General features: G+C 43.8%; 2 protein-coding genes across 5 annotated transcripts; both read left to right on the top strand.

Annotated features, from left to right (window-relative positions):
- The first annotated feature begins 43,263 nt into the window (after nucleotides 1–43,263).
- On the top strand, nucleotides 43,264–123,849 carry supt5h (SPT5 homolog, DSIF elongation factor subunit). 2 transcript variants are annotated; one of them, XM_078533390.1, is made up of 30 exons: nucleotides 43,264–43,415; nucleotides 56,164–56,264; nucleotides 59,653–59,848; nucleotides 61,229–61,294; nucleotides 70,643–70,654; nucleotides 74,349–74,418; nucleotides 77,899–77,967; nucleotides 78,774–78,839; nucleotides 78,964–78,994; nucleotides 80,564–80,632; nucleotides 81,798–82,049; nucleotides 84,059–84,148; nucleotides 84,476–84,546; nucleotides 85,817–85,922; nucleotides 87,014–87,107; nucleotides 88,296–88,432; nucleotides 89,114–89,269; nucleotides 90,520–90,666; nucleotides 92,944–93,090; nucleotides 97,772–97,897; nucleotides 99,466–99,550; nucleotides 101,485–101,595; nucleotides 104,141–104,243; nucleotides 106,084–106,211; nucleotides 107,261–107,366; nucleotides 107,509–107,667; nucleotides 116,071–116,239; nucleotides 117,027–117,230; nucleotides 118,858–118,953; nucleotides 121,222–123,849. In XM_078533390.1, the coding sequence occupies exons 2-30, from the start codon at nucleotides 56,184–56,186 to the stop codon at nucleotides 121,411–121,413; spliced, it is 3,339 nt and encodes a 1,112-aa protein (XP_078389516.1). In that variant the 5' UTR covers nucleotides 43,264–43,415; nucleotides 56,164–56,183; the 3' UTR covers nucleotides 121,414–123,849. The 2 variants fall into 2 exon arrangements, with proteins under 2 accessions (XP_078389516.1, XP_078389517.1); XM_078533391.1 differs by lacking the exon at nucleotides 70,643–70,654.
- Nucleotides 123,850–127,489: 3,640 nt separating this feature from the next.
- timm50 (translocase of inner mitochondrial membrane 50 homolog (S. cerevisiae)) lies at nucleotides 127,490–275,458 on the top strand. Of its 3 annotated transcripts, XM_078533405.1 has the most exons (11): nucleotides 127,498–127,948; nucleotides 152,082–152,113; nucleotides 189,642–189,663; nucleotides 214,997–215,055; nucleotides 216,428–216,547; nucleotides 218,888–218,992; nucleotides 226,299–226,397; nucleotides 242,963–243,119; nucleotides 248,421–248,527; nucleotides 274,707–274,794; nucleotides 275,281–275,458. In XM_078533405.1, exons 1-11 carry the CDS (start codon nucleotides 127,513–127,515, stop codon nucleotides 275,436–275,438), a joined length of 1,383 nt encoding a protein of 460 aa, XP_078389531.1. In that variant the 5' UTR covers nucleotides 127,498–127,512; the 3' UTR covers nucleotides 275,439–275,458. The 3 variants fall into 3 exon arrangements, with proteins under 3 accessions (XP_078389532.1, XP_078389531.1, XP_078389533.1); XM_078533406.1 differs by lacking the exons at nucleotides 274,707–274,794; nucleotides 275,281–275,458 and adding an exon at nucleotides 259,603–261,239 and having other exon boundaries at nucleotides 127,490–127,948; XM_078533407.1 differs by lacking the exons at nucleotides 274,707–274,794; nucleotides 275,281–275,458 and adding an exon at nucleotides 260,683–261,239.
- The last annotated feature ends 6,108 nt before the right edge of the window (nucleotides 275,459–281,566 follow it).

Here is a 281,566-nt window from a genome sequence, read left to right as displayed (position 1 = left end):
CATTGGATTTACCAAATAATTGATCGTTTCTTTTACCTGTTTAAACACACTTTTCACCTGTCCAAATTTACAGAACAAAGCAAACTTTCCTTTTATATCACTTTGGGAAATGACAAATATATCACTTTCACCTTCTGTACTCTTTGGTCATGAGTATACTGATGTAACTCCATGTTATTCTTTAAATGCCTAATTTTTTTATATCCTTGCATTTTAATGCACAAGTACATTCTGTGCAAGTATTGAGCTTTAACAACATGTATATATATCCTCCTTCCTTCAGGTACCATGCCCTAAGGGGGCATGGGCGACCATGGACTTCCAATGGATAGGTCCATGATCATGCTTGGCAAAGTACAGCAGTGGTTTGCTATTGCCCTCTGTAGTGTGGCTGACCAGGAAACATTCCCATTCTTACTACCTGCCATCAGGCATATTGGAAGGATTTACAGGCTGAAAATCAATCTGTTTGGCCACATTAAAAATACACCTTCCATGGCCATCAAGTTCTGAGGTGGAACTTGAACCCGGAGCTTCTGGTCCAGAGATTGGAGCACTACCCACTGTGCCACAAGACCATCTGCCATATTTACCAGTGTAATTTTGCATTTAAATAATTTCAGAACTTCTTTCAGGTTGGCTTGTTCCTCCACTTACTCTTAAGATCAGCCAAGAGTAATGTGAGGTGCACTGTACCAGCCACATCTTTCTTAGAAGATATATCTGCAGCTAGAGATGGATGGAAACAAACAATGGATGCTTGCCTTGTAAGTAGTATTGAAGACTATTTATTCATTGTGTATTTCACTTGATAAATTGTTGATGACATAATGTCATTACTGGCAATCTATTACCAACAATGCCATTTAAAGGTGTTAAAAACAAAAAACTACTGCGGATGCTGGAAATCCAAAACAAAAACAGAATTACCTGGAAAAACTCAGCAGGTCTGGCAGCATCGGCGGAGAAGAAAAGAGTTGATGTTTCAAGTCCTCATGACCCTTCAACAGAACTGAGTAATATTAGGAGAGGGGTGAAATATAAGCTGGTTTAAGGTGGGGGGAGAGAAGTTGGGGGGAGGGGGTGGTTGTAGGGACAAGCAAGCAGTGATAGGAGCAGATAATCAAAAGATGTCACAGACAAAGGAACAAAGAGGTGTTAAAGGTGGTGATATTATCTAAGAGAATGTGCTAATTAAGAATGGATGGCAGGACACTCAAGGTACAGCTCTAGTGGGGGTGGGGTAGAAAGACTGACAGGGCATTAAAGGTATAGATTTAAAAATAATGGAAATAAGTGGAAAAAGAAAACTCTATATAAATTATTGGAAAAAACAAAAGGGAGGGGGAAGAAACGGAAAGGGGGTGGGGATGGAGGAGGGAGTTCAAGATCTAAAGCTGTTGAATTCAATATTCAGTCCGGAAGGCTGTAAAGTGCCTAGTCGGAAGATGAGGTGCTGTTCCTCCAGTTTGTGTTGGGCTTCACTGGTACAATGCAGCAAGCCAAGGACAGACATGTGGGCAAGAGAGCAGGGTGGAGTGTTAAAATGGCAAGCGACAGGGAGATTTGGGTCTTTCTTCCGGACAGACCGCAGGTGTTCTGCAAAGCGGTCACCCAGTTTACGTTTGGTCTCTCCAATGTAGAGGAGACCGCAGGCGTATGAGTACAAGCAACAAGAAAGAAAGGCTTGCACTTCCATAGCACCTTTCGCAACAACAACATGCATTTATATAGCACTTTTAGCTTAATAAAAAAAAAATCCAAGATGCCTCACAGGAACATTATCAAACAAAATTTGATACCATGCCACAAAAGGAGGAATGAGGGCAGATCACCAAAAGCGTGGTCAAAGAGGTAGGTTTAAGGAATGTCTTAAAGGTGGAAAGAGATGGAGAGATGCGGAGAGGTTTAGGTAAGAATTCCAGACCTTCGGGCCTTGTCAGCTGAAAACACGACTGCCAGTGGTCAAGCAGTTAAAATCAGAATTGTAGGAGTATCTTGGAGGGTAGTAGGACTGGAGGACATTACAGAGATAGTGAGGGGTGAGGCCAAGGAGGGAATTGAAGGATGAGGATTTTAAAATGGAGGCATTGGTTCACCGAGAACCAATGTAGGTCAGCAAACACGGGAGTTGATAGGTGACTGGGACTTGGTATGAGCTAGGATACGGGCAGTAGAGTTTTGAATGACCTCAAGTTTACGAAGGATAGAACTTGGGATCCCAGCCAGGAGTCAGTTGGAACTGCCCAGTCAAAATGCAACTGTTGTGATAGTATGCTTGCTAATATGTAAAGTGTACTTATTTAAATACATGTTCATGTAAATAATTATGTCATCACCGTACGTGACCAAGGTAATGCACAGCAGCCATCTTAGTTAGCCTGCACAGTAAGCAAGAGGAAGCCACCATTACTTCGTGTTAAACCGCTATGCCCGCCTTCAGCTTCGTTTGTATTAGTCTAGAAAGAGATAACACAACAGCTACACAGGCAGGAATGAGGGTTTCAGCACCAGATGAGTTTTGCATTGCCAGCTGCGATTAAATGTATTCCTGGAGGTTTCATCTCATGACTCGCCCCCACACTCCATTAGTCGGCCGACACATCCATCCTTGTGACGGACGGCCTTCCTACGCCAATTGGAAAGCCAGAAGACTCATTACCCAATTGGATGATGCTTGACAGTCAGCCAAACACTTCTTTTTACCCCATTTTCTGATCAAGAGAAACGTTCAAACAAATTTTTTTTATAACTATCTTTTTTAATGTTCCGATGATTTTTCTCCAGAGTTGTCTTCAATTCCTGGAGGCTTCAGGCCAACCTTGGAGGGTTGGTGACCCTCTTTACAGGCACTTTACAGCCTTCCGGGCTGAATATTGAATTCAACAACTTTAGATCTTAAACTCCCTCCCCCATCCCCACCCCCATTTCTGTTTCTTCCCCCTCCCTTTCGTTTTTTCCAATAATTTATGTAGATTTTTCTTTTCCCACCTATTTCTACTATTTTTAAATCTATAACTATAATACCCTGTCAGTCTTTCCACCCCCACTAGAGCTGTACTTTGAGTGTCCTGCCATCCATTCTTAATCAGCACATTCTCTTAAATAATATCACCACCTTTAATACCTCCCTGTTCCTTTGTCTGTAACATCTTTTGATTATCTGCTCCTATCACTGCTTGCTTGTCCCTACAACCACCCCCCCCCAACTTCTCTCCTCCCTCCCGACCTTAAACCAGCTTATATTTCACCCCTCTCCTAACTTCACTCAGTTCTGCTGAAGGGTCATGAGGACTCGAAACGTTGACTCTTTTCTTCTCTGCCGATGCTGCCAGACCTGCTGAGTTTTTCCAGGTAATTCTGTTTTTGTGTTGGCAACCCTAGATGAGTTGATGCAAGGGCTGAGTCATGAGTCCCTCAACACTTCAACCTTCTGACCTCATAACATCGCCAAGTGCTTCACAACCAATTAAGCATTTTTGAAATTAGTCACTATTATACTGTGGGAAACACAGCTGCCAAGTGGTGCACAGCAAGTATGCACAAAGAACAATAGATAATGACCAAATAAATAATCTTTATTCAACTGATAATGGTTGAGGGATAAATATTGACACAGGACAACCCTCTTCTTCAAATAGTGCCCTTAGAGGACAGACAGGGCCATGGTTTATCTGAAAACTGGCAGTGAAGCACTTCCTGTTTACTGGAAAGTTGGCCTATCTTTTTTGCTCAAGTTTCTGAAGTGGAACTTGAACGTACAACCTTCTGATTCAGAGATGAGAATGCTTGATCCCAGTCAGCCACGGCTAACACCGCTGAATGAGGGAACTACTTTCTCTTCCTGGTTCACAATATAAGGATAAAAATGTAGACAGTCAGATTATGTGTCAGGAAATAAACAAATGTTTCCTATGAAGGCACCAATTGAGAACTGGCCTTAATTTTCCCAGCCATATTGGGCTATTTCCAACCACAAGTCTCGGGGAAATAAATCCGTAGAGTGTCTCAAAACCTACAACCTCAGTATTGAGTCTGTACTGGATTTCAAATCTTGCCGGTTTTCAGGTTGGGACCACATAGAGCATGGGGGACTGGCGCGTGTTGTAAGGCTGTTTGGTGCTAAGGTCTGGAGACTTGTGTGTTGAACATAAACTATTTATTGTTAACACACAACTATATACATCTCTCTAAGATGTAGCTGAACGAGGTGCTATCTTCATGCCGACCTCTCTACACACAGTCTACCATCATGTGACTCTCTACATCATAGTGTGGGCGATACTGTTTTCCCAGTCCCGCATTAACCCTTATTAACCTGAACTTATACTACAGCGCGCAAAGCTGATAACTAATCCATGCCAATGCAGCACTTAGCCAAACAAGCCGATAAGTTACAAAAACAGAATTACCTGGAAAAACTCAGCAGGTCTGGCAGCATCGGCGGAGAAGAACAAAGTTGACGTTTCGAGTCCTCATGACCCTCAAAACGTCAACTTTATTCTTCTCCGCCGATGCTGCCAGACCTGCTGAGTTTTTCCAGGTAATTCTGTTTTTGTTTTGGATTTCCAGCATCCGCAGTTTTTTGTTTTTAAGCCGATAAGTTATTTTACTCATTTAATATGAATTAAAATTCATGCATGGCAGCTGATAAACTGCGATTGTTTTTTGGACGTCTCCAGTTTGCAGATCAAAGGACTTGAGCCACTGTATCTGTACTCGTAACTCTCTCAATGGCTGAATGATGTTAGAGCATTTCTCATAGTTTATTCCTTAATTTTAGATTTCCAGCTTTCTCTATTTACCTCCATGGATTCTGTGCTGTTTATTCCTTTTCACTTTAGCTAATCGGAATACAATAAGGATGCTATTTGAAGAGTTATACGGACTCGAAACGTTAACTGTGTTCCTCTCTGCAGATGCTGTCAGACCTGCTGAGTTTTTCCAGCTATTTTTATTTTTGTTCTTGTTTTGGATTTCCAGCATCCGCGGTTTTTTGCTTTTATGCTATTTAGCCTCAGTGTCCCTGGATTAGAGAAAGGAAAACTGGCAAGTGCTGATACCTGGCAACCCTGCCCAAAGTGAAGTTGGGCTCAGTGTGATGCCCATGCAGTTGAATAGTTGCTAACATTTACTGGCAAAGTTCATACACACAGAAATAGTTGGAACTATTTACCACTTCAAAGGACAAGGGCAGCAGGCGTGAGGGAACACCACCACCTGCAAGTACCCCTCCAGGCCACACACCATCCTGACTAGGAAATATATCACCATTCCTTCACTGTCGCTGGGTCAAAATCCTGGAACTCCCTCCCTGACAGCACTGTGGGTGTACCTACACCACAGGGACTGCAGCGGTTCAAGAAGGCAGCTCACCACCACCTTCTCAATGGCAATTGGGAATGGGCAATAAAAATGCTGGCTTACCCAGCAATGCCCACATCCCATGAAAGAATGAAAAAAAAGGTACTGGAGAGGGAATAGCCCTTGTTGAAATGAATCCCTGCTGCAGGAAATCAATACCTTCAGGAGTGAAACAGTGCAGCGCATGTCTTGAAATTACACATGCGGAATTAGTGGGAATAAATGAGTACCTCCTGCATGTTAATAGAAATCACATTAGCATGGACATACTGGCAACTTCTTTGTACAATTAGTAGGAATCACTAAAATTGATTACTGTCTGTGCTTTTCCACTTCTTAGCAGAATATGCATACTTGCATTAGAAGCAGTTTAGAGACAATTCACCAGGCTGATTCCTGGGTGAAAGGGTTTGTCTTATGGGGAAAGGTTAAGCAGGTTGGGCCTATACTCATTATAGTTTAGAAGAATGAGAGGTGACATTATTGAAACACGCAAGATCCTGAGGGGGTCTTGACAGGGTAGATGCCAAGAGAATGTTTCCCCTTTTTGAGGGAATCTAGAACTAGGGGGCACAGTTTCAAAATGAGGGGTCTCCCATTTGAAATGGAGTTGAGGAGGAATTTCATCTCTCAGAGGGTGGTTTGGAATTCTCTTCCCGAGAGAGCAGTGGAGGCCGGGTCATTGAATATATTCAAGGCTGAGTTAGACAGATTTTTGATTGACGGGGGAGTCAAGGGTTATGGGGGGCAGACAGGAAAGTGGAGTTGAGACCACAGCCAGATCAGCCATGATCATATTGAACGATGGAGCAGACTCAATGGACCAAACTGTTTACTCCTGCTCCTATTTCTTTTGTTCCCGTATGCTAACTGTTGTTATCATGCCAAATAGCAGGATAGGGGTTGATTGGAATTTGGTAAGGGCTATGAGGCAGGAATACATCATCTTCAATGTTTTCACTGACGCTGGATGCCATGGGCTCTGTTGTCGTATGCACCATGATGTGGAGAACCATCTTCTCTGTGGGGGTTACAGGCATCCTTGTTTCCCCCACTGGTTCTGCTCTGCCCCTGGTGATTACGGGCGAACTTGTCCTGCAATAGAGATAGGGCAGAATGTCAGTGATTGTGTTACTATGGTTGCGCCACAGCTGGAAGTATGTTCCAACAGCAGGAGCTGGGAGTAAAGCTGGCAGCATTGGGAGTTGGGGGAGGGTGAGGTGGAGCATCTGGATGTTGGGCGCGTGTCCTGAGTGTCAGGCTGGGTGAGTGATAGGGCTGTGGTGCATTGAGAAACGTGAGAGATTGGTGGTGCAGTGAGTATGAGGTCCTTTGAAGATGCACTCACTTACCTTGACCACCCGCGCAAAGTTACTAAACTTCTTGTGGGGCTACTGCCAGGTCCTCGGGGGCCAGACTCTTTGCATTGACCTCCCTGGTCACCTGCTTCCGGCAGACTGTCTTTAAGAGGAGTAGGCTGGTTGCACCATCAGTGCTCAGGCAGCCAGGAGTGTGGGTCCCACTCAGACCAGCACTACAATCTGGTGAAGGAGGAGGCAGTACCAAATTTGTGTGCTGCCCACCTCAATGGTAACAGGTGCGGGAACTGCGACTCCTGCACCCAAAAATAGGCCATAAAGAACTTTTGATGCTAAGAATCCAACTTGGGACCTTCCGATAAATTTATCTTATACCTGGTGGTAACATAACCTATGTAACCATCAAACCAGAGCAAATACAAATTTTCATTGGCTCTTATCTCTATGTTTGGAGGATATACAGAGGGTGGGTTTTTTGGTGGTTTTGTGCCTGAAAAGACAGGTCAAAGTCTGTTTTTTGTTGACACTGGAGATGAACTGAAAAATATGCTCCATAGTAAAGGCAAACTGAAGCCACTACAAATTGACCTAAACCCTCAGTTAACAACGTTTGTATGGTATGGATGAGTCAAGGCAGTCAATTATTTTATGTAAAAGAAGCAACTGCAAAGGTAACCTCCTGGTATTTGTCTCTTGTCAGCTCCTGGATCCAGCTTTTGTTTCCTTCAGCCTGCCTACCCTGCACCACACAATCGCACAGTGCAGAAGAGGCCCTTCAGCCCATCGAGTCTGCACCGACACATGAGAAACGCTTCACCTACCTACCTAATCCCATTTACCAGCACTTGGCCCATAGCCTTGAGTGTAATGACGTACCAAGTGCTCATCCAGGTACTTTTTAAAGGATGTGAGGCAACCCGCCTCCACCACCCTCCCAGGCAGTGCATTCCAGACCGTCACCACCCTCTGGGTAAAAAAGTTTTTCCTCACATCCCCCCTAAACCTCCTGACCCTCACCTTGAACTTATGTCCCCTCGTGACTGACCCTTCAACTAAGGGGAACAGCTGTTCCCTATCCACCCTATCCATGCTCCTCATAATCTTGTACACCTCGATCAGGTCGCCCCTCAGTCTTCTCTGCTCCAACGAAAACAACCCAAGTCTATCCAACCTCTCTTCATAATTTAAATGTTTCATCCCAGGCCACATCCTGGTGAATCGCCTCTGCACCTTCTCCAGTGCAATCACATCCTTCCTATAATGTGGCGACCAGAACTGCACACAGTACTCCAGCTGTGGCCTCACCAAGGTTCTATACAACTCCAACATGATCTCCCTACTTTTGTAATCTATGCCTCGATTGATAAAGGCAAGTGTCCCATATGCCTTTTTCACCACCCCATTGACATGCCCCTCCACCTTCAGAGATCTATGGACACACACGCCAAGGTCCCTTTGTTCCTCAGAACTTCCTAGTGTCATGCCGTTCATTGAATACTTCCGTGTCAAATTATTCCTTCCAAATTATATCACCTCACACTTTTCAGGGTTAAATTCCATCTGCCACTTATCTGTCCATTTGACTATCCCGTCTATATCTTCCTGTAGCCCAAGACACTCATCTCACTGTTAACCACCCGGCCAATCTTTGTGTCATCAGCAAACTTACTAATCCTACCCCCCACATAGTCATTTATGTCGTTTATATAAATGACGAATAATAGGGGACCCAGCACAGATCCCTGTGGTATGCCACTGGACACTGGCTTCCAGTCACTAAAGCAGCCTTCTGTCATCACCCTCTGTCTCCTACAACTAAGCCAATTTTGAATCCAACTTATGAAATTACCCTGTATCCCATGTGCATTTGCCTTCTTTATAAGTCTCCCATGTGGGACCTTGTCAAAGGCTTTGCTGAAATCCATATAAACTACATCAACTGCACTACCCTCATCTACACACCTGGTAATTTCCTCAAAAAATTCAATCAATTTGTTAGGCATGACCTCCCTCTGACAAAGCCATGCTGACTATCCCTGATCAAACCTTGCCTCTCCAAGTGGAGATAGATTCTCTCCTTCAGAGTTTTCTCCAATAGTTTCCCTCCAACTGACGTGAGACTCACTGGCCTGTAGTTCCCTGGCTTATCTCTACAACCCTTCTTAAATAGCGGAACCACATTAGCTGTTTCCCAGTCCTCTAGCACCTCCCCCGTGGCCAGAGAGGAATTAAAAATTTGGGTCAGAGCCCCTGTGATCTCCTCCCTTGCCGCCCTCAGCAGTCTGTGACACAAATCATCCGCACCTGGAGATTTGTCCACTTTTAAGCCTGCCAACGTCTCCAATACCTTCTCACTCCCTATATCAATTTGCTCAAGAACCTCGCAGTCTCATTCCCCGAGTTCGATACCTTCATCCTCATCCTCATAGGTGAAGACAGATGTGAAGTATTCGTTCAACACTCTACCGATCTCCTCTGGCTCCACCCATAAATTGCCCCCTTGGTCCCTAATGGGCCCTACTCTTTCCCTGGTTATCCTCTTCCCATTGATATACTTATAGAATATCTTGGGATCGCTCCCTCCGGGACACCCTGGTCCACTCCTCCATCACCCCCTACACCTCAACCCCCTCCCACGGCACCTTCCCATGCAACCGCAGAAGGTGTAACACCTGCCCCTTTATTCCCCCCTCCTCACCATCCAAACACTCCTTTCAAGTGAAGCAGCATTTCACTTGCACTTCCCTCAATTTAGTCTACTGCATTCGTTGCTCCCAATGCGGTTTCCTCTACATTGGAGAGACCAAACGCTGACTGGGTGACCGCTTTGCAGAACACCTTCAGTCTGTCCACAAGCATGGCCCAGACCTCCCTGTCGCTTGTCATTTCAACACACCACCCTGCTCTCATGCCCACATGTCCGTCCTTGGCCTGCTGCAGTGTTCCAGTGAAGCTCAACGCAAACTGGAGGAACAGCACCTCATCTTCCGACTAGGCACTTTACAGCCTTCCGGTCTTAACATTGAGTTCAACAACTTCAGAGCATGAACTCCTTCCTCCATCCCCACTCTCTTTCATATCCCCTTTTTCCAAAAAATTATCATTTTTAAAAAATATATGTTTTTCTTTTCCCACCTATTTTAAAATTTATTTCGATCAACCATTTTATCTCCACCTTTTAGCCCATTTCGATCCCTTCCCCCCACCCCACCCCCACTAGGGCCATCTACCACTTGTTTGTCCTGCTTTCTACCCTTAATGTCACCATTAGCACGTTCCTTAGATAATATCATCACCGTCAACACCCCTTTGTCCTTTTGTCTATGACATCTTTGGCAATCTCTTCTTTGCCTCCACCTATCACTGGCCCTCTATCCAGCTCTACCTGCCCCACCCCCCTCTACCAGCTTATATTTCACCACATTTCTATATTTTTTTAGTTCTGATGAAGAGTCATTCGGACTCGAAACGTTAACTGTATTCCTCTCCGCAGATGCTATCAGACTTGCTGAGTTTTTCCAGCTATTTTTGTTTTTGTTATAGCTTGGATCTATATCACCATTCTTTCAATATCACTTGGTAAAATATCTTGGAACTCCTTTCCTAACAGCACATGGACTGCAGCGGTTCAAAATGTTGGCTCACCATCACCTTCTCTAGGACAATTCTTCTTCTTTTTCAACTGAGGTAATTCAGCGTAGGATGAAGCCCTCCTCATGCCTATACCATGAAGGATTTCTGCCATATACTAATAGGCTGGCAAGATGTGTTGTCAGTAATGGCTGACTAGGATCTCTCCTGCCTTTACTGCCAACGGCTATTAGGAGTGAACAAAAAATGCTGGCCTTCCCAGTGATGCCCACACCCCATGAACAAATAAAGAAAAATGTCATTGCCCTGAAACCTTAGCTTTCTCCACAGTTGCAACATGACCTGCTGAGTGTTTCCAGCACTTTCTGTTTTTATCCCAGATATACTGCAGACCCAAGATTACGCTTTTGTTTACATCCAACTAATCTAGACTGAATCACAAAAGCAAAAGATTCCACTTCACTGCCAAGCCCCCGGGGCATTGCAATGTTAAATTAATTAATAAGAGCAAATCAATAATAAATTGAGGAAGTATCAGCTTATCTCCTGTAGCATTGATCGTGTTATGTCAGAGGATGTTCTGTTTTATAAAAGCAGAAATACACTATCATGTAACACACAATGTACCACCCCACTGCAAAGGTGGAGCTGTATGTAACATTGCACGTTGCTCTAAAACCACAAGTTTGAAGTACATTGACAATGAGGTCAATTAGAGGCTAATTGCTGTGAAGTTCATTCTGAGGTCAAGTTAAAACCAGTTGCTCGTGATCAGGAAGCTTCGTAGAATAGTATAGCACAGAAGGAGGCCATTCACCCCACCAAGACTTTGCCACCTCTTTTGAAGGGTAATTCAGTCAATCCCAATCCCCAGCTCTTTCCCCACATCCCTGCAATTTTTTTAACAAATTCTCTTTTCAATTTTTTTTCATTCTATCATGGGATGCGGGTGTTGCTGGCAATTGCCCTTGAGAAGGTAGTGGTGAGCTGCCTCCTTGAACCGCTGCAGTCCATGTGGTGTAGGTACATCTACAGTGCTGTTAGGAATGGAGTGCCACGACTTTGACCCAATGACAGTGAAGGAACGGCGATATAATTTCAAGTCAGGATGGTGTGTTGCCATGGGGAGAATTTTCTCCCCGTTGGGGGTGGGGTTGTGCGGGAACGGGCGCAGGCATGTGCTGCCCACGATCGGCTGGGTGCCGCCATTTTACGTGGGCGGGCCAATTAAGGCCCACCCAGCATGACGCGTGCCCGGAAGCGCCAAGCGCTACCTGTGCGGGCGGGAGGGGGTTGCTTGAGTTGGGGCCTGCGTGTGAAAGAGCACAGAGGTTTTAAGTTTAAAAAATTGTAATAAAAGGAATAAAAATTTTTAGGACATGTCCCCTCATGTGAAACTGTCACATGAGCTGAACATGTCTATGAATTTTATTAAAAATGTTTTCAGATCTTTAAAAACATTCATGAAACCTCATCCCGCCTGTGGATGAGGTTCCATGAAAAATGCGATGGCCGCCTGGGCTCTTCGCCTGCCCGCCAACATTCAGCTTGGATGGACAGCTCAGTTTATTCTTTTAATAGGCCTTAATAGGCCTTTGACAGTTCAGTGGGCGTGCAGCCGACTCGGGTGCGCGCCCGCCTAACTGAAAATCTGAATGACGCGCGGTGACGTCGGGACGCATGTCGTCATTTTACACCTCAGCGAGTGGGCCCTGCCCCCGCTCGCCAAGCCAAAGATTCTGCCCCGTGTATCTACTGCCCTTGTCCTTTTAGGTGGTAGAGATCACGGTTTGGAAGGTATTATTACTCAATCTTCTTCACCACCTGTTCAGGCAGTGCATTTCAGTGACAGCTCGTGTTGTAAAAAAAAAGTTTCCTTATGACCTTTCTGGTTCTTTTGCCAATCATCTTAATCTGTGTCAAACAGTTTCTCATTATTTACTTTATCTAGTAGTAACATCCAATGTCAAAAGCAGTACTGAAATCCGAAAAACGGCCAAGCCAGAAATGTTTTTGCAAAATTAAGCAACCTTCTAAGAAAGGTCAACTTGAGCCTTGAAATGAGAATCTGTGTACTAAAATGTTATGTTAGGTCAGTAATAAATTCTGAATGTGAAACTTGGAGAATTGGAAAAGAGGAAGAAAAGAAAATCGACAGTATTAGCTGTAAATCAGGAACTGGAAGGGAGGGAGGAACTCAAAAAAGATCACAATCACCAGGGACATGGTACTGAGCAAATTGTTAGAGCTGCAGGTTGACAAGTGCCCGAGTCCCGATGGATTTCATCCTAGGGTCTTGAAACAAGAGGCTAGTGCGATAGTTGGTGCATTGGTTTTAATTTTCCTAAATTTACTCAATTCGGAGAAGGTTCCATTAAATTGGAAAGTAGCTACTGTTGCTCCTTTATTCAAAAAGGGAGAGATACAGAAAGCAGGAAACTATAGGCCAGTTAGCTTAACATCTGTCATAGGAAAAATTTTAAAAGCTATTATGAAAGATGTTTTGGTAGGGTACTTAAAAAAAATTCAAGGCAAGAGTCAACATGGTTTTGTGAAAGGAAAATCATGTTTAACCAATTTATTGGAGTAGTGACATAGGTGCAATAGATCGTAATGTGGAACCAGTTTGGGTGGAAATAAGGAATAACAAGGGGGAGAATTCGTGGGTGGGGGTCGTCTATAGGCCCCTGAAGAGTTATCTCACTGTAGGACTAAGTATAAATCGGGAAATAATGGAGATATGTAAGAAGGGCACTACAATTGTCATGGGTGATTTTAATCTGCATTTTGATTGGACAAATCAGATTGGCAGGGGTAACATGGAAGACGAAATTGTAGAGTGCATCAGGGATTGTTTCTTAGAGCAATATTGCAGAACCTACCTGGGAACAGGCTATTTTAGATCTAGTAATGTGTAATGAGGTGGGATTAATAAGAGATGTTGTAGTTAAGGATCCTCGAGGGGGTAGCGATCACAACATGGTAGAATTTCAAATTCAGTTTGAGAACGAGCAGCTCGGATCTCTAACCAGTGTCCTCAACTTAAAAAAGGGCAATTACAGAGGTAGGAAGAAAGAGTTGTCTAAAGCGGGCTGGGAAAATAGACTAAGGGAAAGGTCAGTGGATGAGCAGTGGCAGACATTTAGGCAGATATTTCATAACGTTCAGCAAAAATTTATCCCAGTCAAAAAGAAGGACTCGAGAAGGATGAATCACCCATGGTTAACAAAGGTGGTCAAGGAGAGTATCCAATCAAAAACTAAGGCATACAAAGAGGCGAAAATTAATGGTAGGTCAGAGGATTGGGAATTTTTTAGGAACCAGTGGCAAATGACTAAAAAGCTAATAAAGAGCAAGAAATTGATTATGAAATTAAATTGGCTAAAAATATAAAAACAAACAGCAAGAGCTTCTATGGATACATAAAAAGAGAGCGGCTAAAGTGAGCGTGGGACCCTTGAGGATGCAACTGGAGAATTGATAATGGGGAACAGGGAAAAGGCAGATAATTTAAACCAATATTTTGCATCGGTCTTCATGGTGGAGGGCACTATAAACATCCCAAAGATATCAAATAAGTCTCTATCACAAAGGACAAAGTATTTGACAAACTAATGGGAGTAAAGGCAGACAAGTCACCAGGACCTGATGGGCTGCATCCAAGGGTTTTAAAGGAAGTAGCTGCAGAGATAGTGGAGGCTTTGGTCGAAATATTCCAGAACTCACTGGATCCTGGGAGGGTCCCAGCAGATTGGAAAACCGCTAATGTGATGCCCCTGTTCAAGAAGGGAGGGAGACAAAAAGCAGGAACTATAGGCCAGTCAGCCGAACATCTGTCATTGGGAAAATATTAGAGTCCATTATTAAGGAAGGAATAGCAGGACATTTAGAAAAGCTTAACTCAATCAAACAGAGCCAACATGGTTTTGTGAAAGGGAAATCATGTTTGACAAATTTGCTAGAGTTCTTTGAGGATACAACAAGCAGAGTTGATAAAGGGGAACCAGTAGGTGTAGTGTATTAGGATTTCCAGAAGGCATTCCATAAAGTGCCACATAAAATGTTATTGCACAAGATAGGAGCTCACTGTATTGGGGTAAGGCATTAGCATGGATTGAGGATTGGTTAACACACAGAAGACAGAGAGTCAGGGTGAATGGGTCTTTTTCAGGTTGGAAAGACGTAACCAGTGGAGTGCCACAAGGATCAGTTCTGGGGCCTCAATTATGTTCTATCTATATTAATGACTTAGAGGAGGGGGCGGGGTGTAATGTATCCAAATTTGCTGAAGATACTAAATAGGTGGGAGGGCATGTTGTGATGAGGACATTAGGAATCTGCAAGGGCAGAGTGAGTTGAGTGAGTGGGCAAAAACTTTGCAGATGGAGTTTAATGTAGGAAAGTGTGAGGTCATGCACTTTGATAGAAAGAATCAAAAGGCAGACTATTATTTAAATGGAGAGAGACTCTGAAAAAGTGCAGCACAGAGAGATCTGGGTGTTCTTGTGCATGAAACACAAAAAAGTTAGCATGCAGGTGCAGCAAGTAATTAAGAAGGCAAATGGAATTTTGGCCTGTATTGCAAGGGGGTTGGAGTTTAAAAATAGGGAAGTCTTGTTACAACTGTACAGGATATTGTTGAGGCCACACTGGACTAATGTGTACAGTTTTGGTTCCCGTATTTAAGAAAGGAGATACTGGCATTGGAGGCAGTTCAAAAGAGATTCACTAGGTTGATTCCTGGGATGAAGGGATTGACTTATCAAGAATGGCAAAACAGGTTAGGCCTTTATTTATTAGAGTTCAGAAGAATGAGGGTGATCTTATTGAAAGGTACCAGGTTCTGAGGGGGGCGGTTGAGAGGGTAGATGTTGGGAAGATGTTTCCACTAGTGGGGGAATCTCGAACTAGGGGACATAGTTACAGAATAAGGGGACACTCATTTAAAACTGAGATGCAAAGGAATTTCTTCTCTTGGAGGGTACTGAATGTCTGGAATGCTCTACCCCAGAGAGTTGTGGAGGCTAGATCACTGAAAGTATTTAAAGAGGAGGTAGATAGATTTTTGAAATATCGGGGAGTTGAGGGCTATGAGGAGCTGGCATGAAAGAGGAGTTGAGGCCTGGGGCAGAACAGCCATGAGCTTATTGAATGGTGGGGCAGGCTTGAGGGCCGAATGGCCTTCCCTGCTCCTATTTCTTATGTTCTTATATTCTTTGAAGGTGTCACACGTGCTATGGATGGAAGGAAACCAGTCGATGTATTGTCCTTAGATTTCCAGAAGGCATTAGGTGCCACATCAAAGGTTATTGCAGAAAATAAAAGTTTATGGTGTAGGGGGTAACATATTGGCATGGATAGAAGATTGGCTAGCTAACAGGAAACAAAGAGTAGGCATAAATGGGTCATTTTCTGGTTGGCAGTATGTGACAAATGGTGTGCCACAGGGATCAGTGCTGGGGCCTCAACTCTTTACAATTTATATAAATGATTTGGATGAAGGGACCAATGGTATGGTTGCTAAGTTTGCTGATGACACAAAGATAGGAAGGAAAGTAAGTTGTGAAGAGGATATAAGGAGGCTACAAAAGGATATAGATAGATTAGGTGAGTGGGCAAAGATCTGGTAAATGGAGTACAGTGTGCAAAAATTTTAGGTTGTCCGTTTTGGCAGGATGAAAAAAAGGAAGCATATTAGCTAAATGGTGAAGATTGCAGAGCTCAGATGCAGAGGGATCTGGGTGTCCTAGTGTATGAATTGCAAAAGGTTAGTATGGAGGTACAGCAGATAATTAGGAAAGCTCATAAAATGTTATCGTTTATTGCAAGGGGAATTGAATACAAGAGTAGGGAGGTAATGCTTCAGTTATACAGGGCATTGGTGAGAGCACATCTGGAATACTGTGTACAGTATTGGTCACCTTATTTAAGGAAAGATGTAAATACGTTGGAAGCAGTTCAGAGAAGGTTTACTAGATTGCTACCTGGAATGGACGGGTTGTCCTATGAGGAAAGTCTGGACAGGCTAGGCTTGTATCTGCTGGAGTTTAGAAGAGTATAAGAGGTGACTTGATTGAAACATATAAGATCCTGAGGGGACTTGACAGAGTGGATGTGGAAAGGATATTTCTTCTTGTGGGAGAACCTAGAACTAGGGGTCAGTGTTTAAAAATAAGGGTGGTCCATTTAAGGCAGAGATTAATTTTTTTTTTCTCTGAGGGTTGTGAGAATTTGAAATTTTCTTCCTCAAAAGGTGGTTGAGGCAGAGTTTTTGAATATCTTTAAAGCAAAGGTAGATAGATTCTTGATAAGCAAGGGGGTAAAAGGTTATCAGGGGTAGATGGGAATGTGGATTTGAGGTTAAAATTAGATCAGCCATGTTTTATTGAATGGTGGAGCAGACTCGAGGGGCCAAATGGCCTACTCCTGCTCCTAATTCGTATGCTCGAAATGAGGTGCTTAAGAAGGATCCTAAGGATAAGCTGGGTGGAGAAAAACTAACAAAGAAGTACTGAATGAGGCCGAGATCGAGATTTCTTAAATAATATCAAAAGAAGATAAATGGAGTACTTTGGACATGTTATCCAGGCAAAAGAGTTGGAGTGCCAAATCACCACTGGAAGGATTTACAGAAAAAGAGCAAGAGGCAGACAGTAAAGGAAGCAGCTAGGCAACATTAAATATGAAGGAATAGCACCTCATCTTCTGATTAGGCACTTTACAGCCTTCTGGACTTAACATTAAGTTCAACAACTTCAGACAATGAACTCTGTCCTCCATTTTGATTTTTTTTCTGCCTCCCCCTCTCCCCCTCTCCCCCTCTCCCCCTCCCCCTCCCCTTCCCCACCCACCACCCCAGGGCAAGTCTGTAATTTGTTGTCATGTTTTGTTTTCAGAAAGCACTGACCCTTGTTCTGCTATTAACACATTCTGCTGCTTGAACTTTATGCCACTATTAACACCTGCCTTAGTCTTTAATACTATCATTACCACTCCCTTTGTCTTGTGTCCATGGCATCTTTGCCTTTTAATCTCTCCTGAGCTCCCAACTATCCCTGACCTTCTATTTTGCTCCACCCGCTGCACCCCGTCTCTTCAACATCTTAAACTCCATCACGTTTCTACCTCTCTGCAGCTCTGAAGAAGTGTCATGCAAACTTAAAACGTTAACTCTGTTTCTTTCTCCACAGTTGCCGCCAGACCTGCTGAGTTTTACCAGCGTTTCCTGTTTTTATTTCAGATTTCCAGCATCCGCTGTATTTTGCTTTTACACAACATTAAAGACTGGCTTAACCTGATCCCCAACAATAGGTCGTCCGCTGCTGCCACGATCGGAAAGTTTAGAAGATCACGGTCGCCCACACCGCTCGGCATGGCACTTGGGTGATGACTCTTAGGCGACGGCCCTTCATGATTTCTAAACACCTCCACCAAATCTCCTGTTAGCCTTCTTCACTCTGTATTCATGAAACAATGTTAAACTCTGAGTGTTTCGGTGATGAGCCCTGTGATTTCCCCCTATGATGTGTAAAAAAAGGACCAGACACATTCTAATTACAACTAAGGTAATCAAACCACTGTTTAAAAAATAGCCATGTTCTAGATTAAAGGGCATCTTTGATTTAGTTATGTCTTGTTACAGAATCTTGAGTTATTTGACTAAAACTATTCAATAGCCCATATTTGAAAGTATATTTGTTTTAAAGAAGCAAAATTACTAAAAAGATGTATCACTGAAAAAAGACATATCAGAGTTTTTCATCTTGCACTCACCAGGACATTCGCAAGAATACCAAATCTAAAGGGAACAACAATTTATAGTTCATGAGAAGAGAGTGCTTGGCACCATCCAGGACAAAGCAGCCCATTTGATTGACAGCCCTTCCACAAACATTCACTCCCTCCACTTCCGACGAACAGTAGCAGCAGTGTGGACCATCTACAAGATGCACTACAGACACTCACCAAGGCCCCTTAGCACCTTCCAAACCCATGACCACTACCATCTAGAAGGACAAGGGCAGCAGATAGATGGGAACACCACCACCTGGAAGTTCCCTTCCAAGCCACTCACCATCCTGACTTGGAATTACATCGCCATTCCTTCATTGTCGCTGGGTCAAAGTCCTGGAACTCCGTCCCTAACAGCACTGTGGATGTACCTACACCACAGGGACTGCAGCAGTTCAAGAAAGCTGCTCACCACCACCTTTCCAAAGGCAATTGGGAATGGGCAATAAATGCTGGCTCAGCCAGCGATGCCCACATCCTGTAAATGAATAAAAAAGTGGACTCTGATTGGTAGAAACATTGCCATGGAGACTGCACCAGTTAACTGATAACTGACAGTTAACTGCCAAGCTTTGTTTAAATTCAAACCAGGCGGGTTGACTCTGATCGGTCAAGGCATTGCCCTGGGGAATGAACCAGAGAATGGCTGTCACCTATTTTGTTCATTTAAAACAGACGTAAAAAGAATTACCGAAATAAAATGCAGCAAAGTAGACCTGAAATGGTGAAAATGATGAGAACTTCAACTTTCAAGAGGTAATTGAAGTCCAAAGCAGTTGTTGGAAGGCAACCATCATACCTATAGAAAAATCTATATTTTACTTATAGATTTATCTTTATTATTAAATTAAACCATCCCAATAGCTCACGATAGAGTTTTGGACTTTCAAGACCCAAATTATCACATCCGTTCAACTAAAGCTACTATTGGAGAACAGCTCTTTTTACACATTATAATTCTTCAGCATACATCTAGGTTTATTGGGAGGTGCCAATGGAGCTTTCACAGTGGAATATCGAGAGCTCTTGCCATCATTTTCATAAGGAACGTCATCATTGTAGGCTTCCTGATTTTGAATCTTTGCAGAATCCCATTGGTAATTCCTCATCATTCTCCTCCTTTCCATATTACCTCCAGTGCTGGAGATCCTCCATTTCATAACTTTCAGAGTTTTTTCCATTATCACAACAGCAGCAGTAAGCAATGATACAAAGGATTGCTAGGGCACCTACTGCAGCCCTAATAATTCCACCATAAAAGCCAATGTCCATATATGCCTGTGCGGATGTTTGGCAGAACTCTCTTGGCTGATTCTATCTATTGAAACCGCCAATAGTTGGCTGATTTTGAAGATCCTTTCTTGGAGTTGACAATTCCAGCTGGTTTACAGATTCTGCCAAAAATGTATTGGACTGAATCAATCAATTGTCCATCCTTTTTTTATTCTTTCTTGAGTTGTGGGCATCGCTAAGGTCAATATTTGTTGCCCATCCCTAATTGCCCTTGAACTGAGTGGCTTGTTTGACCATTTCAGGGAACTGTGGGTCTGGGCTCACATGTAGGCCAGACCAGGTAAGGACAGCAGATTTCCTTCCCTCTAGGACATTAGTGAACCAGATGGGTTTTTACGACAATCGATGATAGTTTCATGGCACAGTTACTGAGATTAGCTTTATAATTCCAGATTTACTTTTTATTAATTAACTTATTTTACTAAACAATTGAATTCAAATTCAACAGGCTGCCGTGATGGGATTCAAACCCACGTCCCTAATAGTTTTTCCGACTAATTCCTAAAATTCCTCTGGATTGCTGGTCCAGTGACATTACCATGTCGCCACCAGCTCCCCATCAGGGAAGAGATACCAATTAAAATTAACTTGAGTCCTTTCTGTCACTCTGGTTGTGCATTGACATTTTAACTGAAAATAATCACCTCTACCACTCTCTGTTTGAGACTGACAGACTTTGACCATCGTTGCATTCAGAGCTGTTAGCAATGCAAACAAGCTTCAGGTCAACCTGAGCAATCATTTTCCTGTTAACTGTTACGATTGAGAGATATTTAAAAGACAAACAACTCTTCAAAAAGTGACTGTAAACTGAGGATGTTCGATTGTGATAACCTTCCGACCTTGCTCTTGCACTGGCATCCACTCACTGTGAATTGGCAGCTGCTTATAAATTCCCTGCACCCCCCACCCACACCAAAAGGTCAGAAGAAAGAACATAAGAAATAGAAGCAGGAGTAGACCATTCGGCCCCTCAAGTCTGCTTCACCATTCAATAAGAACATGGTTGATCTGATTGTGGCCTCTCCCCCATAACCCTTAACTCCCTTGTCAATCAAAAATCCTTCGAACTTTGCCTTGAATATACTCAATGACCCAGTCTCCACTACTCGCTGGGGTAGAGATTTCCAAACACTAACGACCCTCTGACAGAAGAAACTTCTCCTAAACTGAACAACAACTCACATTTATCTAGCATCTTTAATGTAATAAAATGTCCCAAGGTGCTTTCCAGGAGCATTATAATAGAGTATGGCACCAAGCCACATAAGGAGATATTGGATCAGATGACCAAAAGCTTGGTCAAAGAGGTCAAGTGTCTTAAAGGAGGAAAGCAAGCTAGAGAGGTAGAGAGGTATAGGGAGGGAATTCAAGAGCTAAGGGTTCAGGAAGCTGAAAGTGTGGCCACCAAGGGTAAAGCGATTAAAATCAGGGATGCACAAGAGGCCATGATTAGAGGAACACAGATATCTCAGACGGTCGTGGGGTTGGAGATTACACTTTTGGGAAGGGCTGAGGCCATGGAGGGATTTGAAAACAAGGATGAGGATTTTAAAACTGAAACATTGCTTGATTGGGAGCCAATGTAGATCAGCGAGGAGAGGGTTGAAAGGGGAACAGGACTTGCTGCGAGTTAAGTTAAGGGCTGCAAAGTTTTGGATGACCTCAAGTTTACGGAGAGCAGAATGTGGGAGAGCAGCCAGGAGCGCATTGGAATGGTCGAGTGTGGAGGTAATAAAGGCATGGATGAGGGTTCCAGCAGCAGATGAGCTAAGACAGGGGTGAAGTCGGATGATGTTACAGAGGTGGAATTAGGTGGTCTTAGTGATGGTGTGAATATGAGGTCAGAAGCTCATCTCAGGATCAGATGTGACACCGAGACTGTAAACAGACTGGCTTAATCTCAGACTGTTGCCAGGGAGAGGGATGGAGTCAGTAGGGAACAGAGTTGGAGCGGGGACTGAAAGCGATGGCTTCAGACTTCACAATATTTAAGCAAGTAGAATTTAGGTTTCATGTCGAAATTTATGTGTGTGATGGTAAAAGTGTAATGAATGGCCGGAATTTTCTGGCCCCATTGGCGTCGGGTGGGCATGAGCGGATAATATGGCGAGAAAGCCAAAAATCGGTTTCACGCTGTGGGGAAACCAGTTTGCAATCGTCCGCCCCGCCCGTCAATGGCGGGTCGCCTTTCCCACTGGCGGACATCAAGAACCTAATTTCAATGCGTTTGTATCTCATCATCTTGCCTGCTTGATGGAATTAACCGCACCCTCCCCACCATCAAATTTACCGCCCACATCAGCAGGAAAGCACACCGGCCTAGAACACGCCTTGACAAGTGGGACGTGCACAAGTCGGGACTTACCGGCAAGGCCTTGCTCACATCGTGGACATCCGAAAACCAGAAGATGCTGGAGCCCCACAGTAACGGGATCCTGAAGGAACATCCATGGCATGCTGGGTGGATTCTCATGGACATGGCTCCACCGCGAAGCAGTTCACGGAAGGTGGGAGGCCTCCGTTGATGTCTGGGGTCTGCCTCAGAGCATCACAGCCTTGGCCATGGGTTGCTATGGATGATCATCAAGCAGGGAAGAGAGGAAAGTCCAGCTGTGAGTGGGAGAGGGAGGTGTGGTGACATTGGAAAGGGGGGAATGAAGATGTCACAGGGAGGTGAGGTTGGGTGGGGGGAAACAAAGATATCGGGGGAGGTGAGGTGGGGGGGTGGGAGTATGGGGAAGGAGGGTGTAACGGGGAGAATGCAGCAACTGGGGAGGTTGGTGTAAGGGGGAGGAAGGTGTGAGGGATGGAGTTTGGGGGGAGGAAGGAGTTCAGAGGGCAGGAGGACTTCGGCGGTAGGAAGGAGTTCAGAGGGGGGAAGGAGTCTGGGGGGGTTGGAGGGGAAGGAGATCGAAGGGGGGAAGGAGGTCAGGGGGAGGGAGGAGTCCAGGAGGAGGAGGGAGTAAGGGGGAGGAGGGAGTAAGGGGGGGGTGGAGGTCCAGGTAAACGTGCATGGGAGTGGAGTCAATGACTGCCTCCTGGGGGTCAGACTGAGGGTGGGCGTGGCAGGTGGGAATGGTGAGTATGAGAGGGGGCAGAGTGAGCTGGAAGGGTGGGAGGCTGAGGGCGCGACAGTAGCGATAGAAGGAATGGCAAGGGTGGTTGGTGGACCCTAGGGGTGGGAAGGAGGAGGTTAGGGAGCCCAATGTGGATGGGGGTGGGATTCTTGGGAAAGTAGGGAATGTGCACGTTCACCTGGACATCCCAGAAAGAAAAGGGTTCAGGTTGGTAGGTGGTGTTGGGGAGATGGAAGGTGATGCCAGGGGGGTCAACAGTGATGGAGGAAAGGACATGGGTGACTGGGGGAGGGGAAAGGAGGGGAGAGCTGATAAGAAACCTCACTAAGATCACATTTTTCAAATTGAAACTGAGCGGAGCTCGTGTTGGGCAGGAACAGGTGCTGCGTGGGAGTGAGGTCAGTGGGTGGTGGAGATACAGGTCAGGCTCAGACGGACAAACTGAAAGAGAATCTCAGCAGCAGCACTGAAAATACTCAGGACATTGAGCTGAGTTTGATGGAGGAAGGGTCCAACTGCTTGGGAGAATGCTTGCACGTGTCTCTGAAAGGCCCTGCAACACACACACACCAGACACAGACACACAGACACAGACGCACAGACACACACACACACACACACACACTCTCCCTCCAGAATCACTCATGGTTCATGCTGCTGAATCGCTAGTGGGGGTGGGGTACAGGGTGAAGACTCGTGAAGCCTGTAAATGAAGCTGAAAGACACCATTACACATTACCCAGTGAAAGTGAATATATTTTCAGATTATAAAGTGACAGGATGTGTTCACCCGTGCAACCACTTGTGATCAGAAAATCTTAACTTTTCTCGGCCTACCACTTCTTCTAGGTGCTGCCCTGACATCTGCAGGAGGTGCAGAAACAGCCTGTGCAGTGGTTGGCCCTGTTGCCTCCGATGATGTTGGTGTGTATCCTCTGAAGTGCTGAGGTCTTGAGGGCCCTGACTTGCTTTGTCTGTCCTCCTGTGGGCCGGCTGCTCCCTCTGTGGTGACAGAGGACAAGGTTGAGGGGGGTCACAGGTAAAGCGGACTCAGAGGAAGAGGACAGCCTCTGAGATTCCTGAGTGGATGACCCAGGGGTGTCCAGCTGCTGCTCCTCCTCCTTTCGGGTGCCCGAGGGCCCCAGCCTGACTCCTTGAGGGGAAGGAGAACTTGGAGGGATGTTGAGGTGCCTCATTTCCCTCTCATATTGCCACTGCAGGACCTCACCCATGATTACCTAGGTGGAGTGCAGGTCTGCGTGCATCTCCACATTCTGCTGGACCAGGGTCTCCATGGCATCCACCATCCTCTCTGTGGAGACCTCAATGTGTGCACATATGGGTACCACTTTATCAGAGAGCAGGTGGGCGCACTCCTCCGACTCTCATGCCATTCTGTTGAGGGGCTCCAACAGCTCTGCATGATGTTCCCCTGCCCTCAGCTGACTCTCCATAATGAGTCGGAAGGCCAAATCCAGAGATTCTGACTGGAACCTCACAGATGCCTCTTCCCCAGCAGTTCTCCGAGTGCCGGGGAGCTTGGCCGAATCTGCCTCCTCCTGCTGTGGACACATGACCACGCGATGACCACCAGATTGTGAGCCCAAGTCTGCTCTAGATCTAGGTCCCACCGAGGTATGTATGTCTCTGTGTTGGAGGAGGGTGTGGGTAAGCGCTGTGACAGATCTTCCAGGCTGCTTACTCCCAGCTCTTCAATGGAGGAGGTGTCCTCTTGGCTGGAGGTGAGGACCTGGATGGAGCTGAGGGACTGGCTGGCTGAGGGTGTTGGTCCCTTGGCAGAGCTCCCTGTGAACCAAAGTAGAGATAATTAGTGCATGGCAGCACAGTCAAAAGCAGAAGAGAGATCACTACATTGAGAGAGGGATGATGTGGTGCAGGATCCTCACGTGGGTTTTCACCGCTGGCCTCACCATCGCCGCAGGCACGGTCCACATCCTCACCAGTCAGCGCAATGGCCGCTCCTCAAAGGGAGTGAGGGGCCTAATGTGGGCCAGTCCACCTCCCCGGTCTGGGACCTCTCCCTGTTGTTGTGAACAAGCTTCTCCTGCATGAAAACAGATGGAGAGAGTGTGAGTAGGACACATGGCACTGAGTGGACTGTTTGTGTGGTGAGCGGAGCCATGCACGGGATGAGGACGTGAGTTCCAGAGGATATGCACTTGATGAAGATGTGAGGGTGTGTGTGAGAGTTAGTGGTGTTGTCCCTTGAGGTGTGAGATCCCTGTGGATGTGTGATGGGTTTGTGAGTGTGTGAGTTGACAATGACGAGAAGAGTGACTTACTCTGGCGGAACGGATGAGAGCACTCATCCTTTGCCTGCACTGGGTGGCTGTCCTCTTTTGCAGGATTCTGCCACTGACCACCGCTGCCATTGCCTCCCATGCTGGGTTGCTGACCTGTCTTGCTGGTCTTCGTCCAGAGTGGGGGTAGAGGACTTCACGGCAGGCCTCCATTTTATCCAGTAGGTAGTCGAGGGAGGGTCACTAAATTTTGGGGGCAGCATGTTTCCTCCCTTTGGCAGCCATCAGTTCCCAGCAGCTTCCTATCCCTCAAAGAGTGCTCGCTCTGTGCGGGAGGGCCCGGTTTACTGAAGGCCTGAGATGATGGCAGGGTGGGTGAATCAGAGGGTTCTCCGCCAGCAAGCCGGTGTGTTTCCTGGGAATGCATTATTAATGAGGCAGGACGTGCCGGGAAGGGGACGATATGGCACAAAAAGCCACCATTGCGGCCAGCAAGTCAAACACCCTTTTCCCCACCCACTACTGCCCTTAGTGCAAATCTGGGATGATTCCACCCAATGTGTATGGAATAAGAGATGTTATATAACTCTCCAGTGGAATTGGTCCCAGAAAAATAAACATTGAAAAATAAATTGAGTAAATGAACAATGTTTTGCTTACCCATTGAAGATCGATTAAGAAATCTATTTCCTTCACTTACCACATAAATAAATCAAGTGTATTAAAGAAGGAGAGTGAGGTAGAGAGGTGGAGAGGTGCAGGAAGGGAATTCCAGAGCTTGGGGCCTAGGCAACTGAAGGCACAACCACAAATGGTGGAGTGTTTAAAATTGGGGATGTACAGGAGGCCAGATGATTTAGTTGCAAAGACAAATATCTCTTCAAATATATATTTAGTTATATAATTTGTTCCAGGTTTAAACCAAGCAGATACTTTTCGGGTTTTACTTTGCTTTGATGTTTTCATGCTTTACAACCGTGAAGATAATTTTTTAAAAATCAAGTTTCAATTAGAGGTTGCCAGCCCTCCAGGATTGTCCTAACGTCGTCAAAGAATTGGAGCGTGATCTCCAAGGCATTGTAATGAGCGAGCAACCTTGGAGAAAAATCATGTGTAAACCACTGGGATTATGTTCAGGCAGAGTTGGCAACCCTCGTTTCAATGTTGTGACTCCTCAGGTTTTGCATTGCTGAGCATAGGGGGCAGGGCGGGGATACCAACAGTTAGACTTAACGTACTCTCTGAAAGGCTAGAGTCTTGCTGTTGAGCATTAATAATAAAATTTTGGTGGGCCACACTTTAATTCCCCCTCCCCATGACCCACCCCACCTCCCCGCACCATCCCCTCACCACCACCTGTCCAAAATACTCTTTACAGTAGAGAACATGTATCTTGGCAGACTTGGTATCTGCCACACTTCTTCATTCAGCTGGTAGAGTGACAACTGTGGGAAAGACGATGAACCCAAATACAGGTTTCTCAGAAAGGCACAGGTCACCAATGGAAAACATTGTAAACGAAAGTGCAACAGTTTTTGGTGAGCTTAATTCATTTTGATTGAGTTTCCGTATCTTTTTTATTAAAAATCTCCTTATTTCAACAACCAAGGTTGGAACCAAAGTTGGCACAATTTTCAAATTATATTTTGAATAACTTTGATGATTTCTTTTGGGCGCTATTTTTTAAATGCCAATTTTTGATTGGACATTTTTATCCCCTTGACATGTTGATTGATACATTTCATCCAGATTCATTTGCAATTTGTTGGTATTATATGAAAATGATGTTTTAATAAAAGTCTGATGAAGCTGTGACCCTTTCTGAGGAGACACTATGAACTGTGACAGATGTGAGCTAAGTGTAAATCTTGATGTTCCACATGGTATTGTTCACAGTGCTATGACCTCCACCACACAGGGCAAGGAGGCAGGTCCCAAATCCACCCCAGCCAGAACAGAGATTCAACCTTATGTTGTTGACACCAATCTGGACCACGTCAACCATCCAGCCAACTAGGCCCCAATGAGTCCAAATTGCCAAGGCAACATACACTTTTACATGCATGTTGTAGCCTGGAGCTATGGATAGTGATAGTAGCAGTTCTAATTTTCTTTCCACCACATGGCTAACTTTCCCACTCTTATACCTGCCACTGGCATACATTGGAAGGATTTATAAGTTGATACTCAATTTGTTTGGCCATGTTATGAATGCACCTTCCTTAGCCATCAAGACCTGGAGTGGGATTTGAACCTGGAGCTTCTGGCTCAGAGGCAGGGACACTACCCACTGCACCACAAGACCTCCAAGTTTCACAACCCTCTAAGTCAAGAAATTTCTCCTTGTCTTAGTCCTAAACAATGTTATGATGTGGAAGGTGATGTGTGCCAGGTGAACCAAATCCACAAGGTAAAATTGGCCATGCTACCATGACAGTTTTGCAATTTGTATTTATTATGAGAAGATTTGTGCACTGAACTCAGAAGTAATGAGCCCACTAACACCTTTAGAAATTTTAAAAATTAAATTAAAACATTTATTAACAAAAGAAAAGATTTCAAGCACATGCACAAGATCACAGTTACTTGGTACTATAACAAATCCCAAAATTCCTAATTAACCCAACTCCCAACTGCACAATCTCTTTAAGGCAACAATCCAAAATAGATTTTAAATTTAGATAGGCAATCCAGCAAGTTTACCACAGCACCCACTTGACAGTGGAATTGGTTACTGGATGCAGCAGACTTCTGCAAAAGCGGCTGGAGACTTTTTCCCCCCAAGGCTGTTTTACATGGTCCTTTTAGATCTTACATGGCCCCCCAATATAGCCTTCCATTCTTCTTTATATATGTATCTCTCTCTCTAATCTATAAATGCCATTGTTCTAGATGTCTTTGAAAATTTACTTTTCCCATAATATAAAAATCTTTCATACAAACATACGAACAAGGTGCAGGAGTAGGCCATTCAGCCCATTGAGCCTGCTCCGTCATTTAATAAGATCATGGTTGATCTGATAATAACCTCAAATCTGCATCCCGCCTACCTCTGATAACTTATCACCCCCTTGCTTGACAAGAATCAATCCACCTTGGCCTTAAAAATATTCAAGGACACTGCTTCCATCGCCTTTTCAGGAAGAGAGTTCCAAAGACTCACGACCTTTTGAGTGAAAAAAATTCTCCTCATCTCCTCTAAATGGGCAACCCCTTATTTTTAAACAGTGACCCCTAATTCTAAATTCTCCCACAAGAGGAATAATCCTCTCCACATCCACCCTGTCAAGTCCCCCCAGGATCTTATACGTTTCAATCAAGTCGTCTCTTACTGTTCTAAACTCCAGCAGATATAAGCCTAGTCTGTTCAACCTTTCCTCATAAGACAATCCACTAATTCCAGCTATTAGTCTGGTAAACCTTCTCTGAACTGCTTACAACGCATTTATATCCTTCCTTAAATAAGGTGACCAATAGTGTACACAGCACTCCAGATGTGGTCTCACTAGCGCTCTGTATAACTGAAGCATAACCTCCCTGCCTTTGTATTCAATTCCCCTTGCAATAAATGATAATATTCTATTAGCTTTCCTAATTACTTGCTGTACCTGCAAACTAGCCTTTTGCGTTTCATGCACACAAGGACACACATATCCCTCAGTATCTTAGGGCTCTGCAATTTCTCAACATTTAGATAATGTGCTTCTATTTTATTCTTCCTGCCAAAATGGACCATTTCACATTTTTCCCACATTATACTCCATTTGCCAGATCTTTGCCAACTCATTTAACCTATCTGTATCATTTTGTAGCCTCCTTATGTCCCCTTCACAAATTACTTTCCTACCTATTCCTGTGGCATCAGCAAATTTGGCAACCATCATCTATCCCTTATCCAAGTCATTTATATACATTGTAAACAGTTGAGGTCCCAGCACTGATCCCTGTGGCACATCACTCGTTACATCTTGCCAATCTGAAAAAGACCCATTTATGCCTACTCTCTGCTTCCTGCTAGCCAGCTAATCTTCTATCCATGCCAATATGTTACTCCCTACACTACGAGCTTTTATTTTCCACAATAATATTTGATGTGGCACTTCATCAAATGCCTTCTGGAAATCTAAGTACAGTACATCCCCTTTATCAACAGCACGTTACTTCCTGAAAGAACTCCAATAAGTTGGTTAAACATGATTTCCCTTTCACAAAACCATGTTGACTTTATCTGATGACCTTGAACTTATCCTAGTGCCCTGCTATAGCTTCTTTAATAATAGCTTCTAACATTTTCCCTATGACAGATGTTAAACTAACTGGCCTGTAGTTTCCTGCTTTCGGTCTCCCTCCCTTTTTGAATAATGGAGTTACATTTGCTATCTTCCAATTTAATGGAACCTTTCCCGAACCTAGGGACTTTTGGAAAATTAAAACCAACTATCTCACTAACCACTTATTTTAAGGCCCTAGGATGAAGTCCATCAGGACCCGGGCACTTGCCAGCCCACAGCTCCAACAATTTGCTCGATACCACTTCCCTGGTGATTGTAATTTTCCTGAGTTCCTCCCTCCCTTCCATTTCCTGATTTATGTTGCCAATGTGGTCAGTACCTTTGGGTAAAGTAAACATACTGCTTGGCCTTGCTTATCTTGTTAGTTGCAAATATCCTATCGTCCCTTTTGAAACCTAAACGACCCCTTCACTTACCTAAAAATGCAAATTTCTTTCACACCCTACGTGCTGCCTTCATCCATTAGTTTACTCATTAGTGTTTCAAATGCCTTTTACACCTATCTTCCTTTGCTAATTTCAACCTTGCAGTCTATCTGACTCCAATTCAATTAAATCACACAGACAGAACCATACACACTCATGCTCATAAACCTATTTTACAATAAACTGCAATAATATTATGAAAAATATGATATTTTCAGGACAAAGGCTAACACCTTATCCTGAATTTTGAACCTGACTTATTTCAAGTCTCTAATTTGGAAGGAAGTGACAGAGAAAAGGTTGCAGGCTTTAAATAGGCAAGAGATGGATAAACGTATGAAAAAGAGAGAATGTAATTGTAGTTAGTCTGATCTAGGGTTGTGGGAGCTATGAGAGGGAGTGATAGGTATTGGAAGAGTAGACAAATGTAGGAGCATCAATTGGGGATCCTTAGATGTTAAAGATATCCTGGGGGTACTAAAAATGATGTGTGGAAATTCTGCCACTGGGGTATTGTGGAAACACGCTCTGGGAGGCTTCTTAGTCAAACAAAACAAACTTTATTTATACGAGAGCGTCCCAGGCTGCTTGCATCCAGCCAGCCCCTCATACAGCCATCTTTTCTGAGGAAACCCCTATCTAGAATTTATTCCCCCGTGCTAGCCACACATTGGTTGAACAAATCACGTGACCCCTACTCAGCTGAACTAGTCTTAGACAGTCATCGCAGGCACAACATTGTTTGGAGGGTGCAGGATTGTGGTTGGTTAATGGGAACATTTATGCGCTACTATTAAAACAGTACAATTTCAATAATGGATTCTGAGCTATGTATTTCAGCTCACTATCTCTCCCTTTTAAGAATATTGGTGGCACAAATTCTCCTCCCTTCTTAATAATATCAAACAAAACCAGAGTTCTGATCGACAGCCAGACTTGAAACTAGCTCCGTGATTCATTTCAAGAACCGTAGTCTTTAAGGGATACACACCCACATTTTATCTCACATGACAGAATCCTCCCATTCTTAATATATACAAACAGCATATCCTCTAACTATGATGAACACTATAATGGGGGATTCCCTTGCTCAGACAGCAATCCTTTACAGTTTTAGGAAAAACGTCCAGCCTGGTGACTGGTTCTGTTGTCAAGTAACTCAGGCATGGGTTTGTCCTTTTAATATTCATTTTATACTCAAATAATAGGAAGATAAAAGATGCTTTCACCATGTGGGGAAGACCAAAACTACTTCTTGACTTCTCTGCCCAAAGGTTGGTCTAACCCACAGTGCCATGACCTCCACCATGGGTAGGGCAAGGGTGCAGATCCTGAATCCACCTCAGCCAGAACAGGTATCAAACCCTTTGCCAATCTGATCCACACCCACCATCCAGCCAACTGAACCCACCAACTGCCCCCCATGACCATAAACTTTTACTTGCCTGGAGCATGGATAGTGATTTTCTTTCCATCTCTTGGCAAACCAGGAATCTCTCCCATTCTTACCACTTCCCATTGGTGTGTGTTGGAAAGATTTGCAAGGTGATATTCAACCTGTTTGACTGCACCTTCCTTGGTCATCAAGGCCTGGAGTGGGACTTGAACCCAGAGCTTCTGGCTCAGAGGCAGGGATCCTACCCACTGCACTGCAAGACCCCCAGAGCAAAACTAGGGGCCATAATTATCAGAGTCACTAATAAACCTGATGGAGAATTCAGGAGAAATGTCTTTATCCAGAAAGTGGTGAGAATGTGGAACTCGCTACCACAAGGAGTAGTTGAGGTGAATAGATGCATCTAAGGGAATGTTAGATAAACACATGACAGAGAAAGGAGTAGAAACATATGCTGATAGGGTTAGATGAAGAGGGATGGGAGGAGCTTATGTAGAACATAAATTCTGGTGTGGACCAGTTGACCAATGGTCTGTTTCTATGCTGTAAAATCTATGTAATTCCAAATAAATGCAAATTGTTATAGACGCTTTCCAACAATCATTGCCAATACATCTCTTCTCCTTCTTAGGCAGTCCCCTGCGATTGAGGGTGACTTGCTTCCACTCTTCTTCAATGGGTTCTGAGATGGCTGATGAGTCTAATGTACGATCTGCAGACTCTGCCACATGCGGGACAGGTGGTGCTTGGAGGATCAGGTAGATGAGTTGCTTGGAGCTTTGTGCGCTCCCTCCATCTCAAATTCACCCGAACATTCCCGACAAAGCCTCGCGACGTGTTTGGTGCCTTCCCGAAGGATCCTTCTCCATTTTGGTCGGTCACAAGCCAGGATCGGCAGGGATGTTTGACTTCATCAGGGATGCTTGACTTCTTCAGGGATGCTTTGAGGGATTCTCCAAAGCATTTCCGCTGTCCTCCTAGGAGTCTCCTGCCACCACTGAGTTCCGACGAGAGCAGTTGCTTCAGGAGTCTGGTGTCAGGCATACGAGTGACATGCCCTGCCGACTGGAGCTAGTTTTGTGATAAGTCTTCAATGCTGGGCATGTTGGCTTGGATAGGACACTGCTGATGGATCGCCTTTCTTTTAGATTTTGGACTTAGAGGATCTTGCGAAGGCACCGGCGCTCGGACTTCTCCAGAGCTTTGAAGTCCCTCCTGCAGGTTGTCCAAGTCTCCGAAGGATACAGGAGCTCCAGGGTCACTGTTGCCTTATAAACCATGGCCGTAGTCTTGGGTTTGAGATCCTGGTTCTCAAATTCTCTTTTCCTCAGTCAGCCAAAGGCTGAGCTGGCACATGGGAGGTGACAATGAATTCATCGTCTACGTCTATCTCCGTCGAGAGGAGACTCCCAAGGTATGGAAAATGGTCCACATTTTCTAGGATTACACCCTTGATCTTAATTGATTGTGGAAGGTGTTGTGCTATGGGAGCTGGTTGGAAGAGAACCTTAGTTTCCTGGGTGTTCAATGAAAGGTTTCATTTTTTTCATGTGTTTCAGAGAAGTTGTTGACAATGACCCGGAGCTCAGCTTCTGAGTGAGCGCACACACAAGCATCGCCTGCATACTGAAGCTCAATGACTGAAGTTGGAGTGATTTTGGTTTTGGATTGAAGGTGGTATGGTTTGAACAGTTTCCTGTCTTTTCTGTAAATTATCTCCACGCCTGTGGGTAATTTGTTGGAGATGAGGTGCAGTATTGCAGCGAGGAAGATGGAGAAGAGGGTTGGTGTGAATACATAGACCTGCTTGACAACAGTCTTCGCTGAGATAGGGTCTGTGGTGGTTCTGTTGGTGAGGATCACAGTTTGCATGTCATTGTGGAGTAGGCAGAGGATGGTGACAAATTCCTGAGGGCAATCAAATTTTAGGAGAATACTCAATAAGCCTTCACAGTTGAAAGCCAAAGGCTTTTGGAAGGTCGAAAGAGGCCGTGTTCAATGGTTGGTGTTGTTCCCTGTGGAGATCATGTCCGTGAAGCCTCTTGATGAGCAAAAACCACACTGCAATTCAGAAAGGAGCTCTTTAGCCAATCGGAGGAGGCAATTGAGGAGGATCCTTACAATGATCTTCCCTGTGGCAGGAAGCAGGGACACTCCTCTGTAGTTACTGCAACACATTGTAGTTGCCAGCAGATAGGAATAAAGGAAGAGGGCATCCATAAATATAAGAAATAGCAGCCTGTTCCATCATTCAGTCTAATTATGGCTGATCTACTACCTCAAACCCACTTTCCCATCCTTTCCCTATATCCCTTAATTCCTTAATGTTCAAAAGTCTCTCAACCTCAGTCGTGAATTTATTTACTGACTATGCACCCACAGTCCTCTGGGGTAGAACATACATATGAACAAACAAATTAGGGGCAGGGGTAGGCCACTCGGCCCCTCGAGCCTGCTCCACCATTCAATAAGATCATGGCTGATCTGATTGTTACCACGTTCCTGCCTACCCCTGGCAATATTTCACCCCCTTGCTTATCAAGAATCTATCTAGCTCTGCCTTAAAAATATCCAAAGGCTTTGCTTTCCACCACCTTTTGAGGAGGAGAGGGCCAAAGACTCACAACCCTTAGAGAAAAAAAATTCTCCTTATCCCTGTCTTAAATGGATGATCCCTTATTTTTAAACAGTGACCCCTCGTTCTAGATTCTCTCATAGATTCACAACTCTCTGAAATAAGAAATTTCTCCTCATCTTGGTTCTGAAAGGCCAACCATTTATCCTGTTGTTATCCTATGTTTCCTAGCTCAAGGCTCATCACGTAGAGGAAATACAGTCTCCCAACATCCACTCAGTCAAGTCCCCTCGTAATCTTATATATTTCGATAAGATCATCTCCCATTCTTTTAAACTTCAGGCAATATACACCCATTCTACTCAATTTCTCCTCTCAGGACAACCCTCTCATCCCAGCAAAGAATCTAGTGAACTTTCATTGACTTCCTCAAAGGCAAGTATATCCATCCTTAAATATGGAAACCAAAACTGTACTTCATACTCCAGGAATAAAAACAGAAAATGCTGGAAATACTCAGCAGGGCTGCTAGCATCTGTGGAGCGAGAAACAGAGCTGAATATTTCCAGCATTTTCTGTTTTCATCTCGGATTTCCAGCATCCACAATATCTTGCTTTTACTCCAGGTATGGTCTCACAAAAGCCTGATATAATTGCAGCAACATTTCCTTACTTTTATGCTCAAACAGCCCTGTGATAAAGGTGGATATTCCACCTCCTTCCCATTTACTTGCTCTGCTTGCATATTAACTTTCTGTGATTTTTACATGAGGACTCACAAATCCCTCTGAATACCAGCACTTATGTATTTCTCACCTTTTAAAAAATATTCCGCTTTTCAATTCTTCTGGCCAAAATGAACATTACATTCCCCACATTGCACTCCATCTGTCATGTTGTTACCCATTCATTTAACCACTCTACATCCCTTTGTAGCCCCTTTGTCTCCTCCTCACAGCTTGTTTTCCTGCCTTACTTGGTATGATCAGCAATTACATTACATTCAATCCCCTCATTGATATCAATTGTAAATAGCTGAGACTCACGCACTGATCCTTGCATCACTCCACTAGTTAAAATCTGCCTACCCAAAAAAGCCCTGTTTGTTCCTACCCTAAGGTCTAGATTCTATGCCCCCACTTCACCCCTACCCACCTCCATCGGCTTGTAAAATAAAATGGGTGTCCTTCTTGCCACCTTCCCGCCCACCCCCGACTTGTCTCCCATATTACTCTGGGTGGCAACGACTGTCCTCCCACAACAAGACATGTGAACTGCTAAGAATTACACTGAAAACCAATTTAAGATTGTCAGTCAGGCTCACAGTCAGGCTTACACATGCTAGAAGCCACATATGTTCACACAGGGTCGTGTCCTTTGCAGACAGGAGGAACGTCCATGCATTGCGCTTTTTTCAACTAAACAAAAGCTTAGGGAACAGTCATTCCCCCGGGCAATGTCTTGACCAATCAGAGGTGACCCGCCCAGTTTGAATATGAACAAAGCTGGGCAGTTAACTGTTTCATGCTGCATTCTCCATGGCAATGCCTCCACCAATCAGACTCCACTTGCCAACCTATCAGCACTCTCTTATGCAGTATAAATTGTTGTTCCTCTGTTGCAGTTGGTAATTTCTTCCAAGATATCCTGATCAGTGCAAGACAAAAAGCTTTGACAGCATGTCACTTTTTTCAGCAATACTCAAGTTTTGTACAACCAAATGGCTATACGAACTACTCTTTTAGTACGCAACTTGTAACATTTTATTTAACTGTATCTTTCTTGTGTGTGTGGGAAACACAGTCTCCCAACATCCACCCAATCAAGTGAATGATGTAGTGTTTAGACTTTCGGGTCGAATGTGGGAATAAATAATCCTTTTTATTTAAACCCACGAAAGCTTGCTGTTGTTACTCAAATTGAATATATACTCAAGGGGATCACAGAGATGCACACACTCCTCCCTTTCCAAAACCACACTGATTATGACTGTAAAGGAAGGGAATTGGGGAATTCAGTATCAGGCTTAGTAATCTTTTTATGACCTTTTAATATGATTTTATGATCTTTTTATGAAGTTAGTTGTCTTTTTATGCCAAGGCCAAATTGCAAAGTATAACAGCTAATGTTGCGCAGAAAATGTCAAGATGTGATTGGAAATAATATTCTTAAACCAACTGTGGTTGTTAAATAATGTGGTTAAACAAAAGGACAAAAATAGTTAAGCATTTGATAAACAAACATGGTCTATCTGACACCTCATGCTGAATTAAAACTATATATAGTATTGTAGTTTATAACATGTTGAAGTTTAAGGAACAAGTCATTATGTTGAGAAGCGAATTAATGGTCTAACTATATGGATCAATGTCTTCAAGAAGCAAATGTGGTTTCACATCTTGTCAAATGTTTCAAATTTATTGTGATAGGAAATGTTTTGAAACGTTTTGCAGAGTTGTGACCTTTGGAATCTTTTGCAAGAACTGTTAAGAAGAACAGAGAAAACTTGTGAGGGTCTGTGGACTAAAATGTGAAGAGATTATGACATCAGACTAAGCCAATCATGTAAGAGTGATTGGGATATGCCATAACAGGGTAAACCACCAGAAAAGAGGATAATAGATGAAGCACTTTGAGACATTGGTGCACACTGACAGAAGAATCAAAAATCATCAGTCAGCAGAACACTTGAAGAGGCAGTGCCACAGTTATCTATGAGGCAAGGACTGGAGCTGCGAAAGACACAGCTGTATATTGCTGCCTACATTAAGTACCACAGTGTTTATCTGGTGTTGCTAAATAAATCGATTTTCACTCAATCACAGTGTTTACCTGTGTGGTCCCTAATCAGTCATGATCGAGTCTCAAACCTACGCATCTAACATCTGTTTGTCTCTCTGCCCCTGTCCATAATAGAATACTATATTCCTTGCTCATAATGTGGTGTCCTCTATGTTGGGGAGACCAAATGTAGGTGACCCACTTTTCAGAACACCTGCGTTCAGTCTGCAAGTATGACCCTGACCTCCCTGTCGCTTGCCATTTCAATTCACCATCTTGCTCACATTTCTGTCCTTGGCCTGCTGCAATACCCTAGTAAAACCCAATGCAAGTTTAAGGAACACCACCTCATCTTCCAGTTAGGCACTTTACAGCCTTCTGGACTCAACATTGAGTTCAACAACTTCAGAACATGAGCTCTGTCCTCCATTTTGATTTGGATTTTTTTGCCAGGTGCCAGTCTGTATCTTGTTTTCATGTCTTTGCTTAATTTAGACTGAGCTGTCCTTTCTTCTGCCATTAACACTTACTCTGGCCAATGCTTTGTTTCTTTACTACAATCATTACCACTCCCTTTGCCTTTTGTTCCATGACATCTTTTTCAAGTAATATCTCCTGCCGCCTAACCTATCCCTGACCTTCCTTTGGTTCTACCTGACCCTCCCCACTTTTTCAACAGCATAAAACATTTCTACCTCCCTTCTGAAGAAGAGTCGTATTGCACTTGAAACGTTAACTCTGTTTCTCTCTCCACAGATGCTGTCAGACCTGCTGAGTTTTTCCAGCACCTTCTGTTCATATTGATAGCAAGACTTCTTTGTTCTTATACTCCAATGTATTGGCAATGAACGCCAACATGCCATTTGCCTTATCCCAATTGCTTGCTGTACCTGTGTGCTTACTTGCAGAGTTCCCTGTAGGAGTTGACCTGTCCTCATAATAAAATCTGACATTTGAGAGCAAGTAAAATTTCATGTTGTCTTTACCAGCCATTTGTGTCAGTTGTGGCTCAGTTGGTAGCACTCTTGCCTCTGAATCACAAGTTTCTGAGTTCAATACCCATTCCGGGGCTTGAGCACAAAACTCAAGGCTGACACTCCAGTACAGGAGTGAGGGAGCGGTGCACCGTCAGAGGTGCCGCGTTTTGGATGAGATGTTGAACCAAGACCCCATCGGACTGTTTGGGTGGTTGTAAAAGCCCTATTTCGAAGAAAAGCTGGGGAGTTCACACAGTATCAGGGAAATATTGCTACCTCAGTCAACATCACAAAAACACATTATCTGATCGTTATCACATTGCTGTTTGAGGGAACTTGCTGAGTTCATATCGGCTGCCGTGTTTCGTACAGCTGTGAGGTGAGAGTGACTGCCCTTGCCACCAAGGCAGCATTTGACTGAGTGTGGCGTCAAGGAGCCCGAGCAAAACTGATGTCAATGGGAATCAGGGGGAAAACTCTCCACAACTCAACCCACTGTGGTTGGAGTCATAGCTAGCATAAAAGTTTGGGTTGTTGGAGGTCAATCGTCTCAGCCCCAGGGTATTGCAGCAGGAGTTCCTTGGGGTTGTGTCCAAGGCCCAACCATCTTCAGCTGCTTCATCAATGACCCTCCTTCCATTATAAGGTCAGAAATGGGGATGTTTTGTGATGATTGCACAGTGCTCAGTTCCATTCACAACTCTTCTGATACTTAAGATGGCTGTACCCACATTCAGCAGGACCTGGACAACATTAAGGCTTGTGCTGATGAGTGACAATAACATTTGTGCATCACAAATGCCAGGCAATGACCATCTTCAACAAGAGAGACTATAACCATCTCCACTTGACATTCTTTGGCATATTACCATCACTATCAACATCCTGGGGATTTCCATTGACCAGAATCTGAACTGGACCGGGTCAGACGCTGGGAATTCTGCAGCGAGTAACTTACTTCCTAACTGCCCAAAGCCTGTCCACCATCTACAAGTCAGGAGTGTGATAGAATACTCTCCACTTGCCTGGATGAGTAGTACACAAGACGTTTGACACATATCCAAGTCAAAGCAGCCTGCTTGATTGGCACCTCGCCCACTATCTTAAATAGTCACTCCCTCCACCACTGATGCACAGTGACAGCAGTTTGTACCATCCACAAGATGCACTGCAGCAACTCATCAAGCCTCCTTCGATAGCATTTTCCAAACCTGTGACCTCCAACACCTAGAAGGACAAGGGCAGCAGATGCATGGAAACACCACCAGCTGCAAGTTCCCCTCCAAGCTACACACATACAAACATATAAATGAACATACGAATTGAGAGCAGAAGGCTATTCGGCCCTGCCATTTGATAAGATCATGGCTGATCTGATTATGGCCTTAACTCTACTTTCCTGTCTACCCCTTGTACCCTTTGACTCCCTTGTCAATCAAGAACCTATCTAACTCAGCCTTAAAAGCATTCAATAACTCTGCCTCCACTGCTCTCTGGGGAAGACAATTCCACACACTAACGACCCTCTGAGAGAAAAACATTCTCCTTATTTCCATCTTAAATGGGAGACCTGTTATTTTGAATCTGTGTCCTCTAGTTCTAGTCTCTCTCATAAGGGGAAACATGCTTTCAGCTTCCATCTTGTCAAGACCCCTCAGGATTTTATGTGTTTCAATAAGATGACCTCTCATTCTCCTAACCTCCAATGGATACAGGCACAACCTGTCCAACCTTTCCTCATAAGGTAATCACTTCATTCTAGGGATCAGTTGGGTGAACCCTCTCTGAACTGCTCCTAATGCAATTATATCCTTTCTTAAGCATGGTGACCAAAATGGTACACAGGATTCCAGATGTGGTCTCACCAAGGCCCTGTACAACTGTGGAAAAACTTCCCTACTTTTACATTCCATTCTCCTTGCAATAAATGACAACATCCCAATTGTCTTCCTAATCACTTGCTATACTTGCATACTAATGTTTTGCGATTCACGTACCAGGACAGCCAGACCCCTGTGTACTGCAGAGTTCTGCAATCTCTCTCCATTTAAATAGCATACTGTTTTTCTATTCTTCCTTGCAAAGTGGACAATTCACATTTTCCCACATTATACCCTGTCTGCCAAATTTTGATAACCTATCTAAATCCCTTTGTAGACTATGTCCTCATTGGAATTGACTTTCCTACCTATCTTTGTGTCATCAGCAAATTTAGCAACCATACACTTGGTCCCTTGATCCAAATCATTTATATAGATTGTAAATAGTTGAGGCCCCAGCACTGATCCCTGTGGCACTCTTGTTACAGTTTGCCAACCCAAAACTGGCCCATTAATCCTCTCTGCTTCCTGTTAGCTAACTAGTCCTTTATCCATGTTAATATGTTACTCCCTGCACCATGTGCTGTTATCTTGTGAAGTAACCTTTGATGTGGCACCTTATCAAATACCTTTTGGAAATTTAAGTACACCACATCTTCAGGTTCCCCTTTATCCACCTTGCTTGTTACTTCCTCAAGGAAATCTAATAAGTTAATTAAATATGATATCCCTTCCACAAAACCCTGTTGATTCTGCCTGATCCCATTACGATTTTGTAAGTATCCTGCTAAAGCCTCCTTAATAATGGACATTAGCAATTTCCCTATAGGAACGTGGGTGCAGGAGTAGGCCATTCAGCCCATCGAGCGTGCTCCACCATTCAGTATGATCATGGCTGATCATCGCCTTTTTCCCACTCTATTCCCATATCCCTTTATGTCACTGGTATTTAGAAATCTGTCAATCTTTGCTTTAAACATCCTCAATGACTGAGCTTCCACAGCCCTCTTGGGTAGAGAATTCCAAAGATTCACAACTCTCTGAAAAAAAAATTTCTCCTCACCCTCGGTCCTGAGTGGCTTCCCCCTTATTTTGAAATTGTGTCCCCTGGTTCTAGACTCACCAACCAGGGGAAACATCTTACCTGCATCTACCCTGGCCATTCCTTCAAGTATTTTGTAGGTTTCAGTGAGATCACCTCTCATTCTTTGAAACGCTAGAGAATATAGGCCCAGTTTCGCTAATCTCTCTTGATATGACAGGCGCAGCAATGAGTCTAGAGAACCTTCATTGCACTCCCTCTATGGCAATAATATCCTTCCTAAGGGAAGGTGACCAAAACTGCACAAAGGTGCAGTCTAACCAAGATTCTATACAATTGAAACCAGACATTGCTACTCCTGTACTCAAATCCTCTTCTGATAAAGGCTAACATACCATTAGCCTTCCTAGTTGCTTGCTGCACCTGCATGTTAGCTTTCAGTGATTTATTGACCAGGACACCCAGGTCCCTTTGTACATCTACACTTTCTAATCTCTTACCATTTAAGAAATACTCTGTACATCTGTTCCTCCTACCAAAGTGGATAAGAGATGTTAGGCTAACTGATCTATAGTTTCCTGTTTCCTCATAGATTCATAGATGCCTACAGCACAGAAGGACATTCGGCCCATCATGTCTGCGTCAGTCAACCTGACTACACTAATCCCTTTTCCAGCGGTTGAAACGTAGCCCTGGAGGCTATGGCAACGCAAGTGAATATCTAAATACTTCTTAAATGTTACAAGAGTTTCTGACTCAACCACCCTTTCAGGCAGTGAGTTCCAGACTCCCACCACCCTCTGGCTGAAAAAAATTCTCCTCAACTCCTCTCTTAGCTTTCTACCTCTTACCTTAAATCTATGCTGCCTGGTTATTGACCCCTCTACTAATGGAAAAAGTGCCTTCCTATCCACCCTATCTATGCCCCTCATAATCTTATACACCTCTATCAGGTCCCCCCTCAACCTTTGCTGCTCCAAGGAAAACAACCCCAGCCTATGCAATCTTTCTTCATAGCTCAGACCCTCCAGCCCAGGCAGCATCCTGGTAAATCTCCTCTGCACCCTCTCCAGTGCAATCACATCCTTCCTATAATGTGGTGACCAGAACTGCACGCAGTACTCCAGTTGTGGCCTAATCAGTGTTTTATACAGTTCCAGTTCTTGTATTCTATGCTTCGGCTAATAAAGGCAAGTATGCTATATGCCTTCTTAACCACCTTATCTGCCTGCCCTGCTACCTTCAGGGACCTATGGATCCCTGTCACCCTCCTGTCGCCCTCCTTTCTTGAGTAAAGGTGTTACATTTGCAATTTTCCAACATGCTGGAGCCTTCCCAGAATCTAAGGGATTTTGGAAGATTACAACTAATGCCTTTATTATCTCTGCTGCCACTTCTTTCAAAGACTCTAGGATGCAGGCCATCTGGTCCTGGGAACCTGTCAGCCTTTCGGTCTAATAGTTTTTCCAGCACCTTCTCCCTGGTAATGGTGATTGTTTTAAGTTCCTCTCTCCTTTTCACCTCTTGATTTTCAAGTATCTTTGTGAAGTCTTTCCCCAGATTCCCCAAACTCGCTCTCTTGAGGACTTTATATGCTTCTTTATTTAGCCATGGATGATGCATCCTCCTCAAAGAGTCTTTCTTTCACACTGGGATTAACCTTTGCTGAGAGTTATTAAATATCTCCTTAAAAGTCTGCCACGGCATCTCTACTGTCCTATCTTTTAACCCAGTTTCCCAGTTTACTTTAGCCGGCTCTGCCTTCATACCTTTATTTAGATTTAAGACACTGGTCTTAGACCCACACTTCCCCCCCTTCAAACTGAATGTGAAATTGTATCATGTTATGATTGCTGTCACCTGAAGGCTCCTTTACCATGAGGTTATTGATTAATCCTGTCCCATTGCACATTACTGGGTTGATAATAGCCTGCTCCCTGATTAGCTTTAGTACGTACTGATTTAAGAAATTGTCCAGAATATGCTCTATGAGCTAATTTCTCAGGCTACCTTTGCCAATCTGATTCCCCTGATCTACATGTAGATTTTATTTAGCAAATGCAAATCTTCGAAGCCAGGTGATAGCCTCCTCATTTGCTGAGTTTAAGGTCATTAGTCCACTACTTAGTCTGCAGAGTTAAGGTGCAGTATCGTTTGTGTCTTTCCACAGGTACGGAAGGGGTTTGGACTGAGGCCCTGGCGTTGGAGGTTGGCTGTATAGGGACCCTGGCCTGTCCTGAACCTGTTTAGCAAGGACCACTCTCACTGTGAAAGTTCAAAGCCTGCCATTAGACAGATGGGATTTGGAACAAGGAACTTTTTAGTAACTTCCTGTCTTTCCCATTCCATGGTCCAAAGGATGTCTGCTGGTAGATTTTGCCCAGGAGGGGTGGTCTATATGGAGTGCTGAAATGGAAGGAGGGCAGTAGGTGGGTTGAACAGGTCATCATGGAGTGATGTGAGGTGCAGCATGGATGGTTTCAGCCAGCTTGTGGGTAGGTAGATGGGAAAGTGGAACTCGAAGCACATTAAGATCAGCCATGATCTTATCGAATGGTGAAGCAGGCCTGAGGGGCTGAATGGCTGACTTCTGCTCCTACTTTGTAAGTTCATGTGTCCGTATGTGTGGGTGAGTGATGTTTGCAAGGACAGGAAGCCAGTGGGGTAATAGCACGTGCTCTGCAGAGCTTACAAGTAGGTTCCAGAAGAGAAAAAAACATAATGACTACAACTTCAAGAAGAACTTCACTGGCTGTAAAGCTTTAGTCGTTAAAAAAAAAAGTGCTATACAAATGCATGTCTTTCTTCCCTTCGCTGTTGAGGAGATTTGATAGAGTTATTCAAAATCACGAGAGCTCTGGACAGAGCAGATGGGGAAAACTGCTCCCATCGGCAGAAGGATTGAGAACAAGAGGGCACACATTTAGGATAATTAGCAAATGAAGGAAAAAATATTAAGCAGCCAGTGTTTAGGATCTGGAATGTGCTGCCCTGATCGCATGATGAGGGCAGATTCAGCAGAAGAACTGGATAATTATCTGAAGCTAAAATATTTGCAGGGCTACTGGGAAAAGGCAGAGGGATAGGACTGGATGAGTTGCTCTTGCAGAGAGCTGGCATGGAGATGAGGGGCCGAATAGCCTCCTTGTGTCCTGAAGACATTCTGCTGCTGCCTGGGCAGGACAATGACTGAGATAGAGACTTGTCAATCACAAGGGGATCACGTGCGCGCGCCGCCCGCCTGGCACGTGGGGGTGGGCGCGGGCTCGCACGCACGCACGCACGCCGCGGCGCGGCTGGGGAGGGGGTGCGCGCACGCCAATCCCTGAGGCGCTGGCAGTGCGGGCGCAGGGGGGGGAGGGGGAGGCTTTGATCGATCTCTCCCCGCGGGAGGGCTGGCGGTTGTCGGTAAGTGAGCGGCAGACGGATGCCGGGGGGACGGGAGGGGGAAGCAGGCGAGGAAAGGCCGCCTCAAACGGTCTTGGTTGGGGCTCCTGGCGAGGCGAGGGATCGGTCTCAAACTCCCAGCCCAGGCTCGAAGTCGGCAGCTAGGCCGCGGCACCGAGCCAGAGCCGGCCTACCCCCCCCCCCACCCAATCCCCCCATCTCCCCCCCTAACCCCCCCTCCCCCCCCCATCCCGGGGGTATCTGTCATCACCCCCCTCCCCCCACAATCCCGGGGGTATCTGTCATCACCTCCCCCCCCCCCCCCATCCCGGGGGTATCTGTCATCACCCCCCCTCCCACCCCCCCCATCCCGGGGGTATCTGTCATCACCCCCCCTCCCCCCCCCTCATCCCGGGGGTATCTGTCATCACCCCCCTCCCCCCACAATCCCGGGGGTATCTGTCATCACCTCCCCCACCCCCCCTCATCCCGGGGGTATCTGTCATCACCCCCCCTCCCACCCCCCCCATCCCGGGGGTACCTGACACCACCTCCCTCCCCCCCCCCCCCATCCCGGGGGTATCTGTCATCACCTCCCCCGCCCCCCTCCCCCCCCATCCCGGGGGTATCTGTCATCACCTCCCCCACCCCCCTCCCCCCCCCCATCCCGGGGGTATCTGTCATCACCCCCCCATCCCGTGGGTATCTGTCATCACCCCTCCCCCCCCCCCCCTCCCCATCCCGTGGGTATCTGTCATCACCCCCCTCCCCAGGGTTACCATTCATCACCACCCCCCACCTTGCCACCCTCTCTCCACCCTTTCCCCACCCTTTCCCCGCTTGCTAGGTCCAGCTTGGAGTCTAAGTGCGACATCCAGCCCCTCTGCTTAGTTCTCCTCTTGTGCATTGTGGCTTGGGTCAGTCTGGTGAGTTTTAACTGAAGAGCCCTGGCCGCAGGGAGCACCTCCCAGCAACAGGTTTCCAGTGTGTTCCGCTTCATTTGTGAATAGATATTCATCTCTCAAACAGAGGGTGTGTGGAACTCTTCCCCAGAGAGGAAGATGCATTAAAGGCTACAAGGAAGCAGTGTATACAAGATTTTGTTCTCATATTCTACAATAGGGCCCATATACCATATAGGACATGAAATTACATAGGAACTGCTAGACAAAAAGACACTGCAGTCCATCTGTTCAACTTTCATCAATCTGGTCATTGCATGATTAAATGATAATGTAATTACTGACAAACCACAGCAAATATCCTCTATTCAAGGGTACAGGGGACCCATAAATATGAGGAAAGCACCAGTGGTGAGAGCGCGAGAGATTAGAATTAGAGGACTGCAGAGATCTTGGAGGATTGTGGGGCTGGTGGGGTTTACAAAGGTAGGGAGGGACGATATGGAGGGATTTGAAAACAAGGATGTGAATTTTTAAATGGAAGCATCGCCAAATCAGGAGCCCATGTGGATCAGCAAGTGTAGGGGTGGATGGATATTGATGCAAGTAAGAACACAGGCAGCAGAGTATTTGATGATCTCAAGTTTACGTGGGCCAGAAGATGGGAGGACAGGCAGGAGAGTGTTGGAATAGTCAAATCTGGAAGTAATGGATGAGGGTTTTGGCAGCAGATGAGCTGAGGCAGTGACGGAATGGGGTGATGTTACAGATGTGAAAAATCGGCAGTCTTTATGATGGTGTGGATATGTGGTCAGATATGTGAAAAGAACATGTACATGACTTTGGTGAGGACAGTAACAGGCTTTACTGTGATTTTTCCATGATACTCCCTCTCCAAGCTCATGTGAAGCATGACTATGTAATAATGTATTAAAGGACGACTGATATCTGTGTGAATTGCACCTAAGCAAGAATCAGTGACTCCAGGGAAGGTGGAGGAGAATATTTACGAAAAGTAGTTGGTTTCTTATCTAGATTATTAGTTGTTCAGTCAGCATTATTGTTGTTTGGAAGAGCTAGTTACTTGGTTACTTCTCCACTCAAATTTTTGTGATTTCTGGTGAAAAGGTACAAACAAATTTTTAGCGTCGAGATAAAGATTTTTGATGCTTACCATTGGCTGAACTGCTGCACCCTGTTAAAGGTTTCTTTGTTTTATCATAGAGAGAACCGGAGATTCTATCCTGAGTGCTTTTTAAAAGTTCTACAAAGAAGCAGCTAAAAGGGGATGCATGCTCATTGTGGAATATGTTTTGCTTTTGGTAATTTTTTTGTACTCTTTGAGCTATATTCATGTTGGGAAAGGAAATGTTTCCCTAGTTAGGGCCCGCATCACACGGCCGGAGTCAAATCATACCACAGAGTGTTCCACTATGGAACATTCCCAGTTCAGGTATACCATGGACACAGCCCAATTTGTAGCCCTCTGCTTCAGCAATATGCCTGAACCCCAACCTTGGAGCAGCAATGCACTACTTTCCCAGTATGATTTTAAAATTCTCATCCTTGTTTTCAAAACTCCCCCTGCCTCTGCAATCTCCTCTAACCTACCCCACTCTGAGATATCTGCGCTCCCCTAATTCTGGCCTCCTGTGCATTCCCAATTTTAATCGTTCCACCGTTAGTGGCCGTGCCTTCAGTTGCCTGGAAGCTTTGGAATTCCCTCCCTACACCTCTACTGCCCCGCTACCTCATCTTCCTCTGTTAGGACACTGCTTAAAACCTACCTCTTTGACCAAGCTTTTGGTCATCTGACCTGACATCTTATGTGGCTCAGTGTCATACTTTGTTACATAATGTTACTTTGAAGTGCCTTGGGGCGTTTCATTACCTTAAAGGCGTTATATAAATATCTGCTGTTGTATGTCATAATGCCCGAGTGAAATTACCAATTTAGTGTCACGTTAGGAGCACTAGAGTTCTGTTTGGGACAATGCTTACAAAGAGCTGGGAAGAGACTGCTGAAGATCATGTAGCCAGTAGAGTGAGATGATGTTTGTGCTTATCAGTTTTGACTGATTCAAACCCATACTGAGGTCACTGGGCAATATGAAACCCCATAGTGCTGGCAAGCGTCTATGGAGTTCTGCATTGGGCTCACTAGCTGACTGTTTCAAATGTTCTAGTTGTTAAACATTTTCTCCTAATTTTAAATTATACCATGTGAATTCTGACACTATAGCTGCAGTGATGCAAGAATATTGTAATATATAAAATATAAGAAACCACAAATTCTGGAATGTGAAATAACTTGCTGGAAATGCACAAGAAGTAAGCAAGCATCTGAAAAAGAAAGGTGTGTTCATGTTTAAAGTGTGACCCTTTATCAGACCTCATCAGTGCTGATGAAAGAATCTTCTGTTAGTTCATCCGTCTTTCACTATTAGTTGCAGACTGGTGTGTATTTGCAGCAGTGCCTGCTCTGATTGTGATTTCTTCGTTAATTTTTGAAAAGATCTATGATAAAGTACTGTTTAGTATAATCGTCAGAGCATGTGGATTTGGGGGACGTGTAGTAGAATAGATAACAAGCTGGCGGTAGAACAAGAAACACAGAGTCGAGGTTAAAAAGCTACTCAGACACGCAAATGGTGGGAAGTGGTGTTCCACAAGGATTGGTGATGGGACCACTTGGACTCGGGAATCCAAAGTACGAAATCAAAATTTGTGGGCAATACCAGGTTGGGATGGGAGAGGAGATGAGCTAGAGTTAATACTGAGGAAGACTGACAAGCTACAAGAGCATGTAATAAACTTTCAGAATGGGTGTGTAATTGGCAAATGAATTAAAATATAGATAAGCTACATTTTGGTAGGAAAAGTAAGGAAGCTGTTTGGAAAAGTGTTTAAATGGGATAGTAGAGCAAAAGGAACTGGGGTACAGATACCATAAATCACTCAGTTGCAACTCTGGTTAATGCCATTTTTAAAAAAAAGCAAACAAAGCACAAAGGAGATAGTTAATAACTCAGCAAAGATTTATCCCAGTAAGACCATAAGTCAAATTTACATAAATTAAATTTACGATGAAATGTAAATTCAGTTTGTTTATGGATTGCTCTGCAAACATTGATTTAATTGTTACACGTGAACAGTTAATGAATTGTTGTATGCTGATTTTAATTCAGTTAGCATCTCAGTGAAGTGTTGTCCTCTGGAATATTATGCAAATATCTTGCATGTATTTCCACCTGCACTGGGCCCCGAGACTGAATAAAATATTTAATTTGAAGACTAGTAGACAAGAGCAACTTAAAATTAAAATAAAATTAAAATTAAAATAAAAACAACTTAAAAAAAACAATATAACACCTGCAGTATAGGACACCATCCCGAGAGGCCGATCCATTATTGGATAGGGAACCAATGTAGGTCTCTGAGGAGAACTTTTCCCTTTAAGTTTCTTATTAGATTTGATAAAGGTTTTCAAAACCATGAGGGGTCTGGACAGAGTAGATAGGGAGAAACCGTTCCCATTTATGAAAAGATCAAAAATGAGAGGGCACAGGTTTAAGGTAATTGGCTAAAGAAGCAATGGAGACATGAGGAAAAAACTTTCTCACACAGCGAGTGGTTAGGATCAGGAGTGCACTGCCTGAGTATGTGGTGGAGGCAGCTTCAATCGAAGCATTCGAGGGAATCGGTTTATTATCTGAAAAGGAAGGATGTGCAGAGCTACGGGGAGAAGGCGGGGGAGTGGCACAGCACTAGGTAAATTGTTGCTTCAGAGAGCCAGTGCTGACACGACAGGCTGAATGGCCTCCTGTGTTGTAACCATTCAGAGAAGGACGCATCATCCATGGCTCAATAAAGAAGTTAAGGATTGTATCAAATTGAAAGAAACACTACAAGTCTGCAAATATTAGTGGTAGGTCTGAAGATTGGCCAGATTTTAAGAACCAGTAAAGAATGACAAAAAAAGGAGAAAGTTGATTTTGAGAGAAAGCTAGTTAGTAATATAAAAACAGATAGTAAGAGTCTCTACAAGTATTTAATTAGGAAAAGGGTAACTAAAGACACCCTACATCATATCCTATCTTGACTCCATTCTCTCTCCCCTTGTCCAGTCCCTTCCCACCTACATCTGTGATTCCTCTGACACCCTACATCATATCAACAATTTCCAGTTCCCTGGCCCCAATTGCCTCCTCTTCACCATGGACGTCCAGTCCCTCTACACCTCCATCCCCCACCGGGATGGTCTGATGGCTCTCCGTTTCTTCTTCGATCAGAGGCCCGAACAATCCCCATCCACCACTACTCTCCTCCGTCTGGCTGAAATTGTTCTCTCACTGAACAATTTCTCCTTAAACTCCTCTCACTTCCTCCAAATAAAAGATGTGGCTATGGGTACCCGCATGGGCCCCAGTTATGCCTGTCTCTTTATGGGGTATGTGGAACATTCCTTGTTTCAGTCCTACCCCGGCCCCCTCCCACAACTCTTTCTCTGGTACATCGATGACTGCTTCGGTGCTGCTTCATGCTCTCGTCTGGACCTAGAAAATTTTATTAATTTTGCTTCCAATTTCCACCCCTCCATCATTTTCACATGGTCCATCTCTGATGCTTCCCTTTCCTATCTTGACATCTCTGTCTCAATTTCTGGTGATAGACTGTCCACTAATATCCATTACAAGCCTAACGACTCCCATAGCTACCTCGACTACAGCTCCTCACGCCCCGCTTACTGTAAGGACTCCATCCCATTCTCTTAGTTCCTTTGCTTCCGCCGCATCTGTTCTGATGATGCCACTTTCAAAAACAGTTCCTCTGACACGTCTTCTTTCTTCCTTAACCAAGGTTTTCTGCCCACGGTAGTTGACAGGGCCCTCAACCGTGTCCGGCCCATCTCCCCCGCATCTGCCCTCACACCTTCCTCTCCCTCCTAGAACCATGATAGGGTCCCCCTTGTCCTCACTTACCACCCCACCAGCCTCCACAAAGGATCATCCTCCGCCATTTCTGCCAACTCCAGCATGATGCCACCACCAAACACATCTTCCGTTCAACCCCTGGCGGCATTCCGCAGGGATCGTTCCCTCTGGGACACCCTGGTCCACTCCTCCTACACCCCTACACCTCAACCCCCTCCCATGGCACCTTCCCATGCAACTGCAAAAGGTGCAACACCTGCCCCTTTACTTCCCCTCTCCTCACCGTCCAAGGGCCCAAACACTCCTTTCAAGTGAAGCAGCATTTCACTTGCACTTTCCTCAATTTAGTCTACTACATTTGCTGCTCTCAATGTGGTTTCCTCTACATTGGAGAGACCAAACGCAGACTGGGTGACTGCTTTGTGGAACACCTTCGGTCTGTCCGCAAGCATAACCCAGACCTCTCTGTCGCTCGCCATTTCAACACTCCACCCTGCTTTCATGCCCACATGTCCGTCCTTGGCCTGCTGCAATGTTCCAGTGAAGCTCAATGCAAACTATAGGAACAGCACCTCATCTTCCGACTAGGCACTTCTCAGCCTTCCGGACTGAATATTGAGTTCAACAACTTTAGATCATGAACTCTCTCCTCCATCCCCACCCCCTTTCTGATCCCCCTTTTTCCCAATAATTTATATAGATTTTTCTTTTCCCACCTATTTCCATTATTTTTAAATGTATTTCCATCCATTGTTTTATCTCTACCTTTTAGCCTATTTCGATCCCTTCCCCCCACCCCACCCCCACTAGGGCTATCTATACCTTGCTTGTCCTGCTTTCTACCCTCCATGTTACCTATTAGCACATTTCTTAGCTAATACCACCACCGTCAACACCTCTTTGTCCTTTTGTCTATGACATCTTTTGACAATCTCCACCTATCACTGGCCCTCTATCCAGCTCAACTTGTCCCACCCCCCTTTAAACCAGCTTATATTTCACCTCTCTTCTATTTTTCCTTAGTTCTGTTGAAGAGTCATACGGACTTGAAACGTTAACTGTATTCCTCTCCACAGATGCTGTCGGACCTGCTGAGTTTTTCTAGGTATTTTTGTTTTTGTAACTAAAGCTATTGTTGATCATCTAGAAAGAGAATTTGGGGAATTGATAATGAAAAACAAGGAAATGGCGGAGGTGTTGAACAGGTATTTTGTGTCCGTCTTCACTGTAGAAGACTTAGAAAACTTCCCAAAGATACTAGAAAATCAAAAGGGAGGGAGGAGCTTAAAACACTCACCATCAGTGGGGAAAAAGTGGTGGGAAAGCTATTAGACCTAAAGGCTGTCAAGTCCCCAGGACCTGGTATCCTGCGTCCTAGTGTCTTAAAATAAGTGGCTGGAGCGATAGTAGATGCATTGATTATAATTTTCCAAAATTCCTTAGATTCTGTAAGGGTCCCAGTGGATTGGAAAATAGCTAATGTAGCACCTTTATTCAAGAAAGGGAGACAGAAAGCAAGAAACTATAGGCCAGTTAGCCTAACATCTGTCATAGGGAAATTGCTAGAATCCATTATTAAGGAGGCTTTGTGAAAGGGAAATAGTGTTTAACTAATTTATCAGAGTTCTCTGAGGAAGTAACTTGCGAGGCGGCTAAAGGGGAACCAGTAGATATGGTGTACTTGGATTTCCAGATCAGGTGCCACCTCAAGGGTTACTGCACAAATTAAGAGCTCATGGTGCAGGAGGTAACATATTAGCATGGATAAAGGATTGGTTAGCTAACAGGAAGCAGCAAGTAGGGATAAATGGGTATTTTTCAATTTGGCAAGCTGTAACTAGTGGAGTGCCACAGGGATCAGTGCTGGGGCCTCAACTATTTACAATCTACATCGATGATTTGGATGAAGAGACCGAATGTATGGTAGCTAAATTTGCTGGTAACACCTAGATAGGTAGGAATGTAAGATGTCAAGAAGCGGTAGAGAGTCTGCAAAAGTATATGGACAGGTTAAATGAGTGGACAAAAATTTGGCAGATGGAGTTCATGTGGGAAAATGTGAACTTGTCCACTTTGACAGGGAGAATACAAAAGCTGTGTGCTATTTCAATGAAAAGAGATTGCAGAACTCTGCAGTACAAGGGATCTGGGTGTCCTGGTACATGCATCACAAAAAGTTAGTATGCAGGTACGGCAAGTGATTAAAAAGGCAAATGGAATGTTGGCATTTATTGCAAGAGGAATGGAATATAAAAGTAGGGAAGGTTTATTGCAGCTGTACAGGGCATTGGTGAGATGCCATCTGGAATACTGTGTATAGTTTTGGTCTCATTATTTGAAAAAGGATATAATTACGTTAGAAGCAGCACAGAGAAGGTTTGCGTCACTCATTCCTGGGATGAAGGGCTTATCCTATGAAGAAAGGTTGAACAGGTTGGGTGCATACCCATTGGAGTTTAGAAGAATGAGAGGTGATCTTATTGAAACATACAAGATCTTAAGGGGACTTGATGGGGTAAATACCGGGAGGGTGTTTCCACTTGTGGGAGAGACTAGAACCAGGAGACACAGTTTAAGTGTAAGAGGTCTCGCTTTTAAGACTGAGATGAGAATTTTTTTTCTCAGAGGGTTGTTTGTATGTGGAATTCTCTTCCACTAAGCAGTCGAGGTTGGGCCATTAGATTTATTCAACGCAGAGTTAGACAGATTTTGATAGACAGTGGAGTCAAGCGTTATGGGGGCAGACAGGAAAGAAGAGTTGAGAAGGCAACCAGATTAGCCATGATCTTATTGAATGGTGGAGCAGGCTCCAAGGGCTGAATGGCCTACTCCTCTTAAGTCCTATGTTCCTATTCTACATGGCACCTTTAACATAATGAAACATCCCAAAGTGCTATAAAGCAAAATTTGATACCAAGCTACATGAAATAAGAGAGCAAATAACCAAATTCTTGGTGAAAGAGGTAGATTTTGAGGAGCATCTTAAAAGAGGAAAGAGAAATGGAGAGGTTTAGGGAGGCAATTCCAAAGCTTAGGGCCTTGGGAGCTGAAGACATGGCCGCCAATGGTGCCATGGTTAAAATTGAGGACACTCGAGGGCCGAACTGGATGAGCACAGTTGTCTTGGAAAGTTGTCAGGCTGGAGGAGATTCACAGAGATAGGGAGGCAATGAAGAGCTTTGAAAACAAGGATGAGAATTTTAAAGCATTACTTGGCTGGCTGCCAATATAGTCAGTGAACAAAGGGTATAGGTGAATGAGATTTGGTGTGACCAGGACATGGGCAGCAGAGATTTGCATGACCTCAAGATTATGGAGGGTAGAACATGGGAATCCAGCCAGGGGTACAACAGAATAGTTACATCTGGAGTTAACAAAACATGCACGATGGTTTTAGCATTGATCAGAGCTGAGGCTGGGCCAGAATTAAGCAACGTTATGGAGGTGGAAATAGACAATCTTAGTGATAGCGTGCTTATAGGAAAGAAAGACAGACTTCCATTTATATAGCACCTTTCACGTCCACCGGATGTTTCAATGCATTTTACATCTAATGAAGTATTTGTGAAGTGTAGTCACTGTAAGTTGCAAACAGTTTGGCTCAGTGTCAGAATGTGACCAGACAGGTGGAGTCAGTGGCTAGGGAAGGGAGTTAGTGGCAGGGTCAGAAGACAATAGATTCAGCCTTCCTAATATTTAATGGGAGGAAATTTCTGCCCATTCAACACTGGTTGTTAGAAAAGCAGACTGATAATTTAGAGACAGTGGGTGATGAGGTAGAGTTGGATGTCATCAGTATACATTTGGAAACTGAAGCTGTGTTTTCAGATCATGTCAATAAAAGGCAGGTAACTGCTCATTTTTGATTTGCGTTTTTAAAGATGTTTTGAAAGAATTAGGTGCAGTTATGAAGCAAAATTGCACATGTAGGGAAGTGAGTTAGCTTCTTAATACTTGTTATGGTTATCAAGGCCGTGGAGAGGGTACAGAGTACATGGTATCAGGGATGAGGGACTTCAGACATGTGGAGAGACTCGGGAAGCTGGGATTGTTCTCTTTGGAGTAAAGAAGTGTGGGGGGAGATTTAATGAGGTGTTCAAAATGATCAATTAATTGAATAGATAGGGAGAAACGATTTCCAAGTGGCAGGAGAGTTGATAACCAGAGGCTGCATATTTAAGACAATTGCCAAAAAGACCCAGAGCGGAAATAGGCAGAATCATTTTGTGCAGTAAGTTATGATCTGGGAAACACTGCCTGAGAGGGTGGTGGTCTTGGACTGACTGGTAACATTCAAGGAAACATTTGCAGGAATATGGGGAAACAGCAGATGTTGGGTAATATGAGTAACTCTTTCAAAATGTATTGCTGGAAAAAAGAGACATGCCATTGAAGCTCTTCATCCTGCACTCATCAGGCTGGCTCACAGGAAATGACCAAGCTATAACGGGGGAACAACAGTTTATACTGCCTTGAGAAGAGAATTTTTTCAAACAGGCTGCACAGACAGAATTGCCTGAATGGCCTTCTGTGCTGTATGGCTCTATGATCACACAGCCCACAAAGGGAAAATTTGTTTGGAAGACTTTAGAAGCTTTCATCCCATTGTGGGAGGAACTTGCAATTGACTGCAATGTTTCCAGGTTAAGATGATGAGGTTGACCATTTCCTCTGTTTTGAATTTGCTATCCAGTTACCTCTTCCTCTGTGTGCATTTATCTGGATATGGGTGAGAATGGGATTGCTTATGATGCTTTCAATAGTTGAACTAGCCTTGCACATGGAAAATCATTTGAACAAAGCTGTGAAGGGGGAACATTTGGAATCATGTCCGGACATGATTCAATGACTTCAGAAGGAGAATGAGAGAAAATTGGATGATGAAAGATGTGGATGGGTTGGGGCTGGGACTATTCTTCTTGGGGAAGAGACAGTTAAGAGGATATTTAATAGAAGTATTGAGTCCCTGAGGGGTCTAGACAGAGTAAAGAGAAACTGCGCTCATTGGCAGAAGGGTTAAGAACCAGGGGCTACCGATATAATGGCAAAAGAACCAAAGATGAAATGAGGAAAACGTTGGACCAATATGGCACAATTACAAGAATGAAATATAGGAATTAAATGAATGATTAAAATATCGACTCGGTGCTTACATTTGCCCAGTACAGTACAGTTCTGTGCTTTCAGTGAGTGATCAACCAATTGCATCTATTTGCCATTGCTGATTGTTATCAGGGTGCTCAAAACTGCATTTTGATGTTAATGTGCTACTTTGAGCAATTTCATGGGCCAGGATTTTTAGGATAGCAGGGTTTCCCTTCCTGCCATCTGAAAAGCCCGTGGAGAACACATCCCCACCGATACGGCCTGCCCCTGCAGTGATTTCACGCTCCAACAAGCGTTAACAGCTGGAGATGGGACTTCCACCCCTCACTTGCAAGGAAGTCCCGCCTCAGAGACCTGCCAGCCAATCTGATTGGCCAGTAGCTCTCTAGTCGCTGCAGCGCCAGAAGCTGCAGTGGATAGGACTGCCCAAGTCTCAGGAGTCCAGGACCAAGTTAAGTGTGGGGACCTCAGGGTGGGGAGGGGATGGGTAGTGGGGGGGGTGGGGGTGTTGGGAGATAGGCCGGTGAGGGCGTGGGAAGGCCATCCGAGAAATTTTACGGTCACTTACCACCTACAAACAGACCAGCGGGGGGAATGTAAAATTCTGCCCATGGGCTAGTTAATCCTGAAACTTTTCCAATAGATGTCTTACTTTTTCAGAATTTAATCAGTTGTGAGCACCCAACTTTTCAAATGTCAGTAATCTTTTTAAATAAGTTATTGTGTAACTTTTAAATGTTAGTGGTGCTTGCACTAAAATTAAAGGATATAACTCTCAATTTTATATTGCATAGAATTGCAAAGAATGTGCAGCATAGCAACAGGCCATTCAGCCCAACAGCTCCATGCTGTGAGCCTCCTCCCACCCTACTTCATCTAACCCTACCAACATACGCTTCTGTTCCTTCCTCCCTCATGTGTTTTATTTTAATCTAGCATCCCTTTAATTGCACCTATTTGCATAAAATATATCTTGTGGTAGTGAGTGACAAGTTTTAACCACTCTCTGGGTATGGACTCCCCACAAGTGAAAACACCGTCTCTACGTCTATCCTTTGAACCCTTCCATAATGTTTAAGCTCTCTGTCAGGTTACCCCTTGGCCTTTTTCGTCTAGCGGAAAGAGCCCCGGTCTATTGAACCTTTCCTGATTGGTATAATCACCCTTGTAATTCTTCTTGGGCACTGTATGCCCAAATGTTGTCTCATCAAGGTTCTGTGCAAGTTTAACATAATCTCCCTGCTTTTCAAATCTATCCTGCTAGAGTCCTTACAGCACAGCGGATGTCGAGGGTTATGGGGTAGAGGGGTTGATGGACAGGAAAGTGGAGCTGAGGCCACAATCAGATCAGCCATGATCTTATGAAATGGCGGAGCAGGCTTGAGGGGCCGAATGGCTTACTCCTCATAATTCTTGTGTTCATTCGGCCCATCTAGTCCATGCTGGCTCTCTGTAGAGATGCACACTGAGTGGATTCAGAAGTTTTCTCATTCAGCTGGATGATCAGGCAAATCAAATTGTCACTAAAATGTCAGTCCTGAGGGAAGGTCACTGACCTGAAATGTTAACTGTTTTGCTTTCTTGTCCTCAAATACTGCTTGAGGGATCTAAGTCGTTTTGGTCCAGCGTTTGGATTTCATACATAATTTAATATATGTGTTTTATTTTTGTGTGCTTCTCAGGTGTACGTTGTTTACAGGTGTTTTCAACTTTTTCCATCTGAAGTTCTTTTGTACGCCCAAGCTCAAGTGAAATACTGCATAAAAGCCACAGAAGCGTCCAAGTTGCATAAATCTTACCTTATTTCAAGTTTCCTTTCTACTTCAGGCTTTCACTGAGTCCACAGGATGTCTGACAGCGAAGGTAGCAACTTCACTGATGATGAGAGTTCCCGCAGCAGCGAGGCAGAGGAGCAAGAGGAAAATGAGGTACTTGAGATTGTGCAGTGGGATATTGTTCCCTGGTTACTTTTGTATTTGAAAAAAAATGAAGTGCTTGCTATTCGTGACTAAATATGCTGTTTTCCCGCCCCACCCCACCCCCAACTCCGACTGTTCGTATGTGAGACTGGATTTGAACTCTTAAACTCTGTGCCAGCTGTGGCTCAGTGGTAGCACTCTTGCCCCTGAGACAGAAGGTTGAGAGTCCAAAGCCCACTCCAGGGATTGAGCACAAAAATCTAGGTGGCACTCCAGTATTGAGGGAGTGCTGCACACTGTCAAAGATGTCGTCTTTCAGTTGAGATATCTGCCCCCTCAGGTGGATTTAAAGGATCCCATAGCATTATTTTGAGGAGGAGGGGAGCTGTGGCCCAGTGTACTGACCGATATTTATCACAAAAACAGATTATGTTGTCATTGTCACATTGCTGTTTATGGGAGTTTACAAATTGGTTACCACATTTCCTATACTGTAACAGTGACTACATTTCAAAAGTGCTTCATTGGCTGTAAAATGTTTTGGGACGTCCTGTGACCATGGAGGGTGCTATCCAAATGCAAGTCTTGGTTTGATTTATGAACTTCGGGGTGAGGTAACTGATGCTGTTGTATTGATTAACACTCCACAAATTCTTCAGTGAACAAGCAGAATTCCTGTGGTGGTCATGGATGGCCTGGGGCCACAAGATGGGATATAATAAGAACGTAACATAAGAAATAGGAACAGGAGTAGGCTGTTTGTCCCTTGAGCCTGCTCCACCATTCAGTAAGATCATGGTTGATTTTCTACTTCAGCTTTGCTTTCTCACGCTATTCCCTTTTCCCTCAATTCCTTTAGTATCCAAAAATCTGTCAGCGACTCTCTGTGGTAGGAATTCTGAAAGTTCGCGACTCTTTGAGCCAAGTTATTTCTCTTTACCACAGTCTTGAATGGCTGGCCCGTTATCCTGAGACTATGACTTCTAGTTCTCGACTCTCCTGCCAGAGGAAACATTCTTGCAGCATCTTCAACTGCCCTGGCAGAGGAAGCACCCTCACAGCATCTACCCTGTAAAGCCACTTCAGAATTTTGGATGTTTGAGAGATCACTTCTCATTTTTCTCAACTCCAGGGGGATGCAGACTTTGTAGAGAAAATAATACTTAGTGACACTTAAAGTGTCACTTTAAGGCTAGTTCTGGAATGACCCTAAAGCCATTTCAGTTAATAACAGTTCCCAAATTACTCAATTAGAGGTTAGCACATTATTAAAAAGTTTCAGGTTCTGAGTCAATCCCAATCTTGTTCTGTTTAAGTGGTGGGGAATTCCATGATTTGCAGTGTGTGATGGAATGGTGTGCTGTGTGATTTGGCCTCAACAACCTGCACATGTTGATAAAGTTTTCTTTTGGAGAGTCCAAATTTCCTTCAGCTCAACATCAGCAAAATCAGAGTCATCCTTTTAAGTTCCTGTCAGCATTTGACTTCATATATCGTGAACTCCATCAAGCACGCAAGCTGCTTTTGTGAAGTGCAATATTTTTGGTGCCTATTCAACCCTCAGCTGAGCTTTTTAACCCATGTCTCATCTCATTCTTCTGTTTCTGCAACATTTCCTGCTTTACCCTACCTCTTCCCCACCACTTAGAAATCTAAATCCATGTCTGCATCATCTTGAGGGCTGACCTTAACTCACTGCCTCCACCTTTCAATAACTCACTCACCAGTGTCCTGTCCCACACAACAATCTCCACATTCCTTAACTTGGTGTATTTCCATGATTTGTGGTTCACTGTACCCTGGTGAATGATTAAGATCCTTTCTTCTCATCTACTAATACTGGCTGTCTGGAGAAATCTACTGCAGCTTTACCTCGCCACCTGTGCTCTCACTCCTCTGACGCCAGATTACTGCTGGCTCACTGCTGCATCCACTCCATCATCAGAGGACAGTACTTATTCTCTTTCCCTCTGGAATTCTGCCTATAAACCCTTTCAGTGCCTCAAAAGCCTCCTAAAAATCCTTCTCTTTATCTGCACTTTAATCTCTTTCTGTTTTCTTCCACAACTACCAAAAATCTTCCCTTTTCTAGCATATGAACTAGGAGCAGGAGTAGGCTACTTGGTCCTTCGAACCTGCCCTGCCATTTAGTAAAATCATGGCTGATCTGACTGTAACCTCCCGCCTATCCCCAATAACCCTTCACCCCCTTGTTTATCAAGAATCTATCAATCTCTGCCTTGAAAACATTCAAAGACTCTGCTTCCACTGCCTTTTGAGGAAGGGCATTCCAAAGGTTCACTACCCTCTGAGAGGAAAAATTTCTTCTCCTTCCTGTTTTAAATGGGCAACCCCTAGTTCTAGATTCTCCCACAAGAGGAACCATCCTCTCCATGTCAACCCTGTCAAGACTCCTCAGGATCTAATATGTTTCAATCAAGTTGCCTCTCACTCTGCCCTCCAGCAGCTACAAGCCTAGCTTGTCCAATCTTCCCTCATAAGATAACCTGCCCATTCCTGGTATTAATAAACCTTCTCTGAACTACTTCTAATGCATTTTCACCCTTTCTTAAATAAGGAGACCAATACTGTACACAGCACTCCAAATGTGGTCTCACCAGTGTCCTGTACACCTGGAGCATAACCTCCCTTTTTTTCTCTCCTGAAACATTTTCCAAGCGCTTTTAGAATAGAGTTGGTATATTTCACAAATGCCATGCAGCTCAAAATCCCTTCTAAATATAACTCCAGCTTGGAAGGATGAAATGTGTAAGCATCGTCCTGGCATTTATCACACATAGAAAATCTTGATGGCAGGTTAATCTGGAGCAGAATATACATAAGCTTCTCCAGTTTGACAATGCTGTATCTCTGACCTGAATTTTAGGAGGTTTTCAAGGATTGTGTAGTTTGTGTAGCACGTTCAGACTAGCTGCTCTGTGCTGGCATTTATATACCACACAGGTCGCCTCCCTCTATATTTACCTCTTCATACCCTGCCCTTGTATTTTTCTATTCCCCACTGCCTTAAATGTGCATTAAATGCTCCCTTAAATATGTTAGGGCTATCTGATCCAACCGCTTTGTGTGACTTTCATTCTCTATGTAAAGAAGTACCTCCCAAATTCTTTATTTGAGCTATTAACGACGATCTTGTATCTGCACCCTGTTATTCTGGCCTCAGCCACAAGTGGAAACTTTTTGTGAGCATCCCTCCTATCGAATGCCTTCATCAGGTCTCCTCTGTGTTTTGCAGGAGAAAGGACCTCAGCCTGCTCTATCTGTCCAGATGATTGGATCCTCTTATTCTGATTTGTTGACAGATTCCACATTACCTCTTGATTTAGTGAGTGTTTATCTTGTCATTAATCTGTCTGTATGTTTTATTGTCATTCAGGAGGAGGAAGAGCAGGCCAGTAGGGGCAGCGAGAAAGCAGAGGGAGAAGGGGAGATAGAGGAAGAGGCTGAAGAAGCTGATGAGGAGGAGGAAGAGGAGGAGGAAGAGGAAGAAGAGGAAGAGTATGACGAAGAAGAAGATGACGACCGACCGAAGAAGAAACCACGACATGGAGGATTCATCTTGGATGAAGCTGGTACAGACCTCGACTTGTATTTTTCTATGATTATATACCTGAAATGGGGGTACTGATCACCTCGTTTCGTTATTGAGCTGCATTATTTATAGTTTGTGAATGTTTGCAGTATTTCAGAATACCTTTTCAGTTTTGCAGTCTTTATTTTGTTAAAGAGTTGCCATGTTTTTGAGAGAGAATGACACTTGTTTTAATAGGTTATGGTTATTGTGATGGGACAAAACGATTTGGTGGTTTCAAGTGGCTTGTTTTAAACTTGTTAAGCTTTGTGCTTGAGAGATTTGATATTTCACTAAACCCCCTAAAATTAATTACATTTTATAATATCCCTTTGGAATACGTTCACTGGAATTTGCACCATTTTCCAGTAAGATTTCTTTTGGCTCTGTTGAAACATTGCTGATGTGTAAAAAGGACATGCCTATTTAATTATTGAAAGGGAAGAACATAACTATGGAGGGGAAAAGGTGCATTTTGTTTCAATCAGTCATACTATCCATACATGCTAACTTAAACACTTCACGTTAGCAGACACACATGTAATTAGTGTGTTAAGCACTGAAGGCATGGTCTGCCCAACAGTGTCCGAGCACTGCTTGGAGATCACCTTGTGCTGCTTTGGCCTCACACCTGTTGCGGTCTGACTGCAGTTGTGTGCCGGATGAAATTTAACAGGCTCGTACTCTTCATTGGAACCTTTTTAATGTTAAGGAGATGGCAAGTCAGCTTCAGCAGTTATTTGGACGACTGTGAGAAAGACTTTGTATCTATGTGAAAACCAAGAGAGAATTGATGTAGCATTTTACTATTCATTCCTGGGATGTGGCATCTCTGGCAAAGCCAGTATTTATTGCCCATCGCTCTATAGCTGAGTAATTTGCTAGGCCAACCCTGGACAGTTAAGAGTCAACTGCATTACTGTGTGCCTGGATTCCATGGTCACCATTATTGATACAAGCTTTTTATTCTAGATTTATTTAATGAACTGAGTTAAAATTCCCTAGCTACTATGGTGGGATTTGAACTCGCGTCTTGGGATCATCAGTCTATGCCTCTGGATTGGCCTCGTGATGTGGTTGTTCTTCTCTCCTAACCGTTCTGGTCGTGGACCCTGAGTCTGCCTACCCCGTGTTGTCCTGTTGGCAGATGTGATTTTCTTTTGGATATGAATATTTTTAGTTTTAAAAGCATCTTTGCTTAAAATGATTTCTCCCTAACAATCCATTCAGCAGGCACCACCTCCATGCCCTTAAGAATCATTCCCAAAGATACTGAGTTGATCGCCAAAGAAAAACACCGCTGTATTAAATCTCGAATGTTTGCTTTCAAAAGGTGGTTAATTGTCTGTCACGAAAATTGAACTCTCTTCTTTTTTTAAAGATGTGGACGATGAATATGAGGATGAAGATCAGTGGGAGGATGGAGCAGAGGATATCCTTGAGAAAGGTTTGTCAGTGCTAACATTTATTTACTTTGCTGACGACAGTCTGAAATATACACACTGCAAATGTGGCTTTTGTCATCTCTTCTGGCTTGTTGTGTGCTAGACCAATTTAAGTTATTTTGTAAACAAAACTTGTAAAATAATAGATCTTTATATTCAGTTTTCACCTGTAAGTTCTCACTACTTATAGTAACTGAAAAATGGAACAATTGGGGAACATGTCTATACTCTGTTGTTCAAAAAATATTCAGTTTACAAGTTAGAAGCTTATTTCATTATGGTGTTGCTGGTATCCACATTAACGTACGCAGTTACACGTTAAATAAGCAGACAGAAGTGTTTGAATCTATTTAATCATCTTGTTCACAGGTTCAATAACTCATTCGCATACTAATCCTGGGATAGACTCAGAAGCTATGACTTAAGATGATAACCAGTTGATCTCCCCAAGCATTTTTTATAGAAAAGAATTTGTAATAAGTTATTTGCCACTCTGTTTCTCTGCTTCTACCCCACTCGTGTTACTGTCTTCTCTTTCAGTTTGTCTTCTACTCTTGCCTTCTCTCTCCCTCTCTTGCTCTCACATTTTCTCATTCTTTCTGTAAGTCTCTCTTTCCATTTCCCTACCATCTGTCAGTCTCCCGCTCTCTGTCCATTTCCTTGGACTGCTTTATTCCTAAAGCTGTTGTAAAATGTGGGTGTGAGGGAAACTGGCTGGCAATAGAAGGGAACAGGTAGACTAGACTGAGCCAGGTAGCCTTCCTGTCACTGTCATGATGAATTAAAAATGATGGCATTGTTCTGTACTGGTATGCCCAGGAGCTGCTAAAATCCTCACAGGTGAGAAAGAAGCTAGAAGCCTGAGGAACTGGGAAGTCTCAGTGTTAATGCTGGCAGCAGAAGCTGAATTTAGGGGCCTAGAGATTAGAGATGTTTCTTTTGGGTGAAACATTTAAGTGTGGTCCTCTCTACTTGTTCAGGTGAATGTAGAACTATAGTGTGATAGTAATTGGATTGGTATTCTGAAAGGATGTGATTAAATGGGACCTATCATTCGCACTTATTTTATAAAAGTTACCTATAAACCCAGCTTTGTGTAATTATTGTACACCACAACAGCCAGTTTGAGGTCACCAAGTAGATTTGCCTAGTTTTAAGGATCACGAGTTAGTGATTCAGCAGCATTGAGCTGGATTAAACGTCTGAATTATGTTGGCTTCATCGGTGGCCTTTCATTTTATTACATGTTGTTAAATTACTGGTTTAATGTTTATGCTTGCTCCCTATTAGTTTCTGTGCAAGGGGCAACTGAACCTAAGAACAACACAGAAGTGTCTCGCTTTTTTTGTTTCTAATTTCTGTGCATTCGTTTATACAATAAGCCTGCAATTGTTCCTATGTGTGTTACTAGTGTAACGAGTGTATAAAATGTCTTGATATCTAAGCAGGAGCTGAAACAGTGAAATTTTCCCATAAAGAGAGAATAATTGCTCTTTCTTAAAAAAAAGGGTGTGAAATTTAAAGAAAAATTCTAAGTTTTGCTAACTTATTGTAAGTGTCAAATTAGGTTACCAGCAAACTTTCCCCAATATGACACATTCTATGCGCCACCTATACTTAGAATTATATAGAATTTACAGCACAGAAGCAAGTTATTTGGCCCAACTGTTCCTTAGCTTTTATGTTCCACAAGGGCAGCTTGCTTCCTCTCTCTCTATCAGCATACCCTTCGATTTATACATGCCAATACATTAAGTTTCCTTGCAGCTTCCAGTGGCATCAAGTTCTGGACTAGGAATAAACTTCATTGCAACTTGTTTTCTGCAAAGATCAAAGCAATTGATATTTTGCCTCCACGTTCCTTTGTTTTTCCATCGGTAACTGTACTGCACGGAGAAATCTGGCCAGAACCAGCCTCACAGTCTGCCTCCAATCTCCACACAGCCTGCTTCTACCTCTTTTCCATGATCCACATAGCAGACTGCCCTCATGGACCCATTGTTTCAGTCTATTCTTGCCCACGGAGCTGATTTCTTCCTACCTCAAATTTCTTTCTCGCCTTGTCCAGCCCCTTCCCACCTACACCTGTGCCTCTTTCAATGCTCCTTTCACCATGGATGTCCAATCTTTCTACACCTCCATCCCTCACCAGCACGGCCTGAAGGCTCTCCACTTCTTACCTGAATGAAACGCCAACCAGCCTCCATCCTCCACCTGGCCGAACTTGTTCTCACAATGAACAAATTCTCCTTTGACTTCTCGCTTCCTCCAAATAAAAAGTGTTGCTGTGGGAACTGGTATGGGCCTGAGCTAAGCCTGGAATAATTAGAAATTCTTCGTTCCAGGTCAGGCAATGCCTTACATTTAAAATTTTCATCATTGTATTCAAATCCTTTCATGGCTTCACTTCTCCCTATCGCTGTAACCTCCTCTACTTTTTCAAGAACTTTGCATTCCTCCAATTTTGGCCTTGTGCTTCCACAATTCCCTTTGTCCCAGCATCGGACGCTGTGCCCTCAGCCACCTATTCCCTAAGCTCTGGATTTCCCTTCCCAAGCCTCTCATAAGAATGTGCATACAAATTAGGAGCAGATGTAGGCCACTCAAGCCTGCTCTGCCATTCAATAAGATCATGGCTGATCTGAGTGTAACTTCCACTCCACATGAGGTGTCAGCTGTGGCTCAGTTCATAGCACCCTCGCCTTTGAATCAGAGGGTTGTGGGTTCATGTCCCACTCCCGGAAACCAAGAACTGTGATTGTACTCGAAAGAGTTGCAATCTGTGACTGTTGATAACTCGAAACAGTTTCCACTCCACATGAGGTGTCAGCTGTGGCTCAGTTCATAGCACCCTCGCCTTTGAATCAGAGGGTTGTGGGTTCATGTCCCACTCCCGGAAACCAAGAACTGTGATTGTACTCAAAAGAGTTGCAATCTGTGACTGTTGATAACTCGAAAGAGTTTCCACTCCACATACCTGCCCCCCCACTGATGATGTTTCACCCCCTCATTTATCAAGAATCTTTCTATCTAGCTCTGCCTTAAAACATATTCAAAGACTCTGCTTCCACCTTTTAAGGACGAGAGTTCCAGAGACTCTCAACCTTCTGAGAGAAAAAAATTCTCCTCACCTCTGTCTTAAATGAGCTTTCTCTTAGTTTTAAACAATGACCCCTCGTCCTAGATTCTCCCACGAGGAAACATCCTCTCGACATCCATTCTGTCAAGACCCCTCAGGATCTTAAAGATTTCAATCAAGTCACCTCTTACTCTTCTAAATTCCAGTGAATACAAGCCAAACCTGTCCAGCCTTTCCTCATAGGACAACCCACCCATTCCTGGTATTAGTCTAGTAAACCTTCTCTGAACTGCTTCTAACGCATTAACATCTTTCCTTAAATAAGGAGACCAGTATTGTACACAGTACTCCAGATGCGGTCTCACTAGTGTCCTGTACAACTGAAGCATAACTGTGCCCCCCTACTTTTGTAATCAATTCCCCTCACAATAAAGGGTAACATTTTATTAGCTTTCCTAATTACTTGCTGTACCTGCATACTAGCTTTTTGCGATTCATGCACTCGGACACCCAGATCCCTCTGAATCTCAGAGCTCTGCGATCTCTCACCATTTAGATAATAAGCTTTTTTATTGTTCCTGCCAAAATGAACAATTTCACATTTGCCCACATTATACCCCCATTTGCCAGACCTTTGCCCAATCACTTAACCTATCTATGTCACTTTGCACACTCCTTATGTCCTCTTCACAATTTACCATCCTACCTATCTTTGTGTTGTCAGCAAAATTTAGCAACCATTCCTTCGGTCCCTTCATCCAAGTCATTTATGTAAATTGTAAAAAGTTGAGGCCCCAGCATTGATCCTTGTGACACATCACTCGTCACATCATGTCAACCAGAAAAAGACCTATTTATGTCAACTCTCTACTCCCTGTAAGCTAGCCAATCTTTTATCCATGCCAATATGTTACCCTCTACACTATGAGCTTTTATTTTCCACAATAACCTTTGATGTCGCAATTTATCAAATGCCTTCTGGAAATCTAAGCACAGTACATCCACTGGTTCCCCTTTATCCACAGCACATGTGACTCCTTCAAAGAACTCCAGTAAATTGGTTAAACATGATTTCCCTTTCACAAAACCATGTAGACTCTGCCTGATTGTCTTGAATTTTTCTAAGTGCCCTGCTATGGCAACTTTAATAATAGCTTCTAGCATTTTCCCGGACAGATGTTGGGCTAACCAGCCTGCAGTTTCCTACTTACTGTCTCCCTCCCTTTTGGAATAAAGGAGTTACCTTTGCTATTTTCCAATCTAATGGAACATTCCCTGAATCTAGGGAGTTTTGAAAAATTAAAACCAATGCATCAACTATCTCACTAGCCACTTCTTTCAAGACCTTAGGGTGAAGTCCATCTGGACCTGGGGATTTGTCCGCCCACAGCCCCAACAATTTGCTCAATACCACTTCATTGGTGAATGTAATTTTCCCAAGTTCCTCCCTCCCTTCCATTTCCCCATTTACAGCTATTTCTGGCATGTTACCTGTGTCCCCTGTAGTGAAGACTGAAGCAAAATATCTGTTTAATTCATCCGCTATCTTCCTACTTTCTGTTATCAATTCCCCAGAAATACTATCTAAAGGACTAGCGCTCACTTTGTTAACTCTTTTCTTATTTAAATATCTATAGAAACTCTTACTATCCATCTCTATATTTCTAGCTAGCTTTCTCTTGTACTCTAATTTTTCCCTCCTTATTAATCTTTTTGTCTTTCTTTGCTGTTCGTTCCAATCTTCTCCCATGCCACCCACCTTTGTGTAATTATATGCTTTTTCTTTAAGTTTGACACTCTCTAACTTTTTAAATTAACCATGGATGGTGGGTTCTCCCCTTGGAAGTTTTCTTTCTTATTGGAATGTAAGTATTCTGTGTATTCTGAAATATCCCTTTAAATATCCCTTCAAGTGTCTGCCATTGAACCTCTATTGACCTATCCCTTAAACACATTTGCTAGTTCACTTTAGCCCTGCTTTCATGCCCTCATAATTGACCTTATTTAAATTTAAATACTAGTTTTGGGTGGACTTGTTTCTCCCTCAAAATGAATGTAAAATTCAATCATTATATGATCACTGCTACCTAGGGGAGCTTTCACTGAGGTTATCAATTAATCCTACCTCGTTGCTCAATACCAGGTCTAGTATAGCCTGCCCTCTGGCTCCAGAACGTGCTGCTCCATGAACTATCCTAAAACATTCTGTGAACTCCTCATCTACGTTACCTTTACCACCTGATTTTTCCAGTCTATATGTAGATTAAAACCCCCCATGATTAGTGCGGTACCTTTCTGACAAGCTCCCATTATCTCTTCTTTTGTACTCTGTCCTTCTGTGTAGTTACAATTTAGGGGGCCTACTTTTCTTCTCTCCCGCCTTTAAGATGCTCCTTAAAACGTAATTCTTTGGTCAAACTTTTGGACACCTCTTTTAGTGTTTCCTTATGTAGCTCAGTGTCAGATTTTGTTCAGTAACATTCCTTTGAAGCACCTTGGGCTGCCTTACTGTGTTAAAGATGCACTCGCTGTACTAGTTTGGACAAGAAGAAGTAACACTTGAGCGATTTTAGAGGATGGCTCCCAGAGCTTGTGAGGCCAAACCCCAGCTAGAGTCAGCACTTTTAGGGCAGGAAGGGAAAAGATGGTGGGGGAGGAATGCTGTACTATTTTCCCTAATGATCTTGGTGATTTTCAGCACGGAAAATAATTTTTCTATCAACTTGCGTGTGGTCCAAATGAGCTGAGCAGTTCTAGTGCAACACAGAGGAACAAATGCAGGCTTGTAAATAAGGGAAATGAAAAATGTAGTATAAAGGGTTAACAGGAAAGGCTAATGTATGACGTAGATGATGATGCACTGCTGACATCAGCCAGTCATGTGTTAGAGAGAGAAGTTGGAATCATGCCTAGGAGCAACGTGCTTACTCTAATCTGTTTAGATGTGGTACTAATAAACAAGTGTTAAGCAGATACCAGAGTGTGTCTACAGTCTGCCTAAGAACCAAGTCCCTTGCCTAGAGCCCAAGGTAGAAGGACCCATCTCAGAACACAAAGAAACTGAAAATGAGAAGAGAAGTTTAGGATTTTTGAATTTTAAAAAAAAAATGTAGTTGCCCTTTCAAGCTCTAAATCTGCTTCCATTTCTCATTTTCCAAAATGTTATCGTTGCCATATAAACTTGCCACAGTGAGGGGAACACTCACAGAATATATCCAGACTGCTTTGATAATTGAAGCAAAATACTGCCTTTGCTGGAAATCTGAAATTAAGAACAGAAAGCTCTGGAAATACTCAGCAGGACAGGCAGCACCTGTGGGGAGGGAAAAGAAATGTTTTGAGTCCAATATAACTCTTCTTCGGAACTCCTGTTGCTGCACTCGCTGTAGGAACTTGGACAAGACAAATTGACACTTGGGTGATATTAGAGGATGGCTCCCAAAGCTGGTGGGGCCAAACCCCAGCTAGAGTCAGCACTGTTAGGGCAGGAATGCTGTATTGGAGAAGAGTCATATTTGACTCAAAACGTTAACTCTACTTTGACAGTTTCAAATAAGAATTCCGGTAACACATCACAATTTTTTTTTTGAGAAATATACTTTATTCATAAAATACCTGGAAGAACATTCCAAACCATTTCAATATCACCATCACAAAAGTACAATCAGATTCAACTTTTACACATGGATCACGAGGTGAATCAATGCAATCAATGAATATTACAGTCATTTCAATATGGTCAATGCAGTCAATGGTATTGGAGTTATCAACATACATCATGTTGCACTCTGAGGTGCTTCAATACAATTATAATACAACTATTATTGAATGCATACATTCATTTTGAGCTGTACAGCCCGAGGGACTCTAAACAATTCCCAGCCCCTCGGTGCATTGTGGCAGAAAGTCTTAGACAGTGACCTTTCCCCTTTGCGGCGGCTGCCCCAAGCTTTAGTGCATCCCTCAGCACGTAGTTCTGGACCTTGGAATGTGCCAGTCTGCAACACTCGGCCGGGGACGACTCTTTGCGCTGGAAGACCAACAAGTTTCGGGCAGACCAAAGAGCGTCTTTCTCCGAGTTGATGATCCTCCAGCTGCAGTTGATGTTTGTCTCGGTGTGTGTCCCTGGGAACAGCCCGTAGAGCAGAGTCCTGTGTCACAGAACTGCTCGGGATGAACCTCGACAGAAACCACTGCATCTCTCTCCAGACCTTCTTTGCAAAGGCACAATCCACAAGGAGGTGAACAACGGTCTCGTGTCCACCACAGCCACCTCGAGGGCAACGTGCAGAGGGGGTGAGACTCCTGGTGTGTTGGAAGGATATGACGGGGAGGGCCTTTCTCACCACCAGCCAAGCTACGTCTTGGTGCTTGTTGGAAAGTTCTGGCGATGAGGCATTCTGCCAAATGACTTTGACAGTCTGCTCGGGGAACCATCCCACCGGATCCACCCTCTCCTTTTCCCGCAGGACCTCTAAGACAATACGTGCCGACCACTGCCTGATGGACTTGTGGTCAAAGGTGTTTCTCTGCATAAATTTTTCCACCAGGGACAGGTGGTACGGCACGGTCCAACTACTAGCCCATACACAGGCTGCTCAGATACCTTCAATTAATAATGCTCGAGATGATTGTTGGTATGTTTTAACGAAAGGCAGTATTCAGGTAACGGTATCTAGTACCTTGTCTTATTTTGTTTTAAGGAGGGAGTTGTGATAATCTCAAAGTGTCTACTGAATACCCAATGCAAAACAATTTAATTGGACCATCAAAGGTTGTCTTTCCTTTCAAAAAAAAAGTGTAGGTTTATGGAAAACAGTGTCTGAAATATTACTCTGTGATCTTGGGTACACAAAGCATGTAGCACACTCCTATGAAATTCTGTTGTTTGCTATTTTAGTGCTGACATTTAAGTCAATAAAAATGCATAGAATATAAAAGAAAAATAAAAAACTTTATACAAATTGTGGCACAGTAATTACAAGCCCTGTAATACTAAATGGCTGACAGCTTTTCTGTTTAAAATACTTCTGCTATAAATTTAATTATATCGGCCTAAAACCAGAATTCTTTCATACCTCTATTCAAAAATGAAATATATTATTTAGGGCTTATTGCTTAATCACCAATTCCAGTACTTGCCTTCCTATGTAGGTCAGCATTTTGGAATTAAGTCCGTGCAGAGACATATCACGTAAAGCTGCAGTGAGGTAGACTTTCTACCAAATGGGTATGCCAGAGCCTTTACCATATCAATGCTTCTATACGTAAAATATATACATATTAAAAATCTTGGAAACAAAGTGCACTTCTCCCTGTCTGTAAGCCCTGCAATGTTATCCCAACTTTAGGCCCCCTGTTAAGTCAACGCGAATTACGATGTGGATGTTACCACTTCAACTCTGCAATGTCAGCTGCAGGCTTTGGCCACCAGGTGGCTCTGGAGCAAGGTTTTTCAAGATTATAAACTGTCTATATCAGTTTATTCATGACCTGTCTTATGGAAACAAAAAAAAAGTTTATGTTCATTAACTAACTGGTTATCACTTGGAAATTTACTGATAAAATCATATTCCATGTCAGTAAGGCACAAGAGCACCTCCTTTTTTTACTGCTGCAGAATATACATTGACAGCTGTAGCTATCCTCACCACATGTAATACTTCAACCATCCAGGCATTTAGAGCAAGATTCCAATCACTACAATCAAATAGATGAATGGGGATCTGAAACTAAAACAGAAAATGCCGGAAAAACTCAGCAGGTCTAACGGCATCTGTGGAGAGAGGGAAAAGAAAATGGAGTTAACGTTTCGAGTCCTTATGACTTTTCTTCAGAGCACTGAAGAAGAGTCATAAGGACTCGAAATGTTAACTCTGTTTTTTCTCTCTCCACAGAGGCTGCCAGACCTGCTGAGTTTTTCCAGCATTTTCTGTTTTTGTTTCAGATTTCCAGCATCCGCAGTATTTTGCTTTTACCTAGATGAATGGGGATGGTGTTTGAAAACCAAATATGTTTTGCTTTAATCAGGCCTGTGTCTAATTGAAGCCCGAGTGTTAATAGTTTACCATTTCAGTCTGCAAGTGCTCTCTTTGGAAACATGTCCATTTTGCCCTTGTGTATTTTTCATTTCTGTTTTGAATGTGCATCATACATTCCTGCTTACGTACCATGTTTTAATTTTTGTCCTTACATTTTTTTGTTCCCCGTTCACCATGTGATTGATTTTGGTGGTATTGTTTGGCTGTTTACTGTGTTGCCTTCTCAACAGAAGAAATTGAAGGTACGTGCACAATTCCGTATATTGTTTGAGCTTAATGCAAATTAGTCAATGGATCACAATTATTCAGGGCTTTGAAACTGCGCATGTGAATATTAACAAAATTCCTTTGTCCATTGTAAAGAATCAGTTTGCACAAACATTTCTATTTGAGTAACAGGGGAGCTTTAAGGAGTATGTTAGGCATTCATTTGGGCCATCACCCATAGGGTGTAAAAAATAACAAGCAAACTTATGAAATATTCCAATGCTAATACCAACACAGGGTAATTTCAAGGCCCAAGTGTGCTTATATCTGCAAGCTTGCAGTTGACCTTATTTCATTTAAATTTATATAACGTGCCACATTGATCCATCTGGCTGTATACTTTGCTTTCCTACATGCAGCACAATGTCTGTCTTTTAATTTCTTATTGCTCAGTGGGCTGTTAAGGTAATGGTTCAAGTTCCACTCCTGCTTGATCAACAACAACACCTTGTATTTCTATAGTGGGTTTAGTGGAATAAAACGTCCTGCTTCACAGGAGCATTACAACGCAAAATTCGACACCGAGCCACAAAGGCCAATATTAGGGCAGAAGGCCAAAAGCTTGGTCAAAAAGATAGGTTTGAAGGAACATCTTAAAGGAGGTGGAGAGGTCTAGGGAAAGAATTCCAGAGTTTAGGGCCTGGACTGCTGAAGGCCTGGCGGCCACTGGTGGAATGATGGAAATAGGGAATGCTCAAGAGGTCAGAAATAGAGGAGTGCAGACATCTCGGATGGCTGTGGGGTGGGAGAGATAGAGAGGGGTGAGGCCATGGAGGGATTTGAAAACAAAGGTGAACATTTTAAAATCGAGTTGTTGTTTGACTGGGAGCGAATGTAGGGCAGCGAGCACAGGGGTGGTGGGTGAACGGGACTTGGTACAAGTAAGGACATGAGCAGCAGAGTTTTGGATGACCTCAAATTTGCAGAGGGTAGAACAGTAGAATATGAAAGGAAGCATGATTCTCAGCAGCAGCTGAGTTGACAAATTGGGTGATACTGAAGGCTGTTCCCCTTAGTTGAAGGGTCAGTCACGAGGGGACATAAGTTCAAGGTGAGGGGCAGGAAGTTTAGGGGGGATGCGAGGAAAAACTTTTTTACCCAGAGGGTGGTGAGGGTCTGGAATGCGCTGCCTGGGAGGGTGGTGGAGGCGGGTTGCCTCACATCCTTTAAAAAGTACCTGGATGAGCACTTGGCACGTCATAACATTCAAGGCTATGGGCCAAGTGCTGATAAATGGGATTAGGTAGGTCACGTGTTTTTCACGTGTCGGTGCAGACTCAATGGGCCGAAAGGCCTCTTCTGCACTGTGTGATTCTGTGATTCTGCAGTCTTAGTGATGGTCTGGGTATGTCCTTAGAAGCTCATCTTTTGACCAAATATGACACGAAGGTTGTGCGTAGTCTGGTTCAGACTCTTGAGAGTTGCCATGGAGAGGGCTAGAGAACAAGGTTTGTACGGGGGACCAGAGACAGTGGTGGTCTTAATGTTTAGTTGGAGGAAATTTCTGCTCATTCAGTACAGGATCTCAGGCAAGCAGCCTGCCAATTTAGAGACAATGGAGGAATTGAGAGAAGTGATGATGAGGCAGAGATTGGTGTCGTCAGTGTACACGTACAAAAAACTGCTAATTTTTTGGATGATGATTCAAAATGAGACTAAGCACTTTCATAGCAAACATCTTTATCTTTAGTTTCCTCTCAAATATCCCCAGCAAAGAAATGGCTTTTTAAATTGAATAGTGGAATACAATAACATGGGATGCCATCTTGCACTTGACTTTCTGGTATGATGTAATGTAAATTGTGTGTAGAGATTTCGTTCATGGCGCATTCCATTCTTAATCCTCTTTGCATCATTCATGGCTCATAGAGGTGATGGACATCCCGCTCCAAAATCTCCTACAGTATCACTCTTCATCCGTCTGTTGGGTTTTGAGAGCAGCCCAGGGCTACTTATCTATCTGTTTTGCTTCCTTCGATGAATTACTCAGTATCCTTACCTCGACTCCACAATAGGAATTCACAGCATAGGGAATCGCTTACTGCATTGTCCGCACTCCTTTCACAGGGCACTTTTACATGCTGGTTGATTCCCGGATGGTCAGACAGGATGAGGTGTTTTTTTTTGTCCCAATGTTAGAACCCAACCTGTGTAAATACCTTAAGTTTGGAAATCTAAGTGATTTTTTTAATTAATGGGGTGACAGAAACAATGTTTTTCAGATCTTATTTTTTTCTAGTGTTTTGTGATCATTGACCAACATTCCCTTAGGGAGTATTAATATGTGGGCTGATTTGAGAAAAGGAGCAAATCCTAAATGTAGATGCCAACCTTCCACAGATGTTCTTCCTGGATATATCAATTTTCTACATTTTTATCCCCTCCTTTCCGATCTATTTCCATTCCAGGAGTTTCCCACTAGTGTTTGCTGCTCCTGAAAAGGGCAACTTGCCTCTGAGTTTTTGGCAGTATTGTTTTATAGTGAGGTCTTAAGGGCTGGATGACTGGCTATGAGAATGTCTCCAAGCCTTCCCCTTTTTCCCTTTGGAGAAATACTTATTTTTTGCTGAGCACCTTCCTGAAGTCAGGCATACGGAGTGTGAAGTCGTGTCACTAGCGAGGATTGCTGCTGGGCTGTGCATTACCCCTGAACTTCCGCTTGCCTGCTGGGTTATATTTCCAGCTTATGGTGCCCTGCTGACTTAAGTAAGAACTGATTTCATTGGCTGGGCATAGCTCTTGTAGAAATGGGTACAAATTGAACATGTTCACCGCTGTGGCTGCAGGGCTCTTGATGTTGATAGCTTTACAGGGTGGCAAGAGGGACAAATTATTGGCACTCCATGGTTTGTAGCATTGGACCATAATGGGGGTGATTGATGAACTGGCAAATTAAAAATGCCGAGTCTTATCCATTACCTCCGAGTGTTCTCTGTCTAGACTGAGTTTGTGTTAATTAGAAAATAGGGCTCAAGTCCCCATGTCTACCTATTACTTTGTGGTACTTGCTATAGATGAGACGTTTTATCAGTTATTGCTTGGGGCACAGAATGCCTAATTTTGGGAAACGAGGCCTTGTCCATGTAACCACAGTGCAAGTGTGCCCTGTTTCCCGATGGCATTTACAAAGGATTTTGTAACTTTAGTTTGTTTCTGGAAGAGGTCATGATTCAGTCAGTAACTCCCAGCTTCTGCCAAAGAGCTTGGGATAAAAATAATGACAAACTCTGGCTGTCAGTGACAGCCGTTCAAGTTAAGTTTCTACCCTGTAGATACCATTTTCATTAAAAATCTTTTAAATTTGCAAGCTGTCCTTCTTTTAAAACTAAAATCCAGGAAGGTGACTTTACGTTAGGCTTTCCTAGATATAAGCTAGATTTAGCACTCTGCTGCCATCTTATTTAAAAATGTTTTCCATTTGAGTAAGTAGTGAGACTCATTCCCGAATATTGGTTTGAGCCTGAGTTTACACTTGGTTGATGAGGCATGAGTTGGTCTGTGCCTCTATAGATATTCAACCCTTGTATTGTTAAGGGAGCTACAACTTGGAGAGGGCAAAAATTGGAAGTTCAAACATGCAGTAATATCTAATTATGGATGGACAAGTAGGGGTTGGTTACTTTGCCTGCCGATGTGTTGTCTCCTCACCTTCTTTATTGTACTCTGTAGCCTCCAACATTGACAACCTGGTTCTTGATGAAGATCACTCAGGAGCAAGAAGATTGCTGAATCACTGGAGGTAACCCTTTTCCTCCTGCCTCTTAAAATTTAAGGATAGTATCTCTGATCAACTGCCTTTAATGTTGTCACCACTGGCCAAGGAAGAGGGCAACCTACTCCTAGGCTTCCAACAATACTGGCTTGGGAATAATCCTCTTACTCCTGCTTTGCCCCCCTATTGGTACCTTCCCATTACTGACACACAGCTGAGATGGGAATTCGTGTTCACCCATATTACATCAGATAAATTTTCGTTGATTCTTGCATCACAAGGATTTGTACAACCAAAGTGCTGTGGGTCTGGAGTTACATGCAGAATCATAGAAAGTTTATGAGACCAACAAGAGGCTGCTCGGCCCATTGTGCCTGTGCTGGCCGTAAAACAAGCCACCCAGTCTAACCCCACTTTCCAGCATTTGGTCCGTGGCCTTGCAGGTTATGGCACTTGGCATGCATATCCAGACACCTCTTAAATCAGTTGAGGGCATTTGCCTCTACTACCCTTTTTCAGGCAGTGAGTTCTAGACCCCCGCGACCCAAAATATTTCCTCATCTCCCCTCTAATCTTTCTACCAATAACTTTAAATCTGTGCCCCCTCTTCACTGACCTCTCTGCCATCAGTGAACCGGATGGATTTTTACAACAATCTGGTAGTTTTAGGAACATAGGAACAGGAGAAGTCCATTCAGCCCATTGAGCCTGCTCTGTCGCTCAGTACAATCATGGCTAATTGAACACTTCAATGCCTTTTTATCCACATTATCCCCATAACCCTTTAGGTTATTGTTAATCAGAAATCTATCAATCTCTACCTTAAACATACAATGACTGAGCTTCCACGGCCCTCTGGGGTAGACAATTCCAAAGATTCACCACCCTCTGAGTAAAGACATTTTTCCTCATCTCGGTCCTAAGTGGCTTCCTCCTTATTTTGAAATTGTGTCCCCTGGATCTAAACTCTCCAACCAGGGGAAACATCTTATCTGCATCTACCCTGTCTATTCCTTTAAGTATTTTGTAGGTTTCGATGAGATCACCTCTCATTCTTCGAAACTCTAGGGAATACAGTCCCAGTTTGCCCAATCTCTCTTCATAAGTCAGCCCTGTCATCCCTGGAACAAGTCTGGTGACCCTTCACTGCACTCCCTCTATGGCAATAATATCCTTTCTGAGGTAAGGGGACCAAAACTACACACAGTACTCCAGGTGTGGTCTAACCAAGCTTCTTATACAATTGAAGCAAGACTTCACTACTCCTGTACTCAAATCCTCTTGTGATAAAGGTTAACATTCCATTAGCCTTTTTAATAGCTTGCTGTACCTGCATGTTAGATTTCAGTGACTTATGGACAAGGACACCCAGGTCCCTTTGTACATCTACACTTTCTAATCTCTTACCATTTAAGAAATACTCTGCACACCTGTTCCTTCTATCAAAGTGGATAACCTCACATTTTACCACATTATATTCCATCTGCCATGTTCTTGCCCACTCACTAAGTCTGTCCAAATCCTCCTGTAGCTGCTTTACATCTTCCTCACAACACACATTCCTGCCTGGCTTTGTATCATCTGCAAACTTGGAAATATTACATTTGGTCCCCACATCCAAATCATTGATATATATTGCGAACAGCTGGGGCCCAAGTACTGATCCCTGCAGTACCCCACTAGTCACAGCCTGTCAACGTGAGAATAACCCGTTTATCCCTATTCTGTTTTCTGCCTGTTAGCCAATCCTTAACCCATGTCAGTATATTGCCTCCTATCCCATGTGTTTTTATTTTGCTAATCAACCTCCTGTGAGGGATTTTATCAAAAGCTTTCTGAAAATCCAAGTATACTACGTCTATTGACTCTCCTTTATCAACTTTGTTAGTAACATCCTCAAAAAAACTCCAAGTTCGTCAAACATGATTTCCCATTCGCAAATCCATGCTGACTGTGCCCAACCAGATCATGATTATCCAAGTATTGGTTTATCACATCCTTTATAATAGATTCTAGCATTTTCCCTACTACTAATGTAAGGCCAACAGGTCTGTAGTTCCCTGTTTTCTCTCTCCCTCCCTTCTTAAATAGCGGGGTGACATTTGCTACCTTCCAATCTTCAGGAACCATTCCAGAATTTATAGAAGTTTGGAAAATGATCACCAACACATCCACTGTCTCCATAGCAACCTCTTTCAACACTCTGGGATGCTGAATATCAGGTCCCAGGGACTTATCAACTTTCAGTCCCATTAATTTCTCCAATACAACCTTCTTACTAATACTAATGTCCTTCAACTCCTCATTCTCCCTAGTCCCTTGGATCTCTAAATCTGGGAGATTTCCTGTATCTTCCTCAGTGAAAACAGACACACAGTAATCATTTAGCTTCTTTGCTATTTCTCTATTCCCCATTATAAATTCTCCTGACTCTGTCTGTAATGGACCCACATTTGTCTCAGCCAAACGCTTCCTTTTTACACACCTATAGAAAATTTTACGTAAGTTTTTATGTTTTTTGCTAGATTGCATTCACATTCTAGTCTCCCTTTCTTTACCAGTTTCTTGGTCTTTGCTGTATTCTAGAAACCTCCCAATCCTCAGGTTTACCACTATTTCTGGCAACTTTATAAGCCTTTTCTTTTAACCTTATGTGATCCTTAACTTCCTTTGTCAGCCACGGTTCACTGACATTTTTGGGGTTTTTGCACCTTGAAGGAATGTATAGGTGCTGTAAGCTGTGTAATAGTTCTTTGAAGACTATCCATTGCTTATGTACAGTCATATCTTTTAATGTACTTTCCCAATCCACCTCAGCTAATTTGTCCCTCGTGCCTTCATAATTTCCTTTGTTCAACTTTAATACCCTTGCTTCAAAGTGAACTACCTCACTTTCAAACATAAGGAAAATTCAATCAAATTGTGGTCACTCATCCCTAAAGGTTCAGCCCTTTTTCATTACATAATACTAGATCTAAAATAGCCTGCCTTCTAGTCGGCTCCTCAACATACTGCTCTAGAAAACCAGCCCTAACTCGCTCCAGAAACTTGTCTTCCACAGCATTCGTGCTCAATTGGTTTACCCAGTCTCGATGCAGATTGAAGTCACCCATGATTACTGTATTACCCATGCTACATGCTTCTGTCATCTCCTGATTAATACCATGCCCCACATTACCATGGACTGTTTGGTGGCCTATGAACAACTCCTACCAATGTCTGCTGCCCTTTGCCGTTTCTCAGTTCCACCCAAACAGATTCCACACATTGTGACCGCCTCAGATCAGAAGAACAATTACTGACACTAGTTTTTTTATTTTATATTTATTGCTGTGATGAGATTTAAGCTCATGCCTATGGATTACTAGTCCAGTAACTTAACCGTTATGCTGCTGTCCACTTGAATATGTCAAAATAATTACATTATACACTTCATGTTATTGCACCTATTTAGATGCTGCATTTAGATGTTGAATACTACAGTTAATAACTTGATGTATTTTGCAGAGACAAAAGAGAAGAGGAACTTGGTGAATACTATATGAATAAATATGCCAAGCCAACTGCAGGAGATCAGTAAGTATTCTGTTTGTTAGACGTTTTTTTAAATTTAGTAAATGTTATGATTCTGAACCCATTGCACTAGAGAACTTGAGGACAGGTTTAAAGGTTTTTTTGCTACTGTGATATTGATCTATCAAGAAAAGGAATTGATTTCATAGATAATGGATCTGCCTGATTCATGGAGTATTGGAAGCGAATACCAAGCGTGGGGGATTGGGAGAGCTGCTTGGCTCTACAATTGTGGTAATTCCACATGGACTGTAGAAAGGGTAGGACAAATGCCTTTTTCTTCCAAACTTTCTTGCATGTTAACCAAGTCTTCATCAGTCATGGTGGGACCATACTCTGCAAAATCACATGGATGAGCCCAGAGTGGCTTTGACATTGAACACACTCCCAATTACAAATTAGTATTAAAATATTACTCGGCTTTCAATCTTGTAAGATGAGCCTGATCGTATTTCTTTGTGGCTGAAGAATTTTTCCACCCATTTCCCTGTCATATAAGGCCAGGCGATAGTGACCCTGGACCATGGTTTAAGTTTGTCAGCTGACAGGAATACAGAGGGTAACGAGATGACATATAATCTGTGATTCACAGATTTAAACTCGCATTTTAAACTTAGATTTTAAAGCATAACTGTAAACTCTTAGTCGAGATTGTATTGTCCCAGCTGTTTTTGACTGGCCTTGCCTCGTTTGCTCCGATCCAGTTCCATGTGCACCCTTCTGCAGATGAGGCAGCTTGTGTCCAAGCTGATGTCTGTGTGTCCTGAGTAGTTTTGTGCCTGCTAACTTCTCCCCTCTTGTTCTGTCAGTTTCTACGGAGCATCAGACGAACTCTCAGATGACATCACACAGCAGCAGTTACTACCTGGTGTGAAGTAAGTGATTCATCAATAAACACTAAACTTTTCAAAATTTGAAAGGTATGTCAATATATTGGCCAAAATCCACGTACATTCTCTGGACTAATTCTGTTTGGTTTCTTTTCTCCTACTTGCACAGGGATCCTAATTTGTGGACTGTGAAATGTAAGGTAAGGTTATTCCCAGATGCACAATCTGAAACCGATGGGGCTTTATGCATTTCGGGGGAGCATTGCAATCAAAGACCAGAAAGCAATATATTGAAAGATTGTCAACAACAAACTTATATGTATCTAGAAACAAATGATTGTTGTTTTAGTAATCAAACTATTGCTATCATTCCAGGCTGTTGCACCACATGAGATAACAATTGCTGTAGACTTCAAATTTCTAGTGAATGTTTGTTTTTTCTATTTTTATGACCAAAGTGAATAATCCCCACTTACCCACATTATGCTCTATTTGCCACCTTGTTGCCCACTCACTGTTTAGATCACTTTGCGGACTTTTCGTGTCCACCTCACAGCTTACATTTCCACCCAGCTTTGAACTGTAAGCAAACTTGGATCCATTACCCTCTGTGTCTTCGTCTGAGTTGTTAATATAGATTGTAAATAACTGAGGCCCCAGCACTGATCCTTGTGGCACCCCACTAGTTACATCCAACTTAAAAATGTCCCATTCATTCCTGCTCTCTTTGTTTCCTGTCCGACAACCAATCCTCCGTCCATGCTGATATGTTACCATGAGCCCTTACCTTGCCGATTAGCCTTGTCAAATGCCTTTTGGAAATCCAAGTAAACTACATCTACTGGTCCCCCTTTATCCACCCTACTAGTTATACCCTCAAAAATCCCTATTAAATTTGTCAGACATGATTTCCCTTTCGTAAAAGCATCATGAGCTATTGATGGGTATGAGAGAGATTGCATTAGAAACTCCCACCTTCAGAACTAGCCTGGTGGATGGAAATACTTTTCCAGTTGTCTACTGGGGCTGGGGTGCGGGTGAGGGTAGTTGAAGCACATCCATTGATGAGCAGGGTATAATCGGGAGATGGTTTAAATGCCTAGGGAGTTGGGAGGAATTTAGCAGCATTTTTCCTTAATTTGATCGTTTTAAAGAAATGATTTTGACGCCTTGTGTGGAATTGGATTTCTAGCAATTGAGTAGTGCAGTGCACCATCTAGTGGACAATGGGGGCATTGCTGGGTGTGGTTGGCCATTCCTTATCCTTCCCTCCTTATGTTTGTAATTAAATTCGAGACCGAGGAAGGAACAAATTCAAATTTTTGTCAGAGGAAATTGTCACTGGGAAAACAATTCAGAAATTCTGTAATCCAAAGAGCTTTCTGCAAGCCATACCTTGCGTTACGGTTCTGATTTAAGGACAACTGCAAATACATAGTTCCTGTAGCTAAACTGTGATAAATATCTTTCAAACCATGCAGTGTGTGTGCGGTGCGTTGTGACGATGGATAGTCCATGCACCATTTTGATCTTGGGATTCTGGCGAATTTGCAGAGATTGTTTACATCTCAAGCAGCCCCATGTGTTCCACAAGCATAGAACACGTGCCCCGTTCACGTCTGGTACCGCGTGTGTGAATTTCAGTCGACGTTACACCTGTGAAAAATCCTCCTTTTTGTTTAAAAAAAAAATAAAGTTGATCTTAAATTCTGCATGTGTAGTTGGTGAAATTTCGAACTGCCGCTTGACATTTCTTCCCCTTTTTCCAGATTGGTGAAGAAAGGGCGACGGCTATTTCACTGATGAGGAAGTTTGTGGCTTATCAGTTTACAGATTCAGTAGGTATCTTCTCATCTTCCTTGGACAGCAGGTTTACTTTAAGACTCTGTTTACTGTTATCCGCCAGACACATTTTAAGAATTCGGGGGTGAATTTTCCATGCTGCTGTTTCTTTTAAGGATTAGGCTGTTTATTATTTTTCTTCCCTGTTATCTAAGGTATACAGTGACTTATAATATGGAAATATCCTAGAAGTTTTAATTGATGAATTGCTGCACTCCAAGGAAGTAATTGTTTTGCTACATGCCCTGAAAGGAGACTGTGCCAGACCCCTCCCAAAGGCACCTTGAAACCAACTGCTGAAGGCACCAGATCCTGCAGAGGCTGTGACAACATTCCGGCAATAGTACTGAACACTTGTGCTCCAGGACTAGCCGCGCCCCAAGCCAAGCTGTCCTGGTGCAGCTACAACACTGGCATCTATCTGGCAATGTGGAAAATTGCCCAGATAGGTCCTATCCACAAAAAGCAGGCAAAATCCAACCTGGCCAATTACCGCCCCATCAGTCTGCTCTCAATCATCAGCAAAGTGATGGAAGGTGTCGTTAACAGTGCTATCAAGCAGCACTTACCCAGCAGTAACCTGCTTGCTGATGCTCAGCTTAGGTTTCACCAGGGTCACTCGACTCCTGAAGACATTACAGCTTTGGTCCAAACATGGACAAAAGAGCTGAACTCCCGAGGTGAGGTGAGAGTGACTGCCCTCGACATCAAGGCAGCATTTGACCGACTGTGGCATCAAGCTCAGAAGTGGGGATATTCGCTGATGATTGCACAATGTTTAGTACCGTTCATGATTCCTCAGATACGGAAGCAGTCCATGTCCATATGCAGCAAGACCTGAACAACATTTGGACTTGGGCTGACAAGAGGTTAAGTAACATTTGCACCACGTAAGTGCCAGGCAATGACCAGCTTGAGTTGTGTACATGGTGGAAGTGGAAGACCATGTTCATTAGTAAACATATTTCTTGCCATCGTTCAGATTTTCACTTTTATTGCCTTGAGTCATGTTTACTTAACTCTGTAGTAAGTCAATTGAAACTTAGCGTTAGCACAGTGCTGATTCTGATGTGAATATAGTGCTCAAACTGCAAGTTTTTTTTTGAATGAAACGTACATAAAGTTTGACTTTTTTTTTTCTCCATTTCTTCTAACCTGTAGCCCATCCAGATCAAGTCTGTTGTTTCCCCTGAGCATGTGAAGGGCTACATTTATGTTGAGGCTTACAAACAGACTCATGTCAAGCAGGCCATTGAGGGTGTGGGGAACCTCAGGATAGGGTACTGGAACCAGCAGATGGTTCCCATCAAGGAAATGACAGACGTGCTGAAGGTGGTGAAGGAGGTGACCAACCTGAAACCCAAATCCTGGGTTCGTCTAAAGAGAGGCCTTTACAAGGATGACATTGCACAGGTAAAACTCCCTCTCTTGCAGTCCATGTAACGTAACGGACAGAAAACCTAATGTGAATGCATGAAGCATTCTGATGAGGGTATCATGAGCGTTGTGTTGCGTTGTGAAAATGGAAGAGCCCGGTCCGAAACCATTACCTTCCCCTTTAGGCTTTGATGGGATTTTTATCCTCCAAGCTGGGCCTTTTTTAATAGAACCTGGTCAGCAGTTTCCGTTACAGGGTGGCCTAGGATGATTATGCATTAGTGGAGAGAGAGAGGGGACGGGGAGAAATCTGCTTTGCAACAAAAGGACCATGGAGATTGTTCCCAAATATCTTGGAATGAAAAGTACCTGCACCTCTGGTTTGGGCTTCAATTTTGGTCGATTTTACATTCTGGTCTTGAGAGAAGTCAAATATATTTTGGTCCAGAGCTGCTTGCTTGAATCCTCTGTCTCGTGCACCAAGTCCTGAGGAACAATTTTCAATATTACTTGCCTTGATTGATTTTTAAGTCTCCTAAATATATTTAACCTTGCCAATGTTGGATGTTTTTGCAATCAGTTGTCACCAGTTGGAGTAACCTAGCTGGGAGGGGAGGGGTGGGGTAAGTAGAAGTCTTTGCGATTGACTTGATTCCAAGGCGCGATGTTTGGTGGTGGAAGGTTGGTAACACGTCAGCCTCTGTGATGACTTGGTAATTCGACACATGAGCAGGCAGGTCTGTGTTATTCTGGCATACTGTTCAAAATTAATCAGCCACCCTGATACTCCTAATGCAATGAGAAGGTGTAGATCCATCACTCGGAGACTGTATTTCTTCCACACAGCTTCAAATGACCCTGGAAACTAATGGTGGTCACATGGGTGGAAGCGCAGAGCTTATTAGCAATATTTGCTGGTGGTTACACAGTTGTAGTTTTTTTTTCGGTGGGGTAGTGGAGGGGTGGAACATCCCTAAATTTTATCTCTTGTCAACTTGTGCACATGTTCTGTGACCGAGTAAAGTATGGTGCACCTTTGTGGGACTGGAGAGTAATCTTGTGTACACTAGGGTCATGGCTGTACTACTGGACAATGTTCCCTGTAAGTGGCGCGCACACAGCCGGCCAGCAACCTGGAAGGTACCGCGCAGGCTGCCTACAAATTGTTGGCTTTGATATGCCACATGTGGGGAAAAAACAAATAAAGGTACTGTGCATTCCAATGGACAGGCTGCACTGAGCTAGCAACATAGAGATTGAGAGTTCAAATCCTAACATGGCTGTTTGGGAAATTGATGATCTGGTAATTTGTGAACTGACAGCAGAACAAATGACCATAAAAGCTGCTGGATTGTCAAAAGAGCTGATTGGTTTATGAATGTCCTTCAAGGAAGGAAACCTGCCCATAACCTGCTGTGGCCTACATGGGACTCCTGTATCGTGTAGCCAGATCTCAATACTCAGGGCAGCCAAGGATAGGCAATAGGCTGCCCATGTCCGAACAGTAAATTTAAACTCCACACTCGGTAAAATCCTGTACTCGTGTGGCTTTGTCATTAGTTTAGTTTCAGTATGAGAGACCATTTGAGAAGTGTTAATGTTTATCTTTTACATGGGGCTAAACTCTGTTTTGATTTAAGAAAGGTTTTGAAAGAGAAGCTTTTTAAGAAGAAAAGGCAAGGGTTTCTTTTTGCCAAGCAACGTGATTGTTTCTCGTCTGCAGCTCAATCTGCCTATGGTTGATCAGTGTCAGCCTTGCACTGCCTTTGAACTGGGGCATGTCACGTATAGAATGTGATGATTGTTGAGTACACTCTTTCAGTGACCGTTCATTGGGGAGGGAAGTTCCAAACCATCATTGATGTTTGCTGCAAGTCAAAAATCCAAGTGCCAATCTGTTTAAAAAAAATTAACTGTCAGTAGCGGCTGTTAATATTGATTAAAACATTTCTATTAGAAGGCTGAGCATATAAACGTTGGTGCTTATCATGGTGTCCTGCCTCAGCGAAAAGACCTTCAAAAACTTACTGCTTGTTTTTTTTCAGGTGGACTATGTTGAGCCAAGCCAGAACACCATTTCTCTGAAACTGATCCCAAGAATTGATTATGAGCGAATCAAGGCTCGAATGAGTTTGGTAGGAGCCCATTTTCATGTACTAGTTGTTATTCTCTGGTGATGTTGGACTGAGGCTGTATCTAAGTACTCTAACATGCACTTTGTGTCATTGGTATCGTATATAAATAAAGAAGTCCTGTGTCTTGCACTATCCGAACCAAACAATTGCGAGGTAGGGAATTTGTGTTTGAAGCTAAGATTCTCCCCTGCCTCGGACTTCCTTAGTCCTCTGTGAACACTTGGTCCTGAAGACTCACGGCTTACTGCTGTTTATTTTTCAAGTGAATTTTAATTTAACACTATCATCTGTTCGATATGTCATGATTTTAAAAATTTCAACCCACAGAAAGACTGGTTTGCTAAAAGGAAGAGATTCAAGAGGCCACTCCAGCGATTGTTTGACGCAGAAAAAATCAGGTATGACTTGAACTTTGGCTCCTTTAGCAGTTGTACTGTGTCACTGTATGGCATATTTGTGTTTTGAATGCTGAGTATTAAATTCAGGCGATGGACAGCAGGACCAAATTGGGTTCCCTAGACCAATTTGGAGGATTTAAAAAAAATATTATCATTCGTTCATGGGATGTGGGCGTCGCTGGCCAGGCCCGCATTTATTGCCCATCCCTAATTGCCCTTGTTCAGAGGGCATTTGAGAGTCAACCACATTGTTGTGGGTCTGGAGTCACATGTAGGCCAGACCAGGTAAGGACAGCAGATTTCCTTCCCCAATGGGCGTTCGTGAACCAGAGGGGTTTTTACAACAGTTGATATGGAACTGGCAGTCATCATGGAAGAGTTTGAAGGTTACCCAAATAAACTGAAGTCCAGCCACTTAACATCAAAAATGAATGTTGTAGAAGTTCAAGTGCGGCTCCATAGGGGAATTGATAGGATAGGTTGGTGGAAACTATTTCTGCTAGCACAGGGGGTATGGTCAAAAAATTAGAGACTGATCTTTTTCAGGAGTGAGATTGGGAAACACTTCTTCACACAGCGTGGCAGAAGTTTGGAACTTTCTCTCGCAAATGGGAATTGGTCGTTGCAAACGTTAGCACTGAGATTGATCGATTTTTGTTCGCCAAAGGTATCAAGGCATATGGAGCAAAACGGGTATATAGAGTTAGGTTGCAGATGAGCCATGGCCTCATTGGATGGTGGAACAGTCTCAAGGGCTAAATGGCTTCATCTTGCTCCAGTTTCCCTACAGGTATATAATACTCGTTCTGTAACGTTACAAATACACTGGATTTCCTGCCACTGCACTAGAACAGGAAGTCGGTGTTGCTGACGTTATCGTTGTGCGCCTGGAATGATGCAGGCAGCTACCTGGGGTGTCGCTGGCAGTGACGTCACAGGCACTGAGAGTGCACTTGTGGTAGCAGCAAATGCAGCAGATTACAGGTATCATGGCAGTTCTCTGGTTTCCATGTCCTTAGATAGAAATAGTCCCCAACTCCAAAATGGACATGGTGAGAATCAGTTAATGATAAACTTGATCAGACTATTTAGTGATGTATGAGAAGCCTGTTATCTGGTCAAAAGATTGAGTTAATTTTAGTACCATAAAGAAACTGAGCATTATTAGATTTTACTGAATTGTCTCGGAGGGACCCTGGAATCTTATTGACTTCATTGCATTTATTTGGCATTTAATTAATTTGCTTGAATTGAAATTATAATTACACAGGTCACTGGGCGGTGACGTTACCACCGATGGAGACTTTCTCATATTCGAGGGAAATCGCTACAGCAGAAAAGGCTTCTTGTTCAAAAGTTTTGCCATGTCTGCAGTTGTAAGTGATGCTTCCAGTTTGGCTTGAAATTTTGTTTCATTCTCGGCAAGTTTTCCCAAGCCTCCTGCTTTTCTGTGGTGACAGCTTTGCTTAGCACATCTCAGGTCAGTGAGCATTTGAGGTTGCAATTAGACTGCTACTTCTGCATTGATGCAAAACCAGCAGTATAATTGAGAAGAGCACCCAGTGCGCGAAAACCATAATGGCGCCCACTCCAGAATGCCATCGGGCACTAAATGTGGTATTTCTCCAGCCTCTTGAATGGATGTTTGTGCAGTTCGATTGCAATTTTAAATGCGTTAGCCCTGGTCTTTGGTATAGCACAAATATCCTGTCAATGTCATTCTCACATCCTGTCACCTGTTAACCCAACACTCTTTTTGCCACGTTTTGTTACAAAACAGCATATCTTCAGGCACACCATGAGTAGCACTGCAGGAGATCTGCTAGTCTCTGCAAAGTATACAACTTATTGATAAGTGGGATGATGTCTAACTCTGCCCCCACTCCCCCAACCCCACCAGATGTCTCATCGAGCAGTTTGTGCCCTCAAAGGGTAGGCCTCATATACCTGGTACTACTGTAGATATTAGACCTGTGTTTAAGAGGTGTGAGTTTCTTCATCTACATCCCACCTGTCTTGACAGGTTACCTTTTAAATTCTACACTCCGCCCAATTCTAAGCTGTCTTTAGTTCGCAAAATACTTCATCTCTGATTGAATTGACTAAATTTATTCTTCCAATATTAAGAATTGGACAAAACTCATACTGCCAAATAAAGCTTCTAAAAGGCTTTGTCATGGTGCATTTTGCTCATTTTTGTGGCCAAGCCGTTTGTTGGATGTGCTGCAAGGCTTTCACCAATTCCTGTCTGATTCAGCTGCTGGGATGTGTGTGAGAACTGGTGGATATCCTTTCCTTTGGATTTCTACAGTCTGGAAATCTTTTTGTTTCCCTGTGGCATTCCGGTTCAGAGTTAGAACCGTGTATGTGGCCACTCTACCGTGCAACAACCTTGAGCCTCCTTGCCTGATATTTTCCTAACTTCATATTTCTTCCAATGACTGGAGTGATTCTTTCTGTGTTACAGATTACTGAAGGAGTAAAGCCTACACTTTCTGAGCTTGAAAAGTATGAGGACCAGCCAGAGGGCATTGACCTGGAGGTCGTGACTGAATCAACAGGTCCGTGTTTTGTTTCCAGGAGAGAGATTGCAGAGCTGCTCGACGGAGGGCTTTGCACCCTACGCTACATATTTGCGTTTTCATTGCCTCAGGATGATTTCTGACTTGATTTCCCCTAATACCTGTTTTAGTAAATGCAGCGTACGGTTGAGCCACGCGCAACAGCAGGTTTCATTGTTCCCGGTTGAGTTGGTAAAATTCTTAGCCTTGGTGCCCCTGGGTTAGGAAAAATGAGAATTGGCCTTTTCTTCCCAGAGCTGTCAGCCCGTGCGAGAACAAAACTGTGCTTAGGAACGTGGCTGGCAGTCAGACAGCTGGATTGCCTTCATCAACACGTATGGTGGATGTGCAAACTGGAAAAGTGCTTCAGGGCTTTTAGTGCCTGTAGAAGTGTACCACCCCAAACTTGATAGTTGAAGAGAATGGGGAGGAGATCATAGGGGTGGGGGGGGAATCCAACTGCAGCTACCATTTTAAAAAGGAGCTGCGCTGCCATTACCATTTTAAGATGTGTTGATATTGATGTACAACCTTGTGACAGGAATTTTAACATTTTTTAATTGTCTATGAAAGTATCATCAGTTTGAATATTTTTACGTGCCTTGGTGTCGCTCAGTGTAATTGATAAATCTGACATTCCTTTTTCTGCCTAGAGGTTGAGTATGTAATGCTAACAGGGGTAGTGACTACCTAACCATGTAACCTGAAGAAGTTGTCATTTAAGACTCTACAGTGTTCTAGTCAGCCACACTTTGGGGGTGTTGTGTTCCATCTGGTTACCATGTCATTAAAAGATATGAACACTTTGTGGCGCGGGAGCTTAGAAGAGTAACGAGTGATTCCAAGTATTGGGTGGTGACTGTGAGAAGCATTTACAGATGCTGCAAAGATTGACTAAGGAAAGACCCCCATTCAGCTATTACATAAAATAGTTTTATTGAGGTAGGTCCCGCAGATTTCAGAAAAGTAGAACAAGTTTTAAATTCGTGAAGAGTACGTTGGAAGCTGATATTAGAAATATTTGGAATAGTCAGTCAAGCAGACTATTGGAGCCAAAAATCTCAAGCATGCTCAAAATGGAGTTGGATCCTGTAATGGAAAAATTGGGGCACTGCGAACAATGAACTTTGATTGACTTCTCTTGTGTTCTTGATTGAATTTTAAATAGAATGTTTTGACTTTTTGCAGGCAAAGAGAGAGAACACAACTTGCAACCCGGAGATAATGTGGAAGTTTGCGAGGGTGAATTGATAAACCTGCAGGGTAAAATTTTGAGTGTGGAGGGCAACAAGATCACAATTCTGCCCAAACACGAGGATCTGAAGGTATTGAGTAATGTAGTTTGAGAATCCATTCATCCCTACAGGTCAACAAGGAGTGGCTTTTTATTAGTAGCAGATGATTCTGGACAGTCTCCCTCTGATATCTGTTCACTTGCTGTAGCAACTAAAGCCTATTTTAAACTAAGCTAGCCTTCCTAATCTGGTCTAATCACCGCATCAGTCAAGACCAGTAATGAAATAGACTATGTTCTTACCATCTGCAAACCCATGAGGAAAATCCACTCCTGTGGGAGATCTGATTAACCATTAATTAGCAAAGCAAATTAATTTGATGGACCAGAGTGGATCACTAAGCAGCTTCTGCTGAAAGTGTGACTTTGTGGACATTGGGTGAGGCTCCTTTGCATCCAGCCGTTGACCTTCACTGTTGAGGTTTATACGTGGATCCTAGCCGTTTCAATGAGGTATTCGAGGGTGCCCATTGACTGATATCTTAGTTGGGAGTGAAAGCGCCGGGGAGGGGAGAGCATTGAGAAGAGGAAATAACAAATAAATGTCGGCTCTGCAACATATGAAATGATACATTTTAGTTTAGACAAAGGTGTGTGTTTAAAAAGATTTATAACCAGGCCAATGCCTCAGTCTAGAATTGACTAGGTTTTAGAATATACACATGGGACACTGTGTTCAACATTATCAAATTTAACATCTGTTTATTTTCAGGATCCTTTAGAGTTTCCAGCCCATGAATTGCGCAAATACTTCAAAATGGGAGACCATGTGAAGGTGATAGCAGGACGTTATGAGGGAGACACGGGGCTGATTGTGCGAGTGGAAGAAAACTTTGTCATTCTTTTCTCGGACCTAACAATGCATGAGGTAATGCTTTGGAAGGTTATACATTCTAAAATCAAATACTTTGAAGTAAAGATGGTGAGACAACTGTCCGATTATGAGTTTAGGGGAACAATAACTTGCATTTATATAGCCCCTTTATAATGTAGGAAGACATCTCAAAGCACTTCCAAGTAATGTTATTAGACAAAAATTAACACTGAGCCAAATGAAAAGACATTAGGACGGTTGACTGAAAGTTTTGTCGAAGAGGTACAGAAGTAAGTTTTAAGCAAGATCTAAATTTAAAGAGAGGTAGAAGCCAGAAGGTGTTAATGGAAGAAATTCCAAGCTGACAGCCTAGATGGCAGAAGCCGAGGTGACCAGTGGCGGGGTGAAGTGAGTCGGGGAAGCACAGAGTTTTTGGGGGTTTTAAGGCTGGAGGAGGTTACAATGATGGGGAGGGCAAGACCATGGGGGATGTGAACACAAGAATGAGAATTTAAAATGAAGAGTTGGTGGATCAGGAACCTATGTGTGTTTGTGAACAGATCCACCTGAGACAGCCCGAGATGGTTACAGCTGGAAGGACTGAGGAACCAAAAGAGGATAAAAATAGTGAAATATGGTGGTTAGAAAGGCTCATGTTTCAGATTTTTGTTCATAATTTTTGAAGGAGCTGATATCAGCAAGCATCTGGATTATAGAGTGAAATTATTGTAATCTTAAACTACTGTAAAGGCCAGAGAGCTGAAGGTTAAGGAGAAAACTCGCTAGGCTATATCAAGATTAAATTGCATGCATGAGTTAGAAATATATCGCTGTTCCTTCACTGTCACTTGGTCAAAATCCTGGAACTCCCTCCCTGGCAGCACTGTGGGTGTACCTACACCACATGGGCTGCAGCAGAGCTACCTTCTCAAGGGCTATTAGGGATGGATAATATAATGGCCTCACCAGCAATGCCCACGACCCATGAAAGGTTTAAAAAAAGAATATCTAAGGCTGGTCCTATGACTATCTTGCATTTCCCGACAGGTCATTAGATGATCATCAGGAGCAGGAATCTTGTTTGATTTTTATTTTATTTCCCTCCTGAATGAGAGGCACTGGGGGCAATTGTAATGCTTCATCTGTTTGACCTTGGCTCTGGCCAACGATTTGTTCAGTTTTATTTTATTCTGTTGGGTGGTACGCAATTTATTTCAGTTGACAAGCTTCATGGTGATGCAGGTTTGAGGGTGCTCGTTATTTTGAGGCTTATTTTTAAGAAATCTGTTCCTCCTGTATTTCAGCTGAAAGTGCTCCCAAGGGATTTGCAGTTGTGCTCGGAGACGGCATCTGGGGTTGATGCAGGGGGTCAGCATGAGTGGGGTGAACTGGTCCAACTTGACCCACAGACAATGGGAGTCATTGTCCGGCTGGAGAGAGAGACATTCCAGGTACGAAATTTAGTTCCTCTTGTGATGTGTTATCTGAGACATTGTCAATTAATGGCAGTTGCTCCGAATTAAACATTGAATACAGTGTCTGTTTATTTTAAAACTATAGGAAGTTTAATACAGAGGTCTTTATTCAATATATTCATGATAGTTAAATTTCTCATGCAAACAATCATATGAATTAGGAGCAAGAGTAGGCCACTCGGCCCCTTGAGCCTGCTCCACTATTCAGTAAGATCATGGCTGATCTGATTGCAACCTTAACTCCACATTCCCACCACCCCTGATAACCCTTGCTCATCACGAATCTCTCTAGCTCTGCCTTAAAAGTATTGAAAGACTCTGCTTCCACCGTCTTTTGAGGAAGAGAGTTCCAAAGACTCATGACCCTCGGAGAAAAAATTTCTCCTCATCTGTCTTAAATAAGCGACCCCTTACTTTTAAACAGTGACCCCCATTTCTAGATTCTCCCACAAGAGGAAACATCCACTCCACTTCCACCCTGTCTAGACCCCTCAGGATCTTATATGTTTCAATCAAACCTCTAAATCTGGATACAAGCCTAGAATGTCCAACCTTTCCTCATAAGACAACCTGACCATTACAGATATTAGTCTAGTAAACCTTCTGAACTGCTTCCAATGCATTTACATCTTTCCTTAAATAAGGAGACCAATACTGTACACAGTACAGATGTGGTTTCATCAATGCCCTGCATAACTGAAGCATAACCTCCCTACTTTTGTATTCAATTCCCTTCACAATAAAATCCTGTCTTCTGAAATACTGACTTTAAAAAAATAAATCCAGTGGAATTTACACTGGGAGCTGGAATACTTTTCATGCATTTTCGACCTGTCACCTTTGCCAGCAGCAAACATTCCTTGCTCAGTCCTGGGACATAAACCCTGAATGTGTACGTTTTGTGCAAAGAACAGTGTTGCGCCGTAACTCTTTTGGAGAAGAATACTCTTGCCATCCTCCGACATCCAGTTAGAATTTTTCCACTTTGCAGAAGAACCATCTCGATGGCATTTGTGAACAAGATTACAAATTGGGAGCAGTTGTTGTAGTAGATCTATGTCCACTGGGAGCTGGGCTGAGATGACACCGTCTCATTTCATGTAACTGACCGCAGAAAAGCAAGACTTTCATCTCAATCGGTTTGCATTGGATTCAAACCCACATTCCAGAGGCCAGCTATATATAGTAAAATGTCCCAAGATACCTGACATGGGCCTTATCAGACAAAATTTGACACTGAGCCACATAGGGAGATATTAGGACAAGCGATAAAAATCTTGGTTGAAGAGGTAAGTTTTAAGGAGTGTCGTAAAGGAGGAGAGAGAGGCAGAAAGGTCCAGGGAGGGAATTCCAGAGCCATAGGGCTTTGGCAGATGAAGGTTCGGCTGCCAGTGTTGCAGGGATAACCTCCCTGAAGCTTATTGTTCACCTAATGGCTACTCTCACCCTCCTTTCAATTTCGATCAACTACTCTTGCTTGCACGTTGCCTACACTGATACGTAGCTTTAATTGACGTTCATGGCTTTATAATTTAGAAACTCGAGTGGATGGAGCTATGCTTTTTGTCAAGTCACCAGCTCTACAAAGTAGTTGATTGGGTACCTGTACAGATTTGGAAATTGCACTTGCATGTCTCTTTCCTGTGTCAGAACAGTTGTCAGGTGTGCTGGGAGGGTCCAGTTGAGAAACGGAAGCAATGAACAGGAGCAAACTTGTCTGCTCGTCTTGGAGTTCCAGGTCACTACCCCACTGCAAAATCACTCTGACCATCTGGATTGTCACTGTGATAGTCTGGATTAGGTTGTTACTGTTGGGAACTCTTTTGTAATTGTAATTAAATGTGGGGTTTAAGAATGAGTGCAATTTACATTCATTATTCGTTGAGCATATTAGCAAAGCAACTGAAGAAATAAATACCTAATTTAATTCTTGTAATGTATGTTCTTTTAAGAAGTGATCAGCCAACATGTAGCTTGTGAGATTTTGGTTTCCGCCTGTTTCTTGGCCCCGAGACACGAAAAGAAAACAAAACAAATTGAGCACAATCCTGACCAAAACTTCCTCAGACTACAGACCTTATGTGAACTTTCTGTACCTTGCACCTCTCTGACTTGCAGATTTTGCTTATTTTTTTATGAGGCGTTTGCAAAAGGCAAATTCTACCCTTTGACAATACAGGTAGAAAGCTGGTCCTCTTATACTTGGGCTGAGAAATGCAGACTCTTTGCTCATTTAATATTTGTCTTTTGTAGGTCCTTAATATGTACGGGAAGGTCATTACTGTACGGCATCAGGCAATAACCCGGAAGAAGGACAATCGCTTTGCTGTGGCCCTGGACTCTGAACAAAATAACATTCACGTGAAAGATATTGTCAAAGTCATTGATGGACCGCACTCGGTAAGGCTTCCTTGTTGGCTTTTTAATAAGATCACAATAGGAAGTGACAGGCAACAGAGGGTAGTGGTGAACGATTGTTAGACTAACAATCGTTCACCACTACCCTCTGCTGCCTGTCACTTCCTATTCATTCTGCCGCAGTCCCTTTTATTCCATGGGTTTCAACTTTGTCAAGTTATGGTGAATCTTTACAAAACACTGGATCAGCCACAACTGGAGTATTGTGTCCAATTCCAGGTGCCACGCCTCAGGAAGCATATGAAGCCATTAGGGTGCAGAAAAGATTCATGAGAATAGTTCCAGGGATGAGCGACTCCAGATAGGTGGATAGATTGGAGAAGCTGGGGTTGTTCTCCTTGGTGAAGAGAAGGTTGAGAGGAGGTTTGATAGAGGTGTTCGAAATCATGAGGGGTCTAGACAGAGTAGATAAGGATGGAAAGGATTGAGAACCAGGGGGCACAGATTTAAGGTGAATGGCAAAAGAACCAAAGGCGACATGAAAACTATTTTTGTGCATTGAGTGGTTAGGACCTGGAATGCACTGCCTGAGTGTGTGTTGGAGGCCAATTGAATCTTGGCTTTCAAAAGAAAATTAGATAATTATCTGAAGGGAAAAAGTTTGAAGAGCTATGGGGAAAAGGAGGTGGAGTGGGAGTTGCTGAGCTGATACTCAGTGAAATGCTGCCTTGATGTCAAGGGCAGTCACTCTCGCTTCACCTCATGAATTCATCTCTTTTGCCCATATTTGGATCAAAGCTTTAATGAGGTCAGGAGCTGAGTGGCAGAACCCAAACTGAGCATCAGTAAGCTGGTTATTGCTGGGTAAGTGCTGCTTGATAGCACTGTCAGCGACGCCTTCCATCACTTTGCTGATGATTGAGAGTAGATTGATGAGGTGGTAATTCACTGGAATGGTTTTGTCCTGCTTTTTCTGGACAGGACATATTTGGGCAATTTTCCACATTGTCAGGTAGATGTCAGTGTTGTAGCTGTACTGGAACAGCTTAGCTAGGGACTCGGCTAGTTCTGGAGCACAAGTCTTCAGTACTACTGCTGGGATGTTGTCATGGCCCATAGCCTTTTCAGTATTCAGTGCATGCAGCTGTTTCTTGATATCCCATGGAGTGAATCAAATTGACTGAAGACTGGCACCTATGATGCTGGGGATCTTAGGAGCATGACCACAAGCTTCCAGTTGCCTGTCATTTTAATTCTCCACATTGCTGCTATGCTGACTTTGTCGTTGTCCTGCTGGAGTGTTCTAGTAAAGCTCAATGCGTGCTTGAAGAACAGCACCTTATCTTTCGACTCAATACTGTACAGCTTTCAGGACGCAACATCGAGTTCAACAACTTATGATCCTCTTGTTTATGTGTGGTTTTTTTCTCTCTTTTTTGTTTTATGTTTTGCTAGGTTGGAATTGTCTTGTTTCTTTATCCTTTCATGTTGCATTCAGATGGCTGCATGTAGCCATTCACACCTCACTTGGACACAACCTTGTTTTTTTACTATATCCACTACCACTCTCTTTGGATGTTGCATCATGAAATATTTTGTTACTTAATCTCTCCTGCCCTCCACCCTATCACAGGGCTTCCCTTTAGTTCTTCCTATTGCCCTCCTCCTCTCCCCCACCCCGCCCCCACTTCCACTAGCTTAAAAACTCTTACATTTCTATCTTTCTGATGACCTAAAACATAACTTTGTTTCTCCCCACAGATGCTGCCTGACCTGCTGAGTTTTCCCAGCACTTTTTGTTTTCCTCTGTTACTTGTTGAATTGTCCACTAACACACATGACTGGATGTGGCAAGCCTGCAGAGCTTTGACCTGATCCAATGGCGGTGGGATTTCTTAGCTTTATTGCATACTGCTTCAGCTGTTTGGTATGCTTGTAGCCCTGTGTTCTAGCTTCACTAGATGTGCCTAGTGCTGTTACTGGCATGTTCTCCTGCATTCTTCATTGAACCAGGGTTGATCTCCTGGCTTGATGGTAATGGTAGAGTGGGGGATATGCCAGGTCATGAGGTTAAAGATTGCGGTTGAATACAATTCTGCTCCTGCTGATGCCCCACAGTGTCTCATGGATGCCCAGTTTTGAGCTGCTAGATCTGTTCTGAATCTATCCCACTTAGCATGGTGGTAGTGCCACACAACATGGTATGATCAGGGTGAAGATGGGACTTATCTCTCTACAAGAACTGCGCAGTGGTCACTCGCACCAATACTGTCATGGACAGATGCATTTGTGACCCCACCCAGAATATATTCTGTGTCCTTGCTACGTTCAGTACTTCTTCCAACATGGAGGAGTACTGACTCATCAGCTGAGTTGTGTCAGTATGTGGTAATCAGCAGGAGGTTTCCTTGCCCATGGTTGACTTGATGTCATGAAATTTCATGGGTTCTGGAGTCACAGTGTTGAGGACTCCCAGAGCCTTTCCATTCGGACTCTGGTGGATCTGTCCTGCCAGTGGGACAGGACAGAGTCATAGAGTCATTTACTGCATAGATGGAGGCCATTCAGACCATCGAGTCCATGCCGGTTCCCTGCAGAAAATTCTAGTCAGCCCCGCACCCCTGCTCAATGCCCAAATCTGCAAGTTTATTTCCTTCAAGTGTCCATTCGGTTTCCTCTTGGAATCATTGTTTGTTTCCGCCTCCATCACTCTCATGGGCAGCGAGTTCCAGGTCATGACCACTCACTGCATAAAAAAAGACCTTCCTCACATTTCCTGTCCACCTTATCTACTCCTGTTATAATCTTGTACATCTCCATCAAATCTTCCCTCAATCTTCTTTGCCCAAGGAGAAGAACTCCAGTCTTTGCAACCTAAACTTGTAAATAAAACCCCTGACCCCCTGGAACCGTTCTGGTAAATCTCTTCTGCATCCTCAAGAGCCGTTGGATCTTTCATAAAGTGTTGTGACCAGAACTGGATGCAAAACTCTAGTTGGGACCTAATCAGAGCTTCGTACAGGTTCACCATAACTTCCCTTTTTTGTGCTCAAGACCTCTATTTATGAAGCCCAAATGTCCTGCCACCTTCAAAGTTGCACATGCACCACTAGGTCCCTCTGTTCCTGCACACTCTTTTGAATTGTGCCATTAAGTCTACCTAGCCTCTCCGCATCCCTTCTGTCAAAATGCACCACCTCGTACTTCTCTGTTTTAATTTCATTTGCCACTTGTATGTTCATTCTGCTCGCAAATCTATATCCTCCTGCAGGCAATTCATATCGCTCTCACTGCTTGCCACTTTTCCAAGTTTGGTATCATCAGCAAATTTTGAAATTTTACTCTGTATTCCAAGATCCAAGTCATTTATATGTAGCAAACAAAAGTAGCGGTCCTAGCACTGACCCTTGGGAAACATCACTGTCTACCACCCTCCAGTCCAAAGAACAACCATCAACCATGACTTACTGCTTTTTGCCCTAAAGCCAATTTTTTTATCCAATTGCACACTGTCCCTCATTCCATAAACCTCAACTTTGTTGACCAGCCTTTTATATGGTACCTTACCAAACACTTTCTTGAAATCCATACTGACAACAACGACCGCAATCCCTTCATCAAGCTTCTCTGTTCATCAAAAAAAGAATCAATTAGACTAATCAAACATGATCTGCCTTTTACAAATCTGTGCTGGCTCTCCTTAATTAACTCGAACCTCTTCAAGTACCTGTTGATTTTTTTCCCATTATTTAAGATTCCAAAACCTTACCCCCATTGATGTTAAACTGACCAGCCTGTAGTTACTAGGATTCTCCTTACACCCTTCCTTGAATAAGGGTGTCACATTTGCCACTCTCCAATCCTCTGGTACCTCCCCTGTATCTAGGGAAGATTGAAAGATTGAGGCAAGCCCTTCCACTATCTCCGCCCCCATTTCCTTCAGCAACCTGGGATGCAAACCATCTGGACCAGGTGACTTATCTACCCTAAGCATAAGCAGCCTTTCCAAAATCACCACCTCTTCAATTTTCACACTATCCACTATCTCTGCTTCTACCAATGTTTTGTCAGATTCTTCTTCCTTACACAATGAAGGATATTGATGGAGGTGTCTGAGACACTGGCTGTAAGTTATGATTTGGTGTGTATGATTGTCAGGTTGTTGCTTGACTAGTCTATGGGACAACTCTCCCAATTTTGGCGCAAGCCCCTAGATAGTAAGAAGGACTTTGCAGGGCAGGGTGTGCCATTGTTGTCCTTTGCCTTTGTCCTTTCTGGGTTGTTTGTCAGGGCTTATTCCCTATCAACTTTTCTGTAGTGGTTCAGTACAAATGAGTGGCTTGCTAAGGCTGTTCCAGCGGCCAATTAAGAATCAACCACATTGCTGCGGGTCTGGAGTCACGTGTAGGTCAGACCAGGTAAGGATGGCAGATTTTCTTCCCTGAAGGGCCTTGGTGAACCAGGTGGGTTTTTATGATCACTGAGTCTCTCTTTTAGTTCCAGGTTTATTAATTGAATTTAAACTCTACCAGCTGCAGTGGCTCCAGAGCACTAACCTGGACCTCTGGATTGCTAGTCCAGTAACATTACCACTACACCATCGTTCCCCCTGAATTGCCCAGTTTCTGTACTTAATTGAAGTCTTGTGTATCTTTTGCTGAAACGTGCAGACAAACAATACTTAACAGAATTTGTATAACCTTCAAAAAAATGTATCCCTCAGGGTCGTGAGGGTGAGATTAGACACTTGTATCGTGGCTTTGCATTTCTACACTGTAAGAAGTTGGTGGAAAATGGCGGTATGTTCGTTTGCAAAACTCGACACTTGGTACTTGCTGGTGGTGCAAAGGTAAGGAGAGTAGTGTTGTACAATCTTAATAAAATCCTGGCATTTCTGCTTTTTAAAAGAATGGCATTCTGTTTTTAAAGTAAAGCTAGGAAATTACCTGTGACATTGCCGATTGTAAGTTTGTAGATCCAGAATGATGTAGGTGTTGATGAGTCTCCCATATCAATGCCATCTAATGGGAAGAGCTTACTATTACATCATGACAGACAACTGTAAACTTCACATAGAAAATTTCTATTCCAATTATTTAAATAGGTGGTTTGAAAGTCAAATGCTGTCGTAAACATTGTCAATATTTGCGCCATGTTTGACAAAAGGTGACAACAGGAAGTGACCCGACTCACTGGATTTAGTACCAGTTCTTCATTGTGGACTGTTATGTTGTAGAGAAGTCTAGCTTCATATTTATCTCCCGTCTCTGTCAGTGATTCCACGTGCTGCCGGTGTTCTTCTTTGCTGGCCAGCAGGACCAACGTGTGAGCAATTTAATGAGAACTTCATGTGCAACTTTTATTCAGCTCCCATGCGCAAAGAGCCTGAGACTGAGAGCCGAGGAAAGTGGGAGTGTTGGAATCGGAATCCCAGCTCTTGGTTACACTGGGAATGTTGCCTCTTGTTTATTTTTAGCGAAAAGGTTATTCTGAATTTGAAGTGAATTTCCAATGGTCTGTAGAGAAATCTTACTTGCAACTTCTTTCCAGCTTCTTATGATTCATGGAAAGTTAGAATGATGTCTGCTTCCTTGTTCTCTGTGATAATTCATGTGATTGCACCATGGGCGTCTCCTTTGCCCAAGTGTGTGGATAGAAAATATTTAACTGAATCCATGCTAAGGTTGGAAATGAAAATATGTTTATTGTCAGCTGTGAATCCATTCGCACTGCTGCCACATACGTGTTAATAAATGGCCTCGCTGTCTAGAACTTGGTGCAGGAAGGAAACAGAACTGTAGTTGTTCACTGTTGTTCTTTCAATTTGTCAAATGACCCACTTGGAACATAAAAACAGGAGATGCTGGAGGTCACTCCGAATCTGACAGAGAGACTGGTTAATCTTTGGGCTGGGGTTCTTCATCAGGACCCTGCTGTCCATTTTCAATAGAGAAGTGATTTTCTTTTCGGAGATTTTGGTGTTGAGATTGCTACTCTGTTTATGTAGGAAGCTGACCCCTCTGACCAGAATGACTTTTCAGTTTTCTGCTGGCCTGTGCTGAGTTAACTTCAGGCAGCGATGTGCTTGGCACGTACAATTGGTATGGGAGATTGCAATCCCCGTGGAAAGAAAGTGGACATCAGGCGATTTCTGAGTTTGGGTTAGCTGTGCTCTAATGGCCTCGCTCTCTCAGCTCACTCAAAAACAATGGCTATTTGTCCAAGTTATTGGAGTGCGCCAGATACTGTAGAACTGTACTGAACATGTTGCCCTAGTGTGGAGAGTAGGGATAAGAGTTGTTGAGAAAGCAAATGTCTATTTTCTTTTTTGAAGTGGGAGTTGCCCCTTGAACTTGCCTGACAATTAACACAGATGGTCCCTTTTATCAGTTAATTTTTTTTTAATGTTTATTGCAGCCAAGGGACGTTACAAATTTCACGGTGAGCGGTTTTGCCCCAATGAGCCCCCGCATCAGTAGTCCGATGCACCCCAGTGGTGGAGGTGAGTGAAGTCTCAAGTCTGAAACTTCTGCTTTGGTGGAACATGTGCTTTTGACAATCAGGACTGAGCACAAATGGATTGACATAGTTATGTGATATTGCTATGATTGGATGATTTCTTGTCTAAGGTCTATATTCCATTAGTGTTATACAGTGCAGTTTTTGCCCTTTAGTCTGTTAAGTTTTTCTAGTTTTCTTAGTTTTGCATGAGTAGCCACAATTTTTTAATGGCGGGCTCTGTTGATTGCTACACTCAGGAGATATTAGTGACCAAAGGCTAGATCAATGAGGTAAGTTTTAATGAGCCTTAAAAGGAGGTGGGGAGGCCGAAAGATTTAGGTTAGGTTATGGCCTAAACAGCCGAAGAGACAGCAACCAATGTTGAGGTGAAGGAAATCAGGGATATACAAGAGGCAAGAATTGGAGGAATGCGGTGTTGGAGAAAGTTACAGAGATAACAAGTGGCGAACCCATGGGGTGATTTGAACACCAAGATGATGATTTTAAAATTGAGGCGTTACCAGATCAGGAGCCAAGAACACAAGAAATAGGAGCAGAAATAGACCATATGACCCATCGAGCCTGCTCCACCATTCAGTACAATCATGGCTGATCTTGGGCATCAACTCCAACTTCCTGCCTGCTCCCCATATCCCTTCATTCCCTGAGAGACCAGAAATCTGTCTATCCCAGCCTTAAATGTACTCAATGATGGAGCACCCACAATCCTAAGGGGTAGAGAATTCCAAAGATTCATAACCGTTTGAGTGAAGAAATTTCTCCTCATTCCAGTCATAAATGATTGGTCCTTGCCCTGAGATTATGCCCTGGTGTTTTATACTCCCCGACCAGAGGAAACAGCGTTTCAACATCTACCCTATCAAATCCCTTTAGAATTTTGTAGGTGTCAGTGAGATCGCCTCTCATTCTTCTAAACTCCAGAGAATATGGGCCTAATTTACTCAGCCTCTCATCCTAGGACAACCCCCTCATTTTAGGGACCAAATTAGTGAACTGTACTGTCTCCAAAGCAAGTATATCCTTTCTTAAATATGGAGACCGACACTGCATTCAGTACTCCAGGTATGGCCTCACCAAAACCCTGTGTAATTGTAACAAGACAGAATAGTTAGTCTTCCAGAAAAGAATGGTGATGGGACAAGAAAAGAAATAAAAGATGTGCCTAGAGCATGTGTGCTGCTGCCTGAAAGAAAAAAATAAGAAAAATCGAAATATACAAAGAAACGGAAACAAAATGGGCATCAAAATTATGGTCTGAAACTGTTGAACTCGGTGTTGAGTCCTGAAGGCTGTAAAGTGCCTCATCGAAAGATGAGATGTGTAATTCTGAACTGTTATCCACATATGTTTAAAACAAAAAGGCTGATGAATAAATAATAATAATACACATTTGCCCTAACAATGAAATTCTTTTTCAAAGTGGTTTTCCCTTATTTATACTGTATTAAATTTCCAATTTGTATTAACTGAACAATATGTGTAAGAACAGCGGAACTAGTTTCAAAAAAGACAGTCATTTTGGAGATTAAGCCTTGTTTCCTAACTACCAGCTCCTAAGTTCGAAGCCCAGACTGGGCTTTGCGATGATTCCTACTATTCTCAATAAATAAGTGGTCTGAAATCCAACTTAATGCTGGATTTTTGGTGTGGCCAGTTCAATAAGTCTAACTGCAATGTTAAATCAATATTTAGTATGTAATGTTTCAAATATGTTACTGTCCACATGCTCTTTTGTTAAAGTTTTATTCTAATTATTTCAAACCCTTTGACCCTTGGTAATTACATTTCTCCAATGTGTAGCATCATATGCTGAAGCCTGGGACGTGTCTATGCCCTTGTATGTGTGGTATTATTTATTATTCATTGGCTTCTGCTTTTCCACAACTATGCAGAATAAATTATTTCATTTTTCAGCCCCTCGGAGCGGTGGGTTTGGAGGACAAGGTGGAATGGGCCGTGGTCGAGGCCGTAGAGATAACGACCTGATTGGACAGACGGTTCGCATTTCACAAGGACCATATAAAGGTAAGCTATGAAACAGAGAGGCTTTCTTTTTGGAAATAGGACCAACTTGTGCTGTCTGTTCAAGGCAATGTGCACAACAAAATCTTAACAAGCCGCCTCGTCCATAGTTGTTCCTGATGTACAATACTATGATTGCTGTCTCCTCAGTGCCAGCTTATGGCCAGGTTCTTTAGGTCGGTGAGCGGGGGGGCGGGGCCTGCTCGCCGACGCAGGATGACGTCAGGCGGAACTCCCGACATCACCCCACGTCATTTCAATTTTCAGGTCGGCGGGGGCGCAGCCGAATCAGCTGTGTGCCCGCCGACCTGTCAACGGCCAATTGAGGCCATTTAAAAAGTAATTGAGATAATTAATGGACCTGCCCGTCCAACCTTAAGGTCGGCGGGCAGGCTGGGAGTCTTGGCAGGCTTCAGAGAAAGCATGAAACCTCACCCACGGACGAGATGAGGTTTCATGAGGGTTTTTAAAATTTTAATAAATGTGATGGACATGTCCCAACTCATGTGACAGTGTCACATGAGGGGACATGTCAGGGAAATTTTATTTTTGCCCCTTCACCATTTTTAAATTTGGTGCTGATCTCCCTGAGGCAGCACTTAGCCTCAGGGAGGTGAGTGCGCTCTTTCGTGCGCAAGCGTGAAAAAGCGCACGCTCGGCTGAGGGAATCCTCCGCCCGCACAGGGAATGGATAGGCTTCCTGGTGGATGTCACGCTGGGCGGGCCTTAATTGGCCCACCCACGTAAAATGGTGGCCAATCGGAGGCGCGCCTGCTCCTGCACATCCCCCCCACCCCTAACGGGGGGAAAATTCTTCCCTATGTTTCTGTTTTTGCTTCTTTTTTTAAAGCCTCAGAAATAAAATCCTGCAAACTTTAGAGGTTCTCCAAACAGCCGATTAATTAGAGTGTAAAAACCCTGATAGTTTTAGGCAATGGTTTTATCGATGATGATATTCGCTGCTTTCATCCCTGGTTTACATTAGTAATTACCAGTAGCATCTTAACGATTGAAAGTCGAGATTGTTCCCTTTAACTCTTGGTGCCAATTATCTGTGCGTCTCAGTACCAGACCAGGCGGCCATCAAGAGAGGGAGAAAATGGTTCAGGAGATGACCATTCAGCATTCAAGTGGATCATGATTGATCAGTATCTTAACTCTGTCACTTGCCCGGGTTTTATAACTCTTAAGTAGATTTTTGTTTGACAGGATATTATCTCAATTTTGAAATTTTCAATTGACACCCCACCCCCCGGGCAGCTTTCGGGAAAGAGGTTTCCACTGCCCTTTATGTTAAGGTGGGGGAATCTCCAGTTTATTAGGTTCAGATGTGCATCTAAAATTCAAGTTCAATAGAATTATTCTGAATTGTATCTTTTTCAACTGCAAACCTCTTTTCTCGCTAGTATGCCTGGCTGGAGTGATACTGGCTGGGATTCTGTCCGAGCGACGGGGTCACGCCCACTGGTTGGAGAACCGGCGGGGAACCCCCATCAGTTCTGTGGGGAGGTTCAACGGAATTAAGCGCTCTCCAGGCACTCAAATGACCACCGTCGGGCCTTCCCGGCGGGTGAGGTCCCCAATGGGTGAGGTCCACCCGCCAGGAGCTACCGACAATCAGAGGCAGACAGATCCTTGTGCAGTCAGCGCCGACGGGCAGCAGGTCTTGGATCCATGTGGGACCCCAGACCAAAGTTGAGTGATGGCAGGATGGGAATGATTGGAGGGTTGTGGTGGTGGTGGGGAATGGGTGGGTCAGAGGCAAGGGCTTTCAGCAGGCACCCCCTCTTCCCAACGCTGGGTGTCTTGATCAGGCACAGAGTGCCGACTACGAGGGACCTTGCCCACCTGGACGCCTGCTGAGCAGTCTTCTGAGAAGTCAGGAAAGCCGTGCAGCTCAGATTTAATTCCTGAGCCTCCACTGAATTGTGCTGAACTTGGGATAATGTGTGTCATTTGGCTCACTTAGGAGCCTAATAGGCATCCCACTGCCGGCAGCCAGGAATCCTATGTCAGCCCCTTCTACTCTCCCGATTAAGCCGGGAGAGGTTTTGCCGCCGCTGGGAGACTAGCGTGGGGCTGGCTGCTATGTTTCCCTCCACAATCAGCTGCATTAAATCCAGCCCACTGAATGCCTCAGGGTTTGTAATTGGTAAAAGAGTTTCCAATTAGTGAGCCAATTTGCCCAGAGAAGTGGAATATTTTTTCCAGAAGTTCAGCATGGAAACATTCCTTACGATAGTGTTTCATTCCTGTCATTTAGTTGGGCATTATGAATTTCTGTACGTTAGATAGAGTGTTGTAAAATACTTGCACCCTTGAGCGGACATGCATCACACTGCTGTTTCTGTGTGCTGTCACAACAGGGGAATACTTCATATATGAGCACCATGTAGCACTTTTATAAAGAGCCCATTAGGATTTTGCTACAATTAATGTACAGGATATATCTTTGCTTGCTCAGTGCCTAGAATTTGGGTACTACAAGAGAAGTAATTCAGTCCAGTATTACAATGCTCAGGTAGCACTCTCTCTGTAATTGTAACAGGTTACATTGGCGTAGTAAAGGATGCGACAGAATCCACAGCTCGGGTTGAGCTTCATTCCACCTGTCAGACCATTTCTGTAGATCGCCAGCGCCTCACTACAGTGTAAGTATCCAGTTTTGGACAAAGAGGAACTGAATTTTGAGGGTGACGAGTGTGTCTGGTATGAGGACCAGATGAATGAAGTCAAATTGACTGGATTCTATTTTGTACTAGAACAGCAACAATAGCACCTTTGACGTAATGAAGTGTCCCAAGGCACTTCACAGGAACATTATAAAACAAAGCGTGATACCGAGCCACATAAGGAGATGTTAGGTCAGATGACCAAACATTTGGCCAAAGAGACAGGTTTTAAGAAGTGTCCTAAAGGAGGCAAGCGAGGTGGAGGAAGGGCATCCCAGAGCTTGGGGGCCTAGGCAACTGAAGGTGCAGCCACCAATGGTGGAGTGATTAAAATTGAGATGCTCAGGAATGACAATGTTAGAAATACAGGTCCCTTTAAGAGTAAACCAGGACAAGCCTCAGAGTGAATTGAGAGCAGGTGTTGCTCATTGAAGCCTGTACTTGAGAGCCAGGATTTTTCCCAGTAGTTGGGCTTGCATCTGGATAGGGCAAGGATCCAGAAGGGAAGAGTGGAAACTGGTATTGGTACAGAACTATAGTTTAATAATAAAATAGTTATTATTCACAGAATGTCTTCTGCTGCCTGATTTGGTAAATGTATTAAACAAGCCAGAATTAGAGAAGAACAGTTATCTTCCAGGGTTATGGTGCGGGAGGAGGTTACAGAGATATGGAGGGGTGAGACAATAGAGGCATTTGAAAACAAGGATGAGAATTTTAAAATCAAGATCTGGCTTGACCAGAAGCCAATGTAGGTCAGTGAGCACAGGGCTAATAGGGATACAGGACTTGGTGCAAGTTGAGACAAGAACAGAGTTTTGAATGATCTCAAGTTTGTGGAGGATAGAATGTGGGAGATGAGCCAGAAGTGCTTTGCAATAATCAAGTCTGGAGGTAATGAAGGCTTGAATAAGGGTTTCAGTAGCAGATAAACTGAGACGGGCAAAGTCAGGTGATGTTCCTGAGGTGGAAGTTGATAGTCTTCAGTGATGGCATGAATATGTGACTGGAATCTCATCTTGGAGTCAGTTGTAACACCAAGGTTGCAACAGGCTGGCTTAAATCTCAGACTATTACCAGGGGGCAGGATGGAGGCAGTAGCTAGAGAAGGAAGTTTGGAGCAGGGACCGAAACAATGGCTTCGGTCTTTCCAATATTTAATTGTATTTACATTTACCCTCATCGTACCCTGATGGGTATAGGCCGCAAACAGTGAGAGAGAGAAGATGGCTGTGGTTCTGGGAAACGGTGTATTTCCATCTTGGGGTTTGTCTGTCCTGTCCCAAGTTAGGAGAATAGCCTACTCACGTTCACTGTCGAGACTTACAAACGAATAGTGACTGCTCAAGGTGGATGCCTGGCACCTGGGGAGCTGAACCCAAACATGTTTATGAGAGGGGTGGAAACAAAGAAAAGGGTCAGGGGAAGAAGTGTGACTGGCAATTCTTAAAATGTTGTTTATATTAAATGAAACACTGGAAAGTTATTGTTTGTATTAATATTTTTCTACCTGGAGTTGATCGTTTGTTGTCATTGTAGCCTTGGGGGTTGTCGGCATCGTCTTGTTTCCTCTCTGGTTTTCTTCAAGCCTCCTTCAGTCCATGTCTCAATGTTATCCACTATCTGATTTTTTTTTCCTTCTTCTGTTTCTTTTATCCTCAATTTCTCCTTTAGATGTTGCCAGGACAAGGTTGTTGGGCCTTCGTTTCCAATGTCCGTACTTGGCTGTCTTTCTCTCTCTAACCGTACTTAGCAGCCCTTTTGATGCCTGTACTATTTGTAAGGGAAAATACTAAATGATTTAATGTTTGAATTTCAGGGACTCGAAGAAGAAGGGTGGCTTGACATCTGCTTACAGTCGTACCCCAATGTATGGTTCCCAAACCCCGATGTATGGCTCAGGGTCTCGGACACCCATGTATGGCTCGCAGACACCTTTACACGATGGTAAGATCACTTGACCAGATACAGTGTCCTGGCACTGGCTGCCCACGAGGGTGGTAGAAGCAGAGACGATCAATGATTTCAAAAGAGAATTGGATGGGCATTTGAAGGGAATAAATTTGCAGGGCAAAGGGTATAGATAGGGAATGGGACTGACTGGATTGCTCTACAGAGAGTTGGCACTCAATGGGCTGAATGGCCTCCTGTGTTGTAAATAAGTCTATGACTCTAGTGTCTTTTTATCCTTTTCAATACTCATTTGCTCAGTGATCATTTTAATTTTTCTGGATTCAAGTGGCCTCATTATGAGGAATTGAGGTACTACAGAAGGGTACTCTGAGGATGCTTGTAGACATATCAATCAATGCCAAACTTACTTGAAAGCTAGAATCTATTGTGATGTGTATGAACTACAGTTATGCAGACAAGAAAATCAAAGGCAGTGACCTAACAATTAATTCAGAATCTAAAGATCTCCATGTTTATCAAGAGGGGCGGAGCTCAATGCCCCAGTAGTTGATGTGTGCAAACCCAGACCAGTCCATACACGCTCAATGTGGCCTAATTAATCCCATTATAGAAATTATCAGGTATAATTTCCATTTGTGCCGATTTGTTCAAAGGTGTATTTATTTCCCTGGCTATCCATCTTTGACCATCTGGTGACAAGCTGTGATCTGTACATCTGATTTAAGCATCCATTGGAGGAAAAGATTTCTGTGTATACAAGGAGATTTCAAAGGGAAAATTGGTTTCCGAGGACGTGAGACAAGTGGTTAATTTTTTTTTTCTCGATCTTTAAACCCTGAATCTTTTGTAAGAATGAGCCAAGTCACCCGTGTGTTAGCTGAGGCATGTCTGGAGGGTGGATGAGAGCAAAGAAGTGGGAGCACTGTATTGGATGTTGCAGGATCCTCCATTGTTAAAATCATTGCAGAATCTTCACAACAATTTAATCTAAACAATCAAATGTTGAGTCCATTCTCATTCAGTCCTGCAATTGAAACGGTAGAGAAGATCAGTATGTTTCAGACTTATTTCCTTGCTTCTAGGAAGTCGAACTCCTCATTATGGCTCCCAAACACCAGTTCACGATGGGAGCAGGACACCAGGGCAAAGCGGTGCTTGGGATCCTAATAATCCCAACACGCCTTCCAGGTTAGTAGCACTGAAACCAAAAGCTGTACAGTTTAGCTTACAGCAAAGGTCATCTTATAGAATGATGCCTTATTTTTTTCACAAGATTTTTGGTGCATTTTCTTTCTTTGCAAGTCTAATTTTCTACTCTTTGATTACACAGGAATGATGATGAGTATGATTTCCCTTACGATGATGAGCCCACCCCATCTCCACAGGCGTATGGTGGAACACCCAACCCACAGACTCCAGGCTACACGGATGTACCATCTCCGCAGGTTAACCCCCAATATAACCCTCAAACACCTGGAACACCAGCAATGTAAGTACTTGGAAACTCGGTTGGATAATTATAGCATCAGACATTCATTCCCAGAAGATGATATACTTTTTCTGTTGAAGTACTTTCCTCTATCTGTAGGTTACGGGGCACATAGATAGAATTTACCACATGTAGAGGCAGATACTAATTTTCTAGTAACTGGTGTATGTAGGAACACAGGAGCAGGAGTATGGCATTCGGGCCCTCAAGCCTGCTGTGCCAATTAACTAGATCATGGCTGATCTTATACCTCAACGTCATCTTCACGCACTATCTCAGGACCCCTTGATGTCATTGGTATCGAGAAATCTACTGACCTGTACTTGAGCCTTCACAGCCCTCTGGGGTAGAGAATTCCAAAGATTCACCACCCTCTGACTGAAGAAATTCCTCCTCGTCTTGGTCTTAAATGGCCTACCTCTTCTTCTGAGATTGTATCCCCTGGTAAAAGACCCCCAGCTAGGGGAAACATCCTTCCTGCATCTACCCTGTCAAGTCCTGTAATAATTTTGTACACTTCAACGCGATCACCTCTCATTCCTCTAAACTCTAGAGAATACAGGCCCAGTCCCCTCAATCTTTCCTCATAGGACAATCCCACCAACCCTGGGATTAGTCTGGTGAAACTTGATCCTTCGTTGCACTCCCTCTCTGGCCATTAGATCCTTCCCTGGGTAAGGAGACCAAAACTGCATACAATGTTCTCAGTGTGATCTCACCGTGACCCTATAACAACTCAGCACAATTCCTTATTCCTGTACTCAAATCCCCTTGCAGTAAAGGTTAACATAACATTTGTCTTCCTAATTACTTGTTGCACCTGCATGTTAGTTTTCAGTGACTTATGAACAAGAACACCCAGGCCTCTTTGGACATCAACATTTCCCAATCTCTCTCCATTTAAGAAATACTCTGCATTTCTGTTTTTCCTACCAAAGTTGATAACTTCACATTTTTCTACACTATACTCCATATGCCATGTCTTAGGCCCAATCATCTTCAGCTGATTCATCAATGACCTTCCTTCCATCATAATGCTAGAAGTGGGGGTATTCGCTGATGATTGCACAATTATCAGCACCTTCACAATGACTCAGATACTGAAGAAGTTCATGTCCAAATGCAGCAAGACCGGAACAATGTCAAGGCTTGGGCTGACAATTGGCAAGTAACATTCGCGCCACACAAGTGCCAGGCAATGACCAGCTCCAGCAAGAGAGAATCTAATCATCACCCCTTGACATTCAGTGGCATTACCATCTCTGAATCCCCCATTATCAACATCCTGGGGGTTGCCATTGGCCAGAAATTGAACTGGACTAGCCATGTAAATACTGTGGCTTCAAAAGCTGGTCAGAGGCTAGGAATCCTGTCCACTATCCTGTCAACTATCCACAAGTCAGGAGTGATGGAATACTCTCCACTTGCCTGGATGAGTGCAGCTCCAACAACATTCAAGAAGCTTGACACCATCCAGGACAAAGCAGCCCTCTTGATTGGCACCCCATCCACAAACATTCATTCCCTCCACCACTGTCACACAGTGGCAGCAGTGTGTACCATCTACAAGATGCACTGCAAAACTAGCCGATTCTCCTTAAACAGCATCTTCCAAACCCACAACGGCTACTATGTAGAAGGACAAGGGCAGTGGCCCGGTGGTAACACCACCACCTGGAAGTTCCCCTCCAAGTCACTCACCATCCTGACTTGGAAATATATCACCGTTCCTTCACTGTCGCTGGGTCAAAATCCTGGAACTCCTTCCCTAACAGCACTGTGGGTGTACCTACACCACAGGAACTGCAGTGGTTCAAGAAGGCAGCTCACCACCACCTTCTCAAGGGGCAATTAGGGCTGGGCAATAAATGCTGGCCCAGCCAGCGAAGCCCACACCCCATGAATGAATAAAAACAAAGTTTCCTTTGTTTAGATTAGAGACCATAGCTTCAGATTGAACTATATCATTTTCAAACTCAATGTAAAATTGTATCATATTATGGTCACTGTTCCCTAAACACTCCTTTACAGTGAGATTATTAATTAGCCCTTTCTCATTGCACAATAGTAGATCTAAAATAATAAAATAGTCCGTTCTCCAGTTGTTTCTTCAACATACTGTCCTGGCAAACCATTGTATATACGTTCCAGGAATTCGTTGTCCTCAGCATTAGTGCTCAATAGGTTTACCCAGTCTATATGTAGATTGATGTCCTCCATGATTAGTGTATTACCCTCATTACATGCACCTCTAATTTCCTGATTTATACCATGCCCTCTATTACCATCATTATTTGATGACCTGTGAACAACTACCAAAGTTTGCTGCCCCTCGCTGTTTCTTAGCTCCACCCAAACTGATGCTACATCTTGATCTTCTTACCTAAGGTCTTCCCTCACTAGTGTACTGATCCTGTCCTTAATTAACAGTGTGACCCCACCTCCTTTTCCTTTTTGGCTAGGCTTCATGAAAGCAGAATACCCTTGAACTTTCAGTTACCAGCCATGGTCATCCAGCAGCAACGTCTGCATAATGGCAATTAGATCATATCTTGTGCCGTCAATTCATCTACCTGTTTCGAATACTGTATGCATTCAGGTAGAATTTCTTTCATTCTAATTATTTTCGCAATCTCTAGCCTTAACTGCTGATGCTCTGTCCCTTCCTGACACACTTTGATAACCATTTCCCTTATTGCTATCCTGCTGTCTTACTTTCTGCTCTCTCTTTAGCTTATCACATCTTCCCTCACCCTCACGATTTAGTTTAAAGCTCTCCCTACTGCCCTAGTTATATGACTCCCAGAACACTGGCCCCAGCATGGTTCAGGTGAAGACTGTCCCAACAGTACAGCGCCCACATTCCCCAGTACTGATGTCAGTGCCCCAGGAGTCGATTCCCATTTCTCCCACACCAATCTTTAATCCAAGCACTTAACTCTCTAACATCATTTACCCCAGGCATATTTGCCCCTAGCTCAGGTAATAATCCAGAGATTATTACCGTTGAGGGTCTGCTTTCTAATTTAGCCCCCTGCTGTTCATACTTTCTAAGCAGAACCTCCTCCTTAGCCCTACCTATGTCGTTGGTACCAACGTGGATCACGATGACTGGATCTCCCCCTCCCACTGAAAGTTCCTCTCCAGTTCAGAGCAGATGTCCTTAACCGTGGCACCGGGCAGGCAACACAGCCGCCTGTACTCACGCTCTCGACTACAGAGAACAGTGTCCATTCCCCTGACCATACTGTCCCTTACCACGGTCACATTCCTCTTCGCTCCCCTGACTTGAATGGCATCTTTCACCATGGTGCCGTGGTCAGTCAGCTCATCCACCTTGTCATCCTTCTCCTCATCCACACAGGTAGCAAGCACCTTCTACCTGTTGGACGAAGTCAGGGGCTGAGGCTCCTCCATCGCTACATGCTGGTTCCCCTTACCTATCTGACTAGCAGTTATGACCAACTCTTAAGGTTCTGCCTAAGGGGAGTGACTGCCTCCTAGAACGGTGTCCAGGTAACTCTCCTCCTCGCTGACGCCACGCAATGTCTGCAACTCAGACTTGCTCAGCAACTCTGAGCTGAAGTTGCCTAAGCTACGGACACTTTCTGCAGATATGGTTGTCTGGGATTGTAGTGCATTCCACAGATTCCCACAACAGGAAAAGAGGCCCACCCGTGGCTAACATAAGAAATTAAGGATAATATTAGATCCAGAGAAGAGTCATATAAAGTTTCTAGAAAAAGTAGCAAGCCTGAGGATTGGGAGCAGTTTAGAATTCAGCAAAGGAGGACCAAGAGATTGATAAAGAGGGGAAAAATAGAATATGAGAGTAAACTTGCAAGGAACATAAAAGCTTCTATAAGTATAGAAGATGAAAAAGATTGGTGAAGACAAATGTAGGTCCCTTGCAGTCCAAAATGGAGGAATTTACAATGGAGAACAAGGAAATGGCAGAGCAATTAAACAACCACTTTAGTTCTGTTTTCAGAAATGCTAGGGAATCGAGGTTCTAGTGAGAAGGAGGAATTAATGGAAATTAGTATTACTGAAAAAACAGAGCTGGAGAAATTAATGGGATTGAAAGCTGATAAATCCCTAGGGCCTGATAATCTACATCCCAGGGTACTAAAGGAGGTGGCCATGGAAATAGTGGATGTGTTGATTGTCATCTTCTTCCAAAATTATTAGATTCTGGAACAGTCCCAGCAGATTGGAGGGTGGCAATTTTAACCTCACTATTTAAAAAAGGAGGGAGGGATAACACAGGGAATGACAGACGGGTTAGCCTAACATCAATAGTAGGGAAAATGCTAGAGCCTATTATAAAGGATGTGATAACAGGACACTTAGAAAATATCAACGGGATTAGACAAAGTCAGCATGAATTTATGGAAATCCTGTTTGACAAGCCTACTGGAGTTTTTTGAGCAAGTAACTAGCAGAATAGATAAGGGAGAACCAGTGGATGTGGTGTATTTGGATTTTCAGAAAGCTTTTGATAAAGTCCCACATAAGAGGTTAGGGTGCAAAATGAAAGCACATGGGATTAGGGGTAATATATTGGCATGAATTGAGAATTAGTTAGCAGACAGGAAACAGAGTAAGAATAAATGGGTCTTTTTTAGAATGGCAGGCGGTGACTGGTGGGATATAGCAGGGATCAGTGCTTGGGACCCAGATATTCACAATATATATCAATGATTTGGATGAAGGTGCCAAATGTAATATTACCAAGTTTGATGACGACACAAAACTAGGTGGCAATGTGAGGATATTAAGAGGCTTCAAGGCAATTTAGATAAGTTGAGTGAGTGGGCAAATACATGGCAGGTGCAGTTTAACGTGGATAATTGGGAAGTTATCCACTTTGGTAGGAAAAACAGAATGGCAGAGTATTATTTAAATGGTGATAGATTGGGAAATGTTGACATACAAAGGGACTTGGGTGTCCTTGTATACCAAGTCACCGAAAGCAACATGCAGGTGCAGCAAGCAGTTAAGAAAGCAAATGGTATGTTGGCTTTCATTGCAAGAGGAGCAAGGATGTCTTACTGTAGCTATACAGGCCCTTGGTGAGACCACACCTGGAGTATTGTGTGCAGTTTTGGTCTCCTTACCTCAGAAATTATATACTTGGCATAGAGGGAGTGCAGCGAAGGTTCACCAGACTGGTTCCTGGGATGGCAGTGTTGTTGTATGAGGAGATATTGGGCCGACTAGGCCTGTATTCACTGGAGTTTAGAAGAAAGAGAGGAGATCTCATTGAAACATATAAAATTCTGACAGGACTGGACAGACTGGATGCAGGGACGAAATTTCCTCGAGCTGGGAGAGTCTAGAACAAGGGGTCATAATCTCAGGATACGGGTAGGCCATTTAGGATTGAGATGTGGAGAAACTTCTTCACTCATAGGGTGGTGAACCTGTGGAATTATCTACCACAGAGGGCTGTGGAGGCCAAGTCACTGAATATATTTAAGAAGGAAATAGATTTCTGGACTCTAGAGGTGTCAAGGGGTATGGGACCAGAGTGGGGGTATGGTGTTGCAATAGAGGATCAGCCGTGATCATATTCAATGGCAGAACAGGCTTGAAGGGCTGAATGACCTGCTCCTATTTTCTATGTTTCTATGTTACATGCTGCAGTCATGGCACACCATCAGCCCTGCCATTTCTGTTCAACCTTTATTTATTTAATTAGTCAACTGGTAAATAATTTACACAAGTGAAGTAGTAGAAAGTTGCACTCACTTAGCTTGGAGACAAGAAAGGAAACTCGCCAACCACTGGAGGCTGGAAAAAGTAAGAGAAGGAGCACCGAATTCCCACCTGAAACCAAATTCCCAACTACTCGCTCAATCTACGTCTCACTCGGATGTTGTCGTGTGTCCGCACACCCCCCTCTCTGTGCGGGTTCAAAACCTCTGTGCTTTTATATAGAGCCTCTGGTGACTCGCTGGCTCAGCTTTCTGCACCAGTAATTATCACCTATTAAGGGCAACTAGAATTACATAGAATATATAGCACAGGAACGGGCCGTTTGGCCTTATCGATCTTTGCTGGTATTTATGCTTCACACAAACCTCCCCACATCCTACTTCATCTAACTCCAACTGTATATCCTTCTATTCCTTTCTCCCTCATTTGTTTACCTAGCTTCCCCTTGAATATATGCTGGTCACCTCTATGACTCCAAGATGTTGAAAGTTCCTGATTCTCCTGAATTTCTTATTTGATTTATTTATGACTCCAATATACTATGAGTATTTAAAGAAGATGTATTGCCTTCATGTGCATTCGGGTTACATATTTAATGCTGGTATCAAACAGCTTCTTTTCATACTGACTAAAGCTGTGTCGTGAAAATGTGGAGTTAAGGTCCATCCTGACTCCAGAGTGAAGCAAAGTGAGTCTCCACCTCCAAGGAGCCTCTCTCCAATCATTATGGCACAGGAGGAGGCCCTTTGGCCCTTCAGGTCCATGCCATCTCTCTTTTTAGAGCCATTCAACTAGTTCCATTCCTCTGCTCTATTCCTGTAGCCCTGCAAGTTTATTTTCCTCAAGTGCCCATCCGATTTCCTTTTCAAATCATTCATCGTCTCTGCTTCCACCATCCTCGTAAGCAGCAAATTCCTGTTATTGCCACTGGCTGAATAAAAAAGTTCTTCTTCACGACCCCTTGTATCTCTTGCCCGAAGCCTTTAACCTGTGTACCCAAATCCTTGTACCATCAGCTAAACGGAACACCTTTTCTTTGTCTACCTAAACTGTCTATCTAAACCTGTCATTATCTATCACAAACGTAACATCACTATTCAAGAAAGGAGGAAATTATCGGCCAGTTGGTCTCACATCTGTCATTAGAAAAATGTTAGAATGCATTATTAAGGAGATAGTAGAAGGACATTTAGAAAATTGTAATACGATCAGGCAGGGTCAACATGGTTTTGTGAAAGGGAAATCGTGTTTGACAAATTTATTTAGAGTTTTTTGAGGATGTAACAAGCAGAGCGGATAAAGGGGAACCAGTAGATGTAGTGTATTTGGATTTCCAAAAGGCACTCAAGGTGCCATATAAAAGGTTACTGCACAAGGTAAGAGCGCACAGTGATGTATTAGCATGTACAGAGGATTGGCTAACGAACAGGAAACAGGCGGATAATGGGTCATTTGCAGCTTGGTAAACTGTAACTAGTGGGGTGCTAGAAGGATCGGTGCTGGGGTCTCAACTATTAATGATCTAAATTAATGACTTGGATGAAGGGACAGACTTCTATTGTAGCCAAATAAGATAGTTAGGAAAGCAGGTTGTGAGGAGGATGCAAAGAGCCTGCAAAGGGATATTAGACACATTAAGTGAGTGGGTAAAAACTTGGCAGATGCTGTGTAATGTGAGGCTGTCCACTTTGACAGGAAGAATAAAAAAGCAGAGTATTATTTAAATGGTGAGAGACTACTAACTGCTGAGGTACAGAGAGATCTGGGTGTCCTTGTACATGAATCACAAAGTCAGCGTGCAGGTACAGCAAGTAATTCGGAAGGCAAATGGAATGTTGGCCTTTATTGTAAGGGGATGGAGTGTACAAGTAGGGAAGTCTTGCTCCAGTTGTACGAGGCATTGGTGAGACTGGAGCACTTATTGGAATCAGTTCAGAAAAGGTTCACTGGACTGATTCCTGGGATAAAGGGGCTGTCTTAAGAGGAAAGGTTGAGCAATTGGGCTGATACTCATTGGAGTTTAGAAGAATGACAGGTGATCTTATTGAAAAATATCAGATTCTGAGGGGGCAGATGCTGAGAGAATGTTTCCTTTTGTGGGGGAATCAAGAACTAAGGGGCACAGTTTAAAAATAAGGGGTCTCCCATTTAAGATGGACATGAGGAATCTCTTCTGAGGGTCAATAGTCTTTGGAATTCTCTTCCACAGAGAGCAATGGAGGCTGGGTCATTGAATATATTCAAGGCTGAGTTAGACAGATTTTTTTGATCTGTAAGGAAGCTGAGGGCTATGGGGGACAGGCAGGAAAGTGGAGTTAAGGCCACAATCAGATCAGCCATCACCATATTGAATGGCGGAGCAGGCTCTGAATGGCCAATTCCTCCTATTTCTTATGATCTATAAAACTCTCATAGGAGATTTCGAACAAGTCTCCTCTCAATCTCCTTTAGTCCAAGGAGAACAATCCCAGCTTCTCCAGCCTAATCTTGTAGCTAAAAATGTCTTATCCCTGAAACATTCTGGTAAATGCTCATGGACTCTTGAATCCTTTCTAAAGAGGAGGGAAACAATTGAATTGCTGTTTACTCTAGTTTGTACAAATTGTTACTCTTCAGAAAAGATGACTCAGATGTGACTATTTGAGACCGATCATTGTTTAACCTTTACCGTTTATCTTTCAGGTACAACACTGACCAGTTTTCTCCATATGCAGCTCCATCCCCCCAAGGATCTTACCAGCCCAGTCCCAGTCCACAGAGCTATCACCAGGTCGCACCAAGTCCTGTGGGCTACCAGAATACTCACTCGCCTGCCAGCTATCACCCGACACCTTCACCCATGGCATATCAGGTACGGTTTAAGGGGGAACCTGTGTGAATTTACTTGTATAAAGCCAGGAATCCCTTGTCTGTGCTCAATGAGCTGATCCAAACTGAGCAGCAGTTGGGTTGCTGTAACAGTTCAGGTGACCCTGGATCAGGGCTCATGTATAAAGAATGACCACTTGGGAGAGGTGTTGAAGCACTGCTGGGACCTATTTGTTCTGAGGAGGCGGTGTACAATACTGGTAAGGCCCCATTTATTGCACATTCCTAGTTCCCACAGGAAGACTTTCTTGAATCACTGCAGTGCTTGTAATGACAATGCTCCCACAGTTGTGTTAGATAGCTAAGTCCAGGATTTTTACCTGAAACAACGGGTGTATGTTCAAGACCCACAATCAACAGTCAGATAAATGGTCAAATACTCTTTACAAACATCGCTTAAAAAAAATAGATAAATGTTGCCTGGGCACTGGGAGAACTCCCCTGCTCTTCTTTGCATAGTGTGGAGAGACCTTTTATGTCCACCTGAGAGGTCAGGCAGGGTGTGGGTTCGAGATCTCATATATATGGCGCCTTATGATAATGTAGTGCACACTCAGGACTTGACACAATCTTTCACCTAGCTTCTTTCAATTAGTTTGGGCTGTTTTTAAAGATGGTTTTGCTTCGAGGGGCACCGCTTGTTGACCTTCAGCTCAGTGATTTTTTTTTCTGAATGTTAGGAAATAACTTGTGTTTTCACAGTACATGAACAATGCTGTTTTTCCTCCTCTTGTCTTTCTGTCCCACTCACGATATGTTTTGTGTTACAGGCAAGCCCAAGCCCAAGTCCTGTCGGTTATAGCCCAATGACCCCTGGGGCCCCGTCTCCTGGCGCATACAATCCTCACACACCAGGCTCCAGCATTGACCAGGGTTCCAACGACTGGGTAACGACAGACATCATGGTTAAAGTGCGTGACACCTATCTGGATGCGCAAATCATAGGGCAGACTGGAGTGATCCGCAGTGTGTCGGTACGTAACATCATGGCTGCACCAAATCTTGGGGCATAATGTAAATGCACTTTGGCATGAGGCAATCTGGGGAGAAAGTTTAGAACTGGAAATATTCAGATCAGTAGCTTGGCTTCTAAAGTGGATAAGAATTCACAAATGAACTGCAACCATATTAAGGCATAAAAACAAAGTGCTGGAAAACCTCAGCAGGTCTGGCAGCAACTGTGGAGAGAGAAACTGAGTTATTGTTTCGAGTCCAATATGACTCTTCTTCAGAACTGCCATAATCGTGTCAAAATTGCCATTAACCCCAGCAAAATATTGTGGTCAGCTGGAAATAAGTAGTTAATGGAGCAATCTCCTGAGAACAGTCTGGAAATAGAGTAGAGCAGTATGCCTGCAGGAGTTTAAGACAACTCTGGGATGCCTGGTAACGGTGGGACTGAATTTCCTCCCTCTGAGGTGATTTTTAAAGTCAGGCGTCACTCTAAATTCTCATGCTGGGCCCATGCTTGTTTTTTTTCTATACTTTCATTGAACGTGGGCGTCGCAGGCAAGGCCGGCATTTGTTAACCATCTCTAATCACCTTCGAGAAGGTGGTGGTGAGCCGCCATCTTGACCTACTGCAGTCTGTAGCAGTTTGATCCAACCGAGAGACGTTTCAGAGGGCAGTTAACAGTCAGCCGCATTGCTGTTTGTTTTTCTGACAATTGATTCTTTTACGGTCACTATTACTGATTCCAGGTTTATTAGTTAATTAATTTAATTAAAATTCTGCCAGTTGCCACAGTGGGATTTGAATCCATGTCCCTGGAACTTTTACCTGAGCCTCTGGATTATTATTCCAGTGACATTACCACCACCACAGTCTCCCCATATGTGGGGTATTCACCGTAGGGTCCAGTCATGTGAGAAATGTGTGCTTTTAGTATTTCAGGGACAAATATCTCTCACAAGGTCTGACAGCATCTGCGGAGAGGAATACAGTTAACGTTTTGAGTCCGTATGATCTTCTGTTAACTCTGTATTCCTCTCCGCAGATGCTGTCAGACCTGCTGAGTTTTTCCAGCTATTTTTGTTTTTGTTTCAGATTTCCAGCATCCGCAGTATTTTCCTTTTATCTCTCAAAAGGTAGTGGATTGCAGAATTCATCTTAATATTTTGTATTCTGTACTGTTTTTAGTTATGCGGTGGGGTGAGGAGAGATTTCTCAACTTGCTGTACACCAAATATGAACTGCATGAGAGAACCTTTTTTGTTCAACTGTTAAAACTTTGGCTTGTCGTACTTCTCGACCCTGCCTAACCCTATCAGCTGTAGCTACACCTGAGTTCAAGCACCAGTCCAGTCAGAGTGACTTTTTATTTTGGAGATGGGGTTTGTTGGAGAGTAGCCGGCACAAGTAGTTTTATTCCCCAGTGGGATATATTTTAAAAAGGTGCTTGTATTTTTATGCCACCTGCTCAAATCAAGGCACTTGACCTTGTAAATTACTTTGAACTACACTGACTGATGTGCAGGCAAACTTGTAGAGAAAACTGCAACTTTAAATGATCCAAGAGAGGGATGTAAACTTTTAATGCTGAGCATTTGGTGAAGTAGTTGTACAAGTTTGAAGAAATGTTTAAATCTTTCCCCCTGCAGGGTGGCTTGTGTTCCGTCTATCTGTCCGACACTGACAAAGTGGTCAGCATCTCAAGTGAGCACCTTGAACCCGTCACCCCTGTGAAAAACGATAAGGTAAGAGTGGACTAGCTCCTATCCACCTGCTGCCAGACAGGTCGCAGGAACGCCTTTTAATCTCCTTTTGATTTAGGCTGCGGAGAGGGTGTTCTCCCTGGTGGGGGGAGACCAGAACTAGGGGACACAGTTTAAAAATAAGGCATCTCCCACTTAAGGCAGAGATGAGGAGAATTTTTTTTTCTCCTGAGGGTTGAGAGTCTGTGGAATTCTCTTCCCCAGAGAGCAGTGGAGGCTGGGTCATTGAATATTATTAAGGCTGAGTTAGGTAGATTCTTGATTGACAAGTGAGTCAAAGGTTATGGGGTGTAGACGGGAAAGTAGGTTGGAGGTCACAATCAGATCAGCTTTGATCTTATCAAATGGCAGAGCTGGTGCGAGGGCCCGAATGGCCTACTCATAATTCGTATGTATGTTCATCACAATATATAAAATTCTGTTCTCCCCCATCCCTCCTGAAGCTCAACACCCACATTCCAATCAGTCACAAAAATACTTTGCAAAATCCTAGTCAAGGTACGTTGTGAGTAAAATAAATTTGCAATACTGTGCAAAATACCGAATTGGCAATGCACTATTCTTCCTTTTTATAATTTCCTTTTTTTTTTAAAATGATGGCTGTATATTTTCTTTTTACAAAGCCTTAATGAAGAGGCATTGGATGATGCTGTGGTTTAGGCACAGACCTTTCGCCCCTGGCGCTTTGCTCACATACATCTCAGGCTGCCGGGGCTGAAGGCTTCCTCTGTCTGCTCGCTGTCAGGGTTGGACATAAAATCCGTTTGACCTGGCTCAATCTCAGTCGGTGCAAGTCACCAGCACAGAACTGTCCCTAATTAGGTTCTAATTGGCAATCATTCTGAAAAGCTGCAGGATAATTGCTGTGGGAAGTCATGGTAGATTTTTCAAGCTCATTGTTGTAGAAGAATTGAGGGAACTTATTCTTCATCTAATCACGTTAACCAGACTTGGAAGTATTTGAAATGACAAAGTATCCCACTGCTCAGCATCAGTACCCGTCAACTCTGAGCAGAAAATTCAGAAAACTGGTGTTAAAATAAATGTTGCAGGCACAGCTTAGACTGATATTTTACATTAGTAACAAGTGAAACAGTGTATTTCTGTATAAAAGCAACCCCTTTGATTCAGTGGCCCTTAGCTTCACTAACGTAAAGGTTGTCTAAACCTGGAGAAATTCTTGGTATCTTTTAAAGAATTGTTTGTTTGTAGTGTGTTTCATTACTGGGATTGCTTTCTTAATATTGGGGGTTGGGGGAGGTTGTGGTGTTGGTGGAGGATAGGGATGGTGGTCCAAGAGACTGTTTAGTTAGTCAACTGATGTAAGGCAGCTTTGGAACGCTGAACAAACAGGAAGAAAGCTTTATAACTGGACCTTCAATGAAAAAAATGCAATGTATTGCCTCTTTTATTGCTAATTTTAGTGATGGTTTCCTTTTGCTATTTAATGTGCTGTGGTTTTTAAATCCCTTTGGTCTCCTTACAACTGAATACATTTATGCAGAACCTAGTGAGGGTTAAGTGTCATTCATGACAGGTGAATCATTGAGTAAATGAGTTTGATTAGTGAGGTCTGCATTGGCTCGATCTGACTTCCATTATGCTGCTGTGAGGAGAGGCTTGGGAGCGGTTTGCCCTTTGGTGTTTGCTTTGCAGCGCACAGACTGTTATATGTATGCAGCTGCAGGTAGAATTGAGCAATAAAATTGGAAATAAAACCTGGTCTTGTATCCCAGTAGGATCTCTCAAAGCTTTTTCTGCACATCCTTTGTTGCGTTAAATCTGTAATCTTAGCAAAACCCCTTTCCCTTCATCCAAAAGGATAATTGCAATAAAGGGTCTTAGAAAGAATTTAAAGAGCACATTTTACATCCATGGAAGAGGAAGGACACTGTGAGCTCACTATTCTGCGTTTTCAAAGAGCATAGTTGTGAGTGTTGGGAGCTTAATGAAGGAAGTTAGGGAGAAGAATAATATAAAGCAGCACGCGTTCTTCACTTGACTCCTGAAGTAATTCGGAATCTTCATGAAACCTTATGGGGAAGTCACTAAGCTGATCAGATCTGCTTGTCCATGTGAGGGGACCAGTTACCCATCTCAATGTCCTCACAGTAGCCGCTTATAGAATGCGAGATGCTGTGGATCAGGTCCATGAGCTGGGAAGCTCTGTCGGTTGCAGTATGAGAGAAGAACCATGTCGAAAAGCAAAACTGCTGATGGCTCAACTGTTAACCATTTTTATTTCCATAGGTCAAGGTGATTCTGGGTGAAGATCGGGAAGCCACAGGTATGCTACTAAGTATTGATGGCGAGGATGGAATTGTTCGAATGGAATTGGATGACCAACTGAAGATTCTCAACCTGAGGTTTCTTGGGATCCTCAGTGAAGAAGGAGCGTCGAGTGCAGCGTCATCTGGCAAAGATGTATATAGTCGAAAGTAAAACTCTTTCCTGTGGACTTTTTGTGTTTGGATTTTTAGGTTTTCCCTTCTTCTCCCTTGTGTTCTTGCTTGGTAATGTCTAGCTTATTGTGGCCAGATGTTAGCAGTGGTTCATTCAAAAGACCGGAAACAGCAGCAACCAGCCATGTGAGCGAATGGATGAATGCAGTTTAGTTTGATGGCAAAAAGCAATGATGGCTGAATTTTTTTTTTTCAAGAACATGTTTGAGACGTGGAATGGGTTATTGATGTATTTTGTTTTTTTTTAAGCATAACACAATGATTTGTGTGTGAACAGCTAACTGAGTCTTTACGTGTGAGGCTTGGAGTGAAAGTGAATACTTTTTGTAGCGATCGAATAGTGCTCCTTCGGGACAATACTGAAGGCTATTTTTGTAATAATTAGGAGCATTTGTACAGGTGTGAGAAGTCACATGAAGGAATAGACAGTTTTGACAAAAATAACTGCAACTATTTTTTAACAAGCTAATTAAAAAGAGGTCCACTGTGTAAATTTCTATTATTGAAAGCTTTTTACTTTGGTGCTTGTTTTGAAAGCTTTTGTAGGATACTTTGAAATTAACTTAATACAGGATATTCCATTTCCAAGTTTCAAGGGTAAATCTCGAGGGGTTTGGAATAACGTTAGGGCTAATGGTATTAGTTTGTTCCTCATGGTCCAGTCCCTTGACATGCTGCTCCTTCTTCTAGATCCCTTCTGCTTGCATTTAGGTTCAGTCAAGATGTCCAGTTTTAAAGATTACATAAAGGGCTGCTCAGAATATATTTAGGCCTAGTGAGGCACTGAATAATCTACCGAATGAGAATTGGACTTTTAAACTAACTTGAAACCGAGAATGTATATCAATTCGATTTAAAGCCTCTGCTTTTCAGACTCTAGGGAATCAAAGGGAAAGAACATGGAGATTTTGTCTATAATTTCACGCTGTGTTTTTCTCTGGCTACGCTGGAGATTTGCAGCAGGTTGTGAGTGAATGACGAGCAGTGTGAGTGATCGGAAACTATGCTCCCTGTGTCGTGCACTGGATGTTTTTTTCCCGCAAACATTAAAAAGTCGAGATGGGCATTGCTTTCAAGATTTAGTTCCTGATGCTGGTGCGGCATTTGCAGATGGGAGAAGTTTTGCACAGGCACCCATTATCATACACAAAATGGCAAAGATGTATGTGAACAAGAATCTTTTTCCCAATAAGCTGTGTATATGTATGGTGTTTTCCTCTCCCTGAATGGTGGGCGGCAAGTGCCTGTACCCCATGATGTTTGCTCTTTTGCACATCCTCCCTCAGCTTAGGCTGAGGAACTGATTGTCACCACCTGCTTTGTGTAAAACACTAGCACAGTTTCTGAGCCTGCATTAGTTGTCCCCATTTCTCCTATACCTTAAGGCTGACTATGTGTGGAATCCTGCTCAAGGTTTAGCCAGAGTAATGAGTGAGAGTTATGATGGTGCTTTCACCATGGTACTCTTGGGTTACCAGACTCTCGGTGTATCTTTTCATCTGTTGCAAACCCAGAAATGCAGTAGAAAATGTCTGAGGTCCAAACATAGCTTTGAAGTGTTTAAGTTAAAATGTTAAAAGTTGAAATGCGATGGCATGTCAAAATAGCAGCTTTGCTAATGGAGTTGGGATGGTTTGGATTCCTGAGCTTGGCTGCATCACCGAGACAATGAGCAGAGTGGAAATCTTATAGAGGGAAATTATTGCTGGGCTCCTCTTGCATCTCCAGAGCTGCCCAAAACATAACTGACAACGTGGACCAGCTGTAGTATGTACACAGGGGACATGGAGGATAACATAGGAGTCTTGCTCTCAAATTGGAAAAGCTGTGGACAGATTTTGAATGCGGACGCAACCTAATAAAGCGTCTGAAGCTGCCAAAAAAGAGAATTTGACTGACTAGTTTCACAAAAGCACTGAATCTGCTTAAGATTTCTCAATCAACTGTGCTCTTCAAGTTTCTGGAGCTCTGGTTCACTGTTTAGGAACATGCTGCAAGCCCATTGCCCACATTGCCAATTGGAAGAATCTCCTGCATGTCCAATGTCAGTCACCCAATTAGTATGATATATTCGATAAGTATATGGTTTAAAAAAAACAAAAGAAATCTTAGAAATTGGGGTAGATGTTTTCCTTCTTGGACCGGTGTGTTAGTTTAGAACGCACTTGTGAAATTGGATAAGCTGCAAATGCTCAGTCCTATTCTATTCAACAAAAAGAGAACATTGAGGATATTGTTATTTTACAATGGCCACTGCTAGGATCTGTTTCTGCTCAACTTGTTTGCTCAATGTCTCCTCCTGATGTAAAGTGTATTTCTGTGGTTTGGAAATACCACTGTATGGCCAATATTTGAGCTTGTAAACCCATTTTTGTTCTGAATGGAGTCAATAAAAAAGACTTGCATATCTTAAAAATCGTGTGTTGTACTTGTGTGCAGGGCTGCTCTTTAAAATGATCCCTCAACCTTTGTTTTCAAAATTATCCATTCTTATTCAGATACAGTTCTCTGCGCCTTGGCACCACGCTCAAATGGCCTTTCCTTCTGCACAGTGATTCATATTCTGATTCTGTAACAGGTTATCAGTTTAGACAGAGTGTACTGGCTGATTATTAAACCATTGTGGGTATCTATTCTGTTCATAAGAAATTGGAGCAGGTGTCGGCTTATACGACCTCTCAAGCCTTCACCACCACTCATTAAGACCATGTATGAACTTCTACATCGACTCCACTTACTGCCCTATCCCATATCCTTTGATTCCCTTAGTGCCCAAAATCTATCGGTCTCAGCCTTGAATATACTCTGACTAAGCTACCACAGCGCTCTCCGGTTGAGCATTTCCAAGATTCACAAATCTCTGAAGAAATTTCTCATCTCAGACCTAAATCCCTTATCCTGAGACTGAGCCTATATCCCTGCCTCGCATTCACGTCCATGGAGTTTCCAGGAGGGAGTTGATGGAAAGAAGCCAAAAACAAGGAATCCAAGTTCCGCACCCTTCCCTAACCTTTGAATGCTGAGGGAATTACAGGTGAGAGCAATTCTACACACACACTGGGAGTTAAATTTTGGATCTCCCTGGTCTCGATGGCTCAGAGTCTTGCTGGGTAGGTGATGTTTTTACCGAATTAACCCTTGGGAGGCTAGGGTGAGGATTCCGTTGCAGTCTGGACAGACACACCAGATTTACACCACACCTGGTCAACAAACTTGAAGTTCAGATTACTTATTCTTTCAATACTGATTTTCCAAAGAAAAAGTGGCCCTGAGCTCTGACAGACCTTTCAAAAATATAATTTCTTTGAATTTGAAGTAGTTAGAATAATCTACTTCAGAGTGGTCTTCGAATGAATGATTTTAGCCTCGGTGCAGTAAAAGAGTGAGCTGTTGAGATAGTATTGTGCAGTGGATTGGGATGTGGGTGTCACTGGGAAGGCCAGCATTGCCCATTCCTAATTGCCCTTGAACAGAGTGGTTTGTTGGGCCATTTCAGAGGGGCAGTTAAGAGTAGACCACGTTGCTGTGGGTCTGGAGTCACATGCAGGCCAGACCAGGTAAGGACGGCAGATTTCCCTCCCTAAAGGGGCATCAGTGAATCAGATGGGTTTTTACAGTAGTCGATGATTGTTGGTCATGGTCACCATTACTGAGACTAGCTTTCAATTCCAGAATTTGTTAATTGAATTTAAATTCCACCAGTTGCTCTGGTGTTGGGAGCATTAGCCCGGATCTCTGGATACTAGATCAGTGATTTAACCAGTACACCATCTCCCAATACAACATTGTTTCCCCGTTCCACTGCATTCTATGTTGAGGGGAGGTGGTTAGTGGAACCAGGATTTGTAGCTTCTTGGTCATGGCTTGTGACTCAGAGGGGATGAAAAACTGAAGGGTTACATTTTTGATGACTCTCACTAGGGGTGCAGTTCTACAGGTGGTGACACCCTCTTTGCACCTGAACAATAACTTGCATTTATATGGCATGCCAAAGAAGGAGACGGCTAGGACAGGTGACCAACTGGGCCAAAGAGGTAGGCTTTAAGTTGGAGGACGAGGTAGAGAGGTGGAAAAAGTTAAGTTGGGAATTCCAGGGTTTGAGGTCGAGGCAACTTGAGGGTACAGTTGCAACTTGGTTGGCAGGGTGGTGGCTGGCAAAGGATGTTGAGGGTACAGAAGAGGTCAGATGAATGGTTGTCAGGTAGGGGGAAGATTATAAGAGAGGGTGAGACCATGGGGGGATTTGAACAAAATGGTGTGTTTAAATAGTCATCCTTCACATGAGCCTAATCAGCCTGTGTGTTGGAAGGCTACTCAAAATGATGGATGACACCTGAATCAAGTCTGGCACTGTTCACTCTCCAGCATTTGGATGTGGGATCACTGGGTAAAAGGAGCATGGATTTGGGGTCATGAATTTTCCCCATTAATGTCAATTGTAATGCCCCATCTAATTTCCTGACTCAAGTGCGCCATCTCAAACTTGACCAAGGATCATGCTGTACCTCGGAGCTTCTGGTTTGTACAACTTGACTTGTGTTTAACACTGTAAAATGTGCATGGTAATTGGAATGGGCAGTAGTTGGGAGTGGAGGGTTAGAGGAGGTGAATGAAGTTGTGGTTCAAACGGTCTTGAAGGGGAGAAATTTGGGAAGGGAATTCCGCAGCACCAAGGTAGGCTTTGTCAGTGATGAATGGGGAATTGCACTAAATCCAGTGGTTACATGGGGTGAGTGCCTGAGAGAGGCAAAAAAAAATCTCAAAACTAATAAGAGAAAAAATAGTCTGGAATCCCTCTGACCTCATTGCATTCATATAGCACCTTTCACAATGCCAGTACATTCCAATTAAGTTTCCTACATTGTTGAGTTAGTGCAAATACCAATTTGCATGAAACAAGACCTCATAAACAACGATGAAAATGATCAGATAACCTGTAATAAAAGCAGAAAATGCTGGAAGTACACAGCAGGTCTGGCAGCATCTGATGAGAGAGAAACAAGAGTTAAGGTTTTGAGTCGAATATGACTTCTTCAGAACTGCCAGACAATGTGTTAGTTGAGGGATTAAATATTAGCCAAGACATTGCTCCACTGCTCTTCAAAATAGCACCACAGAATCTGTTAGCACCACCTGAGAGAACAGGCACGACCTTGGTGTTAATGCTTCATTTGAAAGATGGCACCTCCAACAGGGCAGTGTTCCCTCAGTACTGCATGTGGATTGTCAGCCTGGATTTTGTGCTTAAGTCTCTTGAGTGGGACTTGACCCTATGTCTTTCTGACTTAGTGGCAAGCGCTCTACAAACCTGGCCACAGCTGACGCCCTATATGCCACGCTATATCTGCCAGTATTCATTTAATGTCAAGTATCCCACTTTGAGTCTTGAGCACATGGTGACTCACACTGCTGTCCTTCCCTCAAATCCTTTTTTTGCCCATTTCCTTTTTTTTAAAACTGTGCATTTTGCTTCCTTCAACTGTTCTGGTTGTGCCATAAAACTCTTTGAACCTCTGCAGAATGAATTCTTCATTGGCCTTCAGGGGATGATTTTGAATTAGTTCTGCTGAAGGGTCGTGAGGACTCGAAACGTCGACTCTTTTCTTCTCCGCCGATGCTGCCGGACCTGCTGAGTTTTTCCAGGTAATTCTGTTTTTGTTTTGAATTGTGGCCTCTGGTTAACATTCTGTGACCGGTCTCTATTTAATTTATCAAGGCTGTGAGAGCTCTCGAATTCATGTTTTTAACAACAAAAAAAAAAATCAAGAAAAAAAAATCTTTGTTAATGTTGCTTGGCCCTTATTTATCCCAACTTTAGGTGTTTTGAATTGGGTTTTGCTTTATGCTTTCAGGGTGTGTTTGTCCTTCTTCGCCCACTGTGGTGACCTTTGGCAGGGTCGGGCTCGAAATCAACCTAGTTTGCTGACTGCCAGGTCGTCTCTATCTGTGCCCTGATTGGGTAGATGACGTCACTGGATGCCAGCATCGCGGCTTTCCATTGGCCGGGTCCCACGTCAATCAAACGAGATGGGAGTTAGGCTGACCGGGAGGGGAGAAAGGGGCGGGAGATCGGCCCAAGATGGCGGCGTCGCTCTCCTGCATGTGTAGCCGCTCAACGCTGATCCTGTGCGGGAACTTTTTACGCTGCCGGCTCGGGACCGGCCGCAAAAGATCCGCGTTGAAAAGTTATGAGGTAAAGCCGGGCTCCCTGGTGGCGTGGCGGGCGCTGTCGGCGGAGAGAGGCCGCGGGCCGAGCGGCGCCGGGGCGGGCGGGCTGGCTCAGGCCATCCTGCAGGAGAAGCTTCAGCAGCAGCAGCAGCAGCAGCAGCGGGAACGGGCCAAGGAGGAAGCCGGCGGCGGCGGCAAGGCAGGGGCCGGGAGCGGCGGCGACGCGGGCACCGAGCAGGAACAGAAACAGAAGCAGAAGCAGAACGCCGCCTATGCCAAGAAAATGGTGCTGAGGCTGGCGGGGCTGCTGGGGGCGGGAAGCGCCTTCGGGGTGGTCTACGTTTTCGGTGAGTGTGCAGCAGCTCGGTGTCCACATCAGGAAAAAATCCCGCCCTCCGGTCTCCTACTGATCGATTGTTATGCCTGTAGTTCCCATTCAGTTTTGCTATGTCAACAGTCACGCCGCAGTTGCAGACCGTGGCCACTGGAGGGCGCTGTGGAGCGGCTTTCTGAAGTCGCTTCCAACTCAAGCGGCAATCTAGAATGTTCAACTGACCTGGGGAAGGTCCCCAAGCTGTTTAGTATTAATATGCTGTTGTTAGACTGTAATTAAAAACTCAGTGAATAGGTGTGTAAATTCAGCCGCACACTTCAGTATTGCTGAAAAGAGAGACATTGCCAAAGTTTTTTTGTTTTACGCTCACCAGGACAAACGCAAGAATGCCAAATTTCAAACAGCCACCACAATTTATACTACAGGAGAAAAGGGTGCTGATTGGCTGAGGCGTTGCCATGGAGAATGCAGCAGGGAGTTTATAGGCTCCCCAAGCTCTCAGGTAATTCAAAAAAGGCACAAGGCCGCATTTGTAAAAACCCAAACCAAAGCGTCATGTGATTCTGCAATTAGTCAGCACTTGCTGAACAACCCTGAGTGTGCTACTAGCTACACTAATAACCAGTTGAAGATAATTGGTTGCACTCTTATGCTTGCTAGAAGTGACATACATTCACATGCAGCAATTCTCCTCTGCAAACAAAAGGAATATGTTCAAGGCCTGAAATTTTTTTAATTACCCCGAAACTTCGGGAGCTTATCATTCCCTGTTGCTTTTTCCGTGGCAATGCTTCGGCCAATCTGAGTTGACTTGCCAACCAACCAGCATCCTTTTTCTCCTGTAGTATAACTTGTGATTATTTGAAATTTTGGCATTCTTGAGTTTGTCCTGATGAGTGCAAGATGAAAAGCTTTGGCTTAATATCTCTTTCAGCTGTCAAATGTTTCTTTTGTTTTCAAAATCGGTTGGCTCACTTCTAAAAATAAACACACTCCCATATATTTAAAAGAGCCTCTGATTTTGGTAACATGTAATGTTATGACCCCCAGCTGAGGTTACCCCTGGACAAGCCTGATCCCAGGGTGGAACCCAGCTTGATAGATCCTAACTTTTATTTGTTTGTTTAGATACATGGAGAGGGGCTACTGAACAGAGACACTAGAATCAGCTAGTGAACTTTTAACAAAAGCATAAAACATTTATTAAACAAGAAAAGATAAGCAATATTACAATAGTCCTTCACCCACAACCACACCTTTACAGATATATACAGATTTGTAAGGATAACACAGGTTACAAAGCTATCTTATATTCTAATGTTCACAGTAAGTACAGTCCATGTAAACCAATTGGCAACCTGTGGTCAGACACACCACACTCTGAAACCAAGTGACAGAAGCCACCCCAGACAGATGCTATGGATCTCTCCTCAGCTCCCCACACCAGGTGCTTGTCATACCTTGAGCCAACCAGTCTCACTGAACTCTGCCTTTCACATGAGGGTTTCCAATGTCCACTCTCGAAGTCTCGCTTTGGAATCATCTCTCAAACTGATGCTTTTTCTCAGACTCCTTCCGTAAGGGTTCACCTCCAGGCTTTTGAACTCTTTCTAATGTTCCTCTCCTCTGGGTCATCACATGTATTCAAGCTGTCTTCCACGCACTCTGTCTCACTGACGCAGCCGTCAACAGTGCAACATGGCTTCGCATGCCCGTACCAAAGAGTTACAGGCCTTCAGCTGTCTCTTTGGACCTTCTTGCCTCTTGCAAGCTGTTCTCAATTTAAATCTGCTTTCTGCAGCTTTTATCACTTTGAATCTTAAGCTTGGAGCCTTTCCCTCTGCCCCTCACTCTTCACTTAACAGGACCTTTTTCCAGGTTCCTGTCCATCCTTTGACTGGAAGTCTGCGTGGGACTTTCTCCTGGTCCATTCCCTGGATTTGGGGTCTTTTCTTTAGCCTGGGACAGTCTCTCCTGGCAGCTACTTTCAAAACTAACTGAACTCAAAACAGCTTCCGAATCAAATTGCTGTTTCTAGTTTCTTCTGTGTGTGTATGTGGGAGGAACCTACCTCTCTGGATGCCCCCAGTTTCTCTATTCTTGTTTGTTTAACTTAGCTGCAACAGTCATAAAAACCTCATTAGAAATGTAGGCACCTTTTAAAGTGAAACTAAAACTCAATTTCACCTTTTCTTAAACACAGATACAGGAATACAAATCAAATTTAAACTTTAAAGCTAAAACTCATTCCTAAACCCCACAAATACAAATATAACTTAATAAACTATTTCCTAACAGTAATAAATTATCTATCAACTTCCAGCTGTTGCTACATGTATCCTGTCCAGCTTGTCTATCGCTCGTAACTTTGCTGATGTGTATTGCCTCTGCTTGTCCCAGTACAGTAATTTTTCATTGTGGGTTTTGAACCTCTTCACTGTTAGAGCCCAACCTCTGCAATCTGTCTGCCTCTCTTTTTCAATATGGGTCTCGACTTTTTCTTTTCCCCCGGCAACCATTTGCACGCCTGCACAGATTTGATTGCTCAGCCCGAATACAAGCTCAGATCTCGGCTTGAAAGAGCAGTGAGGAATTATGTTCCCAAATTGTTCTTCATTTCATTGCTTATAGTGAGGTGTGCCTGTTACTGGTCTCTATAGTAACTGAATTTACGTGGAATTTTACGGTGAGGAAAGGGCTATTTAGCTCAGTTGGCCCATGCTGGTGTTTATGCACATAAGCACCCTACTTCATCTAGCCCCATCAGCATATCCTTCTACTCTTTTTTTTCTCCCTGGCACATTTATCTAGCTTCCACTTAAAAGCATCTATACTATTTGTCTCAATTACTCTCTGTGGTAAAGTTCACATTGTAAGCACTCTCTGGGTTGAGTTTCTCCTGAATTCCATATTGGATTTATTAGTGACTATCTTATTTATGGGTGCTTGTTTTCGTTTTCTCCCACGTGTATGCACTGTCTGCAAAGAGAATATTCCCTAACACAATACTTCGGATGCCTGTGTGTTATGGCATGCAGTGCTTTGATGGCTGTCACTGTACCAGTTCCAGATTTGGTGGGAGATCAGTGTGGGAGGCTCAAGGTGACACAGGAAAGAGGTGACGACATTTGCTGCTGTTCTGTGCATTAATTATTACATTGTAGATCAGGCGCCATCAGTAGTGAAAGAACAAGGGGACTGTGCAGCAGGCTGTTCAGTGTCTGAAAGAGGAAGGGCAGGTTATCATGTCAGGCGAGACTTCTGATCAGAAAACCTTTTCTTTTCCCTGTTTTCCACAATCCTGGGACCCTACCTGAAATATTAAGCTGTCTTTCTGTCAGTTGCTGAGTGACCTGTGGCACATTTTCAACATTTACTGATTGTGTTTCAGTTTTGTTTTTCTTTACGAGCGGTTTGCTGTGTTGTGTTAGAACAGTTTTGATGTTGCTTTATGTTTCTCTCAGTGAGTGTACGTGTGGCGGGGTAGGGGGCGTGATGGGGGAATAAATTTAATTGTTGGGGAAAGATGTACCAAAGAAATAAATGACACTTGTGATGGTTCGTCCGGGGAGTGCAGCCAGAGTCAAATCCAAATCCATGGTACTGTGGCTGGCTCAGCTGTACAGGGGGGGTATGAAGAAGACTGGAAGAGCGACAGTGATAGGTATTTGGATAGGAGTTTCTGTGGCCGCAGATGTGAGGATTTCCCTCCCTGGTGCCAGGGCCGAGGATGTCGCTGAACAGCTGAAGAACTCCCTGAGGGCAGAGGGTGAACAGCCAGCAGTCGTGGTCCACATCGGTACCAACGACATAGGTGGAAAGAGGGGTGTGGTCCTGCAGTCTGAATTTAGGGAGCTAGGTAGGAAATGAGCAAACAGGACTTCTGAAGTAGTAACCTCTGGATTATTCCTGCTACCAAGTGCAAGTGAGTATAGAAATGGGAGGATGAAGCAGATGCATGTGTGGCTGGAGAGATCGTGCAGGAGTGGCTTTAGATTCCTGGGATATTGGGACCGGTTCTAGGGAAGTTGGGACCTGCATAGGCTTGGCCAATTACACCTAAACAGAGCCGGGACCAATCTCCTGGTAGGGTGATTTGTTAGTGGGGGAACGGTTTAAACTACCTTGGCAGGGGGTGTGGGAATCAGGTGGTGATATCAGAGAGGAATGCAAAGGTGCACAGAACACTGGGGCTAAACAGATAGTGGTAGAGTTGGAAATTGTAAGCTATTAGGTGTGTTTCACAGAAGAGGGGAAGTAATAAAGTCTAAATTAGGGTTACTGTGCATGTATTTGTCTGCACAGAGTGTGGTAAATAAGATTAGTGAGCTGCAAGAGCACATAGCCACGTGGAAATATGATGCTGTGGCGATGACAAGGACCTGACTCAAGGACAGGACTGGATATTAAATAATCCCGGGTACAAGGGGAGACAGTGGTGTAGTGGTAATGTCACTGGACTAGTAATCCAGAGACCCAGACTAAATGCTCTGGGGATATGGGTTCAAATCCCACCACAGTAGATATGAGGGCTCAGATTTAAGGTAATTAGCAAAAGAAGCAATGGTGACATGAGGAAAAACTTCTTCACGCAACAAATGAAGAAGATGTGGAATGCGCTACCAGAGAATGTGGTGGAGGCAGGTTCAGCCAAGGCTTTCAAGTGGAGATTAGATTATCTGAAAAGGAAAAAAAATTGCAGGGCAATGGGGAAAAGGCAGGATTGTGGTTTGAAGTGCGTATCTTCTCCAGAGAGCCAGCAAACGCACACGTGGCCCCCTGTGCTGTAATCATTCTATGATTCAATACATTAACAAAAATACATTTCAGCAACAGAATGAAAAATTAAGTGGGCTATTTAAAAAAAGATATAAAATTGAATAATTGAAATTTAAGAATGAAAATGTGATGTTTCCCCTGCTTGAGACCATGTTACCTCTCCATCCATTCATTCATTTTTTTCAGATGTTTTCTGCTTTTAAAATGCCTTCCAGTGTAACCACAGTTCCCATTGCCTTTGTGACTGTTTCTGACTGAAATGGCTACCTCAGTCTTCAATATAGTGGAGTGTGAGAAGTTCGGTCCTTTCTCAGCTTTTGTGCCAGCTATGAAATACTGAAATAATTTTTTATCTTAAGTTTGGCAGCCGCTGTTTTTTTTTCAAACACTGTTTTCTGAACACAAATTTTTAACCTTTTACTGTTCTTGTGCAATTTTCTGCTCTCTAATTCTCAAGGTCATGTATTTGGATCCATTTCCAGTGACTTGCTCAGTTGATCAGTCCTCGTCCGCATATTTCCGATATGTGGATGATAAGTTTACTATATTTAAATCCGCAGCTGCATGTAATAATTTCCTTGCATGTCTTAATGAGCTCCATCCTGCACTCATTCACCTTTGAAATGGAGCAGTCAAATGAGCTCCCTTTCCTTGACATACTGGTTGAGAAATCTGCCAGGGGATTCTCTCCCATAGTCTACTGCAAGCTGACCTTCACTGGGCAATATACACGTTGGGATTCTTACAGTTCCACGCGCTATAAGATTGGTCTTATCAGCAACCTTGTAAATAGGGCACGAGCCATTTGCTCACCGTGCGAGCTTGATGCTGAAATAGGCGCATCAAAGGCATCCTGCAGGATAGTGACTACCCTGATCAGATCATTTCATCTGTGTATCTCTCAAACTCATGAACAGGTCTAAGGGTGACACTTTCGGCCCTGAAAAGTGCCCAGTCTACCTCAGGTTACCCTGGAAGGGCAAGGTATCTCAAAAATATGACCGACAGGTGAAGCTAGCTGTTTCACACTGCTACAGTGGTAGCGACATGAGTGGTATTCACCACTAACAAGATGCTGCCATCAAGTCAAAAAGATGTTCTGCCTACCTCACAAATGAGTAATGCAGTATTTCAGTGCCTGTGTGATGCTAGGTATGTAGGCTGTACGTTCCAAAGATTGGCAGATTGTATCAAACAGCATGTCCCAGCCACTGTTCGCAACGGGCAGGATACAGACTGTACCCAACCAGCCTGTGCTTGAGTAAAACTCAAAAAACAGTGTCCAACATTAGATGTGATTCCGTGATTGGACAATGTTTGCTAAATAATCCTCATTGTGCTAACAATTAAGCTGACAACCAATTAAAGATGGTCAGTCAGTCTCGCAGTGTGACGTTTTTGCATGTACTGGAAGCTACATATATTAATACACAGGGCCCTGTTCTTTGCAGACAGGAAGAACATGTACACACATTATGCCTGTTTCAGCTAAACAAATAAGTGACAGCCATTCGCTGACTCAATCCTCAGGGCAATGCCCTGACCAATCAGAGTCAAGCTGCCTGGTTTAAATTTCAAACAGTGCTTGGCGGTTAACTGTCAGTCGCCATCAATCAGTGCATTCTCCATGGCAACGCCGCTACTAATCAGAGCCCACTTGTCAACCAATCAGCACTCTCTTCTCATGCAGTATAAATTGTTATTTTCCCCTCGTACTGGTGGTCTTGCAAAGTGTCCTGGCCCGTTCAAGATGAAAAGCTTTGACATGTCTCTTTTCAGCAAATTTCCTCAAGCGTTAACATGGGTGGTAAAGCTGCCAAGTTATTTGAATGCAGCAGGGCCTTTAGTCATGTGCCTGATGTCTGCTTGACTCAGTGGTATCACTCTCACCTCCTGTGTTAAAGGTTGCATGGTCAACTCCAGGTACTCGAGCACATAATCTGGCCAGACACTCCAGTGCTGTAATGAGGGGTTGGATGAGATGTTAAACCAAGGCTCCATCTGTCCTCTCAGGTACCTGTAAAAGATTTCGTGAGAGAATCAAAGAGGAGCAAGTGATTTCTCTTGACATCCTGGCTATCATTTACCCCTTATGAAGCAATGCTAATCTAGTCATTATCCCATTGCTGTTTGTGGGATCTTGTGTGTCAGTTGATTGCCACGTTTCCTACATTACAATTGTGACTACACTTCAAAAGTACTTCATTGACTGTAGAATGCTTTGGGATGTCCTGAGGTTGTGAAAGGGGCTATGTGAAAGTTCCAGTCATCTCAGGACAGGAGATTGAAACTGGGAACGTGTTGCCCACTGAATCTGTTCACTGGATAAACTGGTCGAGTATTTGGGGCAGTCTGGGGAAATGTAGCGTTGTCTATAACAGCCATGCCATAAAGTCCAGCTAAAAAACAAGGGGATTGGTATTGTGCTGCTTGTAGTTTTGGTGGAGTGGAGTGTGGCTGGATCGGGCGCAGAAAAGTCATTGTGCCTTTTAACCTTTTCACAGTTCCTGTGTTATGAATGGGAAGGTGAGCAGGCAACCACCACCCTGGGTTCGACCACCCTGGGTTCAGCCATCCTTAAGCAGTTGCCAGTAGGTACTGAAAATGCTGTGGGCACATCTATTCTGCCCTGCAGCCATCTCCAGTCTGCTTGGTTTATTCACCCCATACTGACTATCATCTATTCTGTTTCCTGTTTAATGAACTGCCTCGGCATTATATTTAACAATGTGACCTGGAGCAGTATCTGTGGGTCGCTGTGCAGCGCTTTCTTTGCTAATGTCTGGTGTTCTGTACCAGAAAGCCAGTTGCTGAAGTACCATACTGGAGCCAATCTTTACTTGGTCTTGGAAAAACTCAGCAGGTAGAAAGAGACAAAATTTCTTGTTAAGGCGTCGGATGAGATGAAGAATAAAATGAAACTGAGGGCAAGGACAGCTTTGAGATAGGGTGAGTCGGTGCTGCTGGAGGGAGAGGGTGTGTGTTCATATGGCATAGAAAGAGACAGTTTCTTTTTCCAGCATTTTTTGTTTTTGTTTCAGATTTCCAGCATCCGCAGTATTTTGCCTTTACTTGGTCTTGTGTTTATTTACAGAGTGGAACGTTACAAGCATCTGCCTCCTAACTCTCAACAACATCAGTTTCAGTAAACATATCTTTATATGTGTTCAAGCGAAACAGCCAATTAATGCCCTTCACCTGCATATAATTAAGCATAATTGATATATAATTAATACCTGGGACCTGTCATTTCCTAATATCTTCTCACATCCACATTTCTCTACCTCCCTCTTCATTTGTCTGACACCTGCGTGCTTTGAAAGGTAGCAGAGAAGATTATTATTCAAAGGCTAATGAGGCACACAAGCTTCATTTGGAGATACGTGCCAGAGAGTTCTATTCCCTCAGGTTATTTTGTTGAGTGGCTTCAGTACTCTCTCTTATTTTGGGATTCTGCACCACTTCCATTTTAGGAAGGGTGAAGACTTGAGCATCGATAACACTTATTCTGTTTACAGGTTTTTAGAAACATTAAACTGACTAGCCTGCCATTTTAATATATTGCCTCAGATTATGCTACAATAACAATTTATATAGCAGGTTAATGTAGAAAAATGTGCCAAGATGTTGCAGAAAGGTGTCGTCAACGGAGATGCTCCTTCAGAGGGCAAAGGAGTGTCTGAGAGCTTGTTCAGAAAGCTCTGTTTTAAGGAGGATCTTCAAGGTAGTAAGAGAGTAAGGGAGGGAAATTCTGTTGTTTTGTTCAAGGTAGTTGAAAGCACGGCTGCCAATGGTGGAGTGAAGGAGGCAGGCAGGAGATGTGAAAGGGGCCAGAATTGGAGGAATTGTGTTCTGGTGGGTGAGTGTATGGCTGGAGAAGGTTACAGACTCCTGCTGGGGGACAGTTCCACAGCCCTTCCAAACTTTCGGTGATGGACCATTTCGTGTGTGTGGCATCACAGCCAGGCCTCGATCTGACATGCAGACCACTTTCTTTTTTCACAAAAGTATTTTGCTCCGTACTTTTTCCTGCTGTTCCTTCGGTGTCCCAATTTCTTCCGTTATGTCCCTGTGACGACACCTTGCTTGTTTTGGTTCTGTGTTGGTGTCCTCGAAACAAAATTCTTTACATTTGTTGGAGTGTGTTGAGTATTATGTGGCGTAATGCTCGCTCTGTTAAACGGAACATAGACTTATGGAATAGAACCATAGAATGGTGACAGCCTGGAAGAGGCCATTCAGCCTGTCATGTGCTCACTCTCTGAAGGAGCAACTCATCTAATGGCACTCCCCTGCCTTTTTCCTGGAGTCCTGCCAAGCTTTCCTTTTCTGATAATGTTCCAATTTCCTTTTGAGGAATCGGCCTCCACCAGACTTTAAGGCAGTGCATTCCAGACCCTATTTTTTCATGGGATGAGGGCCCGTATGTTGCCCATCCCTAATTGCCCTTGCTCATTGGCTTGTTCAGCCATTTCAGGGGGAAGTTAAGAGTCAACCGCTTTGCAGTGGGCCTGGAGTCGCAAGTAGTAGATTTCCTTCCTTAAAGGACACTAGTGAACTAGATGGGTTTTTACAACAATGATAGTCTCAGTAATGATGACCGTGAAACTAGCTTTCAATTCCAGATTTTATTAATTGAATTTAAATTCCACTGGCTGGCGTGGTGGGATTTGAACCCATGTCCCCAGGATATTTTTCCTGAGCTTCTGGATTACTAGTTCAGTGGCATTACCACTACACCACCCCTAGCCGGTGGATGTGCAAGAGGCCAGAATAGAGTTGTAGGACTGAAGGAGGTTACAGAGACTAGGAGGCCTGAGGCCATGGAGCACTGTACTATTGATATTGTTAAGAACAATGTATGGCTTTAATTTTTCATTTATATTTTTATTTGGGTGTTAAGAAAGGTGCAACTTGGTTTTAGTTTCACTTTAGAGGCTTTTGTGAGCTGGGTGCCAGGTAGTCTGGGGCCCTTTTTGTATACATGCCTTTTTATTGAGGTTTTACAATTTTTGAAGCAGAGAGATGGGTTACCAAGGGGTTAGTAGTTTAGTGAAGTTTTTTTTAAAAAAAAACATAAAATAGAAAAAATGGTGCTGTTATCTGTCAACAGAGATCCAGAGACATACAGGGAAACAGAGGTCAGTTAGTGTGTGTGTGTGTATACATGAGCGTGCAGGCAGAAGGTCTAATCTGCCTGATATAAATCCTGCAAGTCTGCTGGAGAACTCAGTTTAGGGAACTCATGTTTGCTCTGAAGTTGAAGCAGTAATGAGTTTTGTGGTTTTTGAGGTGTCTCGGAGAGATACCAACTGAAGAGAAGCACCTAGTGAATGCTCAGAAGTCCTCCGGAAGAAAACTGTTTGAAACTGAGCAAATCCAAGCAAGAAACCTTGGTGTGGAGGCAGTGGTAAATCTTCACTCTGGTTTTGTGTCTGTAAGGGTTGTTGGGATAAATGGAATAGTGTGAGTTTGAATCATTTTCTGGTATCTGTATTGAAATCTTTCCAACCTTTTTTGTCTATTGTATTATAGTTCAATTTTTTCTTGTTTTAATAAACGTTTTATTCTTTGTGTTAACAGTACGCTGGTAAACTCTTGTGAATGTGTTCAGTAACTGACCTCCACAGTTTCTTAAGAAAAAGAAAGTTAGGCTTTACCAAGCCCGGTTTCACTCTGGGATCTGACTTGTGTAGTGTTAACATCAGCTGGGCTCATGACAATATGAACAATATTTCACCTTGTTGAAATCTGATCTCATCGCACTACCTGTTAATGTGTTACCCTTCCTCAGGACGAGGATTCTGCCTTACCCAACCGGCTTGTAGAGCATTGGAATACTTTGGCGCAGTTGAGACTATTGCATCTTTTAAGAGAAAAATGGACGAATATTTGTAGGCATGGGTAGGTAGTAGAGCAGTTTGGGTTAGTTTTGAATTATTCTCGCAAAGCGAGCCAGTATAAATATGTTGGGCCGAGTGGTGTCTTTCTGTATTGTAAACATCTGCTTTTCTTTCCATCTCCCTTTCCTTTGATAACCTATTGGCTTTTGAAGAACGTTCCTGGCATCGCAGAATAGCTACTTCCTAATTTATCTTTCCTATTCTCCTCCGCCTTGATGGTTGTTTCCTACTTTCTGGACCATGGGCCTTCAGCTAGGTTTCGAAACTTTAAAACTTAGGTGGTTGAGTCCAAAGGCAGTAATTTTATCCCTTTTAATAAGGTGTTATTCCTGTCGTGTGGAGAACGCCAGGAGATATTCTCGAGTATTAAATTAAATTAAAGGATTACCTTGGTGGAAATGAGCAGCTCAAGGCTGCAAACTGCAGGGAAGAAAGCAGATCTAGATATTGAAATGTGTGAATTGGACATTTAAAATCCCAGGGAGTTTGGTTATCGTGCAGTCTGTTTACTCTGAAGAAACCACACTCACTGTTTTGCTTCAGACGCGGGCTACTTAATTTAACAGTTAAAAAGGTGGGGGAAAAAAAACAATCCAAGTACTGAAATCAAAACAGAAAATTCTGGAAATGTGCTGTGGGCCACTTGTGGTGCTGTCAATCTTGGGTTAAGCCTTTGTAAGTAAGTGTGAAACCATTTAAAACCAAACAAATTTCTCGAAACGTGAGCCAGCAATGCAGTACTTTGTCCCTCGGTAAGGCATTATGTAAATGTCTCTTCCTCCACTCTTGTGCTTTCATTGCTGCGGCCTGTGTCCAACTGAAGTGTTTCGCTTTAGGTTCTGGGAGACTGGTGTTTGTGTGAATCAGCTCGCTTGTTTCCACTGGCTCCTCCTTCCGGCAAATATATTTGTAGACTTCAAGATAAGACTCCAGATAAACTGGGCCTGGGAGTCTGCTGCTTGGATTAGGGAGCTGGATTTGGTCATACCAATTCCAGGGGCCCAGCTCTGGACAGAAGGGCAGTGTTTGAAGAGAGATTTATGTTGTTGCTGGGATTGTCATTGGAGCTGTGAACCCCTACCTCTGTTAGTCCCGGACAGCAAACTTTTCAAAATCGGATCCGCATGTACGGAGGATAGGAAATCAGGCTGTTCACACTGAAACATCTGAATGTGATTCAGTTCAGTTTGGATCCGTTTAGGAGATTTTTTTTTTTTTTTGCTGTAAGTTGACACCAAGTTGAGGCATTGCAGTTTTCACAGCTCATGTGACCCAATATTTCTGATTTGCACTGGAACTATCAATTCCAATTTATTTGTTGGCCAGACTGGCGGGGCTACATGGAAATAGCAGCAGAGAGGGACTAATTGGATAGTTCCTTTAAAGGGCTGCACAGACACAATGGGCTGAATGTTTTCTTCCTGCACTGAAATTTTTTTATTCCTTCGTGGGATGCGGGTGTCGCTGGGTAGGCCAGCATTTATTGCCCATCCCTAATTGCCCTTGAGAAGGTGGTGGTGGGTGAGCTGCCTTCTTGAACCGCTGCAGTCCATGTGGTGTAGGTACACCCACAGTGCTGTTAGGGAGGGAGTTCCAGGATTTTGACCCAGCGACAGTGAAGGAACGGCCGATATATTTCCAAGTCAGGATGGTGAGTGGCTTGGAGGGGAACTTCCAGGTGGGTGGTGTTCCCATCTATCTGCTGCCCTTGTCCTTCTAAATGGTAGTCGTGGGTTTGGAAGGTGCTGCCTAGGGAGCGTTGGTGAGTTCCTGCAGTGCACCCTGTAGATGGTACAAACTGCTGTTACTGTGCGTCAGTGTTTCTAAATAGCTTGGGTACAGTTTGTACTTTGGGCAGTACTGTCGATTGGGATATGGAGGAATTAAAAATCAGCAGAATAGTCATTGAGAAAGCAATGTCCTGAATATTTTTAAATTTTGTGTATAAATTTTCAGCCTGCAGTATCAATTTTGCTATGTATGATAAATCACTTTGGGAGCTAGTTAATGGTGCAGGATTGGTCAGAGGGGCTTGTGGACAGGCAGCTATTCAATGAGGAAGAATTGAAGACTGAAGTATTTCACGTAGAGTTCCTTAAATTACTCATTTGTCAAAAAATGTTGTTCTGGTGCATTTAAATTTGGATCGAAATTTGGGACGGCCATTATGCGAACGGAGTCTTGGCTATAGTAAATCTACATCTTCTGGTGCCCAGAACGCTGATTTCTGGACAATCAGTTGTGTGGAAGTGCCTCCATGAGCTGGTAACCAGGCTCCTAACCTGAAATGGCCCAACCTCCTTTCAACTGGCGAGAATCGAATCTCCTCGTCATCAATCAACGAAACCAAGAGAAAGTTTAAATTCACAGCCGAAAGAGTGGATGAATTAACAAGGGCCTGGCCGACGCCACTCTTGAGCACGGCACCGAGTCCTAGTTGAGACCCAGAGGGAACACCAGCTTTGGAATCTGGGAGAAAGAGCCACTGGTCTTGGAGATTTGAGTTACAGTGAAACTTGGGCTTTTCACTACAGTGATCTCGTACAGATATACACAATAGCTTAGGGTATGGAAATGGTAAATCTCAAATAAGATTTCAAATTGGGTGAATTAAGACAAATAGAACCACAGGTTGAAACTAGTTAACAGTGTCATTAATGACATGACATAAATGCAGAAAAAAAGTCCCAGTCAGCTGTTCAGCAGTGAATGGAAGCAAATGGCCACAGAGCCAAAAAGAGAGATCTGTAGAATATATCAAGCTTCATCAAAGATTTGTGTGCGTCAGGGACAAGGAGGATTGAAGAGATGGAGGGATTTCGGGAGGGAATTCCAGAGCATGGGGCCTGGAAACCTGATGGTGTGACCGTGGTCACCAGTGATAGGGCGAAGAGAGGCAGGACAGTCAAGAGACTTGAGTCACGAGAATGGAGTATTTGGGAATGAAGGGAAAGTCGGGGGGAGCAGTTGGTGATCTGGGATTCTAGGGCCGGAGGAGGTGGGCGAGACAAGGTGCTCTAAATGAGAGGATGAGAATTTTCAATTTGAGGTGCTGAAGGACCGGGTGTGGATGTAGGTCTGTGAGGACGAGGTAATGGGTGAGTGGGGCCTGCTGCAGGATGACATGCAGGCAGTGAAACTTTTGATGAGCCAAAGCTGCAGTTTGACAGTGTTTCAGCTGCATCGAATAAAACAGGTGCTTAGGACAATGTTATGGAGGCGAAAATCGGAGGGCTTTGTGATGAAGGGCTCTGCTCCGAGTCAAATGGGGCACTGTGGTTGTGAATGGCCTGGCTTAACCTGAGACAGTGGCCAGGAAGAGGGATGGAATTGGTGGCAAAGGAATTGAAAAGTGTGATGGCACTGATGACGGCTTTGGCCTTTCCAGTGAGCGCTGTCAAATTGGATGTTTCAAAGGAGCAGCTTCGTGGGGGAAGGTGGGGGTGAGTGCACGAGCGGGGAATTCTGTTTGTGGTAGAATCACTTATTGTGTCAGTAATGAACGGCTGGTTTGAGTACAGTGCTTTGAAGGCTTCACACTTTCCTCAAACATGAGTGAATGTAGTTCCAGGTATTCCACTATTTGGGACTATGCCGCGATGAGGGAACAGGAACTACATTCCCCCAGCAGCCTGTAACCTGACCCTGTTTGCGACCAACGTGTGCTACAAAGACATGCATGACCGATTCGTACAAAACACGTCCAGTATTATTTTCTTCAAAAACTATTTGATTTGTTCAAAATAAAACACATGCTGTCACCGTGTCTGAGTGTATGTAACTAAAACATGCACATTTGGTCATACTTAATCAGAATGCGGTTGGTTGTATTCTCCAAACCCAGCCACCATGTTATTATTTTTCCCAGCTGCAGTGTGGATGATGTCCACTGGATGGCAGCACATACCTTGTATTTGGACACATGCCTTTCACCATTGCTGGATCAAAAGTGATGCCAGGTTTGTCCTCGGCCACTCTGGTTTGCGAAGGGATCAGCCGCTCTAGCAAGTACGTCGGGCACTTGTTCATCCCTGGAATCGTGGAATATGCCTAAATTTGAAAGGATTTGTTGTCAGACACTGGCAGATGGAAATGGGGCACAGTCCTCTGCCAATAATTGAGAGAGCATGATTAAACCAAAAGCATAACCCACGCGATTCCTAAGTGGTGTTGATGTATTGTGACCCACGGGTTTAATTGATGAGATGGGATAGTGGGTTTTCAGCTGTTGCTGCTTTGAACTCCAGCGCGAGATGGTTTTCAGCTACGCCCGAGCCTGTCCCTTTGTTTTCATATTGTGAGAACTGTTGAAAGATACCATGCAGGCAGGATGTTGAATCCCAGTGTGCCAAACTGCAAGCTGACTATAATACAGCATGGTAATTGTGCGGTAAAGATCGTGGTTCACAAACATCAGCCGGATCCAGTGAAGACGCCATGTTTCCTTTTGCTTAGTTTTATTTCTTTGTGTGTCTCTGTCTCTAACTTTGTTGATGAATACGCTACACGCCAGCCTAGGTATGCTATGTAGCTGTGTGATGGTATCCTCGGGGTTAAGTAAACTCCAGCAGGGGTGTGCTCCTTCCATGTGGTGCTCCTTTTGCCTGTGGTCCAACTGGGAACGATGTTAACTTGTATGTAGCATTTTCAAGGGCAGTGGTTTTCACAGAAAAATAAATGCAAACATACAAGAAGTATTTCAGCCATCAGGTCTGCCCCACACAGCCTTGTTGTAACTGCGCAACAGGAGCCCCCGCTGAGGACCTCCTCATGCTCCCATCCACCATCCCCCATTCCCAAACCCTTATCCCCTCCATTTAAGAAGGGAACTTGGCCAGTTCAGGGGAAGAAACCATTCAGGAACACCTGTTTCTAGCTTCAAAGCAAAATGGAGTTCTAGGAGATAGCACTGACCATGAGGTACATCACCCAGTATCCCACCTCTCCTTCGTAAGCAGTTTCCATCGTGAACTTGTCCAGCTCCCATTTGAACAGGTGTGATGAATTTTCACTTGCGGCATGAGCTGCTAACTTATTCCAAAGATCAGTCACCATTTGAAAAAGGAGAAACAACCTGCTATCTAACCTGGCTTTATACTTAAATAGCTAGTATGCATGCTGCCTCATTCTCCTTAACTTGTCTAGTTAAAATAACCTGACCACAGGGACACAGTCTGGTCCCTGTAATGTTTTAAATACAGTATTTTCAGCGAACTCTCCCCAAAGTCTATACTTTTCTAGAGTAAAAAGACTCGAGTTTCCTAAGGCTATTATGGTAGGTGAGAGCTTTTGAATTGGGTGTTAATCTGGTGGCATTTAAACCTTTTCCAGGACTGACACATCTCCCACCATCCAAGGGGCCCAGAACTAAGCACAGTGTTCCAGATGGAGCCTAACCAAGATCTTGTACAAAGACCTGGTGGTCTGTTCTTGACCAGCCTAGCTATTCGTCCTCTGACTCTTTTGATTTGCTACAGCCTCTCGCCACTGGTCATGGACTTTTAGAGACATAAGTTCAGGGTTAGCTTGATAGATGCATCCCTTCTGTTAAATGTGAGCTTATTGCCCCCCCCCCCGCCCCGCCCCATCAAATCTAAATCAGATTAATTTTTTTGCTTCTCGAAGGTTCTGATGCCAGTGCAGATTGCGCCGTCTGCGACTGGCGGGCAGAACCCTGACACGCCCTTCACATTGTTGATGTGGGTCGTGGAGGAATAAACCTAAACTTGGCCCCTGCAGGGCTGCTGTTTTTCTGTTCTTTCTGAGGGGCTGCTATCAGTAATGAAAACCCCCTGTCTGAGAATGCAACCTATTCCCCCTCCAATCCACGGCCTGCCCTTCAATCCCACAGGGCTGCCTCAAACTATGTGTGGCACCTTATCAAGAAGTGTTTCGAAAGTACAAATATATGCTGTCTATAAGGGGCATCTTCATCCATCAAACTGGTAACCTCCTCAAAGAATTCAGCTAGATTGGTAAGATGCGACAGGAACGGGAATAGTCTCCTCGATGCTGTTCCGTCACTCTGATTATGGCTAACTTGTGTCTCAACTTCTGTCTACCCACCTTGTTGTGGTAAGCCCAATACCCTTACCTAACAAGAATAATATTTTTTTTCAAGAAACGATGTCGTGTATTCCTAATAACACCGCCTCTGTCAAAGTGATCCCAAAACACTGGTCAAAGCCCTGGAATTTCTATATAATGGAATTGGACTTAATTGGACAACTTGAAACGCAGGTTTTCAAATGCTGGCCTTATCAAGCACTGTCAAGCACAATCTAGGTGATCACGTTTTTGTCTCTCTGCCAGCAGATTCCTGGATTTGTTGACTGGCTTGTGCACGATGTTTGGTAACTAATACATGTTTGATGCGATGCTGCCACTTTTTTACCTCCTGGGTAGTTGTCACTGATGTATATCCAAAGGCGCTCTCACACACACAACCCCTTGAAACCAACTGGCTTAAATCAATGGCGCTGATTGGAGGAAACGTCAGTCATTTCATAGGTTACAGGCAAGGTAACTTGCTTCTGTTCAGCAATTCCATTCATTTTTCCAAGCAATCACCAGAGCTTCGTGTCATAAAAGCTGAACAATTTTTTCAGTCACCTTAAACTCTGATCTTGAGCATTCTTTTTGTGCTTTGCCAGGTTGTAGCATTTGTTTAGATTCAGTTGATGTTCCAAACCATTCTGCCCATCTTGCGTTAAATAGTCAATAACATTTAGTGTGCATTAATAACAGTCCCATTGTTTGTGGGTAAAACATTAGCCAGTGTGGCACAAAGTCCCAGTCTCTAATTGAGCACATCTCATTTGGTGTGGCAGTTTGGGCTAATGTTGAGCTGGACTGCGGAGAACAGGAACCCATCAGAACTACGTAGTGATCTGTGTTGGAAAGTGTGGAAATTAGGTGAAGTTGGGGCATGTCTTGGCTGTTGATTTTCCCTTCCCCTGCTTTGACAGCCTGCCAGTGCTCCTCATCTCAGATGAAAACGTGAAAAGTGGCCATCTGTGTGAGTTGTCAGAGACTGTCGATCCGTACCTTAGGGTGAGTCAACACCTTCAGAAAAGGGAGACTTGAATTTTATCTTCACCTCGTTCAGAAGTTCAAGTTGCTCCTGGATCTCAGTGTCCTAATATTGAGTGTCCATAAAACTGTCTCCTCCCCATCTTCCTGTCCTAGCCCCCAAACTCTCACCCACCCATGTTCTGAATTTTTGCTTATTTGCAGCTTCAACTCTTTATCTTCCCTCACCCAGTCTCTTCGAGCTCATCTAAAAGCTCATTGAACCTTCCCTCCCTCAATTCCCTCTGCAGTGATTATTCCCCTTCCGGACTCCATCTTGGCCAACACGGCCCTTGGATTTTCCCCACATCTTTCACAACTCAGTATCAACCTCCTCAAAGATGTCTCGACGAATTTGTCCCCTCCAATGACAGCCCATCTTCAGCCCCCCTTTCCTATCAAATATCCTTGAATGTGTTGTCTCCAGCTCTGTCCTAACCTCCTGAAACTCCCTGTTCAGATCCATCTTGTCCAGCATCTACCCTTGCTACAGCATTGCACAGCCATATCCAGAATCAAGAATAGTATTCTCTGTACCGTGACACTTTTGATCTTCCTCACCTTTCTCGATCTCTCCACTGTTGACCATGCCATCCTCCTCCAACACTTTATCCTTGACATTCAGTTTAATTGAACTCCCTTAGTAAGATTCTATTTCTAATCTCATCTTTAGCAATGGGCTCTCCTCCCCTACCTGCAATAATCCCCAAAAGACCCTTCTCTGGCTTGCTTTTCTTTGTCAAATGCATGCTGGATCATTGTGATATACTGGCAGGCAGTAGACTTTGGCATGCACAGCAATGTTGTTGAGCTCTACTTTTCCACTGCCTCTCTCGACCTCTTTGCTGCCTCTGTGTTGTTAGACTGTTTGTCTAACGTCAAGTCTTGGATGAGCTACCATCCCCTCTCATCCTTGGGGTAACTGAAGCCCCTGTCACAGGCTCCACTCCCTTGCCATTGATTTCATGCACCTTCCTGACTGTTCTCTGGAATAGGCCATTCACAACTGTGGCACCCGATTCCACCCTGAGCTAAGATGTAAATCCTGCTTCCGTATCCTACGCAACGTCACCAGGATCACACACTTGCCACCTCTCAAAGCTCCCAACCTCCACCTCTTATCACACGCCCTCCTCTGATGAAACCTTAATTATGAGCCTTTGTTACTTCCCAATTCACAAATATAATACTCTCCTTTGCCAATCTTCCGTTCTGAACCAGGTGTAACTTTTCCTAAGTTTTGCAGCCTGTATCCTGGACTGGATTGCCTTGCTTATCTTTGCTGACCCCCTGCGTCCAAACACATTGAATTCAAAACCTTTGTCTTTGGAGATCCCTCTGTAACGGACTCTTTCTCTGCCATATCCTCTTGCCTACTCTCCTTTCCAGGAAATTTAATTGCTTTGTTTCTTGTCTTTTGCACATTGCACCCTCAGTCCTTCTCAGGAGCTCCCTTGTTAAACTTTTCTACCTCCCTTGCTATACCTCTTCACCTTTTGAAAATTTCAGCATATCCTTTTAACCTTGTTTTCATTCGCTGTCACCTAGTTGTTCTTTTCCCCCGCTTGACACCTCTTCCTCCTTATTTGTGAAGCCTCCTGAGATATTTTACTGTGTTGAATGTATGACTAAACACAAGTTGTTATTTTAAATAAAAATCACCACCCTGGAGGGGACACGTACATTAAAAATAGTGAAGAAGGTAATTTGTGTTAGTGAGAAGAGAGCTGCCTAGTGAGCAGGTATGGTTTTATTAAAGCAGCACCATCTTAGTTATGATGGCTAGTAAATAGATTTATCCTCGCGAGTTGCCAAAGGGCCATTGTACCTTGCTGCCGTTGTTAAGCATCCTAATCCTTGGGCTGTTTCTACTTTACCAGCAAGTTGTGAATTTGTGGATTTCTTGACCTTTTCCAATCGAGGAGCAAACAGTTTGTGTTTCATTTAAATGAGTTTGACGACAAATCTGCCAAAGGCTTGCTGCCATGTGTTAGTGTGCGAGTGCCAGCAGTTAAAGCTAACAGAAGTATTAGCACCCCTGCATGTGGCACTCTGTCTGCTCTCCTGCTGCTGCCCTACGGTCCCATCTGCTTCACCAGCTCACTTAATTGGTTCCTTTTGTTTTACATTTTTGTTGAGGAATACAAATCTTTCCCTATCATTAACCCCTTTGAGAACTGCTGTAACATTTCTTTTCTCCAACGATATAACGCATGCAATTATTGCCAGGAAGGTAAACACTGAGCCACAGGAGAGCTTCAGTTGTGAACTGAGTCCTTGTTTTCCCAAAAAGAAGAGGAGAAAAATCAATTTGATCTATTTTAAAGACTTTGCACACTGGATATTTTTTTCCAGCAGTATAATTCCTATCCCCACAATGTGATGCTTTTATCCAAAAATTGCAAGATAGTTAGATTTACATTTCTTCATACGATCTAAGTTTTTAAGACCAAAGTCTGGCACTAATTTAACTATATCTCCTGATTTAGCTTGTCTCAAAATACATGCGCTCATATGGCATCTTATCACACTGAAATACCTTGACACTTCCACACAGCGTAGAACCCTTTAGCTACAGTAGCCTGTGTAAGTAGACCTTGTAAAGCTACCCTGTGTTGTGCATTTGGCCTTATTCTCTGAGGTGTCCTTCAACGTGGGTCTTGGCCTTTACATCAAGTCCCCTCGAATTTAAAACTAGTAGCTGAATTCCCTTTTCTTTTTTCACCTGGGTTGCTAAAGGTTTGTCTGGAAACCTAGATGAACTCTTCTTCTTTCCAATAAATATATTGCATCAGAGCAGTCGTGGGTGTCAAAAGACCCCAGTTAGGGAGAGAGCCATTGCTGGGCCAATTCCAAGGCATGTGCAGTCTTGTAACTATAAACTGGAGGGTGAATTCTTCCCGGGTGTTTGTTGCTAGTTTGCCAAGTGTGTGTTTATCTTTGTTACCTTTGTCAGAATGTGCCAAAGCTTGAAAAGCTCCTGTTAAAAAAGATTTCATAACGGACGATGTCTACTGTTAGAATCTTTCACGATTGCATAATTTAAGCAGACGGAAGTGGAACTTTGCCTGGAAATCACTGAATGGCCATTGGGCAGAAGTGGAGGAAGCAGTTTGAGCTCGTGCTCCTGTATTATTGATCTTGGCTTTTCGCCTAGCGCAATAATAAAAATAAGTGAGAGGTTAGCATCAAGCAGTTGGAAGCTCGGTGAAAGGTCTAGAAAAGAGAGTGAGAAACTATCTGATTACTAATTTATGATATTGGTGTCATTTGTGATTTGGCGTGTCTTAGTTTTTTCGGTGAAAACTGTCTTCGTATTGGTTAAAATAAAACAAAATCAGTTCTATCCCCGTGCTTTCCTGCCCTCAACAATACAGCGAGAATAGCTGTGTCGAAATGTGTCTGCCTTTCCCACAGTTGGAGTGCTACACGTTCCCAAAATGACTGGTAGTACATGTTGACTTTGTTCTTGGAAGACAGCTTAACCAAGATCTGACGAGGAGAACATTTCTGTTAAATAGACCTTTTGGAAATCCTGACAAAAGCATGTTTCAATGAGCGATTCTCTCATGGTTTCCTTTATCAGAGAGCAAAGTATGAAATACGCACAATGAATTTGAGACTCTGATAACCGTTCTGCATACCGCAACACTAGTTTTGTGCTGACAAAGGAGAGATGATTTTTATAAGCAGACCTAGTCTGCTATGATCTCAACCTTGTTCCTGGAACTAATATTTACCTTCTGCCATCAGCTCCCCTACCCCACCCAATCCAACCCAACCCATGAACACTGAACCGAATTGTAATAATTCCTTGGCTTACTAGCTCTGTGACAGGTAATTGAACTTCAGACCTTGCTGATCTCTGGCTCAGTTATCCAGTCAACTGAGTCATGAGAGGAATCTCTTTAGCCTTTCACACTCAGCTTATTTGAGGAAGATGTGACATTGGAGCTGGACCATAGCCTAACAAGGAGCCCATTTCTATGCACTGGACCTACTGAGAAACATCATAAAAGCAAGTTAATGACATGATTAATTTATCAGAGAGCAAAGCATGGAATATACTCTAGATTTGATACGTTTTAATATTCTGTAAATTTCATGTTTCATCCTTCAGTGTTAGTACAAAAGAAAAATGCAGCTCAACATTTTTATATGTACAAGTCCTAAGGGAGCTGCTGTGTATTGGTACTACAACATTAGAGCTATTGTCATGGTGGGTTACGGCAGTCCATAGAGTGCTGGCACAGAAGCCCTCTGTCTCTTTCTGATCAGGGAGTTCTTGATCTTAGCCAATTGATTGGAGGAATTTGTAAGGGGAGGTGAGGCACTTCCATGTGAAACAGAGTGGGAAGGGTGTCCACGCACTGCCTAGGGACCGGTAAGGAATGGTACTGAGCTCTGGGCTCAGCTTCCGTGTGTTGCATCGACTGTTGAATCTTGAGTGGCGTGAGGAGGCCTCATTTTGAAGGCAAAATCCCCTCTCTAAATTGATGAGTGACGGGTGTGATGTTATAATTGACAATGAACTGGGTTTCCCGGTTGCTTGCATACGATACCATCATGACAGCAGTGATGCATGGCTACTCTTGGATTTCAAGTTGGTGCCTTGCTATATCTAAGCCTTGATCTTTCTGATAATTTTCCACGCATGTTATGCAGTTGAAGATACGGGCATATAATCGGCACTTTACCACCCACCTCTGATATCACCTGGAACTGAAGTGTATTGCCACAGGCAGTGAGTGACCCGAAAGTTGCAGCCAAATGGCCATTATTCACGTATAGGCTTTGACAGTGATAGTTAATGGATTAAAAGCAAAATACTGCGGATGCTGGAAATGTGAAACAAAGACAGAAAATGCTGGAAAAATTCAGCAGGTCTAACAGCTTGAGTGGAGAGAAAAAAGCAGAGTTAACGTTTCGAGTCCTGATGACTCTTCAGAGCTCTGAAGAAGAGTCATAAGGACTCGAAACGTTAACTTGTTTTTTCTCTCCATGGTTAATGGATTATTTGGCTGTCAAGGAAGAGATTCTGTCCTTGTGGGCTCCACACGGAGTTCCTGTCGGAATCACAAGAAGAAAAACCTGGCACTTTTTTTTCTTGCTAACCCCAATACTACTATTTTTTTAAAAAAAAACTTGAGTTTAAACAATTTGGCACCGAACAGGAAATTTAAACAGCTTTTTAAAGGGTTGGGGTGGTCTATTGTTGCAAAACTCCTGTCAGTTGAGCCCCCATGACTGAGGTGTTTTTGCAGAATTCCTGTTTGTTTTGCTTAACACTTTTTTTTGGAAAAAGAAACACAAGTGTCTTGGCAGCATAATCAGGAAATCTGTGCAGTAATTATTTTTGTCACTTAGACACGTGTGTTTGTATTTTGCTACTTTGCAGTATAAACGTGTCATGTAAATATTGCTTTTCAGTAAAACTGCTGAGTCAATTAATCTCTGCAGTGAAAGGCAACACTAATACCCCCAATACTGACATGAGGGCCACTCTGCAATGCTGCTTTTCCCCTCCCCTTCTCTCCTGAAGGTGCTGATTCATGCTGAGGGGAGCAGTTCTGCAACGCCAACAGCCAGGTACCCTGCCTGAGTGACGGTTGTTCCTGTGCAAGCCTAGACAGCAAGTGCTGGCAAATTGTTCTCATGTTCAGGGACATGGCAGCTGAGCCAGTTCCTGACCAGATGTAGTCACAATCCGGCACAGAATGGTCCCCATGCTGCTCCCCCATACACATGCACTCTGTCCCACAGCAGTCAGTTGCTAGCTGCTGTTTCTTCCCCCTCTACAGACTGATAGCAGTTATTGCAGATGTCCACTGCCCTACCTGGTAGCAGCGAGCTCATGTAGGGGAATCAGACCATGGAATCTTCCACATTTGTGTGGCTACCTGCAACGCTGGGTTAGCGAGAGCGCGTGGGTGACTTAACCCAGTGGCGTAACTTGAAAGCTTTCACTTAAAAGTTTTTCAAAAATTAAACACAGGTTGAGAGCGAGTGGACTTGAGCAATAAGGAATGAGTACCGAATATGTCAAGTCCAGCTGGTGGTGATAACGGTGACTAAAGGCATCCACTTTATATTGTACAGTGTGAGCAAGGCTATGTAACCTGAATGCAAGATGCAATTGTTCCAAAAAAAAAAAGCAGTACTCCATGAGTCTTTTCACATGAATATGAAGTACCATGCTGAATTTTATTTTTAGTAATGCATATTGAGTCATAACGCTCTTAATTGTATAAAATATCCCCTCATTCTAACTTAACACACATTTTAAAACCTCTAATTGTTGCTTTTTGTTGTCAATAACTAATGTATTTCTTTTCTTTCTCCATTTCTCCCACCCCCCTGCCCCCCCCCCCCCCCTCAAATTTTATTTTGCAGGTAGTAATTCAATAGATGAAACTGGAAATAAGGTAAGAAATCTTTGATTTTGCTCGCTAACGCTGGGTATATGTCGACAAGGAATTCAGTGCTATGGAGCATGTTGTCATCCTTCAGAGATTTGGAAGAATTTTATGCTGAAACAGCTGAGAATTGTTTAGCAAGAGAAAAGCCATTTCAGTTTTCATGGGGCAGGCTGCAATAACCAGGATATTGTGAGAGATAATTAAAATCATTTCTTTATCTTTCGCTGTTGCTCTCCCCTCCCCTCCAGGCTCTTTCCTTCACACAGACTCTTATCTCTGGTGATGGTTGAACAGATGCACGCTCTGCACTAACTCTAGTTCTTCTCCATGTTCAGTTGACAGTAGCTTTAGGCTGGATTTATTTGCATCCTGAGCTAAAACTTCTGACTGCTGCAAAGTTGATTTTGTTTTTTCAACTCTCGAGTTGTCCATTCTTCACCTTGAGTGGAATGGATCAATATTCCCTAGAGTTTAGAAGAGTGCGAGGTAATCTTTTTGATACATATAAAATTCTTGGAGGGCTTGACAAAGTAGGTGCTGACGTGTTGTTTTCTCCTTGGTTGGAGAGTCTAGAACTTGGAGGCATAGTCTCAGGATTGGTGGTTGGCCATTTAGGACTGAGGCGCGGAGAAATTTCTTCACTCAGGTTTGTGAATCTTTGGAATGGCCTGACCTAGAGGGTGGTGCGTGCTGCATCATTGAGCATATTCAAGGCTGAGGTCGACACCTTTTTGGACTCTTAAGGGACATGGAGGTAGGGCAGGAAAGTGGTGTTCAGGTAGAAGATCAAGCATGCTCTTATTGAATGGTGGACCAGGCTCAAAGTGCTATTTGACCTACTCCTCCCGTTCCTTATGTTCTTATATTCCTAAGCTGTGTGCAGCCACCTGATATTGGCTTTGACTTACTCGTTTACACAGTTTAATTCATTTCCATTAAAAGAAAATAATTAGTGAAATGAGCTGAAAAATATTTGCTTAGTAAAGTTCCCCCTCTTGGGAGGGCAGGTTTACAAATATTTAAAAATCAATCAAACATTCAGCCATTTTGGGGCTTAAACTTTCCACGGAATTGTCATGTTAGGTTGCAGATGTCTCCCCACTTACTGCCTTTCCTAGTGATTTTCGGTTTTGTCACCTTGTAATGTCAGCTGTTATCCCTCAACCGATATCACTAAAAACGATAACACAAAACAAAATACTGCGGACGCTGGAATAAAAACAAAATGCTGGAAATACTCAACAGGTCTGGCAGCATCTGTGCAGAGAGAAACAGTTAACATTTCAGATCTGTGACCTTTCATCAGATGGATGGTGATAATCTCATTAGTATTTTCTGTTTTTATTTCACTAAAATGGGCTTGTCTGGTTAATTAGCACATTGCTGTTTATGGGAGCTCTCTGTGTGCAAATTGGCTGCCATGCTTCCAACATTATTGCAATAACTACACTTCCAAATATACTCCATTGGCTGTAATACATTTTGGAGACATTGATATTGTGGAAAGCACTTTAATATAAAAGACTTGCATTTATAGAGACCAGAAAACCTGAGCTTTGTCATGTGTGTATTCTTTATACACCATCAGTGAATTTCCCTCACCATTTATGGTGTAGACTGGATTTTTTTGGGCATCCTGAGCTAAAAATTCTGACTGTTGCAAAATTGACTTTTCGTTTTCAACTGAGTTGCCCCTTGTTCCCCTCTCCCCTTTACATACGAAGTTTCTGGTCTCCTTACCTAAAGGTTCAGTAGATTGATTACTGTGAGACGAGTGGGCTGAGAGGAGATATTGAATGCAATGGGTCAATATTCCCTCGGGTTTTTTCTGATCTCTAATAAAAAAGACTTGTATTTATAAAGTGCTTTCCACACCATCAATACATCTCACATGCTTTACAGCCAATGGAGTATATTTTGAAGTGTAGTTACTGTAATAGTGTTTGAAACACGGCAGCCAATTTGCACACAGGGAGCTCCCACAAACAGCAATGAGGTAATTTGCTAAAGTATGCTGATCTGGTTAAATAAAAACAGAAAATGCTGGAAATACAGGAGCCGTGTTTTGTTATTTATCTTACAGTTTATGCTACAATGAGCTCCTCCTTGTCCGCTCACTGATGCCTTGACCTTGCATTGTGTTGCCCCTTTTCCAAACTAAGCAACAGTCTCCTCAGTGTTGCCAATATGCTCTCCCCTTGCTTCCTTTGTGCCCTATGTACCCGTCTCCACCCCAATCGAGGCTTTATAAAAAAGTAAATGCTTATTTTCAACCTTTCATCGACTTGTTTGGAAAGAGTTTGGACCAGCTTCTCCTTAACGATGAAATGCAGCAGGAACACAGGCAATAGGTGGGTGAACCAATGGGCAAGCAAGGCAGGGATACCAATGCAACATCTTCCTCCACCCAGACTTCCCCAGTCCCTTGTTAGTGGCCCCTAACCAGGTATATCTCCTTGTTTAGAACCATTGCGAAGTGGCACACTGAGCTTGTTGAATCCATTTTTATGGGGATGTTACTTCCAACCAAAATCCATATCCCAGGTTGTGCTGTTCAACATTGCTAAATCTGACTTCCCTATTGTTATGCAAAACATTTTATTTTTGTGTGTCTGAGACTGCAGGTCAAGCAGCAGCCAGATTTATCTTTATGGATTTCAAATTCTGAATGAAAACATTGCCAATTTAAAGGCAACTTGAATGGCTGATGTAGGTCATGTCTGACTTTACTGCACTATGACATAGCAAAGTTATGACTTGCACTTCATCAACATGATATTGTGCTATACCTCGCAAGTGGCTACCACGACGGAGTGATTAGAAATCGAAATTGTATCCATTATGCATTCTTAAATGCTAAACGAAATGTAGGGGTTCTTCCCTGGAATGTTTCTGATGTCTACAGCAGAATGACATCAGAGTGTAAAAAGGGGGAAAAAAAGTGCCAGAAATCTGATTTGTTTCTCAGTATTTCCTTTTAAATAATATAAAGTGTTCCCACCCTCTCCCCGCTACGTGTGCTGAAAAGGAATCATAAGCTATTTCATCCGTCAGATATTCAAACTTCTATCTTTTCCTCCTCATTGAAGGTTGTCCAGTTTTGACTTTTCCCATTGCCCTGAGCTGCTGCCATGGCGGTGAGTGGGTGCGAGTGGTGACCAGCGAATGTTTTGTAAACTTGCTTCTCAGGATGTTTGTGCTGCTGGCAAGACTACATTTATCGCCTATCCATCATTGGCCTGAGATGGTTGTGGTAGGCTGATATAGTCGCAGTTATATGCTCATTACTTGCTTACTTTCTACAGCCGAGTGATTATTGGCCCATTTTGGAGGGCATCAGGAGTCACTTGCGTAGTGTGGGACTGGAGTCAAATGTAGGTCAGACCAGGTAGGAAATGGCAGGTTTCCTGCATTTAAAAGATTCAGTGAACAGTTGGGTTCTTAAGGACGATCTGAAAGCTTTTATGTTCTTTTTCTCCTGATGCCAATGAACGGCTCCATGGATCAGCACACAGGCAGATTTTAGAAACCATACTCTCATGACCGTATCTCAGTTCATATCCACATGTAGCATTTAAAAGTTGAATCCCTCTATCCAAGAATATGAATTTATTGTAAATAGAGCTATTATTAATACTGTGGAAGCTGGCATCAATTTGACTCTTTAAGTACTATTTGTTCCCAATTTCAAGCTGAAGTTCTGATTTGCTTAATTTAAAAAAAAACTTTGCATTTTCCCACTTACCCAAGCCTTTTGAAGAAGGACAAGGATATAGTGCACTGTGTGGGAACAGAGTCTGTCAAACAGAGTTATCATTAAGTTGCTCTGAAGTACATTCACAGGTTGTTGTTACACTGTTCAAAAGCATTGTGTTGTGTTAAACTTTCAGACTAGGAGTTGCAATGTCTCGACGTTTTGCAACACTTTAAGTATCATTAATGGTCAGACAAGATCAGAGGCATACTGCTAGAAGTGTGCCTCCTGGCACACTTCCTGCAGCACTGTGAAAAACAGCGTTTGCCCTTTGAGTTTGAGCTAATCATCAACAGCAGTTCGTGAGCTGGTGCTAACAGACATGGGAAATGCTCAGGCCCCCTCTCTCATCTCATAGTTCACATAGACTCTAAGCACACTCCCACCCTGCCCCCCTCCACCTCCCCGCCCCCAGATCCACTGCTAATAGTCTTAAGTGGCAAACCCTCAGCCTTATATCCACTTATCTGCTTAAGAAACTAGGGTTTGATTTTCGCGGGTTTCCCATGGTCAAGCTGTCATCTCTGCTATATAAAGGTCTCATTGTTACCTGCCTATAGAATGACACCGCAGAAAAGCAGGCCATTTGGCCTATCATGCCTGGGCCAGCTCTTTGAAGGAGCTACCAATTAGTCTCGTTCTGCTCTTCCCCCAGGCCCTGCAAATTTTGCATTTTCAAGTATATATCCAATTCCTATTTGACAGTTATGATTGAATCTACTTCCACCATCCTTTTAGGTAGTGTTTTCAATTAAATGTTAAACCTGCTCTTTGGGCAGAAGGTCTGCGTATATGTTTTAATTTGTCAAATAGGTGCCACTCCCTGTATTATATTTTCTGTCCTTGATATGTGCACACTTGTGTAGTTATTACAGCTTTCATCTTACTGCTGTTCACTGTGCACTTTTGGATTTCTGCTTTTAAATAAGATGAGTTCCTCCCTGCTCCTTCCCATTCCTTGGTTTTGTGAACCGTACTCCCAACTGTTATTGGAAAGGGTTCCATGTTTTCAGTTGAAGTTAGCTGCTCTGGTTCATAGGAGACTGGTTCAAAGGTAGTTCTCCCTGCTGTTCCCGTCCCCACACCTCACCCGAAAGATTTACTTCAGCCTCTCCTCAGTTCTTCCTCCCAACGATGCAGGTGGAACTGGTAACTTGGCTTTAGAACATACGCCTTTGAACCCCACACTACCACTCATCTGCTTTTATGTTTTCTATTCACACTATTGGAGAGTGATATCCGAGAACCACAATGTCGTTGAGCTGAAACTGGCTTCATTATCCTGATGCTGTAATCGTAGACCCACAAAAAGGGAGGTCTCCAATCCTGCTGCCTACTTAAAGGGGTCTTAGCAATGAAAATGCACTGAGAGCGCTTCCTCAGATTAAACTAAATAAATGAGTGTAATGGTGCTCTAACCATCTCAGCAATTGTAAGCTTATTCTCAGGCGGGCATAACTGACCTTTTCTTGATTTTTTTTTAAACTACAAATTAAAACATATCTTCCAAATGGTAGCCTTCAAACATTTCTTCCAATTTAACATGTTAAAATTTTAAATTTGAAGCATTTGCTGCCAGTATGTGGCAGATGCAGCACGAGCACTATGCTCTAGATGTCCCACAGCCCTGCAGACAAGGATTCACATCGTTTTAGGCTCCTTTAGGTGCTTTCATCAACAAATTTGTATTCTAGTAATTGCACTGGCAGTTGTGCAACATGGTTCTATGTTCCAGATGTCAACTTAATATTGGATGCTTGCCCCAGTCCTCTGGAGTGTTTGTGCTGATGTTTCTGTCAATGCTACATCACTGAACCTAAAAAGGATTAGCTTCGGGCAGTTCTTACAGTCACCACCTTCCCCAGTGCTTGTGCCTCTGGCAATGAGCTTTTCATGGAGCTGAACTGATCTCACCGGACTTGAACTTGGTCCCAAACTGGAATATCTTATTGTAGTCTTATTTTCCCTCCTAACATTAAATTTGGTCCAGCAAAGCTCCAGTCAATTTTCCTTAGCCCCAGTCAGGAAACTTTGGTTGTGGGTTTCACTGACTCCTCTGTGATTTAACCTCACTCAGCATATGAAGTTTTGCTAGTCCTGGAAATAAAGGACATCCTTGTGGTTCTAGACGCCAGGCTCTTTAAGATGTAGTTGCAAGCAGACCTTTCTAACTTGCTGGTCTCTGAGGTACTGCTTCACTCAGGATGTAAAATCAGCCAGGAGCTAGTGAAGGTTTTTTCTGGTGATTTTGAGACATTGCAAACCCTGCTATCATGTCAGGACCTGCTAGAAAAGGTTTAAGAGCCAAAGAAAGGACATTTTGGCACATATCGGTAAGCAGTTTGGAGTGAGATATGGTGTCCACACTTTTATAAAAGATTCGGTCAGATAGATTTGGAGAAACTATTTCTATTTTCTCTAGGGAAATCGAAGAGATTTGGTCTTAAAATTAGGGCTGGCTCACTCAGGAGTGAAATGAAGAAACATTTTTTCACAGTGGAGTAGAATTTTGGAGCAATTTTCCCCTAAAAAGGCTGTGGATGCTGGTGGTCAATTGGAACTTGCAAGATTTGAAAGAGATTTTTTTGGGTAAGGGCACCAGGGGATGTTGCAGCAAAGGTGAGAAGATAAAGTTGAGGCGTAGGTCAGACATGATCTGACTGAATGGTGGAGCAGGTCAGAGGGGCTGAACAACCTGCTCACCATCCTATGCAAGGTCATCTCTAGAGCATTAACCTTCAAAATTAGATTACCTGCTCTGTAGTTGTCTACTTTGAAAATAGTTGATGGCTGATCTGAGGCAGTAACTGTTATGTATTGTAGCAGCAGGAAAGTATCATGTGGCTCCTGATGGTGAGACCTCCAACTCCCTTATGTATGTTGGAGTGTCATACTGTTGAGGAAGGAAGAATGGTCGATATTGTTGCCATGGCCAGACTGAGTAGCTGCAGAACTTTGGCCCATCTCAGTCCAAGTATCAAAACTGTTTTTGTTGTCACCAGGTCCTGTACCTTCACCAAGGGAAGGAAAAAGGCACCATTACTGAACAAGGTAATTGCAAAGAGCAGCTTTCAAAAGTCTCTCTGTGCAGGGCGCAGGTTTGATATTTTAACAGGCTGTCCTGGAAACAAGGCGCTTTTATATCAAATGGGTCTTGGGATTTTTGTGCCAAACTGATGCCTGTGTGCAGCTCTGCTACATTTATATTGTCTTTGATTTGACGTTCCTGTTGGCAACGGATTCAGAAAATGGGAGCTCAGTGCACGGTTTCAGGAAAGGATAAAAAGCAATTATCAAGCTGGTAAGTTTGTTTAATGTTGGAATTGTCAACCTAACGTTGGATGTGATTACGCCTGGAGCTTGAAGTCGGGCTGGTCTCCTGCACCGACCGGTCTGTTCGTTCTTGCAGTGCTGTTGTGCCACAGTGCAGCAAAGGTGACTTGAAGAATGTGTTTGTTGAGGAGCTCATTGTTATCGTAATGATTGGTAGTCTTGTGAAAAAGTGAATCTCGGCTGCTGTTAGCTGAATAGTTATCAGTCTGTTTACTCTGAAGAGGGCCGTTAACTTCAGGCAATCCACATTGGCAGTCAGCAGCACTCTCACTTAAGCTGAAGGCAATGCTGTTTCCATAGTCGCTGCTAGTGGACATTCTTCACTATAAATAGGCAACATGCATAGATTTGGAATTTTAAAACATACACATCACATCCCAAAAGCTTCAAGGAGGTACTTAGAATAAAAATCGTGTTGTGTGAGCTGATCGGTGTCCTGCAACTGGCCTGAACTCCCCTGGGCCTGGCAATGTGAAAAATCACCCAGGGCTCTTGATCTTAATTGCCATCTATTGAGCACTGCTAGAAAAGTTTGTTTGTGGATATTGAGATTAATGCCCTGTGCAAATTCGAGTCTGTTGATAAAGAATGGCAGTATGGATGAGGTACTGGGAGGGTGTGCTCCACCCGTGGAATTACACCAGCAAAACGAATGCATTCACAGAGCACTTTTACACTCGCCTGAAAGTAACAGTTTTTGTTGGCTTGAAAACCAGAGGTTCTCACAGGTTCACCTGCAGCTAGTGTTTCACATGTGCCTGAGGCGGAAGTGCTAACACCTAATTCACAGTGTTACATTATACTCAGCACATGCCGGCAACACTCCATTAGGTGAGTCTGTGAACCTTGGCACTACCTAAGAGATTGAAGTGGTGCTATTGGGCAGTTCACAAAACCCTTTGATATCCAGTCGCTTTGAAATAGTGACCAGTCATCAAAGAAAAGCTTTGATTCTCGCTAACATTGCAAGGAGCTCCCATTTGTGCAAGAATTTCCCAAGAGCCCTTTTTTGGTAAAAAGATATATCGCTTCTCAAGGTTTACCATGGGAACATGCATTACTTAAATAATAGACGGCTGCAAAGGAGCAGTGTCATGAAAGATGTGTTGGTCCTATGTGTCCGTAATAATTTGTACATCTTTCTCTTAAATTTCTCCCCTCCTTTCCTCGAGGCACTGAATCTCACTGGGCTATAGGTCCAGAGACACTGACTCGCACTGAGGTATGGGTTCTACAGGTACAGGCACCCATCTGATACCTCGCCCAAATCCAAGACTTCATATGTGAGCCAGTGATTATCTAAAGGCTGGTGGGCATCATAGTTGAGCTCCATCCTTTTCTTTCTTGCTTTACAAATATGGTTACTTTTGAACTGCAGGGACTGGATGGTAAGCAGTCAAATAGAGGTTTTTAATAGCTGTTCTTGATGTTCTCAGCATCGAAGCTGATTCTTTGCCCAAAGAGAATGAGTAGCAAGTGACCTGCCAATGCCCCTCGCCCACAGGTTTAATTACTTCTGTTCTTTTATTCCGTGCTGTCATTCTGCACCTCCGCTTGGCAGCAGGAGTGAGATTAAAGTGGTAGGATGTGGGAAATTGTCAACACAAACCTGCTGCAAGACCAACGTACCTGTAGTAGGTGTGTCCTCTGAGCGTCACCAGGTGATGACGGGCTTCTTCGCACATATAATTGTTGCATGTTTGTCTGATTTATTTTAGTGGGAATAGAAGTTTGTTTCCTCAAGAATTAAGTGCAACTTTGTAGACTCCCATCTTTTCATCAAGTAAGCAGGTGGGGGATGAGGAGAAATTTGTTGGGAAGAAAGACTTGCATTTATATAGTGCTTTTCATGTCCTCAGGATACTCCAATGAACTTCAAGCCAGTTAGGTGCTTTTAAAGCGTTGCAAGGTAATTAGTTTGTGCACAGCAAGGTCCCACAAACAGCAATGAGATAAATGACAGGATAACTTGTTTTAGGTGTTGGTTGAGGGGTAAATATTGGCCAGGATGCCAGCCAGAGCTAGCCTCCCCTCTGGTAAGTGCCATGGAATTTTTTTTACATCCAACTAAGAGGTCAGATGGGATTTCGGTTTGACACCTCATCCAAAAGGTGGCAGTGCAGCACTCCCTCAGCAATTCACTGGAGTGTCAGTCTCACTATTCTACTTGTCTCTAGATTGCGATTTGAACCAGTGTACTTCTCAATCTGAGGTGAGAGTGCTACCTCTGAGTCACAGCTAACACTGAATAGGGCTTGAAACCTTAGTCACAGTTGTGTGAAGCCAATCCATTTAATAGTTAACGTTTCCCAGACCATTTACTGTAAGTGTTCCAATAAACATGTAAGCAGTTAATTAGGGGTTATGCCCATGGCATGAAGAATGGCCATTTGGGTGTTAAGTAGAGGGTAGCCAGTACCTGTTGAGTTGTATTCCTCCACCTTTAGGAAAGGAGGGGCAAAAATTGGAAGAAGGAGATGAAAGATTCTATCCTACTCTTCAGATAAGAGCATGGACATTCTAGTGCCGTGCCCAACACTTGTCCCTCGGTCAACAAAGTCATTTACTTCGTTGTTTGTAAATAAATTGGTGACAGTGTTTGCCTCCATAACGGTGCCCACACTGCATAAATAATTCATTAGCTATGTCTCAGTTTTGGATATCATGTGGGCATGAAAGGTATTTTGCATAAATGTGCCATCTTTCTTTAGAAAGAAAGGACAATTTGGCACTTATTACGAAAGGCAACCTTTTTAAGGGATAGGAATGGAGAAAAGGCAGATTTTGGGAATACGAGAGACTGATGAGATGACGTAGGATGGACAGCTTTGGAGATATACACGTTGCCAGTCTTGACCATCAGTGGATACAATCAGTATCTGAAGGTTCATTGGAGTCTAAACAAGTGGATGATTTGACATTACTAGCTTGGATAAAACTGGTCCTAGCAAGAGTCACAGGCTTCAAGAGAGGGCAAAGCCAAATACTTGAGGTGAAAGAATTTACAGAACTATGATGAAAGAGCAGGGGAATGGAAGTAAGGAGTTCACAGGTTCGCTGAGATGAACGCCAAACTTTTTTTAAATGGTAGCAATTGCAAAATATCTGAAGGACTGTAGAGCAAAGCAGATGACTGCTCGGGAATTTGGAAACTGAGCAAGCTAGGTTGTGACTCCCCTGCAACTTGGTTCTCACACTCGCACATCCACATGAGCTGGGGTTAAAGAATCGAGGTTTTTTTTGTGTCTGTATGCGTGTGAGTTTGCAGCACACTTCTTGCATTCAGCTGTAAAAGTGACTTCCCCTTTGAACCTTTGGGTTGTAAATAACACCCTCCTCTTTGAATGCAACACACTCCTTACAGCAGATCTCAGTGCAGTTAAATCCCTGGAAAAGAATAGAAATAGAATGGATGAAACGAATGTTCACACTTGAGGTCACTTGTTGAGTTTAATAATCTGTATCTGATGATTATTTAAACTCTGGGGAAGTGGTACTGTTTAAAGTACTGGCTCAAGCTGTAAAAATGATACCACCTTTGGCACACGCCTTAGACCACAATGGAGGTTGGGAGTACTACTGTCAGCTTTTAAAAAGGAATTAATTACAGGCCCATTTGATTACAATTTATGATCCTGCTATCTGGGCATTTAGTATATTGATGTAAGACTGTTAGATTTTTCTGGAGACGCCTCCTCAGCATGTGCCAGGTGCTGTTAGAGATTTTTTTGCTAACTTTCCCACGATTCACCCTTTTCAGCAGTAAGCAAACTGGTCTGTTTCAAAACCTCGAGAGTTTGCACCTTTAATTATTGAGCACCGTACCAAAACATTCTCTCCTGCCTTTTTCCAGGAAAGAAACTGAATTTCTGATATTTTAGAATATAGTCCGCAGCATCAAAAACTGCAGGCCCCCTTATTTAAAAAAAAACCCAACGGCATAACTATTAACCACTGGTACAGTGTCTCAAAACCGGTGACCTGGGGACCCAGGCGTGCCGGATTCCTGACCTTGTTGGTTTTCGGTTTGCAAGGTTTAGGTTGGGTGGTTCATACTGGGCCGTGTCAGGTCAAAGGTCGCCCGGACCACTCAGCGCGGGAAAAGACAGGCGCGCGAAGCTGATAACTAGTTGGCGAGCTACTGCATCAAAGCAGCACCTAGCCCAACAAGCCATTAAGTTATTTTACTCATCCATTATTAATAAAAATACATGCCTGGCAGCTTAAAAATAATCCCGTTTTTGGATATTGTTGGTTCTTGGATAGCTGGATTTGAGACACTGTGCCTACAGTGTTTTCCTTTTGAAGGAAGGAGGTGGCTATTGCTGGAATATGATTCCACTTTTAATGCCAACAAAAGCTGGACCTTCACGCCATATTTAAGTAATTTTTCACGTGCAAACCTTGATGGTAGTTCTGGAGCACATCTGCAGTGGAGGCACCTCCGTCGAAGCCGCCTCTGGCCTCTACACATTATCTGGTAAATGTTTCAGTCGGTGTCACTGCCGAAAGCTGCTTTCTTTGCACTCCCTCTTTCAGAGGTGCTGAGGCTGAGGAGCGACTTGGGTGAATAGGTCTTTTAGTTTTCCCTTTTTCTGCTGAGGACAATAATTGGTAGCCCACAAGTACTGTACGCAGTTGGCACTCTTTCCTTTGTGACCTTAAGCTGGTAAGATACTCACCACGGGCGAGATCACATCTCAATCATTGTACATTTCAGCAAACGGCGGGGGTATAGCAATCGGAAGTGAATCTGGCTGATTTTTTTTCCTCCATCCCAGGTATGGCAGTCCAACTGCAGCTTTGGCTGAGGTGAGGTGACGAGTCACACACAGCTGGTTTCGAAACTGGGATCATCGTGGCTCGTATGGCTCAGAACCACACTGGACACTGCCATTTGCTAGCTGAGCGACAGTCAGCCTTTTATGTTCAGTAGTGGAGTTCTGAATGGAAGCCTGGCCTGTCCGTGAGAGTTTCACTTGCATCGCTGAATAATTTTTGGTGGGGGGGGTGGAAAAGCTTGGTGACAAATGTTCTTCTCTAATTTCATAATATACTCAATACCCTCTCTTGAACTGAGGAATGTTCAGCACAGCTGCCTGTGGTTTCTTACTGGGAGTGAGAGAGAACCAAACTCTCCTCACTTTGAGATATTATTTCTCTCTTGTGCTCCCAAAACCTTCAGTGGTAAGAAAAAGTAAAGGCAAGTTTATTTCTCTAGTTTTTGCTCTCATCCTCTCAAAGGCATTAGTTCCTTGCTTGAGTTCCACAGATTTTCAGTGCTCTCGAGTATCTTACCCAATTGTGTAATGCCATTTTGGTTTCTTCAGCTGTTAACTTGCGATTTAATTTTGGTTTTATGGAAGTTCTATTTATTTCACTAGATCAATTTAGATCAATTGGAGGAACTTGCACATTAAAGCCCTCACACACTGACCACATCCACGGTCCAGGCAGCCTATTCGTTGCACTAATAATGACCTCCTCTGAGTAATGCCACAGCCTGCCAGGCCTCAACATACATTGTTTTAGTATTTGGTCATGCAGTCTTCTCTACTTCAAATCCTGCTTTTAGTTTGTTTTTGCTGCTGAAGCTTTAGTTAACTGAAAGCAGTCTGCTTATGCATGTCTCAGTGGTGAGTATCAGTTTGACTCTGATGGCATCGCGGATTGAGCTTGAAGACATCTTGATGTGCATTTCCAGCCTTGTTTGCTGATTGGGAGCTGGAACATGGGCCGACTCTCCTCTACTGAACCGAGGTTAGCTGCAGCCAATCTTAATGCCTCTATCATCCCTCTGCTACTACATTAAGTCCTTGGACTTCTGTAGTGACCCCCAGGGTGGCAGGAATACTACTTGGCTTACTATTATTAAAGGGGTTAATACAGTGAATGCTTAGCATGAGTGGAAAAGGGATAAAAGAGAGTTTGGGTAAGGGTGGGGTGGTCTAAAGTTGCAGCCAAGGAGAAGGATTTTGTGGAGGTCTATTCTTTGAGTGCTCTATGAGCTGGGAACTAGACAAGATATTCCAGAGGGCAAGAGCGTAGTGGCTGAACAGTCATCACTGGTGAAGTGGAGAGTGCAGGGAACAAGGAAAGGCCTGACATTGGAGACTACTTCAGTTTGGGTCAGGCCTGTCCCATGACCAGTTGCTATAGTCCTTTTAGCTTTTTTATACACGTAAAAAAACAGTACCATTCTAGTAATCCAAGAATCCAAACTTGTGCCTATTTTGACTCCTGAGTGAGCACAGGCACTATCCAGTATGGAACTGCAATACCCAGGTCTTGGTTTCCAGCTCCCTACTCAGTTAAATGTTCAGCAGCTGGGTTGAGTGGAAGCATCTCTAGAACAAATTCATTTATCCTTGTTCTGAATTTTTCTCAGCTTATGCAGGAGTGCAGGCTTGGAGACTGACAGCAACAATAGACCAACTGAGCGTGTGCAGCTGATAGCAAGTCATGTTCACACCATGGTCAGGTTCAGGAGGTAATGCAGTACTTCATATAAAATAGGTTGTCTCAGTATCAGTGGTGCTGCATTTGGTTAGATAAGTGCAGGCGATAGAGGTGATAATGCGACAAGATTAAGGAATTGAGTAGGTTGTTGTACATTGTGAGCTCATGTTAGCTAGTTAAATTTTAAGGAAGAGCGTTGTACTGAAACATTCTTTTCGCTCATAAGAAGACTACGATTGGGAAACATGTAATTGCTCGATAAATTCCAGCATTCTCCATTCATCACTCCCAATTGCCCTCAAAGGGTAAATCTAAATTGCATTGCTTTCTTTATAGAAATTACATTCTGTCCAATTGAATTCCTTTGGTGAAACATTATCCTTGTTAATCATTGTGGATCAGATGTGTAAATGTATCTAACCTCTTCACTAATTAAATATGGCCCTTTATAGAAAGCTGTGGACACTGTAAATAAAAGATCCCATTAATATTGTAATACCTGACTGTCTACCTTGTTTGGAAAAGCAGAAATGTTAAAACAAAGCTCTTGCGACCGTGTGTGAAGGTTTGTACCACTATCTCTTAAAGGCCTGTGTCACTGTAGCTGCTTTGGTGTTGCACTTCATACTGCTGGTTCCTGGTGTGCAATCCCATGCAGCCAGTGGCAGCCTCTAAGCTAATTTATGAAAACTAGCAGGCAACAAACCATTTTTTTTAAACAGCATCTTCCTGCTGCCTTTACCTATGCGTGCGATAACTGAATCAACTTGACCCTGGGTAGGAGAAGAACTTTCTCTGATACATAGAAAGAAATTAAAAACCCACTTATAAAGAATGGGTTTACCATTTGATTACCAAGTCCTCAACGTTCATCCTTTCGATCAACTATGCCTCTGTGGGTTGGTATCAAATAAAGATTTGGCTCAAGGGCTATCACGGGTAGGCGGAATGTGGAATTGAGGCCACAATCAAATCAACCATGATCTTATTGAATGGCAGAGCAGGCTCGAGGGGCCGAGTGGCCAACTCCTGCTCCTAATTGGTATGCTGTTCCCCAGACATTCTCCTCAGACTACCCCCTCTCACCTTCTCGCAGATAGTTGAACACTTGCATAGCTAGGAGCTTAGGAACACATCTTGGCTTAGAGGATGGGAAAATCTGATGAGCGACACGGAGATTAGGGAAAGTGAAGAAGGATCGTGTTGTCTATAGTGCAGCAAAGCTGTGTTTGTATCAAAGGTCTTATTTGTATCTTTCAAAATGAAACTTAACCCATGTTTACTATCACTTGGAGGTGTTGATACCTTCAGATTACTGCCATTCTGGAATCGGTGGGCGTGGGCTCTCTCTGGGTCAGGCTTCCACAGGCATGGGCTCTCTCTGGGCTAGGCTTCCATGGGCATGGGCTCTCGCTGGGCCAGGCTTCCACGGGCGTGGGCTCTCGCTGGGCCAGGCTTCCACAGGCGTGGGCTCTCGCTGGGCCAGGCTTCCACAGGCGTGGGCTCTCGCTGGGCCAGGCTTCCACAGGCGTGGGCTCTCTCTGGGCCAGGCTTCCACGGGCGTGGGCTCTCTCTGGGCCAGGCTTCCACGGGCGTGGGCTCTCTCTGGGCCAGGCTTCCACAGGCGTGGGCTCTCGCTGGGCCAGGCTTCCACAGGCGTGGGCTCTCTCTGGGCCAGGCTTCCACAGGCGTGGGCTCTCTCTGGGCCAGGCTTCCACAGGCGTGGGCTCTCGCTGGGCCAGGCTTCCACAGGCGTGGGCTCGCTGGGCCAGGCTTTCTCGTGCCCGGTGCTGGGCTTCCACGGGCAAATATAGCCTCTGGCCGTGTGGCAAAATAGCCATTGTAAAATTGCAAACTCTAACCATGAGGCATTGGCTGACAATGGTAACTCTAAAGCTCAACATCTACATAAGTTTACTTTCCACCAAGACTTGCTGGAAATTGAGCAATTTTGCTCTAGCTGACAGATTTTTTTTCCTTTCCTAGCTCAGGGCAAGCAGACCAATTGAGACACCCCTATTGCTTAGCCAGCTGACTACACAGGCTAGGTAATTCAACCTGGGATCTACGGTCTGCATGCTACCACATTATGCAGTATATTTGTCTACATTGGGAAAAGTGTTAGGCTATTTTATCATTCTCACTTTAGTTTTGCTCGCAGTAGGTGATTTTGTGGGCATCAGCTTGGAAATTCCATGCAATTTGAGTGTGATGACATGCTGAGTGAGTGATTTAATAATTATGATTGAAACTACATCTGGTTTAATGAAGCAAATGTTGCGGTTTTCCACTAGTAACTAGATATATGTCAGGAATTAAACTTTGTTGTTTCTGGGTGATCTCAGCAAATTGTTGGGAATTGGCAGAGATGAGTATTCTAATAGCCTTTTATAATCCAGAGTGCTTGAGCGAATTGAAATTGTTTTGCTATATTCTCTCTATGGTGTATGAACGTGCACGCCTATAACTATCATCACTTTTGGTTCACTTTTCTCTTTTTAGTTGGAGGAATTGGGATCTAATGCATTGTCCAAACTTGCCCCACGTTTCAAACAGTGAAGAGCCCCCTGAGATGATGGTGTAAGATGGGGAGGTGTCCTCAACACACTTTTTTTTGAGTGCGTGGCCTGTAACCAACAGAAGTGATATGACGAGCGATTTTTGGCTGTTAACATTTGTTTGAAATGAGGATTCTCTTTTCTCTTAGTATGCAGGTAGACCCTGTGAGATTTCACGCCACCGTCCCCGTTCGTTTCTTTCATCCTCCATGTGCCTAGTGCTGAACAAGGGGACCCGAAAGTGGGCACAGCACAAGCTCACATTTAGGTGTGAAAGCTATTCTTTTGATCTTGAGCTCGTGCTATCTGCATTTTGCAAATGGACATGTTGCCTTTTAGCATGCAGCACACTTCTTTTCATGTACTGTGTGGGACAATAAGTGAAGGGATTGATGCTGAAGTGTTATTCACACTCTTTTGCCTGTCTGCTGCCATGTTAATTGCCACCATGTCCAGCTAAGGCTAATGGCCCAATTATTTTGCTGCCCGTGGCAGCCCTGAAGTCAGGGTATCGCTAAATGTGATGATGTTGGCCTGTGCGTGCATGTGTTGGTGGAGTTGGTCATGTTTTGTGGCACCCTTGGCCGAGTGACTGAAGTGGTCTTGACGGAGAAGCTTCACTTGTGGTCTGTCCTGGAGCAGCTGGGAGCTGAACGAACTCTGTCAAAAAAAAAATCATAAACCACTTTAAAGATGTTTGACATGACTGAAGTGATACCCCCCTGGTGATATGTGGAATTTTGCACTGTCCACGTGTTCCCTAAACGCGTTCACCTTGTTTATTGCATCACTGTGCTTGCATTATAGTGCAAATTGATGATATGATTTGCACATAATGACACTCTGGGCTGGTATGGAACGGTACAGCATCTGATTTTCTGCCCTCTATGAAGTTGCTGAATGATGCGATATTTGTTTCCTGGATCTGCCATAACAAAGTGACAATGGAAGCTCCTTCTCTGTGCCCAGTCTCCTTTAACCCTGAAGATAAAAGCACCTTAAACCGTGTTTCTGGCCTTGATATCGACTTATTTCAATGTTGTGTAAATGTAGATTCAGTACTTCAGAAACTGTTCAGAAATAAAATGGGGTAATTTCTACAGCGCTGGGAGCTGCTGCCAGAATTTCAGAATCATAGGCAATAACATGTATTTATTTAGCAATCGTTATCTGCAGGGAAGCATTCCAGGAAATGGTTCTGCAGAATACAGACACCATAATTGACCCACTTAGGTAATCTGTGTATGTGTTGTTCAAATGAGCATAATGTAAACCTTATTTCCTCTCTGAATTATTGAAGGCAATCCAACTTGATTCAGGTGAGGATGAGTAATTTCTCATGGGTAATGTCAGGGTGCGAGAGAGTACATGGTGAAGTGCTCAGTATTGGGGCCACTACCACTGTTTCCTACTTACAAAAAAAACTATGATTTTGGACCTCAAAGCAAACTGGTTAAATGAAGAAAGGCAGTATTGAAGGAAGCAGTCCAGAACTTTCAGGGAAAGTTGCACAGAATGTGTGTGCAGAACAATGCCAGCCAGGTGTAATGTATTGCACAGAGGAAGGAAAGATGGACTCTGTACGTTCTTCATGAGTCGTGTTGTAATTGCTAAGAATGAAGATGAAAGAGACCCTTGGCGCTTTTAAAATCAACATTCAAGCACTGGAGGCAGTGCAGAGGGGACTGGTTCTGAGCATCCATGTTCCAAATGACAAGGAAAGCATAGTGTGGCCGGCTTTTCCACCTGTAATTTCACTGAGGTGGGTAGCTGAAGTGGAAAATTTCAACAAACAGCTATTCCAAGCGTTTCAACAAACAGCTATTCTGACTGCTTAGAAAGAGGCTGCACCATCTGGCCTTCAAAGCAATACAGTAGTTTTTTAAAACTCTCACTGACACCTGCAGCCTGTGTTTTTTTCATTTTTAAAAGGCTGTAGATTTAAATAAATTCAGATCATGACAGTTAAACAAACCTGATCAACCCTCAAAGAGCATTTGCATCTACTCCATAAATTTGTGACTCCTACATTGTGGGCTAAGGCCCTTGCAACAGCCAAAATGGGGTCTTTTTGAATTCAGCAAGGCAATTTGAACTCAGTGCTGAGTTCGGTTTTTCCTCATGTCTGAATCACACCCCACCCTCTTTCCCCCAGTTGAGAAAAATTGGATCTGTTGGAAACGGGGACAGGACTTCTGCATATGCGTCCCGCCCGGCCTCTTTTTAAAGGTCCACAGAGTCTTCCTGACGCCACAAAAATCCGACCCTGGGAATGGAATTTCAACAAATTGGTGGAAGTGAACACCATGTAATCATTGATGAAACAACTTGACAATTCGATACAGCAATAGAGGAAATGGAGGATTGTTATCAATGAGTTAAGGTGGATCAAACAGGTTATTTCTCATTAGGTGTGAAGGGGTGATACTGTGCATTCTAATAATCTATGGAGAAGTGGCTGGAATGTGAACATGTGAATGAATCTTGGACATTGACCTATGCTCCACTGTGTGGTACAGTGTGTTGAAGCTTTGATATGCTGCCTTGAGACTTCAACATGTCGCACTATGCAGTGGTGGGACATTGGTCCCGGAAATTCCCAGTGGTGGGAATTTCTGTCCATGGATTCACAGCAAATTCATTTTTCTTCTGAGCAGAAGGCTCAAAATAAACAATTCAAGAGAGACCAGAAATTAGTCTAGGGCCTTCTGGTCTCTCTTGAATTGTCTAATCTTGGCTAGAATTCTGCAGTTGGTCACTGTTCTTGGGCTAGGGAGGAGAAAATCATTTGAGATTATCACTCTTGACTACTTATCAGTGACTGAACTGGAAGTGTACAAATCTGAACATAACGTGAGAGCAAGTCCAGGTCTGGCTGTGATGCCTAACACAACTACAAGGCTTTTTGATGCGTCCTTGCACAAGGCTCTGAAGCTGCCAGTGCCTCCAGAAACACATCCCACACGGAGTCTGAGAAGGGGAGAAAAGAACGCCCATTTACGTTTCATTTATTTTCTAACTTGGATTAGTTGTCAAACATTTAATGTAAATGGAGGATATAATGAAGATTTGCTTTTGAGCAAGGGCATCAGTCTACTCAACATGGTTAACTCTTAACTCCTGATCATATGTTCTTTATGGACGCAAGAGATTCCAAATTAGGAGCCTTTTTGTGCTTACAAATGGGACTTATTGAAGTAATTCAGATCAGAGATGAAGGACGGAGTTAACTTCCTTTCTTTTGTCTCCTTGCTGTCCTTTTATTTCCCATCCCACCCCCTCCCTTTTATAATCCAGCCTGTTTTAAGCACTGACCAAAGACTCTTAACATTGATGTGTGAAGGTGCTTTCTTAATGACCTGCTTAAGTTCCTTTGTACACAGTGAATTTTATAGGTGCAATGCTAGTGACTGTGAGAATCTTCACCTTTTGAGTCTCTCTGGGAAACTAATTTCTATAGTCTCATCGTAATGCATTGAAAATGAGTAAACTTGAAGAGCCAAGTGTATGTTTGATTGAAGCACACTCCTTACAAGGTAACGTGAACACGTTCCCCTACTTTGAACCTGCATTTGTCCTAGTAAATGATGTTCTGTCTTTAATATGTAACACAGGCATTGCATCAAAGCTTCATGCAGGTGGAACTATGAAAATGGTTCTTTTGAGACCCATTTGTAGGCCTTAAATTTTCAAATCTGTGAAGCCGGATTGGTACTCCCCAGCCCTAATTTTTCTCCCTGACTCTTGCTCAGCATGGTTCCTCTGTTATCTCGTGCAAGCACATGTTTTATCTGACATTAAGTGTGGCAGCAAGTTTGACTGCAGAAAGCATAGCAGTCAACCCTTATTTTATCCTCAGCAGGCCTGGCAGCATCTGCGGAGAGGAACACAGTTAACGTTTCAAGTCTGTATGACTCTTCAACAGAACTAAGTAAAAATAGAAAAGAGGTGAAATATAAGCTGGTTTAAGGAGGGGGTGGGACAAGTAGAGCTGGATAGAGGGCCAGTGATAGGTGGAGATAGACAAAAGATGTCATAGACAAAAGGACAAAGAGGTGTTGAAGGTGGTGATATTATCTAAGGAATGTGCTAATAGGTGACATTAAGGGTAGAAAGCAGGACAAGCAAGTCTACTTAGTCTACTGCATTCCACCTTCGGTCTGTCCGCAAGTTCTGTTGAAGAGTCATACGGACTCGAAACATTAACTGTGTTCCTCTCTGCAGATGCTGCCAGACTTGCTGAGTTTTTCCAGGTATTTTTATTTTTGTTTTGGATTTCCAGCATCTGCAGTTTTTTGCTTTTATCTTATTTTATTCTCTCCTGCCTTCCACTAGTTTACTAGTAAAAGCTACTAGATAAGGACAAGGGAAGATACCCCTGTTAACTTACTCTTCCTCACCCTGTTCCCTTCCTCTGCCCTAGGCCTTGATTTCCACCCCTACTTGGGGCCTATTGTAGGTTGACGTACTTCCTGGGTTGATCATCTCACATAATTGCCCCAGTGAAATCTGTGCCTGTCTTGAACATACAGTGAGAACAAGTGGCATTTTTCATTCTCCCTCGTCACCTTATTTCAGCTCCCATTTTACTTGGGGTCACCACAAAGCTGGTTGATCACCCTTCCCAATCTCCCCCTGTCAGTCCCCCATTCCTTTTCCAATCCTACTGTCTTTAAGTCTCTCGCCACCGTATCTTTCCATCTTGTCTTAGGCCTTCCTCATCTTCTTCCTGGCAGTCCCATCTCCATCACTCCTCTCATCACATTTCCTTTCTCTGCAACAGATGAGCATACCATTTCAATCCCTTCTCAGCTTCTTTCTTCGATGCTCCCGCAATCTGCGCTGACCCCCTGACTTGCTGTTTTCTGATCTTGTCCTTTCTCTTTACCCCACACATCCATCTCAGCATCTGCATCTCATTAGTATCCAGTCCCTTCCTTCTTGATGTGGTTGAGGTTTCTGCCCTCTATAACTAGGCCGCTACCTCAGCTGATCTTGTAGGTTCTTCCTTTTGGCTTCAGTGGTCCCTTTCCTATCACCGAACACCCCACTGCACTTTTTCCAGTTACCCCAACCAGAGCTTCATTTCCATTCCCAAACTTCCATCTTTTGCCACCACTGACCCCATGGTACTTGAAGCTATTCACTTTCTCCAACTCTTCATCATAATCTTTACATCTTCACTCTGATCCTGTTCTCTAGACTCAAACTGGCAGTCCATATATTGGGTTTTTTCATTCTCCCTCACCAGCAGGAAAAAATGTCCTAATGTTTGCAGAAGACGCCCCTGTCTCTGTTGCCATGATACCAGTACAACTGAGTTCCGATAAACCCTCTGAATTTAATAAAGAAATTCTGTGAGAGTTTTATTATATCCAGATCCCACTGTATTGCATTGCATAAAATGCACGGTGATTCCCTCCTGTACCTGGAATTTTAAACCGGTGCTCCACCATTGAATTACAAATTGGTTTAATTCAGGTACACATGATATTGGGAAACTGGTACAGGAATCCAGAATCGTGACATTTCATGGTTCAAAATCTGCTGTCCCTGCTGGCTCCCCTTCCTCTCCCAAAGGTACCAACTAAGTCTTGCATGTTATTCCATTGGCATCAGTCACTCTCCAGTAAATTGCTTGAGTGACTGCATGTGAGTGGCTGATCAGACAATTCCTTGTAAGTCATCTAAAGGGATGCACACTTGGGTGAGCTACCAAAAGATTGGCACCCATTTGACTGTACTCCAATATGAAACAGTTCCTCATGGAACAGTACCCCAGTACACCCAGTATCTCGTGGAAGGGTACCCCAGCACCTCATGGGCCGGTACCCCAGTACGGACCATTGTTTTTAATTTTAATGCAATTTGTTTTATTGGTCACACAAATTAGTCTGTTTGGCATCAAGGCTACATCTTCAAATGGCTGTAATACCATTTTCATTTGAAGACTTTGCAATATACTAACTCGTCTGAGAATGAAAAATAGCTGCAGTTGTCACCATTTTTACATGTGGGAGAGAATTCTTTCACATCATTAACAACTTTTCATTAGAAACCTTTATAGATATGGACCGCCAAGCTCCTGTATCTATTCTGTTACGATATCTGAAAATGTCTGTTATGTATCTGACACCAAGTTTGGGAACTTGACACTTGGTCTGTGGGAACACAAATTTCCTCCCGTACCTTTAGCAAACCTGTGATGACATGTGCTTAGCACTTGCCTGAAGAAACGTCCCCTTTGTTTTGATGAACAGTTTATTGTGCTGAATGGAAACTTGTGCCTAAAACTACTGTTCACACACTTTTTACATAGATACTCAAAGCTGTTTGTTGTGGTTTAAGCACTTTAAAACTTCAGAGGGAGGGGTTGAATTTTGTCATGTCATAATGTCATTTAGTAGGTCTTCCACAATATGTGTCTCACATGCAGCGATGCTGAATGTGATGCTATTTAATTACAAATGTTAATTAAAATACTGCTGAATGTGTGCTTGTTTCTAAAGGATAGACTTGATGTTTCTAATATCATTGCCAGTCAAGCCTCCTGTGCTTTTTGTGCAGGACCCATTTTGACACAGCTACTGTGACACAAAACCAGCAGTCCCAGCACCGAGTTCTGTTGAAGAGTCACGTGGACTCGAAACATTAACTGTGTTCCTCTCCGCAGATGCTGTCAGACTTGCTGAGTTTTTCCAGGTATTTTTGTTTTTGTTTTGGATTTCCAGCATCCGTAGTTTTTTTTGCTTTTAACCAAGTCCATGCAGGATTTTGGATCTTGCTGGTTTTCGGATTGGGTCAGGCAAATCGAGCTGAGCTGAATCGGGTGGGGTTGAGGGTTGCTTGGACCACCCGGAGTGCGGGAAAAGACTGGCGCGATCCAAAGCTTATAGCTAGTCCAGCATGTCAGTGCAGCACCTAAACAAACAAGCTGGCTAGTTGTTTTACTAATTTAATAAGAATTAAAATTCATGCATGGCAGCTTATAAATATGTCCGGTTTTCGGATAGCTGAATTTGAGACACAACCTGTATTGGAACTGTGATGTGGTGACAGACCTTAAGATTTCCTTGTTATGGCTCTAATTCAGGTGAAGAAATGGAGCAAATCTAACATTTGCAAACTTTTCACTTTTAAATTTAAACTCTTGAATGATTTGGAAAGCATAGTCATGAAGATTAGTGTTATTTTGACTGGAGGGTTAAAGCTCTCCACAAAAGTTGGCTGCCAACATTTTCCCCCAATGGACGCTGAAGGAATGTTTCCCCTTCTGGGAGATACTAGGACTAGGGGACACCGTTTAAAAATAAGGGATCTTCCATTTAAGACAGGGATGAGGAGAAAATTTTTCAGAGAGTCATGAGTCTTTGGAGCCCTCTTTCCCAGAGAGCAGTGGAGGCAGAGTCATTCAATATTTTTAAGGCAGAGATAGATAGATCCTTGACTAACAAATGGAGTCAAAAGATATTGGAGGTGGACGGGAACGTGGAGCTAAGGCCACGATCAGATCAGCCATGACCTCATTGAATGGCCGAGCAGGCTTGAGGGACCGAATGGCCTACCCCTGCTTCTAATTCATATGTTCGTATGTATGTTAATTTGTGTTAAGAGACCGTTAGTCCGACAAAATAGAAATAAATTTTAAGGGCTCCTCAGCTGGCTCGGGCAGCAGGTAACTCTGACCTATACAAAGCAAGGAATCCTCTGGCTCAATCCCTAATTGTTGCTGAGTTCATTATCTCAGCGGGGGTACAATAATTCAGCATTCCTAGGTTAGTTAGTGGGGGGAATAAGCCAAGTTTCCTGCTTCAGTTTACAGCAGCTCCTGCAGGGGAAATGCTATGTGTGAATGTCGGGTGAGGGTAGGATTGGCTTTAGGTTAAATATCACTATTACAGCTAGGCTCATACATGAAGGAATGCATGGGGAAAAATAACAGGATGGCACTTGTGAGCCCATGACCCAGCAAAGAATCAGCATCACCAGGAGTGGGGGGGAAAAAACGTTTTGTTTTAAATAATTGTTAGATCACAATACTACTTTTTTATATAGATGTGTAAACCTGGTCAGCAACTATACACCAGGTTCCTCAGGAATCTCCATACAGTTTTGGAGGTGGGTATTAGATTTGTAGATTTGAGATTTGTTCGTGACTGATTAGGGACCAGACTGGTACAGACTGTGATCGAAAATCGATTTATTTAGCAACTTAATGGAGGCAGCAATGTTCAGCTATGTCTTTCGTGACTCCGTTGCTTGCTTCCCAGATAGCTGTGGCACTGTCTCTTCAAATGTTCTGTTGACTGATGAATTTTGATTATTCTGTCAGTGTGCACCAATGTCTCAAAGTGCTTCACCTATTATCCTCTCTTCTGGTGGTCTACCCTGTAATGGCATACCCCAATCTCCCTTATCTGATGTTATTATCTCTTCACATTTCAGTCCACAGACCCTCAGATTTTTCCTGTTCTTCCTAGCAGTTATTGCAAAAGATTCCAAAGGTCACAACTCTGCAAAGCGTTTCAAAACGTTTCCTATTACAATAAATTTGAAATGTTTGACAAGATGTGAAACCACATTTGCTTCTTGAAGGCATTGATCCATATAGTTAGACCATTAATTCACCTCTCAACATAATGACTTGTTCCTTAAACTTCATCATGTTATAAACCACAATACTATATAATTGTTATTTATCATGAGGTGTCAGACAGACCATGTTTGTCAAATGCGTAACTACCTTTGTCTTCGTCACAGCTTGCTTAACCACATTATTTAACAACCACATCTTGACGTTTTCAGGACAAGATTAACCGTCATACTTTGCAAGTTGGCCTTGACATAAAAAGACAACTAACTTCATCAAAAGATCATAAATACATCTCTCAAAATTACTAAACCCTACAGGAGTGCAAAAAATAAATGCAAGCAGAAGTCCAAATTTTCCTCTTTCACTATGTTATTTATAGTGATTGGTACATTGGCACCACTTATCCACCAATTTCTGCCTCTGCCCCCTCAGTTTTCTTTCCCCTTTCCTGAAGGTTAAATGTTCTGTTCACCCATCTCACCTCTGCTCACTGACCAATATTGGGTCCCAGTAAAGCAGCGCCTTGATTTTAAAATTCTTGTGTTTTAAATCCTCCATGGCCTCGCCTCTCCTATCTTTGTCATCTCCTCTAGAGCCACAACCCTTCCAAGATATCTGCAGTCCTCGAATTCTGGCCTCTTGAGAATCCCCGATTGCCATTGGTGGCCATGCCTTCAGCTGCCTAAGCTCTGGAATTCCCTCCCAAAACCCCTCCGCCTCTCAACCTCCTTTAAGATGCTTCTTAAAACTACCTGTTTGAAACTTTTGGCCATTTGTCCTGATATCGTCTTAATGGCTCATGTCCAATTTTGTTTCGTAATGCTTTTGGGTCATTTTATTACATTAAAGGTGCTATATAAATACAACTTTTTTGCTGACACTAGGTGCGAAACCTCGAGACCCATGAAAGAATCCCCCACGCGCTTGCAAACCCTAGCATCCCAGTTGCATTCTTGTCAAACTGAAGATTCCCCCATTCGCCCAATCCCGATGTCTATTTCCATCTGGTGGCTCTTGCATACCAACTTGCTTTGTATTTTCAGCTTCAAAACAAGTTGGAGAAAAAAAATGTGAAGGCCATTCACTTATGGTCGAAGTAATGGACAGAGTTATGGAATTCGATTTCCAGAACACCAGCAAAATTTCCACAATGCCACTTAATAATAATGGAACATGAATTCTCCAGTCACAAAGTCCATGATCCTCATTACCCTCTACACTACATTAACACCCCACACTTGTTCATAAAGCAACATATCTTCTGATTTGCTGTGCACACCTCCACAAACCGTTTACTAATTTTCAGCCGAGGCCAATGGAGATGTCCCTAGCTGAGCTGTGAGCCAACCTAGTGTATATTTTTAAGTGTTTTTAATACAGTTTCCTGTTCCACAGTGACTTAATGAATGAGGAGAAAGTTTGGAAACAATTAACCTTTATAAGAAACAAGAACAAAAATACCTGGGAAAAACTCAGCAGGTCTAACAGCATCTGCGGAGAGGAATACAGTTAATGTTTTGAGTCCGTATGACTCTTCAGCAGAACTTTTGCTGAAGAGTCATACGGACTCGAAACGTTAACTGTATTCCTCTCCGCAGATGCTGTCAGACCTGCTGAGTTTTTCCGAGTATTTTTGTTTTTGTTTCGGATTTCCAGCATCTGCAGTTCTTTGCTTTAACCTTTATAAGACTTTGTTTTTGCATGTGTGAAGTATTTGGGAGGGGTAGAGGCAAACTGGCCTTTTAACAAGGAATCAACAATTCAAATTAGTTATTAGTCAACCTTGATCGTCCTCTTCAATTCGAATTAAATTTCAGGTCTTACACCCTGCCTATGGGCTCAAGCGTACTTATCTCTTGGTGGGACAGTCACAGATTAAGTAATAATTGGGTAAATAAAAAGAGTAATTATTTCCTCTTCTGCTTGCTCCATGTCTTTAAACCTCTGCTACTCTTGGAATATGAACCACTTTCATCTGAAAACCAGCTGAGTGGTCATTTGCCATTTCTGTTTGTGGGATATTCTGGCACAGATTGACTGATTTGCCTCCTTACCAATTATGTATATCAAAAGTAATTCATTCCGTACATATGAAAAAAATAGGGCAAGGAGTATTAGTTATTTAGATATCCCTTAGTTTGTTCCTGGGCAGAGGAGTGGAGGTGGGGAACAAGCAGGAGGGGACAGTTTCATGAAAGCAAAATACTGCGGATGTGGAAAATCTGAAATAAAAACAGAAAATGCTGCAAAAGCTCAGCAGATCTGGCAGCATCTATGGAGAGAGAAGCAGAGTTAATGTTTCGAGCCCATATGACTCTTCGGAGTAGAAGGGGCAAGTTTGAGCTCAGGCAGAGAGAGGTAGGAGGTAATGTAGTGGGGTTACGTGTCAGTCAAGCAAAGGGGTGAAACAAACAGGTGGGAGAGATGGGAAAGATATACAGGAGGTAGCAGCAAATGGCGCTGAGGACTATGGTGTCAGGAGCATGTTGGTGGATGTTATACATGTAAGCTTACCTCCTTTGTCATGTTCGTGGCTGACACCACAAATGAGTTTAGTAGCAAAATGCAATGGTGACTGTAAGGAAATCCAAGCTTTCTTTTTTAACTTGGTTTCCAGGGATTTTGTGTAGTTTGAAAAAAGAGTGAACCAGTACAATACGGGGAAGAGGGAGCCAATGGCCTCTTTCTGATTGATTCAGAGGAGGACTTGAGTTTTTTTTGTCCGTTATATATGGTTCACTGCTACTGTGAAAAGCTGCTTTGGTTAACAAAAATCTATAAATCTCAGATTTAAAATTTATCTAGCATCAATTACTGTTTGCAGAAAAACGTCTACCACCTTTGTGTATGTGTAGAAGTGTTTCCTAATTTCACTCCACAAATATCTGGCTCAAATCTTTCAACTATGTTTCCAAATGCTAGATCCCAACACCTAGCAGAGAGAATTTCTGTCTATCTACCTATCTCTTTCCCCTTAATATCTTGAAAACTTCAACCAAAGCAGGCCTCGAGCTTCGAAATTCTAAGGAATGCAACCTGTGATTTAACCCTTAGAATCCAGGTCTTGTTCTGGTAAACCTTCGCTGTACTCCTTCCAAGGCCAATATATCCTTCATAAGGTGCGGTGCCCAGAACTGCTCACAGTACTGGAATGGGACAGTATCCCTGGGATGGGATAGTAATTTCCGGATAACGGATGTAGGGCTAAGTAATCCATAATTCTCTGCTTTCCCTCTATTATCTTTCTGAGTAGTGGAATGACATAAATAATTTTTCAATTTAAAGTAATGGTTCCTGAGTCAAGAGAATTTTGGCTGATTATAGTTAGGGCATCTGCTATGTTCTCGTCCATTTTGTTTCCACCCCAGTGTTTTAAACACTCTGGTTTTGAATTTGTCACTCTCGAGAACCGTTATTTTCTTCACAACTGTTACTTTGATTATATTAGCTTTACTGAGCTCCTGTCCCTGATTCAATATTCGTTTCCTTGGAATATCTGACATTGTAACCCCATCCTCTATTGTAAATACTGACTCGTAATTATTCAACATGTCCACCATCTCCTTATTTTCATTGACAATACGTATCACTATTATCAGTTTTCACGAGGCTCACATTGCTTCCTTTTCCTGATATAGTTGTAAAAATGTTTTTGGTGGATTTTGATATGCCTTGCAAATTTCTTTTCATGCTTCCTTTAATAGCTGTTAATATGTTTGTTACCCTTCGCTGTTTTTTGTTTTTTGTTTCTTTCCCATTTTCAGGGTCTGTGCTATTTTTTGTATTTTTGTATTTTTTTTAGCTTTTATGTTGTCTCTTACTCCTTTAGTCGCCCATGGCTTTTTTGTTTATAGCAAATAGAGGTCTTGCCTTTCAGGGGTATGAACTAGTTCTGCATCAGATTAAATTCTTTTTTGAACACCTGCCACTTTCTCTCTTTTACCCATTAACAGATTTTGCTCAGTTTACTGGACAATCTCTGTCCCATAGAATTGAATTATCTAAATCTAGAATCTTAAATAGCTGTTTCATGTTTCTCTCTTTCAAACACTGTTGAACTCGATCATTTTATCATCACTATTAGATAAATGTTCACACCGTGTTAAACTGTTAATTTAATTTGCTTCATTTAATCTAATATATGGCATGCCCGCATGTTGATTTTAGGACATACTGTTGCAGGAAACCACCTTGGACACACTCGAGAATTTCACTCCCTTTCTGACAAGTGCAAGTCTGCTTATCACAGTCGATATGAATGTCCCAATAAAATTTCCCACACGCTTGTCTAATTTCTTCATCTGTACAATCTATCATTTTACAGCTGCTATCTGTGGGCTATACACAACTCCCACCACAGTCTAAAACCCTTTCCTATTTCTTAATTCTGAGTGTGAGAGTCGATTTTTAAAAAAAATAAATTTTGAGAGAATATTGTGTTATTCTCTGTTTTTAAAAATAAATGGCTGGGTGTCTGTGTGTGATTTAATTAAGCTGGGCAAGAGTTTGAAAGGAGTCAGGTTGTCTGGGGGTTTGGAAACGTGAAAAGGATGAAGGTGTTAAGTTGAGGCACAAGTAAATAGGTTAGATCTAACATTTGCATTTTTAGATAAGTTGTTTGAATTTCAAAGGGGAGTCAGAGGTGCCAAGGAAAATGAAAACAGAAAATGCTGGAAAAACTCAGCAGGTCTGACAGCATCTGTGGAGAGAGAAACAGGGTTAACGTTTTGAGTCTGTGTGACCGTACAGAGCTTTTGCTTTTACCTTAGTGACAAGGAAATGCTTGCATCTTGCAGGAGTCCATAAGTAAATAGTAGTGGGGATATTATATTTTTATTTACTTGAGCAAAGGCGAGATGGAAGCATGAAAGATCGTATATTTGGAAGTTATTCCTCTCTGTCTACCACTTTCCCTTTATTACCTGTTGATCTTATACCTGGTATGTTTGAATTTCAAAGAAGTGTAAGAACAACTGGACTGAGATGAAAGGGAAAAAAGGTATATTAGAGTAATTGTGGATAGCTGGAGTTTGCTATTGAACTGGGGAGATGACTGCACAGCTGGAGATACCTGGAGCTGCCTGAGCCTATGAGAAGTCTTGGGCTGCAGCAAGCAGTTTTATTCTGAAGTGGATACCATAAAGTGGAAGAGGGTAAAGTCATGTGGTGCACCTTTATTGAAGCTTCAGCAATTTGCCCTGTGTAATACTGAATTTCTTTCATATTTAAACATCTATAAGGGAGTGTTGCCTGGAAGGTGTTTACTTGTGGGTTTGACCAAGTAGAGAGTTTTTGGGGTAATGTTTTGTAAGACTAACCTTAATTTTGTAACTGTGATTTTGTGTGCTGAACTTTTCTTTTTTCCTTTGTTAATAAAACTTTTACTTATAATTTTAAAAAAAAACGAAAGTGTTACTGGACCTCTTACTGCTGAAATTGGCGTGTTGTCTTCTCATTATCAGAACTCAAAAAAAAAGGTTGTGGCCCATAAACCAAGTTTCCTTCTGGGATCTGGTTATGCACAGGAATTAACAGTGGTCATAACACTGAGCATAAAGCCTCCGGTGCCTGTTTACCTCTTTCATTATTGAAATGATTTTGCCCTTAATCACTGAAGTTATTCCTCTCCATCTACCACTTCCCCTTTATTACCTGTTGATCTCACACCCGGTATGTTTAGTTCCCAGTCCTGACTGCCTTGCAGCCATGCCAAAGCAATGACTTCCATGTTGTATCGCCCCCACGTTGAATTTGAGTCTGCATTTTATTCAACTTGTTCCTTATCACAGAATCACTGCAGCACAGGAAAAGACCATTCAACAGATTGTGTCTACACCGGTTCTCTGAGCATTTCACCTAGTGCCATTCTCTTGCCTTCTCCCCATAACCTTGCACATTGTTTTTTTTTAAATAATCATCTAATTCTCTCTTGAATGCCTCGATTGAAACTGCCTGATCCTAAGCACTCGCTGTGTGAAAAAATTTTTTTCTCATATCGCTTTTTCTTCTTTTGCCAATGACTTTAAATCTGTGGCTTCTTGTTCTCGATCCTTTCATGAGTGGGAACAGTTTCTCCATATCTACTCTGTCCAGACCCCTCATGATTTTGAATAATTCTATCAAATCTCCTCTCAGCCGCCTTATCTCCAAGGAAAAGAGTCCCAAATTCTCCAATCTATCTTCGTAACGGAAGTTTCTCATCCCTGGAATCATTCTTGTAAACCTCTTCTCCACTCTCTCCAATGCCGTCGCAACCTCCCTAAAATGCAGCGCCCAGAACTGTACGCAATACACCAGTTGAGGTCTAACTAGTGTCTTATACAAGCTCAACATAATGTCCTTGCTCTTGTACTTTATTCCCCCTACTGATAAAGCCTAGGATACTGTATGCTTTATTAACAGCTCTCTCAAGCTGTCCTGCCACCTTTAATGGATTCTTTGGATTGTTCATTGTCCTTTTCCATAGTCAGCTGAAACATTATGATACAATGATCACTGTCCCCTAAATGTTCTCCCACTGTCACTTGATCTGCTTGGCCCACCTCATTCCCAAGAACCAGGTCTAGCAGTGCCTCCTTTCTCATTGGACTGGCCACATACTGCTGTAGAAAATTCTCCTCAACACACTCTCTGGGAACTCATGACCCTCTCTGCCCTTTACCGCTATCCCAGACGATATTTGGATAATTAAAGGTCCCCATTATAACTACTCTATAATTCTTGCGCCTCTCTAATTTCCTTGCAGATTTGTTCTACGTCCTTCCCACTAGTTGGCGGTCTATTGACTGCACCAAGCAATGTAATTGCGCCTTTTTTATTCCTTGGCTCTAGCCAGATTGATTCTGTCCTCGACCCCACTGAGGCATCCTCTTTCTCCAGCACTACAATGCTAAAACTATCTATTTGTATAAAGAGTGAAACACACACCCTAGCCTGCCATTTTGTTCTAATGTTTTACTCACATGGTTCTTACTCCCTTCTCCTGGTTTAATTCCTTCACATCTTTTAATTTCTCCTTTACCTGTATTACCTAAAACACAATTTCTGACTTATACTCCACTCACTTCCATTTTGAATTACTGTTCGTACCACCTTTTCCCCTTTACTTAGTGTAAAGTCCTTGTGACTGCCTTATTAATACTTCCTCTTTGGGCCCTGCTTCCAGCCCACTTCAGGTGGAAGTCCCTCCCAATGGTACGTTTTCTTGTACTGGTACCATTGTCCTCTGGAAGGAAACTCCTCCTTCTCACACCACTCCTCTTTAATATTTCCAACCTTGCCGTTTTATCAATTTTGTATGTACTTTCACCCTTCGTCTAGGATTCTCAGCACCAATGTTAAGATATTGTGAGCATGTCTTTTATTGGTAAGACATTCTTGGGAGTTTATTTATAATAGTGAACATTATGTACAAGTGATTAACACCTCTGCCCAGGCTGTGCAACAGCTGTGGCTCAGTTCATAGCATCCTCGCCTTTGAATCAGAGGGTTGTGGGTTCATGTCCCACTCCCGGAAACCAAGAACTGTGATTGTACTCGAAAAGAGTTACAATCTGTGACTGTTGATAACTCGAAAAAGTTACATCTTCTCAACCCTGCTGTTATGTCTTGGTGCTTCCCTGACACCCACAGCAGAGGTGGGGGCTGATTGCTGTCTGTGATGACCTTGGTGGGCGTCTTCTGGAAGAACGAGACCTGGAGGGCACAGGTCTGCTTTCGGGGTCCTGCTGTGTGGCATTGGCACCCTCCTTGGCCGCTGGAGCTGGTGGGATACATAAGAAGGGATTCAGATGGGCCAGACACTGGGTGGTTGTCCCTGGGGTGTGCATCTGCTGATCCTCTTCCCTATGGGTGCCCGAGGGTCCCTGGCTGAGGGCTCCTCCTTGAGAAGGGGAAGCTGGAGCGAGATTGAGCTGCCCCGCACCCTTCTCGCATTGGCACTGTTGGAGGGCAACTATGGCACCAGCAATGGAGCCCAGCCCATGCAGCAGCGTAGGACTGATGTCCTGGGCCAAGGTCTCCATGGTGGCCGCCATCCTGCCAGTGTTGGCCTCTGTGCATTAGCATGCCAGCACTATCTCCTCAGACTAAAGGCGGACGGACTCCTCCATCATGCCTTGCAATCTGAGGAGCGCAGCAGACATCCCTTCCTGATGTTCCCGAGCTTGCCTTTGCAGCTCCAGCAACTGTGACACGACCTAGTCGAGAGGCTCCTCATCTGACTCAGACTCAGCAAACCTGGGACCTGGGAAGTCCCTGCCCGCTGCCTGCTGTGGGTCAGACAGTGCGATGTGCTCACCAGATTGTGACCCCAAGGCTACTCTAGAATTAGGTCCCACCGAGGTGTGTGTCCCTGCGCTGGTGGAGGGTGTGGGGTGAGCACTGTGATGGGTCTTCCAGTTAGGGTGTCATCAGATTTTTCTTCCAAGGTGTCTTCGGGGCTTGAGTGGAGGACCTGACTCGTGGACCCCTCGACTGCTTCACAGATGTGCCTGTGAAAGCAAGGAGAGAGAATTAGTGCATGGCAGGGACTGCGGAACAGGGAAACTCACTCTCAGTATAGCTGCCTGATGGATGTTGCATTGCTGGATCCTCACTTGGTTGAGGATCTTCGCCAGCCAGCTGGATGGCTCTGTTTTCAAAGTCTGTGAGGATCTTGATGTCAGACATTCCTCCACCAGTCTGTGGCCTCTCCCTTTTGTTGTGTGCCAGCTTGTCCTGCATGAAGACAGATGGAAGGAGCGTAAGCAGGATGCCTGCCAGGCCAGATGAGAGGGATGCCTGGCATGTGTGGGTGGTGAGCAGCGCCATGGACCGGATAGGGACACAATCCGCAGGGCAGATCAAGGTGTGCGTGGGAGAGTGAATGGTGATGTCCCTCGAACTGGCAGTGAGTGAGATCCCTGTGGATGTGTGCTGGGTTTGAGAGTGAGAAAGCTGAGAGTGATGAGAAGAGTGACTTACCCTGGTGGAAGGGAAAAGGTCATTCATCCTCTTTTGGCACGGGGTGGCTGTCCTCTTTAGCAGGGTGTTGGCGCTGACCATCGAGGCCACCGCCTCCTGTGCTGGATTGGTGACCTTGTTTGCTGGTCTTCACCCAGACCCAGGGTAGAGGACTTCATGGCAAGCCTCCACTGCATCCAGTAGGTGCCCGAGGGAAGTGTCGCTAAATTTCAGGGCAGCATGTTTCGTCCCTTTGGCAGCCATGACTTTGCAGCAGCTTCCGATCCCTTAGAGAGAGAGCTAGCTCTGTGCAGTGACACCCTTTAAATATGGTGCCCGGATTACTGAGGGCCTGAGGTGGCGGTGAGGTGGGTGAATCTGAGACTGCCCCGCCAACGATCTGGTGTGTTTCCCGTATGTATTAATGAGGCTGGGAATGGAACGAGACAGTGCGAAAACTCGCCATTGTGGCCAGCGGTTAAAACGCCCTTTTTCCTGCCCTCTTGCAAATCTGGGATGATTCCGCCCATAGTCTTTGCTGTATTTAGTGTGTTCAACCATTTCTTACATCATATGGAGTGAATAGAATAGGAGGAATGGATAATCCACTCGGTGCGTCTGGCTGAAGATGGCTGTGAACGCTGAAGCCTTGTCTGTTGCACTAATGTGCTGGGCTCCTGCTTCATTGAGGACAGGAATGTTAATGGAGCTGCTGCCTCTGGTTAGTAGTATAATTCTCCAGCACCATTCGCCACTAGATGCACCAGAACTGCAGAATTTTGACCTGATCTGTTGGTTGTGCGATCGCTTAGCTCTTGCCTATTGCATGCTGCTTCTGCTGTTTGGCACACTAGTAGTCCTGTGTTGTAGCTTCACCAGGACTGAACCTCATTTTTAGTTGTGTCTGGTGCTGCCCCTGGCATGTTCCCTGGTACCCTTCGTTGAAGCAGAGTCAATCCCCTGGCTTGGCGATGATGGTAATGAGAGAGTGAAAGATATGGTGGACCATGAGGTTACAGATTGTGGTTGAACGCAGTGCTGCTGCTGATGGCCCACAGCACCTGATGAATATGAACATACCCATCGACTGAGTATCCACAGCCCTCTGGGCAGTGAATTGCAAAGATTCATGATCCTCTGAGTGGAGCAGTTATTCCTCTCAGTTCTAAATGGCTGATCTTTTAGCCTGAGACTATGACCCTTTGTTGTAGATTCTCCAGCCAGAGGAAACAGCGCAGTATTTACCCTGTGAAACCCCCTTAGAATTTTATAGGATTCAGTCAAGATATAGGCCAATTTTGCTCAATTTCTCCTCATAGGCCAACTCTCCCATCCCAGGAATCTACAGTTTTTATATTGTTCTGGTGCTGTGTTGTTGCTGCCCGCTTTTAGCATTCCGGTCTCTTACAGCTGCATGTTTATACCTTTAAAAGAAAGGCTCTTATCAGTTGTTGTCCTACATGAATCTGCAAATTTCCTCTTAATACCTGAAAGCTGCACTCAAGACTCAGCAGCACCAACACAACACTGGAGAGGTAGACCAATGCCCTGCGCCAATTGTACTATCTTAAAAGGCTTTAATTTGTAAAGTGCCTTTCAGGATGTCCCAAAGTGCTTAACAGTTGTGCACTTTTTGAAGTGTAGGATATGTGGCAACAAATCTGCACACAGCAAGCAGCAATCAGGTTATAACCATATAGTCTTTTTTTAATGGCGTTGGTTGAAGAATAAATATTGACCAGGATACTTGGCAGAGCTCCTCTTCCCTTCAAATAAGGATGAGAAATCTCCATCGTTTGGTGGATTTCAGACATGGGCGTCTGGGAAATCCGCCATTTTAAACACATGTTCTGACCTTCGAGGCCAGTAAGGGGCTTAAAAATCACAATTGTGCTGTCAGTGTGAGTGGGAACTGACTGCGGAGTTGTGATTGGCGGAGCAGTGAGTGCGAGAGAGACAGAGCAGCTCCTCCAGTCACAAATTCTGTCCCTGCCACGCTTGCTGCTTTAGCTCCTCGAACCGCAGGCCCCTTCTCCCACCCCAACCCCACTTGTGCTTCACCTCCAGAAAGGCAATTGGAGGAGCAGCAAGGGTAGGAGGAAGGAAACCTGTGATTGGAGGAGCTGGAGCTGTTATTTTAGCCGCTCTTAGCCATCATGGCAGGAGACTTTCGGCTGTGCCATTACAAATTGTTTAACATCTTCCGGGAGGTCCAGGCAAAGAAGCAGAAAATGAAAGAAAGAGGACAGAGTCCCTGCCAGGAATGAGGCCAGAGCAGGCTCAGCGGAGCTTTCACTCAGCCTCGTGCCAGACCGGACCCAGCTGTCAACCGCGTCTGCAGCATGAACCACTCCTGGGGAACATTAGGGCACTAACTTGGTACCTTTGGCTTCTAATAATACTGCGTCAATCCATTGGTGACTTATCTGTTAACCGGATATGGGGATGTTGAGCAAGGTGACTATTGTGTTGGTGTGTGGGGCAATCACAGCTCAGGTATCGGGTCGGCCATGTAGACTTTGTGGGGTGGCAGGTGGAGGAGGGGCGCTATTAGTGAGGGAGGGAGAGAGAAGGAGTGTTTTTTTTATTCATAATATTCATATTCATTATGCCTCCAACTTTGCTCTGTACCTACTTTGAAAATCCTCTACCCCTTCTCCTCCCCCTTGGGCCCCTGGCCCCCTCTTATTGGAAATGCAGCACCTCCAGCAGTGCAGCACCTCCAGCAGTGCAGCATTCCCTCAGTACTGCACTCCCGATCCCAACACTGCAGTACAGCAGTGGAATGTCATCCTAGATTCCTGTCTCATGTCGCTAGAATGGGACTTAGACACATATCCTTCTGACTCAGTGGCAAGAGTGCTACCACTGATGTTTCCCTTGGCTGGGGGTGGGGTCTAGAACCAGTGGGGACTGTCTCAGAATGAGGGGTAGATCATGTAGGAATGAGATGAGGAATTTCTTCATTCATGAGTGTGGTGAATCTTTGGAATTCTCTGCACGCGAGGGCTGTGGAGGCTCAGTCATTGAGTAAGTTTATGACTGTGATTGACAGATTTGTACATTTAAAAAAACATAAAGGGATAGCACAGGAAAACGATGTTGAAGTAGAAGATCAGCCATGATCTCATTGAATGGTGGAGTGAGCTCGAAGGTTGTACAATAAAGTATTACAGGCAATGGGGGGAGTGGGGAGGTGAGGTCGATGGGATGGGGAGGTGGAGGTAGCCAAGTTACTGTGAACTGCTTAGCCCTTAGAAGTCCAAGAGTACAGCTCCTGATGATTTGGCAACTGCCTAATGTACGAAACCATGAAGACCAGAAGGCGCTGAGTTTTATCCATGTCTGTGCTACGATTGCTAATTTTATCTGCAGCAGCAAATGGGCCATTAAAATTGGCCCTGGGCTTGGAAGGGTTGTGGGAAGAAAATCAGCCAAGGCTATCACTCCAAATTGCTATTCAGTGCTTGCCCTTGTTTGGCCAACAGGATTTGGCATGGCTGTGTAATGCCCACAAGTAACCTGCGGGCAGTCAGTCAGACACAAAGAATGGCCATTTGGATGAGTTAGTTGCAAAGCCAGCAAGAGCTCCAAAGCCTTCCGGATTGAAAGGGGTGTACAATAAATCTGTGGATTGACTTCCACTGCATGCTGCTAATCAATTCTAGGCCTAGCAGCAGACCTGATTCTAGCCATAGTGAGGGTGTTGGCGGTGGTTTGGGAACCAGCTGCTTTCCCCATCCATTGACAGATGTATTTGAATATTCATATGTTTGGCGATTAATTTCTGTCTTAATTGGGAGGATGGTGTTGTGCTATGAATGCTCCCGACCTGCTGGTAAACAGGCTGCAGAAACTGATCATTTTTTTTCTCTCTCTCTTTCCTCTCCACAGATTCCAGATGAATTCGATAATGGTGAGTTAAATCAATTTGGAATTGTTTGCGCTGCTGGGTTCAGCTTGGGGTTGGCATGTCGATGCAAGCTTTTTTTCTCCAGGTGGCACAGTCTGGACAAAATGTCCTTTTTTTAATTCTTTAATAAATACTGCAAATGTTGCTTCTGCTCACAGATGGTCCCCTTTGCTAAAGTGGGATTTAAGTATAATAGAAATTGGGGCTCCTTCTGTCTATATTTCGAGCTATAAACTCTGCAAAGTGAACAGTTTGCAGAATGATGCACCAGCCTCGACAAAAAAAATAAATAGGACCTAATGTGTCCAGGGCAGAATATAGCCACTTATTCCTATACTCCCTGCTCCCTGTAACTATTTATACATATAGTGCCCAAAACACCAGCCTGTTTTGACACTGTTTGCAACTGTGACTGTGTCCTCTAGGGGGTGAGAAACAAATGTTTTACATTTCAGTATCTGAGCTAACTTTCAGAGTCACAAGTGTGACTTCAGGAGGCAATGATAGATTGGTTTGTACACCTGAAATTTGAAGTTTTGAAATTATATCTATCTTTGAGAAAGCTGGCTTAATCTTTGAATAGGAACTGTGTCTAATTCGGCACTGGGGCATGTAGGTGCTGATTTCAGGAGGGACATTACAATTGACTTTCACTCCCATGGACTAGGGGAGAGAAGTTTGGTGAAGTTTAACTATTCAGTGACCCCCCTCACTGGAAAATACTCATGTCAAGCTCTAACCAGAATTGAATTGGCTTGGCTGTGCAGCCCCCTCCACCATGGTCCCACTCGTAGCGTTCCTTATCTACATGGGAAAAAATAACCACATGGGCAAAGCACTAGAATGTGTCCTTTGGAGGCAATGGCAGCAGGGAGAAGCATTGGCAAAGAAACACAAAGTTTGAAAGCAGAGTGCTGATACTGCTTTGCGAAGGTGATTTTTTTTTTTCTTCGTACATGTGTGGAATTGTCATTTTTGACTTAACTGGTGTTGCTGCTTGTTAATGGAAGCAGTTGAGCATTAGGATTTTTGGTGATTAGCTTATAAGTCAAGATTTGACCAACCACGTCTTCTCAACATTTGCAGATCTGGTTGCTCATCAGTATTTCAGTTTGCAACAGAAAATAATCACCCAGAACAAATAAGGCATAAGCACACTTTTATGCCATTGGACTCATAACATTGCGTTGTGGAGATCTTAATGGTTTTCTGGAGATTTTACTTTGAGTGAAATGAAATATGTAAAAGTGGACCCTTGTCTGGACTGTAGCATGGAATTGAGGACAACGCATCCATCTGGTGGATCCCTCTGTCAGTCTGCTGTCCTGAATTCCCCAGTAAAAGTACAGCCGTCTATTATCACAATTCAATTATTTTTAGCTGGACTGAGCTGTTTCATTTCCCTGGTCTTCTGTAGCTTTCAAATGTTGCTGCCTGGGGCTGAAACAGTACTGGGGAACACTTAATTGATACTGAAATGCTGAAGGGGGTGATAGTTTCACCCTACCCCATCACATAATGTAGCATCATAAGAGGGTTTTGCTCAATCAGGACCAATTATTCAGCCAATTTAAAAGCTATGTTTTTAAAATCTATGATTGAACATAAAGCATTTTTTTGTGTCATTTTCTGTTTCAAAAATATTTTAAAACTGTTTCATGTAAAATTCATTAGGATTTGGTGCTGTAATTGCTCCTTTTCATTTTTGCACAGAGGGCATTGATTATTGGCAAGTATCATTACTGGTGCCTTTTTCCTAAAAAGGTATTTTATATTTCAGTGCCGATTTTGGCAGAGCATTGAGAAGCTGGGGGGCGGGTGCACGTGCGGACGGTAAAAGGATGGGAGAAGGTTCTGCACGTGCACGGTGAAAGGCCAGATGAGGGTTCCACGTGTGTGCAGTGAAATGCTGGCTCCGCAGTGCTGCGCTCCATTATTTACACTTCTGTGAGGTGCCTGACAGAACTGCAGGCTCCGAGTCCAGTAGCAGCTCTTAATAACCACAGAAAAAGTGGGTATCCGTTGCTATTGGATGAAAATTAATTTTCTAAATATTGGCAGCAATTAGAACTCTTCAGAAATATTCATATCAGTGGCTGCCATTCTAAAATGTAAAAGGCCATTAAGTTAATAATCACCTGCAAACAAACATCAGGTATTGTATAATTTCAGTGTAATTATCTCTTGATAAACCAGCGATCATAAATAACTGAATTTAGGAAGAGTTTTGTACACATGGGAGTACATTGAAACCGCATTAGATTTATGTCCCTGAGGGTCACAGCCATGCTCACATTGGTGTAGTGCAGTGCTTCAAGCATCCTTGTCCACACCTTCGTGAAAAATTTACAAGCAGAGGCGAATAGCTTTTGCAAAAGGAGAGAAGAAAATGCAGGTAGAATAGTCACCTCCTCCTCACCTGCCCACAGGCAACAGAATCCTAGAAGATTCTGGAGAACAAATAATGTTACAAATACAATATATGCAAAAAATATAGTTAGAATCATAGACTATTACAGAACAGAAAATGACCAGTCAGCACAAATGTGCGTGTGCCCCTTGAGAAGAGTTGTCCAATTAGTCCCACTCACTTGTTCTTCCCCCATAGGCCTGCAACGTTTTTCCTTCTCTCAGAATCTCAGAATTTTAACGGTACAGAAGGAGGTCATTCGGCCCATCGTGTCTGCATTTTCAAGTATTTAACCAATTCCCTTTTGGAAGTTACTGTTGAATCTGCTTTCCCCACCCTCTTTGTATGTTCCTGACCACAATGGCTTGATATAACTGTGGAAATGAAAGTTTCCTTACCCCCCTGTTTCTTTTACCAATTATTTCAAATCTATCTTGTCTAGTTACTGACCCTCCCTGAGTGGAAACAGTTTGGAACTTGTTTGTTTCTTTGCTGCTGAGGACGATTGCAGTTTTTGAGTAACTTCAAGTATCAATGAGATGAGTGTATATTCACATCCCGTAAGGCACGAGGTGTGTACTTGCAGATCAGCAAGAAGGGGTTTATATAAATAGCATACCCCTTAACACTTCAATCCTAGTATGTGGTTTGGTTTTCATATTCCCTTATATGGGTGAGTTCTTGTAAATATTGTGCCTTCCAGGGGCCCTACCTTAACTGAATCAAAGACCCACTGAGAAACTGTTCATTCACTGCAGAATACTTTTCCATTATACAGTAAGAATGTGGCTGCAGGTCAGAAAATACTTTGTGTAGGTATTGAGATTTTCCATCCCGATTGTCTTCCCACTTCCTTGGCGTTGGCTGGTTATTCAATAGTGGGGGCAGACTCTTGTCATCCAGCATCCCCACACACACACATCCTTTCCAGCAGGAATCACTGGATGGTAATTGGGAGCTAGAACACCGATGATGTTCCTCTTGCTGAGGTCAATTGCAGCCAGCCAGCTGAAATCTGTTTTGTGACATAAGCGCTGTATCTCACCCCGGATATCAGGTATTTTCCAAATACCTTTAGTTGTTGAATGGAAGAGTTTAGCATGCAGGTGGCTGCCACTAATGTCGCAATAGAATATTTATTCATTGTTGTGTTTTTCCATTTATAAATTTTCTCCTAGCACTCCATCAATGGCTCAGCTGTTTGATTAGATCGCGGGTAACTGAGCCTTACAGGTTTATGCTAAAGGCACCTAACCAAGTCTACTACATTGTCATTTTTAAAAAAATCTTGTTTCTCGTGGCTGCCACCCAGAATATGTGAATTTTTCTTTGGTGGTGTTCTTGTTGCTTATTATCCACGTGTTATAAGCTGATGGTACAACGCACAACACCAGACAAATTCAGAAGCAGCTGTCATTCGGAGTGGGTGGCTACACTTGTGTCAGTGTAGAAGCTTCCATTACCGTGACACTCATTCAAAGTCTAAGAAATGTCTGGGAGAGTGAGAGGAAGTGTAGTCAAGGTTGCTGTGGGAGTCGTCAGGCTTGTAGTAGATAATGGTTGACAGCCTATTCCCCAGAAATATGGAGAGAGGAATCGAGAAAGGGAAGAGTTGGAAATGGACCATGTGAAGGCAAGGGAAAAGTGGAAATTGGAAGCAAAGTTGATCATTTTCAGTTCAGGGTGGGCAGTAAAGAACAGGAAACCGCAGCAATGCAGTCATCATTGTACCAGAAAGAGAGGTTTTTTTTTTACCAGAAAAAGAGGTGAGGCGGGGGACTTCTGAGTAGGACCCGAACAAAAAATGTTCTGTGTAGCCCACGAAGAGACAGCATAGCCAGGACCCATTTGGGTTCCCATAGCAACACCTTTTATTTGAAGGAAGTGAGTAGAGTCAGAGGAGAATTTGTTCACTGCAAGGACAAGTTCAGTTAGGTGGTGGTGGATGGCGATTGGCTAGACCTCCTTACAGGGAAGAAGCAGAGAGTCCTCAGGAATGGAAGTCCCGAACCGGATGTTCATGGTGAAATGCAAATAATTAGAGCCAGGAAAATGTTGGAATGGCAATGGGTATTGGAAATGACTTGGATGATTGTGGGAAGAGATTGGGTAGAGGAGAAAAAAATAGTCAAGGTAGGAAAAAACAAGTTCTGTGGGACATGAACGGTGAGCTTTATTTATATAGAATTACATAGAATGCAGAGTTGCGAAACAGCCCATTTGACCTGGCTGGTGCAGTGTTTCACCTCTACTTCGATGGCGATGGTGGTAATGTCACTGGACGAGTAACCCAGAGGCCCAGGCTAATGTTTTGGGGGCATGGGTTCAAATCCCGCCACATCAGCTGGTGGAATTTAAATTCAATTAATAAATCTGGAATTGAAAGCTAGTCTCAGTAATGGTGGCTGTAAAACTATCATCAATTTTTGTAAAAGCCTATCTGGTTTACTAATGTCCTTAAGGGAAGGAAATCTGCTGTCCTTGCCTGGCCTGGCCGACATGTGACTCCAGACACACCGCAATGTGGTTGACTCTTAACTTGCTCTCTGAAATGGCCTCACAAGCCACTCAGTACAAGGGCAATTAGGAATGGGCAACAAATGCTGGCCCTGCCAGCGATGCCCACATCCCATGAAAGAATAAATTTAAAAAAACCTCACCCTATCTACATATTGTTCTTTTCCTTTCTCCTTCAATATGCTGGTTTAGCTTCCCCTTAAATGCTTCGACTTGAGGGACTGCTTTTGATGTCTTGTGAACCTGAACTTTGAAATTTCTTTGCTCTTCCACTTCACCTAACCTTCCCCGTTTAAAATATAATCATAAAAAAATGTTTTAACCAACCTCACGCCACCACCGGCCACTTTGTCCATTTCCCATCTTATCAATGGGACCCATTCTGTTTCCTTTGGTACTCGATTTACTTTGCCCCTTAGTTCAATATTGTCTGCAAATGTTGCCACCATTTTTATCCCTGTGTCCAAATTACTCATAAACACAATCAACAGAAGGTGCTTCCAGAGCACAGCTTCCCACTTACAACTACTCTGAGAAACTGCTGGAACTATTTCTTGCTGTTTCCTCCCTTCTCAACAAGCATTGATCCACGTCGCCTTTCTTCCGCTAATGCCTCATGTCGCATCCTTCAACAATCTTCTCTGTGGTAATTTGTGTTTTCTCCAATATATATACTGCGTTCGCTGCATTACCCTCATTCAGTGCTTCTGACACCACCTCAAAGAACTTAATTTGACAAGTATGACCCTTCAGTCTGAAAACAGTCTGCTTGCACCGCCCTTTTCAGGCAGTGCATTCCAGATCACAACAACTCACTGTGTAAAAAATATTCTCATCTCTTTATTTCATGAATTATTTAAGTTTGTCTCCTCTGGCTACTGACCCTCCTGTCACTGGAAACTCTGTCAAAACCCTTAACTTTCAACTCCTGTATTAAATCTTGCTTTAACCGTCTCTAGTCTTAGCAGCACAATCCTTGCTTCTCTGGTTTTCACATAATTCAAATCCCTCGTCCCTGGTACCATTATAGTTAATCTCCTCCACACTGTCCATCCTTCCTTAGTGTGGCACCCAGAATTGAACGTAATACTCTGCCTAACCACTGACTTGGAAAGAGTTAAGCATAACTCCTTTTGTATTCCATACCTCTGTTTATAAAACCAAGGATCTTGTGTGCTTTTTAAAAAAAACTAGTCCTGCCATTTGTGTACATAAACCTCTAGATCGCTCTGTTCCTTCTTTTCCTGTTCCCCTTTAATATTATACCCTTTAGCGAATATTGTCGCTCCATAACCTTCCAAATACAGTGCTTTCTTTAGTTTCTCTATTGTCTTATTTTTATTGTTCCTGTAGGCCAACACTATTGTGGCTGGTTCAGGTGATGCAGTCACACACTGAGTCATCAAGAAGAAAAATGCTTTCTTTTTTTAAGGGGAAATCAAAGGTGAATGATAAGCAGCATATTTCATTAGCCGCCTTTCGTAATTTTGGAGGACGTTTGGCAGGTATAAATAACTTGTTGCTTAAATATGACGTGTAATTTGAGTCAATAGCAGAACCTTATTGGGAAATATTAGCTTAAGATGTGTTCGTTGATTGTGATTACAATCTAAAATAATTCATGTACCTTGATGGTCTGGTCCCAGATGTTGTAGAAATGATAACTCTTCTGGGAAAATGAAACTCCAGCAGTCCTTGAATTCCACCATTAGAGGCCAGTGCTGTGTTGGCATATTTTCTGCAGCTAGCAACATCTAATGGCAGGACCTGAGTAGTGCAAAAATGCAGGACTGGAGGAAGCACATAAATGTTTTATAGATGGTCTGATATGTCTGGATGGGGAGCAGAAATCAAACCTTCCCCTGTCTTTGGAGTTTGACCATCATAGTATGTAGTCGTTACTTGAGAACGTGTGTGAACCCAGAGTTCATGAGAGACTTGTTCCAGACCTCTCCCACTGCTGTTTTTCTTAACTTGCTGTTACGGATGTAGGCAATGCAAACTGTAACTCCATGTTCAGCTTCACTCTGTTCTCTCTTCTAGCCGTTTCCCATTACCAGCCCCCAAGAGATAACTTGCATTCAACTGGGTCTTTTTCCTACCAACTCATTTTTTCACCCCCCCGTATGTATTAAAGCATTGAGAAAGGGCAAGGCTCAAGTGACCATCTGCAGGGAGCACTGCTCCTAGCAGATATAATGCTAAGCAAGAGCTGCAAAAGGGGAATACAAAAAGAAACTCATGTGGGTTATCAAGATTGGCAGAGATTTTACAATTATATTAGAAGTAAATGGGTTGTCATGGATAGCTGGGTCTGTTCCTGTTTCTAAGTTTCTATGGCAGTGTAACAGTTGTGACATTGGCAGCCAACCCAGAGGTTATGTTTGCATTCCATTGTGGGAAGTTGTGAAATTGAGTTTGGTAAATCTGATAATTGGAATCTTGGAAGCAGAGGGGGAAAAAATGAGCGTTTTGCTGTTTAAAAACTTAATTGGTTTCCTTCGGGGAAGGGGGGGAAGTCCCCTTTCTAATGTGTCTGGCATAAATGTAACTCCATTCCTACACTTTGTCATGACTCTGAATGCCCCCTGAATTGGCCTAGCAAGCCACCGAGCTGCTAAGCAACCAGAGCAATGAGCAGATGTGTCATAAAATTACCTTGCAGTGGTACCCAAGAAACACTAGAGGAGCTTATGGAGGCAGGAGAAGTGAACTAGTGTTTGCTATATAATCACTCCTATGTAGTGATATATATGTAAAGCCACTGTCAGACTGGTAGCTTGCCTTATTAAGGAACTGGAGGAGCAAACTTGTGCTAGAGACAGGTACAGAGACAACATCTGTACTTGACACCTTTGTTATAGAGTACTGGTTGTGGTGAAATGGCTGCAGTAATAGGGAAGAAAAATCTGCTCCGCACGAAACACAGTAAAAACATAGTGATTCTGGCAGCCATAATCTTCAGAAAAGGACAAAATTGCCTGGAGTTATTTTTGTTTTTTTTTAACAAATGCTGGTAGTAATTATTGGTGCACACAGTCTGGCTACTTTTAACGGACTCATTTTCCTTACTGTTACACATTCAGACAAAAAAAAAACTCATAAAAAAAATTAGACTGGCAACAGAACAAAACCACCCAACTAATTAATCACTACCTCATTGTTACCAAAATCCTTTCAATTTGCATATTAATTAGCTGCAGATTAATACCATGATTAAAACGAGATGAATTGGTTTTAATAGATTAACATGAAATGATCAAACTCAGATGTGTGTTTGCCTGCATGGCGCTCGTTCATTGTGTTATAGATGTTGTCATGTGTGACTGGAGGGCCTGAACATAGTAGGCTTGCCTTTCAGATTTGTTCTTCAGAATAGGCATTCAAGCTGTGACATAGCTGCTGCAGGTTGGAGCCTGGGTTAGAGAAAAGGTTATTTAGATAGAGGCGGCTGCAGGAATACATTATATTAACCTGAAAAAAAAACAAAGGGACAACCCTGGTAGTCTAGCTGTTCGAGATGGTGGCTTCATAATCCTGATGTTGCCAGTTTGTCCAGAGTTGAACCGTTCGCCGTTGGGCTTACTGAATTGTGCAGCAGTTTGCCAGGTGGTTTGAAGGCACGGATATCCAGCCTTTACTTTGCAGGGATGCCTCTGATGACAAAAGAGATGTCACAAGTAACCCAGCAGTACGACTGGTGCAGTCAGACTAGCAGGTAGAAAACAAATGGCCAATTCTGGTGCCGCTTCTGTCGGCCGAACTCAGAAGTTCCCGGCCAGAATAATTTTACTTCCGATCCGCTCTGCTCAAGCAAATCTTGCTCATTCACTGCTTGGTTGTTAGTGTATCTGCTATTAGTGTAAACAGAGTAGATTCAGCAGCTGTTGAAATGGCTTTGTGTTTTAGATATGGTATCAGCTGACCTCGGTCAAGATGGCAGTAAAAAGAAAACTTACGTTGATGTAGAGCCTTTCACAAACTCCATGTCCCAAAGTGTTTTACAGCCAGTGAAGTACTTCTGAAATGTAATCACAGTTTTAACATAGGAAATGACATATGTAGTTTTAATACTCTCCAATTGCCCTTTACACCCTTGGGTTAGCCCCCTACTGCTTTTCCTCTTTTCATACAGCATTATTACAGCACTGGAGGCCATTCAGCCCATCGCGTTTGCACTAACTCTCCGTAGAAGAATTTACCGAGTGCCACTCACCCACCTTTTCCCCGTAACCCTGCACATTCTTCTTTTTCAGATAAGAATCCAATTCCCTTGGACACCTTGATTGACCCTGTCTCCACCACACTCTCAGGCAGCGCATTTCAGATCCTAACCACACGCTGCGTGATAAAAGTTTTCCCTCATGTCACCATTGCTTTTTTTACCAATCGCCTTAAATCTGTGCCCTCTTGTTCTTTATCTTTCTACCAATTTCTCTCTATCTACTCTGTCCAGACCCCTCATGCTTTTGAATACCTCTATTAAATCTCCTCTCAACCTTGTCTTTGCCAAGGAAAACAGTCCCAACTTTTCCAATCTGTCAATGTAACTGAAGTTCCTCATCCCTGGAACCATTCCTGTGAATCTTTTTTGCAATCTTTCTGATGCCATCACATTTTTCCTGAAGTGTGGCACCCGGTACTCCAGTTGAGGTCAAACCAGTGTTCTGTACAGGTTTAACACAACTTCCTTGCTCTTGTACCCCAGGCCCTGATTAATAAAGCCTAGGATGCTGTCTGCTTTATTAACCACTCTCTCAACTCACCCTGCCACCTTCAATGACTTATGCACAAAAGTACCCTGGTCCCGCTGCTGCTGCACCTTTTTAGAATTGTACCTTTTATTTTATATTGTCTCTGTGTTCTTCCTACCAAAATGAATCACCTCTCAGTTGAAGTTCCAAACTATCTTCCTCATAGTTCACAATGTTTCTAAGTTTCGTATCATCTGAAAATTGTGAAATTGTGATCTGTACAACAAGGTCTAGGTCATTAATATATATCAGGAAGAGCAAGGGTTGATCCCTGGGGAACTCCACTGCACACCTTTCTCTGGCCTGAAAAACATCCATTAACCACAACTCTGTCTCCTGTCACTCAGCCAATTTTGTGTTCATATTGGTACTGTCCCTTTTATTCCATGAGCTATAACTTTGCTCCCAAGTCTGTTGTGTGGCACTGTATCAGATGCTTCTATTATACTGTGCACTGCTCCATCCTGTAGCTCAGTGAAGAGCTGGAAAAACTAACATTAATCTCTCCTATGCTGAAGACCTAGTTTCGTGACTATACTGAATATGCTGTGCTATTCCAGCATATAACCCTGTCAGACTTCTTAAAAACCTGATGTATCAGGTGGATTGTTTAATGTATTCTAAATCTTGCAGTCATCAAGTTGGAACCATACCAGTGCAACCTGATGCTGTTAGATTTTTGACGTTGACAGGTAACCTCTCCTTGTTCCACAAGCCATGTCACTTTGTTAGTCCTCCAGGTAGTCTTCAACACCAGCTACTCAGCTTCAGCTATCAGCTGTTGCTTTCATTTAAATTTTAACTATAGAGGGTATATATGTTCCTTTGTGTAGATTAGGTGTGTGAAATTCAGTACTTGGGGGTCAGCTGTGGCTCAGTGGTAGGTAGCACTCGCCGCTGATTCTGAAGGTTTTGGGTTCAAATTCCCCTTGAGAGACTTGCACTGGAAGCTCAGCCTAGATTATGAGAGCCAGTACTGAGGGAGTGCTGTATTGTCAAAAGGTACTGCCTCTTAGGCGAGATGGAACCAAGACCTGTCTGCCTTCTCAGGTGGACATAAAGGATCCCATAGCGCTACTGGGAGAGTTGCAGGGGACCTCTCGCCAACGTCCTTATCAATATCTATCCCTCAACCAACGCCACTAAAATCGATTATGTGGCCATTATCACATTGCTGTTCCTGGGATCTTGCTGTGTGCAAATGGGCTGCCGCATGTCCTCCAACAGTGACTGCAATACAAAAACACTTTTATTCATTCATGGGATGTGGGCTTCGCTGGCTAGGCCAGCATTTATTTGCCCATCCCTAACTGCCCTTGAGAAGGCGGTGGTGAGCTGCCTTCTTGAGCCGCCGCAGTCCATGTGGTGTAGGTGATTGGCTGTAAAGCATTTAGGACGTCCTGATGTCATGAAAGGTGCTCTAGGAATTCAAGCACTTTTCTTTTAAATATAGCTGGGCTGGAAACAGGAGCTTGAGTGCTGTTTGCTGGGGATGGTGTGGGGTAAATCGACCAGGATTCCTCGTCACTGATTGCGTTTTTAAGTGACACTTGAGAGTTTGGGGAAGTTGAACGAGGATGGGATTGAACCTGAGCCGTGTCTCGGAGTGGAGTGATGTGCTGACACTCATCATCTAGACCCGCCTGAAAATAATGGCACTTGGACCAGGTGTCCATGAAACTGCAGTCAGGTTGAGTTATTGGCTTCAGGACAGGAAGGAAGAAAATTGGGATGGTTATGAGGGTTTGAGGGGTGGAAAATCAGTCCATATGAGTATATGCATTGTGTATGGCAAAAAATATTTCTACAGGCAAACTGCCCCACAGAGGGTGTGCAGTTTAACAGGGTCAGTTCTGCTCAATCTGTCTATGCAAATTTAATATACTGAGTCTGTATTACACCTCCTGGTCTCGGTATAAGCATCCTATTATATTCTTTTATGAAATGGACAAAAACTCACTGCAGGGGCCCTGGGTTTGATTTATGGTATTTACACACGGGATGAAGCCAGTCTAATCCCTTTCCCAGCACAGCAGCAGAATGCTTAACTCACTAGTCTCGATAATGTAAACTATAGAAGCAAAGAGCTCTGCTAATGTACCTTCAGGTAACTAGTATTGATTGTGAATCAGGTACCAGTGTATAATTAAAGCTCTCGTGACAAACGTTGAGTTTGAGTGCCCGGTTAGCTAGGAAATGAACTTGTAACCCATTTGGGAGCCTGGTGTTAATAATATATATTCTTCAATACTTTACTTATGTACGTTTTAAATATTTAACAAAGCTGAATTTTTAAACTGAGAAGCATGAGAATTCAGTGTGAAGAAAGTTCACAGTTTAGTTTAAGCACACACTGTAAATGCAAAATACCTACCAGGCTTAAATGAGCCTTCTGGTGTATGTGTTCAAAGGCTTTCTCATGGTAAGTAACTAACACAAGAAAGCCAGAGCAGAGAAATGCACTTTACAATTCTAATAAGATTTACGAAACATTGGATAAAGGAGCTGTTTACACTGCGCTGGGGGAACAGCTGTAGTTCTGCATTAACAGCGCTTGACCCAGTGTAAGGACAGCAGGTCAGGGTGAAGAAGAGGCCTGCCGTGGCTCCACATTGCCCTTTAGGCATGGCTACAGGGAGCATGGTGGCAAATGGTGTAATGAAGCATAATGGGGACCTTTGGGGGCTGAGGTAAAATGGCGATCCCCAAGGACCCAGAGCTCAGGCCTCCCAGCTGCTTTGCTGTAACATATTGCACAGCAGAAACACAAATTTTGAAACATTCTCCCACAGGAGTCCAAATGCTGTTTAGGACTGGGGTCCGAAGCTGCACCAAAGGCATTAGAGATGTAAAAGCAACTGGTTTAGCAGAGAGTGGAGTGATTTGATTTAAGACTGCTTTGTGAATGTTTGAAGTATGAAAGGGAGTTGCTTCACCTGCTAAGTATGACAAGGTCAGCATATGTTGTACTGAGTGTGAGGCATTAATGAATCAGTAGATCATTGTGCACTGTCCATGCAAGCCTCTGGTCCTTTTAATATTTGAATGTCTTGCTACTAAGATGTTATCTGCAGTTACTGATTTTTTGCAATTTGGTAAATACTAGATGCCTTGAGGTCAAGTTTAGATGCTTCATTTAATTTGGATTGAGCCTGAGCCGGTATACTTTTGAAACCTTTGAAGGTTTTTGAAAATATTTTTCAAAATAAATAAACCCTCCCCCACCGCCTCCAGCCTCCCCAGGAAAAAAAATCTGTTCTGCCCACTTCAGTGTGAAAGCAGTTCTGCAGCTGTGTCAGTTTCAAAATTTGCCACATTTCACCCATTTGTCCTGCGGCAATAAATAGAGGGACATTGGTGCACTTGCAGTTACAATCAAGGTCCTGTTTGCAACTTGTCATTCTGGCCACGCACCCTCTTCAGCGCTGAACAAAGTTTGCAAAAGTGCATTACTGACCTTTTGTGGGCAGGTTGACACCCTGAGCCTACATCCAGACTCACGTTGTTGCGCCCAACAAACGTGTAGGGCGGTCATTTGTCCAGTTTTATACTGGACAGTCCTGGTTTTCAGCTGGCCTGTTCCCGTCCGGACTGGGCACTGCTTTGTCCGGCGTTTTTATTCTTGGCCACCGGGCTGGGCCATGAGCTGCAGCTTCGACACCGATCTTATCGAATCGGACCCGCGGTTCCGGAGTGCAACGCGGAGAAAGCGAATAGCGCTGCACCTGACAACAGGGGGTGCCACTGTGCCTGCACGGAGGTCACTGGAAAGCCTGGCCTTAACGTAATCGTTTTTGCATGGTGGTTGCCAGGAGTGTGTCCAGTATTTTTGAGCTCCATCGGTGGCCATCCTACAAAATGGGTCAACACGGGCTGTCTCTCTCCCCGTCTTGCTCTTTTGCTGGCCCACTGTCCAGCTTGCTCTTTTCTCTTTCTGACCCCTTTCTTTTTGATTCTCTTTTCTCTCAGTCTCTCTCTCACTGCTGCCCCTCTATCTCTTTTTTTTCTATTCCTTGTGTATATGTACCTTCTCTCCCACTTTCCCCATCCCTCTCTCACTTATTCCTTCTACCTCATCTTGTTCCCTTTCCTCTTTGCACCTGTGACTCCTTAGTACAGTGAACACACTCCCTCCTTGTGTACCCCTCACCCCACCCTGCCGCCCCTCGCTGCATTTCATGCATGCATTCTTCCCTTCTTCTCACGCCCTCACCCTTGCACACCCTCACCCTTGCACGCCCTCACCCTTGCACGCCCTCACGCTTTCTCCCTCTCCACACACAGGTTAACACCTGAAACCCTGTTCGGAATCATTAAGCAGTCGTCTGTTTCAGCTGTTCCTCAGCATTAACATTAGAATAAAAAACAAATCAGGGATCATTCAGCAGGACTCCGAATGATTGATTAACACTTCTTTTTTGTTTGAATAAGATCAGCCGCCAAAATGCTAATACTCACTCTCAAAGGAGCATTTAGTAATCACTGCGCAGTCAGTACTGCCAAGCTGGCTCCTCCTCCCAGCCACACATGGAGGAAGAGAATGGCACAGAGAATCACCAGCTGTACCTAGATTAGCAGTATACTGCTCTCCATTGTCTGACGTAGACAATCATATAAAACTCGGGCCCGTTTGCTCAGATCATTTAACCCCTTCACTCATGAGTTTACTGGTTATTTCCTTGTCTGCAATGATGGGACCTGTTTGTTTTCTAAGTAACAATTTTCTTATCAGTTGAAGATGATGACTTAGGTTGGGCTAAGTTTCCAGGGACACTGACTGCCACTGGTATTTAAGTAGTTTTAAAAGTGGTCATTCATCATACACTGGTGAGTGTCAATGGACTATTTGACTATAAAGGCATGACAGTTGAACTTGGTCCACAAACATGTGTTAGTGTTCTCATCTCAGTCCTCATCAACCTCGAACTGAGTTTCAACCTCATGCCTTGTTTACCACTGAAACCACCCCCAATGTTTACCTCCAGAAGATAACCAGTTTAACCATTGTTACTACTGAAACTCTCATCCTCCCCTTTATAAACCACAGTTACTCCAAATTCTAGAGCCTGAGTCTTCTGCCATGCAAAGGCTGTTCTTCCTGTCAGCTTCTCATCACCAGGCTCTGGCAATTCACATGCCGAAAAGAATCAATTTTCAGAATCCTCACCCTAGGTTCCAAACCCTCCCACAGACTGATATCATTCTTAATAGAAATCCTTTCTATTGATACAAGACTGCACTCTCCAGCATCTGATTATTAGTACTTCACCTCAGCATCCAAGGCTGTTCTTTCACCCAAGAAACCCTGAACTTTGGAATTGTATCTGAAACCCCTTTGCGTTCCTATCTATTCCTCTACCTTTGAATGTTGATTTAAAAACCAGTCTCTTTGAATATGCCGCCTCCCATCTCAATATCGCTCCCCATGCTTCATAAAGTAGCCCAAGATTCTTGAGGACTATATCATAAATCACAATTGCTGTTGGCATGATCGAGATTAGGAGCCTTAGCTGATTTGTTTTTAATTTTGCTTGTTCCGCAGCCTAGGGATGCTGAGGCCATTTGTAGTTTCCCAGATGGGAGCACGGACCAGGAATCGAACCTGTTTAATGCTCTCCCATTCACCAACCGCTGCCCAAGAAGCAAAGACTTAAATCCTGGCAACTCAGTGGTAGCACAGTCATCTCTGATGGAGAAGATTGTGGGTGCAAGTCCACCCCAGAGATCTGAGCACAAAAATCCAGGCTGCACTGTCCGGAGTGCCATATTGCAGATGAGAAGTTAAACCAAGCCCCTGCCTGCCCTCTCAAGTGGACATTAAAGATTCCATGATTCTATTGTAGAGATGAGCAAGGGAGGTGTCCCTGTGTCCTTGCCAATATTGATCCCTCAGCCTTACTCATTAAAACAGACTATCTGATCTTTAGAACATTACTGCCTGTGAGATCTTCCTGTATGTAAATCAGCAGTCATATTTCTAACGTTTACAACAGTGACTACATTTCATTGGCTGTCAAGTGCTTGGGGCTGTCCTGAAGTCGTGAAAAGCATTACAGAATTACAAGTCTTTCTTTCTCACTCTGAATCTTACTTGTGTCCCTATCAGCACTGTGATTAGTTATTGCATCATGGTAAAAGCCTTTAATTATGCTGTGTGCACATCTTTGTTCACTTACCCTGAGACCAAAATGTTTCCTTTAAAATTTAGTTGTAAGTGCCCGTTTTTCTTAGTGTCCGCTCCCTTTAAATTATTTTATGTGGCCACGCGCGCACACTGTTTATCACAGCACAAGACCTGCACAGTACATTGTAGGTCGCTGTGCAGCCGAATGGCTTAGTGGGAATATTGTGACAGCTCTTCTGATAACTGAACGCAATATCAGCATGGTGTAATGTGGAGCTAAACAACAAAATTTCAATTGCTTCTCATTCCGGACCTGATTGTATTATTTTTTTAAAAAGCACTTCCATTTATACAGTGCCTTTCGCAACCTCAGGATAAGTCAAAGTGCCTCCTGGACAAAAGATTACCTTTGAAACGTAGTCACTGTCAATGTGGGGGAATATAGCAGCCAGACTGTACACAGCAAGCCTTAGGCCCATCTGTCCTGTTTGTTCCTCTTCCTGTCATCCAGTCTTGCCATCTTTCATTTCATCCCTCTTGGATACTTGACCCCACCCATTCATACCCAATCCTTTATGACTTACTTGCCTCTCCAATTTGTCCCCTCACTAACATCAAGACTTTGATTGAATCTAGACCTTCTCTTTCACCCCTGCCTGCATTTTCTCTCTTGCACATGTGGACCCAACTTCATGTGCGTGTTTTCTGTTTTTCTGGTTCTCTTATTATTCTTCTCTTACTCCTCTTTCTCTTACTGCTGTGTTAGCTCCCACTGGCCTTCACAGTTTTCCTCGTGCTTTATCTCTACTTTTGTTTCTTTCTTTGTTCTCTCCTTCACCCATTGTATTTTTCTCTCTGCTTCAACTCCCTTCCCTCCTTTTCTTGACTTTCTTCTGTCCTTCCTTTATGGTCACATTCTCTGTTATTTTCATCTCTCTCCGTCCTTGCTTCTCACAATTCTTGAGTTTTACGTGTGCTGACTTTCTCTCACGCTTACCCTTCCCCACCCCATTCTCTTTTCTCCTTCCTTTCCCTTATCTCCTCTTGCTTACCTTGTTCTCTTTCACACTGCTTTTTCACTCATCCCACAGCAATGAAGTTTCTATTTAGGAGCAGCATGAGGAAGTTGAGGGACCCAGAGAATGGGCCTCTACTCGATTAGCCAGGAAGTGGGACTTTCAGAAGAGATTGAGGAGGCAACAGTCTGGGGCTTCTGCAACAACTGAGAGTGGAGCTTTCAAAAGAGAATGGTTTGGTGGGGGGGGGGAGAGGCAGTGGACTTGGATATAAAGTGGGAGAAGTGATTTTAAAGAAGCGCAGAGGTGTAGGAAATTGACTAACTGATCCTTCTACACTTTGGGACTGTTCTGACTGTTTCACACCACAGTTGTGCTCTTCAATATTAACATTCTGGGAGGGGTGTGTGCATGCAGGTTTGTGAGGATGGAGGGGTCTAAACCCCTCCCCCACCCACCCTTCCCATCGCTACCAAAGCCAACCAACATTAGCGGTCAAGAGATCATACATTGTTGGATGTGAGGCATTGGAAAGTGACGGGTACCTTTGGATCGATACCCTAGCGCAAGCACAAGCAGAAAAAATGAGAATAGAACAATGCCAAACCAACCTGGGATAAAGTAATTTTACCTACTGAGGTTAAGTACACTCACACTTGTTTTTTTTTTTTGCAAGTTCAAGGTGTCCTTAGTCACCTGTGAACTGAGCTATTGTGGCTATTGTAGAGCTCTTTATATGTAAGGATAATAGATAACTAGACGCGTGTCAGGTTATCTGAGACCTTCAGTGCATTACCACTCCAAGCTTACTGCTATACTTTTCTTTCTCTAAATACAAAATTAAAACAATCGAGCAATGCCTGAAAGTGGAGGAGGAACTGGATGAGTGACACAAATGCTGGGGGGGGGAAGAAATGGTTCAAGCTGAAGTTAAGATTTATTCTGTGATTAATACCATGATTTTAATTGTTAGCTGCATTGAATTGTAATTTTTTAAAAAAAAATCTAAAACTGATACATGGAATCTTTTCCTCCTGGAATTTGCTTTGTTTCTTCCCCTCAAAAGACATTGACCATTCCTGAACTCCTGTTTCATGGCTGCTGGTTTCTCCCCAGTACCTGGTTGAAGTGGCCGCTTGTTGTTTGTAATCCGAGGCACGGGTACCGAAACTACGACCTCGCTTTCTGGCACACAAAACCCCAGAACTTCCATTCCTAGTCTCACTTATGTTTACATGGAATCCACAGCATCAACACAAGCCATGCTTCCCAACTGATCTGTGCAGGCGTATGTGCTCTGTGCGAGTCTCCTCCCAGAAACCCTCCCCTCCTCTTACCTACCAGCGTATCCTTCTATTCCTTTCTCAGTTGTGTTTATCTAGCCTCTCCTTCAATGCTTCTATGCATTTTTCACCTCGCCCACTCCATGTGGATGTAGATTCCACATTCTTATTACTTTGTGGGCAAGAATTCTCTGTAAGATTTATCTGTGACTATCTTATATTTATGACCTCTAGTTTTCTTCTGTTATCCCCGCCCCCCCCGCAAGCAGAAACAGCTGGTCTGTGTTTACCCTGCCAATTCCCTTCATAATTTTAAAGACTTCTACCAGGTCACCCTGGTGTCAGCTGTGGCTCAGTTCATAGCACCCTCGCCTTTGAATCAGAGGGTTGTGGGTTCATGTCCCAGTCCCGGAAACCAAGAACTGTGATTGTACTCGAAAGAGTTGCAATCTGTGACTGTTGATAACTCGAAAGAGTTTCCTTTTTGAGAAAAAATGGCCACTTTGCTGCTCTGCTTTCTTTTTCCCATTTCCCATTTGAATGTTCGAAAAGGTCTTTTCTCAAACCTGCTCCTTCACTGATGGATAAACCCTAAATCTGAAAGACAAGGTAAATAGACATTGGTAACTTCACATCTATGCACACTAATGGAAACAGTCGCTTGAATTTAATTTGACCTGGCAGGACTCTATGGTCCACACTAGATGGTCTGTGAAAACTAACTTTCCCTCTGAGTCCACAGCCAACCTAGGATCTTCCTCCAGTGTTCACACACATGTATGCTCTGCAGTGGACATGACAAGATGGCAGTCAAAGTTCTGAGCAGGAATGACTGGATAACAATCCAGTTGCTAAACACTGTAAAGAGTCCCAGTAGCTAATGTATCCAGAGATGTGATACATTGGAGACTTTTAGGATCGGCTGTGTCTCATCCACTCCTGAGTTGGTTACTTTTCCATTATGGCCTGATTAATAAAGAAACAACATAATTATTTTAAACAATAGAATCTTCTCAAGCTACCATTTACTGTTTTTTTGCCCCAGTATGTTGTTTGCCTTTGTGACAGTGTAGCAGTAATAATATATCACAATCAGCACAATTATATTACTTCTCCCTATATTTACAAAAGGCCATTTGATTAACCCACGTTTAGAAATTCGGGGCATTGGAAATTGCCCATTATTTTTCCTTCCTCACAAAAACGTTCTTCTGAAATCGTTGACTCCATACACGGGTATCGTCCGCTATCTTGCTGAAGTGGCCGTTGTTGCTGACCATGAGGGCTTAGTGCTGTTGTGTGAGGCTGTGCAGGCAGCAACAACCCCAAAATGAACTTAGCAGCTCGCTAAGACCACGGCCAAGAAGACCTGTTCCCAGTGCTGGGCGATCTCAGGCAGGTGGCCTTAACAAATCTAGTACATTTCTCTGGATTGGCAGCAGCTGCATGAACATCTTGAGTCAATGGCATGAAAGCCCAATGTACAAGCAGCTTTAGAAATTCTAGGCACAAAATTCACTCTTGTCAAGTATTTCAGAGAATTTTGCCTTTTTCAAAAACTCCTTCACCCCTCAAAATATTGGCTCCTGCTGACCGTCCTCCTGCTACCACAGCTGAATCCAATTTTGTCCTCACTCCAGTAAGTTTCTAACGACAGCCTTAATTGAGATCAAATTGTCCGTGGGTCTGTATTAATAAAGAACAAACTTGCATTTATATAGCACAAAAGCAAAATACTGCAGGTGCTGGAACTCTTTAAAAACAGCAAAAGCTCAGCAGGTCTGGCAGCATCTGTGGAGAGAGGAATAGAGTTAATGTGTCAGGACGTTGACCTTTCAACAGAACTGGGAAAAATAATTACTGTTTCCTTGGCTCTGCCCAACCAATTTTTTGTCATTTAATGTTTCCTGTCTTCTGCCCTATCAGAGACCTCTTTTTTTGTTCTTTTTCCACCCTGCCCCATTTTGCCTACTTTAAACCCATTACATTTCTAACTTTCCCCAGTTCTGATGACTGAAGAGACTGATTCTGTTTCTGTTCGCTGGAATTTTCTGGCCCTGCTGGTGTCGTCAGTCATGGCGGGTGGGGCTGGACCATATGGCAGAAGGCCAAAGATTTGTTTCACGTGGGCATGGGAGCAGAGCAGGGTCATCCAGTGGTGTTCGCCATGGGCAGAGGCTGGTGTGAACCTGCTTTGCATCCCCCATGCCAGATTACGCTGGCGGGAAAACGCACTGGCCCAGAACATGTCTGGACAAGTCTGACGTGCAAAAGCCGGGACTTATCGTGAGGGCCTTGCTAGGAACTCAGACCCGTCTGAGGAGCAGAAGACGCTGGAGCCCGACAGCTACCAGACCCTGTGGGAACACGTGCATCGCGTGTTGGGTGGATTCTCACGGACGTGGCTCCACCGTGAAGCAGCTCTCGGGAGGTGGAGGTCACCGTTGATGTCTGGGGTCTGCTTTGGAAGATCACGGCCTTGGCTATGGGCTGCCACGAATGATCGGCGAGTGGGGGGGGGGAAGGAAGGTCCAGCTGTGAGTGGGAGAGGAAGGTGTACCAGGGTGGGCAGGAGAGGGAGGTGTACTTTGGGGATGGGGAGCAGGGGTGCAGAAGGTGTCGGGAGGGCGGTGAGGTTGGAAGTGGGGAGCCAAAGTGTCGGTGGGGGTGTGAGGTTGGGAAGCGGGAGGAGGGAGTACGAGGGGAGAAGAGTGTAATGGGGGAGAATGTGGCAAGTGGGGGGGGTAGGTGTTAGGGGGAGGAAGGTATAAGGGAGAGAGTCCGGCAGGGGCGGAGGACAGGAGTATGGGGTGGGGGAAGGACATGTCCAGGTGAAGATGCAAAGGAGGGGTCTGTGGAGTCAATGACAGTGCGCTCCCCAGGAGGCAGAGGGTGGGTGTGGTAGGAGGGAATGGTGAGTTTTAGAGGGGGCTGTCGAAATCAAAAGTGAGCGGAGCCTCATATTGAACGGGCACAGGTTCTGCACGGGAGTGCGATCGGTGAGTGAGTGGAGGTTGTGTCAGTTCAGATGGACGGTTGAAAGATAATCCCAGCAGGCAGCTTTGATAATGCTCAGGACAGTGAGATGCGTGTGATGGATGAAGGCTTCGTGTGTGCGGGAGAGTGTTTGCATGAGGCTTAGAAAAGCCCTGTCGTGCACACATTTCTCCCTCCAGAATCGCTTGCGGTCCAGCTATGTGCAGCTGACCTGCTAGTGAGGGGGTGGGAAGGGGTTGCAGGGGGAGGACTCGCGAAACCTGTCAATGAAGCTGAAAGACAACATCTCACATTATTCAGTGAAAGTGAATATATTTTCAGATTGTAAAGTGAGAAAATGTGTTCACCCGTGCAACCACTTGTGATGCCTAGAATGGGCGAGTGAGTTGTCTTATGAGGAAAGATTGGACAGACTAGGCTTGTATCAGCTGGAGTTAAGAAGAGTAAGAGGCAACTTGATTGTAACATGAGATCCTGAGGGGTCTTGACAGGGTGGATGTGAAGAGGATGATTCTCTTGTGGAAAAATCTAGAACTAGGGGTCACTGTTTAAAAATAAAGAGCGAAATTTTTTTCACTGAGAGTTGAGTGTCTTTGGAACTCGCTTCCTGAAAAGGTGGTGGAAGCAGAGTCTTTGAGTATTTTTAAGACAGAGGTGGATAGACTCTTGGTAAGCAAGGGGGTGATAGGTTTTCAGGGATAGATGGGATGCAGATTTCAGGTTACTATCAGATCAGCCATGATCTTATTAAATGGTGGAGCAGGCTCGAGGGGCTGAATGGCCTCCTGCTCCTTGGTTGTATGTTAACTTTTCTAGGTCTATCACTGCTAGGTACTGCCCTGACATCCGCAGCAGGGATGGAGACAGCCTGTGCAATGGTTGGCCCTGTTGCCTCTGATGGCTTCAGCATGCATCCTTTAGCAAGCTGAGGCCTTGAGGGCCCTGGCCTGCTTTAGCTGACCTCCTGTGGGTCTGCGATGATGGAGGATGAGGTTGAGGAGGCCACAGGCAAAGAGGATGTGGAGGGAGTGGACAGCCCCTGAGATTCTTGAGTGCATTACCATAGGGGTGTCCAGCTGCAGCAGCGCCTCCCTTTGGGTGCCTGAGAGCCCTGGTCCTACTCCTTGGTGGGGGAAGGAGCAGCTGGAGGGATGTCGAAACCTGCATCCCACCTCCCCCCGATAACCTATCTCCCCCTTGTTTACCAAGAATCTATCCACCTCTACCTTCAAAATATTCAAAGACTCTGCTTCCACCACCTTTCCAGGAAGAGTGTTCCAAAGACACTCAGCCCTCAGTGAAAAAATTTTGCCTCACCTCTATTTCAAATGGGCAACCCCTTATTTTTAAACAGTGACCCCGAATTCTAGATTTTTCCACAAGAGGAAACAGTCCTCTCTCAATCACCCTGTCAAGACCCCTCAGGATCTTTTGTATTATAATCACTGGTGCCGCTGCAAAAACTCACCCATGGCTACCGCGATGGAGTGCAGACCTGCGCACATCTCTGCGATCTGCTGGACCAGGGTCTCCATGGCGTCTGCCATCCTTCCCATGGAGACCTCCATATGCGCACGTGGGCACCACTTCACACAGAGGATGCACTCCTCCAACTCATGTACCACTCTGTTGAGGGTTTCCAGCAGCTCTGTGTGATGCTCCCCCGCATCCTGCTGTCTCTCCACGATGATTTGGAAAGCCGAATCCAGAAGCTCTTCATCTGACTCGCACCTCACAGATGCCTCTTCTCCAGCAATCCTCTGAGTGCCGTCGAGCTTGTCTGAACCTGCCTCCTCCTGCTGTGACACGTGTAGGTACAGTGACCCTATTGTAAACCCGAGCCTGCTCTAGATCTAGGTCCCATCGAGGTGTGTGTCTCTGCGCTCTTGGAGGATGTGGGTAAGCGCTGTGACGGGTCTTCCGGGCTGCTTATTTCCTGCTCTCCAATGGAGGGGTGCCGTCTTGGCTGGAGGTGAGGACGTGGATGGAGCTGAGGGAATGGCTGGCTGAGGGTGTCGGTCGCTTGGCAGAGCTCCCTGTGAACCAAAGTAGAGATAATTGTTTTATGGCAGCAGAGTCCAAAGCATGCAAGAGGGCTCTCAGTTACGTTGAGCAAGGGATGATGCGGTGCAGAATCCTCGGTGTTTGCCGCTGACCTCACTGACGCTGCAGGCACAAAACAGGCCCTCACCAGCCAGCACATCACAAAGTGAGTGAGGGGGCCTAATGTGGGCCACTCTAACCTGACCTGGGACCTCTCCCTGCTGTTGTGAGCCAGCTTCTCCTGCGTGAAAACCGATAGTTTGAGCAGGAGGCATGGCATTGTATGGAATGTTTGTGTGGTGAGCAGAGCAATGGATGGTACGAGGACGTGAGCTCCAGAGGATATAAGCCTGATGGAGATGTGAGGGTGTGTGAGAGAGTTAGCGGTGTTGTCTCTTGAGGTGTGAGATCCCTATGGATGTATGATGGGTTTGAGAGTGTGAGTTGAGAATCTCTCTCGCGCTTGTGCGTCCCCCCGTCTGTCTGTCTCTCTCGCTCACGCACCCTGTGTCTCTGCCTCTCTCTTTCTCGCTCGCGTGCCCTCTGTCCCTTGCTTGTGCACTCAACACGTGCACACACCTGCACATGTATGCAAGCACCCAGGCCTGAGATTTGCACACTTTACCTCAACAGGTAGCAGGTGGGACCTCCTCCCATTTGGGTAGCCTTCTCGGACTCCACCCGCTCCGTGGACCGGGCCTCTGCCTCTCACTCCACGGGCTTTCCTAACTTCCTCCCAACTGCTGAACACTTGTCACCATTCCTTCTTGCCACCCTCTCGCGGCCCCTCTCCTGAGCCCTTGCTTGGGAAGGCTGTGGAGCGATCAGCACAATCAGGAAGCAGCATGACGTCATCTCATGTTCTCAGCCACCTCTCTGTGTATTTGTTTGCAGATTTTGATATTTTTGTTTTTCTTTAAATACGTCTGTGATCAATTAAATAGCAAACAACAAAGAGAGAGACACAGCCAAAGAGGCATGTTCAGGTGAGGCTGTGGACTAGATGCTATGTGGTAGTAGATTGCCCGAAATGAACCAGACTTAAACAACTACATTGGAAAGAAAGTTAAGTGGCTGTGATGGTGCCGAATTGTGCTCCCTCTCTCTGTCCTGTCAGAGACTGCAGCTCCTATGGGTGGGTGGGGACTGGTCAGTCACTGTTACTACGACTCTGCTTTTCCTCATGACCGCCCCCATCTTGGCTCTGTGCTCCTTTAGGGTGTCAGTGCCTGCACAGGAGGATGAGAGAGAGAGAGCGCATAATGTGTAAAGAAAAGAGAAGCCACTCATCTTCACACTGCTTGCTGCTCCTCCAATCATGGACTGTTTCTCTCCCGCATTTACTGCTGACACACTCGGCAGTGAGCCTATCAGCAGCAAACACAGGAAAGAAATGGCCTGTGATTGGAGGAACAGCTCCACACAAATCTTTCATTGCACTTACCCATAGTTTGAACAGCGAGTCCGCGACCCAGATGCAGTGCCTTTGGGGGCCGGGTTGTGGCCTATGGACCATGGGTTAGACAAGCCTGGCATAGATGGGCCTCGAAACATGCTGAACCAAGTTTAGTGCTTGTTTCTGCAGTGCAGAAGTTTGGAAGGCTCTTTTTAGTGTCCTTGTATTGTTTGTACTGACCACCTTGATTCTGTTTGCCCTGAGACAGTTCCCCATGGACGATCTGCTTCAGGATTCTGTTATCGTCCATGCGGAAGACATGGCCTGTCCATCCCAGTTGAATTTTCTGGAAGGTGAACTCTATGGTGTTGAGCCCAAAACAATGAAAGACCTTGTTTGTGATTTTGCCCAGCCATTGAATTCTCATGATGGACCTTGGATGCTTTTGTGGAAGCTTTCCAGAGCTTTGATGTGGCACCTATAGCTGAGCCAGGATTCTGCGTCATACATTCTTACATAGAGCTTACCTAGAATTACATGGAATATACAGCGCAGAAGTAGGCTATTCAACCCAACTGGTCCATGCCAGTATTTATATGTAAACACTGATCCTTTCTCCACCCTTGTGTCAGAGGTGCACGTTTATGCCCTGGCTTGAATGTGGTATTCTCCCAGCAGCTGGTAAAGTCATTACTGTTGCTTTATTGAAATTGTTTACAGTTCATTTAAGATGTTATGTCCATTAAACAATTGTGAATAAAGTTTGCACTCAGTAGAATGCTTCTGCCCCTTGCAGATCCTCCCGTTGTACAGCAGTTACGAAGGACGTGTCGCTATTTCAAAGATTACAGACAGGTGGGTGCGTCAAGATCATACAGCATGTGCAACAGACCTTTCTACTATTCAGCAGAACTTCATGGTACATTTATTCGGTAAACTTGTAGGTGCAGTTCAGAATGTGTTCGTGGTTATATATTCTCTGTGAGTCAGCAGGCAAGTTTCTAACATCACAAGTCGCTATCCATAAAGGCGATGAGAACTGTTGTGCAGTAATGAAAATATTTGGTGGGTTGAGGCTTCACATTTTGACAGTTTGCCAGGCGGAATTTGGGAACGCTGGCCTGGGATCTGCCTTCCCTATCTGTTGCTAATTATGGCCTCACCCTGCAACTGCCAATATTTGTCAGATCTCTTCATCTTCTGTCCAACTGCATCTTTAATCATCCCACTCTCCATTTACTCTTTCTGAAACCTGAGATTCTGATTTTTTTCTCCTTTTCCCAGATTTCTTTCTGGCCCTTGAAAATTCCCTAAAGTAGCAGTTTTTATATGAAACAGAGGATATCAAGAGTGCCAACTTTGTATCTCACTTGACGTGGGGAAAGAGGGGCGGTTCTCACCTCCAGCCCAGGCGGTGTAATTGGATCTTGCTCTTATGAACTTCTGAGGAACGAAATTTATTTGGAGCTGTTCTGTCAGTGCAAGAAGCCGGCTTGTTAGTTAGGATCCATACCTTTAATAAGTCTTTCCTGCTATCTTGCTGGCAAAACCAGGACAGCCATTTGCAGCCTTTTTTTTTTCACTCACTGTTGTATTTTCGCTGGGGGTGGGGGGGAGGTGGTGCCTGTGAAAATGTTAAAATGACGACTTCGTTAATGCTGTGTAACCAATTCCATTGTCATAACATTGAAACGAACTGAGTGGCCCTGATGTTAGGGGTCAGAGGGAGATGCATCTGACCTCCGATGTGGAAATCACATTACTGACCGGTAGGGCTGGGTTGAAGGCCTGGCGCAGAACAGCACCCCAGCGATCCAAACGCCAGTGGCTGCTTTGCCTCTGGAGGCAGAGAGCAAAGCCAGCTGACTGGGTAATACCCACACTCAATGGGGTATTAGGATTACTCGTGCTAGCATCGATGGTTATTAAGATCTTGCTGTGTTTGGTTGTCCTGTGGTGCACGTCAAGGCTCAGGTGTGTAGTAATCCCCTGACAGCTGGGACCTGGACTCGCATGCAGCAGATTCATGAGTGCAACAATAGAAAGCCAGTAGCATTGAGGTTGTCATCAATAGGTGGGAGGGAAGTTCTGAAAAGAAACTTTCCTTTCCCTGCCTCTTTAGACAGATCAAAGTATTATTTTTTTTACAAATTTGCCCTTGTAACATAAGCTGTTGCACGTTTCTTTAATCCTACCCTTTTCCTTTCATTCCTTTTTTTTTCCCCAGATGATAATTGAGCCCACCAGTCAGAAGTTGTTGCCAGACCCCCTTAAAGAGCCATATTACCAGCCACCGTATACTGTTGTGTTAGAGCTAACAGATGTGCTGCTGCACCCAGAGTGGTCGGTAAGTTTCTCAACACCTGGCCGGACAGCATCTCTTGGCAACGCTTGCCACAGTGAACACTCCTGCAGCGAGTGGCTGGTTTGGGAAGGTTACTTTAAAGGAGGAAGGAAGTCTAAGGGAAATGCTTTCTGTTCAAAATATCCTTTCATTATTCCAACTGAAAGAAAATTTTTAAAAATTTACCTTTAGGCCAACATCACTAAAATGCATTATCTGGTCATTTATCTAATTGTTTGTGGGGTCTTATTCACACATTGGCTTCTGCTCTTCCCTACACGGTTACAGTAACCAGTTCTTCATAAGTGCTTCACTGGCTCCTGACATTCTGAAAGGCACCATACGACCAAGTTATTTCTGTTGATTTTGCGCTTTTCTTTTCATAAATGGAAACTATTTCAGTTCCCAGAAAGACATTGCTAATTTGGCATCTCTCAACATTTTTTGCTGATCCTGTTTCTGAAGGCATTGCGTCATACTGATATCATCATACTCAAGCATCACCTCTGCCATCCTTGATTTGCCCAAATCTCCATCTTTTGCGTGTGTTAATCCAACCACTTGTGTGTTAGTCTTGTGGGCATCGAAGCTGAGCCTGCTCCCATCGCCAACCAATAGTTTCCCAACGCAGAGTTTCAGTCAATGCTTTGGAGCAGGAGACGTGGCTGGTTTTGTTTCTCTCCCGCACGCACAGGGGTCCTGAGACCGATTGCCAGGCCTTGGCTGCCACCCCCATGTTAAGCCTGGAATCGCCCGACTACACAGACTGTGCAGTCGATACTCCTTGTGTCGGTGTGCCTGAGTGTTTTATTGTAACTGTTGAAACCCACACCTGTTGAGTGGGCAGTCCATTGTAATGTGGACACCCGAGTACGGAGCAGGTGGTTGGAAGGACTGAGGACTCCCCATATGGTGCTCTTCAGAGGGGAGGGATTGCAGTGATATGTATTACAGTACTTTTCCACAATGTAGAGGCAGAATGAAAGCATTTTCCCTTGGGCAAGATTCGTTTTTTTTTATTATTTGATGTTCATGGAAATGTTTTTTTTAAAAAATTGTATTGTCTTTGTGTTTACAGTTTGTTAAAAGTTTCTGCAGTTTTGCTCCATTGCTTTTTAGAAACATTGTGAGCCATGTGGAGTCATTCCACCTGACTACATTGCATCACTTGCCTTCGGGGTTCAGATTGGGTCTGTTCAGACAGCAGCACTGCTCCATTTCAAAGGGCTGACTTGTATAGTCCTTCTGTATATTAAATGTGAAGATTGGATAGATTTAAAAAAAAAACATTTGGCTTGTCTAGCCTGTTTGCACAGTTTCGCCTGCTGTCTGCACTTCTTGGATTTTACCCTGGTTTATTTAACGCTTGGAGAATGTGAATATTGGAGAAAAGGGACCCAACTAGGAATAACCCGTGAGAGATTTTGGAGCTGCAAAAGATAATGGAGCAAGATCTCCAAAATGTTGTAATCAGCCTTGGCCAGCTGTATTTCCTAAACAATGGTTAAAGCTGGGCAATAATGCTTTGGGTATTGAATGTCTGTGCAAAAGGTGTCCAAACCATGGCTCCTGGGCCCCATGTGTGCCTCAGTAGTTCAGTCCTTGAAGCCCAAGCAATTCATTTATTTTTGCACTTGTAGTTCATCCTCACGTACACTTCCTGTGAGAATTTCACGGCCTAGAAATTTCAAGAAAGCATTGTAGTCTACTAGATAGATAATCTTAAATAGGAAAATCAGGATTTGTTAGGATCCACCTCTTGAGAAAAATATGAATGAATGAGAATGTGATTTAGACTTCTAATGTGGCCGTTAAGCAAGGCTCCATGAAATGCACTAAGTGACCCACAGAAACAAAGCTTTGAATGCTCCTCGTTAGTACCTGTATGTCACCAGCTAGCCTGTGTAATCACACTTCGCTTTAACAATATCCTTATTGGTGTATTGCCAAATTGGGATCATTTGAGATGCCTATTGCTTCCAGATGGTGGTATTTTGCTACTCTAGGTAAGTAACAAGATAATCTGTTTTAGTGATGTTGATTGAGGGATAAATATTGGCCAAGACACTTGGCTTTCTCCCCTGCTTTTAGTTGGGATCTTTTACGTCCACTGGAGAGGGGGAGACAGGGCCTTGGAAAAGAAGGCACCTCTGACAGTGCAGCTCTCCCTCAGCGCTACTCGGATGGTTAGCCTTGATTATATCCTCAGCTCTCTGGAACGGAGCTGACCTTCCAACTCTGACGAGAATGCTACCACTGAGCCAAGGCCGCACCTAAACTTTATTTAAAAAAAAATGATTACCAGTAAAACGACTCACTCTTGTCCCTTACCTTTCTTTCAAGTTAGTCACAGGCTGGCGGTTTAAGAAGAGGCCGGGTATAGACTACTTTTTCCAGCAGTTGGCTCCGCTGTACGAAATTGTTATCTTCACCACAGAAACGGGCATGGTGAGTATCACTTGTGCTCTGACTGGCGCCGCGAGTGGTTCGCGATCCTTCATGCAATTGTCTTCCTGTTGATGTTTTTTTTTTCTCCTTTAACCTTGTTCCCTTTGGATGAGGTGGTGAGTAACTGAGCAATGAATAGCGAGGTCCCAGGAGCAATCTCAAATCTAGGCTGAATTAGCTGATCTCAGCTGGAATGTGAAGATGAATACGTTGCTGAGGAAAGAATGAACTACTTCGGGATTTTTTTTTTAAAGCGACAGGTTGCCATTCAAAACTGAAAAATAACCGCGTTATCTTAATTTCTGATTCTTGAATAGCACAGTCACAATGTTGTCTATAACTGCAGTACAGGTTGTAGTCAGTCTGCTAAAACTGACATTTGATTGCAGTTATGTAATGCCATCTATGTTGTAAAAGTAAGTTTTTTTTTGTTGTAAATACTTCAAAACACAAACCCTTGGGGAGGAGGCACTAATTTGTTAGCGTTTGCTGCTGATCATTGTGCTGTAGGGAGGTGCTTTTATGTTTTAAAAGCTGCAGCTCACAGCAAATGTGCAGCTCTTTCGCCAGTTGCTGTTAGAAATACAAACTGTCCAATTTCACGTTTTTCCACCAGTGGCAGATCTCACTGTTTCATGGCCCTTGCTACTGTGAGGTTCACGGGCTGCCCTCCCACCTGGCATTGGGTGAGGACTGGCAGTGGGTGGATTTTAAGTGGGGAGAAGCAGCGTCAGGCCAGTGCAGTGGCACTGCCACTTCAACAAGTGCTGTAGTGCAAAAGCCCCTTAAATGTGACCATTTCATGCAAGTGCTTTGAATCTGCCTATTTGTATATGTTTAAGAGAAATCATCTCTTTCAGTGCCTACTCAAATTAATGTGTTGATAATGTGCTTTAGGCAGCCTGCACTGATTTTAAAAACTAGGTTAGAGTGTGCCATCCAGTTGACGACACAGGAATGAAGACTGGACAGATTAGATAGATAATTGGTTTGTTGAAGAATCATCATGGTGGTACATGCCAAATTGTGGTGATGATACAAATAAAACAAATCATCATTCATAACATATTTATAGACAATCATTCATAACATATTTATAGACAATCATTAAAATAAAGTATAAAATAATAAAAGAATTGCACAATTATGAACACTTAAGTATATAAACAATTACAATACGTTGCAAAATGCAGGCCTCCCTAATTCACAGAAGGAAAATGAAAGATCGACTGCACTCTGTTTTGTATTAAATCCATAGGTCATATGTTGTTAGGCTGAGTGTATTAAATTCTCAATCATTTACATACTATTTATGAGTTCTATTGTTTGGGATTGGGCTGTCTCATGGCCTATTTGTTCTATATCTTATTTGCGGGATGGTGACTTTTCTCCTTAATTCCATTGCACATTTACTTGGGCATGGTTGTGGCAAGAGATAGTGGAAATGGGAGGTGAAGTCTGGACAGAGCTTTTCCTGCCTTTCAGCAAGGGAACACCTATCCAGATGTTTGATTGTGTTAGAGTAGCTCTGGTAAGTGGTTTCAATATCAGTTTCAATATTAGTTTCTGAAGGCTTGTTCACATGCTTTTTGGTAAGTTCAGTTAAACTGGCTGTGCATACCCAACAATATGGAATATATGTAATGGTTCAGTGGATCGGAAGATGAGGGACCATTATATAAGTTAGAGAAAATGACATTTGTGGGTGAGCGAAACTTGATACAAGATAGGCTCCTGGCGTCTGAGCTTTAGACAAATTGAAGGTTATGGAGGATGGCAAATGTAAGGCTGACAAAGAGGATTTTGGAGAAGTGCCTATGGAGGCGGTGGCGTAGTGGTATTGTCACTGGACTAGTAATCCAGAGACGCAGGGTAATGCTCGGGTAGAATTTGAATTCAATAAAATATCTGGAATTGCCCAAATGTCAATTGTCGTAAAAATCCATCTGGGGCACTAATGTCCTTTAGGGAAGAAAATCTTTCATCCTTACCTGGTCTGGCCTACATGTGACTCTGAAATGGCCTAGCAAGCCACTCAGTTGTATCAAACCAGGTGAATCCAGATCAGCCACATAGCATCAACCTCGGCACAGGAAATGACAACGGCAATCACAGCCCTGTCGACCCTGCAAAGTCCTGCTTACTAACACCTGGGGCTAGTGCCAAAATTGGGAGAGCTGTCTCACCGACTAGTCAAGCAACAGCCTGACATAGTCGTACTCGCAGAATCATATCTTACAGATAATGTCCCAGACACCATCATCACCATCCCTGGGTATGTCCTGTCCCACTGGCAGGACAGACCCAGCAGAGGTGGCGGCACAGTGGTATACAGTCAGGAGGGAGTTGCCCTGGGAGTCCTCAACATCGACTCTGGGCTCCGTGAAGTCTCATGGCATCAGTTCAAACATGGGCAAGGAAACCTCCTGCTGATTACCACGTACTGCCCTACTTCAGCTGATGAATCAGTGCTCATCCATGTTGAACACCACTTGGAGGAAGCACTGAGGGTGGCAAGGGTGCAGAACGTACTCTGGGTGGGGGACTTCAATGTCCATCATCAATAGTGGCTTGTTAGCCTCACTACTGACCGAGCATTTCCCCCACTTTACCATTACCATCAAGCCAAGGAATCAACCCTGGTTCAATGAAGAGTGCAGGAGCAGCACCAGGCATACCTAAAAATGAGGTGTCAACCTGGTGAAGCTATAACCCAGCATAAGCAGCAAGTGATAGGCAGAGCTAAGCGATCTCACAACCAACGGATCAGATCAAAGCGTTATGGATGGTGGTGGACAATTAAACAACTCACTGGAGGAGGAAGCTCCACAAATATCCCCATCCTCAATGATGGAGGAGCCCAGCACATCAGTGTAAAAGATAAGGCTGAAGCATTTGCTACAATCTTCAGCCAGAAATGCCGAGCGGATGATCCATTTCTGCCTTCTCCGGAGGTCCCAGTATCGCAGATGCCAGTCTTCAGCCAAGTCGATTCACTCCATTTGATATGAAGAAACTGCTGAAGGCACTGGATACTGCAAAGGCTATGGGCCCTGGCAATATTCTGGCAATAGTACTGAAGACTTGTGCTCCAGAACTTGCCTCACCCCTAGCCAAGCTGTTCCAGTACAGCTACAACACTGGCATCTACCTGTCTATGTGGAAAATTGCCCAGCTATGTCCTGTACACAAAAAGCAGGACAAATCCAACCTGGCCAATTACGCCCCCCCCCCCCCCCCCCAATCAGTCTACTCTCCATCATCAGTAAAGTAATGGAAGGGGTCATCAACAGTGCTATCAAGCAGCACTTGCTTAGCAATAACCTGCTCACTGACGCCCAGTTTGGGTTCCGCCAGGGCCACTCTGCTCCTGACCTCATTACAGCCTTGGTTCAAGCATGGACAAAAGAGCTGAACTCCCGAGTTGAGGTGAGAGTGACTGTTCTTGACATCAAGGAGGCATTTGACCGAGTCTGGCATCAAGGAGCCCTAGCAAAACTGGAGTCAATGGGGAAAACTCTCCACTGGTTGGAGTCATACCTAGCACAAAGGAAGACAGTTGTGGTTGTTGGAGATCAGTCATCTCAACCCCAGGACATCACAGCAGGAGTTCCTTAGGTTAGTGTCCTCGGCCCAACCATCTTCAGCTGCTTCATCAAGTGACCTTCCTTCCATCATATAGTTAGAAGTGGGGATGTTCGCTGATGATTGCACGATGTTCACCATTCGTGACTCCTCAGATACTGAAGCAGTCCATGTCCAAAGACAGCAAGACCTAAACAATATACAGGCTTGGGCTGACAAAGAGCAAATAACATTCGCACCAAATAATTGTCAAGCAATGACCATTTCCAACAAGAGAGAATCCAGCCATTGCCCCTTGACGTTCAATGGCATTACCATCGCTGAATCCCCCACTATCAACATTCTGGGGGTTACCGTTGACCAGAAGCTGAACTGGACTAACCATATAAATACTGTAGCTACAAGAGTAGGTCAGAGGTTAGGAATTGTGCGACGAGTAACTCACCTCCTGAACCCCCACTATCTACAAGGCACAAGTCAGGAATGTGATGGAATACCCCCATTTGCCTGGATGAGTGCAGCTCCCACAACACTCAAGAAGCTTGACACTGTCCAGGACAAAGCATTCCACTTGATTGGCCCACATTCAGAAACATTCACACCCTCCACCACTGACACACAGTAGCAGCAGTGTGTGTACCATCTACAAGATGCACTGCAGGAATTCACCAAGGCTCCTTCGACAGCACCTTCCAAACCCACGACCACTACCATCTAGAAGGACAAGGGCAGCGGATAGATGGGAACAACACCACCTGCAAGTTCCCCTCCAAGTTACTCACCATCCTGACTTGAAAATGTATCGCCGTTCCTTCGCTGTCGCTGGGTCAAAATCCTGGAACTCCCTCTCTAACGGGACAGTGGGTGTACCTACAGCACATGGACTGCAGCGGTTCAAGGAGGCCGCTCACCACCACCTTCTCAAGGGCAACTAGGGATGGGCAGTAGATGCTGGCCCAGTCAGCAAAGCCCACATCGTCTGAATGAATTAAAAAAAAAAGGTGCAGAGTAGATTCACCAGGATGTTGCCTGGGCTGGAGTGCTTCAGCTATGAAGAGAGACTGGATAGGCTTGGATTGTTTTCCTTAGAGTAGAGAAGGCTGAGGGGGTACCTGATTGAGGTGTACAGAATTATGAGGGGCATAGATAGGATAAATAGGAAGAAACTTTTGCCCTTAGTGGGAGGGGTCAATAACCAGGGGGCATAGATATACGGCAAGGGGCAGAAGGGTTAGAGGCAATTTGATGAAAAATGTTTTCACCCAGAGTGTGGGGGGGTGGTATCTGGAACTCACTGCCTGAAAGGGTGGTAGAAGCGGGACCCCTAACAACATTTAAGAAATATTTAGATGAACACTTGAGATGCCATAACATACAGGGCCACGGACCAAGTGTTGGAAAATGGGATTAAAGTAGATAGGGGCTTGATGATTGGCACGGACACGATGGGCCGAAGGGCCGCTTTCCATGCCATAAAACTCTGTGACTCTATGACAATGAGATGATAACCTTCTAAAATGACTTTGGGTGAGGGATAAATATTTGCCTGGATGCTGGAAAGAGCTCTCCTGCTGCTCTTCGACTAATGTCGTATTTAACGTCCACCTGAGAGGACAGGCGAGGCCTCGGTTTAATGTCACATCCAAAAGATGGCACCTCTCTCGGTGCAGCACTCCCTCAGGCTTGCAAGGTTTGGAGTGCCAGCCTGGATGATGTCGACTGGTCTCTGGAGTGGGGCTTGATCCTGCTGCTTTCTGACTCGAAGGTTACCCATTGAATATAGTCAGTGTTTAGAAAATCTCTGTTTCTGATAAATGATATGTCAGTGTGGCACAGAAAAAGCTCTGATGCAATGGATTCAGTTCCACATGAGGCAGCCTCGACTGCTAAAAATTTCAATAATGTCCTTTAGTGAAATTTAAGTGAAACAAATCAAATATATCTGTTCTGGAATAGATAATGATGAATGTGTACCTGCCTGGCAGGTTTTGGCCTGTCTCATGCAGAAGGACTGGTTTCTTTGCTAATTGCTACATGCTTATCTTACACTAAACCGCAGCGAGAAACAGATTCTATATAATTACTGCAGCATTAACACTTTTTTTAACTCTACATTTCCCATCTCGTACTTAGTTCCAAAGGTTGTTAGTAATTTAAAGTCATTGTTTCCGGAATGCAGTTCAAAAATGCTTGCAATTATGTTGCACCTTTCACAACCTCAGGACTCCCCACAGGGCTTCACCGCCCATCACGTGCTTCTTTATTTTTTGAAGTGTGGTCGCTGTTGTAATGCAGGAAAACACGGCAGCCAGTTTGCACACGACAAGGCCCCACAAACAGCAATGAGATAATGACCAAATCAATCATTTTTTAAGTGTTGGGGGATAAACGCTGAATCACTGTGCAGGACACCAGGGAAGAACTCCCCTTCAAAATAGCACCATGGGATCCTTTATGTCCACCTGAGAGCCGACGGGGCCTCAGTTTAACGTCTCTCCTGAAAGACGTTTAATGTATTCCACACGGCAATATTATCATGCCTCTGCAGATTACCGCTCGCTGCTTTTAGTTCCCCTTGGAGGAGAAGAGAAGCTCGAGCAGTATTTTTCACTGTTCTGCCCTGATCTCTCTCTCTCTAGAAGCGGCGTTTTCCTCGGATTCAATAGCACTGGCTCATCACTTTGAAGCTTCTTTTTTCCTTCATTGTGACAAATTCAGCTACTAAAGGCCACATTGGTTCCTCTCAATCAGCGAGGTCACTGGAGTGATCTGGAGGCAAGGGGACATGACATGAAATTGTGATTGAAGGCAGTTGTTTTTAAAACATGAAATGGGATTTTTTTATTTGTAATTGGTAAATCGCTAAATACTTTTTGAAATGGAAAGAAAAAACATTTCCACTTAGGAGGATCAGCAATCAGAGGACACAGTTTAAGGTGATTGGAAAAAGAACCAGATGGGAGATGAGCATTGTTTTTTTCCTGTTATGTATTGTGATGATCAGAATGCGGCTCTTGAAAGGATTTTGGAAGCAGATTCAATAATAACTTTCAAAGGGGAATAGGAGATATACTTGAAGTGAAAAAAGGTTGCAGGGCTATATAGATGGAGAATAGGGGAATAGGCCCAATTGGAGTGCCTTTTTCAAAGAGCTGACATGATGGCCTCCTGTATTGTCGGCTTCTGTGATCCCTACATCCTATTATAGCCTAGATTCTCCTTGTTGCATCTCTGAGTGTAAGGCTGGGGAAGTTACATTATTGATTAGGATCTCCAAAGATCTTGGAGTAGCATCAGACTAGTTGAGAGTATTATTTGGGGACACTAGCCCCTTTGTTAGATCAGTATCTTTGAATTTGCTTGTGGCCCCAGGTCTCAATTCATGGGTCCTGCGCCCCTGGCAAAGTAAATTTCCAGACTTTTTATTGAGGCTTGTGGCTTGGAAGAGGCACAGTCTTCCTAGTTGCCGCCATTGGGGAATCCCAGCAAGTTTGTTTCTCAGTTGTAGGTGGCTGCACAGCCCTAGCACAAGTTTCGCATGGTAAGAAAGCATGTTTATGTTTGAGCTTCAGATAGCACATAGTTGTAGTGATTAAAGGGTGGGGGAGGTTATCGCATGTTAGGATGGGTTTACATTGCCTAGCTTCTGATTTGTTTTGATCTGAACTTGAATCTATATTCAGGGTGGTTACTGACAACTCTCCATGCTTCTCTTTTACAGACAGCATATCCACTTATTGACAGTGTGGATCCACATGGATTCATTATGTACCGTCTGTTCAGGGACGCAACACGGTACACGGATGGTCACCATGTGAAGGTATTTTTGCCCTTTCTGCTTTTGCATTTTGTGGTGTTAAAGTAGCAGTTGTGCCTCTGCAACATGGAGGTGTAGCACCCTAGGATGTTTGACCCTAAAACATCTAATTTGTCAGTGAAAAGCATCCTCCTGACCATCTTGGCATGAGCCGTAGTGGGCAATTCAATTGTAGAGCACTTAGGTTGGTGAGGGGCAAGTAGTTCTTTCCTATTATTCCACCCACCTAAATAAAATGACATTCCAACTTTTTGCACTGAGGAAGCATCATTATGTTGAGCGGGAGGGAGAAGGGTATGTACCCTTTCATTGGCAGCCAAAATGAACATTGAATCACTACAGGACAACGTGTTGGTGCCAATGTGAATTGGAGCACTTTGTTGTATAGTCACCGTTTTATTTAAAATAAATTCTCTGTCTCCTTGAAGAACTTAAAATTATAGAAATTTCAGCACGAGGAACTATTTGATCGAAAAGCAAAATATTGAAGATGCTGGAAACCTGAACAAAAAAATGCAAAACACTGGAAATACTCAGCAGACCAGACAGCATCTGTGGAGAGAGAAACAAGAGTTGATGTTTCAGGTCATGACCTTTCATCAGAACTGAGATGTTAGACCTGAAACGTTAACTGTTGTTTCTGTCTCCGCTGATGCTGCCAGACCTGCTGAGTATTTCCAGACTTTTTGGTCCACTGTTTAACCTCGATGCAAATTGCACGTGTACTCATCGTGGAAAGAATACCCAAGAAAATTGTCAAACGCACTGAGAAGTTGAGTGACCAGATGACTTGTGTCCTTGATGCCAGAGATGCATTGCTGATTTTCAAACCACTGAATCTTGAGCTCAGTTAATTCTACAGGGATACGCACTGGTTTGAGAATCTCAGGAAACCATTTCACCACAAGTGCTTTTGTTTTCCTGTTGCTGTCTCTCTACAGAGTGACCTGTCTGATTCTCTTCCCCGTTTACCTTGGGCATTGTGTGTCATTCTCTGTTGGCATTCAGAGCTCTGTGTATTGCAGGGACCCGGATCCTGACAGCCTGGGGTCTGCCCAGCTCCCTGTCTTTACTTGCTGAGTCAGGTGCTTTTAACCAAATGGCAGATTTGTCGACCTGTATTTCTCTGGGTCTGAACTGGCTGTTTATTTGTGAGCGGAGAGTGAACCCCAGGTTTCTAGTCAGCTGCAGATATGAACTGAGCCTCCTGTTCCTCACCCAAGTGGGCAATGTCCAGCAAGAGTCAGCACCTTCAGTGGGGGGACGGGAGAAAACCAGAAAACAAAGTCTTGTATTTGTTTATGCTGCAAATCTCTAGAAGTCCGTAAAGGGTTAAAGCTCGTAGTAAAGCTCTGTATCCCATCTGTCTGATGCCACAGCCTTCAATTCCACAATACCTGCAGCACAATATTTACAAAGCAGAGGTTTATCGAGAGGAGGGGAGGGGGCGAATGGGACGGGTTGTACATTGCCCATGCTCTGTAATCTGAGCTCCTCTGAAATGACCATGCCTACAATAGTATGTGTGGCCTGCATTACTGCAAGCCTTCTGCCTCGCCTCCTACCTCCCATCTGTTGTCCTGTGGCACCCAGGGAGTCTTTCTGAGCACACACCATCCCCTCGGGCCCCCTGAAAAAGACTGGGGTTTGCCGAGAGCAGCAGCAATGACAGACCTGCTGTGCAGTTAAGATTACGATGGTTTAAAGACTGTTGGTACTATAACCACAGTGTTAGAGACTGATTCCCCAAAGGACCTTTTCATTTCCAGATGAAAGACATGGGTAGTTATAGCCACAAGTGCTTAATTACATATCAATGTCTCTTCAGTACAACCGTTTGTGGCATTTTAGAAAGTGATGTAGAGTTGGCCCAAGTCTCTTGTCTGTCTGTCTCTCTTCCTCTGTTTTTACTTTGGCCTTGCTCATGCTCTTAATACTCAGCATTTATTTTTTTTTTCATCCTAACTCCACTTTCTTCCTCTGTAATTCTTGGTCCTGAGTTTTTCTGTTCACTAATATGTGTATTGATTCTGTTCTGTCGGAAGGTTGTGAAACTTAAACTGCTGTATGGGTTAATTATTCGCCTTCACTCCTACTTCATCTTCTGGATCACAATGTTTGTTTAAAATCCAACTTTAATTACAACACTATAGGCGAGGTGGGGTGGGGCGGTGGTGTGGATGCAGACCTGTGCATGATAAAGCTGTGGTATAAACCACAGTATACCCAAAATGAGTGTCTTCATCTAAATGTAAATTAAATGATTAGGGTCAACTGCTGGTCTAATACTGCGTGGAAAATTGATACAGAATTGGGGGAGGAAACAAAATTTCTCCCCAGTTTTCTCCCTCTTGTTCTTGTGATACTGATGTGGCTACTGGCATATTTTGCTATCACGCTACATAGCCTTTTTTTTTAACATGTAACATGGTCAGTGAATGTTGGCAGGCCATCCTTCGGTAAGAATTTTCACAACTGAGCAGGATTTTATCCCTCACCCAACATGCATGCATGACATGTATTTGCATCAGGGTCATCGAATAACCATCTAGAGGCAAGAGCCCTGGCCGATTGGATTGCCCCCAAGTGAGATCAACTAATTCATGGAGTCACAGAATGGTTACAGCACAGAAGGAGGCCATTCAGCCCATTGTGTCCACAAGAACAGCTCGGCTAGTTCCACTCCCCCACCCATTTCCCCATAGTCCTGCAGCTTTGTTCTCTTGAGATAATTATCCAAGTCTCTCTTGCAGGCCTTGATTGAATCTGCCTTCACTACACTCTCAGGCAGCGCATTCCAGATCCTGCATAAAAAGTTTATCTTCATGTCGCCATAGCTTCCAGTCACCTTAATGCGGTGTCCTCTGGTTCTCGATCCTTCTGCCAATGGGAAGGGTTTCTTCTCTATCTACTCTATCTAGGTCTCTCATGGTTTTGAACACCTCTAACAAATCTCCTCTTAACCAAGGAGTACAGCAGCAGCTTCTCCAATCTATCCATGTAACTGAAGTTCTTCACCCATGGAACCATTCTCGTGAACCTTTTCCACTGCCTCTCTAATGCCCTCACATCCTTCCTAAAGTGTGGTGCCCATAATGGGACACAGTACACCAGTGAAGGCTGAACCAGTGTTTTATGCAGGTTTATCATAACTTCCTTGGCTTTTGTACTGTTTGCTGCTATTTATGAAGCCAGGGATCCCATATATTCTCTGGAGTTTAGGAGAATGAAAGGTGATCTCATTCAAACATACAAAATTCTTACAGGGATCAACAGGGTAGATGCAGGAAGGATGTTTCCCCTGGTTGGAGTGGGGGGAGGCAGGGTGTCTAGAACCAGGGCACACAGTCTCAGAGTAAGGGGCAGGTCATTTAAGACTGAGATGAGGAGGAATTTCTTCACTCAGAGGGTGGTGAACCTTTGGAATTCTCTGCCCCCAGACGACTGTGGGTAGTCATTGAGTATGTCCAAGACTGAGATTGATAGATTTCTACATATTAAAAATACCGAGGGATATGGGGATAGTGCAGGACAATGGTGTTGAAATAGATTATCAGTCATGATATCATTGAATGGTGGAGTGGGCTCGAGGGGCTGAATGGCCTACTACTGCTCCTATTTCTTATGTTCTTGTATGCTTTTAGTTGCTTTCTTAACCTGCCCTGCCACCTTTAGTGATTAATGTATATAAACCCCCAGGTCCCTCTACTTCTGCGCCTCCTTTAGAATTGTACCATTTATATTGTCTTTCCACATTCCTCCTACCAAATTAAATTACTTCACACTTCTCTGCATTAAATTTCATCTACCACTTGTCCGCCAATCCGTCTATGTCTGCTGAAGTTTATAACTACCCTTCTTACAGTTCACAATACTTCAAAACTTTGTGTCATGAACAAATTTTGAAATTGTGCCCTGTACACCAAGCCTAGTTTATTAACATATATCAAGAAAACTCAGCATTCAAATTAACCCTCTGATCCTTCCTGCATTCTTGAGTACCACACTGCTTGATAGTATAGAACTTAAATAATGCTGGAAAAAGAAACATGTCTAAGCTTTTCATCTTGCACTCATCAGGACACTCGCAAGACAACAATTTATACTGTATGTGAAGAGAGTGCTGATTGGTTGACCAAGTGACATTACCGTGGAGAATGCACCATTGATGGTGACTGATAGTTAACTGCCAAACATTGTTTGAAATTTAAACTGGGCAGCTTGACCCTGATAGATCAAGACATTGCCCTGAGGAATGAGTCAGCGAATGGCTGTCACTTATTTTGTTTAGCTGAAACAGGCGCAATGTGTGTACATGTCTTTTTGTCTGCAACGAGCAGGGTTCTATGTATTAATATATGTAGCTTTCAGTACAAGCAAATGTGCCACACTGTGAACCCAACTGACAATCTTACATTGGTTGCCAGCGTAATTCTTAGCACGTTGAGGATTATTCAACAAATGTTGCCCAATCATGGAATCACATCTAACATTGGACACTGCATTTTGAGTTTTGCAAACACAAGCTAGTTGGGTACGGTCTGTACCCTGCCCGTTGAGAATAGCGGCTGGGACATGCTGTTTGATACGATCCGCCAGTCTTTGGGACGTACGGCCTACGTACCTAGCATCACACTGGCACTGAAATTCATTATACTGCATTACTCATTTGTGTGATAGGCAGAACATCTTTTTGGCTTGATGGCAGCATCTTGTTAGTGGTGAATGCCACTCCTGTTGCTACTGCATAGTAGCGGTGTGAAACAGCTAGCTTCGCCTGTTCAGCCATTGGCCGACTCTGGTCAAGGCATTGCCCTGAGGAATATCAGGGTCAAGCTGCCTGGTTTTAATTTCAAACAATGCTTGTTAACTGTTAATCACCATCAATTAGTGCATTCCCCATGGCACTGCTACTTGTCAACCAACCATCACTCTTTTCACATACAGTATAAATTGTTGTCTTCCCTTATATTGGTATTCTTGCGAATGTCCTGATGAGTGCAAGACGAAAAGCTTAGACATGTCTCTTTATTCAGCAATACTACACAGCTATTACACCACCATTGGAGCTCTCAGTCGATTTATGGTTTTCATTTCCAGTTTGTCTAAAACATCTATGATCAGACCAGACTAGCTTCATGTGAAGTTATTTCTCAGAGCGAGCACTGTGATGGTGTGCATTGCAGTAACAGACAACTGAACCTGCTTTCAGGCTCTGCCTGGAGGCAGAACAGATTTTCAACTCATTGGAGTAGATCTTCCTATTTTCTATGGTTGAACAGGTGACCTTTACTGACACATTTAAAAAATTTGCACGTTCACCTTGCCTTTTTAAGGTTGTCCCTTATCTTGCTGTCTTAGCTGTCGCTCAATGGATAGCACTCTCACTTCTATGTCAAAAGATCATGGATTCAAGTCCCACTACAGAGACATAAGTATAAAACCTAGGCTGACACTCCTACTGCAGTACCGAGGGAGTCCTGCACTCTCAGAAATGCCATCTTTTGATTGAGATGATAAACCAGCAGGAGGCCTTATTAGAGAGAAAAACCATGGTGCACAGAGAATTGGGAAAGACACAGCATTAGAGTAGGAAATAGTAAGGCATTAGGGTCAGGTTAATAGAGAATGTAATAAGGTCTAAAATATGTTCGTCTTGCATACATGTGAAGGCGCAGAGTGTGGTAAGGTTGGTGAGCTGTAGGTGCAGATAACCACATAGAAATAATTATGATGTGGTGATAATGGAGACCTCACTCAAAAAAGGGCAAGACTAGGTACTAAATATTCCTGGATGCAAGGTGTTCAAGAAAGTTGGTTAGGAAGAAAAGTGGGAGGGGTGGCAGTATTGATTGAGGAGAACATTGAAGCGCTGTCCCAGAGGAGCTGAGGCCAGAATCTATTTCGTTAGAGCTAAGAAATGACAGAGGTACCATTACATTGCTCGGTGTATTCTATAGGCAACCAACTAGTGTGAAAGATATAGAGGAGCGAAGTTGCAAGGAAGTTACAGAGATATACAAGAATTATAGAGTAATTGAAATGGGGGACTTTACTGTCCCAGTCTATATTAGGGTAATTAATAGTGTAAAGGGCAGAGAGGAGCAAGAGTTTCTAAGATGTGTCCAGGAGAATTTTCTACATCAGTATGTTGCCAGTCCAATGAGCAAGGAGGCATTGCTGCATCTGGCCTGGGGAGTGAGATGGGTCAAGTGAATTAGGTGTCAGTAGGGGAACATTTAGGGAACATTGACCATAGCATCATAAGGTTTTGGTTAGCAATGGAAAAGGGCAAAGAGTAATCCAGAGTAAAAATAATTAATTGGGGGAGGGCCAATTTCATTGGGATGAGAATGGACCTGGCCCAGGTAAATTGGAGTCAAAGATTGGCAGGCAAAACTGTAACAGTACAATGAGCTGCCTATAAAGAGAGAGAGTTTGGGTACATTCGAGGTACATTCCCACAAGGGAAAAAGGTAGGGAAAACAAATCCAGAGCTCTCTGGATGATGAAAATGATAGAGGGTAAGGTGAAGCAGAGATAGGAAGCATATGACAGATGTCAGGTTGATAACAGAACCGAGAACCAGGCAGAATATAGACAGTTCAGAAGAAAAATGAAAAAACAAATAAGAGAAGCAAAGATAAAGTATGAGAAGAGACTGGCAGCTAGCATAAAAGGAAATCCAAAAAGTATTCTATAGGCATATAAATAGTAATTAGAGTGATAAAAGGAGGAGTGGGTGGATTAGCAACCAAAAAGCAAATTTGTGCACGGAGGCACGGGAATGTCTGAGGTACTGAATGAGTACTTTGCTTCTGCCCTTACCAAGGAAGAAGATGTTGTCCGAGTCATGATGAAAGAGGAAGCAGTTGAGAGGCTGGATGGGCTAAAAATTAAGAAAGGAGGAGGTATTTGATGGGCTGGCTGTACTTAAAGCTGCTAAGTCACCAGGTCCAGATGAGTTTAGGATATTAAGGGAAAGTAAGCGTGGAAATTTTGGAGGTTCTGACCATAATCTTCAGGCGCAGACACGATGCGCTAAATAGCCTCCTTCTTTGCTGTAAACGTCTAAGTCTATAATTCTCCTTAGATGCAGGGGTGGTGTTGGAGGACTGGAGAACAGCAAATGTTACACCCTTGTTCAAAAAAGGGTGTAAATATAAACCCAGCAATTACTGGTCAGTCACTTTAGCTTCAGGGGTGAGAAAGGTTTCAGAAACAATAATTTGGAGCAACATTAACAGTCACTTGAACAAATGTAAATTCATTAAGGAAAGCCAGCAAGGATTTGTTAAGAGCAAGCTGTGTTTAACTGTCCTGCATGAGCTTTTTGATGAGGTAAGCAAGGATGTGATGCGGTTTACATACACTTCCAAAAGACATTTGATGAAGTGCCACATGACAGACTTGTCAGCAAAGTTAAAAGAGTCTGTGGAATAAAAGGGATAGTAGCAGCATGGATATGAAATTGGCTGAGTAACAGAAAACAGTAGTGATGAATAGTGCTTTTCAGACTGGAGGAAGGTATATATTTGTTTCTCCAGGGGTCGGTGTTAGGACCCTTGCTTTTCCTGATATTTATTAATGACCTAGATTTGGGTATACAATTTCAAAATTTGTGCATGACTCAAAACTTGGAAGTATTGTGAACAGGGAGGAGGATAGTGATAGACTTCAAGAGGACGTGGATAGGCTAGTGGAAAGAGTGGCCAAAAGGCAGATGAAGTTTAATGCAGAGAAGTGTGAAATAATTCAATTTGGTAGGAAGAACAAGGAGAGGCAATATTAAATAGAGGGTATAATTCTAAAGGGAGGTGCAAGAGCAGAGGGACCAGGGATTTATGTGTATAAGTCATTGAAGGTGGCAGGAGAGAACCATTAATGAAGCATACAACATCCTAGGCTTTATTAATAGGGGCTACAGTTAGGCTTGTGCCCTCAGACTCTATGGTCCCTGCTTGTGTCCAATATCCAGTGAGCTACATTGGGAAGTGCGTATGTGTTTATGTCAGGTAAAGTGAAGATCCAGTTTAGCTGTAATGGCTCCAATGTGCGACTAGCTTGTCAAGGTTTACTGTTTAGGCCTGCAATTGTAAAATGCACACCTGGGTGATCGACTGCAGGGTAGTAACACCTGGAACTCTATCTCAGTATGAGCCTGCAACACATTTGGTTGTCATTGGAGAGCATTTGTGAATCTAAGCGTTAGCACAGTCCAATTAGTTGAAATAAGTCATCACCTTGCTCTTCAGATACAAAAATGGATATTTATATATTGTAGTCCTCAACCACTTACAGAATGTGCCTTGTGCAATCCCCTTGCACTGCATAATTTCAGCAAAGTTGGTGGTATTCATAAATCACAGCAGTTAACTTATCTATCTGCAGAAGCCGCTCATTAGACCCAGGGTAAGGCGCCGGTGTCTTCCAAACAGCCCATCGCCCATCTGCCGCCTGACAAAATGCTGCTCTGCTGCCTTCGCTGTGCAGCATCTGGCCATGGGCAATCTGTCACTTTTTTTTTTGGCACTGTCAGAAGTCAACCTGCACCAATGGAAACTTCAAACAAGAAGCTTCTGCATTGAAACCCAATCTAACAGACTATGTACGCAACTATTGTGCAACGATACAACATGGGTCAGGAAATGACAGATTCCAGAGATGTGCACAGCAATTTACATTTTGATGAAGATTTTGTTTTGCCTCCAATTTGCCTTTGTTTTTTTGTTTAAACTGGGTGATACCTTCCTTTTTCAAAAGTCTTATGTTTGAAGGTTGATTTTTCATATTTGTTATAACCACAAGTGTATTCATGCGATAATGTATTATTATTAATGTTATCTGGCAAAGAGCTATACCGTGTCATTTTTGGGCACCCCTAACTAGAATAATTCAATCATCTCTAGTGCATTCTTAAATTATGTCTAATGTAATCTGGAATTAGGATAATTTAATCAAAATGTTTCTTCATAAACTGTGTAATGTAAAGTGACAGGCTCTTTCTTTAACATCTATCCTTATTAACCTCTTTTACAGCTTGTTCAGTATCATGAGGCAAATGAGAATGATTTGATGGGGGAATAACTTTTACAAATGGCTCTATAAACTCTTTCTGATAGGCACTGCGAAAGGGTATTCGCACAGCTTTGGAAAAAAAATCTCCCTTTTTTATGCCGTTTACAGAACTAGAGTCTGAGCAAAGTGGGTCAAAATCCTGGAACTCCCTTCCAAACAGCACTGTGGGTGTTCCTACAACACATGGACTGCAATGGTTCAAGAAGGCAGCTCACCACCACCTTCTCAAGGGCAACTAAGAATGGGCAATAAATGCTGGCCTAGCCAGCGATGCCCACGTCCCATGAATGAATAAATTAAAAAAGCTGCAGACAGCTAGGTACCTGACCTTCAGTTACCAGCTGGAATTGGATCGCGAGGGCTTTCCCTCTCCCTTCGTGCTTTTTTTGGCTCCTTGCCCTGACAACTGTGGACAGAACATAAACCTACCACATGTTGAGATTCGTACCCTATCGCTTCCTGACCCACTGGTCAGGTGCTTCTATTCCACTGTACTGGCTAATTTCACTTTGTTTTTAGGACAGTAGATTTTTTCAATCAAATTAACCAATGGTTTCCTGTAAAGTCGAAGGTTCCAGATTTATGAAAGTTACAACCTGGGGAATAATTTGCGAGTCAGTGCAGTCTTGAGAACGTTCTAGAAGGTACTAAGCCGCAGGTTCATTATCGATCCGGGTGCCATAAATCACCTCCACGTGAAAATGAGAGAGGCAGCCAGCCAGCCAAGGTTTCCACTCTTGATCGTTGAGGGAGCTCCTTGTAGCAAGAACTTGTGTGCGATCTTCAGAAGAGGACTGAATAGGACTTGACTGTCTCCCTGGTTAAATTGCCTGCCAGCACTCTGTATTTAGGATCACGTATGAAGATGCTCACTAGGATGAAGTGCTAGATGGGATACTGTCATGAAAATGTGTAATTTTAAGTTGAATTTATACATATGTTTGTGTGTTAAGAAAAGTAAAAACGTTTTCAGCTTCACTTAGGCTTTGCTTATGGACCTTGGTGTCTGGGTAGATTTAACACTAAAAGGTTTCAGGCCTTTTGGGTTTGTTTCTATGTATATATTTCTAATGAGGTCTTACAAATCCTGAAGTAAGGGTTGAAAGTTCACTGATTCTAAAAGCAAAACACAAAATAGAAAAGTCCTGTTACCTAGCTACAGTGATTCAGTGACACAGACACCGAAAAGACAGGAACTGAGAGGGAGTGTTCGGTGTGTGTGTGTGTCAGAGAGAGATGACAGGAATTTTGAGCTCTCAGAGAAGAAAAATTACAAGGCTAGTGGGACAGTAGTCACCTGAATTATCAGTTATAGGACTCAGTAATGTGACCGGTTTAGCGGAAGTGCTACTGGAAGACTTTAGGGAAGAGTTTAGGGAACACATTTGTTTACTTTGCAGCTGAAGAAACAGTGAGTTTAGAGTGCGGTTTTTGGGTGCCTCAGGAAGAGATATGAGTTGGGTGAGAAGCATCAAGTGAATGCTCAAGAATTTACAGGAATAAAACCGTTTGTAACTGTGCCAGTCCCTAGCAAGAAGCTTTTGTGTCAAGCTGGTGGTAACTCTTCATTGGTTTATGTGTCTGTGAAGATATTGTTGGTGTAAAGGAATAGTGGGAGCACCGTCGTCTTGTGTTTGTATTGCGATCTTTCCAACTTTTTTGTCTGGTGTAGTATAGTTCACTTTCCTTGTTTCCATAAATATTTTATTCTTTGTATTAAAAGTTCATTAGCAGACTGCTGTGAATTTGTTCAGTAACTTTCCCCCACGGTTAGGATCTATCAAGCCAGGTTTCGCTCTGGAATCTGACTTGTCCGGTATTAACAGCATCTGGGATGGTAACAATACAGACGGCTGTGAGGAAGAGTTAGAAGAGGTGACCAAAGTCATGGTCAAGTAGTAGGTTCTGTGGATGTATTTTTGAAGGTGAGGAGGGAGCATGGGAAAGAACGGCAGAGAACAGGAGTGTGATAGAGTCACAGGAGAGATGGAGGGTCCTTGAGAGCACTACTCTGGATCTCCCAACTGGTAACTGAAGGCTGGGGCGCTAGCTGCCTGCTTCCCCAGGCTTTTTCTGGAATCAGTGTAGCAAAGGAGTGATGTATTGTGAAAGTTGTCGCAGCACATTCACCATGTCCACCATGGAGTAAGAGCCACAGAAGAGAGTTGAAACAATAAGTCGGGATGCTGTTGAACAGTTCTTTTCCATGCAGTGTTCTGCATCAGTTAGGATTGCCAGCCCTCCAGGATTGGCGTGGAACCTCCAGGAATTGAAGATCAATCTCCAGGATACTGTGCACAAGCCTGGAGAAAAATCATCGGGGCATTAAGAATTTTTTTTTTTTTTTCCTGTCATTTTCTTTGGATATTTCTCTTTAACCGATATAACAATATTGAAAATGGGGGGTGGGGGAAGAATCTGTTTGGCTGACAGTCAAACATCATTCAGTTGGATAATGAGTCATTTTACTTTCCAATTGGCGTAGAAAGGCAGTACGTCACAAGGATGGATCTGTTAGCCGGCGAATGGCTGGGGTGTGGGGAAGCTCATGTAATGAAACCTCCAAGAATACATTTAATCACAATTGGCAACACTAGCGTCAATGCTTTTCCCTTCCTCTCATAACTTTATTGACTCTTTACTGGGGGTGTGTGATTCAATAGATGTTAATTGTCTTCCAGAGCCTCACCCAAATGGTGATTGTTCTTGTATAAGGCTTTATGGCAAATCTTGGCAGATTACTCAACAATATGGATCATCACAGCCTAGTCAGATGCATTTAGTCATGCAGTGCACTTTTAGCAGGAGGCATGCAGTTGTATTTAGGTGCAGGCATTTTGGCTGATGTTCTTTCCTGTAACCCAGTTATGCAGTCAAGTTTAGTGCCTCCATTGCCACATTCTTGAGGTCAGTTAATTCAATTTGGACCAGAGATTGTCAATGTGGCTCCCTTGCTGTCTGGAGAGATTTGCTGTATGTTTATAGGAAGCTTATGCAAATAAATTTGAAGTGAAGTTGAAAGTATTTGACGGAAGGATATTTCCATAAAATTAATTCTAATTGAATTCTGCAAAGCAAATTTAACAGTCCGGTAAAAAAGGCTGGCAGATTTTCTTTTTAAAACAAAACTGTGGTGATCCTTTTTGATTAAGTTGGTTTTATGGAGCAATTTGAGGTGGCCAGGATCCAAAGCATAGAATGTTGGTTAAGTTTGATTTTCTTTCGTTCTCTCATTTCCCCCCCCCCACTCCACCCTCCCATCTCCTCCTCCTCCTCCACTTCTGTCCTGGAGGTAATGACCAATGCTTGGTACTGTACCTTTGGTAACTGCTGCCTCGCCTGAGTGGCCATTCTTCATGTGTGAGCTTAGACATTGAGTATCAACAGGCTGACCTGCCCTTGTTCTATGTCTGGCCACAGGTGAGCACACTTTCCCAGCTTTATTATTCCATGAGCACCGGGAATGAGAAACTTGGCTGCTCTCCTCCGTTCTGTAGCCCAGGATGGCATGATTCAATTTCCTGGCATGTGCTGGCTTAGTTGACCTTGGCTGGGTCAGCTCCTGGGCTAGAGAAGGGAAACACCAGCCGGATTTCCACTCCAATCACTAGCCACTGACCCCTGCAGAAACTGGTGAATTTTGGATGAGAATAGGGTTGGGCTTCCCTGTGATTAGCCTCGTAGAGCCTGCTGAAACTTGTTGTCTAGGCTCCGTAGGAAGAATGGCCAGTTGGGCAAGGTGCCAATGGAACTGTCCCACAGAAAAAAACCCATCGCCTTCAGAAGAGATGGGAGAAAATTAGGCTGAATAAATATCATGGCAAACAGCATCATAGTGAGATTCTGGTTGGAGATCATAGAGCCTTAAAATATCACAGCAGGGAGACCATTTGGCCCATCATGCCTGATAGAGTTATTCAGTTAATTCCCGCTCTTACTCTTTACCCAGAATCCTGTAAATGCTTTTCCCTTCAGGAATTTATCCAATTTGCTTTTGAAATTTGGTATTGAATCTGCTTACACTGCTATTTCACAAAGCATATTCCAGATCGTCACAACTCTCTGCATAAAAAATGTTTCCCTATGTCAACTCTGGTTCTTTTGCCAATTATCTTAAATCTGCATCCTCTGATTCCTGATCCTTCTTCCCCTGCGACTTTGGATACTTCTATCAAATCTCTGCTTAGTTTTCTCCGTTCTAAAGGGAACAACCTCAGCTTTTCAACATAATCAAAGTCCCTCATCCCTGGTACCATTCCAGTAAATCTCATCTGCACCCTCTCTTAAGTTCTTGACACGTTTGTTCCCAATTACTCAATGGCATGTTGCATGATGGTGGCTACAAACAGACTGGTGATGCTTCTCGATATGGACAAAGCCCAAGTAACGATGTTTCAAGTTAGGGGCAAGCACAGTCAGGATTGAATTTTCAATCCTCAACTTCAGACAACGAATAGAGTGGACAAGGATAAGGAAGTGAGATCCCCATAATACTTATGGGTGTCAACAGTTATATGGAAGTTACAGACAGTGTCAGATTCCCATAAGCAGCTATGGCTCAAAGTCCAAGACAGCATGTGGTACCCCATGGAGGATTTCTGAAGAGGCATGAAGAATAGAATGAGAGCCAAGGACAGATTCTTGGGGCATAGTGGAGGTGACCATATTGGGCACGGTTAAGGAGATGTTAGCAGGAAATGTGCTGGGTACTTTGGGAGAGCTAGAAATTGTACCATGAAACAGCAGTGTCACTTTGGTGAACCATGGAGAAGGCATGGAATAGTTGTTGCACAAGATAAAGACTCATGGGATTGGGGATGATATACTAACATGGCTATAGGATTGGTTGAAGGATAGAAAATAGAACAGAAGTAATTGGATAATTTTCAGGTAGGCAGGTCTTGATGCTGCGATGGTCAGTTATTTATTATCTATATCAGTGACTTTGATGAAGGAACTGAGTGAAATTTACCCAAGCTTGCTGACGATACAAAGCTAGATGGAAAAGTAAACTGTGCGGAGAACACAAAAAATGTCTGCAAGAGATATAGACAGGTTAAGTGAGTGGGCAAGAAGGTGGCAGATGAAGCATAATGTGGAGAAATGTGAGGCTATTCACTTTGGTGGGAAGAATAGAAAAACAGTATCTTTTAAATGGTGAGCAACAATTAAATGTTGGTATCCAGAGGGCTTTGGGTGCCCATATACACAAATCACAAAGTTAATATGCAGGTGCAGCAAGAAATTTGGACAGCAAATAGCATAAAAACAGAAAATGCTGGAAAAACTCAGCAGGTCTGACAGTATGACTTCTTCAGCTCTGAGGAAGAGTCATACGGACTCGAAATGTTAACTCTGTTTCTCTCTCCATAGATGCTGTCAGACCTGCTGAGTTTTTCCAGCATTTTTTGTTTTTATTTCATATTTCCAGCATCTACAGCATTTTGCTTTTATCTTGAGGCAAATGGCATGTTGACCTTTATTGCAACAAAGTTGGAGTGCAAGAGTAAGGAAGCCTTCCTACAATTGTTACAGGGCTTTGGTGAGACCGCACCTGGATTCCCATGTATAGTTTTGGTGGTCTTTTCTAAGGTGGGTTAAACTCCCTTTGTAGGGAACACAACAATGGTTCACTGGATTGATTTTTGAAATGAGAAGGTTGTCCTATGAGAAGAGATTTTGTAGAATGCACCTAAACCCTTGAGTGTAGAAGAATGAGTGGTGATGTCATTGAAACATGTAAGATTCTGAGATGGCTTGACAGGGTAGATGCTGAGAGGCTTTTCCCCCTGGGCTGGAGAATCTGAAACTAGGAGGCATTGTCTCAGGGTAAGGGTTGCCATTTAGGACTGAGATGAGAAATTTCTTCACTCAGAGGTTTGTGGATCTTTGGAATTCACTATTCCACATTTAAGGCTGAGACCTCTTGAGGGATATGAGAATTGGACAGGAAAATGAAGTTGTGGTTGAAGAGTCGCCATGAGCTTATTGAATGTCAGAGCAGGATCAAGGAACCGTTTGGTCTGCTCCATATGTTCTTAAAGGGCACTAAGAGGTTAAGAAAGATGATGAGAAATGCCATGCCATAGTTGCAGCCAAAGTATAGTTGGTAGACATGGCCAGGGCAGGCTGTGTTGTGGGTGAGACAGAAACCAGTTTTGGGGATCAAGAGGGGACGTTGATTATGCAGTTGGGATGCAATGATGCATTCACCCCTACAGTCATCCTTGTTTAGATTAGCTTACTCAACACTGACCTGGGATCAAACCTCACGTCTTCGGGGTATATAAAGCTCAGGTGTACACATTTCTTATTTTCAAGATTATATATCAACACGCAACCTGGAGAGCTATTAGTATATTCACAAAATGACAGCAGCTGTAAGCCTATTTGTTTCTTCTTATGCCATTGAAATGTTACTATAGAAATCTGGTATTATTTTCACACCCTTTGAAGTTTTGCCTTCGTTCAACTTAGTAATGTTCTAGTTTAATATCAGATGTCTGCAAAGTGGAAACATGCTAACCTTCGACAGATTTCTCTGCAAGATGTCAAACTGCTCCTCTAATAAACTACAAGTTTTTATGGAGTGACTGTAGATTTAATTGTAATTAATTAGGAGGTTCCACCAATGACAGGGTGACATATAACAGCTTTATTAGTATTTGTTTCTGGTCAAACAATGACTGATGTACTTTGTTTGAGAGCAGATGGGTTTACGATAATTAGATTAAAGAATCTGGCAATCCTATATCTGCAGATGGTAACGGCAGTCTATTTAATATTAATGTTTTTTATTAATATGATATTCACCCTGACTTTGTTTTAGATTTTCTTTCCAATTCTTATCAACTTTCCCTCATTACTAACTTCTCTCACCTTCCGTTCCCTCTTTTCCTGGCTGCTTTAGACTTTGGGTGCCCTTGGCTCCCCTGTGCATGACTCCCTTACCCAAAGTGACCATCCTTCCTCAATAGACCTAGACAATGTTGCACATTATTTACAACCAAGTCCAATTCTGGCCTCATTCAACACCCACGCATGCATTTAAAGAGGATTCACTGAGTAACTGCAAGGAGCACATATGCTGGCTGATTTCCCCCCACCCCCCTCTCTTCCCCCAACCTGGGGAGGTGGGGTGCACTTTGTCATGTGCTAGTGCCCAACTGCTGAGATCAATTAACTCAGCTCAGAAAAGGAATTGTTCCAGTTTCTCCTCCTGAAGGGTTGACTGGTGCTACAGTACTTTTCCACAGTTACTATTCGTGCTTCAGCTCCTCCCTCACCCCAAATTAACATCCTCCATCAATGGTGCAGCACAGCCAAGTCTGACCTTGTCTTCACATAACGTACATTGACATTGCCTGAAAGCTTAGACTGAGAATCAAATGCGGGACTTCCTTGCTTGGTACACCACTGTCTTTGCTGAGCCACACTTTGAATACGAATTGTGTTGAATTTTCATAATTTCTTTCCTTCTCCACTTGTAGGACGTGTCGTGTCTGAACAGGGACCCTTCCAAAGTTATTATCGTGGACTGTAAAAAGGAAGCTTTCAGCCTCCAGCCCTTCAATGGTATTGCACTAAAGAAATGGGATGGAAATTCTGATGACCGAACCTTGTATGAACTTGCAGCATTCCTGAAAAGTAAGCTCCCGTCTGCCAGCTGGTAGGCAATGTGGTTTATTCCACGGATTCTCATGAGCGAGGTTCCCTCGAAGGTGTTGTGACACTTAGTCAAATTGGCTGGATAGTTAGGTCATTTTCCTTGAGCCCGAACTTAAACCACCCTCTGTCCCCTGTCTCTCCCCGCCCGCCACAAACCACGCACCCCCCCCCCACTCCAACAGCTTCTCTAGTTGAACAAACACAACCTCTTCAAGTTTGCATAACAAATACTGCAACTGGTACCTTAACAGTTAATCATAGGAAAGCTGCAAGGAGGCATATGTGCTCAGGACCTTTGGGTCAATTATGACAATCTGGTTATTTGGCCTTTGTGTTTTATTAATGTATTTTTTTCCTCCCCTTTTCACTATTGATGTAGATTAACTCATTCACCACGCACTGCCATTGTGATGCCACTTGCTATAGATCATGTCGCTGCAAGCAGCTGCAGTGATGCCATCTGGCATCTCTCTAGGACCAAGGTCCACGGTGGGAACAATGCCAAATGGCCCCTTTAGTTATGAACGAGTTAAATATTTGTTGTTCCTTTGAATGAACTAGAGTAAGAAGGTCAGAGAGGCTAAAGAGAAGCTGTGACATTGACGGTTTGAAGAGGATCCGGTGTGTGTTTAAAATTGCATTCTGCTGGGCTAAATTATGTGGTTCTCTCATTAGCATTAAATTTAACATCAAGGAGCCTTAGCGAGAGACCTTTATGCCTCTTTCTATCAGACTATCGCCTCCAGTGGGAAGAGTACCATCGGAGAAAACCCTGTAATGCGAATTACCCGGTGGCCTTTGTGTGTGAAAAACCCAGTACAGGCAGCCTTTCTTAAGATGCTTCTCGCTGGAAGTGTCAGAACTAAATAGGCACTAGTGCTTATCTGCTGTGTAGAGGATACCTGTGGGGTGTCTGGAGGATGCTGTGGGCAGACTAACCTGTTCAATTAGTGATTTGGGCAGTACTGTGCTTTCCCCATTGCTGACACGTTTGGATCTTTCCTGATATCAGAAGGCCCTAGCCTGACAGGTAAACCAAATTCATAATAGCTTTAAGATTGTGTTCACAATGTCTGTGCATTGTTCCCTCTTGTTGCCCATTCTACTTTGTGATGAAAAGAGGTCATGATTACTGTAATATGAATGAGACACTCTGTCTAGGGAAAAAAAGGTAAAAGGGCAGGAGAGGCTTTGGAGGCAAAGCAGTACCTGTTTTTTGAGAAGTGGCAAGATGTGTTTTCACACACGAGGGCCGGCTTGAAAGTTATGTGCCTTTGACTGAATTGAGAAACTGGACAGAAAGCAAACATTTCCTCACAGGAAGATAATAGGTTTTGAGGATGCAAAGCCCACCTCACTTGCGAGACTCCCAGTAACCAGGCGCACACATCCTCCCACATGTCATTGAATTGGAAGAGGCCTGATTTTGCTTTCCTAACTGAGAGCATCTGCACGTCCCCCATCACCCCATCCCCTCCATGATTAACTTCGTGTCTGAGGGTGCCTATGTTCAGATATCAACTGAAAAGAATGTGGCAGCAAGGACTGAAATGAATTGCTATTTGTTGTGGTGATACAGCACGATTGGACCCCAGAGTCAGAGTTTTAAGAGTGGAACAGGTGTGGATTTAGTTGCCTGCTCTGCAGTTGCCCAAACCTCAAGGATGTTGCTTATAACTAAGTGTCGAGTCGGCAGGAGAAAATTAGCAACCTGCTGTTGCATTGCCTCTTGGTGGTCAAATCAAAAGCATAATTGACTGAGATCTGGAAGAAGGACTCGAACCTCGAACCTCCCTACTCTGTGTGGCTTAAACACATCAGATGGAGTGATTTCCCACTGAAATACTTTCTTAAAGTAGTCCCTCTAGTGGAGATGTAAATGTCACCTCAATGTTATTTAATTAGTAGGAGAGTAATCTAAAGTTTCACTCTGACGCTGTCAGTGGCCTCAGTGATGTTTCTTTGAGGGCAGGCTCATCTGTCGACAGTTTGTGATCTTGGTGCAACTTTCAGACAGCAGACAGTAAAGTGTCTTGCTGTTATTGTACAGGCAAACACAGCAGCAATAACATTCCAGAAACAACATCGAGGTAAATAACCAGTTCATTTGGTCTTGGTTGAGGGATAAATGCTGGCCAAGATAACAGGGGAACTCTCCTCGTCAAGTCTTGGAATCTTTTACAATCACCTGAGCGGGCCTTGGTTTAAGAGCTCGCCAGGAAGACAGTGCCACACTCCCTCAGTACTGCACTTGAGCAGGCCTTGGTTTAAGAGCTCGCCAGGAAGACAGTGCCACACTCCCTCAGTACTGAAGTTCCAGCCCAGATTTTTGTTCTCAAGTACTGGAGTGTGGGTTGAACTTAACTCCTGATTCAGAGGGGTCGTGTGCCATAAGTTAAACCAAAGTTCCGCATAACGCAGTGCTGAGCCATGTAGGTCAGAAGGTCCTGGGTTCACTTTCCCCATCTGTGCTGTTATCGAGATGTTACAATTGGCCTGAATCCCATGAGAATAGGGAGCAGAAGAACAAAGCAGGTTAACTATCTCTGTTAGCCCTTCACTGTGCTTGTGCTGACACTGGGGGAGTACAGGATTGGGCTGAGCCTCCTCATATAGCTTGTTGATATTTAACGTATTGGCTTATGTTAGAAAGATGGCTGCTTAACTGAAATATTGGAAAGCTGGCCAGCACCTGTGGAGCCTTTACACACCAAGATCCTGTATGTGGTGAAATTTTTTTTAAAAAAAAATCTTTGATAGTTGCAGCTTTAATTGGCATTGGATAGGTGATGCTTTTCTTTAAAGTTTTATGCAGGAAAGGTACATTATTGATGTTGGATTCCGCTTTCAGTTGGATTAAATTGGTATCTGGTATCCAATTTAAAGAAGTGGTTTAAAAAAAAAACTTGTTCAAAATAATGAGCAGAACAGAGTTCCACAGAACTGAATGGGAGCAGTGAAACCTGTATAAACAGACACTCCCCCCCCCCCCCCCCCTAAAAAAAAGAGGCACTTAGTGAGAGAGCCGAATAACTTGCATGATGAAATATGCATCTTGAGGCATTCTGAAATCACGGACACCGGCAAATCATGATGAACTACAGTCAGCCTTCAATGTACCAAGTCCTTTTGCAACTTAAAATGCAAGACACCCAGGTGAGCGCAAACAGCAACAGGTTTTGTGAAAGAAATGGCTTATGTGGAATGGAGACCTCTTTACCCAGAATCCATAGCAACAGAGAAATTGCCCTATCTCCGGGACTGGGTGCTTGCATGCACTATGCTAGGGATAGAGGGGCTTCTCTGCTGCTCTGGATGTGAGGTAACAAACTTACTCTGACCTGTGGAAATCTATCCCGCTTATTTAAATGCCACCCCCCCCTCCCTACAATCCACAAAAGCTGCTGCTTCCACGACCCCACTGTTCCCTGGTGTGGCATGCACTGAGCTTACCTGTCTGCTGAATCAAGAAAAGCAGGTGTGAACAGCGAGAGGGGGGGCTGTCCTTTCCCGCCCTAGTACCGTGTGCGGCAGCTGCTGGCTGCTCCTCTATCACCCTGACCCTGCTACCATCGTCGTTCCCTCCAATAATGAATTCGCCACCTTTGAGGAGTTTTGGCTTTGGGCCAGCGGGTGTATAACTGTTCCAAGTCTCTGCCTTTCTGCTGCTTTACAGAGTGGTGCCTATGAGTCAGGGGCTCTGCAGCTCAACCAAAAATCTGTACTTTGACCCCTTCACTCAACGTAACATGTGTCTATTCCTGCCCAGATATTCCCAATTATTTCAAAAATTTGTCTTTGGCAGCTTCATTACACCAAAACATTTACTCCCTTTTTTTCTTCTTGTGACTGCCCTAATGCTTGTAAGTAGAACTGAGAATAGGCCATTGCTATCCAAAGTGAGAGCAGTTTTAAATTCAACAGGAATTTAGCCTGTTATGTAAAGAGAGTTGGTGTGTGGGATGAGGATTCTAAGCCTTGTCACAGGTGATTAAGTGCTGATTATAATTCTGGTTCGTTCTTCTTGGTTGTTTGGTGTTGCAGTGCCTGCAATGATCATTTTGAAAGTAGGAACACCTGGAAATAAAAGGACACCTGGTGCCATTCCTGAAGATGTTGTAACTTCGAAGTTTCACTGTATTTAAAAAAAAAAGTTTAACCTTTTAATGTTAAACATAGGTGGCAACTGCCTGTTTGTGGAGAAATGTAACAGATCTCTAGGAAGAACTCTAGGGAATTCTCCCAGAGCCCTGGCCAACATTCCACCTTCAACACCCCCAAGTCCACCTTCAACACCCCCAGATTATCTGGTCATCGATTTCCTTTGCTGTTTGTGGGGCCTTGCTGTGTGCAAGTTGGCTGCTTTGTTTGCCTGCACAACAGCAGTGACTACAGTTCAAATGTAATTATTGATTGTAATAGTACTTTAGGATGTACTGGGAACAAAGGCACTATACAAATTCAAGTTTGTTCTTTCATTTCTCTTCCCTTCTCCCACGTTGTCCCTCAGCTGTCATCCCAGGCAGATAAGCCTGATCCCTTACCTTGACGAATGCAGATTTGAAACTAGCTGTTACTTGGACGATGTCCTCGAGCAGTAGCCCCAGCATTCACCAGAAGAGGAGAAGAAGGAGAAAGATTCCAGGTGTTGTTCCAAGGGTTCACTCCACTTTCTCCATGGCTTGTGTTTATTGCTTGCTATCAGCTAATTCAGCACAGGCAGGAGTGCAAACTTAAACTGAGCCAGTCTTCTCCTCCTCCCCCTACAATCATAATTCTCCTTTCTTCTGAAGACACTGAAACGTATGGACCCATAACCAGTCTTTTGCGCCTTGACCAAGTAGGCATTCTTCATGCATGAGCTTAGAACCATGCATGACCTAAATCAACATGACCCGGGAGATTATCACAGCCCAATCTGAAGTTCATATAGCAAGGATCATTGGATTGAGAGAGCTAACCTGGCTGATTTTTCCACCTCCCTGAGGCCAATTGTAGTTGCCCCTGCTGTCGCAGTTCAGACTAATTGTATGAACGCCGGTCAAACTGTGACTTTGTTAGATCTCACAGTCTATCACCCAAACTGTGTGCATTTACCCAATGAACTATCAGATGACCTCTTGGAGCCAGTTTTATGAATGCTGTGGTAAAACATTCTAGTTCCATGTTGGATTTCAAACTTGCTTTCAATAGCTAACGTGACATTTTAATGTATTTCTGAGTGGTCATGCCAAAAATGTACCAGCCCTGCCTCACTTTCCTATGTATATTGCATTGCAGCAATTGCAATGAGTGGAGTTGAAGATATCAGAACTGTACTGGAGAACTATGCTTTAGAAGATGATCCAATTGAAGCATTTAAAAAAAGACAAGAGCTGTTAGCACAGGTGAGAGTTCCTAAGTTTATGCCTATATGTAAAATGATCACAGTGCTGGTATAATGCAATAGTGAGCAAGTTCTTTTCTATAATATTGATATATTTTGTCAGTTTTCTACGTGGACGATCACTGATGCTCACCTTGCTGTTATTAATCACTTGTGTCACTCCAAACACAAGTCACTTGTTTAGTATAAAAGCAAAACACTGTGGATGCTGGAAATCTGAACCAAAAACAAAAATTGCTGGAAAAACTCAGCAGGTCTCGAAACGTTAACACTTTTTCTCTCCATAGATGCTGTCAGACCTGCTGAGTTTTTCCAGCAATTTTTGTTTCTGTTTCACTTGTTGTCTCTTTCTGGTCTCCTTATAACTCTTCCCTGTTGAGAGGTCATGCAACATGTTGCTCTCAATTAGATTGCCAAGAGGTATAGAGGAGCGCCCCTTGTGGTCTTGGCTGTTGATTTTCCCCTCCTCCCACTGGGAGAGTGTCCAGTTTCTCTGTAGTTAGCCTTACTGTGGTCATTACCCTAGTGTCCCACGCCGTGCCTGTTGGTACTGTTGTGACGTACCTCGGGGCTGCTTTGAACGGACTTTCTTCATCCTTTTTAGAAGTTCATACAGGTTAGTCGTCCTCGTCAAGGTGATCTGTATTCATGTTTGACTCATGTTGCATGTCAGCTGATTGACCATGGAAGTATTGCAGTCAAACGCACAACCATACATGCCGACTACAAGCAAAGGTTGTTGGATAGCAATCAGGAGCTGTAACCAAGTATCCCTTTCTTACCTTGGGATGGTGAAGTCATTTGTATCATCCCTACTGCCACCCAATTGAGATCAGCTGATTTAACACAGACCAGGGATTGAACCTGGGACTTCCCTTGTCTGTATCACTCAGCTATCACTGGAAAAATCATTCAACTATTCTTTGGCTTTTTTAAATGCCTGGATCCTAAGCTGGACTTTCCCCTCTTAAAGTGTTTATTCTAATCTTAGGGGCAAGCACCCATACCGGCATAACCAGGCAATAATTTTGAAGGGAACAAAAACAGCTGGAAAAACTCAGCAGGTCTGACAGCATCTGCGGAGAGGAATACAGTTAATGTTTCGAGTCCGTATGACTCTTCATCAGAATAGTTTTGAAGGGGTCTGTCCTGTAATGCGTATTTTAATAGTAGCAAAAGTCAGTTTTTTTGAGAGGATGCAGAGCTTTAAGATTTGCTTTTCACAAGTGTCAGTTCCTACATGCGAATGTTTTTTCAAAATCCTTGAATGGTGGCATATGTTTACGACAGTAGAAATTAATTTACAAGAAATCAAGAAATTTAATTTGCACCATTTAAGTGTAGAAGGTTACCAATGCACAAAGGAAATTGTTTCCAAAATGCTATGAAATAACCAAATTACCATCTAATTCTAAATAAAAGGACTTAGAAAAATTGTACATTTTTATCAAAGATTTAACTTATTATTGATTTTGATAATTACCAAAGTACGTAAAATAGCTTCACTCGTATCATGTTGCAGCCTAATTTCACACATTTGCAAAATGTACAATTTTTCTGTAAGTCCCTGTATTCGAAATTACGTAGTAATTTGAAACAAAAATAAAAATACCTGGAAAAACTCAGCAGGTCTGGCAGCATCTGCGGAGAGGAACACAGTTAACGTTTCGAGTCCGTATGACTCTTCAACAGAACTAAGTAAAAATAGAAAAGAGGTGAAATATAAGGTGGGGGGGGGGGTGGGGGGGGGAGACAGGTAGAGCTGGATAGAGGGCCAGTGATAGGTGGAGATAACCAAAAGATGTCATAGACAAAAGGGCAAAGAGGTGTTGAAGGTGGTGATATTATCTAAGGAATGTGCTAATTTAGGGTAGAAAGCAGGACAAGCAAGGTACAGATAGCCCTAGTGGGGGTGGGATGGGGTGAAGGGAAGGGATCGAAATAGGCTAAAAGGTAGAGATAAAACAATGGATGGAAATACATTTAAAAATAATGGATATAGGTGGGAAAAGAAAAATCTATATAAATTATTGGGAAAAAAAGGGGGGGGATTGGAAAGGGGCTGTGAATGGACGAGAGAGTTAATGATCTAAAATTGTTGAACTCGATATTCAGTCCTGAAGGCTGTAAAGTGCCTAGTTGGAAGATGAGGTGCTGTTCCTCCAGTTTGTGTTGAGCTTCACTGGAACAATGCAGCAGGCCAAGGACGGACATGTGGGCATGAGAGCAGGGCGGAGTGTTGAAATGGCAAGCGACAGGGAGGTCTGGGTCATGCTTGCGGACAGACCGAAGGTGTTCTACAAAGTGGTCACCCAGTCTGCGTTTGGTCACTCCAGTGTAGAGGAAACCGCATTGGGAGCAACGAATGCAGTAGACTAAATTGAGGGAAGTGCAAGTGAAATGCTGCTTCACTTGAAAGAAGTGTTTGGGCCCTTGGAATGTGAGGAGAGGGGAAGTAAAGGGGCAGGTGTTGCATCTTCTGTGGTTGCATGGGAAGGTGCCGTGGGAGGGGGTTGAGTTGTAGGAGGTGATGGAGGAGTGGACCAGGGTGTCCTGGAGGGAACGATCCCTGTGGAATGCCGCCGGGGGCTGAAGGGAAGATGTGTTTGGTGGTGGCATCATGCTGGAGTTGGCGGAAATGGCAGAGGATGATCCTTTGAATGCGGAGGCTGGTGGGGTAATAAGTGAGGACAAGGGGGACCCTATCATGGTTCTGGGAGGGAGAGGAAGATGTGAGGGTGGATGCACGGGAGATGGGCCGGACACGGTTGAGGGCCCTGTCAACCACCGTGGGTGGAAAACCTCGGTTAAGGAAGAAGGAAGACATGTCAGAGGAACTGTTTTTGAAAGTGGCATTATCAGAACAGATGCGACGGAGGTGAAGGAACTGAGAGATTGGGATGGATTCCTTACAGGAAGCGGGTTGTGAGGAGCTGTAGTCGAGGTAGCTGTGGGAGTCGATAAGCTTGTAATGAATATTAGTGGACAGTCTATCACCAGAAATTGAGACAGAGAGGTCAAGGAAGGGAAGGGAAGTGTCAGAGATGGACCATGTGAAAATGATGGAGGGGTGGAAATTGGAAGCAAAATTAATAAATTTTTCTAGGTCCAGACGAGAGCATGAAGCAGCACCGAAGCAATCATCGATGTACCGGAGAAAGAGTTGTGGGAGGGGGCCGGAGTAGGACTGGAACAAGGAATGTTCCACATACCCCATAAAGAGACAGGCATAACTGGGGCCCATGCGGGTACCCATAGCCACAACTTTTATTTGGAGGAAGTGAGAGGAGTTTAAGGAGAAATTGTTCAGTATGAGAACAAGTTTAGCCGAACGGAGGAAAGTAGTGGTGGATGGGGATTGTTCGGGCCTCTGTTCGAGGAAGAAGTGGAGAGCCCTCAGACCATCCTGGTGGGGGATGGAGGTGTAGAGGGATTGGACGTCCACACCCATCCAGGACCCTCCACCTCTGCCTGTCCCTCTGTCCCCATCCCGTCTTCCAATCCCAGCCCTGGCCGTGTATTCACCATACCCCCTGACCTTCCCTTCTCCGATGCTGAACGTTCAGTGCTCAGCAAAGGACTTAGTTTCATACCCTTACGCCCTCATCTCAATGAATTTCGGGCTTGACACGACGCTGAACTCTTCTTCCACCGCTTTCGTCTCCGTGCTCACTTCTTTGGGCAGAAGTTCTCTCCCCGTTCAACAGATCCTTTTACCCGCCTCCAATATTCTCCCTCCACCTGGACCCCTCCCTCTGGATTCTTACCTTCTCTTGATCTTCTCATTGAGAACTGTCGGCGTGACATTAGTCGTCTCAATTTCTCTGCTCCTCTCACCCACTCTAACCTGTCTCTCTCTGAACTTGCTGCACTCCGTTCTCTCAGGTCCAACCCTGACATTGTCATCAAACCCGCTGACAAGGGTGGTGCTGTTGTTGTCTGGCGCACTGACCTCTACCTCACAGAGGCTGAGCGTCAACTCACAGACACTTCCTCCTACCTCCCCCTGGACCATGACTCCACCACTGAACATCAAACCATTGTTTCCAGGACTGTTACTGACCTCATCTCCTCTGGACACCTTCCTTCCACAGCTTCCAACCTGATAGTCTCCCAACCTCGGACGGCCCGCTTCTACCTCCTACCCAAAATCCACAAACAGGACTGTCCCGGCAGACCGATCGTGTCAGCCTGTTCCTGCCCCACGGAACTCATTTCTTGCTATCTTGACTCAATATTCTCTCCCCTTGTCCAGTCCCTTCCCACCTACATCCGTGATTCCTCTGACACCCTACATCATATCAACAATTTCCAGTTCCCTGCCCCCAACTGCCTCCTCTTCACCATTGGCGTCCAATCCCTCTACACCTCCATCCCTCACCGGGATGGTCTGATGGCTCTCCGCTTCTTCCTCGAACAGAGGCCCGAACAATCCCCATCCACCACTACTCTCCTCCATCTGGCTGAACTTGTTCTCACACTGAACAATTTCTCCTTAAATCCCTCTCACTTCCTCCAAATAAAAGGTGTGGCTATGGGTACCCGCATGGGCCCCAGTTATGCCTGTCTCTTTATGGGGTATGTGGAACATTCCTTGTTCCAGTCCTACTCCGGCCCCCTCCCACAACTCTTTCTCCGGTACATCGATGATTGCTTCGGTGCTGCTTCATGCTCTCGTCTGGACCTAGAAAAATTTATTAATTTTGCTTCCAATTTCCACCCCTCCATAATTTTCACATGGTCCATCTCTGACACTCCCCTTCCCTTCCTTGACCTCTCTGTCTCAATTTCTGGTGATAGACTGTCCACCAATATTCATTACAAGCCTACCGACTCCCACAGCTACCTCGACTATAGCTCCTTACATCCCGCTTCCTGTAAGGACTCCATCCCATTCTCTCAGTTCCTTTGTCTCTGTCGCATCTGTTCTGATGATACCACTTTCAAAAACAGTTCCTCTGACATGTCTTCCTTCTTCCTTAACTGAGGTTTTCCACCCACGGTGGTTGACAGGGCCCTCAACCGTGTCCGGCCCATCTCCCGCGCATCAACCCTCACACCTTCCTTTCCCTCCCAGAACCATGATAGGATCCCCCTTGTCCTCACTTATCACCCCACCAGCCTCCGCATTTAAAGGATCATCCTCTGCCATTTCTGCCAACTCCAGCATGATGCCACCACCAAACACATCTTCCCTTCACCCCCACCCCGGCGGCATTCCACAGGGATCGTTCCCTCCAGGACACCCTGGTCCACTCCTCCATCACCCCCTACACCTCAACCCCCTCCCACGGCACCTTCACATGCAACCACAGAAGGTGCAACACCTGCCCCTTTACTTTCACTTGCACTTCCCTCAATTTAGTCTACTGCATTCGTTGCTCCCAATGCGGTTTCCTCTACATTGGAAAGACCAAACGCAGACTGGGTGACCGCTTTGCGGAACACCTTCAGTCTGTCCGCAAGCACGATCCAGACCTCCCTGTCGCTTGCCATTTCAACACTCCACCCTGCTCTCATGCCCACATGTCCGTCCTTGGCCTGCTGCCTTGTTCCAGTGATGCTCAATGCAAACTGGAGGAACAGCACCTCATCTTCCGACTAGGCACTTTACAGCCTTCAGGACTGAATATCGAGTTCAACAATTTTAGACCATGAACTCTCTCCTCCATCCCCACCCCCTTTCCGATCCCCCCACTTTTTTCCCATTAATTTATATAGATTTTTCTTTTCCCACCTATTTCCATTATTTTAAAATGTATTTCCATCCATTGTTTTATCTCTACCTTTTAGCCTATTTCGATCCCTTCCCTTCACCCCACCCCACCCCCACTAGGGCTATCTGTACCTTGCTCGTCCTGCTTGCTACCCTTAATGTCACCCATTCGAACATTCCTTATATAATATCACCACCTTCAACACCTCTTTGCCCTTTTGTCTATGACATCTTTTGGCTATCTCCACCTATCACTGGCCCTATATCCAGCTCTACCTGTCCCCTCCCCCTTAAACCAGCTTATATGTCACCTCTTTTCTATTTTTACTTAGTTCTGTTGAAGAGTCATACGGACTCGAAACGTTAACTGTGTTCCTCTCCGCAGACGCTGCCAGACCTGCTGAGTTTTTCCAGGTATTTTTATTTTTGTTTTGGATTTCCAGCATCCGCAGTTTTTTGCTTCTATGTAGTAATTTGGCTATTTGATAGTATCTTGTAAATAATGTGCTCATGTGTGACCTGGTGCGCTTGCGTAATGCAAATAATAAGTAACTGAATGTCTTGAAACAATTTCCACCATCATAAACATATGCCACTATTTGTTGCAAAAGTGTGTTGCCTGGACACCTTGCCAAAACCATTAAATTTTTTGCAAAATTTACACATGACTGGGTCCAATATTTGTTCGGTTGGCAACTCTCTTTTTCATCTTAACACACAGACATATAAATTGTCCTCGAGCTTGTGTGGGCGTCAGTCATGGCTCAATGCATCGAACTCTCACTTTTGAGTCAGAAAGTTGAGCACACAATCCAGGCCAACACTCGAATAAGGTGTGCTGTGCTGTCAAAAGATGTCGTCTTTGGATGAGATGTTAAACCAAGACCCTGTCTGTTCTCTCCAGTAGACATAAAAGATGCTGTTGCCCTATTGGAAGAAGAGCAGGCAACTTTTCCCCTCTGTTCTGGCCAATATTTATTCCTCAACCAACATTACTGAAAAAAATTATCCGCTGTTGCGACCTGGTTAGGTTAAGATTTAAATAGAAATCCAACTAACTTGTTTTAACCAATAGAACTATGTCACAAGATAAAAGCAAAAAACTGCGGATACTGGAAATCCAAAACAAAAATAAAAGTACCTGGAAAAACTCAGCAGGTCTGGCAGCATCTGCGGAGAGGAACACATTTAACGTTTCGAGTCCGTATGACTCTTCAACAGAACTAAGGAAAAATAGAAAAGAGGTGAAATATAACCTGGTTTAAGGGGGAGGGGTGGGACAGGTAGAGCTGGATAGAGGGCCAGTGATAGGTGGAGATAGCCAAAAGATGTCATAGACAAAAGGACAAAGAGGTGTTGACGGTGGTGATATTATCTAAGGAATGTCCTAATAGGTGACATTAAGGGTAGAAAGCAGGACGAGCAAGGTACCGATAGCCCTAGTGGGGGTGGGGTAGGGGGAAGGGATCGAAATAGGCTAAAAGGTAGAGATAAAACAATGGATGGAAATACATTTTAAAATAATGGAAATAGGTGGGAAAAGAAAAATCTATATAAATTATTGGAAAAGGGGGATCGGAAAGGGGGTGGGGATGGGTCAATTATGTCTACCAAAAAGGGATTAGAATCTGCTGCAGACTGAGAAACGATGCAACAGAGCAAATCTCTGTGTTGAGTGAAGAAGATTTTCAGCTTATACTATGTGTGATCTTGAAATGGAAGACATTTTTAAAAAATAAAATCATTTAAATTTTTTTCTTGCTCAAGATTGACCCAGATGTGATTACACAAATATTAACTTCAGCCAAGTTGCCACTCATTATGTATCATCCTAAGTGGTGAGCACTGATAGACAATATGGGGCTGATAATGCCTGATAATGGCTCCCTCCACAACGAGCAACAAAGGAGGGAGACTCTGGCTGACATTTCCTTTCCCTATCCCTAGGTCATTGTGGCAAAACTAATATTTCAGCCATCAGTTGAGATCAGTTACTATAGCACCAACAAGTTAACTAGGGAAAATAAAAATACCTGGAAAAACGCAGGTCTGGCAGCATCTGTGGAGAGGTTAACGTTTCGAGTCCGTATGACTCTTCAACAGAACTAAGGGAAAATAGCAAAGAGGTGAAATATAAGCTGGTTTAAAGGGGGGGTGGGACAAGTAGAGCTGGGTAGAGGGCCAGTGATAGGTGGAGATAACCAAAAGATGTCATAGACAAAAGGACAAAGAAGTGTTGAAGGTGGTGATATTATCTAAGGAATGTGCTAATTATGGGTAGAACGCAGGACAAGCAAGGTACAGATAGCCCTAGTGGGGGTGGGGTGAAGGGAAGGGATTGAAATAGGCTGAAAAGTAGAGATAAAACAATGGATGGAAATACATTTAAAAATAATGGAAATAGGTGGGAAAAGAAAAATCTATATAATTTATTGGGAAAAAAAAGTGGGGGATCGGAAAGGGGGTGGGGATGGAGGAGAGAGTTCATGGTCTAAAATTGTTGAACTCAATATTCAACCCGGAAGGCTGTAAAGTGCCTAGTCGGAAGATGAGGTGCTGTTCCTCCAGTTTGCATTGAGCTTCACTGGAATATTGCAGCAGGCCAAGGATGGACATATGGGCATGAGAGCAGGGTGGAGTGTTGAAATGGCAAGCGACAGGGAGGTCTGGGTCATGCTTGCGGACAGACCGAAGGTGTTCTGCAAAGCAGTCACCCAGTCTGCGTTTGGTCTTCACTCATCTTCACTCAACACAGAGATTTGCTCTGTTGCGTCGTTTCTCAGTCTGCAGCAGGTTCTAATCCCTTTTTGGTAGACATAATTGCCCCATCCCCACCCCCTTTCCGATCCCCCTTTTTTCCAATATGTTATATAGATTTTTCTTTTCCCACCTATTTCCATTATTTTAAAATGTATTTCCATCCATTGTTTTATCTCTACCTTTTAGCCTATTTCGATCCCTTCCCCCCACCCCACCCCCACTAGGGCTATCTGTACTTTGCTCGTCCTGCTTTCTACCCTTAATGTCACCAATTAGCATATTCCTTAGATAATATCACCACCTTCAACACCTCTTTGTCCTTGTCTATGACATCTTTTGACAATCTCCACCTATCACTGGCCCTCTACCCAGCTCTACCACCAACCCCCACCCCCAACCTTTAAACCAGCTTATGTTTCACCTCTTCCAATTTTCCTTAGTTCTGTTGAAGAGTCATATGGACTCAAAACGTTAACTGTGTTCCTCTCCGCAGATGCTGCCAGACCTGCTGAGTTTTTCCAGGTATTTTTATGTCACAAGATTTCACTTTTTAACAAAACAAACTTTATTGAATATAAAAGAATTAAACAAAGCAAATATGATTCCGTTAATACTATGGCTCCTTAACTACATGTTATGCACTCAGGTTTACTTCTTACTTCCCTCAAGAATTCTCTTACAAGAAACATCAGCCTTAGTTATTTACTGATGTAGGGCCCACCCATAAGTGTGCCACAGTGCTTTGGTGAATTTTGCTCAGCTCCAGCTATTATCAGAAGAAAATCGTTAATTTACCCCCTCTCAACTGTGGAAGCCCCTGTCCCTAGTTCTGGTCACCTTTCAATGCTTGCACGCTAATTGAGCTGACTACTTTATTCTGCAATAAGTCACTGTGAGGGTGACTGAAGATTCCCCCACGAGCTTCAAACTAGGCAATCTTCCAGGTCCTGTTCCCTCACAAGATTCAAGCTGAGATTAAACCTTCACCTGCATTCCACACACTCAACTATGACATCAGCTCTTTTACTCTGCTTACAGGGCAGGTCTGTCTTAACAGTCACTAACTTCTCTCAGTGAGCTGCAAATCATAACAGGTCCAAACCGCAACTGACTCTCTCAGCCAGCATCCAGATAACTTGAAACCAGAGAACCTCCCTAAGCTCCACCCATCTCCATAACAACATAACTGCTCTCCGCTGTCCTCAAACTGACTTTAGATTAAGTATCCCTCATTTACAATTTGCTCTTTGAACTGATGATGTAAATGGGTTTTGCAACCTTTCAGGGTTTACTGAATGCTTTTAAACTCATTTGCCATTGGTGCAAGCTTTGCAGACATCATGTCTCCAGATCTCTAGCTAAGTAAGCCCACCTGCTGTGTTATAGATTTCTTCCCTCTCCTATCCTGACTTTATTAAACAAATATGAGTCTCCTTTTGAGCTCTCAATCCCTAAAGCCCAGTATTGTAATTACCCTACCTTTCTAGCTGAGAACCTCTTAAGGCAACATGGCCACAACCTTTTAAGTGTAATAGGCTCCAAGTTTGCTTTAATTGCATTTGCCCATTTCCACAATTAAATATTTAATCCCTAAAACTAAAAATTATATTCTAGAACATGTGAGCCATGAACTAGATGTTTGCGACACTGGTAATTATCTTAATTCAGTTTGTAGGGCCTTGTATGCAAATTGGCTGCCAAATTTCTTGTCTTGCAATAGGGATTACACTTCATTGACTTCATCATAAAAGGCACTATACAAGTGCAAGTTCTTTTGGGGATTGTTTCAGAGATATCCATAACGCACTGTCCAACTCCACAACAGCCTCAGCTCAGCTCCTGCTGAAACCCCCATCCATGCCTTTTCCAACTCTAGATTTGACTATTGCAATGCATTCTTGACAGCCTTCCACATTCTACCTTCTGTAAACTTGACATTCAAAACTCTGTTGCATGTGTCCTCACTCGCACCAAGTCCTCTTTACCCATCATCCCTTTGCTCGCTGACCTGCATTGGCTCCCGGCTAAACAACTCTTTAAAAACTCCAATAATTATTTTTAAACCCTTCCATGGCCCCTCCTCATCCCTGTAATGTACTCATGCCGTATGACCTCCTGGATATCTGCGGTTCTTCAATTCTGGCCAATTTTAATTGCTCCATCATGGTGGCTGTGCCTGTAGTTGCCGAATCCCTAATTGCTGGAATTCCCTCCTTAAATCTCCCCACCGCTTTCTCTCTTTGTTTCTCTCTCTCTCTTACACACTCACTCTCTTTCGCTTTTTGTCTCTGGCCGCACCCCACCCGGCCCAGTCTGCCTTGTCTGGCCCCGCCCCCTCATTTAAGATGTCCCTTAAAACTTACCTTGTTGAACAAGCTTTTGGTCACCTGACCTGATATCTCCTTAGATTGCCCAAGTGCTAACATTCGTTAAACGCTCTTGTGAGGTGCCCCAGGGCATTTTGTTTTGTTAAATAAGTACAAGTTGTTGGTATCTCTAGACCTGCCTTTTCTAATGAAAGTCTGTCTGAAACATTTTGAGTAGAATTAGCCAAGGGGCGGCACTAAGCTCTTCTTCTGGTTTCTGTTCCCCAACCCCAGGAAGAACAACAGCGAATAACTGATCGATCACAGCAGAAGTCTTCTGGCCTCTCCCTCGGATCCTTGACTAGCAAACTATGGCAACGGTCCAAGCCGCAGTAACGCAAGCCTGACTTCCAGTCCCACCCTCCTACTCTATTACAGAGCTACCGAAGGAAGTGTGGCCCACTGCTGCGAGCTGGAGTTGAGCAATGGTGTCTTCACCCTGAGGCTGTGCATACAGTGAAAGCTATCCCCGGATGGAGTCCAGTTAAATTCCGTACTCTCCTTCCCCTTTGGCTGGCAGGGTTAGATATGGAAGACAACACAGGGATGGAATACTGGTGATCATAGCCCATTACAAGTCCTGATATTGGCTGCCATTTTAGATGTACCGACATGATTTGAATGCCAAGGAAAAGTCACGTGTGATCCACTTCATTAGCTTGTCATGTGTTTTAGTTAATTGAAGGAATAGGCTTTTTAAAACTGCCATTTTTTTTTTAAACGAGCCAGTAGTTCAATTGTGGTTACACTGGGGTGGGGGTGGGGGGGGAATCCAATTGTCTTATCATTGTGACTGTAAACAGTACTAAATGTACCAACTATTAAATCTGCACACAGGTTTGTATACAGTGCCTGCAAAATGGTGTCTACCAAAATTTAGTTTTCCTTTTCCTTGTACAATCAATACAATTTCACATCTGTAACATTCTGTAAATGATGTGCATATGGAACAGAATGTAGTTCAGTGAGGTGTTTAATAAAATTATGAAGACGAACAGCAAGAAATTTAAAATTCCACGTAAATTTCATGGCAGTTGAAACCAGCGCAGAAGTGTCTGTGGAACCTATTCCATGTTTGTAACTGTATCGTGTTGTTTTGGACAGTCCCAATCTTGCTGTGTTTAACGTTGTTATGGCATGCAATGCCTATGCTTATTTACACTGAACAATGGCTCCATATGTGTTGCATGGGCTACTGAACCTTATCAATGAATTTTCAAAAGCATAAATTTTTAAGGGGTATCAACTTCTTGGACCTCTTGCAAATCATATTGCCCTACTTAACATTTAATTCCTTTCTTACTCCCTATTCAGGATTGCCAATATTGCATACCCTTAGTCCCCAGTGAGGAGATCAGACAGGTGGCCTCTTAAGTTTCTGAAGGCACCATCCACATGTACACTGATAAAAGAAGCTTGTTTGAAGATTTAAACAAAAGTGTTTTTTTGGGGTGGATAAGGAAGAAAGAAGTGGGCTTTGGTGAAGAACTATTTGTGTTGTTTTTCATATCTTTAAACGTTAACCACAGCAAAACGATTTCCTCTGTTGGGGGAATCCAGAACAGTGGGTTGTGGGGCTGGGCGCACTTTTAAAATCAGGGCCATTCCATTCCAGAAGTGAGATCAGAAAAACACTCTTCACACACGTGGTAGTGGAAATCTGGAACACCCTCCACCCAAAAGGCTGTGGATTCTGGCGGTCAGGACAGAGGTGATTGTTCGTTTGGAGGATACGGAATATCAACAGGCAAATGAAGTTGGCGTGCAGATTAGTGATGGTCTAATCGAATGGTGGAGCAGGCCCGAGAGGCTGAACTCCTGGTCTTCATAATGTGTGTATGATGTTTTATTAAATCTCTGCTATAATCTAATTGAAGATGCAATTGAGGATCAAATTTATTTTTTTTGAGGGAAACGAAGTCAAAATTGTACTACTGAGTGGAGGAAAAGCTTATGATCGGTGGAGAGGTGCAACATAAAACCCATGACAACTTTAGGAATTGTGCGTGGTTCCTGCAGCTCTTGAGAGTTGGCCTTTAGATGCTAATGTAACTTGCTCCAGTGGATCTTTAAAACTATTCATTAACTAGTGTAGGAGGAGGTCTGGGGTAACTCGCACTTCATTCACTCATTCCTCTGATGGTTGAGATTGCAAGTGCGTAATTAGGGCGTAATAATGTAAATTAGTAGAACGCCATCAGCGTGCTATGCCACTAGTCCTCCCCTTATATAGAATTTACAGCACAGAAACAGTCCCAGCTGGCCTGTGCCAGTGTTTAATCTCCACATGAGCCTCTCCCTACACTTTATAAGAACGTAACAAGTAGGAGCAGGAGTAGGCCATTCAGCCCCTCGAGCCCACTCTGCCATTCAGTGAGGCCATGGCTGATCTTCTATCTCAACACCATTTTCCTGCACTATCCCTGTATCCCTCGATGATTTTAATATCTAGAAGCCTATCGATCTTAGCCATGAACATATTCAACAACTGAGCCCCTACAGCTCCCTGGGGCAGAGAATTCCAAAGATTCACCGCCCTCTGAGTGAAGAAATACCTTCTCATCTCAGTCCTAAATGATGATCTGCTTATGCTGAGAATGTGTCCATTGGTTCTAGACCCCCCCCTGTCCTACCCTGTCAAGCCCTGTAAAAACTTTGCGTTTGAATAAGATCCCCTCTTATTCTTCTAAATCTCACCCTATCACTACATATACTCCTGTTCCTTTCTGCTTGTACTTATTCATCTTCCCATTTAGATGCTTCTGGGCAATTCACGTCAGTCGCTCCATGTGGTAGTGAGTTTCCTGTCCTCAATATTTTAATGGGTAAGCAGTCAGGAGTTGTGTATTTGCGTCATGCCAAAGGTCCCATTTGATTTCTTTTAGACGTCTCCTTTCTGGTCATTGGTGTATGAATCTCCCAGCTCTGGCAGCGATCCACTACTTTGTACAATCTGACAGCCTAAACATTAAGTGTCATTAGCCTCTTAGATAAAATGCCTTCTCACAGTCTAATCCTGATGCTTTCCACACTCCTGTATTTACCAGTGATGTTCACTAAAGCGCATTCAAGGCCAAGTTACTTAGCTGACTTGTTTTTCTTTTATCCTAACTACCCATGCAGTTGAACTGATTTGTAGCACTGCTCTGCCTGAGGTCAACAACCCAGTGTAGACTGGGGATTAAACTCTTCCGAACCTGTGTACCTCAGTACCATTCCACATTTGGTAGCTACAGCATCAGTTATGTGTTCTACAAATTTTCTTTCCTCTTCTCCCAATATCACACAATGCATAGTGTAGGGTGCAGGCTGGTAAGAGATCCTTCCAGTCTATATGGCACAGTGCCCTGGTGGAACGTGGAGCTAAAAGAATAAGTCAGTGGGTGTTGCTTTTTATGTCTGTTTTGTTTTTGCAGTGGTACATACCACTTGCCAATAGTTGATCATATTGATGACTCTTGCTACCCTGCACCTCAGGATATTGGGTTTTTTTATTCTTTCATGGGATGTGGGTGTTGCTGGCAAAGCCAGCATTTGTTGCCCATCCCTAATTGCCCTTGAACTGAATGGCTTGCTAGGCCATTTCAGAGGGCAGTTAAGAGTCAACAACATTGCTGTGGGTCTGGAGTTACATGTAGGCCAGACCGGGTAAGGTCGGCAGATTCCCTTCCCTAAAGGACATTAGTTGAACCAGATGGGTTTTTACGACAATCAACAATGGCCTTATGGTCACTTGTACTGAGACTAGCTTTTAATTTCAGATTTTATTAATTGAATTTAAATTCCACCAGCTGCCGTGGTGGGATTTGAACCCATGTCCCCAGAGCATTAGCCAGGGCCTCTGGATTTCTCACTACTACACCACCATCTCCCCAAATGATACAGACCTCTGTTAATTGTTTTTACGAAGACAAACCCAACATGAAATTAAGCTACTTTGTAAATTTGAAGGTATTTGTTACCGAGCAATGGATACCAGTATTATGAGTGGGTGTTTTGATGCAGTCACTTGATTTCTTCTGTTTATGATAAACTGGTAAACGCTCTTTGGCGTGGAACCAGATGCCAAGTTCAGTTTGCGCAGAATTATCTGACCTCCGTTGATGCCAATGCTGAGAAGAGGAAAATCAGCCTGTGCTCTAGCTTTAACTGGGTTGTAACTGCTGCCGCAAATAGTGTGTGTCAGGACATTGGGTGGGGACAAACTTTTACTGTTGTCACCCACCACACTCTGGTGTCTTGGGGGCTTCAGCCACTTATGTAGCTATATCCCATTATGGGTCAACACTTTTGGGGATGGGGGAAATGACGAAGAATTAACTTCATTAGGCTCTACTCATAATTCTGGGTCTTTTTCAGTTTGGCTTAGCTGGTGACACTCTTTCCCACCCCCCCCCCCCCACCCTCAGTATTGTGGACTCATGTCCCATTAAAACTTGAACACAGCCTAGCAACTTTAGTGCAGTATGATGGAGCTCTGCGATGTTGAAGATGCCATCTTCTAGATAAAGTAATTGCATGTGCAAATCAAAAAATCCAACGTCACTGTTCAAAGGTGATGAGGGAGTTCTCCTGGTGTCCTGGTCAACATTCCTGGTCATTCACTAGTTCCATGTTGTACTGTCCTGAGACAGGATGGTGCTATATCAATGCAAGTTTTTAACTAATAATGAGTGTGTCTTGTAATCATTTCCAGACAGCCATCATTATATAAAATCTAAGCACCCTTCTTACAAAATGTTGTTTGCACTAAATTTTAAAGTTCGCTCCTGTATCTAGCAGGTTCCCGGTTGGCCGATCTAGCAATTGAAAGTCTGGCTGAGTCCTGGAGCAGAACTGCAATATGTGTCAACCGTATGAAAGAGCATATTTTGCCGTCCTTATGTGATAGACTCCATTGCAAACTTTTTTTTAACCATTGTGTTAAACTTGCTGCCATATTGTGCAATAAAACAGCCCGGTGCAGCATTTTAACAGAGAGATTAAGAAATTAGTTGTGATTCTCCCCATCGGAAAGAGGAAGATTACCGCACCTTTGTCCCTTATGCAGTATGTTTCCACCTCCAGCAGTCTCTTTCTGATGCCTTGTTGATGGCCATTACCCACATTGAAGCAGGAGTAGGTAATTTAGCCCTTTGCACTTGTTCCACTATTTGATTTGATCATGGTTGATCTATTAATTAGACCCCTTTACCCTTAATGCCCATAGCTAACAAAAAAAATCTGTCAATCATAGTATTGAAATTTACAATTGACCTCCAATTTCCAATGACTAGAAACCGGACATCCATAAGGCACAAAGATAAAAACAAAAAGCTACTGCGGATGCTGGAAATCCAAAACAAAAACAGAATTACCTGGAAAAACTCAGCAGGTCTGGCAGCATCGGCGGAGAAGAAATCAGTTAACGTTTCGAGCCTTCATGGCCCTTCGGCAGAACTGAAGCATAGTTAGAAGAAGGGAGAAATATAAATTGGTTTAAGGTGGGGGGGGGGGGGGAGGTGGTGGGGGGAGAGAGAGACACATTGAGGGTGTGGTGATTGTGGAGATGAGCAGATAATCAAAAGATGTCACAGACAAAAGGGTCAAAGAGGTGTTTTGTCTGAGAAAAGTGCTAATTAAGAATGGAGGACAGGATATTCAAAGTACAGCTCTAGTGGGGGTGGGGTGGAAAGGCTAACAAGGTTTTAGTTTTAGATTTAAAAATAATGGAAATAGGTGGGGAAAGAAGAATCTATGTAAATTATTGAAAAAAAAGCGGGGTGGGGTTGGGGGGGAGAAACGGGGTGGGGATGGGGGGAGGGGGAGTTTAAGATCTAAAGTTGTTGAATTCAATATTCAGCCCGGAAGGCTGTAAAGTGCCTAGTCGGAAGATGAGGTGCTGTTCCTCCAGTTTGCGTTGGGCTTCACTGGAACAATGCAGCAAGCCAAGGACAGACATGTGGGCAAGAGAACAGGGTGGAGTGTTAAAATGGCAAGCGACAGGGAGGTTTGGGTCTTTCTTGCGGACAGACCGCAGGTGTTCCGCAAAACGGTCGCCCAGTTTGCGTTTGGTCTCTCCAATGTAGAGGAGACCGCATTGGGAGCAACGAATGCAGTAGACTAAGGGGAAATGCAAGTGAAATGCTGCTTCACTTGAAAGGACTGTTTGGGCCCTTGGACGGTGAGGAGAGAGGAAGTGAAGGGGCAGGTGTTGCATCTTCTGCGTGGGCATGGGGAGGTGCCATAAGTGGGGGTTGAGGAGTAGGGGGTGATGGAGGAGTGGACCAGGGTGTCCCGGAGGGAACGATCCCTATGGAATGCCGTCAGGGGGGGTGAAGGGAAGATGTGTTTGGTGGTGGCATCATGCTGGAGTTGGCGGAAATGGCGGAGAATGATCCTTTGAATGCGGAGGCTGGTGGGGTGATGTGAGGACAAGGGGGACCCTATCATGTTTCTGGGAAGGAGGAGAAGGCGTGAGGGAGGATGCGCGGGATATGGGCCGGACACGGTTGAGGGCCCTGTCAACGACCGTGGATGGAAAACCTCGGTTAAGGAAGAAGGAGGACATGTCAGAGGAGCTGTTTTTGAAGGTAGCGTCATCAGAACAGATGCGACGGAGGCGAAGGAACTGAGAGAATGGGATGGAGTCTTTACAAGAAGCGGGGTGTGAGGAGCTGTAGTCGAGGTAGCTGTGGGAGTCGGTAGGCTTGTAATGGATATTGGTGGACAGTCTATCATCAGAAATTGAGACAGAGAGGTCAAGGAAGGGAAGAGAAGTGTCAGAGATGGACCATGTGAAGATGATGGAGGGGTGGAGACCCGCATGGGCCCCAGCTATGCTTGTCTCTTTATGGGGTATGTGGAACATTCCTTGTTCCAGTCCTACTCCGGCCCCCTCCCACAACTCTTTCTCCGGTACATCGATGATTACTTCGGTGCTGCTTCATGCTCTCGTCGGGACCTGGAAAAATTTATTAATTTTGCTTCCAATCTCCACCCCTCCATCATCTTCACATGGTCCATCTCTGACACTTCTCTTCCCTTCCTTGACCTCTCTGTCTCAATTTCTGATGATAGACTGTCCACCAATATCCATTACAAGCCTACCGACTCCCACAGCTACCTCGACTACAGCTCCTCACACCCCGCTTCTTGTAAAGACTCCATCCCATTCTCTCAGTTCCTTCGCCTCCGTCGCACCTGTTCTGATGACGCTACCTTCAAAAACAGCTCCTCTGACATGTCCTCCTTCTTCCTTAACCGAGGTTTTCTACCCACGGTGGTTGACAGGGCCCTCAACCGTGTCCGGCCCATATCCCACGCATCCTCCCTCACGCCTTCTCCTGCCCAGAAACATGATAGGGTCCCCCTTGTCCTCACTTATCACCCCACCAGCCTCCGCATTCAAAGGATCATCCTCCGCCATTTCCGCCAACTCCAGCATGATGCCACCACCAAACACATCTTCCCTTCACCCCCCCTGACGGCATTCCATAGGGATCGTTCCCTCCGGGACACCCTGGTCCACTCCTCCATCACCCCCTACTCCTCAACCCCCACTTATGGCACCTCCCCATGCCCACGCAGAAGATGCAACACCTGCCCCTTCACTTCCTCTCTCCTCACCGTCCAAGGGCCCAAACAGTCCTTTCAAGTGAAGCAGCATTTCACTTGCATTTCCCCTAACTTAGTCTACTGCATTCGTTGCTCCCAATGCGGTCTCCTCTACATTGGAGAGACCAAACGCAAACTGGGCGACCGTTTTGCGGAACACCTGCGGTCTGTCCGCAAGAAAGACCCAAACCTCCCTGTCGCTTGCCATTTTAACACTCCACCCTGTTCTCTTGCCCACATGTCTGTCCTTGGCTTGCTGCATTGTTCCAGTGAAGCCCAACGCAAACTGGAGGAACAGCACCTCATCTTCCGACTAGGCACTTTACAGCCTTCCGGGCTGAATATTGAATTCAACAACTTTAGATCTTAAACTCCCCCTCCCCCCATCCCCACCCCGTTTCTCCCCCCTCTCCCTCCCCACCCCCCGGCTTTTTTTTCAATAATTTATATAGATTCTTCTTTCCCCACCTATTTCCATTATTTTTAAATCTAAAACTAAAACCTTGTTAGCCTTTCCACCCCACCCCCACTAGAGCTGTACTTTGAATATCCTGTCCTCCATTCTTAATTAGCACTTTTCTCAGACAAAACACCTCTTTGACCCTTTTGTCTGTGACATCTTTTGATTATCTGCTCATCTCCACAATCACCACACCCTCAATGTGTCTCTCTCTCCCCCCACCACCTCCCCCCCCCCCACCCCCCCACCTTAAACCAATTTATATTTGTCCCTTCTTCTAACTATGCTTCAGTTCTGCCGAAGGGCCATGAAGGCTCGAAACGTTAACTGATTTCTTCTCCGCCGATGCTGCCAGACCTGCTGAGTTTTTCCAGGTAATTCTGTTTTTGTTCCATAAGGCACTGTTGGCTGGTAGAATTGTATTCATCACCATCTGTTACCTCATGGACTGGCATATCCCTCATTCTAGCATTGCCATCAAGGCAGGGGCTGACCCTGGTTCAATGAGGAGTGTAGGCGAGCATACCAGGAAGACCACCAGGTGTAGCTTAAAATGAGGCCCTGACCCATTGAGGCTACTGCACCGAAATGCTTGTGTGCTAAACAGTGGAAGCAGCAGGCAATGCTCACAGCTAAGCAATTTCACTACCAATGGACCAGATCAAAGCTCTGTAGCCCTGCCACATACAGTCATGAAAAATAAGACTTCATGAGCTTCCCGTCATCAATGATAGCAGAGCCCATTCCATGAGGGCAAAAGATGAGGCTGAAGCATTTGCAACCACCTTCAGCTGGAAGATCCATCTTGGCCTCCTCCTAAGATCCCTATAATCACCAGTCTCAGCTTTAAGTCAATTTGATTCACTCGACGTGATATCAAGCAGGAGCGGAACACAGTGGATACAGCAAAGGCTATGGGTTCCAACATTCAGCTATAGTGTTTAAGATTTGTGCTCCAGAACTAGTCTCGTTCGTAGCTAAGCTGTTCCAGTACAATTGCAACACTGGCAAACTGAAAAATTGCCCAGGTACATCTTGTCTGGAAAAAGCTGGATAAGTCCAATCTGGCCAATCATCAGCAAAGTAAAGGAAAGTGTTGTTCAACAGTGCTTTCAAGCAAAACATATCAACAACCTCACCGATGCTCAGTTTGGCTTTGCTGACAATTTGGTTTGTGGTAGGGCCACTCTGCTCCTGATGGACAAAGGAGCTGAATTTCCAGAGGTGAGGTGAGAGTGATTCCTCTTAACATCAAGGCAGTATTTGAGTGAGTGTGGCATCAAGGAGCCCGAGTAAAATTGATGTCAATGGGAAATGGGGAAAACCCTCCACTGGTTAGAGTCACACGTAGCACAAAGAAAGACTGTCACCGGAGGACAAACACCTCAGCCCCTGGGCATCACTGCAGCATTTCCTCAGACCAGAAACTTAACTAGACCAGCCATATAAATACTGTGGCTACAAGAGCAGGTCAGAAGCTGGGAATTCTGTGACGAGTAACTCATCTCCTGATTCCCCAAAGCCTTTACCTACAAGGCACAACTCAAGAGTGTGATGGAAAACTCTCCAATTGCCTGGATGAGTGTTGCTCTATCAGCATTCAAAAGCTTGACAACATCCAGGACAAAACAGGCCGCTTGGTTGGCAACTCATCCACCCACTTAAACATTCACTTCCTCCCATCGCTGACGCACAGTGGCAGCAGCGTGTACCGTCTACAAGGTATACAGCAGCAACTTGCTGAGGGTCCTTTGACAGCACATTCCAAACTGCATCCTCTACAACCTAGAAGACCTACAGGTGCAAGTTCCCCTCCAAGTCGCACAACATCCTGACTTGCAAACATATCACCGCTCTTTCACTGTCACTGGAACTTCCTAACAGCACTGTGGCTGTACCTACATCACCTGGACTGCACTTGTTCAAGAAGGCAGCTCACCACCACCTTCTCGAGGGCAGTTAGGTATGCCCACAACCCATGAATAAAATTTCAAATAAAAAAACTTTTTTCACTGCCCTTTGAGTGAGTGTCAGGAAACTTATTTGAATGGAGGTCACCATAGTCGAGCTCATTGCCCAATATCCCCACTCATACATTTCCATCAGGAATCGCTATGTGGTGATTGGGAATCCTGACCATTTTTCCTCCTCCTCCACCCAGGGGAACAAACCAGCAAGTAACACTCCTTTCACAGCTGCAGCACTGATCAACTAACTCAACGCAGATGTCAAGCCTGGTACCTTCCTAATGGCTTAGCTCAAAAATGGAGCCTGCGGAAGTTTTAATTTTGCATCGGACTTTGCTTCCTGCCCCTCAGCCTGGGAACGCTGAGGCCAAAGGTAGACCTCCCAATGTCCAACTGAGATCTGTTTGCTCAGCTCAGAATGGAGTGTTGGATTTCCTAGCCCTTATGCCTCAGTGCAGCCCCCTGCAAATCCTGTGTTTCGGTGCCACACATCAGTGGGTTACTGGGTTGTAGGGTTCAAGATGATATCTTGTTTATCAGTCTGACAGCGCAAGGTCATTCTATCTGATCTGTAAAGTAGTAGGTACAAAGAGCCATTTATTATAAATCACATTTAGAACAGAACAGAAAGATAAGCCGAAGGTTAGATGTGGTGAGGTGGAAGGAGGCTCATATAGAGTGTTTACCCCAGTGTAGATCAGTTAGGCCAAATGACTTGGTGCTCGACAAGAACATGCTGAAGACCATCAATGTAATTTCCATAGAAAAGGCAGGAATTATAATTACTGGTACAATAGATTCTGGAAGGATGTTTACCCTGGCTGGAGTGTCACAAACGAGGGGTCACAGTCTCAGAATAAGGGTCACCCATTTAGAATTGAGATCAGAAGAATTTTCATCATTCAAAAGTGTTGTGACCCATTGGGATCCCCGATCCCAGAGGGTTGTAATTGCTCAGTTGTTGAACATATTTAAGACAGCGATAGATTTTTGGAAACTAAGGGAATTTTGAGATATGGAAATAGTGCAGGTAGGTGGGATTGGGATGGGAGATCAGCTCAGGTCATATTGAATAACAAAGGAGGTCTGAATGGACTCCTCCTGCTTTGTTATGTTCTTATCATTGTGGAAACATTTAGGAGCTGTTTTTTCTCTACTTTCCTAAGGATTGGATACTAACCACCCGCCACTCTGAGAACTGGCCATTGTTTGATTTGCAAGTTAAAAGCAGAATATTGTGGATGCTGGAAATCTAGAACAAAAACAAAAATACCTGGAAAAACTCAGCAGGTCTGACAGCATCTGCGGAGAGGAGCACAGTTAACGTTTCGAGTCCGAATGACTCTTCATCAGAACTAAGGAAAAATAGAAAAGAGGTGAAATATAAGCTGGTTTAAGGGGGGGGGTGGGACAGGTAGAGCTGGATAGAGGGCCAGTGATAGGTGGACAAAAACAAAAATAAAAATATCTGGAAAAACTCAGCAGTTCTGACAGCATCTGCGGAGAGGAACACAGTTAACGTTTCGAGTCCGTATGACTCTTCAACAGAACTTTATCTCAGTGATAGGTGGAGATTGCCAAAAGATGTCATAGACAAAAGGACAAAGCGGTGTTGACGGTGGTGATATTAGCTAAGAAATGTGCTAATGGAGACATTAAGGGTAGAAAGCAGGACAAGCAAGGTGCAGATAGCCCTAGTGGGGGGTGGGGTGGGGGGGAAGGGATCGAAATAGGCTAAAAGGTAGAGATAAAACAATGGATGGAAATACATTTAAAAATAATGGAAATAGGTGGGAAAAGAAAAGTGTTGGTCAATATAGATTATGCACCACAGCCAAGTCCATTGTTACCCTCCCCACGCATTGGAGGTCGCTGGATAGCAATCAGGAGCAGGAGACGTTCAGAAATACTTTCCTCTTTCTTCATAAAAAGACTGTAATTTATATAACACTTTGGATGTCTCAAAGTGCTTTACAGCCAATGAAGTACTTTAGAAGTGTAGCCACTGTTGTCATATCCAAAACGAAAGACACTGAGGAGAATTCCCTGCTCTTCAAAACAATACCTGGGGATCTTTTACATTCACTCAAGCAGGCAGAAGGGACCTTAGTTTAATGTCTCATCTGAAAGACAGCACCTCCTACGGCGCAGCACTCCCTCATTAATGCACTAAGAGTTTCAGCCTTGATTTTGGTGCTGAAGCACTAAAGTGAGACTTAAACCCAGAACTTTGTAACTCAGAGAGAGAGAGAGAGGAGTGCTAGCGAGTGAGCTAAGCAGACTCATCCTGAGACAAAAACAAAAAACTGCGGATGCTGGAAATCCAAAACAAAAACAGAATTACCTGGAAAAACTCAGCAGGTCTGGCAGCAGCGGCGGAGAAGAAAAGAGTTGACGTTTTGAGTCCTCATGACCCGAAAAGAGTTGACGTTTCGAGTCCTCATGACCCTTGAAGGGTCATGAGGACTCGAAATGTCAACTCTTTTCTTCTCCGCCGATGCTGCCAGACCTGCTGAGTTTTTCCAGGTAATTCTGTTTTCATCCTGAGACACTCATTCACATACTGCTGTCCTGGCTGTGATTGTGTAACTCGACACACAAGGTACAGAGCCTGGAATTTCACTGGTCTATAAGCTCAGTACTGCACTGACCTGTGGGGAGCCCTTTGAATTTAAACGAGTGACAGTCAATATGCAGAGTGTGATATTGTACACTCTGGATTTTGTCTTTCGCTTTCCACAGGCAGCGTGTTTTTTTTGACGGTCGGAAAGGTGCGTCTAGCGAGCCCTTGGCGTATCCACCGAATGCTCCTGATCAAAACCGTCAGGTTTGTTTCTGGTTGATTCTTTTTCCCCGCTCTCCCCCCCGCACCCCCTACACAAACACGCACGCATTGTCCAAATAGGCGAATGTGACCTTTCAGTGGAATTAACCGCAACTTCACGATTCATTAGCGAAATAATTTCTGGCTGATTCCTGCTCCCTTCTTTCCTCCACCCTCCCCGTGTCAGTGAAAACGTGATTAACTTCCATCTTCCAATAATTTTCCTATTGTCTATCAGTGGAAGGGGAGAGTGAGTTTTCCCTGTTTGACAGCTGGGGCCGGCAGGTGCACGGAGCTAACACACAAAAGGCAATTACTGCAGCATGTTGAGATAGAGAGATAAAACCACTTTTTATAGATTTACCCTGCACAGACATTTTAACCCAGCAGTACAAATAAAAAAAAATGATGAATGCAGAACGCTCCTTAGACAAGTCAAAACCTTTCTCTCTTTTGCTCCTCTATCCCTGCACAAACTTTGTTAAATGGAAATGCCGAGATTTACACAATCCCAGAACCAGTCCCTGCTTCAAAGAGCTTCAGCCCCCTTTGAGTATATTGATTGGTTCGCACGGTTGAGAGCACCGGCTAAAAGTTCAGAAAATGGGGGAAATTCGCATAATGCCCCTTTGCAGAAGCTCTAGTTAATCTGCCTGGTCTTTGTTAACCCAGCATTTTGACCTGGTACGAAGTGAAAGCCACGTGTTTGATCCCTTGAATGAAACAAAATGGGTTTGTGCATGATGTGTTATTTTAGGAACAGAAGTTGTGCGATCAACAAGTTGTTGGGCTGCCTTACCGATGGGAGACTCGATACTGGAGACTGCACTATAATCTTACCGTCGTGAATCTGTTGCGTTTTCTTTTAAGTGGAGATCAGAATAGACTTCTTCTATCAGTGCAATATAAATCAGCCCAGTTCAGTTACTTCCCACCTCAGCAGGGATAAAGTCCCACGTGTACTGACTTCTTTAACACTTTGTCCAGCGTGATCTATTTATGCCACTGTGTGCTGGGGGACAGGTCCTTGAGTGCCAGTTGCATCTTCCAAGTGTGTGTTCCAGTGAGCACCTGACGTCTATTCGACTAAGTACAGCATCACTGCCAAACCCAATCCTATTATACAGCCCACACGTGAGTTTCAGGTGGCAGTCGCTGCTGGACTGCTCAAGATCAAGGACAGGAAACCTATATTATTTTTCTCTCCCATAGCCGAGGTCTTCAGTAGCACTAGCAGCCCTGTCAGCTCACTGAGCACAGATCACAGATTGACCCTGACATCTCCACTGTGTAAAAGCAAAATACTGTAGATGTTGGAATTCTGAACTAAAAACAGAAAATCCTGGCTTGGAGATGTTCATTCAGCGTTGCTGGGTCAAAATCCTGGAACTCCCTTCCTAACAGCACTGTGGGTGTACCTACGCCACATGGACTGCAGCGGCTCAAGAAGGCAGCTCACCCCCCCCACCTTCTCAAGGGGCAATTAGGGATGGGCAATAAATGCTGGCCCAACCAGTGAAGCCCACATCCCGTGAATGGACTAAAAAAAAACTCAGCAGGTCTGGGCAGCACCTGTGGAGAGAGAAACAGAGTTAATGTTATGAGTCCGTATGACTCGTGCATCCCTGAAGAAGTCGTACAGACTCGAAACGTTAACTCTGTTTCTCTCTTCACCGTGTATCTGCACCAGCAATACAGCCATGGATGAAGGTCCCATTTCAATTTGTTTTAAAGTCGAGAATGTGTTGCAACGAGCTAATCCTATCTGGTGATTTCTTCCTTTTCCCACAGTAACATCCCCTATCAGCGTTAGGCTGTGTTTCAATGGGTAACATCTTGTCTTTGAACCAGAAAGTTGTTGGTTCAGGCCCACCCCCACCTCCCCCTCCCCCTCCCCCTTATGAGATTTATAGAGGCTGATACTCCCAGTGGACTACTGAGGGGGTGCTGCACGGTTGGAGGTGCTGTCTTTCAGAGGAAATGTTAAACCGAGGCCCAATCTGCCCCCTCCAGTGGTCATGAAAGATTATTTGCCACCATTTTGAAGAATGGGGGAGTTTCTCCTGATCACCTGGCTAATCTTCCTCCCTCAGCCAACATTCACTGAAAAAAAAGATTAGCTAGTCATTGTTGCATCGCCGTTGGTGGGATTTTTCTGTGTGCAAATTGGTTGCCACATTTCCTACATTACGGCAGAGACTACACGTCAAAAATACTTCATTAGGCATAAAGCACTTTACAAAGCCTTGTGCCCTGAAAGCGTCTATAGAAATGTGAGTATTTTTAATCCCTTGAATTTATTCTGCTCTACTCTGACTGGGAGAAATGCCTGATGAACAACATTGAAAGGTCACAGACCTTTAACTCTGTCTCTCTCTGCACAGATGCTGCCAGACCTGCCGAGCATTTCCAGCACTTTCCCGTTTTGATTTCAGATTTCCAGCATCTACGGTAGTTTATATTTGTCGACTCTTTCTTCCCCTTTCCTTAGCTGATTCAGCCTAAACAGGGAGAACTGGCTGTAAGAAGAGCTGGTGTTTGGGGATGCCTAGTCGAAGTTGAAGAGGTGAGTTTTGAAGGTTGGCATTTGAAATTGGGAAGAGACGTGTTAAGGCAGCCTAACACTGATAGGGGACGTTATTGTGGGGAAAGGCTTAAGGACATTAGTTCCAGAATTCTGGAGCACAATCCCTGTGGGCTGTGATCCTGCATTTCATCATTATTGAAAACCTTTGCTAGTAAACCCAACTGCATAGTGCATGAAAGAACTTGCATTCATGCCCTGTAGGGTCGCCAACTGTCAATAAATGTATTCCTGGAGGTTCCATCACTTGACTTGCCCCCCACGCTCCAGCCATTAATCGGCCAACATGTCCATCCTTGTGACGTACGGCCTTCCTACGTCAATCGGAAAGCAAAAAGACTCATTACCCAATTGGATGATGCCTGACTGTCAGCCAAACAGCCTTTCTTTCCCCCCATATTCTTATATCTGGTAAAAAGAAATGGTCAAAGGAAGTGACCAAATAAAAACCTTTCTGAATGTCCTGATGATTTTTCTCCAGGGTTGCACACAACAGTGTCCTGGAGATTGATCTCCAATTCCTGGAGAGTCCAGACCAATCCTGGGGGGTTGGTAACCCTGTTTCTCATCTTCTCAGAATGCCACAAGATGCTCTGCATCAACTTAACTGCTTTTAAAGCGCACTCAATTGTCGGCTAATATGACAGACAGGGTCTAAAGAAGGAGGATAAGTAAAACACTTGCATTTATATAGCGCCTTTCATAACCTCAGGACATCCCAAAGCGCTTTACAACCAAGTGTAGCTGCTGCAGTAATGTAGGAAACATGGAAGCCACATGTACACAGCAAGATCCCATAAAGAGCAATGTGTTATAACGACCAAATAATCTGTTTTTTCTTAAGTCATATTGGTTGACGGATAAATATTGGCCAGGAAACTCGGGATAATTCCCCTGTCCTCATTCAAACTAGTGGCATGGGATCTTTTACAGTCTTTTCTTTCTTTGTGAACATTTCTTAGCGGAGAAACCTAAATGGAGGGTCAAGAACATTAGTTTGGGCTTGAAAGGGTTAAACCATCAGGGCCATTGCATAAACAAGGCTTGAATTCCCTCAAGTTTGGAAGACTACGGGGTGACCTAATTGAGGAGTTTCGGGTGATTGAAGGAGTCATGAGGGTGGATAGAGGGGTTGTTGGGGGGGGTGGGGGGTGGTGCAGGCCCAGAACAAGGAGACTTAACATTAAACAAGAGCCAGGCCATTTGGGGTGTTTTCACCAAGAGTTGAGTAGAAATATGGAACTCTCTCCGACAAAAAGCTGTTGAGGCTGAGGGACAAATGATAATGTCAAAACTAAGATTGACAAACTATTGTTAGGCAAAGGTATTAAGGGGTACAGAATCAAGGTGGGTAAATGGAGTTAATAGATCAACCATAACCTAACTGAACGGTGGAAGGACTGACTCCTGTTCCCATGTAACTGTTGTTAACGGTGACACTGAGATAACTCGAGAAGCAATGATTAGACGGTGCATAGCTAACATTTTAAAAGCCTGGAGGAAGAAGGTTGAAGGGTTAAATATTCATAAGCACCACGTTACTGACAATAAGGCTTGTGCTTAAATTAATTACTACCATCGGAAGCTGCACAGGATTTTCTCCCTGATTCACCATTGCGATGACTGAAAGGGTTGGGATTTCAGCAGCACTGCTATATTCAGGCATCGCGCAGGAAATTCAAGGCTAAATCTAGACCCGATGAGAATGTTGAACCCTCTCCTGAGCGGCGAGAGAAACAGAACAGGAAATCGGAACTGGAGCCAAGAAGCAGCGAATGATGGACGGGGGCCCCCAGCACATCACCTCTAGCTGCGAGCTGGCAAACAGTTGCCTTGGGTCTCTAACTGTGCTCCTGACCACATCACCTCCAGCTCTTTAGATGAGCCGTGTTGCACACGGGAGGGTTGGTGGCTGTCAGGCTCATCAGACTTTCTCCCTGAGCACACTCGGGCTGGCAACTTTGGAAGATCCAGTTACTTCGGGTGTCATCTGTCACCGAGGCCTTTAGTGTGAGAAGGAGTGACGTGGATAAAGTGGGGGAATTACCCCAGCGGGCACTGTCGGAACCATTTGGTGGGGGCGGAATTTAACCTCCTCCTTACCAGGCGGGAATAGTGCAGTCGGACTTACTGGCGCAGAGTCCCTCCATTCCAGTCAAGTGCCATCTCCTCTGCACTGATTTTCAAATCGGCCGCTGGAAAGAAGGAGAAAAGAAACACTTGCATTTATATAGCGCCTTTCACAACCGCCACACGTCTCAAAGTGCTTTACAGCCAGTGAAGTACTTTTTTGGAAGCCTAGTCACTGTAATAATGTAGGGAACACAGCAGCCAATTTGCACACAGCAAGCTCCCAGAAATGTGTTAGTGACCAGATAACCTGTTTTTGTGATGCTGATTGAGGATAAATATTGACCAGGACACCCGGGATAACTCCCCTGCTGTCCTTTGCGCCATGGGATCTTTAACATCCGCTCGAGCAGGAAGACGGAGCCTCGGTTTAACACCTCATCTGAAAGATGGCACCTCCGACAGCGCAGCGCTCCCTCAGGACTGCACTGGAGTGTCACCATAGGTTCAAACCCTGCACTGGGACTTAAACCCGAAAGTTTGTGACTGAAGGGTGAGTGTTCTGTCAACTGAGCCATGGCTGACATGTAAGGCTCTTGGTCGTTGGGGGGGAGGGAGGGGTCTGGGTAGGGACAGTCATCAGCACAGCAGCACTATTTTAACTACAATTGGGGACACTACGCCCCCTCCCCCAGCAAGAAACCCAACAACGCAGCCAGAAGAGCCACGGCCAAGGTATAATTTTTAATTGGGAGGATTTGTGCTTCCTCATCCAGCCCTCATGGTAACTCCTGTTGGTTTCAGACAAGAGGCGGGTGTCAAATACTAAAATTGGGTCCAGAAGCCAAAATCGGCCAGGCCTTGCTCTATTACTGGCTGCTGGAACCTCCGCTCATGTATCGATTCCTTACCACGCTAAATTCAGCTCCGAGTTTTCAGTGGTGGCCTAGGCCCAGCTTTTAATTTTTTTGTTCTGTATGAGGTGGTAACATTTCATTCCTGGCCATAGGTGTGTTACTTGCATTGGGCGAATTGACTGCAATCATGCTCCCAATTTTCTACTCGAATATTGATACATTAGGAACTAAAGCTTGGGTTTATATAGTGCCTTAAGAGAAGTAAAACATCCCAAATTCCTTCACAGGAAGTGAGAATCAAACAAAATTCATCACCAAACCACCTAAGGAGACATTAGGACATAGGGCCAAAAGCTTGGCAAAAGAGTTAGGTTTTAAGGAACGCCTTAAAAGAGGAAAGAAAGGTGGTGGAGGCGGAGGGAGGGAATTCTGAAGCCTGGGCCTAGGCAGTATTGAGGCCTGGTTGTCAATAGTGCGGCAAAGGAAATTGGGAATGCACAGAAGTCTCAAATTGGAGGACTATAGAGATTTTGGAGGCTTGTTGGGCTGGAGGACATTACAGAGGTAGAGAAGGATGAGACCACGGAAGGATTGGAAAACAGGAGTGAGAATTTTAAAATTGAGGCTTTGCCAGGACTGGGAGCTAATGTAGGGTCAGCGAGCACACAGGGCAGTTGGGTGAAGGGGACTTGGCGTAAGTTAGGGAACGGGCAGCAGAGTTCTGGATGAACTGAAGATGGAGAGTGAGAGGCCAGCTAGGAAAGGACTGGAATAGTCGAGTCTGAGGGGAGAGGAGAGAAGGAATAAAATGCCCGGAGAGAGAAAGAAGCCATTGCGAGATGGTCTGGGGAGGGGGGCAGCGATCAGAGGGGGGTTCAGGCCATCCCAATGCAGCTGAGATCTGGATTCAATGTCAGAAGGAGTCGGAGGACATGAGCCAGCCAAGGTCCCAACACTCGAATCTAAATAACCACCAGCACTTCCGATTTTGTTTCGTATTTTGGTGGAGAATGTGCGGTGTAACCACAGGGAGATTGAACTCGGTCCAAGTCGCTTTGATATGAATGAAAGAACAGCGGTGAGCAGCAGTCTCTGGAAAACAACAGCAGGAAGTGACTGGCTGTCTTTGCTCACTGGGGTTAATGAATGTGACAGGCAGGAGTGTCAGACGCTCATTCAGCCCGACAATCGGTTTGTTACTGGGACATCAAAGCTTCGACCGCTCTTGGTTGAAGGGCAGCCGTTTCCTTTAATTGTCAGGAGATCCTGCATGCAGTCAGCATGGTGTTCACAGCAGGTAAGCTATGTATTGCAGGCAGCATCATCCAAAATATGAATTAAGAGGAGTTTTTTTTTTAGGAAGGCTTTGTTTGGAGAGATTTGCCTGTTAAAGTTGAAGGGTCCTGCTTCCTCCTCTTTGCGATGTTTACAGTTAATACTAGAGAATATGTTGTTACGCTTTGTTTCCCACCCGGCCGGTACTCTCTGCTACCTTCCTGATGTGTGTGGCTCTGCTGAGCTCTTCTCTGCAGAGATTGAACAACGTGGCAGCCTGTTTCTCACAGTGAGCCTCCACAATTAGCACACGAAGGAGCTACTGCTTTTGGTGGCGCTGGTTACAGAATGGACGCTATGTCGACAAATGAGCTTGGCTTTAAGGAGCGACTTAAAGGAGAAATGAGAGCCGGGGGGGAGGTTTAGGGAAGGAATTCCAGAGCTTAGGGCCCAGGCAGAATCACACAGTGCAGAAGAGGCCCTTCAGCCCATCGAGTCTGCACCGACACGTGAGAAACACCTGACCTACCTGCCTAATCCCGTTTACCAGCACTTGGCCCATAGCCTTGAATGTTATGATGTGCCAATTGCTCATCCGGGTACTTTTTAAAGGATGTGAGGCTAACCCGCCTCCACCACCCTCCCAGGCAGTGCATTCCAGACCCTCACCACCCTCTGGGTAAAAAAGTTTTTCCACACATCCCCCCTAAACCTCCTGCCCCTCACCTTGAACTTGTGTCCCCTCATGACTGACCCTTCAACTAAGGGGAACAGCTGCTCCCTATCCACCCTGTCCATGCCCCTGATAATCTTGTACACCTCGATCAGGTCGCCCCTCAGTCTTCTCTGCTCCAACGAAAACAACCCAAGTCTATCCAACCTCTCTTCATAACTTAAATGTTTCATCCCAAGCAACATCCTGGTGAATCTCCTCTGCACCCCCTCCAGTGCAATCACATCCTTCCTATAATGTGGTGACCAGAACTGCACACAGTACTCCAGCTGTGGTCTCACCAAGATTCTGTACAACTCCAACATGACCTCCCTACTTTTGTAATCTATGCCTCGATTGATAAAGGCAAGTGTCCCATATGCCTTTTTCACCACCCCACTAGCTGAAACCACTAGCCAGTGGTTGGGTAAAGGAAATTGGGGATGTGCAAGAGGCTAGAATTGGAGGACCCCAGAGGCCTTGGAGGGTTATAGGAGTGGAGGAGGTAACAGAGGAAGGGAATTCACAGAGGGATTCGAAAACAAGGATGAGAATTTTACAATTGAGACATTGCTGGGCCAGGAGCTGGTTTAGGGTCATCGAGCACAGGGGGATTCGTGTGAATGGGACTTAGTGAGAGTTGGGACATGGACAGCAGGGTTTGGATGAGATCAAGTTTACGGAGGGTAGACAATGGAAGTCCGGTCAGGTATGCATAGCTGAGTCTGGAGGGGAGAGAGGAGAAGTGGGGAAATAACTATGTTGACAGAGAAGGACGTTATTGGATGAATTCATTGCTTTTTAAAATACTTTTGTGGGGATGGCCTATGGTCTATCTGAACAGGCAGATGTGAGCTTATAAAAACAAAAAACTGCGGATGCTGGAAATCCAAAACAAAAACAGAAACAGAAATACCTGGGAAAACTCAGCAGGTCTGGCAGCATCGGCCGATGCTGCCAGACCTGCTGAGTTTTTCCAGATGTGAACTTAGTTAACATCTCATCTGATGCCTGGAGAAGTTGTGTTCTCAAATTCATAGTGCGGCTAACAACATAGGAAAAAAATAGAACAAAATGCCAAGAGGATCTGATAAAATTATACTGGGCACCTAATCTGCAATTTCATCAGAATACCACATGAAAAGTGCCGACTAAAACTCAAAAATTTGTTTCTAATAAAATAAATGGTTCCGATTGTTTATCGTTGCTCAGGCTGCTTCCTATCTGTTACAAGAGATTATCCCTAGAGGAATATCGGTTGATGGGACAGTGCCAAGAAGAAGGAAGTATCCCACTTCTTCCGAGGATATCTGCGGGGTCAGGTGAATCAGCCAAAACTCCCGACAGTATTTCATCCTTGCCTCCTTTGTCAGCATCTGCCTGTAAAATTGCACTTTGCACCTAATTTACAGAATGAGTCACTTGGGCCAGCTGATACATGCTCATGTCCACGTGAGGCTCCTCCCACTCTATTCCATCTAAACCCTATCACTATTGCCTTCCATTCTTTTCCCCCTCTTGTATTTATCAAGTTTTCCCTCAACTGTAGCAAGTTTCACATTCTCATCACACTCTGGGTACATATGGAGACCAGAACTGTTCACCACCGAGTGGGATCTAATCAAATATCTCTATAAGTTGAACATAATTATTCTACCTTTTAAATCTATTCATCTACAATTGAACCCCAGTGGTTTGTTTTTGTTAATGGCCTTATTAACCTATTGAGCAGCTAGTTTTAGTGGTTAGTAAAAAGAGATAGATGGATCCCTTTGCTCTATTTCCTTGACTAGGCTCTTGCCCCACAAACAGTGCAGAATCTCCTTATTCTTCCACCCAAAATACATCGCCTA

This window comes from Cetorhinus maximus, chromosome 32 (assembly GCF_964194155.1).
Source record: "Cetorhinus maximus chromosome 32, sCetMax3.hap1.1, whole genome shotgun sequence".
Taxonomy (NCBI): Eukaryota; Metazoa; Chordata; class Chondrichthyes; order Lamniformes; family Cetorhinidae; genus Cetorhinus; species Cetorhinus maximus.
The sequence above is the reverse complement of the archived record's forward strand: the minus strand, read 5'-3'. Positions and strand labels throughout refer to the sequence as shown.

Excerpts from the sequence above, each read along its gene's own strand:
- supt5h (XM_078533390.1), top strand. The coding sequence starts at position 56,184 with ATGTCTGACAGCGAAGGTAGCAACTTCACTGATGATGAGAGTTCCCGC. Across the intron at positions 101,596-104,140 it reads TTCACAAGGACCATATAAAG|GTTACATTGGCGTAGTAAAG; the intron begins GTAAGCTATGAA and ends TAATTGTAACAG. Across the intron at positions 117,231-118,857 it reads GAGTGATCCGCAGTGTGTCG|GGTGGCTTGTGTTCCGTCTA; the intron begins GTACGTAACATC and ends TTCCCCCTGCAG.
- timm50 (XM_078533405.1), top strand. The coding sequence starts at position 127,513 with ATGGCGGCGTCGCTCTCCTGCATGTGTAGCCGCTCAACGCTGATCCTG. Across the intron at positions 127,949-152,081 it reads CGGGGTGGTCTACGTTTTCG|GTAGTAATTCAATAGATGAA; the intron begins GTGAGTGTGCAG and ends TTTATTTTGCAG. Across the intron at positions 226,398-242,962 it reads CGGATGGTCACCATGTGAAG|GACGTGTCGTGTCTGAACAG; the intron begins GTATTTTTGCCC and ends CTCCACTTGTAG.